Here is a 288,358-nt window from a genome sequence, read left to right as displayed (position 1 = left end):
ATTTGGGGCTTAGTGTTTCTTACGCGCCGTGCTCAGCCTTTAACACTCATTAGGTTCTAGAATTACCCCTATTATATACATGGTGGAAACTTAGAGACATTAAATAACTTAAAGGCATAGATAGCTAATAAATGGACCTGCCAGGACTCAACTCTCTGACTTTAGAAGCCAAGCTCTTAACCATGTCAAAAGAGTGGAAAAATGCAGAGAAATTAGAAAAGCTATAGTTAGGCAAGACAAATTATTTACAAAGCATGGTTCCAGTAGTCTCTATCAAGTAGCTAGTTTACCTTTGCAAGGGGTTTGTAAGTCTGGTTTTCTCCTGGATATTCACATTGTGACTTGGAACAATTTTTATTTGGTTTAACACAGAGAGCATACTCTCTTATACTAAAGTTAATAAGATCTTTCCTAAGAAGGTCAGCTCCTCAACCACAATGTATTGCCTCTGTCTCTTAAGGAGGTGAATAGGTGGTACCTCTTAGTACCTTATGTCTCTGAAAGAACTAGTAAGACACAAATTTTAAAGTGTAACATTATAAACCTAACATAACAATATTATAAAAATTGGAGAAATAAAGAAAAAATTACTTTCACCTTAACTCAAAAAAGGTTGGTGTACTTCCTTCAATTTTTCCCTCGAAAAATTTTAAACATAACTCGAATTGTGCTGTACTTGAAACTTTGTCTCCTGTTTCTTTTCTCTTACAACTACATCATATATATTTTTCATATTGATCAAAGAGATTTCGTCACCATCATTTTTAAAAGGCAGCATATATTCTGTCAGTTGATTATTAACTGTAGTTACTCTTGTTATTCGTGATAGTTATGTTCTATATAAAGTCACCATGAACAATGAATTAGTGAATACTGAACCGTTGCTTCTTGGAGAAATATAGGGTTAGGTTTCTGTGAGCCTCTGGACACAACATTTTCATTAACTGATCAATACACAACTTTGCTTTATGTGTGTGTCTGTTTAAAGACACTTTATTGATATACACTGTTGATTCATTAACATTGAACTCACAGCCAACAGCACAATAATTCATGCCTAAACGAAGCTGATTTTCTTAGCACATCATGGCCTTCATAAGAACTCCAGGCAGCACTTCAACACTATGCTTGGGGGCTCTTTTAAATAGAGAAATCACCAACAAAAAGCACACAAATGCAAAAACCAGGGCACTAAATCGACTTCAAGAAAGACACTTGTTTACAGTATGAGCTCTGAAACAAGCAGGCAGAGACAGTCACCTTATTCCACCTCAGCTGGGAGTGTGTACTTCAGACCACTCACATTTTTCACTGCTCTACACATGTTTGCAAATGACCTTTTGTAAAAGTGCTGCAAGTATTGATTTGGGGGTTAAAAATAAATTTTAGTGAGCAGGTGAGTTCACAGATATGGAATCTGTGAATAACGAGTATCAACTGTATTTCCCTATTATTGAACAGTTAGGCTATTTCTTTCTCTTTCTATGAAAATAATGCTGTGATTAGTTTATGCATAAAACTTCTTTTAGGAGTACTTCCTTAGGAACAGGGCTAGTTACAATTTTGATAGATCCTGCTTATTGCAGTAGCTCTTGGAGTAGCTCGTGCCAATTCTTCAATACAAAGTGTTGTCCTAGGACCAGGAGCACCAGCATCACCTGGGAGCTGATTAGAAATGCTGACAAAATCACCCCAGACTAAGTGAATCAGAATCTGGTTGTTAACAAAATCCTCAGGTGATTCCCATGCACATTAAAATTCTGAGAAGCTCTCCTATAAATCAAGGATTCTCAAACTTTACTATGCATTAGCATCACCTAGCCAGCTTGTTCAAACAGATGCCTGACTCCACCCCCAGCATTTCTGATTTGGAACATCTGGGGAGGGACCTGAAACTGTGCATTTCTGACACATTTCCAGGTAATCCTATGCTCCTGGTTCTAAGACCACACTTTGAGAACCACTGCACTAGCTGGTTCATGAGTAGCTCTCTGGCAGGATTAATGTTTTTAAATTGCTAATGCATCTTATTTTTGTAGAAGAGAGGGAAAATATAATCAATTTATAGCTCATCAAAAAAAAAAAAAAATCCTTCTCACTGTATAGGGCCAGGGTTTGTGGAGGCAGGTAAGCCAGCCAGGATGGTTAGACCTAGTCATGGTTGGTGGGGGAAGGCTACTGTGGATGGATCAACTGAGAAACAGAAAAAGAAGAAAAAGTTTTTTCTCTTCTTATTTAGGCACCTCCTATAAAAGAATCTATAATTTAAGTACCTGGAAAAATTCCTATTGAATAGTTTTTCATAAACTATATTTTATTAATTACATCCCCAAATAAGAGAATATGGTAAAAAGTGTCAAAGAGATTTTTTTTTTTACTTCGATTTTCCTGTGGTGAAAAATAATATGTGTACAGCAATGAAAGGATAGGTCCCAAAACAAGGTCCCAAAGCTTAGTGTTTTTAGTCTTTGGCAAATCTTTGGCTATGACTCAGGAATACACTGGAGATTTCTTTTTAGAAGATAGAAGACTTGAGACTACAGTTTCCTCACCCTGAATCTTCATGTCCAGCCCAGTCAATTCAAACACATAATTATTCTCCAGCATAAACACATTTTTGGGAACAAGCCATATGCATTTCAGGTAAATCACGATTACCATTTCATATTGCTTATGAGCTTGGCAAAGTTTTAAGGCAGTACAGTCTCCTAGATAGGTACTTCCTTGGAGTGCCTTCCTTTTCCTTAACCTGGGACCCCTTTGCCCTACCTTAATAGTGAGGTTCTCTTGGTCATTCCTCTTTACTTTCCAGACCTGGTCCAAGGCTATTAGAAACTGGGTGGCTAGCAGCTCTTTGTTTTTAAAACCATTCCAAGTCCTTTTAAATAGTTAGTAGGAAAAAGACAAAGACAATCTGTGACAAAAGCAGTTGACACTAACAGTTAAAAACATTAATCCTGGGCTTCCCTGGTGGCGTAGTGGTTGAGAGTCCGCCTGCTCATGCAGGGGACGCGGGTTTGTGCCCCCGTCCGGGAAGATCCCACATGCCACGGAGCGGCTGGGCCCGTGAGCCATGGCCGCTGAGCCTGCGCGACCGGGGCCTGTGCTCCGCAACGGGAGAGGCCACAACAGTGAGAGGCCCGCGTACCGGAAAAAAAAAAAACAAAAAAAACCCCACAAAAAAACCCCATTAATCCTGCTGGAGATCTACTCATGAACCAGCTAATGAAGTGGTTCTCAAAGTGTGGTTCTAGAACCAGGAAATAATTGGTGAGTAATTAGTAAAATGCTTAATCTTATACTCAAAGGTGTAAGATTCAGTTAAAAGATATCCTTATCAGTGAAGATAACCTTTTGATCAAAGGGGAGCAGGTGATGGGAAGTGAGTGCTGTTTCGATGCGTTATGGTAGAAGCCCTGAATGGAGAAAAGATCATATAAAGGATTAAGAAAACATAAAGTATTATGTGATTAATTTTCTTTCTCCAAGAAATCTACTCTGGTCTCCAGGTCTCTGAGAACACATAAGGATTAGATTAGGGCCTAGCTTTGATGATTAACACAAGCAGTATAAAGCAAACGTTCAGTTATTTTTGATTAGACAAACAGACGGAAGGGGTTCTGTTCAAAAACGGCCATACATAGGAGGGGGAGGATGAGGAAGGAGGGAGAACCTGGCAAAACAGTAAAATTTCTTTTCAAATTGGCTCTTGAGCCCCAGCAGCTGCAATATCAGGTGGGTATTTCCCAGGAGTTTTTATGCTTAGCAAAGGTTTAAAATGAGTCTGCAATTTAGGTCTAGCAGTGACTGGAAATATCCAAAGGTATGTTGCATCTGTTTCTTCTTAGCATGCATATATATTTGAATTTGTTATGTGAGAGGAAATAATTGGTGAGTAATTAGTAAAATGCTTAATCTCACTTTAATCAAAAGATTATTTTCTCTGGAAAAAGCAATCATGGCTTTGTGTTTTGGTGGGCTTCATCTCACTAATCTCAAATCTCCCAATTCTCCACGGTTATGCACGTTTGCAGATAGCCTAATGCGTCCCATTAAAGGCAGGAGGGAGAGCTACTAGAAATGCAGGCACCGTGCCTCAGGGGTACTAAGAAGCCTCGGTGGGCTTGTTTGGTAAATTGAGCCCTCTTTAGTTATAGCAACTGTGACAGCCCTCTTAGGACACTAAGAGTCTGTTTCAGTCTGGGTCTCAGATCCATTCTCTTTGGTTTAAGGTGAAAACTGCTGGCCTGGCTGCCACCTGCCTGGGCAGGTGAGCCATCAGCACAGCCACAGTCTCCCTGGGCTCTGCATCCCTTTTTCTCCATCACCTTTCTCCACTCCTTCGTCTTTGGCTATTTCCTAAACCATTCACTTTTTTATTTTTAATTTATTTTTATTTTTGGCTGTGTTGGGTCTGTTGCTGCATGCCGGTTTTCTCTAGTTGTGGTGAGCGGGGGCTACTCTTTGTTGTGGTGCACAGGCTTCTCACTGCGGTGGCTTCTCTTGTTGCAGAGCATGGGCTCTAGACGTGCGGGCTTCAGTAGTTGTGGCCCGCGGGCTCTAGAGCGCAGGCTCAGTAGTTGTGGCGCACAGGCTTAGTTGCTCCGTGGCATGTGGGATCATCCTGGACCAGGGATGGAACCCATGTCTCCTACATTGGCAGGTGGATTCTTAACCACTGCGCCCCCAGGGAAGTTCCAAGCCGTTCACTTTTTATCAACTCATTTTTTCACTTCTCTGGCCTTTTGGAATCCGGAATTTCATGAAAATGTCCTCCTAGTACTGCTCAATTCAGATATGACCCCCAGCCCAGGAATTCACAGTATAAATTAGCATATTGAAGACAATTACTATTGGTCAGTGGGAAGTCCTACATTGCCTTTCCTTAAATTTTTTAAATAATTAAAATTGCAGTTACTACACATTCTCTTAGGGTTTCCCTGCAATACATGATTGCTTTTTGTAAGATGTTTTTAACCACACTGCTACACATATAAGTATTGTTACTAAATGGAACCACTATATGAAATTATTGTAGCTGTTAGGACTAGACATTAGGCCTCTCTGCTTGACTATTATACAAATGAAAAAGGATATAAGAAAAATTTTAGACTGAAAGAAATGAGCATAAAAATGAAAGGGGGGTTTTCTGTTTTATAATTGAAAAAATTTTCTCTGACAAAATCTGCAAATTCAAAACACCAATCCATCAAACAACTTGTTATTTGGAGAACTGTGAAAAGAATAATTTTCAAAGGCTAGCAACTCTCATACAAAATAACCAAATCTTATTTTTTCAAAGCCTAGTTATACCAATTATGAATTTAGTGGGTCTTCATTTTCTTATTCACTGCAGTCTTTCATTCTTCATCACACTTCAGCCTGAATTAGAGAATCATAGGAGGTAGTGAGAGATGGACAGAAAGAGCCAATATGATAAGTTTTGCTTCTTCTTTTTTTTCTTAATTTATTTATTTTATTTATTTATTTTTGGCTGCGTTGGGTCTTCGTTGCTGCGCGGGCTTTCTCTAGTTGCGGCGAGCGGGGGCTACTCTTCATTGTGGTACGCAGGCTTCTCATCGCGGTGGCTTCTCTTGTTGCGGAGCACAGGCTCTAGGTGCACGGGCTTCAGTAGTTTTGGCACGCAGGCTCAGTAGTTGTGGCTTGTGGGCTCTAGAGCACAGGCTCAGTAGTTGTGGCGCATGGGCTTAGTTGCTCCACAGTATGTGGGATCTTCCTGGACCAGGGCTTGAACCTATGTCCCCTGCACTGGCAGGCAGATTCTTAACCACTGTGCCACCAGGGAAGCCCCAAGTTTTGCTTCTTAAGAGCACTAATAAAAGTCAGATTAAGGAAAAGTCTACAAAACACAACCAGCCTGAGGTTATTAGATTATCTGTTGCCACATGCCCTATTAGCCCAGACCACCAAATCACTAGTCTAATGGAAGATTTCTCTTAACTACAAAGAGCAATGGCCAAGAAAACTTCCCCATACAGAGGAAAATCTGAAAGTGATTTAACCTTTCTATGTCGCACCCAGATATCTCCACCTGAAACACTTCTGACGCTTTCTCCTCCTCCACTGTAGCAGCATCCCATGGGGGTTAAACTTCTATAAAAGTACTATGAAAAAATTGGAATAAAGGTAGATTAACCAGATTGCCTTACAAACTGTCACTTGCCCATCTGATGTAGGTAATAACCAGATTTTAAGAATCTTAACAATGTTAGGGTTAGAAAGGACATTTGAGATCACTAAGAACAATTTCTTCATCTCATATATTAAAACCAAAGCTGAGGGAAAATTTCAAAAAGGTTAGAGAATTGGAATCTTGCCAAGGATGATCTGAAACTGCTACACTGGCCCTTACAGTCTTAGTACAATTCTTCTTCCATTGCATCATTGTCTCTTACAGCAGGTAAATAGAAAACATGTTGATTTTATCCATTTTAATATAAGTAACCTTTTAGATAAAGAAAGAAGGCAGGTGAATGCATAACAGATCCTCATTAAAAACTTTACTATACACCAAGGGTTCAATTCGCCCTCTGTTCAAGGAGGTGCATGAGAATCTCCTGCTAAAGTGTAAAACGCAAAAGGAGTCTGCAGTATTCCCTACATTGATGGTTCTCTGCCCATTTCATCTGAATGCTAGAACACATTCTCCTTGTTAACTATCCCTCATCATGCAGTGATTCTCAGTTGTGACATTATGGAAGGACACAACCCCTTACCCCCACTATACATAAACACACATACTTAGAAGGATCTATCCTAATAGGGCAGCAAGCAAAGTTTGAAAAAGTTTCCCAAGCACCATCCCTGCCCTGGCCTCCATCCAGTGGAAAAATCACTAATCCAAAAAAAAAAAAAGTACTCATCCAATAAACAAACGTTTATGAAGTGTCTACCCTGTGCCACGAACAGGGTATAAAGTGCTTAACAAGAGTTAACACTAGGGCTTCCCTGGTGGCGCAGTGGTTGAGAGTCCGCCTGCTGATGCAGGGGACACGGGTTCGTGCGCCGGTCCAGGAAGATCCCACATGCCGTGGAGCGGCTGGGCCCGTGAGCCATGGCCGCTGAGCCTGCGCGTCCGGAGTCTGTACTCCGCAACGGGAGAGGCCACAACAGTGAGAGGCCCACGTATCGAGTTAATACTAAATACTCACTCTGAGTTTTAGTACTTAGAAGCTGCTGTCTTTATATACCCAAAGTGCCTGGCATGGTCAGCCACCATCCCCTCAGTTTGATGGCTCCTTAATCTCCTTGAGGAATCTATATCTGCACATAAACCAAATGATGAAAAGGTCCCTTTTTGATTTTACCCCACCCCTACTCTCTGCTCCCCTATCTTTATTTTTCTCCTTAACATTTATTAAGTTAATAATAAACATAATTTACTTATTCATTGTTTGTCAGCCCCAATAAAATAAGCCTTCAAGAGAGCAAGAATTTTTGTCTATTTTTTTCTTGCTGGGTCCCCAGTACCTAGAAGTATAGTAAATGCTCAATAAATATTTGTTGATTAAATGAATGCCAACACTTCTACACCTGCCAAGTCCATTTGATATATCCTCGCTTCTACCCTGGTCTCCCCACCATTCCCTTCAATCATTCTCCCATGTCCAGTATATTGGCCTCTGTCCTCTACAGAGGACAGAGGACCTCTACAGGTCCTTCCTGTCAGCTACATCTAGGCAAAGTACAGCCAGCCTGGGCACCATGATTAGCTAACACATGATGATTTTCATTCACCTCACCCTCTTATCTTCCACTGCACCTGCTGCACCAACACTTAACCCTATATTACTCCCATTGTCCAACTTATCTTACTGTTTGTCCAGTCCAGAGCATTGCTAGAGAAGATTTAGATTCATGCTAGACTGGACCAATCTCAATGCATGGTAGGACTCAATGCTCAAAATTCATGGTATACAGAAGAAAGAGAATGGGATTAAGAATTAGAACTGGGGGGACTTCCCTGGTGGCGCAGTGGTTAAGAATCCGCCTGCCAATGCAGGGGACACGAGTTCGAGCCCTGGTCTGGGAAGATAGCACATGCTGCGGAGCAACTAAGCCCGTGCACCACAGCTGCTGAGCCTGCGCTCTAGAGCCCGCGAGCCACAACTACTGAGCCTGCGTGCCACAACTACTGGAGCCCGTGCACTTAGAGCCTGTGCTCCACGACAAGAGAAGTCACCGCAATGAGAAGCCCGCGCACCGCAACGAAGAGTAGCCCCCGCTCGCCGCAACTAGAGAAAGCCCGCTCGCAGCAACAAAGACCCAACACAGCCAAAAAATGTGTAAAATTAGAAGAAAAAAAGGGGGAGCATTAATTAAAAAAAATAAGAATTAGAGCTGGGTTTAAAAATTGCGTATAATGTACACTACCTGGTGTCTGGCTGAGTCAGCAACCTTTATGAGGCTGTTTTCTCATCTGTAAAATGGGAGTGGTAGTATTCACTTCATATCTTGAGGATTATATTTGAAATGAAATAATGTACGTGAAAGCTCCTAGCAGATTTACAGGCATGTAAAAGTTGCTTAGTAAGTGTTAGCTCCTTCTCTTCCTTTAATTTAACATATTTCACTAACCTCTGATGATGCCCTCACTCTTTGAAAATGACTAACATCTACTTAGCAAGAAAATCAAAACTTTCTGGTATGAATCTTAATTTTCTTCTTTTCTCTCCTTTCCATATCAGAATTCTATGTCTTCACTCATCCTGTCTCCCGATTCAGAAATAATGTCCCTCTTCTTTTGTAAGACTAACCCTCTATCCATACCAATAGTTTTCATCCCTGGCTGCACATTAGAATCATCTGCGGAGCTTTTGAAAAATGCAGATGTCTGGCCCCCACCACAGACCAATTAAATATGAATCTCTGGAGGCGGGAGCATGGCATCAATATTTTTTTTAAGTTCCCTGGTAGTGTGCCAAGACAAGTCAGTGGGGGAAAGAACAATCTTTTCAACAAATATTGCTGGAACTAGATATCCTCATTCAAAAGAATGAAGTTGAACCCTTCCTTATACCACTGACAAAAATTAACTCAAAATGGATCACAGACCTAAATGTAATAGCTAAAATTTTAAAACTCTTACAAGAAAACATAAGAGTAAATCTTCATAACCTTGGGTTAGGCAAAGCCTTCTTAGATATGACACCAAAAGCACAAGCAACAATGACAAAAAATAGATAAACTGAACTTCATCGAAATTAAAACATTTGGTGCTGCAAACAATATCATAAAGAAAGTGAAAAAGACAACCCACAGACCAACAACAAAAAAATCACAAACCATATACCTGATAAAGAACTTGTATCCAGAATATATAAAGGACTCTTAAACTCAATAATAAAAGGATGAATAACCTACTTTTTTAAATGAGCAAAGGATCTGAATAGATATTTCTCCAAAACCACAATGAAATTCCACTTTAAACTCATTAAGATTGCTCTTACCAGAAAAATGGATAATAATAGTTGTTGATGAAGATGTGGAGAAACTGAAACCCTCATACATTGCTAGTGGGAATGCAAAATGGTGCAGCTGCTTTGGAAAATGGTTATTGGAAAAGTCTGAAAATATTAAACATATAGTTATCATATGACCTAGCAATTTCACTCCTAGGTATATACCCAAAAGAAATGAAAACATATGTTTACACAAAAACTTGTACACAAATGTACATAGAAGTATTATTCATACAGTAGACAAAAAGTGGAAAAAACCCAAATGTCCATCAACCAATGAATGGATAAGTAGCATGTGGTATAGCTATTCAATGGAATATTATTCGGCGATAAAAAGGAACGAAGCACTGATACATGCTACAACATGGATAAACTTTGAAAACCTTGTACTAAGTGAAAAAAGCTACAGTTCCCCCTCGAACAACATGAGTTTGAACTGTGCAGGTCCACATATACTCAGATTTTTTTCAATAGTAACTACCACAGTACTATACAGTCTGTGGTTGGTTGAATCCAAGTATGTGGAAGAACTGCAGATACAGAGGATGAGTATAAATTACACTCAGATTAACCCCCCCTCACACATTGTTCAAGGGTCAACTGTAGTCACAAAAGACCATACACTGTATAATTTCATTTATAAGAAGTGGTCAGAATAGGCAAGTCTATGTGTAGAGAAAGTAGATTAGTGGTTGCCTAGGGCTGATAGTTGAGGGGAAATGAGGAGTGACTGCTAATAGGTATGGGGTTTCTTTTTGCAATGATGAAAATGTTCTAAAATTGATTGTGGTGATGGTTGAACAACTCTATGAACATATGAAAAACCACTGGCTAGGAAAGAGAGACAGAAAGTTCCCCAGGTAATTCTAATCTTAATGTCTATTTACAGAAACCAATTTCTGAACCACAACACTCAAAGTGTATATGGTATTTTACCTTCTAGATTCCTTAGGGGTAAAGATGGCATCTTCTAATTCTTTCTCTCTCCCATATCCTTAAGGAATAATAATGGACACAGAGCAGGAGTATGATATCTTTTAAATGACTTTTTTTAAGTAAAAGAGTGTTCTTGGTGAATGGTTTTTTTAAAATTTTAATCAAAATTGTAAAGAGTCAGGCTGCCACCTGGCAGAACCGATCATCTTGGCTATCTTGATTCATTTAAATGCCCCAAGCAATTAATTCAGCTATAGCACATAGAGAGATGGTAAGCAGACAGTGCAAACCAAACTGACCGGTTCTGCCATTCAAAGTATGGTTGTTTCACCATATAACAGTGGATGTGGCCGCTGGCCCTTAGGAACTATTCTTTTGACAGCTCCCCAGGACACAGCTCTGGTTTGACTGACTTTGTTTACTAAATAAATTAATTCCTACTTCTGGAGTAGCTTCAATTTTTAAACAGAAAGCCATCTATTGACAGTCACTGATACACAGGATTTTATTGTTTGATATTAAACAATTAAGAGTTATTGTTTTTTTCCCTACAAGTACACCATACATGAAAATAAATATAATCTAGAATACAGCCACTAGGAGTGGAGAGAGGGGGAGATTCTATATCCACTCTGTGCCTTAAAGGGATAGCTTTACTTTAATAAAACCAAAAGGCAAACTGTATTTCTTTCATGGAAATTAAGCTCTCTTTGGCAAAATGTATATAAAAGAGTCTGATGAACATTTCCTAAGATGAGTTTAATTATGGAAACACATTTTTTAAAAAGTCATAAGGATTCAGTCTTTTGATCTAGCAGTGACCTAGTAGACTTTAATAATTTAAACTAACTTCGAAATTGCTACTTTCAATAGAGGCTCTGAAGGTACATATACAAAAAATGCTGAAATAAGTCTAGATGTTTACAAATATAGGGAATTTTGTCATTTATTCAACCCAGCAGATTAAAAAGTAGCAAAATATGACACCATAGTTATCTGAGCATAGGACAAAAATCTGGTTTACAATCAGGCAGAAGTTTTCCCTTCTATAACTCTAGTGAGTTCAAATGTACTCAGGAAAACAAAATGAATGAGGGGAATGTCAGATGAGAAATAAAAAGAAAATTCTAAATCCTCAGGTAATTTTGAAATGAAATGAGTTTACAGTTGGAAGATTCATTAATAAGAATAATTCAAAAGATAGCATTAGGACCATAATTTAGAAGTCTTGTTTCATAAGGAGATTATAATCTGAAAATCTCAAAACTAAGAATTGATTATACACGGTAAACAAGACAAGGCTAAATGATAAAAAAATAACAAGACATTTTGTGTTCTCTCTCACTAGAAAGAACAACCGGGTACATGCTGCTGCTAGACTATAAACTGCTCTAAGTGAGGCAGTTGGAAAATGCTATTAGATTATATGGGTTGAGGAGCTGCCCCAGGGGTAGAACATGTCACAATGTCACATCCCTCTTCTTTACTACCACAACTTTCACCAGAATCAACCAGAGCCTTGGAAAACAAATTCAGTCACAAAGACTAACTTTCTGTTAAAACTCCAAGCAAACTATCAAACCAACTTAATATCTGGAACATATCAGAAGTTTTCTGTGTTCCCCAGACACAGTGGAATAAACGATTTTCAGTGGGAAGTTCATCTTAGAAAAATGCTCATGAGCATTTCTAGGCATATAATTATGGGATATACTAAGAAACCACTTCTTAGTTTTCATTAGGGGATATTTAACAAATCAGAATTTAAGGATAATTCCCCTTTTGCCTCTGGTGCAGGCTTTAGGTTTTTGAAAACGTAAATAAAATGTACAGAGTGACATAAAGAGCTATAAATATGTATACATATACGACTACAGCTCCCATAATAAAAGCTTTTGGGAAGAAAAAAAAAGATTGAACTGGTATTCATCTTCCCCAAACTGCAATCCCAAGATATTGACTGTTATACAATTATGAAACAAAGGCAAGGTCAAGGGTGAGAAACAACAGAAAGGACGGCAGAAAGGAAGACAAGTGCTCATCAGGCTAGAACCTGCTCTGTCTAGCTGGCCCGGCTTTCTCCAGCACCTTTCTGGTACCAGTTCTGGGCTTCTCCTGTAATACAATTCACATCATCGCTCAGAGGGATGAATCTCCCTTTAAGGAAAGCCAAGCCAGCATCCAGAGGTAACGTGCAGAACCGTAAATGAAAAATGTCCACGTCTAGCAGGCAGACAAGCAAAGGAAAATCAGCTGTCAGTTTCAGAGGCTCCTAGCTGTAACGGGGTTTCAGGTTTCTCTTTGCTTCTGTCTGTCTCTCTCATCGTGTCTCCTTCAATAATATCAGTTTTCTAATCACCTCAAATCACAAATACATTCTCCATCTGTCCTTGTGAAATAAATGCTGATGAAACAGAAAAACAGTGCGATACTCACAACAATGAAGAATTCCTACACATGCCGTTCCATTTTCTTGCTTTAAAAAGATGTAAGGTTAATTTAAAAAGCCTTGCAGAATTAGAAAAATAAGGGGGAGGGGGATTCTACCCACACAATCCTCCCTCCCACCGCAAAGGAGCCCGAAGGCTTGCTGACGTCACAGATTCATGAATGGATGTAAATTGGGCTGGTTTAGGATTCCGCACAGACTTCGCTGTGGTGTGTGCTGTGAAAAAGAAAGGGAGGGTCCAGAGCAGCCCCGGCCAATAGACTTCAGGCAGTCATGGCCTGCCTTCTTTCAGAAGGAATCTGGTCACAGAATAAACAGAGCCCACCAATCAGGGCGTCTGCCAATGCCTTAGGACAGACTGGCAGCCTGAGGAGGGAGGGTGTGTGTGTGTGTGTGTGTGTGTGTGTGCGCGCGCGCGCGCGCGCGCGCATATGTGTGTGTGTGTGCAAGCGCTGCAATAGTCATGAAAACATTATTATTGCTACTGAATGAGGGCAGACTGGCAGCCTGAGGAGGGAGGGTGTGTGTGTGTGTGTGTGTGTGTGTGTGTGCGCGCGCGCGCGCGCGTATGTGTGCGTGTGTGTGCAAGCGCTGCAATAGTCCTGAAAACATTATTATTACTACTGAATGAGGGAATCAGAATTTTGGTGAACTCAGTGCATGCATATAGAAGATATCACGATCTTTTATTCATTAGAGCTATTTTCTTTAACCCTTTTCTTGCTGTTCAACAATGTGCCTGATCTGATGTGATAAAAACAAATCAAAGTCACAGAGTTTCTAAAACTGATGTCCAGTAGACAAGTATGCCCTGCACACCAAGACTTGTAAAAGCAAAATAGTAGAGAAATAATAATGGGAATAACAACCTAGCGATTAAGGAAATAGGTAAGAAAATATTACATAAGTGTAATTGTTTGGTAGAACAATATCACCTTGCTGACATTTGCGATGAATCAAAAGTGGGTGTGGAAGAGTAATTTACTGCTACATTTAAATAAGGTAGGACATTTCCTCATTGGTTTATTAAACTTCTGACATTCAATTAAGATGCAGCTCCAAAAGAGCTGTTAATGTTTCTTTGAGCTAATTTTTGTTTTAGTAAGATGTCTTATTACTAATAACAAAACAGCTATAATTAAATTCACCCAAAGAGCTCATGATATTAAAAAAAATTTCTTATTTAAAAAATTTTAACAGCTTTATTGAGGTGTAATTGCTATACAAAGAACTACTATATTTAATGTGTACAATTTGATAAGCTTGGAACTATGCAAATACCCATGATACCATAATCACAGTCAAGGTAGTAGAAATATCTATTTCCCAGAGTTCCTCATGTTCCTTTGGGTTTTTTGTTATTGCTGATATTTTTGTTAGTTTTTGTGGCAAGAACATTTAACATGAGACCTACTTTCAGCAAATTTTGAAATGCACAATAAAATACCGTATTGTTAGCTATAGGCACTATATTGTACAGCAGACCTCTAGAACTTATTCATCTAGTATAACTGAAACTTTATACCCATTGAATAACAAGTCCCCATTTCCCTCTCCCCTCAGGCCCTGGAAACCACTATTGTATTCTCTGCTTTCATGAGTTTGACTATTTTGGATAACTCGTATAAGTGGAATCAAGCAGTATTTGTCTTTTTTGTGACTGGCTTATTTTACTTAGCTTAATGTCCTCCAGGTTCATCCATGTTGTTGCAAATGGCAGAATTTCCTTTTTAAAGGCTGAACAATATTCCATTGTACATACAGTATATACATTTTCTTTATCCATTCATCTGTCAATGGACACTTGGGTTGTTTCCATATGTTGGCTACTGTGAATAGTGCTGCAATAAATATGGGAGTGCAGATATCTCCTTGAGATCCTGATTTCAATTCTTTTGGATATATACCCAGAAGTGAGATTGCTGGATCCTATGGTAGTTCCATTTTTAATTTTATGATAAATCTACATACTGTTTTTCATAGCTGCTGCACTATTTTACATTCCCATCAAAAGTGTACAAGGGTTCCAATTTCTCCACAACCCTCCCAACACTTGTTATCTTTTTAAAAAACAATAAACCATCCTAAGAGGTGTGAGGTGATATCTCATTGTGGTTTTGATTTGCATTTCCCTGATAATTAATGATGGTAAGCACCTTTTCATATACCTATTGGCCATTTGTATGTCTTCTTTGGAGAACTGTCTGTTCAAGTTCCTTACTCATTCTTGACATCAGTCTTGGCAATAATTTCTTGAAATGACACCAAAAGCAGAGGCAACAAGAGCAAAAATAGACAAGTGGGACTATATCAAACTAAAAAGCTCCAGTCAACAGAATGACAAGGCAACCTACAGAGTAAAAGAAAATATTTGTAAACCAGATATATTGTCTGATAATGGGTTAATTTCCAAAAAATACAAGGAACTCATACAACTCAGGAGCAAAAACAAAACAACCCTCCCCAAAAAAACAACAAAAAAACTTGTGACATTGTTTACTTTTTTTTTTTAGCTTAGTATCGTCAACAAAATTTTTAGAATTTTATTGGAGTATAGTTGATTTACAATGTTGTGTTAGTTTCTGCTGTACAGCAAAGTGAATCAGTTATACATATACATATATCCACTCTTTATTTTAGATTCTTTTCCCATATAGGTCATTACAGAGTTATTGAGAAGAGTTCATTTTTTACTCTTCATTTTAAATTTTTTCAAAGTTACACAGAATGGAGATTAATATAATTTATTGCCCTGTATCCCATCATTTCACTTCACAATTACCAATACTTTACTAATACTGATCATAACTTTTTTGAACTTGGGGAATGACCTTAAATCCTTGAAACTGGAACAAGGTGGTTAATATAAGGCCTTGGTTATAAGGTGTCCAGTGACCAAGAACATTCTGAACAGATATCTGCTCTCTCTCTCAATCAGATTATTTGTACAGCTGAGAGAAGGAGAGTGGTTGCCTGTTTCTATGTGGTTATAAAGGGTTCAAACCTGACACTAGTAAGCACTGCTCACTGCTTACCCCACTTGGGGGAAAAAAACACCCAACTTCCCAGGACTCTTTTATACACAGGAAAGATGTTCAGTATATTGTTCTATATATTCAAGCAATAAAATATCACTGGCAAACAACATATTCAACAAATTTCTCTAAAGGAGCTTATTGTGGTATGTCACTATGGAAAAGATAGACCAAAGAAATTTACCCATGCGAGATGGGTGTGCTCAGGACCAATGTAGTACTGGTACATTCCTAGTAGGTCTGAGTGCACCACACTAATCTATATCAATCAATATGTCCATGTACCAGGATTATTTTAGAACCCACAAATGGAAAGAAGATGAATATACATCTCTGTTTCCTTCAACAGCAATCAAAGCCAACCAGGATACACTGGAAGAATTGGATTTATTAAAAAAAACAAAGAACAAACAAACACTTCCAAATAATACAGACTAAGTAATACAGGCAACCTCTTTGTGGAACATGTCAATAAGATGGCCAAATCTGTTACAGAAGCTAACATGTTGCCTGTAAGGTTTGAGAGCAACATCACTACTCAATCAAGGATCAGGGTAGGTCTCTGAAGCAATTCAACAAAACAGAGTATATAAATGCTTCTAATAACAGCCACCTAAGATATTGGTTTAATATGTAATCTGGCAAATAAAAATTAGCTGGCTCTACAGACTTGCCATTTTAGTAAGATGAACTTAGTCTGGGTTAGCATGCCTCCGTAGAGCACAGAAATACCAACTGGGCCAATAAAAACTTCTCTATGTCAAACATCGTGGGAAATCATTGGGAGGATAAGCTGTATCCCCAAATTACAGAAACTGCACAGGTTATTCTTCAAGGAGGCCAATGTTGTTTTAGGGACAGAATTTGGAAGATAGGGAAAGGGGGCCATGAAAAATGTACATCCTAGAGCAATACTTCCTGAGAACTTCTTGTGATGATAGAAATGTTCTATAATTTGCACTGTCTCATACATTAGCATTTGAAATGTGGCTAGTATGACTGAGGAACTGAATTTTAAATTTTATTTAATTTAAATTGAAAAATAAATAGTCACATGTGGCTAGTGGCTACTGAATGGGACATTGCACCTCTAGAGATATTAAGCCAAGTCCCATAGTCACAAGTAATTTTTTATTTCAGCACGTGGGCATACTAAGTGTGGAGTACTACAAAGCCATTATCAAGGTGAGTAAGCTCTTTAAAGAACCAAATGAACCTCTTCAAATTTCAATAATGACTAGAAGATGACTGGTCTCCTTTCCCAAGAAGATATTCAAAACTCATTATTAGGAAAACATTTAAGAATAGAAGTTAAGGTACAATTATTCTGGCATAAAAATATGAGCTATTCTAGAGTTGGTTTTGTTCTTGAGAAAAAAAAATGTGTTTTTTTTAAAGGAAAATGACTCAGTTAAGCCAGAACCTAAGAGAAGTTAAAGTATTATGATCCAGTGACAATTTTTGTCATAAACACCAAGAAAAAGAAAGAGTATGATGACCTCAGTGCTAATGCATGAAGATTCAGATTTCCTTCACAGGCACCAATGTGGTTAGAAGCTAGTAAAGAGATCTGGGTTCAAATTCTGACTCTGTTATTTATTAGTTATGTAAGTTCAGGTAAACCTGAGTGTCAGTTTCTCATTATTAGAGGGAGGATGAAATGTACAGTGTGGGGAATATAGTCATTAATAATGTAACATCTTTGTATGGTGACAAAGGTGGTCAAAAGGTACGAACTTCCAGTTATATGATAAATAGGTACTAAGGATGTAATGTACAACATGATTAATATAATTAACACTGCTGTATGTTATATATGAAAGTTAAGAGAGTAAATCCTAAGAGATCTCATCACAGGGGAAAAATGTTTTTTCTTTTTTTTCTTTTGTATGTATATAAGATGATAGATATTTACTAAACTTATGTGGTAGTCATTTCATAATGTATGTAAGTCAAATCATTATGTTGTACACCTTAAATTCATACAGTGTTGTATGTCAATTATATCTCAATAAAACTGGAAGAGGAAAAATAAAGTGGGGATAATAGGCTATGTCTATTACGTGAAAGTTAAGTAAAATAGCACATGTAAAAACTTCAGTACAGGGACTTCCCTGGTGGCGCAGTGGTTAAGAATCTGCCTGCCAATGCAGGACACATGGGTTCGATCCCTGGTCCGGGAAGATCGCACATGCTGCGGAGCAACTAAGCCCGTGTGCCACAACTACTGAGCCTGCGTGCCACAACTACTGAAGCCCACATGCCTAGAGCCCGTGCTCTGCAACAAGAGAAGCCACCGCAATGAGAAGCCTGTGCACCACAACAACAAAGACCCAACGCAGCCAAAAAATAAATAAATAAATTTATTTAAAAAAAAAAAGATTATCATACTAAGTGAAGTAAGCCAGACAGAGAAAGACAAATATCAAATGATATCGCTTATATGTAGAATCTAAAAAAAAAAAAAAAAAAGATACAAATGAACTTATACGTAAAACAGAAACAGACCCCACAGACATAGAAAACAAACTTATGGTTACCAAAGGGAAAAGGGGGGGGGGACCTGAAACTAACACAACATTGTAAATCAACTATATTTCAATAAAAATAAATTAAAAAAAAATAAAGTCAGTGACTTTTATCAATTTTTACTATATATCAACTATTATGCTAAGGGCCCCATATAAATACCTCAATTAATACAATGATTTGAGTAGGTATTTTGATCCCCGTTTTAAGATTTGGAACGTGAGACACAGAAAAGCTAAATAATTTGAAATCACAAAGCCAGTTTAAAAAAAAAAAGGGCAGCAGTTTCCAGAACCTATGCTCTCATTATACTAGTCTGTTTGTAAGAGAAAAATAACTTGACTGGGAGTCTCAAACAAAAAGCATCCAAACAACTGGATATGTTTTCAGAGGAATATGTATAATCAACCATTTTAAAAGTTATGCTACAGTAGTTATTGAAGAAGTCCATTTTAAGGGTATGATCCACAGGCCTGTGAATAATCCATGGCCTGGCAGCCTGATCTGTGACAGTGGTAAGAGCAATAATAGGCAAATGAAAAAGAAGCTGTTAGAATTTATTTCATGAAATGAATTGTTCAGGACCACCCAGGCAGACTATATGCACAGAGGCCTAGGAAAAGAGGCAGCCGAAATATTTATTTATTTATTTATTTATTTATTATTATTATTATTATTTTTTCAGTACGTGAGCCTCTCACTGTTGTGGCCTGTCCCGTTGCGGAGCACAGGCTTCGGACGCGCAGGCTCAGCGGCCATGGCTCACAGGCCCAGCCGCTTCGCGGCATGTGGGATCTTCCCAGACCGGGGCACGAACCCGTGTCCCCTGCATCGGCAGGCGGACTCTCAACCACTGCGCCACCAGGGAAGCCCCGAAATATTTATTTTTGATGGACTCAGATATTTGACATATTTGTTTTAAAGAATCAAAGTTGTTGTTGTTGGGAAAATAAGAATTTAACAGGTCTCATATATACATATATATATGTATATGATCTAAAATATGACACAAATAAACCTACCTACAAAACAGAACAGACTCACAGACATAGAGAACAGACCTATGGCTGCCAAGGGGGAGGGGGTGGGAGAGAGATGGATTGGGAGGTTGGGGTCAGCAGATGCAAACTATTATATACAGGATGGATAAACAACGAGGTCCTACTGTATAGCACAGGGAACTATTTTCAACATCCTGTGATAAGTCATAATGGAAAAGAATATGAAAAAGAATATATATAATATAACATATATATACCCAAATCACTTTGCTGTACAGCAGAAATTAATGCAACATTGTAAATCAACTGTACTTCAATAAAAAATTAATTTAGTAGGTCATGACTATCATTTTAAAAATTAGATGAAATAGAACAGAAAATAGTATATCCCATGTGGTGAAGTTAAGTATATTGTTTCAAGAAACTTGTTATATATATGTAATGGGACACTATAAAAGCTATGCTTCCCACTGTGAGTTGTGGTACAAAAACTTCAAAAATCACTATTCAATGATATATACATACAATACATATCTGTTTCTTGTTATTTTTTTATGTCCCATATTATATACCATGCCTTTTGTGCTAAAATATCTTCTTTACGTAGTTGTGCTCTTTCAGAGGTTTGGATATCTAATTTCCAAAAATAATCATTGGGAACAAATCTGGTCCTAGACATTCTTTGTAAAAAATTTTGTCCTTCACTTTACAATTTACAGAGTATTTTAAAATAGGGTATATGTTAGTCTCATTTTATATGTGAGAAAATTAAGGTTCAAGAAGATGGGCTCATCTAATCCAGCTCTATCTAAACTCTGTAACCTACTGACATACTTTTAAATTCTATCCATTACCTCTTGTCCCTCCCCTATTAAAGATCTGTCTACGATCATTCAATGACTAAAATTTAAAATGAGTTTAAAAAGTGAAAATGCAAAGATGAAAAGGCCAGTTTGTAGTATCAAGGAGCTTTGCTAAGATGAATAACAACACAAAATGGTGAAAGTGCTAAGTTAGGCAGGAATGCTTTACTTGAGGTTGGAGAACAATACCAGAAGGAAGTTAACTAACATTTGGGGGTGGGAATATTCTTCCATGCATGGGACTTTTCTACATAATGCAAAATGTTTAGCAACCCACCCCCCCTCCCCCATGCCTGTAACAGCCCTAGTCTTAGCCATAGCTAAAAATATCACCCATGTTATTTGTCTCTGTAGGCACTAGGGGATTGGGCTTCACCCAGTTTGAGGCCTACAGGTTAGGCTACAGAGTGGTGCTCTCTGCTGCCCTCTGTTGACATAGAAAGGTAAGATCAAGCCCTTAGCTGAAAAAAATGTGTCCTATCCCTTGGAGAAAAATGTCCCAAGAACAGCCTGGTGTTGAGGCTCAGTGAGAGTTCTGGGAATGTGGGGTGAGGCTGAGTAAAGGCTGGGAGCCACTCTTCCTGGTCCAGACTATAGCCAGTATTTGTCATTTGCTTGTCTTTGGCAAGTTGGCATGTTTGTAAAGGGAATAAAGGCTTGTCTTATACAAACACACCTTGTCCTTATGCTGCAGTTTGCCCAGGGCTTGAACCAAGCCTTCTTCTCTTTCTGATAGAATGATCATTTTGAGCTGGGTGGTTACAGTCAGTTATAAAAGTAGGTAAACTTGAAGGGGGAAGATTTGAGGAAACTGGATATGAGCAAATAGGACAATTCTTCCAAGGTAGTTCTTATCAAATGTAAAACTGGTAAGGCACACACCAGCACTTTTCATTCCCATATTGGATTACAGTGTACAAGTTCACAGAGAAAAAACTGGAAGTCATGTCAGAGTGGAGAAGATGTTAACACAGAGTCAGTAAAGTGTGGCCTGCTTTTAAAATGAGCTTTATATGGCTACCCATAAACAGGCTCACTCTGTGTAGACCCACACTCAGCACTGCAGTCAGCTCTTTATTATTCACACTAATGAAGGGAACAGAGAAGACAGAACCCAAAAATCTTTCAGAGAAAGATCTGTTTTAAAGTTTCTCATAAATAGAGGAGGACCTTCAAGATGGTGGAGGAGTAAGACATGAAGATCACCTTCCTCCCCACAAATACATCAAAAATACATCTACATGTGGAACAGCTCCTACAGAACGCCTACTGAACGCTGGCAGAAGACCTCAGACTTCCCAAAAGGCAAGAGACTCCCCACGTACCTGGGTAGGGCAAAAGAAAAAAGAAAAATCAGAGACAAAAGAATGGGGATGGGACCTGTACCTCTAGGAGGGAGCTTGTGAAGGGGGAAACGTTTCTACACACTAGGAAGCCCTTTCACTGGTGGGGATGGGGTGGGGGGAGGCTTCGGAGCCACGGAGGAGAGCCCAGCAACAGGGGTGCAGAGGGCAAAGCAGAGAGATTCCCACACAGAGGATCGGTGCTGACCAGCACTCACCAGCCCGAGAAGCTTGTCTGCTCACCCACCGGGACGGGTGGGGTCTGGGAGCTGAGGCTCGGGCTTCGCAGGTCAGATCCCAGGGAGAGGACCGGGGTTGGCTGCGTGAACACAGCCTGAAGGGGGCTAGTGTGCCACAGCTAGCCGGGAAGGAGTCTGGGAAAAAGTCTGGAGCTGCCGAAGAGGCAAGAGACCATTGTTTCGGGGTGCACAAGGAGAGGGGATTCAGAGAACCACCTAAATGAGCTCCAGAGATGGGCGCGAGCGCGGCTATCAGCGCAGACACCAGAGACGGGCGTGAAACGCTAAGGCTGCTGCTGCAGCCACCAAGAATCCTGTGTGCGAGCACAGGTCACTATCCAGACCTCCCCTCCCGGGAGACTGTGCAGCCCGCCACTGCCAGGGTCCCGTGATCCAGGGACAACTTCCCGGGGAGAACATGTGGCGCACCTCAGGCCGTTGCAACGTCACGCTGGCCTCCGTCGCCGCAGGCTCGCCCCGCATTCCATACCCTGCCCTCCCCTAGGCCTGAGTGAGCAAGAGCCCCCTAATCAGCTGCTACTTTAACCCCGTCCTGTCTGAGCGAAGAACAGATGCCCTCAGGCAACCTACACGCAGTGGCGGGGCCAACTCCAAAGCTGAACCCCAGGAGCTGTGCGAACAAAGAAGAGAAAGGGAAATTTCCGCCAGCAGCCTCAGGAGCAGCGGATTAAATCTCCACAATCAACTTGATGTTCCATCCATCTCTGGAAGACCTGAACAGACAATGAATCATCCCAAAACTAACGTGGTGGACTTTGGGAGCAACTGTAGACTTGGGGTTTGCCTTCTGCGTCTAATTTGTTTCTAGTTTTATGTTTATCTTAGTTTAGTATTTAGAACTTATTATCACTGGTAGATTTGTTTATTGATTTGGTTGCTTTCTTCCTTATATATATATATATATTTTTTTCTTTTTCTCTTTTTGTGAGTGTGTATCTTTATGCTTCTTTCTGTGATTTTGTCTGTATATGTTTGCTTTTACCATTTGTCCTAGGGTTCTGTCTGTCTGTTTTTTTTTTTTTAACTATAGTTTTTAGCTCTTGTTATCACTGGATTGTTTTATTGGTTTGGTTGCTGTCTTCTTTTTTTTAAATTACTTTTTAATTTTTTTATTTTAACAATTTTTAATCTTTTTTATTTTAATAACTTTATTTATTTTATTTTATTTATTTATTTCTTTTTTTTCCTTTCTCCCTTTTCTTCTGAGTTGTGTGGCTGACAGGGTCTTGGTACTCTGGCCGGGTGTCAGGCCTGAGCCTCTGAGGTGGGAGAGACGAGTTCAGGACATTGGTCCACAGGAGACCTCCCGGCCCCTCATAATATCAATCGGTGAGAGCTCTCCCAGAGATCTCTGTCTCAATGCTAAGACCCAGCTCCACTCAATGACCAGCAAGCTCCAGTGCTGGACACCCCATGCCAAACAACTAGCAAGACAAGAACACAACCCCACCCATTAGCAGACAGGCTGCCTATAATCATAATAAGTTCACAGATGTCCCAAAACACACCACCAGACACGGTCCTGCCCACCAGAAAGACAAGATCCAGCTCCTCCACCAGAACACAAGCACCAGTCCCCTCCACCAGGAAGCCTACACAACCCACCGAACCAACCTTATCCACAGGGGGCAGACACCAAAAACAACGGGAACTACGAACATGCAGCCTGTGAAAAGGAGACCCAAACACAGTAAGTTAAGTAAAATGAGAAGACAGAGAAACACAGCAGATGAAGGAGCAAGGTAAAAAACCACCAGACCAAACAAATGAAGAAGAAATAGGCAGTCTACCTGAAAAAGAATTCAGAGTAATGAGAGTAAAGATGATCCAAAATCTTGGAAACAGAATGGGGAAAATACAAGAAACGTTTAACAAGGACCTAGAAGAACTAAAGAGCAAACAAACAATGATGAACAACACAATAAATGAAATTAAAAATTCTCTAGAAGGAATCAATAGCAGAATAACAGAGGCAGAAGAACGGATAAGTGACCTGGAAGATAAAATAGCGGAAATAACTACCACAGAGCAGAATAAAGAAAAAAGAATGAAGAGAATTGAGGACAGTCTCAGAGAACTCTGGGACAACATTAAACACACCAACATTCGAATTATAGGGGTCCCAGAAAAAGCAGAGAAAAAGAAAGGGACTGAGAAAATATAAGAAGAGATTATAGTTGAAAACTTCCCTAAAATGGGAAAGGACATAATCAAGTCCAGGAAGTGCAGAAAGTCCCATACAGCATAAATCCAAGGAGAAACACGCCAAGACACATATTAAACCAATTATCAAAAATTAAATACAAAGAAAACATATTAAAAGCAGCAAGGGAAAAGCAACAAATAACATACAAGTGAATCCCCATAAGGTTAACAGCTGATCTTTCAGCAGAAACTCTGAAAGCCAGAAGGGAGGGGCAGGACATATTTAAAGTGATGAAAGGGAAGAAATCTACAACTAAGATTACTCTACCCAGCAAGGGTCTCATTTAGATTCGATGGAGAAATTAAAACCTTTACAGACAAGCAAAAGTTAAGAGAATTCAGCACCACAAAACCAGCTTTACAACAAATGCTAAAGGAACTTCTCTAGGCAGGAAACACAAGGAAGGAAAAGACCTACAATAACAAACCCAAAACAATTAAGAAAATGGTAAGAGGAGCATACATATTGATAATTACCTTAAATGTAAATGGATTAAATGCTCCAACCAAAAGACATAGACTGGCTGAATGGATACAAAAACAAGACCCATATATATGCTGTCTACAAGAGACCCACTTCAGACCTAGGGACACATACAGACTGAAAATGAGGGGATGGAAAAAGATATTCCATGCAAATGGAAATCAAAAGGAAGCTGGAGTAGCAATTCTCGTATCAGAAAAAGTAGACTTGAAATAAAGACTATTACAGGAGACAAAGAATTACACTACATAATGATCAAGGGATCAATCCAAGAAGAAGATATAACAATTGTAAATATTTATGCACCCAACATAGGAGCACCTCAATACATCAGGCAAATGCTAACAGCCATAAAAGGGGAAATGAACAGTAACACAATAATAGTAGGGGACTTTAACACCCCACTTTCACCAATGGACAGATCACCCAAAATGAAAATAAATAAGAAAACACAAGCTATAAACGATACATTAAACAAGATGGACTTAATTGATATTTATAGGACATTCCATCCAAAAACAACAGATTACACTTTCTTATCAAGTGTGCATGGAACATTCTCCAGGATAGATCACATCTTGGGTCACAAATCAAGCTTTCATAAATTTAAGAAAATTGAAATCATATCAACTATCTTTTCTGACCACAACACTATAAGACTAGATATCAATTACAGGACAAAAAAAACTGTAAAAAATACAAACACATGGAGGCTAAACAATACACTACTAAATAACCAAGAGACCACTGAAGAAATCAAAGAGGAAATCAGAAAATACCTAGAGACAAATGACAGTGAAAACACGATGATCCAAAACCTGTGGGATGCAGCAAAAGCAGTTCTAAGAGGGAAGTTTATAGCAATACAATCCTACCTCAAGAAACAAGAAAAATCTCAAATAAACAACCTAACCTTACACCTAAAGCAATTAGAGAAAGAAGAACAAAGAAACCTCCAAAGTCAGCAGAAGGAAAGAAATCATAAAGATCAGATTAGAAATAAATGAAAAAGAAATGAAGGAAATGATAGCAAAGATCAATAAAACTAAAAGCTGCTTCTTTGAGAAGACAAACAAAATTGATAAACCACTAGCCAGACTCATAAGGAAAAAAGGGAGAAGATTCAAATCAACAGAATTAGAAATGAAAAAGGAGAAGTAACCACTGACACTGCAGAAATACAAAGGATCATGAGAGATTACTACAAGCAACTATATGCCAATAAAATGGACAACCTGGAAGAAATGGACAAATTCTTAGACAAGCACAACCTTCTGAGACTGAATCAGGAAGAAATATAAAATAGAAACAGACCGATCATATGTACTGAAACTGAAACACTGATTAAGAATCTTCCAACAAACAAAAGCCCAGGACCAGATGGCTTCACAGGCGAATTCTATCAAACATTTAGAGAAGAGCTAACACCTAACCTTCTCAAACTCTTCAAAAATATAGCAGAGGGAGGAACACTCCCCAACTCATTCTACGAGGCCACCATCACCCTGATACCAAAACCAGACAAAGATGTCGCAAAGAAAGAAAACTACAGGCCAATATCACTGATGAACATAGATGCAAAAATTCTCAACAAAATACTAGCAAACAGAATCCAACAGCACATTAAAAGGATCATACACCAGGATCAACTGGGGTTTATCCCAGGAATGCAAGGATTCTTCAGTATATGCAAATCAATCAATGTGATATACCATATTAACAAATTGAAGGAGAAAAACCATATGATCATCTCAATAGATGCAGAAAAAGCTTCTGACAAAATTCAACACCTATTTATGATAAAAACTCTCCAGAAAGCAGGCATAGAGGGAACTTACCTCAACATAATAAAGGCCATATATGACAAACCCACAGCAAGCATCATTCTCAATGGTGAAAAACTGTAAGCATTTCCACTTAGATCAGGAACAAAACAAGGCTGCCCACTCTCACCACTCTTATTCAACATAGTTTTGGAAGTTCTAGCCACAGCAATCAGAGAAGAAAAAGAAATAAAAGGAATCCAAATCGGAAAAGAAGTAAAACTCACTGTTTGCAGATGACATGATACTATACATAGAGTTTCCTAAAGATGCTACCAGAAAACTACTAGAGCTAATCAATGAATTTGGTAAAGTAGCAGGATACAAAATTAATGCACAGAAATCTCTTGCATTCCTGTACACTAATGATGAAAACTCTGAAAGAGAAATTAAGGAAACATTCCCATTTACCATTGCAACAAAAAGAATAAAATACCTAGGAATAAACCTACCTAAGGGGACAAAAGACCTGTATGCAGAAAACTATGACACTGATGAAAGAAAATAAAGACGATACAAACAGATGGAGAGATATACCATGTTCTTGGATTGGAAGAATCAACATTGTGAAAATGACTATACTACCTAAAGCAATCTACAGATTCGATTCAATCCCTATCAAACTGCCAATGCCATTTTTCACAGAACTAGAACAAAAAATTTCACAATTTTTATGGAAACACAAAAGACCTGAATAGCCAAAGCAATCTTGAGAAAGAAAAACGGAGCTGGAGAATCAGGCTCCCTGACTTCAGACTATACTACAAAGCCACAGTAATCAAGATAGTACTGGCACAAAAATAGAAATATAGATCAATGGAACAGGATAGAAAGACCAGAGATAAACCCATGCACATATGGTCACCTTATCTTTGATAAAGGAGGCAAGAATATACAATGGAGAAAAGACAGCCTCTTCAATAAGTGGTGCTGGGAAAACTGGACAGCTACCTGTAAAAGAATGAAATTAGGATATTCCCTAACACCATACACTCCTTGTCTTGCTGGAGTTTCTCCCTTGCTAGCTGAGAGGAAGGAAAATGGCCATGTTGGGGAACCCCACATGGCAAAGAAGTACGGGTGGTCTCTATAAGCTGAGGGACACCTCTATCCAATAGGTAATAATGACCAAAAAAACCAAAAACCAAAAACCAAACAAACAAAAAAACCCAACCCCAAAACAAAAAGCTGAAGCTCTCAGTCCTACAACCACAAGGAACTGAATGCTGTCAGTAACTACACGAGCTCCCCAGTCAAGTTTCCAGATGAGAATCCAACCCTGGCCAACACCTTGATTGAAGACTTGTAAGACCCTAAGCAGAAGGCCCAACTAGGCCATGTTCAAAGTCCTGACCCACAGAAACTGAGATAATAAATGTGTGTTGTTTTAAGCCACTAAGATAATATTGTGATGCATCAATAGAAAACTAATACACCCACAGAATTCAACACCATCCTGACTAGAGACAACTTGGTTAATATAGAAAGCAACTAAAACTCTTGAGGTACACCCAATAAAGATTATAATGGCATACTTGAATACTCCATTTTATATAAATAATAGTAACATAATAGAGCAAACTCAAATAAGCATGGTTTACAAGCCTAACACTTTGTTAGTGATAGTCACATTCAGCAGCAATAATCATACACAGTGCTATATTAGTTAGTAAGGAGAATTATGAAAAGTATAAAAGATACAGCCCCCCCCCTTCCAATATCCTTTGTTTCCTAAGTCTTATCTGTGTCATCTGGGAGTTTCTTTATATAAAGGTCTTATTTCCCAGTGTTTCTAAAATAGCAAAGCCAGAGGAATAGATAAGGCACGGAGAGCAGCTTGTAGGCAGCATGGAAAACTGCAGAAGGGGAGGATGAGTGAATTGGTTATGTATTGAAGCATAACAAATTGCCCAAAACCTAGCAGCTTAAAACAACAAACCTTTATTATTTCACATAGTTTCTGAAGGTCAGGAATCTGGGAGCAGCTTAGGTGGGTGGTTCCAGCTCAGGGTCTCTCAGGAAGTTTCAGTCAAGCTGTTGACTGGGATGCAGTCATCTGAAAGCTTGCCTGGGGCTTGAGGAACTAAAGTTGACCCCTGGACAGCACAGGTTTGAACTGTGCGGGTCCACTTACATGTGGCTTTTAAAAAATTACATGTGGCTTTTAAAAAATTACATGTGGCTTTTAAAAATATTACAGTAATACATGATCTGCGGTTGCTTGAGTATCTGGATGTGGAACTGTAGATATGGAAGACCCATGACTAAAGAGGGCCACCTGTAAGTTATATGTGGATTTTTAACTGAGCAGAGGGTTGGTCCCCCAAACCTCCCTACATTGTTCAAGGGTCAATTGTACTTCCAAGACTGTTCACTCACATAGTTGTTTGCAGGGGCCCTCAATTCCTTGAAAACAGGAATTTCTGACTGTCCTCATGACAAGGCAGCTGGCTTCCCCCAAAGAAAGTTAATCAAGAGCAAGGAAAAAGCTGCAGTGCTTTTTATGCCCTAGTTCAGGGATTAGCAAACTTTTTTTTAATAGATCTTTATTGGAGTATCATTACTTCAGAATACTGTGTTAGTTTCTGTTGCACAACAAAGCAAATCAGCCATATACATACACATGTACCCATATCCCCTCCCTCTTGAGCCTCCCTCCCATCCTCCCTATCCTACCCTTCTAGGTCATCGCAAAGCACTGAGCTGATCTCCCTGTGCTATGCAGCTGCTTCCCACCAGCCAACTATTTTACATTCGGTAGTGTATATATGTCGATGCTACTCTCACTTCGCCCCAGCTTTGCCCTCCCACCCCATGTCCCCAAGTCCATTTTCTATGTCTACCTCTTTATTCCTGCCCTGCAACTAGTTCATCAGTACCTTTTTTTTTTTAGATTCCATATATATGCATTAGCATACGGTATTTGTTTTTCTCTTTCTGACTTACTTCACTCTGTATGACAGACTCTAGGTCCATCCACCTCACTACCAATAACTCAGTTTCATCTCTTTTTATGGCTGAGTAATGTTCTTTTGTATATATGTGCCACATCTTCTTTATCCATTCATCTGTCAGTGGACACTTAGGTTTCTTCCATGTCCTGGCTATTGTAAATAGTGCTGCAATGAACATTGTGGTACATGACTCTTTGAATTATGGTTTTCTCAGGGTATATGCAGTAGTGGGATTGCTGGGTCATATGGTAGTTCTATTTTTAGTTTTTTAAGGAACCTGCATACTGTTTTCCATAGTGGTTTATCAATTTACCAACAGTGCAGGACGTTTCCCTTTTCACCACACCCTTTCCAGCATTTATTGTTTCTAGATTTTTTGATAATGGCCATTCTGACCAGCGTGAAGTGATAACTCATTGTCGTAAACTTTCTTGAAGGGCTAAATAATAAATATTTTAGGCTTGCATGCCATAGAGTATTGTAACTACTTACCTCAGTTGTTTCATTGCAAAGTCAGCTACATACAATATGTAAACAAATGGGGACGATATGTTCCGATACAACTTGATTTATAAAAATAGGCGTCCAGCCCATATAGTAAAGTTCGCTAACCCCTGACCTGGTCTCAAAGCTGCATGCCCTCATTTTCCCTTTATTCATTCATTAGAAGCAAGTCATTAGGGTCCAGCTCACACTCCAGGGGAGAGGAATTAGGCTCTATCTCTTGAAGGGAGGAATAAAAGAATTTCTGGACGTATTTTAAAACCATCACAATGGGCTTAACACATAGTAAGCAGAATATGGGTTAAATATTGCATTCGTTTCTTAGGTCTGCTGTTACAAATTATACAAACTGGGTGGCTTAAAGCAACAGAAATTTATTCCCTCACAGTTCTTGAGACTAGAAGTCTAAAATCAAGGTATCAGTGGGGCCATGCTCCCTCTGAAGGCTCTAGGGAGAATCTTTCCTCTTCCTAACTTCTGGTGGCTCCCAGCAATCCTTGGTGTTCCTTGGCTTGTAGTTGTTTCACTCCAATCTCTACCTCTGTCTTCAAATGGCCCCTTCTCTCTCTGTGTGTCCTCTCCTCTTCTTATAAGGGTACCACTCATGGATTTAGGGCCCATCCTACCCAGAACGACCTCGTATTAACTTAAATAATCATAACTACAAAGAGTCTATTTCCAAATAAGGTCACATTCTGAGGTTCTAGGTGAATATGGATTCTAGAGGAACACTATTCAACACCCCCCCTACACACAATAGTGCCCCTACCAAGTTCTCTGTCCTCACTTCCTGCCACTCCTAGCTCTAGGCTCTAGTCAGAGTGAATGGCTCGTTCTCCTAACCTACTAGGCTATATGACCTTGCTGTTGCTCTCCCTAGAGTGCCCTGTCACCTCTTCCTTGCTTCTACTTAACCTTTAAGATTATCCCTTCAGAATCCCTTGATGACACCCCTGGATCTGTTGGACGTGTTTCCACAGCACCCTTTGCATATTTCTAACACATCTGTATTGTAATGACTAGTATATAAGTTTGTATTCTACACTAAACCCTAAGCTGCTTGATATCAGTAACTGTCATTTTCATTCCTGTGTCTTCAGCAACTAGCAGAGTACTTCGATAAACAGAAAGTATTCAAGAAACATTTGTTGATTGAACAAAGTTACAGGATTTTCTTCTTGTAAATTCTTAAATGCAGGATAAAATCTCTTTGGGCTAGGACAATTGTAACACAGTCCTTCCTGAACACAGGAGGCTAGATTTGTTATTTCAATAATTACTTTTATTAAAGTCTCTCTAGGCCCGAGCCATGGCAATAAAGGACGGTGGGTGCACAGCTGGCCCGCATCTGGAACACATAAGGGCAGGCAAGTTGATGAGTACTGTTCTGAATCCCTTCTACCACTCTCCACCAACCAGGCAATGTGAACTGCGAAGCAGTGTTGAATATTCTAGTTTTATATATTATGAATCAAAGTAGAAATATCCTTTCTCTAACTTTTTTCTTTCTTGATACTTGAAGGCTCATTACTTTAAGCAATAAAGTTTGGTTGCCTTATAGCAAGAACAGTTTTTAAATTGAAATTTTTATTGAGATAATTGTAGATTCACATACAGTTAGAAGAAATAATACAGAGCAATCCCTTGTAAACTTTGTCCAGTTTTCCCCAACGTTAACGTTATGTAAAATTATAGTATGATATCACAAACAGGATAGTGATATTGACATAATCCACTGATCTTACTCAGATTTCCCCCATTTTATTTGTATTCATTTGTGTGTGTATGTGTTTGTGTGAGTGTGCATTACATTCCATACAATTTTATCATCTGTGTAGGTTTATATGTCCACCACTACAGTTAAAATACTGAACAGTTTCAACACCGCAAGTATCCCTTATGTTACCCTAAAGCATGTTCTATTACATCCCATCTTTTATGTTCCTATTGTCATATTTTATATACACAGATTTTACATTCTATAAGAAAAGATATCATGTTAATATGTAGAATGTGATCATTTAAGGATACACAGTAAAATGGCTACAGCCAAGTACTAAAAAATATTAAAAAGATACAGCTAAGCAGTCATTAGATGAATTGAAATAGAATACTACAAAACATTTGATTAAACTAAAGTCAATTGATCAATCAAAGGAAGAAATAAGGAACAAAAAACCCCAGAAGGGATAAACAGAAAACAAAAAACAAAGTACACCTAAGTACAAACATATCAATAACTACATTAAATGTAGATGGACTAGAAGGTAAAGACTGAGACTGGATTAAAAAAAGCAAGATCTGATTATATGCTATTTCTAAGAAATACAACTCATATATAAAAAAGACAGACAATTTGAAAATAAAAGGAGGAAGGAATGATATACCATTCAAATACTAAGCATAAAAAAGCTGGTGTGACTGTTTTACCAGACAAAACAGACTTCAAAACAAAGAGCATTAGCAGAGATAGAGAGGGAGATTTAATAATAATAAAAGGGCCACTTAATCAAGAAGACAAAATAATCCTAAATATGGACAAAATCAACAACAGAGCTTCAAAGTATGGGATGACAGAACTACAGAAATAGATAAGTCTACAATCATAGCGATTTTAACACCCCTTTCTCAATAATAGGTAGTAATGGAAGTAGACAAAAGAAATCCATAAGCAGATAGACTTAAACAAAACTATCAACCATCTTGCTCTAATTGACACTCATGGAACATTGCACTTAGCAGCCACAGAATACATAAGTGCAAAGATAGTTGCACCAATATAGACCTTATTCTGGGCCTTAAAATGTTTCTCAATAAATTTCCAGGGACTTCCCTGGTGGTCCAGCGTTTGAGACTCTGTGTTCCCAGTGCAGGGGGCCCAGGTTCAACCCCTGGTCAGGGAACTAGATCCCACATGCCACAATTAAGAGCCTGCATGTTGCAACTAAAGATCCCACATGCTGCAACTAAAGATCCCACGTGCCACAACAAAGATCCTGCACGTGGCAACAAAGATCCCGAGTGCTGCAACTAAGACCCGGAGCAGCCAAATAAATAAATAAATAAATTTTAAAAAATAAATAAATTTCCAGACTGAAATCTTAAAGAGTATGTTCACTGACCATATACAAATTAAATTAGACATCAGTAAGATAAGTATTTTTATATATCGATAAGATACCTTTTTAAAAAATCCCTGTTCACCTCACACCTGTCAGAATCGTCAAAAAGACCACAAATAACAAGTGTTGATGAGGATACACAGAAAAGGGAACCCTTGTACACTGTTGGTGGGATTGTAAATTGGTGCAGCCACTATGGAAAACAGTATGGAGGTTCCTCAAAAAACTAAAAATAGAACTGCCACATGAGCCAGCAATTCCACTCCTGGGTATGTATATGAAAAAAAATAAAAACTAATTTGAAAAGATACATGCACCCCAATGTTCATAGCAGCATTATTAGCCAAGATATGGAAGCAACCTAAGTGTCCTTCAACAGATGAATGGATAAAGATGTGGTATATATACACAATGGAATATTACTCAGTCATAAAAAAGAATGGAATTCTGCCATTTGCAAAAAGATAGATGGACCCAGAGAGTATTATGCTTAGTGAAATAAGTTACAGAAAGACAAATACTCTATGTTATCACTTATATATGGAATCTAAAAAATAAAACAAACAAATGTATACAGCAAAACAAACAGACTTACAGATATAGAGAACAAACTAGTGGTTGCCAGTGAGGAGAGGAAGTGGGGGCAAGAAAGGGTATAGGATTAAGAGATACAAACTACTATGTACAAAATAGACAAGGAACAAGGATACACTGTACAGCAGAAGAAAGTATATCCATTATTTTGTAATAACTTTAAATGGAGTATAATCTATAAAAATATTGAATGACTATGTTGTACACCTGAAATTAATATAATATTGTAAATCAACTCTACTGCAATAAAAAAATCCCTGTAATATCTGGATACTAAAAATACACCTCTAATAACCCATGGGTGAAAAAACAAATCACAAGGAAAATTAGAAAAGATTTCAAACTAAATGAAAATGAAACAAGCCCAACATGCCACAATGTGCAAGAAACAAAGAAAACAGTGCTTAGAGGAAATTTTATAGCTTTAAATGTGTGTTTTAGAGAAGAAGAAGGATTTTGAAGTAATAATCTTGATCTTGTTTCCACCAAAAAAGCTAGAAAAAACAGAGCACATTGCTATATTTAAAATAGACAACGAACAAGGACCTACTGTACAACACAGGGAATGCTGCTCAATATTTGGTAATAATCTAAATGGGAAAAGAATTTGAAAAAGAATAGATACATGTATATGTATAACTGAATCACTTTGCTGTACACCTGAAACTAACAAAACATTGTTAATCAACTATGCTCCAATATAAAATAAAAAGCAAAAAAAAAAAAAAAAGAGCAGACTAAACCTAAAGTAAGAATTACAAAAAGTAGAACTAAACCTAAAGAAAGAAGAGAAAATAATAAAGATAAGAATAGAGACCAATGAAATAAAAAACAACAAAAGAGAAAATTAATAAAGCCTACAGCTAATTAAAAAAATATTAGTAAAACTGTTAATACGCAAGTGAGACTGATGATGGAAAATGGAAAGGAAAAAACAAATTGTGCTAAGTGACAGAAGCCAATCTGAAAGGTTACATACATATGATTCCAACCATTCTGGAAAAAGGCAAAACTATGGAGACAGTAAAAGAAATCCAGGAATTTGGAAGAGGGAAAGAGGGAGGGATGAAGAGATGGAGCACAGTGAAAATATTCTGCATGATACTGTAATGGTAAATACCTGTCATTATACATTTTTTAAAACCCATAGAATCTGCAACACAAAGATGAACCCTAATGTAAACTATGGACTTTAGTGAATAATAATGTATCAACTTTGGCTCATCAATTGTAACAAATGTACCACACTACATGCAAGATATTAATAATAGGGAAGACTTGGGGTGGGAGTAGAGGTGAAAAAGTTTATGGGAAAATCTTGGTACTTTCTGCTCATTTCTCTATAAACATAAAACTGCTCAAAAAATTCTATTAAGGGGGCTTCCCTGGTGGCGCAGTGGTTAAGAATCCGCCTGCCAATGCAGGGGACACTGGTTTGAGCCCTGGTCCGGGAAGATCCCACATGCTGCGGAGCACCTAAGCCTGCGAGCCACAACTACTGAGCCCGCGTGCCACAACTACTGAAGCCCGTGTGCCTAGAGCCCATGCTCCGCAATGAGAAGCGACTGCAATGAGAAGCCCGCACACCGCAACAAAGAGTAGACCCCGCTCGCCATAACTAGACAAATCCTGCGTGCAGCAACAAAGACCCAACACAGCCAACACAACCAAAATAAACAAAATAAATAAATTTGAAAAAATTCTATTAATAAACCATCAACCAAACAAAAAGACAACCTAGTGAATAGAAGTAAATATTTGCAAATGATATGACCAATAAGGGATTAATATCCAACATATATAAACAGCTCATACAACTCAACATCAAAAAAACAAACAACCAGATTAAAAATGGGCAGAAGAACTGAACAGACATTTTTCCAAAGAGGAAATGCATATGGCAAGCAGGCACATGAAAAGATGCTCAACATTGCTAATCATCAGGGAAATGCAAATCAAAACCACAATAAGATGTCACCTCACATCTGTCAGAACGGCTATCATCAGAAGGAGCACAAATAACAAATGTTGGTGAGGATGTGGAGAAAAGGGAACCCTCATACACTGTTGGTGGGACTGTAAATTGGTGCAGCCACTGTGGAAAACAGTATGGAGGTTTCTCAAAAGACTAAAACTAGAACTACCATATGACTCAGCAATTCCACTCCTGGGTATGTATCTAAAAAAAGAAAACACACTAATTCAAAAAGATACAATACATCCCAATGTTCATAGCAGCATAATTTATAATTGCCAAGATACGGAAACAACCTAAGTGTCCATAAATAGATGAATAGATAAAGAAGATATGCTACATATATACAATGAAATACTACATCAAAAAAATAATGAAATTTTGCCATTTGCAGCAACATGGATGGACTTGGAGGGCATTATGCTAAGTGAAATAAGTCAAACAGAGAAAGACAAACACTCTAGGATATCACTTATACATGGAATCTAAAAAATACAACAAACTAGTGAATATAACAAAAAAGAAGCGGACACAGATATAGAGAACAAACCAGTGGTTACCAGTGGGGAGGGAGGAAGGAGCCGTATAGGGGTGGGGGAGTAGGAGGTACAAATTATTGGAATCTAAAAAATACAACAAACTAGTGAATATAACTAAAAATAAGCAGACTCACAGATATAGAGAACAAACTAGTGGTTACCAGTGGGGAGAGGGAAGGGGGGTGGGGCAATATAGGGGCAGGGGATTAAGAGGTACAAACTAATAGGCATAATTTTAGCTACAAGGATATATTATATAACACAATACAATACATTGTATGTATACATTGTATACATTGTATACATTGTACGTACATACTGTACATTTACAAAATGTAAATTTCAATTACATATTTTCTTTTTGAGGAACTTAATGCAATATAGTTTTTCTTAGCAGTGCTGTGGAGGCTTTTCATATGGTATTAAATTTAATCTCCAGTTTATAATATTTCTCAACATTATACTATTTATAAAAATATTTTTTATATTTTATGTGAAAAAGTCTATTTCTTTTAATGATATTGCAGTATGATTTCAATTTTATATATTTTTCTTATGTATACTAATAAACTTAATATTTCTTGCTAAAGATTTTTTTGGGGAAAATTAATATATAGAGAAAGAAATAAGTGAAATTTTATTGAATTGTTCTTTGGAAAATATGGCATAGGTTATATGTTCCAAGAATTTGATTTAAATCAAGTATAGCTGGCTCTCTATATCCATGAGTTCCATATCCATGGATTCGACCCATTGTAGATAGAAAATATTTGAAAAAGAATTCCAAAAAGCAAAATTTGTAGTGTAACAGCAACTATTTACATAGCATTTACATTGTATTTAAAACTATTTGCATAGCACTTACATTATGTCAGGTATTATAAGTAATCTAGAGATGATTTAAAGTATACAGGAGGATGTGCTTTGGTTATATGCAAATACTAGGTCATTTTATATAAGGAACTTGAGCATCTGTGGATTTTGGTATTTGAGGGGTTCTGGGATCAATCCCATAGGGATACTATGGGACGACTGTATTTCTTTTGATTTTATGATTTGCTTGACTTTTCTACATTTGGTCATGAAATCAGTCTTCTGTTATTGTTTTCCCACTTACTGTGTTAGCAAGTTGGGACATAAAATATCTTAAGAATTCCTACAATTTATTCCTGAGAAACTGTACATTACAAACTTTGCATCCGGCACTTTTAAGCTGTGTAACCTTGGGCAAGTTACTTAGCATTATCTGTATAATGGAGAAAATGACAGCGGTGCTGGTGATGGTGATAATTATGACCATACCTACTGAGATGGTTACTGTAAAGGTTAAATGAGATAAGGCATGGCAGCCCAAAGCACAATGCCTGCTCACAAATGTTTGCTAATATTTTAATAAATCTAGTCACTAAATCCAATTGATTCCATCTAAGTACCATTCAAGTTTTTGCCCCACTCTTTTTTTTTGCGGTACGCGGGCCTCTCACCGCTGCGGCCTCCCGGGCTGCTGAGCACAGGCTCCGGACGCGCAGGCCCAGCGGCCATGGCCCACGGGCCCAGCCGCTCCGCGGCACGCGGGATGCTCCCGGACTGGGGCACGAACCCGCATCCCCTGCATCGGCAGGCGGACCCCCAACCACTGTGCCACCAGGGAAGCCCTTGCCCCACTCTTGATTCGCACATCTTTCCCTTAGGTTCCTTTCATTTCTCATACGGCCTGTAACAAGAGCTTCCAAATATATCTCCCTGCTTCTAATCTCCTTCCCCTTCAATTCCTACAGGAGCAATCTTTCTAAAATACATTCTGATTATTTCACTCCCTTAATGAAAATCTTTCCATGGCTCCCCATCGCATAAAGCAATGCTTCTCAAACGTCATTCATTCCCATACCTCTTCCCAAGCGTTGCAAATGTTTCCTCTGCCTGGACTGCCTTCCTCATCTTTCTTCCTAAAGAATTCATTCCGTATAATTTACCTTATTTTATCTGTAATAAGGATGTCACTTAACGTGAACTGCAAATTTTATTCCAGACCTTTATTTTGTACCTTAAAAAAATCTTTGAGTGGCATATAATTTACATACATGAAATACATAGATCGCAAGTGTTCTGTTTAATGAATGTCAACAGTTCTACACATGTAACCACCACCCCAAGCAAGATCTACAACACTTCTAGACCTCTAGAAAGTTCCCTAATGCTCCTTTCCAGTCAAGCAAAATATCTTCTTCCACTGCCCCAGCCAAAAAAAAAAATTTTTTTTTAGAAAGAGCAGTGCTACTTTATTAAAATACTGGTTTATTTCACATGTATATATTTGTCTCCCCACCATTTCCATTTGTCTGACCATCACTACTACTATGTCCTATCATAACATTCCATACATACTTAAAACCAAGCAAAGGGTGGAGTTTCGTCTCTAAAAATTAAACAGGCATTTTGGACAACATATTCTTGGCAATGGAACCTGGACAACATTTATCAGACGTGGTGGGGAAAGTTCTCACTCTGCATTATAAAAAGGACAGCCAGATGTCAACTGCTACAGAAATGAAATAAGATGGAAAATTTTAACAAACTGTTTAAATTATTTTCTTAGAGAGACCTCCTCCATTGCCAGAGATCTTGAATAGCCTCCTGGTCAGTCATCTGGAAACAATTCTTCACATTATTGATGAACTTGGCTTCCACTTTGGGAAGGGGACCACCTTTTCCTTAGTTGCTTGCATTTTTGCTTTAATGTCTTCTACAGAGCTAGGTCCTTTTGGTGTTTTAGGAGTTTTTGTCCTGTTTTTTGAAGGATTCTTGACGTTTTGATCTTGGTATTGATGGTTTTGAGTCTTTTCCACTCTGGTTTGATTTCTGTGCATTTTTGGCTGGAGTATCTCGTACAGATTTCTTTACTGGAGCTTTTTCTTCAGCTTCTTCATCATCAAGTCATCGTTGTCATCATTATCATCTTCATCTTCATCAGCAGCAAGTTTTATTTTTTTCTGTGGAAACTTGCTACCACTTCCAGGGGCAGAACGCTTTCCAGACATACTTAGGAGTGTCACATCCTCCTCCTCTTCATCTTCTGACTCTGCATCTTCCTCCACAGCTACTAAGTGCTGTCCGCTAATATGCACGGGACCTGAACCACACTTCAACCGTAAGACCACAGGTGGTCTTATTTCAAAGCCCCCAAGGGAAATCGTTGGCTGTACAGACAATTTTGAAGTTGCCAGTGTTACTTTGATTGGACTGCCTTCATAATTCATCGCTTCTGCTTCAACAGTGGGCAATCCATCCTTTGCGCCAGCCCCTCTTCTTGAAGATAACTGGTGCTCATTTTCATCATTATCCACCTTAAAGTGATAATCTTTGTCAGCCTTTGGTTCACAACCGAAAAGATAGTTCTGGGGCCTCAGGGGGCTCATGTCCATCTCCATCGAATCTTCCATGGGTTGGTGGCATGCACTCAGGTGGGAGAGAAAGCGGACAGATAAATAACTACTGTTCCGGAGAACAGCCGCACAGGATGGCATGACACCACAGTAAAGCCAAAAATGTTACGACAAAAAAGATTTTAAAGGGGCTTCCCTGGTGGCGCAGTGGTTGAGAGTCCGCCTGCCAATGCAGGGGACATGGGTTCGTGCCCCGGTCTGGGAAGATCCCACATGCCGCGGAGCGGCTGGGCCTGTGAGCCATGGCCGCTGACCCTGCGCGTCCGGAGCCTGTGCTCCGCAGCGGGAGAAGCCACAGCAGTGAGAGGCCCGCGTACCGCAAAAAAAAAAAAAAAAAAAAAAAAAAGATTTTAAAGGTCACAGAACAATCAAATTTTTTTCCATTGATATTAAAAGTGCTTTGCATGATTTCAGCTTGCATGATCATTTTTACGGTCCCACATTACTGTGCATAGAGAGGGTTGTTTGTGTTTTTTAACTTTTTATTTCCTTTCTGGCATTTTAGCTATATCTGTTTATGTGTATATGTGCATGTGCATGTGTGTGTGAATGGTTGCTCTAAAGTAGAAATCAGCAACTACAGCACATGGACCAAATCCAGCTCATGGCCTTTTTTAAAGAATAAATAATACTTCATTAGAACGCAGTGCTGCGAGACCACAAAGCCTAAAATATTATTATCTGACCCTTTACAGAAAAAGTTTCCCAACCTTTGCTCTAAAGTGATGGTTCTTACATTTTAACATGTATCAGAATCACAGAAAGACTGTTGAGCCATACCCCCAGAGCTGCTGACTCAGGTCCGCAGTGGAGCCAGAGACTTTCATCTCTAACAAGCTCCCAGGTGATGCCGATGCTGCTGGGCTGACTACATCCTAAGAACCACTGTTTTAGAGATTATGTTATGTAACTTTAACTTATTACAACCTCCCTCATACTATTTTGTACTACTTCAATCCCAACTTTTGTGCTCTTGTTATCATATATTTTATTTCTTTATATGCTCTTAACTCTATTGTACATTGTTATTATTTTTGCTTTAAATAGGCCATAGTTTTTTCTGTAAATAACACACAGTGAAATTGACTTCCTGTGGTGTACAGTTCTACAAATTTTAACTTATGTATGGATTCTTGTAATTGCCATCACAATAAGTCCCTCTGTTAAAGGATTTAGGAGAAACAAGGAGCATGAATAAATGAGGAATTTTACCACAGAGATGGAAAGTATAAAAAAAAGAATCAGAAGGAAATTCTAGAAATAAAAAATAAATATAAAAATTTAAGAATTCATTAGATGGGCATAACGGTCTTGCTACCGAGTGCAGGTAACTTCTCTACTGGAATGTAAGGTTCTCATGTTTTCTGCTCTTTTGCTTTATTCAGTGAACCAGCACTGTTAATATCCACTTATATGTTGGTCATTTCCAAATTGTATTTATTGCTGCTAACGTGTATCTCATATGATTTCTGAAGAGTATTGTCTGAAAAGTTTATTCTTGAAACTTTCAACTGGAAAAAGTTCTGGCAAAATTATTTTTCTTTCACAGTTTCTCAAAGCAGCCATAGAAACCACTTTGTTTTTCATGTTTGTTCCTATGGACCTTATTGTCTAATCATTTTCCAGGTAAGAGATTACAAGGCAGCCTTTTTCAGGTTTTCAATTAGTAACCTTTTATGGTCTTTCTTGGTGAGGTTTGTTTCCTGGTTTATGATCCCCTAGATACTTTAGGGAACTTTAGTGAGGAAAGCTTGTAGTTTCCGAGACACTCGGCAGCCACTGTGCCCCCACCTCCATCATCTTATTAAATTATGAAAGCTGTTAAGGAGAATGGAAAGACAGCCTAGAGGTGGGGTTCAATAACTTTTAAAACTTCCATTCTGATTATAATAAAGTATCAGGCTGCTATAAAGACATCAAGTTTCTTTCAGCTCCCAGGTCCAGGTTAATAAGCAGTAGAGTTACGTAAACATCTTTCCATTTGACACCTCACAATCCCTAGATGCCTTCTGAGGTATGTCTCACCCTTTTGTTTATACTATTATAATACAAACTAAAAATTGGTTTTCAATTTCTAATGTAAAATTCTTTTGTCATCTATGTTGTAATCCTGCCTCTAAGCATTTGCCTAAGTAATCTCTCTTGCCTGTTTTTTGATGAGGTGTGTCATAAAGTACTGTAAAGGGTGTGTTTACTTTGTGTTGCATTTATTGAGAAGTAGAAAAAAGGCCGTTCTATACTTTCCAGATGTTCCATCATTTCTTTGATGTCTGCAGAACAACCTGTGTAAATTGTTTCTACTAAGTTTGTATTGCAAATGTATTTTGAAATGAATTTTACCAGGATCCATCATATCATTTTGCTATGAAAACAATGGTACACATCTCACAACATGGCATTCAAAGTTTATTCCTTAAATTCTAGACTAATGCTCGAAGTAGTATATTTTATTATCTGGTTATGATTGTATTTGTTGTCCTGGGAGGAAGGCAGAGTGAGATATTATCACTTCACTTTCCACATGAGGAAGTCACTGGAAGACATTCAGATGTCACAGATAACATTTCCCTATCTGGCTATTAGCTTTCCACATTCAGGAGAAACTAATATCTGTTACAGTAATCAATTTTTAAAATACAATCCAAAAACATTATAGGGACACTTCCTTAAACTCTCTTTTCTTTATATATTTCTACTGGCATTACAATACTATTTTGACTTCTTCCTCAGATCTCTTTCTCCGAATACAGCCTTCAGCCAAATTCTGGTTTAAGTAAAGTTTGGCTTTGATTTCCCTCTACTTTCTATTTTGGTCCTTCTACTTCTTATGTGACAATCCATATTCCATAAAAATCAATTCATGGGCAGAAACAGCAGAAAGAGGAATCTGATTAAGACAGTGAACTGTGAGTCAGAGAGTGGGAATTCCACAGGGGGCAAAAAAAAAAAGGCTTTCAAGCAATTAGGAACTGGAATTACTAAAGGAGTTGAGTGATTTGAGAGAAGCAAGGGGTTAATAACTTGGAGTTTGTTTGCCAGGCAATAAGTGAGCAGGGCAGAGCAGGCCAAACAAGTATATGGAAACAGCAGCAGGCAGAATGCAAAAATGCTTTGTATCTTCAGTCACTCTTTATTCCTCTTATTATGGCAAATTTCAATCTAATGTGACACTATCCCAGAATCCTACCGGTAGTAATAACTGCAACAGTTGGCTGGCTGACCAGTCATTATGGGGTGAGGAGTTATTACAGCTCTTTTGGCAGAAGGGTTTTCTTCACTCTGTTGAAATGGATACAATTACAGTAATTCACACCAAAGAGGGAGAAAATGATCATTAACTTATTACAACCCTCAAAAATAGTATGTTTTGAGGAGAGGACTGAAGCAACACTTCTCCAAGTAAATTCTATGCCACACTCACTCCTGTATTTTAGTTCAGTGCTCCAGATGAAAAAGGCTTCTGTGGTCAAACATGCTGAGAAATGCTGCATGATCCTCTTACTAAAAACATTAATAAAGGTCCCGAGAAGTCTTGCAGTAAGAACGTAAGTTCATTTAATTGTATTTAATTTACTTTTATGGTTAGTGCTTTCAGTGCCTGCTCAAGAAATCTTTGCATACTCCAAGATTGCAAAGATATTTTTCTTTGTTTTTCCTAGCTCTTGGTTCTGAGCTTTATATTTAGATCTATGATCCATGCCTATTTAACTTTTGTGTATGGAGTGAGAAAGACATGGAGGTTCTTTTTTTTCCCCCATAAGAAAATCCATTTGATCCAGCAACATGTTTAAAAAGACTATCCTTTTCCCATTGAATTTACTTGCCACCTTGATCAAAAATCAATTGACCTTATATGTGTGACCGATTTCTGGACGCACTGTTGTGTCCCATTGATATTATTTATCTATGCTTAGGGCAATACTTGATTAACTGTAGCTTTAAAGTCTTGAAATCACATATTATAAATCTTCCACCTTGCTGTTTCTTTTCAAGATTGTTTTAGCTCTTCTATATTCATTGCGTTTCCGAATAAATTTTAGAATCAGCTTGAAAATTTCTTCAAAAATGCCTGCTAGAATTCTGATAGAGCTTGTATTGGATCTATACATTAATTTAGGGAGAATTGGCATCTCAACAGTTTTGAGTTCTATAATCCATGATCATGGTATGGTTGACCCTTGAACAATACAGGTTTGAACTGCATGGGTCCACTTAGATTTTTTTCAATAGTACACTGTACAGTACTACATGATCTGAGTTGGTTGAATCTGCAAATTTGGAACCCAGAGGGAGGAACTGTGTATATGGAGGGCAGACTATAAATTACTGCAAATTTTCAACTGCACGAGGGTCATCAGCACCACTAATGCTCACATTGTTCAAGGGTCAACTGTATATATACTGTACTTTTAATTTTGATCTTTAATTTTTCTCAGCAATGTTTTGTAGTTCTCAGTAGAGAGGTCTTGTGCTTTTTTCAAAGATTTATTTCTATGTATTTGGTATTTTAATGGTGATATTTTTATTTAGTTTCTAATCGTTTTAGCTATTCTAATTATTTCAAATAAATTTTTTATATTGACTATAACCTATGGCCTGGATAAATTTATTAATTAGTTCAAATAGCTTTTTATAGCTTCTACAGGGTTTTCTATGTATACAATCTTTCCGTGTGTGAATCACGCCAGTTTTGCCTCCTTCCTGAAACTTGGCCTTTTATCCCCTTTTCTTGCCTTAACACAGTAGCCCTATACTAAGCACATAATATACATCATCTCATTTAATCTTCATAACAACTCAGTGATATTCCTGTTTTACAGATAAGAAAACTAAGGCTCAGAAATTTTCAGCAACTTGCCCAATCAATATTGCACATCTATTAACAGATCTAGAATTCAAACCTAGGCAGTCTTACTCCAAACCCGTACTTATGACTACTAGCTTCTAAATTTGGAAGACTCAGAGGCACAAAAGCAAAAAATTTTTCAAATTAATAATAGAAAAAAATCTCATTAAGGGCAAAGATACAAAATGTTCATAGAAAAAAAAAAGGCAAGTTTCTTTTAAATATGAGAAGATGTCAACCCCACACAAAATGAGAGAAATGCAAATTAAAACTATGCTAAAATGGTGCAGTATGAAAACAGCATAGTGGTTTCTCAAAAAATGAAAATAGAATTACCATATGATTCAGCAATCCCACTTCTAGGTTTATCAAAAAAAACTGAAAGCAGAACCTCAAGGAGTTATCCGCATACTCATGTTCATAGCAGCATTATTCACAGTAGCCAAGAGGTAGAAGCAAACCAAATATCTATAGATGGATAAATGGATAAACAAAATGTGATATCTACAACACAACGGAATATTATTCATCCTTAAAAAGGAAGGAAATCCTGTCATATGCTACAACATGGATGAACCTTGAGGACTTTATCCTAAGTGAAACAAGCCTCACAAAAAAGACAAAAAACTGTATGATTTCACTTATATGAGGTATCTATATTAGTCAAATTCATAGAAACAGAAAGTAGAATGGTGGTTGCTAGGAAGTGGGGGAGGGGGAAATGGAGAATTGTCATGTAATAGGTAAAGAGTTTCAATTTTACAAGATGAAAAAGTTCTGGAGATCTGTTTCATAACAATGTTAAAATGTTTAACACTACTGAATTGTACACTTAAAAAATGGTTGTGGACTTCCCTGGTGGCGCAGTGGTTAAGAATCCGCCTGCCAATGTAGGGGACACGGGTGCGAGCCCTGGTCCGGGAAGATCCCACATGCCACGACGCAACTAATCCTGTGCGCCACAACTACTGAGTCTGTGCTCTAGAGCCTGAGAGCCACAACTACTGAGCCGCATGCCACAACTACTGAAGCCCACGCACCTAGAGCCCGTGCTCTGCAACAAGAGAAGCCACCACAATGAGAGCCTGCTCGCCACAACTAGAGAAAGCCTGAGTGCAGCAACGAAGACCCAATGCAGCCAAAAATAAATAAATAAATTTTTAAAAATGGTTGCAATGGTAAATTTTACATTATTTTTTATATCACAATTTAAAATTTAAAAACTATTTTTAAAACCTTAACACAAATTTTATTATAAATTCTTAAAAAAACTACGCTGAAACCTTTTTTTTTTTTTTTTTTTTTTGCGGTACGCGGGCCTCTCACTGTTGTGGCCTCTCCCGTTGCGGAGCACAGGCTCCGGACCCGCAGGCTCAGCGGCCATGGCTCACGGGCCCAGCCGCTCCGCGACATGTGGGATCTTCCCGGACCGGGGCACGAACCCGTGTCCCCTGCATCGGCAGGCGGACTCTCAACCACTGCGCCACCAGGGAAGTCCTGAAACCATTTTTTAAGCTATCAGATGGGCAAAAATCCAAGTCTGATAGCACTCTCTTATATGTTCATTGCTGGGGGAGTACAAATTGGTACAATCCCTATGGAGCGCAATTAGGCAATAACTATGACACCTTTTGATCCAGCAATTCTACTCTGGTGAATTTAATCATTCAGATATACTGTATGAATATATGAGATGATATAGGCACAAGATCGTGAACTTCAGCATTGTTTGCAAAAGAAAGATACTGGAAATAACCAAAATGCCCATTACTGGATGACTGGTCAAAAAAGTTATATCTATACAATGGAATACTATGCAGCTATTTTAAAATGAGAATGCTCACTATGTACTGATATGGAAATAGGTTCAAGATATGTGAAAAAATTAAGAATATATATATAATAGTATGTATAAAAAAGGAGGGAAGTAGAAATCTGTTTATACTTTTATATTTCCTTGACATATAAAGAAACTCTAGATACATGAAAAGGATAATAATAAAATAGAGTAATACTGATAATAATAATAAATAAATAAAAATAATAATAATGATTTGGGGGCCCTGAATGGGAACCGAATAGGTAGGGGACTGGGGTGGAAAGACTTTTCAAAATATACTTTTTTATATGTTTTGGTCTTGGAACCATGTGACTTATATCACCTATTCAAAAAGTTCAATTAAAATTCCTATGCTTAGAAATAAATTTAATGGCACCAAGTGACGTTAAATGATTCATAAAACAAATGTTTACCAAGTATCTACTATATGTCAAGTAGGCACTATTTAGCAATACAGCACTGAACAAGATAGAGTTCTTGCCCTCATAGAACTTACATTCCAGTGGGAAAGACTATATATATTTTACTGAATAAAATAAATTATGTCAGGTAGCTATTTAAGAAAACGTCCATCAGGGTAAAGGAAAAAGGAGAGAGGTAGTGAAAGTGAGGTGGTGGTACTTCTGAAGAGGAGGCATTTGAGTAGAGATCTGAATGAAGGGAAAGAAGAAACAATGTAAGGGAAAGCTTTCCAGGCAGCAAAAGGCTTGAGGCAGGAACAAGTTTGATGTGTTGCAGAAACAGCAAAAACATTTATACAGCTGGAGCAAACTGTGTGAGGAGAACAAGGCAGGCAATGATGTTAAACAGACGGTCAGAAGGCAGATCATATGGGCTTTGTGGGACATGTGCAAGGGTTTGGGTGTTAGAGACAACTATTGGAGGTTTTAAAAAAAATCTAGAAGGGTCTTCATTAAGATTTGGCCAGGGCACACCTGTATGGCCTTTCAGGTTGTTAAACGACTGAAATATTTCAAATATGGTCAGAAAATAACTGCTTCCCTGGTAATAGTGTCACCTGCCATGCTGGCTCCTCTCCCAGGATACCGAACCCTCTCCCCCGCCATGAACCGATAACTAAGTAACCTGGCCCAGCAGTTGCTATTAATAGAGCTGGGGAAGTTAATCAGCTCAGGAACCTAGAATCATTGCAGTTCAGCAATCTAAAGGATGAGCCAAGGTTTCACTTTATTATAGCCCTAGAGCCTGCTTAGGACAGTGTGTCTTGGTCTTCCATCCCACCAAGGGTCAGTTGGGCCCCAATTCCATCATCTGGGCTCCCGCTCAGTCCAGCAGGAATAAGAGGCAGGCTAGAGAAATAGACCCAATGTCCCTAAGGTCTGAGATGAAGCTAGAGGAAAGGGAAAACTGTACTTCCACATAAACAATCTGTCTCCTCAGTACTTTCTGAATGATTTGAAAGGCTACTGGCCCACAGCCAGCCTTTATAATTTTTATATAATACATTAACCGCATCAAACTTTTTCTATGTTCAAAGTCATACACTTGTCAAGTACCAGGATTTTTTTTTTCAAATACATCGTGACAAAAGGGAAATAGAAAATATCAACCTCGCCAGCACCAAATGCAATCTTAACACTCTCATAGCTGCACTCAATAAAGTCAATGTTTGTATAACAATGTGTAGTTCCTGGAATCCTAATATCAACACAAAACTATAGCAGCTGAACTACAGCAATTTTAATTTCATATATGAAATTTATTTTACACACTATAGTATTGGGAATTTAGTCCGGAAAATTAGTACACATGTCAAAATCTTAAAAACAGATTTTTCCAAAGTTGCATGAAATTTCTAAGGCTGCTTGCCATTTCCATCCATTTCACGAAGTTCCTCCTCTTATTCTGCTGCTCTTAAATCTAGGATCCCAACAACTGATTATGTTAGTTCTACTTAGTTCTCATTCATTCAATTTCTTTGAATATCAAAACCTCCAGTTTAACTACCTGAGAGACTACTAAATATTTGCTAACATAATCTTGTAACATGAGCCTAAACTAAAGGGAAAGCAACTGGAAAGAACATCAGGGAGAAAATTTAAGCACTACTCAGAAATAATCAGTCTCAGGGCACCAGATATATATACAAGCACTTTTATTTTCTGACCATAAGCACCTTAACTCAACCAAAGACAAGACATTAAAAGTCATCTCATGCAAGCAGGAGGACCTGTGTTAGCAGAACACTTGCTGAAAAAGCTTTAGGGCTTTCCTTTTCATTAAAAAAAATCAAACTACTTGTGAAACGCTGAAACTTTCTTGTAAGTAGGTCTAGTACACAAGATTTAGTACCTTAATTTAATCTTAGAAATTGTTCCTACCATGCTTTCATATTCAAATATCAAAATATTAAAAAAAAAAAAAACTTACACCACAGCAACCTGAAGTCTGCAGAGACAGCATGAAACTACCAGCAGCCGCCTACTTCCTCATAGACTAAACTTTGTTCCCTTCCTGGCTGGTTCTGGATCAGGTTCACACTGATACACATTTACCATGGCGCCTTGGAAGCTACCACCCAATGCGGTGGGAGGGTTTGTTAATTTAAATCCTGCATGATAACCACTTATCAGCAACTTCTCAAAGGGGGAGTTGGACATGTTTAAAGAGACAAATGTAAGAAAGATTATAGAGAAAGCCTGAAAAATCTCATAATCTCTAATGGCTGGGTTTTGGTTTCAGAGGGGATTTCCTTCCTAAAAAAATCAAACAAACAAACCAATACAGTAGTCCTCTGAGATTCAAAAATCTTGCTTTCTTCCTTTGATAAAAGTTTTCCCTTCTCCTCAGAGTGCATACATTGTGCAGTCACGGCAGAAAGAGGCCAGAAAGTTGTGTCACAACTACTGTATAGTCCATCACCTCCATTCACCTCAACTCTTTCACTAGTTAGGGAAACAATGCAAAGTTCTTGTTAAACTTAGTGCTTTCTGACATTGAAACTACTTGCTGATCTAACGTAAAGTGAAAACTTGGATCCCAAATTCTGTTCTTCACAAGATAAAATGTTATGCTGCTTCATCCCCTTCCACATCCCTAAGCTTCTTTCCCTCTGAGCTACTATATTTCTATAATTTGTAGCATTAGCCTTTGAAGCAGAAACCATTTATTATGCACTTACTAATCACTTTATAAACATTAACACATTCTCTCCTAAGCAATACATTTTGGGATCATCTTCAATTTGCCTTAGTCTGATTCTCTGTATCCAATTTAGCCCCTTCACTATCTTGGTGATCCTCTGCAATAAGCACTGCAGTAGGCAGAAAAATGACCTCCTCCACAGATGTCCACACACTAACCATCAGATCTGCGACTATGTTACCTTCCACAGCAAAGGGGACTCTGTAGATGCAATTAAGAACTTTGTGATGGGGAGATTATCGAGATGGCGTCTAATCTTTCCCAGCTGTGGTAAGAGAGGGGCAATGTGAGGACCTGACTTGCTCTTACTGGCTTTGAAGATGGAGGAAGGGGGCCACTAGATGCTGAAAAAGGGAAGGAAACACATTCTGTTCTAGAGCCTCCAGAAAGGGACACGGCCCTGATAACACCTTGGTTTTAGCCTAGTGAGACCCACATTGGATTTTTGACCTACAGAACTGTAAAATAATAAATTTGTGTTGTTTTAAGCCACTAAGTTTGTGAAAATTTTTTTATAGCAGCAATAGAAATATAATATAGGTACTTTACTTCCAAAACGTCTCTTTGAAAACATAACACCCAGAACTGATAGAACACTCCAAATGAAGTCTGATGAAGAAAAAAAATAATTGTGGAACTATCAAGATACTATAATTTTATAAATGCAACTCAAGACTGTTTTAGATTTTTAATGCATTATGCTCTTAAGTTAGTGGACTCAAGTTTTTGTCACACAAACGACATCAAATCAGGTGCCTCATTCGCTTTTTTCAGCTAATATTGGAGATTAAATGCAGAGCTGTATATTCAGTCCTTTAAAATTTCATCTTATTGGTTTTAGCCCATCTTTCCAATATTAAGATAATTTTGAATCATGCCTCTGTACTATGTCATTGGAAATATTTTTTAAGCCTAACTGCATTGATTTAATTTCCATGTATTCACCAAGTTATTAGTAAATAAACACTGAGCAGTCAAGATCAAGAACAGAGTTCTGACACAGAGAACAGAGTCCTGCTATTAGAGATCTTCAGTTTGAAATTGGTCCACAAGTCAATACTCTTTGGGTACACAAGTTTGATCAGCTACAAAAACACTCTCATGTAGCTTATACTGTTTTTTAACTTCTCAAATGTATCAGGAGAATAAACTGCCTTAATAAATAAAGATATGTCTACAGCATACCAATCCACTAGAACTCTACTGGAAATGGAGATGTGGTTACTGTGATGTGAGTTGTTTTGTTTTGTTTGTAAGTCAGTGCTGTCTCTTAGTGATTATCATTTTCTTTTTTAAGAGTTTATAAACTATCAGTTAATTATTCTTTCTAGAAGTCTACTTGAAATTAAACGAAATTTTTCCCAGTTGTAGGAAGTGACAAAAATCTCTGTCTCAAAGTGGAGATATAGTGGAGGGAGGAAATGGGGGAACACTATGAAAGAAGGCATGGTGGAAGGAACGAGTGCTGTGTGCCCTTGGGAGAGTATAAAAAACAGACTGATCAGAGCGGCAGTAGTTGTTGGAAAGTAGTGTGAAACTAGGGTTTTAACATACAACGTAAAGTCTTGAAAAGGGAACTAGGATTTTAAATTAATATATCAGGAAATAGGTGAAATTGAAAGATTTTAAGGAAAGATAATAAAATGAGTACATTAATAACCAAATTGAAAAATGGGCAAAGTTATATGGACAGTTCACAGAAGAAGAAATATAAATGGCTCTTAAATATATGAAAAGACTCTCCACCTTACTCATTATAAGAGAAATGTAAATTAAAAGTACAATGACAACATTTTAACCTATTAAATTGGCAAAGTTCAAAGTCACATGAGACACAATGTTGGTGAAGTTACAGGGAAATAATGGAAGATAAATTGGTAGAACCTCTGAAAAGCAAATTGGCAATCAAATTATGAATATATATCCCCTTTGACCCAGCAATAACTAAAAACATACATATAAAAAATGATTTATGTCCGACTATTCACTGTAGCTTTGTTTGCAAAAGTTAAAAATGTCGATGACCAGGGAACTGGTAAATTACAGTGCAGATATCCAATGGAATACTGGAATAAGAAAACAAGGCAAGTTTGTGTTACTGATAAAGAATGATCAAGCTGTATTAAGTTTTAAAATGTAAAGTACAGAGCACTATATTTAGAATGCAACTATTTGTGTGTGTGTGTTTGAGAGAGAGTGTATACACAGAAAATCTCTCTGGAAGAATAACCAAGAATCCAGAAACAGTGGGTTCTCTCTAGGGACGGGACTGGATAGCTGTGATTCAGAGGTGGAAGGAGACTTATGCATCTTTTTGTCCTTTTTGAATTTTTACCCAAGCTGGTATTAGCTCTTTAAAAATAGAAATATGCTAAATGGCAATATGGCATCCTGGAATAGAAAAAGCAGAGTAGCAAAAAATCTGGCAAAAACCAAATAAAGTCTGGATTTTAGTTAACAGTCATGTACCACTGTTAATTTCTTAATTTTGACAAATGAGCCATGGTTATGTAAGATGTTAATATCTGGAGAAACTAGGTGAAGGTACTATTTTTGCAACTTTTCTGTAAATGCAAAATTATTCCCCAAATAAAAAGTTTATTAAGACAAGAAATAAACATTTAAAAAGTTACTAGGGCAGCTATGGTGGAAATGGCTTGGAGAGAGGAGAGATTAGAACCAAAAAGAGGCCAGATGAGAAACTTTGGGAGTAATCCTGGCATGAGTGGATGAAGGCCTGCATTAGGGTAAAAGTCATGAAAATACAATGACAAGAACTAACACAGATATAAGATACATTTCAAAAGAAAAAAATCAACCAAATATTTGCAGTAGTGGAGAGAGAGAAGAATAGCGATACCAGATGAAAGATGAAAATTAAAAAAGGAAGCTGGGGCTTCCCTGGTGGCACAGTGGTTGAGAGTCCGCCTGCCGATGCAGGGGACACGGGTTCGTGCCCCGGTCCGGGAAGATCCCACATGCCGCAGAGTCGCTGGGCCCGTGAGCCGTGGCCGCTGAGCCTGCGCGTCCAAAGCCTGTGCTCCGCAACAGGAGAGGCCACAACAGTGAGAGGCCTAGCGTACCGCAAAAAAAAAAAAAAAGAAGAAGCAGCAGCTGGTTTGAAGGGGAATGAAATTCATTTAATTCATTCCTTCAGCAAATATTTGTTGATACCTACTATGCCAGGCACTGTGCAAGGCACCGGGGATGTGAGAGTGACCCTAAAATGTTCTAGTTCAATTGTCTAAAAGGCCTCTGGATATTAGAGGATGAGAGTTCTGGGAGAGGATAGAACTGGGATAGTTGAGAAAGGTGATACAGAGTGAGGAAGGAGAGGCCAAAACTGAGCCATGGAACAGAAACACAATTAGGGGGAAGAGCATAGTAGCAAAAAAGACAGAGAAGGAATGGGCAGAGGGTTTTGAAAAGAAGCACGGTAGGGTAATTTCCTGGAAACCAAGATAAAGGATCAAAGAAGAAGGGTTCCATCAAATGCACTGTCCAAGAAATGAGGATATACAAAAGACCACGAGACAGTGGATTAAAAAGAGAGAGAGAGATAACTGATGGCAAAATAAGTCACTCAAAAGACCTTTTTCACTTTCAGTGAAGTCTAAATGGAACCCAGATCACAGAAGTCAAAGTTTTACAAGAAAGCACTTCTGAGTCAAAGGCCTTTGGGAAATGGGATTCCATTTATTATCATGCTTCTCAAATTGGGTATCTGAAGCCACAGCACATATTGTTATATAGCATCAGCTTTATTTGGAGGAAAATACACTGAATGAGAGAGAACACACAAAGTTTGCATGAGTTTCTAAGACAAATCCTAAAATTTCAAGCATGGGGGTCATCTTCTTACTTCTAGGGCTACAAATTCACTCTCCACTTCCATAAAGGGGTACTTGGGTAGAAATTTGAGAAGCACTGATATAATGGCCAGCTATGCTGAAATGTGGGCTTGCTATTAAAACTCAAGATAACTATAATTTAAAAATAACGATCGGGCTTCCCTGGTGGCGCAGTGGTTGAGAGTTCGCCTGCCGATGCAGGAGACACGGGTTCGTGCCCCGGTCTGGGAAGAACCCACATGCCGCGGAGCGGCTGGGCCCGTGAGCCATGGCTGCTGAGCCTGCGCGTCCGGAGCCTGTGCTCCGCAACGGGAGAGGCCACAACAGTGAGAGGTCCGCGTACCGCAAAAGAAAAAAAAAAAAAACAACGATGAATTACGGCCTCGCATGGCAAATTAAAATAAACATTTCACAAAGAAGAAAAATAATGAACAAAATCTTGGATTTATCATATTTGCCACTATTTGCTATTTCTATTCATGTAACCATATATTATTTACCCTTTATGTCTATAGCTAGAGCTTGGCTACAAACTGAGAGGGAAGTCACAGTGTCAACTATACTCAGATGCTTTATCAATGCTATTTGAGAATGATGAATGTATACTAAGTACCAACCAATACTATATACATACATATGTGTGTGTGTATATATATATATACATACATATATAAAATTTATATATACACATGTAAATATGTATGTATGTGTGGTGTGTGTGCATATACACAAGCGTAAATATGTATATACATGCATACACGTACATACACATACTGTAAACACAGATGTTAATGCAAGAATTGGTGACTGTGCTTCAAATTCTAATTTATAACAAAACAAATGAAATCCTGGCTTATGTGTAGTGCATGGTATATTGGTAAAATGGAAGTGTAGTTTGCATATGCAATTCCCTGCCAAGTAACCTGAAACACTACTTTGGCATTAGTTCCTCACAAACCAGGCTAAATACATATTTGAAAGCTTTGCTCTGATATTTTCCATCTAATTTTAAACAGCATTGGTCTACAAGCCACAAGGCAATACTCACACCAAGTAAAGATTTCTTTTAAATCTTTTGTGTGAGAAAGTCATTAGATCAGTAACAGTGTAGGTAATATACAGGAGCTTCTTGAAAATGTCATGGGAAAACTATGTAGGGTGAGTAATTAAAAAAAAATCAACTATCTAGTCTAATGTCATCTGAATGGAGAAATTAATATCAGCATCATTTATTACCCTAATGTAATTCTAATACTTAGAGACTTTTTTACTGTTTGAAAGAAAACCGATTTTAAGAATAGTCAAACCGCGTCTTTTGTAAATGTTTAGGTTTCTAAACTAAAAGTTACTTACATAGCAAATAGCTTTCATTAACTCCATCCTGTATACCTTCTCTGAAAGTACCTCTTAAGGCTAAGAAACAAAAAGCTAATGTAACACTAAATCTGAAAGACAAAATTACAGCTTTCACACATATTTCATTCAGCCTGGGCTGTTAGCTTTCACAGTCAGTTACAACTACGGAGGCACGTTGTCACTTCTTAACATCATCTACTGCCTATAACTCTCCGTTGTCACATTTTAAAGAAACTTTGACATTATCATGTTTTGAGAAAGCAAATCTGAATTGATATCTTAGGGAACAATATATCATTTTATTTTCCTTCTTGACCTTCATTATCATGAGAGTGGTAGAATTCTCATTGATTCCCTTTCTGTCCTAAATATTAAAGGAATGAGAATTGATACAAGCACTTTGGATGTCAGTTAAATGGAATTATTAGTACCACCATGCAATTTGGTATTACCTAGAAAAGATGAAGAAGCACGTTCCTACAACCAGCAATTTAACTCCCAGGCACACATCATAGCCCAGCTTCCTAACTGCTGTTCCATGGTACCCTAGAGTGCAACAAATGGGTCATAGGTGTGCCCAGATATGGATCCCCCAGGCCAGAGACACAGTTTCATTCCTTTACTGGAGAGTTTTGTACAAATATGATCTACAATTTTCTACGTGTGCTATGGCATGAAAAATGTTGGGAAACACTGAGAAGTTCTTGCCTGTGTGTGGCAGACACATATTCAGGAATATATGTATACATAGGAGCAATGTTCGTAATAACTAAAAATTGGACTATCTCAGATATTCATCAATCAATTCATCTGCTAATAAACTCTGGAATACTCATACAATGCAATATTATACAGCAGTGAAAACTAATGAACAATAGCTATATGCATTGACATGGATAGATCTAAGACTATAACGTTGAGCAAAAAAAAAGGTAAGTCCCAGAAAAATACATACAATATAATTCTATTTTTATAAAACTCAATAACAAGTAAAACCAATAAACTGTTTAGGGATATTCAGATATGTGAAAAAACCATTGAAAAAGGGAAGAAAATTATTAACACAAAAATTCAGGGGAGTTCCCTGGTGGTCCAGCGATTAGGACTCTGCACTTCCATTGCAGGGGGACACGGGTTCCATTCCTGGTTGGGGAACTAAGATCCCTCAAGCTGTGCAGCGTGGCAAAAAAAAAAAAAAAAAACCAGAACTTTGGTTACCTCTGAGGGAGGATGCAAAGTTTGGGATCAGAGAGAAGCACACAGGCGATATTAGAGGTAATGGCCATATTGCTTTATTAAAACTGGGCTGTAGGGACACATATGCTCTCTATAGTTATTCCATAAGCCTTACAGATATTTTGTAAATGTTTTATATCTACTCAATGTTTAATAAACATCTTTTATAAAAGTCCTACTTTGTCCAGAGGTAGACAGCAAATATATCTGTGATCTCTGCCACAGTATGAGGTACATGGAATAGGAGGGACAGAAAGCACCAAATACATAGAATGCTGCAGGTCAGACACTGAACCTTTCACAGAGGTCCTACAAACTCATACACAGTTGCAACAAGGAAAGATTTGTAAGCTACACAATAACTAAAATTAAGGCTAAATTCAATATGCTATCATTTTATGAGGCACCACATATGCAACTGTTAACAGTAAACACAGATTTAAAGAAGCAGGAATGAATAAACTGCCAGCCTATGGATGAATAACTCTTCTTTCTATTTTCTAAACAGTCAACATTTCATTGTGTATTTAGACCACACAAAAGACATTTACAGACTGACAATACTTTAATTCATCATGTATATCCAGCCATGTTTGCTGAGTCAAATGTCTGTCTGTTTGTCAATGTCATTTAAGGGCAGGTTTATAAAGCCTCAAGAGCAAGAACTAGATCTGTTTCATCTGATATAGCTATCAAGGAAAACACAATGAAAATGGTTTAAGAATTCCTGCCTCTATTCTGTCTTCTTGTGTTTAAGGGCTAGGCACTGGGAAGCTATTTTTCTAAGCACTGGCTATTTTGCCAATCCAGAAGAGCTATAATAGACCACAGAAATAGAAACTTAACTTCTAAATTAATTCAATTTATTATTTTTGACTTGGAATATAAAGGAAACCCAGTATGAGCTCTCCCTTTAATATTAAAAAAAAAGAGTCACTTAAAAGCAGATAGGTTAATGTTTACACAAAGGCAATTTTTTTCCGTTTGCTTTTTTTTTTCTTTCTCTTTAAATTTGAATAGGTGAGTGACCTTGCTGGAATTCCCCTGTCAGTTCTGGAGTATCTATCTGGAAATTTCAAACAGAAACTACGTTCACACGACACATTATAATGGTATGCCAAGTGGTATCTGTTTCTGCACCTTGAACTCAGATATTACATCACCGATGAATCAATAAACTTCACACAAAATGAAAAGCTTTTTTCCCTTGGGCAATTTAAGAAAAGATCAAATTTAATTGTACCTAACAGTGTATATTTGTATTGTACACAGAAAAACTTCACATATTTACCCAATCCAAGAAATTCACCCTGATACAGCTGCAAGCTATCAAAGGCCAATTTTTAAGTATGTCAAACACTGAATATATCATGCTGAAGTGAGAATCTGAGTCCATATTTAATTCCCATTACATTAGCATAACTAAAAGTCTACATAATAATAAAGCATTTATTGTTTTTGCTTTATTTCAGATTTTCTAAAATACTTATTTTCACCAAGAGGAAGTTATTTCAGATTTACTGTGAAAAGGCTTATGGCAAACCTGTCCTTTCCAGTGTGAGGCAGTCCTGAAACTAACCCTAAACCACTGAAAATCAATACAGAGTCATAAGCAACAGTGGGAACGATTTAGAATAGACACAAAGTATTTCCCTAATCTAGGCCACACCCCTAGTTTCACCCTTGGCACTTCTCTCCCTCATTTTCAGAAGGTGAAAGTACGATAAGTTCGCTCTGGAATTTTAGCCCAGTCATCTATCTTGCTCTCAAATGCTGTTTACAGGACAGAAAAAAAAAAAATTAAACATTTCATAATCTCAGTTTCGACAGAATATATTAGTGTTTCAGAAGTTGAGATGAATTGGTACACAAGAGTGAATGGGGAAAGAGTATCAGGGAAAGTTCAGCAGAGGGAGCACTGCACTTTAATATTTTTTCCTAGAGTATCTCTGCACTATTTTATAATAGTGGCTGGAATCATTTCAATATTATATAAAGAATATAAAATATTCTTTAAAGAAAAATTTTAAACCATTAGCATGACATTTCACAATGTTTCCCGTCCCTACTGCCTCCAATTTAGGAAGACCCAGTAAATGGGATAATAATTCCATGTCCAACTGCAACCTGAGCTTTCAAATAAAGCTGGAATAAAAGTGTAATGGAGGCAGGGAGGAAGGAAAAATTAGGTATCAAATTGCTTTTCCTAACCACTTCTCGCTTCTATCTCCACCTCCCAACCTTCATCTAGTTAGTAAAAAGAAAAAAAAAAAAGTTTGATGATATTATTTGGAAAAATTAAGATACTTAGCATAACCAATTCACAATTATTTCCTAACCTTTACTTCCCAAAATGCTTTCTTTAAAACCTATGCAATATAGAGAGATATCTTAAAGGATATGGGCATCTTGGGGGAGGGAGAAGAGTTCAAGAACATCTTTTATGCTTCTTTATATATTTTGGCTGAAATACATTTATAACCCCAAAGCCCTTATAAAGTTATTTTCATTTTGGAAAATAAAAGCCACTCGACGTAAAGATTTTTATGTGATGTCATCAAACGTAAACTCCTTTGTTAAAAAGTTTTTATTTTAGTTGATTTACAATGTTGTGTTAGATTCAGGTGTACAGCAAAGTGGATAAGTTATACATATATCCACTCTTTTTTAGATTCTTTTCCCATATAGGCCATTACAGAGTATTGAGTAGAGCTCCCAAACAGTAAACTCTTAAATGCAAAAACAAGAGGTCTTTTGGCTTCTAAGATACAATTTCATTTTTACACGTATGGGAAAAAAATCCCTTGCCTTTTTTGTTCAAGGCTTTCTCTTACTGACTTCTTATATCCTATTGACTCCCACATTGATATCTTCTGCTCAGACCTCTCTATTTCTCTTTTCTTCTCTATGGTTAGCTTTGAAATTTCTTAACCAAAAATACAAGAATAGCTAATATGTATTAAGCCAGACATTGTTCCAAACAATTAATTAAATCTTCACAATAATCCTGTGAGATACTACTTCCAGTTTAAAAATATACTGTTATCCCCACTTTATAAAATAGGACCTGGAAACAGAGGTGGTTTATATTCCAATTGCAATAAAGCACAGTAGCAAAATTTGTTTCTTATAATTAAATAATTTGCTTTTGCTTTTGTTTTGTTTTCTTTTTTTTTTTTGATTTCTTCAGGAGGTATTTCCTAAGGAGTGATACTTGGAGGAAAGGGATGTGTGATTTTGCTATTTTCATTGTGTATCTCCATATTCTTTTCCCAGGATTTTTCTAATGCAGTGATTCTCTACTTACGATCTCTGGACCAGCAGCATCAGCATCACATGGGAACTTGTTAGAAATGTAAATTCTCAGGCCCCACCCAGACCTACTGAATTAGAAGCTCTAGGTAAGGGCCTAGCAATCTGTGTTTTTGTTAAAACGCGCATGCACACACACACACACACACACACACAAAATCTGCTTTTGTTAAATTATTCCTCCAGGATGATTCTGATGCATGTTAAAGTTTGAGAACCATTGTTCTAATGTGTAATATATTGATCAGTTATGAAAAAGATCCCATTTGGCCACATATTTCATATACTGAGGTATAACTGTATTTTTACTAATCGTATTATATCTCTTGGAAAGATGCACTCATTTGCATTCATTCGACGAATATTTACTAGGCACCTACTACATGCTTAAGAATGAGTGCTTGGGGCTTCCCTGGTGATGCAGTGGTTGAGAGTCCGCCTGCCGATGCAGGGGACACGGGTTCGTGCCCCGGTCCGGGAAGATCCCACATGCCGCGGAGTGACTAGGCCTGTGAGCCATGGCCGCTGAGCCTGCGCGTCTGGAGCCTGTGCTCCGCAACGGGAGAGGCCACAACAATGAGAGTCCCGCGTACCGCAAAAAAAAAAAAAAAAAAAAAAGAATGAGTGCTTGAAGAACTAACAGTCTAGTAAGATAGGCAGAAATTTAATAATTACAATGCCACGTGGTAATATAGTGACAGAGATGCACAGGAAGCTGAGGAAGGGCAAACTGCAATAGGTGAAAGACTGTGTCTTGATCTCTTAGGAATTGCTGCACTCCATTGCACCCTTCTGATAAACATTATTTTGTGTAAACATATCCTGCTGTCCTAACCCAGGGACTCATACCCAAAACAGGGGTATTACCATAGCAGCCTTCCCTGTCACACAGTGATTAACAAACTCAGTAAGATCATTCCTCCTTGGATAGAATCCAGAGGCCATGAGAGACAAGTAGAGAAAGTAGCTAGACAGTCTCCAGAGCTGCCTAAGAGTCCAAAGAGCTTTCCAATTTTAATCCACAATTAACTTTATAATAATTCACCCTTTTCCCACTGCTACCTCATCTTTTCATAGTTCTGTCAGATATTTTCCAAAATATAAAAATTTTCAAACACTCTGTACTCTTCCAAATTCACATGCTTCCAATACTTTAACTACTATTCTGAATATAGTGTTCATCATCCCCCAAAAAGTAAGTGGACCCTTGAACAACACAAGTTTGAAATGTGTGGGTCCACTCACACATGGTTTCTTTTCAATAAATATACTGGAAAAATTTTTGGAGATGTGTGACAATTTGAAAAAACTCACAGATGAAACATGTAGCCTAGAAATATGAAAAAACTTAAGAAAAAGGTATGTCATGAATGCATAAAAGTATATATAGATACTAGTCTATCCTAACACAGGCATAAGGTGAGTGATATTTAATATAAGAATAATGTGTTCATTTTCTTACTGTTTTATAATTTTGCTTTCAAAGAATCACATTACCATGCAGTATGCCTCTCTCTCTCCTAAATGGAGAAACAGCCTATCATCACAGATAAGTCGTTTAAAAAAAAAATAACAATGTTTCTAATACTACATTATAAATATAACAGTAATATTCTATGTCATAAAAATTTTATAATGATTCATTCATTAGTGTATAGGTTGGGCTACCATGAAGCAATCGTATTGATTACATTAGGCTTCCATAAAGCAGTCATATTGCTGCTTCTTCATTATCAATACATGAATTGTTATATCTGTATAAATATGAATTTCTTTTTCACATTATCTTTTCATTTTTGATGTCCAGTGTTAGTAATATAGATAACATCTACCATGTTTTGTATCATATAAGACAATATTGATGTAGGTACTGACAGATGATTCATCTTGCAAACAGATGTAAACGTACAGTATTGATAAATACAGTACAGTACTGTACCTATATTTTCTCTTCCTTATGATTTCCTTAATAACATTTTCTTTTCTCTAGCTTACTTTACTGTAAGAATACAGCATATAATACATATAATATACAAAATATGTGTTAATTGACTGTTTATGTTATAGTTAAGGCGTCCTGTTAACAATAGGCTATTAGTAGTTAAGTTTTGGGGGAGTCAAAAGTTATACGTGGATTTTTGATTGTGTGGGGTTTGGTGTTCTGAGCCCCCATGTTATTCAAGGGTCAGCTGTACTATTTTTCATTTTTATGAAAATATGTAAAATCCTTTTGAAACTTATTTTATTCAACATTGTTTTTTGAGATTGATCCATGTTGATACAAGCAGGTCTATAATGCACTGATGAATTTTATTACAATGAATGAACAGTCAGCAAAGCTCATTCATCCATTTTCCTCTTAATAGAACTTTAGAGGAAAGCTATTTACTTTTTTTTTCTTTTAAAATAGTGATGCGGGCTTCCCTGGTGGTGCAGTGGTTGAGAGTCCTCCTGCCGATGCAGGGGACACGGGTTCGTACCCCGGTCGGGGAGGATCCCACATGCCACAGGGCGGCTGGGCCCGTGAGCCATGGCCGCTGAGCCTGCGCGTCCGGAGCCTGTGCTCCACAACGGGAGAGGCCACAACAGTGAGAGGCCCACGTACCGCAAAAAAAAAAAAAAAAAAAAGTGATGCAATTAATATTTTAATAGATTATTTCAGCAATATGAAGAAAATGTGTCTAGATCTCTCCCTTCCCCTATCCTTCCCTCCTTTCTCTTTCTCTCAATTTCAACCAAAAGGCACACAGATTATTTCAAAACAGCTGAATGAGAAGGAAAGGAGAGTCCAAACAATAACTAAAGAGAACCTTGATGGGCTTGAAGACCTCCCGGGGCTGCCAAGAAAATGAGCAAAGATGTCTTTGGGGCTCACAGCAGACACATGGGATTGCAAAACTAACATTCTCAAAGGAGGGAGGAAACAAAGAGTACTACTATTTGGAGTAGAAATATCCCTAGGAAACTCATTCTAAAATAGGAGAAAATCCTAAGGTACTAGCCAGATCAAAGTTCCACTCGTTTGAGCTCTTTAGAGACACAAAACAGGTTGATTCAAAACACCTTCTGACAACTCCCAGGAAGTTGTCTTGTTCCACTGAGAACAGGGGAGAGCACAGACACTAGTTCTAGCACCAGAAAACCAGCAATACTACAGACCAACACCAGAGGGAGGATAAGATTACAAACTCCTGAAAAAGAAACTAATTGGGAAGGTACATACATACAAGCTCAGAGAAGATGCCTCTTCACACAATGTTTGAGAGGCTCCCAGAATCTTTAGTAGAGCTGATTGGTGAAGGTCTTCCCCTTATGAAGCCAGTCTAAAGAACGGGGAGAGGTAGCGGTTTTTTTCAAATGTGCAAATCCCAGCAAAAAATAACAAGGGATACGAAGAAATGGGGAAACATGGCTCAATCAAAGAAACAAAATGAATCTCCAGAAACTGACTCTAAGGAAATGGAGGTTCATGAATTACCTGACAAAGAATGAAAACAGTCATCTTAAAGATGCTCAATGTGCTGTGTTCAAGAGAACACAGACAACTAAAGAAAATCAGGAAAATGATGCATGAACAAAATGAGACTATCAACAAAGATAAAGTGTAAAAAAGAAACAAACAACTTCTGGTGAAGAATGCAAATGGGAAAATTCATAAATATGTGGAAATTAAACAACACATCATGAACAACCAATGCATTAAAGAAGAAAACACATGGGAAATTAGAAAATATCTTGAGACAAATGAAAATGAAAACACAACATATCAAAACTTATGGGATGCAGTGAAGGCAGTACTAAGAGGGGAGTTTGTAGTGGTAAATGCCTACATTAAAAAAAGAAGAGAGATCTCAAATCCACAAGCTAATTTTATATCTCAAAAAACTAGAAAAAGAAGAACAAACTAAACTCAATTAGCAGAAGAAAGGAAATAACAAATATTAGTGCAGCATTAAAAAAATAGAGACTAGAAAAAAAATCAATGAACCTAATAGCTGGTTTTTTGTAAAGATCAACAACATTGACAACTCTTACCTAGACTAAGAAAAAAAAGACTCAAATAACAAAAATATGACATGAAAGAAGAGACATTACAACTGAAACCACAAAAACAAAAAGAATCCAAAGAGTCTGCTATGAACAATTATACATCAACATATTGGATAATCTAGAAGAAATAGATATTTTTCTAGAAATATACAACATACCAAGACTGAAGCATGAAGAAACAGAAAATCTGAACAGACCTACAACTAGTAAGGAGATTGAATCACAAATCATAAACCCCCTGACAGAGAAAAGCCCACAACCAGATGGCTTCCCTGGAGAATTTTACCAAACATTTAAAGAAGAATTAACACCAATCCTTCTCAAACTCTTCCAAAAAACTGAAGAGGAGGGAACATTTCCAAACTCATTTTATGAGGCCAGCATTACCTTGATACTATTGATAAAATGAGATGAAGGTACTACAAGAAAACTACAGATCAATATCCCTGATGAATACTGATGTAAAAATCCTCAACATAATACCAGCAAACCAAATTCAACAACACATTAAAAGGATTATACACCATGACCGAGTGGGATTTATTCCTGGAATGCAAAGATGGTTCAACATATAAAAATCAATTGATGTAATACACCTCATTAACAGAATTAAGAACAAAATCCACGTGATCATTTCAATTGATGCAGAAAAAGCATTTGACAAAATTAAAACCTTTTCTTGATAAAAAAAAAAGTCCAAAAAATTAGAACGAAATCATCTCAACATAATAACGGCCATATATAAAAAGTCCACAGCTCCACAGACATAGAAAAACTTATGGTTACCAAAGGGGAAGTGGTGGTGGTGGGGGATAAATTAGGAGTTTGGGATTAACATACACATACTACTATATATAAAATAAGACCTACTGTATAGCACAGAGAATTATACTCAATATTTTTTAATAACCTATTAGGGAAAAGAATCTGAAAAAGAACATATATATATATTTGAATAACTTTGCTGTACACCTGAAACCAACACAACATTGTAAATCAACTATACTTCAATTAAAAAAAAAAAGGCCATAGCTAACACACAGTCAGTGGTGAAAACTGAAAGCTTTCCCTTTATGATCAGAAACAAGGCAAGGATGCCCACTCTTGCCATTTCTGTTCAACATAGTGCTGGAAGTCCTCATCAGAGCAGTTAGGTAAGAAAAAGAAATAAAATGTATCTAAATTGGAAAGGAAGAAGTAAAATTATCCCTGTTCACAGAAAACATGATCTTATATGTAGAAAACACTATAGATTCCACAAAAAACCCCCGACTAGAACTAATAAATGAACTCAGTGAAGTTGCAGAATACAAAATCAACACATAAAAATCACTAACAATGAACAATCTAAAAAGGAAATTAAACAATCTGATTTACAGTAGCATCTAAAAGAATAAAATACTTAGGAACAAACTTAATCAATGAGGCAAAAGACTTATACACTGAAAACTGCAAAACATTGCTGAAAGAAATTAAAGAAGACACAAGTAAGTGGAAAGACATCCTGTGTTCAGGGAGTGGAAGATTTAATATTGTTAAGATGTCCATACTTCCCACAACAATCTACAAATTAATATAACACCTATCAAAATTCCAATGACTTTTTTTTGCAGAAATAGAAAAAAAATCCTAAAATTCATATGGAATCTCAAAGGACCCTGAATAATCAAAATAATCTTGGAAAAGAAAATCAAAGCTCAAGGCCTCACACTTTATGACTTCAAAACACATTACAAAGCTACATTATTCAAAATAGTGTGGTACTGGCATAACAACAGACATAGAGACCAATGGAACAAAATAGAAAACTGAGAAATAAACACTCACTATGATCAAATAATCTTCAACAAGGGAGCCAAGGCTAACCTGGTTAAAGGTAGCCTCTTCAACCAACAGTATAGGGAAAACTGGATATCCACATGCAAAAGAATGCAGCTGGACCCTTAACCTTATACCATATATAAATATTAATTCAAAATGGATTAAATACCTAAACATAAGACCTAAAACTATAAAACTTATAGAAAAAACCAAAAGAAAACGTCATGACATTTGATTTGGCAATGATTTTCTGGATATGACACCAAAAGCACAGGCAACAGAAGCAAACAGACCAAATGAGACTACATCAAACTTAACAACTTCTGTGTAGCAAAGAAAACAATCAAGAGTGAAAAAGCAACAGAATGGGAGAAAATATTTGCAAACCACATATCTGATAAGGGGTTAATATCCAGAATATATAAAGAATTCCTACAACAAAATAATACAATTAAAAAATGGGCAAAGGGTTTGAATAGACATTTCTCCAAAGAAGATATACAAATGGCCAATAAGCATATGAAAAGACACTCAAATTTACTATCAGTGAAATGCAAATCAGTACGAGATATTACCTCACATCGGTTAGGATGGACACTATCCCTTTTGCCAAAAAAAAAAAAAAATCCCCAAAGCCAAAACCCCAAAACCCCCCAAAGGGAAAATATCAGGTGTTAGTATGTGGAGAAACTGGAATCCATGTGCGTTATTAGTGGGAGTGATGTAAAATAGTACCACCACTCTGGAAAACAGTATGGAAGTGCCTCATAAAATTAAATATAGAACTACCACATGATCCAGCAATCCCACTTCTGGGTGTATAGCCAGAAGAATGGAAAACAGGATCTTGAAGGGATATTTGCACTTCCATGTTCATTGCAATATTATTCACATTAGCCAAGAGGGGGAAGGAAGCTAAATGTCCATCAATAGATAAATGGGTATAGAAACTGTGGTATATACATACAATGGAACATTATTCAGCCTTTTAAAAAGAAGGAAATCCTGTCATATGCTACAACATGGATAAATCTGGAGGACACTGTACTAGTGAAATAAGCCAGTTCACCAAAAAGTAAATACAGGATGATTCCACTTATATGAGGTATCTAGAGTAGTAAAACTCTTAGAAGCATAAAGTAGAATGGAGTTGCCAGGGGTTGGGGGAAGAAGAAAAGAGTTGTTCAATGGGTACAGGGTTTCAGTTTTGCAAGATGAAAAAGTTCTGGAGATGTGCTGCACAGTGTGCATACAGGTAACACTACTGTACACTTTAAACGGTTAAGATGTTGTGTGGGGGGCAACAGAGACACAGATACACATAAGGAAGACAACCATGTGAAGATGGAGGCGGAGATTAGAGCTATGCTGTCACAAAGCAAGCAACACTAAGAATTGTCAGCAAATACCAGAAGTTAAGAGAAAGGCATGGAAATAAACTATACTTCAATATAAAATAAAATTTAAAAAATAATAAAAATATCCAATACCGATTTTTAAAAAAGAGAGAGAAAAAGGGATGGAGCAGATTCTTCCCTAGATTCTTCAGAGAGAGCATGGCCCTTCCAACTCTTCGATTTTGGACTTCTAGCATCCAGAACTGTGATAGAATTGCTGGTGTTTTAACTCATTCTAGTTAGTGGCACTTATTGTTTTGGCAGTCTAAGGAAATTAATACAAGGGACCCATAGAAAAGAGCTTGAAGTGAGTGCAGACCCCCCTGTGTCTGGGGCTCCCAGTTATTCTGAACTGTTATTCTAGCCCCATATTCAGACTTCAAGAATTCATTAAAATTTTAGCTGTTCTCTTCTTATCCCCGTTTATGGTGATTGCTGCTTCCTCCCATGCTCTGCCAAAGGCAAAACAGTTCCTGTGTCCCATCTCTTCTCAGAAGGGCTTGTCTTTGGAATTTCAGTTCACCTGATTGCCTTGTGAACTCAACTCTCTCATGGGCTCAAGAAAAGTTATGACTTTGTGGATTATCAGGCTTTTTCTCACATTAGAGTGGGAGAAATGTTCTCTTGCAGCTTTCTACATCTTAAACAGAAGCAAAACTCTCCTCCTATAGTTAATATGAACTCTTTTAGATTTAAGAGATTTTTAATTTTTGTATACACTACAAATGGTTTTTTATCTAAAATCATGTCCAGAAAGCACTTTGCTTTATTTGCTCTGTTTACTAATACTTTTAATTTTTGGCATAAATTATGTATACTAAGAAAATGTTATCACTTTGATATTCAATGCCTGTTAAACTATATCTAAACAACTTGATTTCACAAATCTTTATCTTGGTATTTGTTTCCATTTTTGTCTTCATTCTATATATGAATGTACAATACATATACTAGTGCTTTCTCCTCTGAATTGGATCCATGCTAATTCCTGATTCATGGTTTAGGTTTTCGTTTTTCAAAATAGTCCTTTTAATACTGATGTATCTAATTTTGGTTTTCAATCTTGCTACTTATATTTTGATCTGTCCGTACTAATACCACATGGTTACAAGGGCAGTTGTATTCTATAGCACATAAAACTTTGGAAGTCAGTCTTTTCTTCTCGCACTTTCTTCAGTGATTTTTTTTTTTGCCGTACGCGGGCCTCTCACTGCTGTGGCCTCTCCCGTTGCGGAGCACATGCTCCGGACGCGCAGGCTCAGCGGCCATGGCTCACGGGCCCAGCCGCTCTGTGGCATGTGGATCTTCCCGGACTGGGGCACGAACCCGTGTCCCCTGCATCGGCAGGCGGACTCCCAACCACTGCGCCACCAGGGAAGCCCCTTCAGTGATTTTCTTATTTATATGTGCTCTGTAATTTTCTCCAATTAAACTAGCTACCATTTTAAATACATCTATGTTTACATACTATGGCAAGTTCAGAAAAAGATACTACCACTATATTGACTATATTTACCTTACCCATTCAAGAGTAATTTTTTTTTTTTTTTTTTTTTTTTGCGGTACGCGGGCCTCTCACTGTTGTGGCCTCTCCCGTTGCTGAGCACAGGCTCCGGACGCACAGGCTCAGCGGCCATGGCTCACGGGCCCAGCCGCTCTGCGGCATGTGGAATCTTCCCGGACCGAGGCACGAACCCGTGTCCCCGGCATCGGCAGGCAGACTCTCAACCACTGCGCCACCAGGGAAGCCCCGAAAGCATTATTTCTTAATTGCACATTGACAGCATACCTGAAAATATCAAGTGTTTGATAAATAGTAATCAAATGAGTATAAATATATACTGACATTTTGAGAAAGTCTCAGCTTAAATGGGATTTTTCCCATTATGTCAAAACTACTTTGATTTCTGTATAAATAAAACCTTTAATTATTTTATATTCAGCCACATTAAGACAAATAAACAATATTATATTCAACTAATTAAGACACTTAAGCAATTCTATACATGATTAATTCATTCATTCATTCAACAAATATTTATTTAGTACGTTCTATGAGCCAGGCCCTGTTCTAGGCACTAGGGTTACAGCAGAGAACAAAAAAGACAAAGCAAATCACTCTGCTCTCATGCAACTTACATTCTAGAGCTGGAAGAAAGAAATAGACAAGATAAGTAAGGAAAATACATGGAATGTTATACAGTGAGAAGGAGAAAAAGAAAGCAAGAAAAGGGATTAAGAAGTATGTGTGTGGTGGCCAGGAGGGAGAGTTGGGAGTTAGGTAGTGGAGCTAGTGAAGATCTCACTGAGGAAGTGACCTCTGAGTCAAATCCTGAAGGAGGTGAGGGAAAGTGCCACATGGTTTCTGCAAGATCATTCTAAGCACAGGGAACAGCACCAGCAAAATCCCTAAAACAGAGAGAAGGCTGAAGCAGGTTACCTGGTGAAGAGTAGTAGCAGATCAGGTCAAAGAAGTAAAGGGTTCTTATTAGTAAGAAAGGAAGCTACTGGAGTTTTGAGCAGAGTGACTTGATGTTACTTCTGTTTAACAGGATCACTTTGGCTGCTGTGTTAATAGGTTGAAAGGGGCAAGGGTAGAAGAAAAAAGATAATAAGTTAGGAGGTAGTGGTAGAGGTGACTGGACTCTGCCTGTATGTTTAGGGTAGAGTCAACAGGACTTTCTAAAGGATCAGATGGTAGGTATGAGAGAAACAGAGGAGTCAAGGATAACTCCAAGGCTGAGAAACAGGAATGATCTAATTGTCTGTTACCGAGATAAAAAAACTAAAAAGAAGTTTGATGGGAAGGAAGATTAGGTGTTCAATTTTGAACATGTGAAGTTTGAGATGAATGTTAGACATACAAATGGAAATGTTAAGTTGGCAGATGTATATAAAAGTGTGGAGTTCAGAGGAGAGGTCCAAGCTGGAGATTAAAAATTTTTTAGTAATTACAGTATTAAAATTGTGAGAGTAAATAAGAGAAATGGGTCTAGGTAGAAAAGAGATAAGGTCCTAGGATTGAGCTTTAGGGCACTCCAGTGTTTAGAGGTCAAGAAAATGAGAAGAAACCAACAAAGGAGCCTAGAAGGAATAGTCAGAGAAGTAGGAGGAAAGCCTGAAGGGTGTGATATACTGGAGGCCAAGTAAAGAGAATGTGTCCAGGAAAAGATAAGTGATTATCTAGGTCAAGGCTGTACAATTATTTAATGACCATACATCCAACTTAGTACATATGTACAAATTTCTGAATAATCGTAATATTCTAACCTCTATATTCATTAATGATATTGGGTAAAAATCTCATTGACAATAGGATTTATTTACTAAACAGTACATAAAATATTACAATAGAATATATTAGCATACATGTGTATATGTATAAAGATATATTTTAAATTTATTTTTCAATCTAGAACAGCATTTCCTGAAACCCTATTCCAAGGGTTATTAAGATTTTATGAGCCAAAAAGAGTTCTGGCCACACATAGGTTTGGAAAATGCCTATTTGCATTATAAATTTCCAGAAAAATGTGACATTTTCCAAACTTATATCATTATAGAACCCTTTTGGTTTACGAAGTCTCTTTTAGCTGTATCAGCTATTCTGAGTAACATAGTTTGAGAAATATCAAGTTAAAAGCCTGGACAATTTTTTTCGTCCTCACTGTAGCAAAATTTGTGTCAGCAAAGTTGTTGGGGGATATTTTCTTTCTGCCACTTCAGCACTTTTAATGAAAACAAGAGCTCTCTGCTTCTATAACACTTATGCTAGAAGATATGATGACCTTTGCTTTATTTTTACACTGATAGTTCTGTCTGTTCTCAGGTTTTCTACTGTTACTCATCAAATGCCAAAATGAAGAGTTGCTTGATTTCTTTAAAAATAAAGTTCCATCAAATAAATAAAATGTGCAAAGCAAAATCAGTACATTTTAAATTAGAATAATGTATACTTATACACGGTTAGAAAAATGTATACTTATAGATTAAACATAACCCAATATAATCGATAATTAAACATAACCCAATATAATTAATCAGCAACATGTTATACATAAAGCTTTTGGTAAAATTACTTTCCCTTTATGCGAATTGTCCACCTTAATGGTTCTGTGGTGTTATTAGTTTCCCCATATTCTGACTTTGAAATATGTGGAACATAAATGATTTTTTTTAAATCCATGTTTTCATCATTTCCCTAAAAGTCTAATGTTCATTTAGTTCCCATCCTTCAACCTGAAAAATGGGGCAGGGCAGAAGATTTGACTTCCAAAAGTACTGTTCATCTCCAGGTCAAAGATAGAAAGGAGAAAGGTACAAGCAAGAAGAAGTCAAATAAAAGCACATTTTGCCAGTGCAACACCACTTAGCTAAATATTCTTTCCTTTTGCCTCAAAATGCCAGCTTTGTTTAACGAAGCATGGCGAAGTTTACTGGAAGGTCTGCAGTCCACCTCCACTCACATCCCCCACTTTATCTCTGGCCTGCACTATCTCAACAGTTCTCAGTTTTGTTTTGTTTTCATTCATTTCATTTATTTGTTTTAAATGGCAAAAAAAAAGACAAAACAGAATTCAGGAGGTATACTTCTTACGAACACACACATGTCTTGGGACTTCCCTGGCGGTCAAGGTGGTTAAGACTTCGCCTTCCAATGCAGGGGGTGCCAGTTAGATCCTTGGTCTGGGAGCTAAGATCCCACATGCCTCGCAGCCAAAAAACAAGAACATGAAACAGAAGCAATATTGTAACAAGTGCAATAAAGACTAAAAAAATGGTCCACATCAAAAAAAAAATCTTAAAAAAAAAAAGACATGTCTTACTGCATAATGTCCCATTGAACTTCACACGTACACAAGGTAGCTCTAATTCTGGTTACTATTGGGTTGGCCAAAAAGCTCATCTTACGGAAAAACCCAAACGAACTTTTTGGCCAACCCAATATATTGGTGAAAGATTTATTGAAGTATATTTCACCTACTTAACTCCCAATCCTCCACCCCAATTCAGTGGTTGACTGTATAAAAACTTCTTTTTCTCCCTAGTTTTATGGAGATAAAATTGACATATAACCTTACATTAGTTTAAGGTATACAACACAATAATTTGATCACAATAATTTGATATATGCGTATATCACAAAAAGAAAAACCTAACTCTAAGCCTCCAATTATCTATCTTAAAAGGAAGCCACAACCACTGGAATCTCATACTACCTCATGAGTAGGAGAAATTAGAGTAATTGATGTCCTCATTGGTATCTTTGACAGCAAACTTTCAAAAATATCAGATTACTAACTTTGAATCAACCTTGGAAATGTCCTAAACACAACAGAAGCAGAGGCTGACAGCTATGACTGTCATCTCTCAGACACAGCAGAAGCTTTATTATGGATAGACTGTGTACATTTTATACCAGTAGGAAATTTCCTAATACAGAAAGCAAGTTTTTTCTATAAGAGTAATCTCACAAGTTCTTATAGTTAAACCAAATAGGTTTTCTGGGTCCCTACATAAGACTCAAATGTCTGTGACCTGTGCCACAGGACAAAGTTCATGATTCGAGTCCAATTATCATTTCTGAGCAAGCTAACTCTTTAACTAGTCAAACTTACAATCTGCCTTTAGTCACTATGGAGGCCCTTCTATACATTAACTTTACCCAGTTTAATGTTACTATTACATTGACTTTGTTTTCTTCTCTTTCTATGTCTTCATCCCTTTGCACTATACGCATTTTTAGAAGCTACTTCAAATATTTAGAACAAAGCAAGCTATAAATAAATTTAATTAACTCATCTTTTAAAGTCATTTAAAAATATTACGTCCCCATAATTCGGTTTATAGGACTCATTGTCCCAAATGTGCACCTCTGTGAATACAAGTTAAATTCATTCACCTAATAAATATGTTCTAAGCGCTTACATGTGTCAGGCACTGTGCTAGGTGCTGGGAAAAACACTGGTGAATAGGATGTCAGTCAGAGATAAGTACCATGGAGAAAAGTAAAGCAGAGAAGGGGAATAGGGATGCCATGGCGGGGGGGGGGGTGGTGAGGTTACAGTTTTAAATAAGATGTCAGAGAGAGCCTTACTGAGAAGGTGACATATCATGACCTGAAGGATCTGAAGATGAGGGATTAAACCACATAGATATCTGCCACATAGATATCTAACACAAGAGCATTCCAGGCAGAGAAGCAAAGTTTCTGAAGCAGAAGAAAGCTTTCTTTCTGAGGATCAGCTAGAAGACCAGGGTGGCTGGGACTGTTAGGAGATGACAGAGAACTAAAACAATATTTACGTTTACCACGTGGGATGCATTGTGAAATTTTCTGTTCTATGTACTTCCGTTTTAAAAAAAAATGCTGGTTACAACTTAGTCAAGCACTAAAGAATTAGTTCTTCCCCAACGAATTGTAATGTGCAACCCCTGGAAGAAGAAGCCATTACCTATTGTTCATGGATACTGTAAAAGTCACCTATTCCTAACTAATGCTATCACCAAAACAGTGGATATCTGTTTTTAGGGAAACAGTTGAATAAGTTAATGCCAGTGGCTTATTTAATCTTAAATCATTAAAGATAATTTAGGTACTCAGAGAAAGATAAATTGGCATTTTCTCTTCTAGCGACCATCAAACTCCCAGTTATGCTAACTATATTCTCTGGAACCTATCTCCACTGAGTCCTCAAACAATGCTAAACTAAGCGGGAGTTTTTTGTTTTTATTAGTCCAGAAATATAAAAGTAAAATAAAAAAAATTTAAAGGGAAAACATTTAATACCATCTTTCAACTAGTATGAGGTTAAACCAACCTTAAATGCTATAACGGTCTGGGTGTGAGAGTAGATGGTATTAGAATATTAAATAAAATACCCTTAGGGCCTATAGGTTTTCTCTGTGCTATGAACTAAAGAATAGTTCATTAATTAGACCAAAGTCAAACTGATATTAACCGTTCATTCCTTTGTCACAAGTAGCTGTATGAAGTGAAAAGAAACATTGAGTCTCCTTAGAATCCAAATGCATGGAAAGGGATTAATACTGAAATGATACTCCTAGATCAGCGACTGCAACTCAAAGGGAAAAATGCGTTTTATTTAATGACCAAGTACACAAATACAGACACATACATTTATATATATGTATACCTATGTGTGTGTATATATATATGACTAAAACAATATTTACTCTTACCATTTGGGATGAATTGTAAAATTTTCTGTTCTATGTACTTCCATTAAAAAAAAATGCTGGTCGCAACTTAGTAAACAAATTTTGCAAACCAGGTGTATGTTATAACACATAACTGCTCTATAGCATTATCAATGCTAGCTTATAATTTTAGGGAAATTTATAGTCTTCCTCTCTCTTAGAATTAGCCCACTGGAGTATTCTATGTACTCAAAGAAAACAAAAATTAACATAGCCTTGTTACCATGTATCCAGCCTGGACAGGTACCTGTTTTCATTCTACTTAAATCACCTACATTCCTAGGCCCAAGAGCTGAGAGAATAAGAACCATTAACTTTTAGGTTGAGGGTTCTTTTCCCTAAACCATGTAGCCTCTGAGAGCATAATCTGACCTTAAATATTTTTACCACTTCATCCTCATTTTCTTAGTGTTGACTGAAGTTTTTATAAGATACAACAAAAGACCTGATTCTAAACTTATCATGCCAAGTTTACCCTTCTCTACCAATGAAAACTTATGGCCACAGGACATACATTCTTTTGGAAAGCACTGATTTCTTGGCTGTAGTCTAAAGGGACATAAGCAATATGAAAGACCCTAAAGGCCAAGGAAATTGAAATCAGAGAAAAGGATATAAAATGGAATGTATTAATGGATTTTAGTCCCTTTAAGCTTTTAGTTTTGTGAGAGGGTTCAAAGGAGAGCTTAATACAGATGAGACTTGAGGCTTTTGAAGAGGATCTAAGTCTTGATGAAGTTATTCAAACTCAAATCTTGAATGCATAATCATGGTAGGCCAGAGGGTCTTCAAAAAGTTGTACTGGATGCTTTAAAACAAAACACAAAAAAATTCTACTAGCAAGTCTAATAAAAGTTTTTAAGGGTTTTGAAAAGCTATAACTCTTTGATCAGTAATTAATCAGATCACTAGATACGATGCTGAAAGAACAAAACAAAAAGAAATAAGAAAAGGAAAGAAAGATTTTAAAAAGACATAGTGTACAGAATGGCTAAATATGTTCATTGGTTTATCACTTTGATTAACATTCTTCACTTCAAATTGCAACTGAGTTTAAAGTTCTTACAGAACCACCATGGGCTGTAGTCAGATAAAATGATCTAATAATAATTTCCTGAATCTCTTTCACTGCTATTCATGATATTTTATTGTCTTAAAGGGCTTTTGATTTTTGAAAGCATGGCCAAATTATTTGTTGGATGAGACAGCATAAAATGAAGTTGATTTTGTGGGGTAGAGAAAGAAGCTAAATTAGGAATATCATGGTTTGAAAATATTTAAACAGGGAGAAAAATTAACAAAGCCTTAGAATGGAAAAATTCAGACCACTTTGCAAGCTCAAATGAAAAATATACAGTACATCTCACTGACTATTTGTGCTCATTCTAACTTGTTTCTTTTAGTTTACCTGCTCCCATAAACCTGCTTTTTTTCCAAGAAAAAATTAAGCTTTTAAAAATAAATAATAATAATAGCAATTTATATTTACTGAGTCTATGTTTTGTGCCAGGCACTATTCTAAGCACTTTAGGTAGATTAATTCATTCATCCTCAAAACAATCCCATGAATTAGATATTACTATTATCCCCAATTTACACATGAAGAAACCAAGGTACAGAGAAGTTAAACAATTTCAGGTAGTTTACCTCGCTAGTAAAGAGTGGAGTCAGGATTCAAACTCAGGCCCTCCAGCTCCACAGCACCAAACTACACCCACTATTCTACAAAACTGGTTTCATTACACAAAATTTTCCAGAACTAGGGCTTTCTTTAAATCAGCATTGTGCTATGTCACAATCGTTCACTGCATATTCTGATTAGAAAGTGTAGTGATTAATTTAAGTTTCCCAACAGTAGTAATGTAGAACCAGTTTCAGATGTCACTACTCAGGAGTGACATCCTATAGGAATATCAAAGCAGTTTAAAAATAAAGCATGTCACTTAAATATTAATAGTGGTAGAGGATTATAGATGACTTTACTCCTTTTGGGGGGATATACACATATATTTTTTCTATATCCTATTTTTTGTAAAGTGGACATGGATTACTTATACAATTTTTTAAAAAGGTTTTTTAAGCATGTCATCACCATTATTTGCATTAATATATACAATAAACTTATTAGATAAGTTTGTTTTTGCTCTATTTGAAGAGAAAAAAATTCAAGGTAGAGTAGGCTTTATGGTAATAATGAAATAATAATAGCTATTATTTAATTAACACCTAATATAGGCAAATCTTTTACATACTCTTCAGTAAATTCCTATTTTATAGATAAAGAGATTGAGGCTTAGTATGAATAATAAACTTAATTAATAGAACAGCTAGTAGATATTGGAGCCCAGATTCAAATCTGTGTTTACTGTTCTAGAGTCCTTGCTCTTTCCACTGTACAATGCATGTACCCTCTCCAAATGCCAAAATAATGTCTTTTGTTATTAAACACACGGAAGAAATCTTTCTAAAATTTAGGTATTCTTAAATAGAAAATACTGAACATAAATTATTTAAGTTCAGTCAGGGTTATCATTTTGAATATCCATGACCACAGAGGTGTTCTCATCTAATCAAAAGAGCTCCAGGTGCTACAATTTTAAAATTAGTTGGTCGGCTTTCTGACTTCCTTCTTGTCCGTACTTGTCAATGTGCCTGCCTCTAATAGGAGCACTTAGCCCACTCAGAATTTGTTGTTTCTAGTACACTGTGGAGTTAGATACCAGTTAATTAAGCATGTTAGAACTGTGTCTAAATGTAAATAAACCGAGTAAGGACCTGAGAAAGGCATATAGATTTTGTGTCTTATAATTTGGGAGCTCAGGTAGTTTTATTTATGAGTAATCTGAAGTTGGTGAGTGAATGACCGGTAGATAAGTTAGCTCTCAGTATTTAAATACAGGGATAACAGAATGTATACACATACTATAATAAACCACTTTATTGCACTATAATTTTTTTTTCAGATTTAAAAGATACCTTAATAATAATCTGGTACAATCTCCCATACAATGAGAAATACCCTCTACAACATTCCCAATGCTCAAATTCTGCTTAAGTGACCCTAATGACTTGGAGTTCACTGCCTCACACAATCTGCTCCACTGTTGACTAGTTCTATCTATACCTTCTCTCATTTAGAACTAATTTTGGCCTCAAATACCAGAGAACAAGTATACTTCCTATGGAGTTTCTCCAACTCTTCCAAAGTCTTCTATTTTCTGAACAAAGTAGTCCCAGTGCCCTCAACCTAGAACATCACAGTTGTCCTTTTATATAATTACAAAATTGATTAAAAACAATTCTCTTGTTCTTCAAGGTTTCTCTAATAATTAATATACAAAAACTGATTGTTTTGTAGGTAATGGGTCTAGTTAATCCATCTTGGTCATACACAATTGGAATGCTAAGAAAAGCTTAGGGACCTAGCTCAATTCCAACTGAACAGCAATAACCTTTTCAGTTCTTCCTTCTTTTCCCCCCCACCCAAAACAATGCCACAAAACAGAATCATAAAAAATACCCTTAACCATACCTTGCATGTTACTAGATTTTAACTTTCTCATTCTCAGGCTTTTGTCTACCTTCACATCACTTGGACCCTGTGAATGATCTTAAAACTTCCAAAATTTTTCAAGCTGTTCTAACTATTATGAATTACCCCATAACAGGCCTAGCTCTGAGGCCTTAAACTTCTGATTTTTTTTTTCTCTTGCATTAGCTGGATATCTTCCTCTGCAGAATTTGTAGTTTTCACATAAAATGTATGTGAAAAAAAATATGTATAAAAAATATGTGAAATAATATATATACACATTTTAATATATACTGTATTATACATCTTTGTACATACACAAACACACAGGTATCTTCCCAATTCTATGTTCTCTACATATAACTTACATTCATCTATAAGTCACCTTTACCATATTCATCTTGACTTAGGAAAACACAGTCTACCCTTGGATTCAATTCATTGCTATCCATTCTCTTAGCAAGGATAAGAAGTCCCATTCTAGGCATCCTGCCCACTGGTTTCCCCCTGGTGGCCAGTAGTGATTAGTCCCACAGATCTCAAGAAGCAAAACATCATTTAATAGAAATGATTATATGCAAAACAGTCTGCCAAAGTGTGGTATAAAACACCTGGCATACCATAACCTGTTCTATTCCATTAATCATGACTCAGCCCCTAGATTAGTGACCTTCATTTTGCTTTTAACAAGATACACATCATGTATTTTATATGACAGTAGTATCATATAGGTATGTATCTTACATAGTCTATTCTCAAGCAAGTTTCAAATAAAATCCCTCCACTAACAAAATGTAGATTATTATATCTTTAAATTTCTTGTATAACTCATTTTACTGACCTACTACTGTTATTCCAAATTTCCCCCAATGAAAGTGTGGAGACACAAAGACGGCTAGAGAAGTAAAAAGTCACCATAAATTTTTGCTGAGTTCCAAGGCAGATAATCAGCCAATTCAAAGTAATATTCTCAATACAGAATGAGATTATCCAAATATATCTAAATGATCTTTTTGGCTTCCTGATTTCATAACAGAGAGAACAAGCCATTCTTTGAAATGTCTTAGGCCAGTTCCAGACATCAAGAACAAAGTGAAATAATAACGATAAGATGTGTTTAAAGAGTAGAATCACTGAAGAGTAATTCATATCAAATAAAGTCCATCCCATTCGGTAATAAGGAGAGGCTCAGAAGAACCATGCCAATGCAACACAAACATAGCTTGCAAACAAAGGTAACAACATCCATATCACCTGGGAAGGTCAGCCACACAGTATGAATTGTGTATGAGCACTGAATTCGGCAACACTAAGCACCTAATTTATTCACAAATTCTTACTATGAATAATAATCTAATGTCAAGGTTAAAAACCTATTAAAATATCACCAAACCTTTCATGCAGCTCTGAAATAAACTTAGCTCACTTGTGCAACCCTACTCCCTCTGAACAGTGCAAATAATCATAAGGACAAAAGTCATAAGGAATAATAGTGGGCTCCCATAATTAGCCTAAAGCCTTGCTGTTTGTTTCTTAGTATTATAAAAATAAAAACATGTCCATAGTAAAAAAAAAAAAATCAATCCATTAGAAGGAGAATACAGAAAAAATATGAGTCTTCTTCCTACTCTAGATTTCTAGTTTCATTCCCTGGGGGTACCTATGTCAGTAGTTCTTTATATATATAGATTGGAAGAAATTTTACAAGTATATACAGAAATATATGCTTTTAAAAACACAAATGAAAACATACTATACATACCATTCTGCATTGTTTTTCTCAGTTAACAATGTATCTTAGAGATTTTTCCATATCTCCACCTACAGATCTACTTCATTCTAACAGCAGCAAATACTACATTATATGAAGGCATTTATTTAACCAGATGTCTGTTGAGGGATGTTTAGGTTATTTCTAGTTGTTGTTGTTTTTTTTTATTTCAAATAATATGGTGATGAATATCTTTAAATACAAATTTTTGTGTGCAAGTGCAAATATATCTGAAAGATGAATTCCTAGAAGCACAGTCTATTTTTAGAAGTGAACAAATTCTAAACAAGAAGCCAGTTTATCTACAGAGGACACCAGGAAAAACTATAAGTTTAATAATTAGTGATTAAAAGGTGCCTAATATTATTGCAAAGTTAGAAGTTAAAAGTTTTGAAAATTAAAAACTCCTCAACTAGGAAAGATAAAATAGAAGAAAGAGAGAACTTTTACCCCTGGGACAGAAAGATAAAAGGCCTGGAGAGTGAATCATCTAAGATATTTTTTAAAAGAACAAAGAGGAAAAAAATAAAAAAAGAAAATAGCACAAATAAGGTAGGATTTTAAAAAAAAAGACATTTAGGGGCCTCTTTTCTTGCTTTAACCTAAGGCATAAAATAAAATTGGCTAGATTTGGGACAAATACTATTACAGAGCCAAACCTGGATGTGAGATGACCTAACGACTGCTTGAGGACCCATACCTACAGGGTTGATATACTCCACCAGGCTCTAAAATGTTGAAAGGAGATCTCCCCCCCCACCCCCCAAAGAAAACAGAGCAATAATCTTCCAGGAATAACATATCTTGTCAATCTCTTTAATTTCTGATCAATTTTACAGAGAAATAGTAACAATCGCCTCATATATACTGAACAAAGCTCAAACCTCTTTGGAAGGTCCAGATTAAAACATAATTTAAAGAGGTTCAGCCTATATTTTCAATCACAATCCCACAATTTTCTAGACCAATCCAGGGCTATTTCTCACCTAACATATAACAGTTAAAAACTTACCTTTCCCAGAGTGCTAGGATTTGAATGCCAAAATACAATCTGATTCATGTTTTTGTCCATTAATGGTCCGTGGGTTTCTTTAAATGAAGTCCATGTTAGCGTCCACAGATCTTTGAGTTCTGCAAAACTGAATACCTCAAGAATGTCAATGCACATACCCAAATTACCACTTGGATACCAATTTATGATGAATAACAGTTATAATAATTATTATGAATATAGGCATTTAGATGTGCAAAATCAGTGGACATGACATCGAACAGCACATTGAGGTAGCAAAATTAGACTTTATGACATTAATACAAATCTAGAGGTACCAAATTTTTATGTATCCTAAAAGTGGCACCATAGTAAGAGCACACAAAGGTGGGGATGATTTGGATACCAACAGTTTCCAGAAATTGGGAAACAAGGTTTAAAGGCAGGCAAACTTTAAAAAATTAGATGTCTTCAATAAGGTATTCACATGCCTACTTTTAGTTTTTTCCAACCTATTTTTAAGAACAGCTTAGATTGTTAAATCTAAAAATGCTTACTAGTTTCTTCTTTGTAAAGCAAACAAACAAAAAGCCTTAAATTCAGGTTTTCCTACTCCGTTATATCCAATCTAATAATAACATTCTAGAACCACTTAGGAGCTACTACCTCATTTGATAGCATGAAACCCATACACATAATCACCTCCCTAGATCTAGATCAATCACTGCATCTAGATAGTGATTCATGCCCAGATCTTACTACAAGCCTGATGTGTCACATGCACTTTTTTCCCATTTGACAACCAAAAAGAATCTGGTTACACTACTTGTTGTTTAGGTCTATGCCTACTATTTATTCCATTCAAGACACCTAAACAAATAATTTACAAAGGAAACAATTTAACCTTCAGGGATTCATTCTTTTGGAAGCCTCCTACAACTGTTTGGAAGGAGTTAACCTTTTGTGTACCCACCAGGTGAAACCTCTGACTGGATTTTTATAGATTACTATTTTCATCTTTGTTATGAAATACTTCTCACTTATATCTCAAATGTAAAAATACCTCAATTTAAGGAAGAAAACATTACGAAAAACAAAGCAAGTTCATATTACTGAAAAGAAAGCACTTAGAACACTAATTAGAAGCTCAGTGCTACAACTGCAGCTTATCATTTGATGGCCAACTTCTGTCTGGTATCATTCACCTGGAAGTTATTCCCAGAAAAGTAAAGGAACCTGAAAAAAGCCAAATTGATCGCCTTTCCTCTCTACCCACCCCAGAGAAAAATATTAAGACACATTTCTAAATTTCAGTAACTACAAAACAATAACAACAATATCCCGAATCTCTACTGCACTGACATCCTCAAAACCACTGATTAGCAAACTAAGCTGGCATCACTTCTACATTCACAAGTAGGAGCACTGAAGTTCAGAAGTTCCCCCAGCTGATCCAGAATTGGGTTCGTGCGTTCATTAATTCATTCATTTGACAGCATCTAAAGATGCCTAATAATGGCAAAGCACTGCCCTGGATTAAGAGATGAAAAGACGATGTCGCTGTCCCCTACTAGCAGAACAGGACGGGGGACGGAGTAGGAGGGAAATGAACTCTAGGTCAGCTCATCTCAGTGCCCAGGTTCCATCTCTTCACCCCCGAGCGCCAACACTCATGAGCCTGTGACCCCCAGCCATGACCGATTCCTAGAAGACTCAGCCTGTATTTCCTCAACGACCTCGGCCCTCACGACCCCGTTCCCAAAGTTCCTCGTATCCCTGTCTCTCCAGGGAGTCCCACGCCAGGAAGCCTTTCCTTCAGACCCCACCTCATGCGAGATCCACGTTTCCCCGCCCGAGCTTGGAGCTTCTAACAATCTGAGCCCCCAACCCCAACTTTCACTCTTGCCCCGGTCCAGGTTCGGCCCGCAGGTTACCTGCCTGGGATCCGTGGTTCCAGGATGACCACTGACGCCCCGCCCCGCCCATCGCGACGCCCTCCACAACCAGGTACCGCCTCCAGGGCGTAACTTCCGGGTGTCGCGTCCGGCCCGAACTCCTCCCGGCCCCGCAGTCCCGCTAAGCACTTGACGCCGCTAGTTGACGCCACTTCCGGCCTGTTCTTCGGTTCCCCTGGGTTCCAGGCGCTCTCCCATCCTTGTTTACGCGGTTTTTTCTGCTTGCTTTCGTAAACTCCGGCTATGTAGAACAGCCTGGAGAAGAGCATTCTTTTTGTTTTTCAAACTTCTTTGCCAACTTCTGCAGCCTTCCCTTAGATGATCACTTCCTTCTGCTCCTTCTGTACTTTGAACTCATCACTGTTCTCTGGACTCGTCAGGCCGCTCGGAGAATCACAAGGTTTTCTAAATGTTGCTCAAGTGATACTGCCTCTCACTTGTAACGGTATTACCTAGGCAAGTTACTTAACCTCTCGGTGTCCGTTTCCTCAAGCGTGAAACAGACAATATTAGTACCTAGAATATAAGGTTGGTGTGTGTATTACTTGAGATAATACATGGAAAGCGCTGGCATAGTGAAAGCATTCAATGAGTGTTTATTACAAACGCTCTCTGGTTTCCTGTTGGAACATGCAGATGGTAAAGGAGCTTGGAACCGATTTTCCTCTTATCCTCAGCTTTTAATTAAGTGATTAATTAATGATGCTTGGTACTTCTGAACTGTGAGCTCCTCCAGACAAAGATGGAATTTTGTATAAGAATCCGTTTTGACGCTCCTTGAAATCACCTGCTTGGTTATTGTGCTAGGTACTGAGGGAAAGATGAGTGAAACCCAAGCCCTGCCCTCAAAAATGTGGAGATGCATAGTAAGTTATTATGGGAGGAAGAGAGTCAACCCAGGAAAATATAGATGGGACCAGCTGAGCTGAGGATTTATCTTTAGAACAAAAAAAAAAAATTCACAGAATGTTAGAACTGAAAAGAACTTTAGAGGTAATTATTTAGTCAACCTCTTGATGTTACAAGTAAGGAAAATTGGATCCAGAGAAGCAACTGACCAAAAGTCACAATTAATGGCAGGGCTAGGACCAGAAGTAGAGTCTAAAAATACTCACTACCTTCCTCCATTTCCAAAATATGCCTCAAGGTGTTAATAAGGTAAAAGCAGATTCACTTGCAAAACCTTCACTCTCAAGTGAAAAGGACTAGGAAAATCCCAGTCCAAGAGAGACAAGAGCAGTGGAACCCAGCAGTTGCCACAGGATTCTGATGATCGTGTGAATGTTCTGGTCTTGCCACTGCTGGGTTCATTTCAAACACCGTAGCCCCTTCTCCCCTGGCAAACTTCTTATATTTACCCAGAAATGAGGGGTTAAGTATCAATTCCTGTGAGCTCTACCTTCAGTTTTAACTGGCTGGACAGGCATAAGTAACGGATTCAAGCAGTTCCTGAGGGTAAACATAAATACTGTGAATACACTGCCAATAACATGGCACAACTTTATTTAGACTTCTCTTTTGGACACGATTTCTCTTAAATATTCAAACTCTGTTTTAGGACTATGACAAAGCTAACATAGGTATTATTATTGAAATGTTGGTTATGAGTCTGTGTTCCAAATGACCAGGTAATCCCATAGACCCATAGAATAATATAGTTGGAATAGATGAAATTTAAGGTTTCTTCCAACTCTATCATTAAAAAAGGTAAATGATACTTTTATTTTTTGCGGTACGCGGGCCTCTCACTGTTGTGGCCTCTCCCGTTGCGGAGCACAGGCTCCGGACGCACAGGCCCAGCGGCCATGGCTCATGGGCCTAGCCGCTCTGCGGCATGTGGGATCTCCCCGGACCGGGTCACGAACCTGTGTCCCCTGCATCGGCAGGCGGACTCTCAACCACTGTGCCACCAGGGAAGCCCTCAATGATACTTTTAATGAATCTGTGGTCCATTGGAATTAAATAATTTACTGAAAGTCACAAAATTAGACAATGGCAGTAAGTTCTAAAGTCTAAGCCTCCTAATTTTATTCATTTATTCATTCATTCAGGAGACACCAGGCCAGGCATTAGGGATACAAAGATGAATAAAATAACCCCCTGCCTTTGAGGAGCTTTCTGTATGGTAAGGGAGACAGACCTTTTAATGAAAAAATAATTCCATGTTAATGTTATCATAGGTCCATCTAGTGCCTTCATTCAACCAATGTTCTTTTCCCCCTTTGCTACCAACATACCATAACTTGATAAAAATCAGTATAAAATGTTTTAATCAAATTTTAAATCATTTGAACCATATATATATATATATATATATATTTCTTTTTTCTTTTTTTTTGGCCATGCCACGTGGCTCGTGGGATCTCAGTTCCCCAAGATTGAACCCAGGCCACAGCAGTGTAAGTGCCGAATCTTAACGGCTAGACTGCCAGGGAACTCCCAAACCACATTTTTAAGAGTCAATCACAGTTTACACAGGTCTTAGAGTCAGTTTGTTTGGGTTCTACGCCTAGCTCTGCTATTAACTAGCCATGTGACCTTAAACAAATCACTTCCCCTCTTAGCCTCGATTTCCTCTTCAAGGTCCTACCTCCAGTAAACCTTGTGTTAGTCAGTCTAGTAGAAAAAAAGACACATGCTATCTCCCACTGTGACCACTAGATGGCTTTTTTGCTTTGCTTTGCTTTCCCCCTCTCCCCTCTCCTCTCTTCTCTCACTCTTCCTTTCTCCCTTTCTTTCTTTCTTGTTAGTTTCTCTAACCAAAGACATTATTATACCACCTATCTGAATAACCATCTATACTGGTAAAGATTGAGTATCCCAAGACTCTGGGAGAGGACAGTTCTAAAATGTTTGTTGAATGAATGAAAGAAAGAGTGGAGGGGACTTCTCTGGTGGTGCAGTGGTTAAGAATCTGCCTGCCAATGCAGGGGACACGGGTTCGATCCTTCGTCCAGGAAGATCCCACTTGCCACAAAGCAACTAAGCCTGTGCGCCACAGCTACTGAGCCTGCACTTTAGAGCCCGTGAGCCACAACTACTGAGCCTACATGCCACAACTACTGAAGCCCACGTGCCTAGAACCCATGCTCCATGACAAGAGAAGCCACCACAATGAGAAGCCCGTGCACCACATCAAAGAGTAGACCCCGCTCACTACAACTAGAGAAAACCAGCGCACAGCAATGAAGTCCCAATGCAGCCAAAAATAAATAATAAAAAAATAAAAATTGAAAAAAAAAACAACTAGCCTAATAATTTTTAAAATGGACAAGTATTGCTAAGGATTTGGAGAAATTGGAAACCTCAGACATTGCTGTATGTATTGTATGCTAAATGGTGCCAAACAGTTTGGCAGTTTCTCAAAAAGTTAAACATAGAATTACCATATGACCAAGCAATTCTACTTCTAGGTGTATACCCCAGAGAATTAAACACACAGTTTACATAAAAACATGTACACGAAATGTTCATAGCAGCATTATTCATAGTAGCCAAAACAGTAGAAATAACCCAAATATCTACCAGCTGATGAATGGACAAACGAAATGTGGATATTCAGCCATAAAAAGGAACGAAGTATTGCTATATGCTACAACATGGATGGATCTTAAAAACAAAACATTATGCTAACTGAAGGAAACCAGACTCAAAAGGCCACATATTGTGTGGGTCCATTTATATGAAATGTCCAGAATATGTAAGCCCATAGAGACAGATTAGTGTCTTTATTAGAGTAGATCTGTGTTTGCTGGGGATAAGGAGAAAGGGGAATGGTAAGTGGCTACTTAATGGATACAGGGTTTCTTTTTGTGGTCTTAAAATGTTCTGGAATTTGAGAGTGATGATGATGTACAATTTTGTGAATATACTAAAAATCATTGTATTGTACACTTTCAAAGGGTGAGTTGTGTAGTATGTGAGTTCTATCTCAATAAAAAGTTAATTATCCTTTAAAGAAAAGAGTACATCACTTGAAATTTAAAAGGAAAAGGAGTTTTTATGGATCAGAAAAAAGAACAAACATGAGTTAAGGGAACATGAATATCACCTGATTGATGACAGGTGCAGAATACAGAGAATCATTGCCATTGACAAACATGAAGAGTGTCCAGAACAACCCACGTAGTGAGAAACTAGAGATTGCTTCTCTTATGAGAAATGGTGGTACCTGAGGAAGAGCCTAAGAAGAGCAGGCTGGGACAGACTTGTTAGCATATTTAAATATTTGATGAAAGACTGTTCTAATTAAAGGAAGACAGTGTATAGCAAAAGTAGAATCATGGAGTAATTACTTTTGAGAACAAAAGTAGAATCAGGGAGTGGAAAGTCCTAAGGAATAGTGCAAATTTTTAGCAAGCAAAAATGTCTACCATGCAGAGTACTGAGCTCCCCATCATTGAGAGCATTCAAGAGAGGTGGGTAATCTTGTGCTAGGAATGTTGTTGAGGCATTCCTATATTTGAGAGAATATTAGACTAAATAAGCTAGAGCATCTCTCAAATTTATATATATGTAGCCTTTTTCTAAATGGTGCCAGTTTGTCAGAAAAATCTGAAAAGGATTCTTATTAGCAGATGAAATGGTCTCTTCGGTAAAATGATATGGTGGGAAATCCGGAGAAAGATCTGAGAAAACATAAAGGTGAACTACAGCCTAATTGCACTTTCAACATGAAATGAAATTGGATGCCAGAATATGCCAGGAGTGCTATCCTGTTGAGAAGGGACATTTTTCGTACATGATTTTCAGTTCAGAAGTTGACAGATGGCATTTAGTGAAAAACTATTTGCAAACCTAAAGTGATAAGCAGAGCCCACTGGAAAGCTGAGAGGCTGAAACATGGGGAGATAGCAGTGAATGAATTCTCAGTTCGATTTTTGGCTGCATTCAACTCAAATTTTGTTGCAGCACATGGGCGTGATCTTTAAATATGCTCAGTAGTACATTGTTGATCTCTGACATTTCAGCTGGTGAAAATGATTTACATGTGACGGAGTCATTTTTGCCCTAGCTGGGTCTCCTTTAGAAATCCTGATGGCTTATCTTATTAAGATAACTGAATATGTGTGTGCGTGTGTGTGGGGGGGTGTATCTCCAAGGCTCAGAACTTGAGCAAGCCACTTGAATTTATAAAAATTATCATTACTGATGGTATTGTATAGTGAAGAAATTATTTTTATCCCATCTCTCATTTCAGACACTAATATGAGCAGCTTTTGTCCTCAAGTGTCAGCCAACTTCACTGTGGAAGTGTGTACTCACTGCCCTTTTCTTCACTATATTAGTTACAATAGGTTTAAAGTCTTTAACAAACAGACCCAAATTTCTTTCTTTAGCCAGTAACAGTCCATGTTGGTTCCAGTCAGTGGGCCAGCTCTCCTTTACAGAATCATTTGAGAAGTCTGGCTTCTGCGGCTTTATCCTCCCCGGGAGGCTTGTGTCCATTTGTATCCCACAGTGAGAGGGGAAAGGACATTAAAGAGAACATGTGAGAGATTTTATCACTCCAGCTGGAAAGCAATATTTTGCATTCGTTCCAGAAAAACCTGATTGGTTTACCAAAGCAGTCTGCTCTGATGGCTTCATGTCACTATCAAATGAAGTGTTGCAACACCACACCTTGATTCCAGAGCTAAAAGATCACCAATGCAGGGAAAGCCAAGTTTAGATAGCTAGCTCTGTTTTACCATGAGTATATATTTACACGTTCTAGTACATAAAAGTTTTATATTTACATTCTTATATTTTTCTTTTAAGCTGTAATGAACTACTAGTTTAATTGAAGTATAGTTGATTTACAATATTGTGTTAGTTTCAGGTGTACAGCTAAGTAATTCATTATATTATATATATATATACATTTTTTCTTCAGATTCTTTTCCATTTTATGTTATTATAAGATATTGAATATACTTCTTTGTAAACCTTTTCTATTATGGTTTATTACCGGATATTGAATATAGTTCCCTGTGCTATACAATAGGACCTTGTTGTTTACCCATTTTTTTATATAACAGTTTGCGTCTGCTAGTCCCAAACTCCCAGTCCAACCCTCCCCCGCCCCACCTTGGCAACCACAAGTCTGTTCTCTGTCTGTGAGTTCTGTTTCTGTTTCACAGATAAGTTCATTTGTGTCATATTTTAGATTCCATATGTAACTGATATCATAAGGTATTTGTCTTTATATTTCTGACTTACTTCATTTAGTATAATAATCTCTAGGTCCATGCATGTAGCCACAAATGGCATTATTTCATTCTTTTTTATGGCTGAGTAATATTCCACTATATATGTGTACCACATCTTCTTTATCCATTTATCTGTCAGTGGACATTTAGGTTGTTTCCATGTCTTGGCTATTGTAAATAGTGCTGCTATGAACATAGGGGTATATCTATATTTTCGAATTATAGTTTTGTCTGGATATATGCCCAGGACTGGGATTGTTGGATCGTATGGCATCTCTATTTTTAGTTTTTTTTAGGAACCTCCATACTGTTCTCCATAGTGGCTGCACCAACTTGCATTCCCACCAACAGTGTAGGAGCGTTCCCTTTTCTCCACACCCTCTCCAGTATTTGTTATTTGTAGACTTTTTAATGATGGCCATTGAATATATTTCTTTTTTCTTTTTTTCTTGTTTTTGGCTGCATTGGGTCTTCATTGCTGCACGTGGGCTTTCTCTAGTTGCGTTGAGCGGGGACTACTCCTTGTTGCGGTGCATGGGTTTCTCACTGCGGTGGCTTCTCTTGTTGTGGAGCACGGGCTCTAGGCACTTGGGCTTCAGTAGTTGTGGCATGTGGGCTCAGTAGTTGTGGCTCACAGGCTGTAGAGCACAGGCTCAGTAGTTGTGGCACACAGGCTTAATTGCTCTGCAGCATGTGGGATCTTCCCAGACCAGGGATCAAACCCGTGTCCCCTGCACTGGCAGGTGGATTCTTAACCACTGTGTCACCAGGGAAGTCCTGATCAACTGATCTATTTGTGAATTGCAACACCATGACAGCAATGAAAATGACATATCTAAGAAGCAAAAGCAGTAACATGCAAATGATGTGGAAGTGCGTTAGTCAAGAGGAATGGCATCCTGCTAAGTAGCACTTGTTGGAACTAATAAGAAGACAATTTAAGAATGTAATAGTTCATCACAACGATCAAGAGATTGTCAAGGGGTCAAGTGGTCTGTAAACAACATCATGGTGGCACCTGCTATATTAGCTTGCTACACTGCCATAGATTGGGCCCATAAGGAGTCCAAATAGATTTAGACAGTTTATTATTTACATAGACAGCAAAAGAAAGATCAGCATGGTATCTGCTACCTGCAGCCCTAGTCCCACAGTATGACACCAAACAGGAGGGGCTGGATGACAGATTACAGGAACTGTGGGGATCGCTGTTGTTGAGGAGCAGGGCAGGGTCAGCAATTGCATGAAACTGAGAGTGAGTGCCCTCTTCAATTTTGCCCACCCTAATCCCTGCCTTGCTGAGGAGCCAACTCTAAACTACTGCCAAGCAAGGCAGGGAGGAGCTGAGTCCTGCCCAGATTCACGATAAAGAGACCAGATATTTCTCATTCTCGAGGTCAAGGAGACCTTCCCGACTACCCATGCGTAGAAAAACTCCTTGGGGGCCAAAAAGGGAGGGGGCACCACTGCATAATACGTGGCGTCAACCTTCCCATAGGCTTCTGTGCTAGAATCCATCTTGGCTAAGAGGTGCGCACGCACACGGGGAGGACACTGAGTTATACCAAATACGGACTCTGAGTCAGGCAAAGCAAGATGATTGGCCAGAGGAAACCCAGAAGAAAGGCCCCATATAAGTGATTTAAACTACCACAAAGGCGCGACTCTCTCTCTGAGCCCACCCATGTGTGTCTATTCACATGTACTTTTTTGCTCCTAATAAACCTTTTACTTGTTTCACTAAAAAAAAATAGAATAAAAAAATAATAAACTGCCGAGCAGTTTTATAGACTTACACAGAAATTTGCAGCTATACCTAAGGGGAGGGAGGTGCAAGGCAGAAAGTTCTGTGTTCAAATAAAACTAGGGAGATAGATGAGAAATGACCCGTGGCTGACTCCAAGATGTAGATGAGAAAAATGCCTCAAAACGGCTCCACACCATGCTGATCTCCACTTCCTCCAGGAGCAATTTCAGAACTGTTAAGCCTTGCCTACATGACCTTTGTGGAGGTACTCAAAGTTGTTAGGATGGACGGCAGAATTGTTCCCCTAGAGGCCGACATCTGAAAAGACAATACTGAATCTATTGCTTCCTACAGTCAGGGGAAGCTGTGCTGGTCATACATAGTCTCTCCAAGCAGAGCAGAATGTTGATCTTACATATAGTTTTTGGGCAAGGTTGAATTCAGGGATTGGCGAATTTTAGAGGCAGTAGAGATTGATGCCACTTGTAAGAGGCTGGTTGATGTTGAATGTTGGCACTCAGAGGCGTGTGTCCTGGGCTGTTTGTGATTGGCTGGCTATCAAAAGTGAGAGGCTGGGACTTCCCTGGTGGCTCAGTGGTTAAGAATCCGCCTGCCAATTCAGGGGACACAGGTTCGATCCCTGGTCTGGGAAGATCCCACATGCCGCAGAGCAACTAAGCCCGTACACTCTACTACTGAGCCTGCGCTCTAGAGCCCGCGAACCACAACTACTGAGCCCATGTGCCACAACTACTGAAGCCCAAGTGCCTAGAGCCCGTGCTCTGCAACAAGAGAAGCCACCACAGTGAGAAGCCCGTGCACCGCAACAAAGAGTAGCCCCCGCTCGACGCAACTAGAGAAAGCCCACGTGCAGCAACAAAGACCCAATGCAGCCAAAAAAAAAATGAGGGGCTGTCCTTGATAGGTTGTCCTTGATGGATTAGATGGGTTCTGACTGCTACTTGTTTTCAGGGCTTCAAGGCAATGGGTACTTTCCTAGGAGTAGGAACCTGGTTTTATTTTCAACAGGTAAAAGAAAATCTATGAAAATAATCCTTAATCTTTGCTAAAATCGGTGAAACATTAGTGAATAAAACCGCTCCATTGTTTTTTTCTCTGAAACTTCCAGACTGCCTTCTAGCCCCCTGATGGACTGTGGAGACCGCCTGAGGCCAACTGCATCTTTAAAAACTTCGTCCCAGCCTGAACGAGGCTTTATTTATCTTTAGTCTCCTGCCTACAGCCTAGCACATAATAGGTGCTCAATTGGTGGTTGAAGTATTGGAAATCACAATCTTTAGGAATGGCAGAAGAAGAAAGAAATGGAAGGATTGGGCAGACAGGAAAGCTGAAGATTTCACTAGGTCGCTGTATGACGGTTCTGTAAATATTTGATATTAGTACCGTACCCATTTAGGTGAAATGAATGATTTGTGTATTTTATGTGTTCCAGGTGTGTGTCATATCACATAATTGTGAGAATCCCAGATATCTGTCCCTGTTAAGAAGGATCGTGTAGATGAAAACTGTGATGAGGACACAGCTCCACCAACTTAGGGAACCTAGAACTTGTCCAGAGTAGCTAGCCTCTCTGGGCCAGCGGTTTGCAAATCTCGACTTGCTGGCAATTCCACTCATTTTCCATCGTCCTCCCTGATCTACTTTGTGCAGGGAGCAGGACAAGAGCCAACAAAGAGGAAGAGACGACAAGGATCTGCAGAGCGCGGGGCTGTGGTCCGGGGAAGGAGGGGGTCTGGGATGGATGATGGGCATCGGTGCCCTGGAGCGGCCCGGGGGACGGGAGGCGATGCCGAGCTCACATTGGCCCAGCGGGTGCCCCTCCTCGCGGGGCCGGCCCAGCGCCCAGTGAAAGTGATATCGCCCTGGGGCCTCGACCTCGGCGACTGAGGAAACATGGCTGAGTTTACGCGGCTGCAGAACTGCCTGGCGCTGATCCGCCTACGAAACCCGCCTGTCAACGCGCTCAGGTAACGGGCTCGGCCGCCTTCAGCCCGGGGACAGCGAGCAGGGTCTTAGCCGCCTGCCTGCAGTGGAAGCTTTGACTCTCCCCTGCTGGTTTAAACGGAGAGAGACACTGACACGGATTAAACCTGGGCATATGCCAGGGCCTTTTACATTGGTTAGCTCAGTTCCTGTTTGCAGAGAACTCTCTCACTGGTAAGGAAACCGAGGCTGAGAGGCAGACAGATGGCTACGAAGCGGGGGAGCTGGGATGGATCGGGTCTGTCCGTGCTCCCTTCGCGCTGGACTCTTCTGCTTGCTTGCAACTTTGACTTCTCAGCCGTACTTTCTATTCCAAAGGTCTTAGTGCAATGCTGGCTGGACCTTGATCCTTCACTTCCCAACCTCGAGTCCAGGCCACCCTTATAATGTGTGACTAAAAGTTTTAGGAATCCAACAATAAAGTGGCTTCGCACTGTTAAAAATATAGATCCCCTTTAATGCCAACACAGTGAGTAAAAGAGGATTGTGTCCTGGCCCAGATATGCAAAGGTATATCTCTTGGTCTGTTCTAAACCTTAAGGTCTTAGTGCTTCCGTGGAAGATCCATGTTGGGTTAAGCCCATATCAGAATAAGCCTATTAAATAGCATTTTCTGAAAAACTACTGTGGAGTACCTTCCTTGTTAAACTTGTAAAAGCATTACTTTTTAAAAGTGAGATTAACGCTGCTCTTTTGAAAGTTAATGACGTTATATAGGTTTGGTTCTTTTATATCTCTGAAAAAAGTATAGTGATACATCAGCCTAGGAAAGAGTCACCTATCCACAGGGAGTAGATTAGAAGAAATGATAATTTACAGAGAACATATAAAGCATAAAGAGAAAGACTTTTGGTCAAAATCCTTATCACATGATGCTGGAGCAAAAAGAGACTGTAATGAGAAGACATACTAATTTTAACTGAATTTTCATCCTACTATCATCAGATTTGATTTTATTATTAGCACTAATATAATTATTTTAATATAAAATTTTGCATTTAAAAATATAAAAAATCAGAAATAAAATCATTCAAGGATGATAATGTCCACTTACTTGCCACTCTCAGAAAAAAGCAAAATATTTATTATTTTGGCTTTGATGAAGAAAAACATGAGTAATATGATTACATATCAGTTTTGAACTTGACTGTATTCCTATTAGAATTACTAAATATTAGGACTCTGCCTTAACCTCTGCTCATAATGGGAAACTGTGCCCATCTAGAACTTGGGGATAAAGGTTCCACAGTCTACTACCTATAACTAGGAATATTTTACCATAACTACTTAAAATGTTTCTGTTATTTAACCTGCCCCCTAGCCCCCCTTGCAGGAGAAATGTTAGTATCTACGTCATTAAGTTGTTGTGAGGTTTAAATGTGTTAGAGATTATAAACTGGCACTTAGCAGGTGTTAGCTATCATTATTACTATTAGTCAGAAGGCCTGTTACAAGCCCCTACCAGCAGGCCCCGCTGCTCAGGATTCATTGCAGCTGCATCAAGATTTTCTCCACTTGGGAATAAATACTTTCTTGCCCTTTCCCATCTACCTTCTTCTAAACTTATATTTAGGTAGAGGTGTGTGTCCCAGCACATTCATCAAGTTTAACAGGTTCCCAATTTTTTTTTTTTTTGCTTTCACTTTTCTTCTTCCCTTCCTTCCTTTCTCCCTTCCTATTTCTAATTTTATGTGGGAAATTATTTCTTCCTAGCTAAGTGAGAGATTCTTATTTGAATATTTTTGGGCCCAAACAAATAGTTCAAATCTTTCCTTGCTTCCTTTAGCCAACCAGGTTTCCTTCTATTCAGGTGAATGCCAACCCTCTTTACAAGTGTAGGACATGTCTGATTACTAGGCCCATCTCCCAGAACAATGGCTTTCACACTTTTTAAAATTATAATCCACACAGGAATCCATGTTTTACATAGTAACCTAAGACACACACACATACAAATACATAACTGAAAACAAAGTTTCGTGAAACTTATTTGTTTTGTTTGATATATTATATTTTCTTTTCTATTTCTTTGTTTGAAGAATGCTGGTCACAAGCCATGGCTTGATTCGCTGACCCCCTGGCTTTAAAAAATTGTCACAAGAAAGGCTTCCTATAGTGACAGAAGCTAAAGATCTTTGGTCATCACTCATGAAATGTTACCTTTAGACTCCATTTCTCCATGCCTGACAATATTAAGGGGAGAAAATAATTTCTTAACCCCTGTGACCTTGACATTGCTACGAAGTTGTTGTCCTTTTCACTCAACTAGAATCTAGTAAAGCTATATCTACTACAGCCATTTTCATTTTTCTCCTGTGTTTTATATTTGCAAAATTAGCAAGAACATAAGAAATAAAAGAGTAGGGGTTGGTTGAAATGGGAAAAGCCAGCCTTGTCTCCTTAGTGGCGCAGATTGGGCTCATTTTCCAGCCATCATTTACCCAGAAGGAAATATGTGCCTTTTGGACTTCTCAGTAGTATGGATGGTTCAGAATCAGTTTTCCATTAGCAGATTTGGTTTCTAATTAACTAGTTGAAGGCAAGAGGTTTTGTTTGATTTCAGCTGGGTTAAATGGTGGAAAAAAAGGTAAAAGGGAATTGCCATAAACAAGGGCAAGTATCTCCTTTATTCCCTGAGGTTTTAACTCAGTTGCTGGTCTGAACAATCTGGCTTTATGGACATTTGTTGTTGTTTGTTTTAAGATTTTTTTTCACTCTGTATAAAATGTTCCCCCAATTCTTAGAACTCTAAGGCAAAACTGATTGGACTCTGGTTCTATCGTTTTTCCTTTAAGCAATTCCTCACCACTCTTCCCAGTTCTCCTCCTTTATCATCCCTTGGCACTTGTTGATCCTCTGCTTCATGGCAAATTCTCCTCTCTTGGTCTCTGTGACTTTGGGCTCCCTTGGTACTGAATCACTCTGCTGAGCCTCTCCCACCTCTTAGATCATCTAGATCTACCCTCAGCTCTCTCTTCTTTTTCTTTGGCAGACTCATTCAATCTTGGCTTTAACGATCTCCTCTGTGGATGACTCCCTCATCTACTGAAATTTGGCAAAGTCTACTACATGCCCTTTCTTTCCCAGACCTTGCCTTTACCGCCTAAATTAGTTAGGATTAGGCTTGGCTGCTAGTGACAGAAAACTCAAAATCATGATGGATTAAATAAGAAAAAGTTGATGTCTCTCACAGCAGCGTCCTGGAATGACTGGTATGGCTGCTCCACAATCATCAGTGATCCCAATTCTGTCTATCTTTTGCTCCGCCATCCTCAATAAACAGCTTCCACCTCTTGATCCATAATGGCTGCTCCAAATCTAGCCATCATATCTGCATTCCTGCCAGAAGTAGGGAGGAAAGAAAAAGCAAAAAGCATACCCAATCCTTTGAGGACTATTCCCAAAAGTTGCATGTACCAAATCCGTTTCCATCCCATTGGCCAGAAATTAATGCCTCGGGCTGACCTTACTGCTGGGAAATGTAGTCTTTATTTTGGGCAGCCATGTATCCAGCTAAAAACCAGATGTTTAATACTTCGAAGAATGTCGGGATGGAGGGATATTTGGGGGTAACTTGCAGCCCCTGCCACATCACTTAGACTGTTATTTTTAGACAATTTCAGTTTCTTATATTATGACAATATGACAAATTGAAAAAATCTTGGGACTTCCCTGGTGACGCAGTGGTTAAGAATCCACCTGCCAATGCAGGGGACACGGGTTCAATCCCTGGTCTGGGAAGATCCCACATGCTGCGGAGCAATTAAGCCCGTGCGCCACAACTACTGAGCCTGCTCTCTAGAGCCTGTGAGCCACAACCACTGAGCCCATGCGCCACAACTACTGGAGCCCAAGTGCCTAGAGCCTGTGCTCCACAACAAGAGAAGCCACTGCAATGAGAACCCCGTGCACCACAACAAAGAGTAACCCCCGCTCACCACAACTAGAGAAAGCCCACGCTCAGCAACAAAGATCCAACACAGCCAAAAATAAACAAATAAATAAATAATAAATTTATTTTTAAAAGCAAGACTTTCTTTCCTCTCAGGAGTTCCACGTCACTTTCTTTGTACCTTTATTACAGCACTTATCTTAGTGTGATATTGTGTTGTGTACATTTTGTTCTCCTTAGGATGTTGTAAACCCTCACTGTACATAGGATATGTATATAATATTTTTAAATTGATAGTGCTGATTCTAAGTGGTCAAAGTTACAGCAAAATGTAGGAAAACACTTTTTTTTTCTAAAGTTTATGTGTTTAATCAACCCAGTGCTTAATTTACAGTAGATACATATATTATTTGTTAAATTAGTGAGAGTTTAATGATAAGTATCTAGGATTTTTATACATCGTGTATATGTTTAATTTTTCATGGTTAAGAAAGGAAAAAAAAAACTCTGAGATGGTAGAAATTTGATTCTGACTCATGCTTCATGTAATTTTTTTCCCTTTTAGTGAGACTGTTCTCCGTGGAATAAAAGAGGGTCTGCAGAAAGCTCTAACAGACCATACAGTAAAAGCCATTGTGATTTGTGGAGCAGATGGCATCTTCTCTGCAGGTAACCAGTATCTAACCCTCTCCCACTCTCTCTGAAATCCTGCCACAGACTGAGATCAATGCTGCATTATCTGTCCCTGTGGGTAATACTATAGTGTGGGTAATGAATATGGGAGTTGAACGGGAATAAGAAACATTGTGGAGAAAGAGACAAGAGTCATAGGAGAGAACCCAGAGAAGATGCTGACCTTACTCTCTTTTATATTGGATTGGGCCTTTGGAGGACATTTAGTTCCAGGCTTGATGGCTATTATAGCTGCTAGTATACATCTGCTGGTACATATCTGCTCTGCATGTGTCACCATCCTATGTGAGCTTGGGTAAGTCCCTTAAATCTCCTGAACCTCAATTTCTCTATTTATAAAATAGATACCATAATATTTATATCTTAACAGGTTTTTGTGAGAGTAAATGAGATAACACATCTGAAAGCCCTAGAGCAGTGCTTGCATGCAGAACATGTTTGATAAATGTTATTTTTTATTTTACACAGAGTCCTGCAATGGACTTCATTTTTCTTCTGATAGTCACCCATCTCAGTGACCATGCACTCTTTATTGGGTTATCCTGTGAAGATGCAAAATAGTGACAAAATACAGCAAAAGCATCTGAAATGGTGATTTATTCACTGGTATTTGTGGCACCTTTTCTTCTTTTCCCAAATTATACCCTTTGACAAAAGTCCCATGGATATGAAGGCCCATGTATTCTTACTGTAGCCAGAGGAATTTTTTTCATTTTTCTTCTTCTTCTTCTTCTTTTTTTTTTTTTTTGCCAGAGGAATTTAATGTATGTCGTGGTAACCTGAGAAGAAATAGATGTTGAAATCATCACAATGAATAAATATAAACACATTAATCATTATAATAATTACCGTTTAGCTTACCTGCTATGTGCCAGTACCGTGTAGCTTATTTACTTATTAACAGTGAAAATAGTAATATTTTTACATACTTTATATTTTAATCCTTAGTAAATCCTACAGTTTCCATTTACAGATGAGAAGGCTAAGCCTAAGAGAAGTTAAATAATGGGCCAAACATTAACCAGCTATTAAATAGCTTACTCAACTGTTTGAAAACTTAAGTTTGGGAGCCCAAGATGGTGACTTTGAGGCATGGAGTGAGGGATCAGAATTACGAAAAATCAGAACTGATATTTCTTTGTAAAAAAGGAGGTAGGAGAGAACGTACTTAGAGTTCAGAGGCAGCAAAAATAATTGTTCTGGAAAAGCATTAGGGATTGTCAGACTTGACTTAATGGACTTAGATCGAACAATGTGCCCAGCAATCGGAAAATATGTATTCTCCAATCTGCAACATTTACAAAAGTTGATCAGCTACTGGACTGTGAAAGCTTATCTCAATAAATTTCATTTAGAATATCTCTGACAACAGTGCAATCAAGCTAGAAATCAATAACAAAAATATAACTAGAGATTCTCATGTGTTTGGAAAATAAATTCATTTTTTAATAACCTTTGAGTCAAAGCAGAAATCATAATGTAATTTAGAAAATATTTTTAACTGAATGATAATAAAAACAATATATAAAACTTGAGGGATACAGTTAAAGCAAAGCTTAGTAGGAAATGTATGGCCTTAAAGGTGTATATCAGAAAAGAAAAAACACTGAAACATATTGTGGTATTTATATTAAGGAACTGACAAAACAAACAGTAAAATAGATCCAAATGAAGTAGAAGGAAGGAAATGATAGAGGGGAAATTACTAAAATAGAATACGAATGTGAATCAAGAGAACAATAATATCAAAAGTTCTTTGAAAATACTAATAAAATTGATAAAGCTTCAGAGAGGCTTATCAAGAAAAAAAGAGACAATACAAACAATACATCTAAAGAATGACAAAAGGGATATCACTGAAGATGCTCTAGCCATTAAAAATGATAATATGAACAAGTAGAAAAACAGAGCTTACAAAATTGATTCAAGAAGAAACAGAAAACCATTAAAGAAATTGAGTCAGTAATCAAAAATCTCACAAAGTAAATTCAAGTCCCAGATGACTTCATTGGTAACCTCTAACTGAAAAGTCAAGGAAAATATCATTCTAATTTTACACAAACATTTCAGAGAATAAAAATAAGAGGGAACACTTTCTATATTAGTTTCCTGGGGCTGCCATAACAAGTGAGCACAAACTGGGTGGCTTAAAACAATAGAAGTTTATTCTCTCAGAGTTCCAGAGGCTAAAAGTTCAAAATCAAGATATCTGCAAGGCCATTCTTTCTCCAAAGCCTCTAGGGAAGAAGGAAGAAGGAAGGCAAGGAAGAAGCCTTCCTTGCCTCTTCTAGCTTCTGTGGTTGCTGGCAATCCTTGGCATTCCTTGGCTTGTTGCTGCATTATCCCTATCTCTGCCTCTGTCTTCCTGTGGCTTTATCCTCTGTGTCCAAATTTCCCTGATCTTATATAGACCCACACTGATCCAGTATGACCTCTTCTTTACCTGATTATATCTGCAAAGACCCTATTTCCAAATAAGATCACATTCACAGGTTCTGGGTGGACACCGTTTTATCCAGTACACTTCCCAACTCATTTTGTGAGGCTAGCATAACCTTGATAACAAAACACGTCAAGACAGTATGAAAAAGCAAAATTAAAGGCCAATTTTATTTGTAAACCTAGATATAAAACTCTGAAACAGTATATAATAAAACTGAATCTAACGATATATAAAAAGCATGATATATCACTTTCATCCCAGAAATACCAGATTCATTAAACATGAGAAATCAATGTAATTCATCCTATTAAAAGATTAAAGGAGGAAAATCATGTGATTATTTCAAGAGAGTCAGAAAAAAACACTTGGTAACGTTTAGCATGCATTAAAGATTAAAATTCTTAGTAAACTAAATATAGAAAGAAAATGTCTTCATCAGGCAAAATGTATCTATTTTTAAAAACCTACAGCAAACATCAAACAAAATGGTAAATTGAATGCTTTCCTTTTCAGAAAGAAATAAGACAAGGCTGGCTGCTATCACCGTTTGTATTTGACATTATATTCTAGGCCCTGGCCAGCCTAGAAAAAGAAATAAAAGGTATAAGGATTGGGAAGGAAGAAACAGAACCATCATTATTCAGAAGAAATGAGTGTTTGTAAAAAATAAATCTATCAGAAAATTATTAGAATTAATAATAGAATTTAGGAATTTTGCTGGATGTAAAATCAGGATCCAAAAATTAATTGCATTTCTATGTGCCAGAGATAAACAGTTAAAAAGTGAAATCACTATACTCTTGTCTGTGCCTTGGTTTCTATAAAATTGGGATGATCATACTAACCTTTTGCTGCAAGTAGAAGAATGTAGTATAACATTTAAGAATGTGAACTGTATAGTCAAACTGCCTGAGCTAAAATCCTTATTCAACCAGTTACAGAATCATATGTCTGAACTAGTCACTTAACATCTCAAAGCCTTAAACTTAAAACTGTAAAATGTTAATAGACTATTTAACTTAGGTGTTAAGAAAATTAAATGAGACAATATATGAAACTACTTAGCCCAGTGCCTTATGTATAGTATTTATCCAACAAATTTTAATTGCTTCTGTTACTTGAAAAATTAGTTTAACCTAAAGTTACAGGAATAATAGACATGACATTCGGACTGAAGTTCACCTTGTTTCTCTAGAACCAAAAGGAATCTAAAAAAATAAAAATAAATAATAACAGTAGAGTGTGAAATATGATGGATTGGTGAGAAAAAAAGCATAATCCCTGGATGGATGCTAGATGAGGAGCAGGTAGCAAAAAAAAAAAAAAAAAAAAGAAAGGCTGAACATGAAATAATTAATTTAACTTTTTAACTTGTACCAGGCTTAATATTTTCAAAGAACATATAATGCTATAGGGGAAAAGCTCACTACTATGTATAATGTTATGTGAAAAGAGGAAAATATAAAAAATGACTTTACAGAGTGTTCTCAATATTGTTAAAAATATATATTATAGTAAACATTCATTTAATTGTCACATCAGTTATTTAAGATAGGTATTGAAACAAAATGGTTAAATAACTTATTCAAGGTCGCAAAGCAATTTACATACATGCGTTGGGAAAAAACTAAAAATTCACCAAAATAGTACATTGTTATCTCTGTGTGGTGATATTTGGAGTAATATTTTTGTCCTTTATAATTTTGTGTATTTTTCAAAATTTCTATAATGCATATTATTTTTATAATTAGGAAAAGCAGTAAATGTTGTTACTTTTATTGATCACAAAAAAGTCTATCACAGAAATGTAATTCTAAGCTGATTGATTAACATATAACTCACAAATATGTCTTCATTTTACCCTGAGGTTTTATATTGTAATGACTGATGCCCTTAACAAAGATATGGGTCTAAATTGCTGTGAATAGAGTTGGTGAACAGTATCATGCAAAAAATGGGAATGGCTGACTCAATCTTAGAATCTTTGCTTCCCTTTTCTGAGCTTTCAAATTTTTCTAAAAGTAGAGTTACTACTATCATATGGAAAGACAGATTTTAGATTACAGGACTTCTGATAAAGATTTGAAGATTTTCTCTCATATCTTTCTACATTTTCCAGGCTACTTGTTCCTTTACTGTGTCTGCAACCAAAGGATAAAGAGTTTCATGGGTCCAAAGAGGTCTGAGATTCCTTAAGTGTAATCTGGTAACTTATTGTTCTATAGCAAAGCCCAAGTCTTCTTCAACTCTCTTTTTTCCTTGTCTTTGTGTTCTTAGGTGCTGATATCCGTGGCTTCAGTGCTGATAAGACCTTTGACTTGACATTGGGAAGTGTAGTAGATGAAGTACAGAGAAACAAGAAGCCTGTGGTGGCAGCTATCCAAAGGGTGGCTTTAGGAGGGGGACTGGAGCTGGCCCTGGGCTGTCACTATAGGATTGCCCATGCAGAGGTAACAGAGGGGATCCATAAGGGATTTGATGTAGGGAGCTTTTCTTTAGAGCAAGCTCTAAATGTAGTCATAAGCATCAGAGGTGATCATTTTGAATGGTTAGCTTACTGGTTCACAACTCTTAGGTTTTTCTAGCACTGGTGTTCAGCTGTTACATACAAGTACAGTGTTACTCTTTGTTGAAATGTTGAAATATGTCCATTCTAGTTGATAAAGAGTTACTACCCTGAGCCTGTGACTGTCCCATCACTTCCCCTAACCCTAGCCTTTGGACCTTCCCATGACCCACTAGTTAAAGGGGAACTCCTGTACAGGACACCCAGGACCTTGCTCTAGTACTATGGCCCACATCAGATTTCACTGAGCCATGCTCATGCAGTATGAGGTATTAATATTTTGACTATCACCCCTGAGTGTACATACTTATTTAAATTTTTGTTTCCTATCTCAAACATTTCAGTTTTGTGGTCTCATAATTTTTAGTACCTAAGAAGACAAGTTCCTATTGGAAACTGTGCACAACTAGTAAATCCATGTATTTCTGGAAATAGATTTAATTTGGGTTATTAGACATGTAGATTGAGGTTTGTGATACCAGTCTTATAATAGTAATATTTTTATAAGTAATACATTTTTCTAATAATAAAGATAATATTCATCATTGTAATAGACTATAAAATACAGGAAAGTACAAAGATGTAAAACTGAAGTCACCATAAACTCACAGTTCAGAAATAACCACTATTGACATTTTATTTTTTTTCTTCCTTGTCTTTTTCCTGTGTAATTTTTTTTCTTCGCAATCTTTTTTTTTAAAAAAAAAATACATTTGGAATTTTATTGTATTTCACTTGTACTCTATTTTTATACTAATACTGTATCTAAATTATTATTAAATATTCTTTATCCATTCTACCAATCTCTACCATTTACATTTAACATAATTATTGATAAGGAAGGACTTTTGCCATTTTGCTATTTGTTTTCTACGTCTTATATTTTTTCATTCCTCAGTTCCTCCATTAATGCTTTTGTTTGTATTAAATGGATAAGTTCTAGTACCCTTTTAATTCTCTTATTGTTTCACTGTATATTTTTGAGTTATTTTCTTAGTGGTGGTTGCCCTGGGGATTAACATCTTAATTTCTGATAAGCTAGTTCAGATTAATACCAACTTAATTTCAATAGTATGTAAAAAATTTGCTCCCGTATAGTTCTGTTACACACCACCTTTATGCTGTTATTGTCACAAATTATATCATTATACATTGCATGCCCATCAACATAAATATACAATTATTGCTTAATGTAGTGGTCTTTTAAATCAGTAAGGAAAAAGAGGAATTGCAAACAAAAAATTACATTAATACTGTCTTTTATATTTACCTGTGTAGTTACCCTTTAACAGTGTTCTTTATTCCTTCATGTGGATTTGAGTTACTGTCTAGTGTCTTTTCATTTCATCCTGAAGGATTTCTTGTAGGGCAGACCTGCTAGCAACAAATTCAATTTTTATTTATCTGAAAATGTCTTAATTTGCCTTCGTTTTTTAAAATAAATTTTTATTTATTTTTAAATTTTGGGCTGTGTTGGGTCTTCATTGCTGCATGTGGGCTTTCTCTAGTTGCAGTGAGCTGGGGCTACTCTTCACTGTGGTGCGCAGGCTTCTCATTGTGGTGGCTTCTCTTGTTGTGGAGCATGGGCTCTAGGCTCGCGGGTGTCAGTAGTTGTGGCTCACGGGCTCTAGAGTGTAGGCTCAGTAGTTGTGGTGCACGGGCTTAATTGCTCCACGGCATGTGGGAATCTTCCCGGACCAGGACTCGAACCTGTGTCCCCTGCATTGGCAGGCAGATTCTTAACAACTGCACCACCAGGGAAGTCCCAATTTGCCTTCATTTTTAAAGACTAGTTTTGCTGGATGTAGAATTCTTGGTTGACAGTACTTTTCTTTCAGTACTTTGAACGTGTCATCCCACTGGCACTGGTCTCCCTGGTATCTTTTTTTTTTTTAATTTATTTATTTTTGGCTGTGTTGGGTCTTTGTTGCTGCATGTGGGCTTCATCTAGTTGCGGTGAGTGGGGTCTACTCTTCCTTGCGGTGCGCAGGCTTCTTATTGTGGTGGCTTCTCTTGTTGCAGAGCACGGGCTCTAGGTGCATGGGGTTCAGTAGCTGTGGCATGTGGGCTCAGTAGTCGTGGCTAGTGGGCTCTAGAGTGCAGACTCAGTAGTTATGGCACATGGGCTTTGTTGCTCCGTGGCATGTGGGATCTTCCCAGACCAGGGCTCGAACCCAAGTCCCCTGCATTGACAGGTGGATTCTTAACCACTGTGCCACAAGGGAAGCCCTCTCCATGGTTTCTGATGAGAAATTTGCTGTCAGTCTTATTGGAAATATTCCTTAAAAATATCATTTTAAATGGTTGCATAATTTTTCATCTTACAGATTTAATCATAATTTATTTAACCATTTCCCTATGTTGTTTTAATTTTTTATAAAACTTATAAATAAAGACACATATCCTAAGTGTTCCTTTTTCTGTGTTCCTAATACCATGACCTTCTGCACACTGAGTGCAGATCTAAGTTATAAGCAATAGTAAGTCAGGGGATAGGGATGACCACTGGTGGGAAAAATGGTGATCAACTGCTAGGAAAGCCTCATGTGAGAGAGGCTCAAACATTCCAGGTATTTTGGAGCTGTTGGCATCACAATTTGGGCAAATGGCAGTCTGTATTTAAGTACCCTCCTCCTCCCATCCTTATACCTGGAAAATGACTAACAGAACTTTGGCCACTTTTAAGGCCAAGAGAGACATGTGATTAAGGTCTCAATCTCACCCTCTCATCTGGACTGAGGTGGCTGCCTGACTTTCTTCCTTTCTTCCTCCCTTCCTTTCTTCCTCGCTTCCTTTCTTCCTCCCTTTCCTTCTTTCTTTCTTTCTCTTTTTATAATAGCTTCATTGAGATATAATTCATATACCATATAATTCACTCATTTAAAGTGTACAGTCCAGCGGTATATTAGTATATTCACAGAGTTATGCAATCATTACCACAGTTGATTTTAGGATATTTCATCACCCTCAAAAGAAACTTCACACCTTTTAGGAGTAAACCATCATTTCCCCCTCCCCCAGTCCTAGCAATTACTAATCTACTTTCTGTCTGTATGGATTTGCCTATTCTAGACACTTCATGTAAATGAAAATATACAATATGTTGTCTTTTGTGTCTGGTTTTTTCCACTTAGCATTGTTTTCAAGGTTCACCTGTGTTGTAACATGTCATTAGTATTTTATTCCTTTCCATGGCTGAATATTTCTTTTTATGGATATACCACATTTTCTTTATTCATTCATTACTTGATGGACATTTGGATTGTTTCTTCTTTCTTGGATTTATGAACAATGATGCTATGAAAATTTTTGCACAAGTGTTTTTTGTGGGCATGTTTTCATTTCTTTTGAGTATATATAGAGGAGTGGAATTGCTGGGTCGTATGGTAACTCTATGGTTAACCTTTGAGAAACTGCCAAATTGTTTTCCAAAGGGACTGCATCATTTTACGGTCCCACCAGCAATGTATGAGGGTTTTGTATGCTCCACATACTCTCTAAAACTTGTTATTGTATGTCTTTTTTATTATAGCCATCATAGTGGGTATGAAGTGGTATCTTGTAGTTTTGATTTGCATTTCCCTGATGGCTAATGATATTGAGCATCTTTTCATGTGCTTATTGGCCATTTGTATCTTTTTGGAGTAATGTCTATTCAGATGCTTTGCCCATTTGAATTGGATCATTTGTCTTTTTATTATTGAGTTATAAAAGTTCTTTATATATTCCACATATGTTATTAGCAACTATTTTTTCCCATTCTGTGAATAATAGAGTCAGGGAAGAATTGTGTAAGAAGCTGGGAATGTGTTTCAACATGAAGACTTAGGGATGACACAGCTCTATTTATGCTATTAATTAAAGGAGAGGGTGTGCACTAATTTTCTCTGTAGAAACTCTCACTGAATTCTATGCAGCAATGTTTTTGAGGGTGTGAGAAACCCAGGGGAATGCTTGCCTTGACTCTGAATATATCATCTCATTCTAATGACCTTTATGCCTTCAATCTTTGATAGGCTCAAGTTGGCTTCCCAGAGGTCACACTAGGAATCCTTCCTGGTGCAAGAGGAACCCAGCTTCTCCCCAGACTTATTGGAGTTCCTGCTGCACTTGACTTAATTACCTCAGGTCAGTACTAACCCTGCCAATGTCTGTCTAGTTCAATGTGAGGAACTGGACTAGGATTTAGAAACATTCTGGCTTGACCATTCCCTACCCATGTAATTTTAAGAGGATACTTTAACTTCTTTGATGTCAATTTTCTCATCTTTAAATGTAAAGAATGCCTTTTCTGAGAGCTTCTCAAAAGTTACCATGAAGAGCAAATGTGAGTGCTTTCTAAATGAAAGTATATACAGAGCCCTAATCACATTTAAGTGTCTACTCATAGACACTGGTTTCACATAGGGCGCATTATATTCAGATCTAATTTAGAAATTGTAATATAAACAAGAATTAAAACCAGAATTTCCAAGGAAAGATTTCAAATTTTAGTTTGGAAATGACTGCATTTTTCATTTCCCAGGTGATAAGGTGTTAGCTTCAAATAAAAGTTTTCTCTTTCAATAGGGAATGTGAACAATGCAACACTAGAAATCATCTAGAGACCCTGAATTTACCAAATATGATAAGACATAGAAAGATATTGCCAGTCGAAGTGAGGTTGGATGAAAGAACATACATAACTATTTACTCCAAACAGGTGGAACTAATGAGGCCTTGGGCCAGACACTTTACCTCTTTGTGCCTTAGTTTCCTCATAAATGTTTATGACAATAGCACCTACCATATGGTGGTGTGGTGAAGATTAGACACCTTAATGCATACAATGTGCTTAGAACAGTCCTAGACATGGTAAGAAGTGTTAGTTTTATGTTATTATTCCCATATCTGACTTTAGTGAAAGAGGAGGATTGAGTAAAAATAAGATGAGGATCTTGGTAATAGACTATATCCCAAAGAATGGGCAATAAAAAGAGCACAATCTTTAGAATCAAAGACCTGAGCTTGAATCCCAGCTGTACCACATATAAACAATATGCCTTGTACAAATTAATTTTTATTCACTCATGCAGCAGCTGTTTAATTTTTTCTCATGTGCTGGGCCCTGTTGTAGGCAGTGGGACTATAGAGGTAAATCAAACCTACAAAAACTCCTGCCCTTATGGATATTATATACAGAAAACAACAACAATAACAATAATTATCAATTCAAAAATGCACAGTGTTTTCCACATCTTTGAAATCAGGACGCCTCTTACATTCATTGTGAGTTGTGGTTTGATTGGCAGTGTTTTTCTTCCCTTGTTTCTGTGGGTCAGGAATTTGGGAACAGCTTAGTTGGGTTCTAGCTCAAGGTTTCTCATGAAGTTGCAGTAAAGATACTGACTGGGGCCATAGTCATCTGAAAACTTGACTGGGGCTGGAGGATCTACTTCCAAGATCTACTTCCAAGATGGCGCACTCACATGGATGGCTGCTGCTGACTGTTGGCAGGAGGCTTCATTTCCTCTCCACATGGACCTCTCTCTAGAGCTACCTGCATATCCTCACAGCATGGAAGCTGGCTTCCTCTAGAGTGAGTGATCCAAGAGAGAGCAAGGCAAAGACTGCAATGTCTTTTATGACCTAGCTTTGGAGTCACGTGCCATCTTTTCTGAACTATTCTATTGATTATACAAGTCTTCCCTATCCAACTTGGGAGGGGAACTTGAATACTTAGAGGTCAAACACATGGCAGGTCACTTTAGAGACCAGCTACCACACTGTATACTCTTCTTAAACTCCATGCCTACCTATTACGTAAGTAGTATACATGGTAGGTTAGATGGAGATCAGTGCTAAGGAGAAAACATAAAGCAGAAAGGGGAAATGTAAAATGATAGGGCTGGGGGTTGGGTAATATTTTAGGTAGGATAGTTGGGAAAGGCTTTCCTACAAAATGAATGTGAGTGAATACCTGAAGGGTGGAGGAAGCTTGTTATGCCAATATCTGGAGGAAGAAATTCCACACAGAGACAATAGCAAATACCAAGCCCTGAGGTAGGGGCATACTTGGAAATTTCAAAGAACAGCAAGAAGGTCAATGAAGCTAGAGTAAGGTGAGTAAGGGGAAGAGTAGTAGGGGGTGAAGTTACATCAGGTAGGGACTTGAAGATTATAGAGAGAACTTTGGATTTTCTTCTGAAGAGGTAGAAAGGCGTTAGAGTGTTTTGAGCAGAAAACTAACAAACATGCTGTCACTTATGTTTTTTAAAAGATCACCCTGGCTACTGAAAATATATTAATTGGAGGTAAGGCCAGAAATAGGAAGACTGATTAGAAGCCTGCTTTAATAATCCAAGGGAGCCATGATGGGAGGTTAGACCTGAGTGGTAACAATGTAAATGGTGAGACGTGGTCAAATTCTGCATATATTTTGAGCCAACAGGATTTTGTGACAGACCAAATGTGAGAGGTGAGGGAAAGGGGAGAGAAAATGATGATTCTAATGGCCTCAGCAGCTGGAAGGATGGCGCCATTACTGAGAAAAGGGGAATTCTGCTGGTAGAGCAGGTTGTAGGGAGGAATCACAAGAGCTTAGTTTTGGACATGTTAAGGTTTGACATCCAACTTGAGGTGTCAGGTAGACAATTGGATAGACTGGCCTGAAATTTAGAAGGGAGATTGTCTGAACTTCTCTCAGTCTTCATTTTCTCATCAGTAAAACAACCACATAGTTGTGTAAGGAATAATGAAATTACATGACTTGCTTCTGGTATAGTACCTGCCACAGAGGAGACATTTTATAAATGGTAACTGTGGTAGGCATAATAATGCCTCTCTCCAAGATGTCCACGTCCTAATACCTAGAACCTGTGAATATATTACCTCACATTCGAAAGGGACCTTGCAGGTGTGATTAAATTAAGGATCTCAAGATGGGAGATCATTCTAGATTGTCTAGGTAGGCACAATTTATCACAAGCGTCCTTAGAAGAGGAAGGCAGGAGGGAGAGAAGATGATACACAGCTGGCTTTGAAGATGGAGGAAGAGAAGAAGAAATGTAGGCAGCCTCTAGAGGCTAGAAAAGCCCAGGAACAGATTCTCTCTCAGAGCCTCCAGAAGGAGCACAATTCTGCTGACCTATTTTAGATTTCTGATTCCTAAACTAAGATAATAAATGTGTGCTGTTTTAAGATGCAATGTTTGTGGTAATCTGTATAGGAAACTAATACAGTAGCCATTAATAATGATGATATTAAGACTCTTGCTTCTGGAAAACATTTTTTTTCCTAAGAAGGGATGCTAAAAAATTGTTACTGAAAGTTGAAGATTCCCTACTGATGTTAATGAAGAAAAATACCAGCTCTATAGGCACTGCCCCCATAGGAAATTAATAAGTAAATAAATTTAGATTAAATTAATAAATAGCTAACCTTTTCTGCTCTTCTGAAAACCATAATAGAGATAATTCTGGAAAGTGGAACAATTACAACAACCACGCTTCTCCACAATTCCCTTAAAATGCCACCTGAAAACAACCGAATCTTTAGCAGTAACCACAAAACACATGCTTGGGCACAATGCAGTTCATTCCCTGACGTTCTCTGTCCAATCAAATGATGAAAACTACAGTGCCCTGATGTTGCTTCTGCTGTTATTTTCTAGGTCCCGTCTTTCTTTTTCACTGAACAGCATAGAAAGCCTCTTCTCTATTCTCATAGAGCCTTGTCTCAGCCCCATAGTTACTTTATGATCTTTCCCAGGACAGGGATGCCCTCAGACTCTAGTCTTTGATGAGGTACCTCTTGCCACCCAGGGTACTGGGGAAGAAGCTGCGAATGGCATCTTTATCCTGCCAGTCTTTCAGATTTAGTTAGGTCCATGTGGGTTTTCTCTATACTCGAACAAGATGTTAAGGGTGAGTTTTAATACCCGGGGCTCCCAGTCAGCAATAATAAATATCAGCAAATATTATTTCATGACTAAGACAAATAAAACAGACCAAAAAAAAAACAAGCTATGAAAATATTCTGTGTCATTAGAAAAATGAAACATAAATGTGAGTCTGTTGAAACAGATTAAAGGCAACAAAAAATCTTAGAAAACTCACAATATTCTAAATTAGAAAAGAAAATATTTTATTTATTAAACAAGAACACCCTGTTTAAAATCAAAACATTAGCCAAAATAACTTTGAAGCAATAAAAAAAAAAGATGCACTAGAACAGACTACTGAATCAGCAACATAGAGGATAGAGACACGTTTATAGAATTCAGAAGAATTTCTAAAAAAATACAGAAAATGTAAATGAAGGCAGCAGACATGAGAGGTCTATAATAGAGGCCTCTGCTATGAATAATAAAAGCTCCCAGAGCACAAAGCGAAAAGGGGAGAAGCAATAACCATAGGAAAAAATAGAAGAATCTCTTCAGATACATAAAGGAATCAGAGATTGTACTTTAGTAAGCACCTCATTTTCCTGGAAAAACTGATGAGATGTCAATGCCTTGTATTTTGATAAAGATTTTAAATTTCCACGAAATAGACTCCTGCAAGCTTCCAAAGGATAAAAATAAAACACAACAAAAGGTTACTCTTGAAACAGCTAAAATCACTCCAGCCACAAATAAATTCTCAACGTATGGAACATTTGTATACTAAGATGCTATACAGTCTTAAATGTGGTCTAAATCAGGAGTTCTTAAAGTGCGGCCCAGGAACTCCTAGGTGTACCTAAGACTATTGTGTATGGGGGGGCAGGGGGTGGGGGTGGGGTCCATGGAGTCAGAACTATTTTCATAATAATAAGATATTGCTTGCCTTTTCCACTCTCATTCGCTCACAAATATACAGTGGAATTTTCCAGAGGTTATTGTATGCCATGTGGTATCAAAACAGATTGAATGCAGAAGCAGAAATGAGAATCCAACTGTCTTCTATTAAGCCAGACATTAAAGAAATTTGCAAAAATATAAAACAACACTCTTCTCACTAAATTTTTAAAATTTTGAAAATAGAGTTATTTTGCATAAAAATTTATTTATGTTAATATGTAATAGGTTTATCATAGTTATTTTAAAGTGATTTAATAAAGATACATTTTTAAAGTTCTCAGTTATAATTTCTAATATAGTAAATATTAATAGAAATAACCCATATAAAAAAAAGCTCTTTGGCGTATTCCATAATTTTTAAGAGTGCAAAGGGGTCCCAAGACTAAAAAACCTGAGAACTGCTAATCAATACACTTTTTAAAAAAATAAATTTATTTATTTTATTTTATTTATTTTTGGCTGCATTGGGTCTTCGTTGCTGTGTGTGGGATTTTCTCTAGTTGCAGCGAGCGGGAGCTACCCTTAGTTGTGGTGTGCGGGTTTCTCATTGCGGTGGCTTCTGTTGTTGCAGAGCACAGGCTCTAGGCATGCATGCTCAGTAGTTGTGGCTCACGGGCTCAGTAGTAGTGGCTCTCGGGCTCTAGAGCACAGGCTCAATAGTTGTGGCGCAGGGGCTTAGTTCCTCTGTGGCATGTGGGATCTTCCCGGACCAGGGCTCGAACCCTTGTCCCCTGAATTGGCAGGCGGATTCTTATCCACTGCACCACCAGGGAAGCCCCAATACACTTATGTTTTGACACAGAAACCACAATACAAAACTGTGCACACATGGTCCAAATTAGAAAATAATGAGTCTATATTATTACTAATATATAATTACTAGTGTAAAATTTATACAGTTACTAATATATAATTAGACTAAAGTCTAAAATGGCTTTTTCCCCCTTTAAATGGGGAGATGTTATAAATTCTTTAGAGCATGAAAAGGGAGTTAAAAACTAAATTTCTTCTCTTCAATAAATTAGATTAGAAATTGCTTTAATTTACAGTGGTATGATAAGTATACTTTTAAGAATGCGAACTATTTTAAGTACCTAATGCAGAATTCATAAGAGGATGCTTACAATCAACCCAACATACTACAGAAATTAAAAGCACATGAGAGGGTTAATTCTGCAAAAGACCAAATAGAAAGGAAGAAAAGCAGCATAAAATATAGGGGGAGGGTTTCCCTGGTGGCGCAGTGGTTGAGAGTCCGCCTGCCGATGCAGGGGACACGGGTTCGTGCCCCGGTCCGGGAGGATCCCACATGCCACGGATAGGCTGGGCCTGTGAGCCATGGCCGCTGAGCCTGCGCATCCGGAGCCTGTGCTCCGCAACGGGAGAGGCCACAACAGTGAGAGGCCCGCGTACCGCAAAAAAAAAAAAAAAAAAAAAAAAAAAAAAAAATATATATATATATATATATATATAGGGGGAAATCATAATAGTGTGAAATGAGTCTGTAAATTCTAAGGTTTATAGAAATTAAAGCATGTGGGGGAATATTGAGGAATTGTGTGTTCCTGCTTTCAGTAGTAAGCCTGAAAGGCAAGAATATCTTGGAGGAAATCAGGAAGGAATCTGGCTTCTTTGACAAAAAGAAATAAAGTGAACTAAGATTCACCTTTTTCAAAGCACTGCTGCTTATAGAAATATCACTATTATTAACATGATGAAGAAAAGAGGTAAAAATAGTAAGAATATGATAGATTTTGATTTGCATAGAGAAGGTCACAGTGAATTAGAAGAAAGCTAACATTGGAATCATACACCTATCTTTTTATTTTATTATATTTTTTAACATCTTTGTTGGACACCTATCTTTTTAAGTAGTCTGTACAATTTTAAGGGGACTTTAAAATGGCTTCTGGAAAGTGTTCCATGTAGAAATTTTTTTCTAAAGCTTGGAAAAGAAGCCACAAAGAAAATTGGAAAGAATTGAGATTACCTGGCTTGCAGAAGTCTCAACTTCAGTTGCCCCAGTCTCTTTATAGTAGATCTAGGGAGGGCTTTTATTAGATTGGACAGTGGTTATTATCTACACTCACAAGAAAGAACAAGAAAGCACAAGAAAGAACAAGTTTAAATCTCAGCATGAGGATTTGGGTTGGATATACAGAGCTGTGTCTTCAGGTCCTTGAAACAGAATAAAAGTACCTGAAATCTCATTGACTCCGTAAGAACAGTAGTGGTCCTTGCAACTTTTGTGAAATCCAGGTCAGAAGAAAACATTACAGCTAATGGAATTTTCAGTTCATCCTGTGGACATCTCATGTTTCCCCTGCTCAGTTGCCCCAAAGATCCTTTTAGTACCCAGGTTTTCATATTCCATTCCGTGTCCCTTTGGGTCCCTTAACCTAGAGAGTCTGATTCACTCACCCCTCACTCAAGTGATTTTGTACAGAGGAGACTTCACCCTTGAAGCCACTTGCCCACCCCCCACTGCCCTCCTCACCCCAGGCGGAGATCTGGAAGCCTGTTTTCAAAGGCATTTCCAGAAAACTGCCCAAATATTGCTGTTACAGAGTGACCCCTGCCCAAAATCATTGAATTGTCTATCTGATCAAGAAAAGCCATTGGTAGCTCTCCGAAGCACTAATAAGAAATGGGAATGGAGGGTTTGTCTCAGAGATGGCAACCACCAACACTCTGTAAGAGCAGCAAAGACCATGGAGTTGTTGCCAGCAAGACTGACTTGGTGATTGCTCTTCAGAAGCCCAGATGGTGCTGGTAAACAAGCAAGCAATGTGTTGCTGTCTCTCTCCTGACCCTGTGGTGAGGGAAGTTTATATCCCTTAACCTCCCGCTTCAGAGTGTGCAGATCAAATTACGTATCTATGCCTGCTGGAGAACATGGGAGTAATGCAAACCCTCATCAAACTTCTGTAACCTCCTAGAGCTTCCAGTCTATACCAGAGGCTGCCAAGTGTCACTAGTGGATGGTAGATGCTCCTGGCACCACCGCCACCAGACACTAGATGTCACCACCTGTGCAGTGAGATTTACGCTGTTGCTGTTCCTTAGTGTTACTCACTCCAGCTAAAAACCCTCAGTTGAGCACTCAGTTTGCCAAGCTTGGGATCATGGGATACACCGTAGTGCCAGGTCTGAAGGAACAATTGTCTGATCATCTCTGTTTCTTTTTTAGCTTCCTTTTTAGCTCCAAAGCTCACACATTAGCAATTCCACAAACTAAGGGAGGGTCGAGATGCTGGGTAGCCAAAAAATGGCAGAGGTCCACCCCACTTTTCCTGTGAAATTTTGATTATAACTTATGTGATATCAACTTAATAATTCTTCTCCCCTGTCTATCCAACTATATTTGTGTTTGAGCTCAGTTCGTAATCAATGGCAGCCCATGGTGTATGCTAGTATAAGAACAGATAGTATTGCTATTGCTGTGCAGCTACTACCTCTGTTATTTATTTATCTCTATTATTATCAAACAATAAATCCTCATTATTATATAGATTTATAGTTCATAAAGTGCTTCTAATAGAGATTTATAGAATAGAAGGAAAATGTATTATTTTCACTTAATACTCAGAATTACCAAGGTAAGCATAATTTTTGCCATTTACCAACGAAGAAATTGTGGTCCTAGTACAGTTCACACAAATAGTGCAAGGTAGAGCTGGAACTTGAATCCAAATTTTCTGATTACCTCTGCAGTAATCTTTCCACTGTAACAGTCAGCGTGGTGCTTGTTTATTTAGTAACAGATGTTTATACCCAGGACAAGTGAATTTTCCTACTAGAGAGAGTGATGTTTTTGGTTTACTATCACATTGTTCTTTGATTTGTTTTATTTTGTTTTCTTTTAGGAAGACATATTTCGGCAAATGAAGCTCTTAAGCTGGGTATTCTAGATAAAATTGTGAACTCGGATCCGGTTGAAGAAGCAATCAAATTTGCCCAGAGAGTTTCAGGTAAAGAAGATAATAATAAAACTAGCACAAATTGGAAACAAGTTAAATGTCCATCTTAATAAGGAACTCCTTAAATATTTTATGGTACATCCAAATAGAATATGATACAGTTTTTTTAATTGGAGTATAATTACTTTACAATGTTGTGTTAGTTTCTGCTGTTCAATGAAGTGAATCAGCTATATGTATACCTATATCTCCTCCCTCTTGAACCTCCCTCCCTGCCCCCCACCACCCCACCCATCTAGGTCGTCACAGAGCACCTAGCTGAGCTTCCTGTGCTTTATAACATGCTCCCACTAGCTATCTATTTTATGCATGGTAGTGTATATATCAACCCTAATCTCCCAATACGTCCCACCCTCTCCTTCTCTCTCTGTGTCCACATGTCCATTCTCTACATCTACGTCTCTATTCCTTCCCTGCAAATAGGTTCATCTGTACCATTTTTCTAGATTCCACATACATGCGTTAGTATACAATATTTGTTTTTCTCTTTCTGGCTTACTTCATTCTGTATGACAAGAGTCCACATCTCTACAAATGACCCAGTTTCGTTCCTTTTTATGGCTGAGTAATATTCCATTGTGTACGTGTACAACATCTTCTTTATCCATTCATCTGTCGTTGGACATTTAGGTTGTTTCCATATCCTGGCTATTGTAAATAGTGCTGCAATGAACATTTGGTAACATGTGTCCTTTTGAATTATGGTTTTCTCAGGGTATATGTCCAGGAGTGGGATTGCTGGGTCATATGGTAGTTCTATTTTCAGTTGTTTAAGGAACCTCCATACTGGAGGTTGATACAGTGGCTGTATCAATTTACATTCCCACCAACAGTGCAAAAGGGTTCCCTTTTCTCTACACCCTCTCCAGCATTTATTGTTTGTAGATTTTTTGATGATGGCCATTCTGACTGGTGTGAGGTGATACCTCATTGTAGTTTTGATTTGCATTTCTCTAATAATCAGTGATGTTGAGCATCTTTTCATGTGCCTCTTGGCCATCTGCATGTCTTATTCTTCTTTCTTTTTTGTGGTACACGGGCCCCTCACTGCTGTGGCCTCTCCCGTTGCGGAGCACAGGCTCCGGACGAGTAGGCTCAGCGGCCATGGCTCACAGGCCCAGCCGCTCCGTGGCATGTGGGATCTTCCCAGACCGGGGCACGAACCCGCGTCCCCTGCATCGGCAGGCGGACTCTCAACCACTGCACCACCAGGGAAGCCCTGCATGTCTTCTTTAGTGAAATCTCTATTTAGGTCTTCTGCGCATTTTTTAATCGGGTCGTTTTTTTGATATTGAGCTCCATGACCTATTTTGGAGATTAGTCCTTTGTCCGTTGCTTCATTTGCAAATACAGTTTTAAAATGAATGAGAAACTCTATGTATTGACATGGTATGAATGCCATGATGTATTGTATGGTTAAATGAAAAACGCATCATTGTGTACAGTGGTGCAACATTTGTGTAACAAGAAAGGGGGGATGGGATTGAATGTTTATATAGGGAGAGTGTATATATGTAACTGTCTCTGTACAGGATACTTCTGTAACTATTCACAAGAGAGGATTGATGGTTGCCTCTGGGAATGGGGCTGACCAGCCAGCAGAAGCAGTTAAAAGTAGACGTCCCTTTTTATTCTTCTGTACCTTTTGAATTTTTATTGAATGAGTGTATCTTCTATTAAGAAACATAACTAAAATTTAAGAAAAACCAAGCAAACAAACATTTCAGCCATTAGAAGACAAGCTCTATAATTTACCACAATGAAGCCATGGTTCTGTCTCAGTGAGCTACGTTTTCTCTCTCTCACTGGTTTCTCACTTTATGGACTCATGACATTCCTTTAAGAGTTCTTTGGAGTGGCATTCCTAGATTTCTTTTTTTAAAAAAATGTTTCTTTTTGATTTATGGAGGTTGGCAGCAAGATGGAGAGGGTTAAAGTGCATCAGAAAAAATAATTGGGAGGAATATTGGGCTATAGGCAGAGTGTTCATCTCCCTCGGTTGGTGGTAGGTAATGGCTAGGTGTCATTCAAAGGCTTCTTTTGAAAAAGTCCTTCTTTTGTCCACCCTGGCAGGGACCAAACACTTCCCTGAAATAATCTTTCTTTTTGTGGCTCTAACCAGTTACTGTTTCATTTCAATAGCAAAAGCTTGAACTGGAAAGGCCAGGAACTGTAAGGAGAAAATACTGGTGACTCTAAAGAGAGTTAGCAAGGCTTTGCCCAAAGGGGAATGAGTTTCCTGCTGTCTTTCTCTGCTTTCCAGATAATCTTCACCACAGTTTCATCACTGGTTTCATTGTGCCTCCTGGAAGCACTTATTGTTTTGTTGGAAGTCATTTGGCCTACAGCAAAGGCTATTTGCATTTGTAGGTCCCTAAATGGTTTTTTGTTTGGGGGTTAAGAGAGACCCATGTCTATCATTTACACCTGTAGTTTTAGTTTGTAAAGGCCCTGATTTTGACAGAAGTTCTTTTCTTTGACTGATTTCCAGAGATTCAGATTTGAGAGTTAAGTTACTACAAGAGATAGATGAGCATCATGGTCTGGTACACTTATAAAAGCATCTGTTTTAATTACTAAAATTTATTTAGTTTTAAAAATTAATTTTACATTAAAATTTTAAACACTAAATTGTTATTTTTTTTAATTTCTAAAAAGGTCTACTCAATCTAAGTAATATTACAGTTTGTCCACTTGGTGGCATCCAAATATTGAGGAGGAATCATTTGCTTTAAAATTTGGTAATTTACCTGTTAGCGATAGGAGAATGGTTCTGGGTTTTGGACAATTATGTATAACTATTTTAAATGATAATCATGAAAACTTTGTAGAAATGTAAAATTGTGATATAAAAATGTCTAAAAAAAAAATGTCTAAATACAAACTTACATATAGTCTATACTTATAGTTACATAGAGTATTATGAATACAGACAAAAATTTTGTTGTTGTTTTTTAAACATCTTTATTGGAGTATAATTGCTTTACAATGGTGTGTTAGTTTCTGCTTTATAACAAAGTGAATCAGTTATACATATACATATGTCCCCATATCTCTTCCCTCTTGTGTCTCCCTCCCGGCCACCTTCCCTATCCCACCCCTCTAGGTGGTCACAAAGCACTGAGCTGATCTCCCTGTGCTATGCGGCTGCTTCCCACTAGCTATCTATTTTACGTTTGGTAGTGTATATATGTCCATGCCACTCTCTCACTTTGTCCCAGCCTTACCCTTCCCCCTCCCCGTGTCCTCAAGTCCATTCTCTAGTAGGTCTGTGACAGATAAAAATTTAAAGAAAATACACAAAAATGAAAATAAGTTGTTTTCCCCCCAGAATTTCTTAAATGATTTTTGTTTTGATTTTTCCAGCTTGAGGTATAATTTACACACAATAAAATTCACCCATTTTAAATGAAGAGGTCGATGAATTTCTGTAATCATTTGCAGTTGTATAACCACTGCCACAATCAAGATATAGTTCTATCACCCTAAATAGTATTGTCATGCCTCTTTCAGTAGATTCTCTCCCCTGCCCTTGGCCGCAGACAACCACTGGCCTGTTTTCTGTTACTATAGTTTTGTTTTCTAGAATTTCATATAGCATGTAGTCTTTTGTGTCTGGCTTCTCTCACTTAGCATGTTTTTGAGGTTCATGATGTTCTTTCATGTATTAATTTTTTATTCTTTTTTTGTTACTGAATAATAATCCATAGTATGGATATACCACAATATGTTTATTCATTTATCAGTTGATGAACATTTAGGTTGTTTTCACTATGGGTGTACACAAGTCTTTGCAGACATTATATTTCCCTTTCTCCTGAGTAAATACCTAAGAGTAGTATTGCTGGATCATATAGTAAGTATATGCTTAATTCTTAAATGCTTTTTAAACTTGGTGATTAATATAAAACCATTCATGATTTGAAAGACACTAATTTTTTCCAAGCAAATTAGCAAAGATAGAAAAAATAATATGCTCAGATTGAATTTAAATAAGCACTTATTAAACAGCTTGTAGTATATCCTGCCTGTCTAGACGGCAATTGGGCAATCATGTATTGAAGCTTGTTCTTATGTTTTGACTTATTATTTCTATTCTCAGACGTTTATCACAGAGAAATAATCACAGAAGTACACAAAGATTTGTATACAGTGATACTCACTGAAGCTTTATTTATCATTATTAAATGTTGGAAACAACTCAAATATCTAATTCTAAGGGATTAATTGCATAAAACATGATAGGTCTCAGTGAAGCAACCCCATTCAGCCATTAAAACTTCCATTTTTAAAGGAAATTGAAGAGCTTGGAAAAATGCTTACATGTAATATTAAGTAGAAAAAACAACCAGATAGGAAGTTGCACAAATGTGTGTGTGTTCATATGCATATCTACATACAGAAAAAAAACCAAGGAGATATAACAGATTTTTAACAGTGGTTGTATCTGGATGGTAGGTAGAGAAGACCTTTGTTTTTTGTTTTTTTTTTTAATGTTTATCTTTTCCTATTATCTGAGTCATTAAATTTACCCAAAGGAAAAAGGGATGCCTGGCCAGTGTGGAAGGGGTACAGTCTAGTAGAGAAATAGGTTTAGGATTGGATGTCAGGAGGCCTGGATTATAATTTTAACCCATAGCTATATGGACCCTAACAAATCAGCTTTGGGGGCTTTATTTTCTTCATCAATGAAAGGAAATGTTTCAACAAAATAAGCTGATTTCAAACTGTATTCTGAGACCCTATGGGCTCCAGTTTTTTTTTGTCTTGCTACAACCTGAGCAGCTCTACTGTGTCTCTTTTGAGGTTTAGGGTTTAGAATCCCAAGGAAAACTCTGGAACTTTTACTTAAAAAAAAAAATGAGTTCCACTGTTTAGAATCCTATGATTTCTTGGTGCTGCCCTGTAATAGATAAACGCTAGAGATACAAGGTAGAGAAATCGGGCAGATCAATGAAGGACTAGCTCAGAGAATCTTATCTACATTTACACTTATTATCTTACAAAATGTGTAGCTTAGCTAGGCTTACATATTTTGCATTTCATTTTCATTTGAGGTCTTGTGCTTTTCCTTTCTTTTTTTCCTTTGTTTTCTTTTAAATATAGCTGTTAGACTGTGGTTATTTGGCAGACAAAATTGATGGATTGATTTGAAGGACAGGCTTCACAAAAATCTATTATAAAAATGTATATTTATGTTTTATAATAGATATTTTTTATAAATATATGATATAAATAGTACAGATATTTATTATAAATATATGATATAAATAGTACTGATGTTTATTATAAATATGAATGTATAAATATAAAATATTTTTTATTAAAATATATTGATGTAGGGCTTCCCTGGTGGCGCAGTAGTTGAGAGTCCGCCTGCCGATGCAGGGGACATGGGTTCGTGCCCCGGTCCGGGAAGATCCCACATGCCGTGGAGTGGCTAGGCCCGTGAGCCATGGCCGCTGAGCCTGCGCGTCCGGAGCCTGTGCTCTGCAATGGGAGAGGCCACAACAGTGAGAGGCCCGCGTACCGCAAAAAAAAAAAAAAAAAAAAAAATATATATATATATAGATGTTAAATATATGTGCATTTACAAATCTATAGCTAGTGAAGCTAGTGCAATTGTCTTGATCTAGAGGAACGGTTCTCAAACATTACTGTGCATCAGAATCACTTAGAGGGTCTGTTAAAACATAGATTATAGGACCCCACTCATTACTTTCTGAATTAGTACATCTGGGATGGGGCCCAATTTGCATTTCTAACAAGTTCCTAGGCGATGTTGATGCTGTATTCTGGGGACCACACTTTGAGAACCACCGATGTACAGAGAACAAGAGTGAGAATGGAGATAACTTTTCCTAGCTTTGACTTTTTACATGCAAACACTACTTGCTGTCTTAAAGATATTAGTAAATCAGTTCTGCATGGTTAAAAAACAAACATGTATGGTTGCACACCTTGTGATTATACTAAAAACTCCTGAATTAACAAACTTTAAAATGGTGACTTTTACTGATGTGATTTATATCTCAGTTTTAAAAGTACCTGTAAAATTTTTGAATTCTCTTTTTCCATTTGTAAAAATATTTCATTAATTCAGCCTATTCTCACTCCGCATCACTTCCCCCACCCCCACTGCTGAAATGTTGACTTAAAAAAATAACAAAAGGAAAAGATTAAGAGCACTTATTTAGTTTCCACATCCAATAAAGAAGTTGAGAAGGAAGGAAATTTCCAATGGTCAATGTTGCAATCAGCAGTTTTGGAGCCAGTTATGGGTGGGAGGGGATTGTAGGAGGTTAACATATATATCTAAAAATGTGATTTGGGAAGTAGCTGCAAATTTCTCTACAAACTTAACACGCATCCTGGAGAGTTGACTGTGGAAGTTAATTAGCTTCATGTATCTTAATGCTTTTGTTACATGAAGCCTCTTAGACTACTGCAGTGCAATGGATTTAGCAGAGCAATTCAAAATCACTTGGCCAAACCAGATTGCTTTGGCTAAACTGGGGAGGGGAGGGTCCTGTAAAATGCTATTTATTTGCATTTGGCCAGCAGCCTGCTTGTTCCCAAACTGAGTAAGAACTCCTTGTTCCCACGTGCATGATTCTGGCATAAGCTGAAAATGTGTACTGTTAGTCAAAGATGGGCACAGGGGACATCCAAGTGGGAGCCTCAACTCAGGAACCCAGTGCTCTGTTTTTGTCCCTGTAATGAACCCTGGTCCTGTTACTATGACTGCACTGGGCTGTGTTAGCCATTTTTAGCGATTCTTATTCTGCCCAAAGACCTTGATCTGTTTAGATTTTGTGGCTTAAAAAAAAATCTTAGTGGTTACATCTGTCTTTCTCTTCATTTTATCTTTTGCGCTTTGTAATTTATTTTTACTGTCTGGGAACATTTATATAAACATGTTTCACAAAAGCAGAGTGACACTGCCATACCTAGGAAGCCTGAGCACACGTCTAAACTGGGCTTCTTTTTTATGTACCCCACTTCTTTAGGGACCCCCCCTCAAGCCTGGAAAAATGCAGTTGTTGTGTTTGTCCTTTGCAGCCCTTCTATGAGAGAGACAGCTTATTGTTTATGAGAGTTAGAGAAAAGAGAGTCCATTATGTCTTAGGAAACCATTTCTGTAAACTGCACATTATGTCTCTCTTTATCCTAGGCAGAGAAAATCTCTTCCTGTTAGTTTACTAGAAAGGAAAGAGGGAAAATAATCACCTCCTTTTCTTCCTTTGGGCATGTGAGTCCTTTATTTTTTTAATTAAAACTTCTGCCTTAGAAAACTTCAAAGAATTAAGAAAAAAATGTGAATGGGTCAGGGAAAGAATTCAATTATAAGCATATTTGAATCATTAATTAGTTCTTCACTTTCCCATGTTCCTGGCAGCTAATGCTGGTGCTGACCTGCTCACACTTGCCTCTCTTATTATGTAGTTACAGCTGAGTGACTTTAAAACTACCAAGACTCTAAAACTACCAGCTGTATAAGAAATACACTTTGAAAACACCATACCTGTAGACCCAAAGTGGAAATTCTGAATATATTTTGTAGTAATAAAATGAAGTTTTAAGATAATAGCATCCTTCAGTTACAGCCACAGAACAAAAGGAATAGGAAATTGACAGGAAAAAACCTTCTAATGTTTGTGCCCTGATCCAGCACTCTCCAGTGGATGTGCTTAGTTTGGCCCTAGGCTGGTCGGAACAAGTGCTCTGGGGGGCTCCCAAAATGTGCATCTGTAGTCTCAGAGGTTCTGAGTATCCCCAGAATACTAGGAATATGCCAATTGGCTAAAATTACTGCACACTATTCAGTTTTTTTCTTCTTCATTTTTTTTTAAAGATTTTTTTTGATATGGACCATTTTTTTTAAAAGTCTTTATTGAATTTGTTACAATATTGCTTCTGTTTTATGTTTTGGTTTTTTGGCCTCAAGGCATGTGGGATCTTCGCTCCCCAACCAGGGATTGAACCCACACCCCCTGCATTGGAAGGCGAAGTCTTAAGCACTGGACCACTTTCTTCCTTTTTTTCTTTCTCATCTCTTTTCAATCTCTGGCCCAGGTTAGAGTTGCCAGGAGCTGCATCTGTCCTTGATACAGTGGCTGACATATGCTCTGCTCTTGGACCTCCCAGAGGCTATACCTCAAAATCAACTATTGAATTAAAAAAAAATACTCATGCCCAGGCCCCACACTTAAAAATTCTTAACTGAGTTCACAGTGGGGCATGGGCATCCAAACTTTTTAAACTCCTCAAATAACCCTGATGTGTGCTATGATGTTGAGAATCAGCCCCTGTCATGGTGGGGCTGGTGGTAGTGTCATAAGGACAGAGATCCAGCTCTAAGATATCCCAAACCCAACTATGCTCTGTCCCAGGAAAGTCTGCAACAGCCACCTGTTGTCAGATGCCACAACACTGACAGCTCTGCCTCCTTTCCTCTTCCACTTGTCTTCTACCCACTGTCCTCTCCCCACTGTCTGTTCTTGTCTCTCTTTTGAGCCACCAGGGAATTAAATCAGCTGTAGGCCCTGGAAAGGTCTTCATCCTTCTGCACTGAGCTTGCCTTCCCATAAAGGATTGGGTAACTCATTGGTTAACTGAGCAAGTAATTGGTAGCCTGTTGGGTAGAGTTCATGTTTTTCCAACAATAACAGGGACCACATGCTGCTACTCATCATCTTGCCTCCTTTCCTGAATCTTATTCTTATATCATATGGGAAAGCATTAATTTAAAAATCCATTCTTTTGGGCTTCCCTGGTGGCGCAGTGGTTGAGAGTCCGCCTGCCGGTGCAGGGGACACGGGTTCGTGCTCCAGTCTGGGAAGATCCCACATGCCGCGGAGCGGCTGGGCCAGTGAGCCATGGCCGCTGAGCCTGCGCGTCCGGAGCCTGTGCTCCGCAACGGGAGAGGCCACAACAGTGAGAGGCTTGCGTACCGCAAAAAAAAAAAAAAAAAAAAAAAAAAAAAATCCATTCTTTTCAATTCTACATAGTAATCAAGCACTAAGGAAATGTTCTTGCCAACTAGGTTAAAAAAAAAAAAAAAAGGTTGAGATTATACAATGCCTCACAGGTACAGTTCTTCCTTGTGCACATGATTATATCCAAACCTTACTCTCCCTTGGACACATAGTAACATACTAATGCCAGACTGGCTCACATTCATCTGTCTTTTTATAGTGAAACTGCTTTGTAAGCTCTGGTAGGTTTCTGGTCTAATTAACTAAGGTGTACATTTTTGATATATTGCTTTATTTTTTAAGAGATAGTAGCACTTTTTAGGAAACAGTTTCTGGAATACTATTTTAGAAAACTATTTTAGAAAAAATAAATTTGTTACACATTTATACTTTTATGTAAACTTTAAAATAATTCTTTTGAGTTATTTAAAAAAATAGGACCACAAGGATTCTGGTTAGAAATTCATATATAATATATGGAAAATATTTATTTTATGCTATTAAATATTTATATTCAGGGACATGGGGTCATTCTTTATTAAGGTATTATTTTATGTTCTTCAATAAAATGTTATATAGGCCTTCATAAAGGTCTTGTACCTTTCTTAACAAATTCTTTGCTAGATATTTTTTAACAGCCTTGATGAGGCATGATTTGCCTTTGAGTTAGAGTTGCGCAACCATCCCCATAAATCAGTTTTAGGACTTCTCCACTATCCCCAAAAGTTCCCTCTGCCCTTTTGCAGCTTACCCCCACTCCCACCCCCAGCCCTAGGCAACAGCTGATCTTTCTGTCTCTATAGATTTGCCTCTTCTGGACATTTAAAATAAATTACATCACATCAATATGTAATCTTTTGCGTCTGGCTTCTTTCAGCTTGCATAATGTTTTTAAGGTTCATTTGTGTTGTAGCATGTGTCATTAGTTTGATCCTTTTTTTCTTTTTTCCTGGCTGTGTTGGGTCTTCGTTGAGGTGAGTGCAGGCTGCTCTTCATTGTGGTGTGTGGGCTTCTCATTGCGGCGGCTTCTCTTGTTGCAGAGCACGGGCTCTAGGCACCCGGGCTTCAGTAGCTGTGGCATGCAGGATCTAGAGCACAGGCTCAGTAGTTATGACACATGGGCTTAGTTGCTCCACAGCATGTGGTATCTTCCTGGATGAGGGCTCGAACCTGTGTCCCCTGCATCAGCAGGTGGATTCTTAACCACTGTGCCACCAGGGAAGTCCCTTTTAAAATAATTAATTTATTTATTTATTAATTAATTAATTTATTTAGTTTTGGCTGCATTGGGTCTTCATTGCTGTGCGCAGTCTTTCGCTAGTTGCAGTGAGCGGGGACTACTCTTTGTTGCGGTGCTTGGGCTTCTCGCTGCAGTGGTTTCTCTTGTCGCAGAGCACAGGCTCTAGGCATGCCAGCTTCAGAAGTTGTGGCACGCAGGCTTCAGTAGTTGTGGCATGTGGGCTCAGTAGTTGTGGCTCTTGGGCTCTAGAGCGCAGGGTCATTAGTTGTGGTGCACGGGCTTAGTTGCTCCGCAGCATGTGGGATCTTCCTGGACCAGGGCTGGAACCTGTGTCCCCTGCATTGGCAGGTGGATTCTTAACCACTGCGCCACCAGGGAAGTCCAGTTTGATCCTTTTTATTGCTGAATAGTATTTCATTGTATGGCTATACTACATTTTCTTTATCCATTCATCAGTCAGATATTCACATTGTTTTTGGTTTTGAGCTACTATAAATAATGCTGCAGTGAGTATTCACATACAAGTTTTACACGTTTTCATTTCTCTTGGGTAGATTCCTAGGAGTGAAATTGCTGGGTCGAACAGTAAGTTTATGTTTATCTTTTTAAGAAACTGCCAAACTGTTTTCAAAGTGAATGTACTGTTTTACATTCTCACAAGCAACGCACGAGGGTTCCAGGTACTCCACATCACCGCCAACATTCTGTGTCATGTCTTTTTGATGATAGTCCTTCTAGTGGGTCTGTGTTGGTTATCTATAGTTGCATAACAAATTATCCCCAAATTTATTTGCTTAAAATCAAACTATTCCTATCTTACAGTTTCTGTGGAATCTGGGTGTGGTTAGCTAGGCCCTCTGGTTTAGGGTTTCACAAAAGACTACATTCAAGGTATTGCAGGGGGGACTGTATCTACCTGGAGACTTGACTGGGGAGCGATCTGCTTCCAAGCTCACTCAAGTGGCTATTAGTGGAATTCAGTTCCTCTTGGTCTGTTGAACTGAAGGCCTCGGTTCCTCACTGGCTGTTGGCTGAAAGCCTCCTTCAGTTCTTTGCCTCATGGGCTTCACTGGAGGGCAGCTCACCCATGGTAGCTTGTTTCCCTCAGAGCGAGCAAGTGAGAGAGCAAGAATCTTTTTGTCATTTAATCTCAGAAATGACATCCCATTACTTAGAGGCTGCCTACCACATTCATTGTGGTTTTAATCTGCATTTCCCTAATGACTAATGATGCTGAATGTTTTTTCACTGCTTATTAGCTGTTTGTATATGCTCTTTGGTGAAATATCCACTCAAGTTTTTACCCATTTTAAAACTGAGTTGTTTGCCTTCTTATTATTGAGTCATAAGAGGTCTTTATATACTCTGGATACAAATACTTAATTAGATATTCTGTATGCAAATTGTATTCATTTTCTACTTCTTGATAACAAATTACCACCAGCTCAGCAGTTTTAACAACACAAATGTATTACTTAGTGATCTATAGGTCAGAAGTCTGGTAGGGGTCTCACTGGACTAAACCCAGGTGTCAGCAGCTGCACTCCTTTCTGAAGGCTCTAAGGGAGAATCTGTTTCCTGCTCACTCGGGTTGTTGGCAGAATTCATACTTGTGTTGTAGGACCAAGGTCTCCATGTTTTTGCTGGTTGTAAACTGATGGCCATTCCTAGCTTCTAGAGGTCACTGCAGTCCTTGACTCTTGGCCCCCTTCCACCATGTTCAAAGCCAGGTTGTCATCCATGGAGCCAGTCCTTCCTGTGTTGCATCTCTCTGACTCTTCCTCTCTCACTCCAGCTGGGAAAGGCTCTCCTCTTTTAAGCATTCATGTAATTAGATTGGGCCCACCTGGATAATACATGGTAATCTTCACATTTCAAGGTCTTTAACCTTAATCACATCTGTAGAGTCTCTTTGCCATGTAAGGTAATATATTCATAGGTTCTGGGGATTAGGAAGTAGACATTTGGGGAGGGTGTTATTTTGCCTACCACACAAATATTTTCTCCCAGTCTATGGTTTATCATTTCATTTCATTTCATTTGCTTAATGGTGTTCTCTGAAGTACAAAAGTCTTTAATTTTGATGAAGTCCAACTTATTGATTTTTTTCTTTCATGGATTGTGCTAAGAATACTTTGCCTAACCAAAGGTCATAAAGATTTTTCTTTTTTTTTAAGAAAATTTTATAGTTTTAGCTCTTCAATTTAGATTTATGATCCATTTTGAATTAATTTTTATATATGGTGCTAGGTAAGGATCTAAGTTTGTTTTTTTCATGTGGATATCCAGTTGTCTGCAGCATCTCCTTTCTCTCATTAAATTGTTTTGGCACCTGTGTTGAAAATCAATTGGCAGTGATTATAAGGATTTATGTTTGAACTTTCAATTCTCTTCATTGATTTGTATCTCTATCCTTGTGCCGATATTACACTGTCTCCTTTTCTAGGTATTTTAAAGTTTTTGTTACTGTTAAGAATGGAGTTAAAATTATTTTGAACCTAAAATATCATTAACTCAGAACGATTTTCCTTAAGCTCACTGGCAGATTGATATAATTAATCTATCATAATATTATCTTGGCCTTGAAGTAAAAAGAAAGTGTAACTTTTATGCCTCAATTAGGTAACTGGAAATTGCTTTGAATCTATTAAATTCTGTCTAATGGGACTAAGTTGCAAAGATGTCGGAGATTTTGGTATTAGTGTTACATTAAATATCTTGATGAATAGTATTTAATTTCATATTTTGAATTTGAACAAGTTATTACTATTGCTATATACACATATTCCCTTGGTATATGTAACATTTCCAAATTTTCTTTCTTATTTCTTTCAGATCAATCTCTAGAATCCCGTAGAATCTACAACAAGCCGATCCAGAGCTTGTCCAACATGGACACCATTTTCAGTGAAGCCCTTCGGAAGATGCGGAAGCAGCACCCTGGGTGCCTTTCTCAGGAGACTTCCATTCGTGCAGTCCAGGCCGCTGTCCAGTATCCCTATGAGGTGGGCATCAAGAAGGAAAAGGAGCTGTATGTGTACCTTCAGAGATCAGGGCAGGCTAGAGCCCTGCAATATTGTTTCTTGGCGGAGAGGACCACAAATAAGTGGTCCACTCCCTCTGGAGCATCCTGGAAAACAGCACTGGCACGGCCCATCTCTTCTGTTGGCATTCTCGGTAAGGACATGGGTAATGTCACTTCCCAAATCTGCACACGTAAAGTATTACCATTTGCTTAGGGCCACCAGGTGCCAGGCTGTTTGCCAAACATATCACTTGTTTTAGCTAACTTAATTTTCACTCCAGCCCATGAACTATCTTTACTTTATATGTGAGGCCTAGAAACACTAACCTTCTCAACAGTGAGCTAATGAAACCCAAGTCGTCTAATGTAGGTCTGTCTGATTCCAGACTCTGGGCATTTTTTAACTCATTTCTACCTCTTCCATGTCTCTCATTCCTGGATTTCCCAACAATGATTATTAATATGTTGCACATTTCAAAGTGTGTGCTGTCACTCCTATAGCTAGGGATTTGGAATGAAGGCCATATCTTTCTGGTCCTTGCATCCATTCGCTTCTCCTTGTTCAAAACCACTATCCTCAAATTCATCTGAACTCTGAAATAGTGGCTTCCCTACTTCTTCCCCTAGAAAATTTCTCAAACAAAATGTCTTCTTTCCTCAGAAGCTAGCTCTCTGATTGCCTTCTTCAGGCCACTTTCCTAAACTTCACTTTCTCTTAGTCTTGGCCCAAGAATGGTCTTGGGTAGATTCCAAACCTCCTGAAATAGTAAGTGAAATGTTATATGTATTAGCTTATATACAGTCTTCTGGGGGAGGAGGTCCAAAGTTTACTAAAAGCATCAACTTTCTTAACCCTCACCCAGCTCTCTAACACCAGCCCAGCTTGGAGGGGAAGAGCCCTCTCTACATCTTCTTAGTCTGTGGTGGTTTCAGTCAAGTTTGGGAATAAAATAGTGTGTCTTTAATGCACACACATTGTGCTCCTCTAGCACTGACTCTGTTCACTTGTGACTTTTTAAGGAGATGCATAAATAGTGTGACAAAGAACTATGAGTATCCCTTTTTTATACTCTTTCAGCAACACCAATATTTGTTCCCAGTTATGTACTTACCTCTTTCTTCTTCCTTGTATTCCTTCAAGCCAAGAATAATTAATGCAAAATAATAGTAAAAGTTTTAAGTTTATCAGTATTTTGTTTGTCAACCATCATTTGAGAATTTCCCTGTTTCCTTATTGTGAGCTTTTTAAAAATACTTCAGGTTTGTGTCTAGCATGGAATGTTTAAAAGTTTAAGGTTGTTTTTTTTTAAGTATACCCCACATTGTTCTGAAAAATATTTGAAAAAGCATTTAAACTGTGTAGAAGACAACGTGGATAAAAATAAAGTGAGAGAGTTCGTCATTTCCCTCTTCTTCATGTTTATCCACATCCCGCTCTGCACTTCTTCTTTGTGACACAGCCTCCCGCCGCACCCTGTGTCCTCTGGAACACGCCCACAGCCTCATCTGGTTTACTAATGGCTCCCCCTCTGTCTCCTGCCTGAAACCTGGCTTACCCTGGGCACCTGCTTCTCCTGCAGCCCTGTCAAGAGAATGCTGTTTCTTCTCCCACACTCCATGGACCTCACTGTCACTTCCCAGTTCCCCTCTCAGACCATTACCCCTTTCAGGACACTCTCCTCTGTGGTCCTGCCATCCAGTCGTATCACTTTATCGCTCCTCATTACTGTCAGTGCTCCCCTGCTTTGCCCTCATTTTAGTACCTGGCTCACAGTTATCCTCTGTGGCCCAAATCCTGCTGCCATCTGGTTGTCTTCATCCTCTGTGTGAATAATTCAGCCCTGAATAACCCAGCCCTGTTGCTTCTGGGTTCCTTCACCTCCTCAGATCCAGCGACGCTCACCTCACTTCACTTCTGTGACCCATACTTATGGCTTCACCGTAGGTCTTGTCTTTACCCTGAACATTTCTCCACCTCTGAAATGTGAAATCTCACTTTTTCACCACAACCTTGTATTTTCCCACATCCCTTTCTCGGTTATTCTAACTAGTACATGTGTTACTTGATCAGCTCCTCCTATCTTTACTTTCTTCTCTATTCAGTTTTCATTTCCAGTCATCACTTCAACTACTCTCTTACCAATGTCCTCAAATGCCATGACTCATCCTTTCATTATGCCCCCTGGCAAAACCCCAGCCCTGATGAGCCCAGCTTTGCACTTCCATGAGCCTATGTTCTCAGATCAGGTCGGCACAAACTGCAAATTCACATTCTCCCACCTCACCTGAACTCTCAGGGCTGTCAGAAGGGGAGAAGACTGCAGTTGACCAAACACTGCAGAACCAGTAGTCAAAGCATCCCTTATCCTTTATTTACTTCTCTGAGTAGAAGAGGTTCTTGACTAGATTTAATTCCATGGCAGTTAAAGGCAGTGATTTGGTACAGGAGCAGGACTCCTGGTCCCTGTCTGTGTGTGTTTAATGAGGAAAAATTAAGAAACTAAATTCAATGTAAATGCAATATATACCTATGAAAACATAATTACCAACAGTGAAAAGTTTGGTCTTTCAGCCCTTTGTTCTTGAGAACTTTGAGACCACAAGGTTGTGAAAATAGAAGTTAGTAGCTAAGAACTTTTTGAAAGAAATAGATATTGTTTTCATGTATATTTTGTTTCAGTGATTAAATGAAAAGTATCAGTTTATAGAACTGAAGAAGATCTAAAATTATAGCTAAGATACTTCTAAAAAGCATTAGTCTGGCCCACTTTGGGGTTTGGATTATGAGTTGTTTGGAGCCCCAGCGGTCCTTCAGCAGACCTGCTCTGAGAGGTGAGCGCCGAGGAGCTCTGCTCCATCTTCACCAGGTGGCCTTCCTTCCCCGCTGTGTTCAGTTCTGAGATATCACCTGCATGACATTATACTTTACAAAGCACTTTCACATAAACTTCTCATTAGTCCTTATTGTCCCTGTGAGTTTATAATCTCTACATGGTAGGAATTTTCAGCTTGGGACTGAAAGCTAGGAGGCCAGGGTTTTGAACCCCCAACTCTACCTCCTATTTACCCAGGCCAAAGTTTAGGATACAAGCTGCTACAACAGTGAGAGCTATCCAGCCCTCTTGTTACTGAGTGAAATGCAGATGCTTAGTAAATTTGGAAACCTAAATGTTTTAAATAATTTAATATATGTATTATATTAAATAATTTAATACAATTTAAAAATTAAATATATTCCAGAGAAACTAAATCAGTGATTTCTTATTATTGATAACATTCTTTATTCAAAACCAATTGCCACAGGGGATTAAGAGGCACAAATTACTATGTATAAAATAAATAAGCTACAAGGATATATTGTACAGCACAGGTAATATAGCCAATATTTTATAATAACTTTAAATCCAGTATAATCTATAAAAATTTTGAATCACTATGTTGTACACCTAAAACTAAAGAATATTGTAAATCAACTAAACTTCAATTGAAAAAAAAAAAAAATCCCAAAGCTAGTCATTGTAAAGTGTAGAAGAGTTATATATACATGTCTTTCACAAAACATCCACAGTGGGTTGGTTAGGTAACAGGTAACCTGCTGCTGTAACAAATAACAATCTCAGTGGCTTAGCACAATAAAGATCATTTTCCTCCTCACTCCACAGTAATTCTAGAACCAGGTTCTTTCCAAGTAGCGGCTCTGCCATCCTCCTGGATAATAAGGGTCAGCAAATTTTTTCTGTAAAGTTCCAGATAGTAAATGTTTTAGACCTTTGGACCCATATGGTCTCTGTTGCAACTACTCAACTCTGCTATTGAGGACAAAAACAGCCATAGAGCAATTTGGTGGACGACGGGTGTGCGAGAGCGTCTGCGGGTGCCAGGCGGGAGGGGACCGGGAAGACCCAGCTGAGGGTGTGTGGATTTGAGCCTTCGCGTTTCTAACCCGAGATCTTGAAATGCATCGTGATTCCTGTCCGTTGGACTGTAAAGTTTATGTAGGTAATCTTGGAAACAATGGTAACAAGGCTGAATTGGAATAAGCTTTGGGCTATTATGGACCACTCTGAAGTGTGTGGGTTGCTAGAAACCCTCCCGGCTTCGCTTTTGTTGAATTTGAAGATCCCGAGATGCAGCCGATGCTGTCCAAGAGCTAGATGAGAGAACACTATGTGGCCGCCGAGTAAGAGTAGAACTGTCGGGCTTCCCTGGTGGCGCGGTGGTTGAGAGTCCGCCTGCCGATGTAGGGGACACGGGTTCGTGCCCCGGTCCGGGAAGATCCCACATGCCGCGGAGCAGCTAGGCCCGTGAGCCATGGCCGCTGAGCCTGCACGTCTGGAGCCTGTGCTCCGCAACGGGAGAGGCCACAACAGTGAGAGGCTTGCGTACCGCAAAAAAAAAAAAAAAAAAAAAAAAAGAGTAGAACTGTCGAATGGGGAAAAGAGAAGTTGAAATCGTGGGCCGCCTCGTTCTTGGGGTCGTCGCCCTCGAGATGATTATCGGAGGAGGAGTCCTCCACCTCACCACACATCTCCAAGACGGAGAAGCTTCTCTCGCAGCCGGAGCAGGTCCCTTTCTAGATATAGGAGAAGAGAGAGATCACTGTCCCAGGAGAGAATTCACAAGCCGTCCTGATCTTTCTCTGGGTCTCCTAGCCGATCCAGGTCAAATGAAAGGAAATAGAAGACCAGTTTGCAGGAGGAGTGGTGCACAGGAAATAACTTCATTTGACAGGAGTATGTACAGAAAATTCAAGTTTTGTTTGAGACTTCGTAAGTTTGGTGCATTTTTAAAATGTTTTAGCTGTTCACATTTGTTTGTCTCTTGGAACAGTGACACATAAAGATGTAATTCTCTATGGTTTGAAATGGATTATATGAGGCATGTAATATCAAGAATTGTTACTTTACAATGTTCCCTTATGCAAAATTGAATTTGCTTTGAATTTTTAGTCTTGCATAGACTGATAATAAACCTCTAACTCCCGTCCAGCTAAAGTGTGATGTTTAATATTATGGAAACAAAACTGGCAAAAATTGAAGAGACTTTCTGTAGCTGGGCTATGCAGCTGTAGTTAAGCAAGCAGTCTTTAAAAGCTGCTGTGAACACAAGCCAGCAGGTAAAAATAAAAGCTGCACCCTTAAACTAGATTAGAGGTTTAAAAATTCCACTAGTCTTCACCCCGGACAAGAGGTTGTCCGGTGGGTTTAGAATCTAAGAAGTTTCAAGAAAGTTAGTTTACCTTTGCTTTAGGTCAGAAGTTCCTTCTGTGATTGCTGTATATGAATACATAGCTCTTTGTAATATTATTTGGAAATTTGAGACTATTCAATATACCAATGTCCTGCTAGTTTAAGGGTACATTGTAGAGCTGAACTTTGAGTTACTGTGCAAGATTTTTTTTTCATGCTGTCATTTGTAATATGTTTTGTGAGAATCCTTGGGATTAAAGTTTTGGTTACAAATTGTTGTTTAACCTGAAAGCCTGTTTTTCCTTGCAAAACTAAAATCTGAGCTTGGTACCAATCAAGTCCAGGTATAACATTCCTATTGGAAGCCATACTTACATTTTCTTGTAAAGTGCTTTTGAAAATAAAATATTAACATAATTGTGTAATAGTTGAACCCACTATTACCATAGTTCTGGTCCCATAGAAGGCAGTTTGTTACATAAATCTTATTTTGTAAGAAACACAATTTGAGGCTTTTGAAGTGAAGGGAATTTTTGGTTGTCTACTTAAGTGATGATACATTTTTAGGAGTAGAAGCCAGTTCAAAGTCCATGATATTCAGTGATCAGCATTTTAAAGTATAGCCACCTGATACATTATAATCCAAAGTTGCTGGTAAAAAAACAAACAAAAAACAAAAAACTTTAGCACAAAGTAGAACTTTAAACATTCCACAAAGCTTTAAAAATTGCTTCCATTTTATATAATTTGAGGTGTTGCATGGAAATTCTAAATTGATCCATCATGTTGTGAAATTCACTATCTGGTTTAAATGTAACAATGCAGAATTGAATATGGAGGCATGCATAACCTTCTTCTTAGAAATCTAGAGGAGTTGTAATTTCAAATTTTTGTGCAATTAGATTAAATCATAATGCAACAGTCTTTTGGCTTAGTTTCCTTAAATGTACTATTTAAAGATAGTTTTGGATTATGCTGTACTGACTTTCTTTAATATAAAAGATGTCATTGTATTAATCTATAAGGATGTTTTATAAGATACAGATCCTAAACAAATTATTTCCAGTGGTCCTTCTTCACCTTTCATGCACGTATCAAGGGAGGAGAGTCCTGGGTGTCACAGGGGGAGATCTGGTGTCAGTGGAGTTCAGTATGAGCCTTGTTACAGAAGACACTTTTAAGACGGCCTATTGATTTACTGGGAGCTCGGGCTTTTGTCTTTCGGCATTTCACAGCTTACAACCTTTGTTAGGATCAAGCAAGGCAAGATAGCTAAGAATTCATGGAAGTAATATGGTACATCAATATTACACTGCTCTTATAAATCTACATGGGCATTTTTGGCAGTGTACAACTTGCAGAGTCTTAAATTGGAAGGGTTTCTGTAAAAAGGATAGTGGATTATAGCTATAATGTGGCTAATACAGACCTGATATAAAATTAACCTCCAGGATTTAACCTTAGGGTCCAAATTTGCAATCACTTTAACCAGAAAACCTAGCACAATTTTATGGCTTGTTAAAAATATGGAAGATAGAAATCGTTAAAACCTTACATTCTACATTTAAATTGTAGCTATTAAAAAGTTTAGTTACTTTGGTTTCTGAAATTAACAAGTCCCGTTGGCCAGTTTTGTCTTGCATTCTCAGTTGAGTATGGTACTGAAAGCAGTCAGAGACTTTGACTTGTGGTGTAATGATTACAGGTGTTCACTAGAGGTCACTATTAATAATACTTGGTGATAATTTAAGGAACATATGTAAGGATTATAGTTGGTTTTTATGCTTTCAAGAATAGTTAATATTCTATGGTTCTCTGTTCATTGTGGGTTACTTCTGACCTCCATGTCTTAAGCAGAAAGGTAAATACAAAGATAAATTAGCCAGAGAAATTTTAATTTTATGAGATGTAGATACATTTTACCTACTGTTTCTATGCTTTTTTACAGTTCCTTGAAAGGTCATGTGATCAGTAGATGGCATCACCACCTTTTTAGATTCACCCATGTCTGAGTGGAAAGTCCTGGTCGCTTTTTACTGTAGAGTTATGGTTTATATTCTTACAGTGTTTCTTTTTCAGGAATGGTGTTTTCCAGGCCTACTGACTCATTTTTCCATCCCTGATTATATAAGAACCACTGGTTTACTACTTTGTATTAGTGTGCTTTTATTTTCAGAATCCCCAACATGATTTAGTTGTCGGACCTGGTTGGTGGTAATATCTTCTGGTTGTATATTTCTCTACTAGACTGTTGCCTTCTGGTTTTCCTTTTTTTTTTTTTGAGAACATGAAAGATTTTTATAATTAAAGTAGCTGAAGAAAAAACACGGCCATAGACAATACAAAAACAAATCAGTGTGATTGATTCCAGTAAAACTTTATTTATGGACACTAAAATTTGAATTTGATATAATTTTCCTGTGTCACAAAATATTCTTATTCTTTCATTTTCAGCTATTTAAAATGTAAAAATATTCTTAGCTCACCAGCAGTACAAAAGCAGGCAGTGGGCTGGATGCAACCTGCAGGCCAACATCTGCTCTAGGGTCTCCTCCAAAGCCTCAGAGTTGTTCTCTGCCTCCTCTATACCCAGGTGGTAATGAAGGATTTTGTGGGTGATTTTAGGGGCCAGTCGTGATCCCACACCACCATCTTCCCCATTCCCTTGACCAGAATTAGTTACAGGCCCTACCGGGATACCAGAGGTCTAGAAAGTACAGGCTTCTATGTGCCCAGGAAGAAAATGAAATGGTGTGGGAAAGAAATAGCAACATCTTTGCCATCGAATAATTTTTCTACATTTTCCATCCTTCTTGCCTTTTTAAAAAATATTTCTCACTTTTCTTTTCCCTTCCCCAGCTGGGTGGTTCAACTTCTCCAATTTCACTGTTTTAGTTTGATCTTTCTTTAAATATTTCTTCAAATATCTTTATCTTGAAGTTTTTCTTGACTCATCCCACCAAAAATAATCTCTTTCCTTTGAAATTTGAAAGAAATCTCTTTCCTTTGAAATTTCCAAAGAAATTTGAACTTCTCTCATCACTTACTTTACCTTTAAGGGTGGATATTTATGAACTTTTTCCTTTCCCACCACTAGATTATAAATTCCTTGAGGGTTGGTACTACTCATATTTTTAATAACAGTTTTATTGAGGTGAAACATATGTCATAAAATTCACCCATTTAAAGAGTACAATTCAACATAAAATGCTGCAGCTGCTGAAAAAAAGTATGGCAATCCCTCCAAAAATTAAAAATAGAATTACCATATGATTCAGCAATTCCACTTCTGGGTATATCAAAAAGAATTGAAGGCAGGGACTCAAATGGGTATTTGTATAATCATGTCCATAGCAGAATTATTCACAATAGTGGACTAATGGTGGAAGCAACCCAAATGTCCATTAACAGATGAATGAATAAACAAAATGTGGTACATATATATATTCAAAGGGCTATTATTCAGTCTTAAAAGGTGGGAAATTCTGATACATGCTACAACATGAATAAACCTGGAGGCTATTCTACTAAGAGAAATGAGCTAGTCACAAAAGGACAAATACTATTTGATTCCACTTATATGAGGCACCTAGAGTAGTCTTTGTTGAAAAAGACTAGAGTAGTCAAGATTATAAAGATATAAAGATATAAAGATGATGGTTGCCAGGGGCTGGGGAGAGGGCAAAATGGGGAGTTATTGTTTAATGAGTACAGAGTTTCAGGGTTTTTTTGGGGGTTTTTTGTCTGTGGTACGCGGGCCTCTCACTGTTGTGGCCTCTCCCGTTGCGGAGCACAGGCTCCGGATGCGCAGGCTCAGCGGCCACGGCTCACGGGCCCGGCCGCTCCGCGGCATGTGGGATCTTCCTGGACGGGGGCACGAACCCGTGTTCCCCGCATCGGCAGGCGGACTCTCAACCACTGCGCCACCAGGGAAGCCCAGAGTTTCAGTTTTGCAAGATGAAAAGCGTTCTGGAGATGAGATGGATGGTGGTGCTGGTTGCACAACTCTGTGAATGTACTTAATGCCCCTGAACTGTACACTTAGAAATGGTTATGATGTTAAGTTTTATGTTATATGTATTTTACTGCAATTAAAACATTTTTAAAAGACATAGTAACAATGTCACCAAAAAGAGAGTACACTTAAGTGGTTTTTAGATATTCATAAAGTTGTGTAGCCATTGCCACAAAAAATTTTAGAACATTTCCATCACTTTAAAAAGAAACCCTGTACCCATTTGCAGTTATTCCTCATTGCCCATCCTTCCAGCTCCTGGCAACTACTAATCTACTTTCTGTCTCTGTGGATGTTCCTATTCTGGACATGTCATATAAATGGAATCATATAACAAGTAAACTTTTGCATCCAACTTTAACTTAGCATAATGTTTTTTAAGGCTCATCCATGTTATAGGATGTACCATTTAGTTTTACGGCTGAGTAATATTCCACTGGAGAGACATACCACCTTTTGTTTATCCATGTTGATGACATTTGGCTTGTTTCTTCTTTTTGGCTATTTTGAATAATGCTGCTATGAACATCTATGTACAAGTTTTGTGTGGATGTATGTCTTCATTTCTCTTGGGTTATGTATATACCTACCTACCTAGGAATGGAATTGCTGGATCGTATGGTAACTGCACGTATAACCTTTTGAGGAACTTCCAGCTTGTTTTCCACTGCAACAGCACCATTTTACAATTTGCCAGCAGTGAATCAGGGTATCAATTTCTCCACATCCTCACCAGAATTGTTGTTGTCTGTCTTTTTAAATTATAGCTATCCTAGTGGGTATGAAGTGGTAGCTCATTGTGGTTTTGATCTGCATTTCCATAGTGACTAATGATGTTAGGCATCTCTTCATATGCTTATTGGCCATTTGTATATCTTTGGAGAAATGTTTAATTGATCCTTTGCCTAATTTTATTTTATTTTTTAAAAATTTTTATTGGAGTATAGTTGATTTACAATGTTGTGTTAGTTTCAGGTGTACAACAAAGTGAGTGTTATACATATACATATATCCACTCTTTTTTAGATTCTTTTCCCATATAGACCATTACAGAGTATTGAGTAGAGCTCCCTGTGCTATACAGTAGGTCCCTATTAGTTATCTCTTCTATATATAGTAGTGTGTTTATATCAATCCTAATCTTTCAATTTATCCCTCCCCCCACTTACCCCCTGGTAACCATGTTTGTTTTTTATATCTGTAACTCTATTTCTGTTTTGTAGATAAGTTCATTTGTACCCTTTTTTTAGATTCCACATATAAGAGATATCATATGATATTTGTCTTTCTCTGTCTGACTTACTTCACTCAGTATGAGAATATCTAGGTCCATTTATGTTGCTGCAGATTCCTTTGCCTAATTTTAAATTGAGCTGTCTTTTTATTGTCGAGTTTGAGTTCTTTATATATTCTGATACAAGTACCTTATCAGATATATGATTTGCAAATATTTTCTCCTATTCTATGGGGTTTTTTTCACTTTCTTTATTGTGTCCTTCAAAGCACAAACGTTTTTAATTTTGATAGTGTCCAATTTATCTATTTTTTTCTTTTATTGCTTATGCTCTTGGTGTCATTTCTAAGAAACTATTGCCTAATCCAAGGTCATGAAGATTTACTCATAAGAGTTTTACAGTTTTAGCTCTTACTTCGGCCTTTGATCCACTTTGAGTGATCCACTTTGATCTACTTTTGTATATGGTGTGAGGTAGAAGTTCAACAAAATTCTTTTGCATATGGATATCAGTTGTCCCAGCACCTTTGTTGAAAAAGACTATTCTTTCCCCCCATATTGGCACCCTTGTCAAAAATTGATTTTCCATAAATGTATGAGTTTATTTCAGGACTCTCAATTCTATCTCATTGATCTATATGTCTATCCTTATTCCAGTATCACACTGTCTTGAATAGTGTAGATTTGTCAAAAGTTTTGAAATTGGAAAGAGTTTGTTCTTTTTTTTTCTTCTATATTGTTTTGGTTATTCTGGATTTCTTGTATTTCTATATGACTTGTAGGATCAGCTTGTTAATTTCTGCAAAAAAAAACAGTTGGATTTTTCATAGTGATTGCACTGGATCTGCAGATTGATTTGGGTAATATTGCCATCTTAACAATATTAAGTCTTCTGATCCACGAACATGGGATGTCTTTCCATTTATTTAGGTTTTATTTAATTTCTTTCTACAATGTTCTTTTGTTATTAGTGTACAAGTCTTACAATTCTTCCTTAAATTTATTCTGAAGTATTCTTTTTAATGCTATTATAAGTGGAATTGTTTTCTTAATTTCATATTCAGATTATTCATTGCTAGTATATATAAATAAAATTGATTTTTGTATATTGATCTTGTATCCTGCAACCTTGCTGAACTTGTTTATTATTTCTAATAGCATGTGTGTGTTTGTGTGTGAATCCTACTTACTGTTATACCTTCTGAATCACTTAATACAGTGCCTAGCCTTAACTAGTATTCAATCCATTTGTAGTCTTTGAATTTATATCTTTGAATGCCACGTTTCCACAGAAGCCTTCCATTCACTGAGTAATTTCTCAGTTGCCAATACCATTGAATCATTCTTTTTCTCCTTCACTCTTATCTGCAGGCTTGGGAACAATGGGCCGAGGCATTGCCATATCTTTTGCAATGGCCAAAATCCCTGTGATTGCTGTAGAATCAGACAAGAAGCAGCTAGAGACTGCAAACAAGATAATAACCTCCATCTTAGAAAAGGAAGTGTCCAAAATGCAGCAGAGTGGCCACTCTTGGTCAGGACCAAAACCCAGGTTAACTACATCTATAAAAGAGCTTAGTGGTGTAGATTTAGTTATTGAAGCAGTATTTGAGGAAAGGAACCTGAAGAAACAGGTCTTTGCTGAACTGTCAGCCGTGTGCAAGCCAGAAGCATTTCTGTGCACCAACACTTCAGCCCTGGACATTGATGAGATTGCTTCTTCCAGTGATCGTCCTCACTTGGTCATTGGCACCCACTTCTTCTCACCAGCTCACGTCATGAAGTTGTTAGAGGTTATTCCCAGCCGATACTCTTCCCCCACTACCATTGCCACTATTATGAATTTATCAAAAAAGATTAACAAAATTGGAGTAGTGGTAGGCAATTGTTTTGGATTTGTTGGGAATCGAATGTTGAAGCCTTATTATAATCAGGCATATTTCTTATTGGAAGAAGGCAGTAAACCAGAGGAGATAGATCAGGTGCTGGAAGAGTTTGGTTTCAAAATGGGACCTTTTAGAGTGTCTGATCTTGCTGGGTTGGATGTAGGTTGGAAATCCCGAAAAGGGCAAGGTCTTACTGGACCTACATTGCCTCCAGGAACTCCCTCCCGAAAGCGAGGCAGCTGGAGATATTGCCCAATTCCTGATATGCTCTGTGAATCAGGACGATTTGGCCAGAAGACAGGTGAGGGTTGGTACCTTTATGATAAGCCGTTGGGTAGGATTCACAAACCTAATCCCTGGCTTTCCAAATTTCTGACACAGTACAGAGAAACCTATCACATTGAACCACGTATCATTAGCCGGGATGAGATCCTCGAGCGCTGCTTATATTCACTCATCAATGAAGCATTCTGCATCTTGGGAGAAGGGATGGCGGCTACCCCAGAGCACATTGATGTGGTCTATTTACACGGGTATGGATGGCCAAGGCACAGGGGTGGGCCCATGTTCTATGCTTCCACAGTTGGGCTGCCCACAGTGGTAGAGAAGTTGCAGAAGTATCACAGGCAGAATCCTGATATTCCCCAACTGGAGCCTTGTGACTATCTGAAAAAACTGGCTTCCCAGGGAAACCCTCCTCTGAAAGAGTGGCAAAGCTTGGCAGGACCCCCCAGCAGTAAATTGTGATTCAGCCTTTCAGGTTTTGCCTCACATGCTGGCATCAGGTAGTGCTCACTGAATTTCAGTGAAACTAAATCCAAAGATCCAAAGTAAGATTGCTCTGAAATGCAAAGCAAAAGAAGTAATTGGCCAGCTAAAACTCTTCTTTGGGTCTTCTGTCTGATGAAGATTCTAATGGGTCAGATCTTTAGGAATGTGCTTCCTATGCCTGGGAATCTGTCCCTATCAGATAAATTATTTCAATCTCAGTGAATAAACTTATGTTAACACCATAATCACTAAGGAAAGAGCCTCAGGAGTAAGTTGAGGTTCCCAAGTTCTTTGATCATTGGAGAAATATGTCATTAATTATTCACTGATACGTGTATAAATTCATTTGAGCCCTTTCAACCTCACACATGTAGCACCGATAGGAAATCTTATGGACCCTTCATTCAACAGACACTCATCATGCACCCCTGAGCATCTTGCACAGCACTTGACAGACCTAGAGTCCAGAGGGGCATTAATCCAGCAAGGAAGCCTATGATACATTTCACTTCAGTCTCAGAGGTGGAGTGAAGATGGTTGGCAGGGTAGAGTCAGCAGTGAGGGTCTCTATGAGTGAGCTTGGAAAGCTGCCAAGGGAGAGGCAGAGGCAGTAGTCAGAGGCAGAGTATCAATGGCAGAACAGTGTTGAAGTTTAGGCAAAACACAATTGAGAGTTGGTGAGGAAACCACATACTTCAGACCAGAATAGGGAGGTCAGGGTAGCTTGGCAAGTCATGCTCAATATAACACTTCTGTCCAAGGCCCATGTGCACAGTTGTCCTTGCTGCTTGCAAGAGGCTCAGTAACATTTTATGATAATTCCCTCAAGACCACCGGATGTCCACAACCTGGTCTTTATTTACTCTTCTAGTCAGACAGAAGTAATGGAAAGTAGTTAAGTTGTTGACTTAGTGTAAGAAGAGATCTCAGGGATCTAACCTCCTCTAATTCTGTGATAAAGTCATGATGCATTTCCCGGTCATGATATGCCTTTGTGATGTAGGGTATGAAATCTTAGGAAGTCTAAAATTATTGTAAAACAAATTTTGTTTAATTTTGTTATAAGAACTCTTTTTACTTTTTGCCTTGTATGGTTAAATGTTGAGGGGCTAGTCAACACAAAAACTTGTACACAAATGTTTGTAGCAGAATTATTCATAATAGCCCCACATTGGAAACAACCCAAATGTCCATCAACTGATGAATGGATAAATAAAATGTAGAATAGGCATACAATAGGATATTATTTAGTCATAAAAAGAAATGAAGTGTTAATACATGCTACAACATGATGAACCTTGAAAATATTATGCTAAGTGAAAAAATAGGCAAATCTATTGAGATAGAAAGCAGACTACAGCTTGCCTAAGGCTGGAATGATTGGGGGTGGGGAATAGGGAGTGGTTGTTAATGGGTACAAGGTTTCTTTCTGGGTTGATGAAAATGTTCTGAAATTATTGTGGTGATGGTTGCATAACTCTGTAAATCTGCTAAAAACCATTGACTTGTATACCTTAAATGTGTGAACTGTATGGTATGTGAATTATATCTTAATACAGTTAATAAATAAGTAAACAAACAAACAAATGGGCTTAGGTTATTGTCCTGCAGGATGATGTAAATGAACTGTTCTTTTTTTACAATATTTTCACCAGTGAACCCAAACAAAATTACCAAAAGTTCTGATAGAGAAATCTTGAAGGAATATAGCATAAGTTTTCCATTGTACAAAACAAACCAAAAAAACTTCTAGAGTGTGCTTTGAGTTGTAGTTCAATTTAGAATAATTTTTGAGATGTGTATTGCTGGATTTTATATAAATTGGTCCTTGAAATTAAAGACATCAATAGAAAAAAATTCCTGAAAATAGTAACTGTCTCCAAAGTGTCTTAGTTTCAAATTAATGTAAACTTATTTCAAATTCATACACACATCAACTTTTTCTTCTTTAGACCTTGAGTAGATTTCAATTTTGAGTTCTCTTTTTTTTTTGAGTTCTTAAAACTTATTTTCATCCTACATTCTCCTTTAGATTGGGGTTTTGAAACTAGAGTATCTATGAATAGATTTTGAGTCAATAATCCCTGAAACTTTGTGCTAACATTTGTGTATATGTATCTGAGTGCATTGCTTAGAAAACGTGCCATATCTTACATTGTATTCTCTGACATGTCTATGACCCAATAAATGTTAAGGACCAATACTTTATATATTGATATAAAATGGGAAGAAGAAGCATGAGTTCAATTATCCTTATTTTGTGTCAAAGGAGGCAAGACTGATTCAAACTGTTGGGTCCCATAAACAGCAGTGGCTAATACGAAGAAACCTTTCCAGGATATCCCATCCCATTATTGAAAATGCACTTGCTTAAAGACTTATTTTGTTGTTGTTGTTGTTAATAATTTTAAAACTATCTTTTTTTAAAGAAACACATTCTAAATGACATGTTAAAAGTATGTTCTAATGGTAATTGACTCTGACAAGAGCTATATATTAGAGGCACCCTTGAAGCTTTGCCATAATACTCCAGCTTTAAAGATGAGACTAATTATGTTCCTTAAATCAGGAAAGCCACCGTGCAGCTGCGGTTGCTATCTACTTATTCATTTCCAGCAGGAACAGGTGTGCTCGCAAGAAAGAAAGTGAGGGATCCTAAACTCCCCTGATTAATGATGTGACAGAAATGTGCATGCAAATCATATTCCACAGCACTGTAGAAACCTGAAATTTCTAGGGTCTTACACTTGTCTTTAAAATAGACACCTAGAAATTCAGAAATATTGCAGATTCACTAGATTAGCTGAACCCTCTTGGTAGCCATTGATGAAATTAATATAAATCAAGTTCTCTGGACTATGTTTAAAAACAGCTTTCTTCAAGAACAGAATAGTTTTTGACTCTTCTTGGGACTGTCAATGCCACGTGGTTATTTTGCCAGTTTATGTGTATTTCGATATTAACAGACAAGTTACACTGCTTCCCTGCAGGACAGCAACCTTACACAACTCTGAGGGACACCATTTATACCCTGCTCCAAGGGGCTGCCGTTCACATAGAAATAATGTGAACAGTGCCCTGCAGAGCTGTGCAACAGCCAGTATTGTTTCCAGGGCACACCGTGTAGAGGTTTCAAGCCCCCAAACAGTTTCTTCTCTTTATTGCTGTAAGTATCTCTCTAAACAAAGTTGACAAAAGTAGAGGGAAAGTCTCCATTTAGACTGGTGTCTCCAGTGGACCAAATTTTTAGAAAAGATTACATTTGACCCTTGAACAGCTCAGGTTTGAAAAATTCCATTTTTTCAATGGTAAATACTTTTGTACTACACCATTCATAGCTGATTGAATCTGCTGATATGGGGGAACCATAGATACTGAGGAACCATGTATATGGAGGGCCCACTATAAATTATAGGTGGATTTTTAGACTGGGAGAAGGGTCAATGCCCCTAACCCCAGCCTTGTTCAAGGTTCAACTGTACGTCTTGTCTGTTCTTCTTAGTATTTTTTTTTTCTAGCACCCTGAGAAAGAGGAACGTGAGAGAGATGAACAGGGCTTTTAATTCTTGTCAAAAGAATTCCAGGGTATTTTAATTGTAATATTTATTTGTTCTCTTTCACCAAACCTAAAATAGCCTAGCTGAGTGATGCCTGAAAGCATCTGATAAAATGACAGGCACAGAGCTGATGCAATCGATCTTGTGTCCATCTTTCCACCTTCTCTAAGAGAGCACAGAAGCAGTTGCTAATTCTGGACATAATATGAGATCCTTAGGATGGGGTACAGCAAAACCTTCTCCAACCAAATCATAAGTGCACTTGGATTCCTGAAGACCGCCAAGGCCTAAAGAATCGCTGATTTGTAAGTTTTGGCAGAGACTGTTGGCTGTCTCCCAAAGTTTCTCTTCTCTAGCAATAAACTTCTCAATTTTTAGCTGAGTATTTGGTTGTTCAGAATAAATAGTATTATTGTCAGCTTCTCTTGCATCCAGTTGTGAGCATGTGACTGAGATCCAGACAATAGGATGTAAGTGGCAGTGTCACATGGCAGATTTTGGGAAACTACCTTAAGGATCAGATGATATGCATCCTTTTCCAGTTTCTTTTTTTTCCCCTTCCTCCATCTTGCTGCCTGGAACATAGATGTGAAGGCTGGAGGTCAACCCACTATACTGGACCACAAGGACAAAATTCCCTAGGGATTAGCAGAAAGGAAGGCTGCAAAGAGTTTGGTCCCCCAAGACCTCATGGAGCAGAGTTGCTACTCTGCCTTCCAACAGTCATTTGTGTGAGAGAGAAATCAACTCCCATTATGGGTAAGACCCTGTTATTGTAGTTCTTTAATTCCTCACAGCTGACCCTAAGTAATGCAGGTGGGGTCCAAGAATGAGTGGGTTTTGTTTTGTTTTGTTTTTGTTTTTCTCAGTGCCATAGGTCATTCTGACACACAGGCAGCTTTGAGAATCTAATCTCATTAAACAGGATTTCTTGTTTTAAGAAAAACAATTTTTTGCCAGTGTGATGTCTTTTTCAACTTGATGTTGAATTGCTAATAAACTTGTATGTTATGTTTCACATATAATTGTTGTAGGCAGTTCATGGAGACACCACCAAGAACCTGAACATAATTTAAAAACTAGACCACAAGGACAAAGGGATAGCAGAAAGGATTAAATCGACTTAGTAGGAAACAGTCTCACAGGCCTACTTAAACCTCAAATTGACTCCTACCTGATTAGAGATAAAAACACTAACAAAGTATGTGCTATCAGAAGGAAAGATGGAAAGAGGAGTAATTCAAGAAGCAATATCTCTCAGCACTGACCGAAAGGGAGGTGCTGGATCTGAGGTGCACAAACCTGCTCACTAGATCAGAGATCTCTAAAATGGGGTGCCCCTGGGCTTCCCTGGTGGCGCAGTGGTTGAGAGTCTGCCTGCCGATGCAGGGGACACGGGTTCATGCCCCGGTCCGGGAAGATCCCACATGCCGCGGAGCGACTAGGCCCGTGAGCCATGGCCGCTGGGCCTGTGCATCCGGAGACTGTGCTCCGTGTCGGGAGAGGCCACAGCAGTGAGAGGCCCACGTACCACAAAAAGAAAAAAAAAGAAGAGAGAGAGATTAACCTTTATAAATATTTCATGTAGATAAGAACACTGCTGTCCTCACCAGGTTGTGTCTCAGACAGCCACATGTCAGGAATGGAGTGTCGTGAGGGAAGAGGGCGAGTTCCAAAATGTAGAGAGGTTGACAGTGGCATCCTCCCTCTTACATTTGCTTTCAGCATATTGAGAAATATTGCAAATTATGTATGCTGGGCTAAGTGGATATTTAGACTAAATTATTTAATTTAACTAAATTAACCCTCACAAAAGATTCCTTCAAAGAAAGCACCCTTAAAAATAATCTTTGAGGGGCTTCCCTGGTGGCGCAGTGGTTGAGAGTCCGCCTGCCGATGCAGGGGACACGGGTTCGTGCCCCGGTCCGGGAAGATCCTGCATGCCGCGGAGCGGCTGGGCCCGTGAGCCATGGCCGCTGAGCCTGCGCGTCCGGAGCCTGTGCTCTGCAACGGGAGAGGCCACAACAGTGAGAGGCCCGCGTACCACAAAAAAAAAAAAAAAAAAAAAAAAAATCTTTGAAAGAAAGAACAGTTGAAGATAACACAAATAATGCAAGCAAAGGAGTCTGATCAGGTAAGAAGTTGGCCAAAAAATTGAAATTATCAAGAAGATTATTAGAAATATTGACTTACAACCTACCATTCATGATGAAGTCTGCCTGTCCTAAGTGTGTATTGTGTCTTATCTTAGTGAATAGCGGTATGAAACCATCACCTATGCAAAATGTTTTAATACATTGTTTAGTTCATCACTATCTCACTCTTTATAAACTTCTATGTTATTGTGTTTAAAATGTCATATATGTCAATATAATAGTAAAAGTATATAATTTATAAACATCCTATTATTATGTATTAGAGATGTATACTCAAAATTTATGTGATGTGCTACCTAGATCCTCTTTTAGGAATGAAAATTTTATTCTCCGAGTTGGTAGGAGAGTTACCAGAAAATGGCCTTCTTTTGGGATTGCCTGGCTCAAGGTCACAACTATTTCCAAAAATAGCTTGTTGTGGGGGATGAATTGAGAGACTGGGATTGACATATATACACTGTTGATACTATGTATAAAATAGATAACTAATGAGAACATACTGTATAGCACAGGGAACTTTACTCAGTGCTCTGCGGTGACCTAAGTGGGAAGGAAATCCAAAAAAGAGGGGAATATATGATATATTCATATAGCTGATTCACTTTCCTGTGCAGTAGAAACTCACACAACATTGTAAAGCAACTATACTCCAATAAAAATGAATTTTAAAAAATAGCTGGTATTCAATGATTGCTCAACTCAGGAGTGTAAGCACCTGATCTTCTTGCCCCAACTCTGAAGAGCTGACATAGCTCTCAAGCTCCCAAGGACATTGAGCTGGGGCCTTCGTTGGTATCCAATTGCAGCTGAACTTCTCTCTCTGCTCATTCCTGCTTCCTCCCTTCTCCTTCACAGGTGTTAGTCCCAAGAGCCCTCCCTAAACAATCTGCACACTCATCTCCGTCTCAGAGTGGGCTTCCCAGGGAAACTGCAACACTGCAGGTACATGATCAAAGATGTTTGGAAACCATTACTCCATATGCTATCAACTCTTTTGTATATGTGTAATAGACTTCTTCTGATTTCACATGTTATCAGTTTTTATAAACAGCTGTGTGTGCTAGAAAAGAATGTGCATTCTCTGTTTGATGAATCTAGGATGCTATTCTAAGGTCGAGCTTGCTAATTATGTTGGTCAAGTTTTCTCTGTAGCCCTGCTCATGTTTTATCTATAGTCCTGCCTCCTCCTGTGATTGGGGTCAAATACCCAGCCAGTGGGGGGACTCCTTTCCTTGACACAAAAAGCCAGGAGTGACTGAATGGGCACATATAGATTTAAAATGATCTTACTGTGTTTCTGGCGAAGGATTTCCCTTCTAGGAACCATGTCTTCTAGATCTCAGGGTGTTAACTTCTGGTACAGGAAACAAAACTCTCCAAGTGGGTCACTGGCCGTGATGATAAATGGGGCCACTTCTACTTTCAGTCTTTGGTTCCTATAACCTTGTATTTTACCTTTTAGGGACATAGCACCATATAACAGTTATTGATTCAGGATGTGAACTGCATCCTGGAGGATGGTACTCCATCCTCACAGGATATAATCTCCAAGCTGGAACCTCAGTAATACCTTCTAAGAGATATTCCATTATTCTATAAGGAAGGCTAGTAGCTTCTGTGTGGTGTAGTATCTGATCAGAACAGGGAATCCATGGTCATATGCCTACCTCTGTACCACATTTGTTTTAAAGCATGTCCTTTGGTCTGATGCAATATTATGTGAGTTCTTACTTTACTGGCTCAGATCCTCTTGAAGTCCTTGGAAAAGGAAGCCCTGCAGTCAGGAAAGGAAAACCCTGGAATATGTGTCAATTCCAGTCAAGATGAATCACTGACCTGCTGACTAAAAAATATTGATGTAGTTGGCTTACCACCAAGTGGTTGGTTGGTCTCGCCATGGCAACTTGCAACTGGGGCAAGTTGTACATTCAGCAATTAGATCAGCCCTGATGAGTGGGCGTCCATTCTGTTGGGCTCATGCATAGCTTCATCCCTACAACCAAGTCTTCTCTGTCGTGGGCAACTTATACCAGCAGCACTAATGTGGGTAATGATAGTGGCCGGTTGATGTCTGCTAGCCTGGTCACTCTGTCTACTTGGTTGTTTAATTCATCTTCTGTGGTAGATGTTTCCTGGATGGAATTAACATGTCATGCACAGCTCTTCACACTTTGTGCCCACTCCCATCAGTGCATCCCTCAATTCCCCAGTTTTTGCTGTCTCCTATCTTCCAATATTTCTCCTTTTGGTCCCTGACCAACCACCCAAGCCATTGCCACTGCCCACTCAAGCCACCTCTCTGAGTCTTTTTTTTCCTTCTTCCACCACCTGCCATGGCAGTTCAGTATATCTACTTCACTACATGTGTGCCATCAATTTCTCCAAGCCTCCAAGAGCCAACCTAGCACTGTGTTAGTAATGTGTGTCCTAGAGCCTGCCTGGGCATTAAATCCTGTATCATGGAAAAGGTTTCCACATCAGTAAACTCACTCTACCAAAGTTCATGTTCTGCCCCTCTTGATCCAGCGCCCTCAGGATCCACTCCCAAACATGGTCTCCCAGCTTCTGCCAACACCTCTTGGCTGGATTCTATACCTCCTTGAGGATATAAACCCTTTCTTCCCTTAGTCTTAACACTGCCCTAAATGGGTTATTTTGTGACTTAACTCTAGTTATTGTTCTGATGCCCAGGAGGGGAGTTATTTCACGAGCTGAGTGTGTGTCTTGCATGACAGAAGCCCCTGAATTGTCTTTGAGCAAGGGTGAAACACAAGTCTTTAGGAAGGAGGGGCCGGCCTCCTCTGCAGGCGCAAAGTATTCAGGGGAACTCAGAATTTGATATTTTCAAATTCACTGACCCAGATGTCCCCATTGCCAGTCGCAGGGTCCCATTTCTTCTCAATCAAGGCCTTAACCTTGGCAAAGCAGAATTGCCATGAGAATTCACCCTTCTCTGAAACTCCATTTCCCTCATAATTAAATCCTGGGCCTGACCTCTGCTTTTTCTATCCTGTGACCACAGGAGATAAATCTGTCTTATATGCTTCCAGGGAAGCCCTCTGAAAATCACAGTTTGTCTTAGATTGGTAGTTAATCACCTTCACACCTTTTATTGTATTTCTCCAGGACAGGAATAGTCCCCAGCAACAACCCTCTGAATCCATTACAACTTTCTGTAACCTCTTAAAGGCCTGAAAAATGCCCTCATTACCTTCTATGGATATCCCATCCCAACTTCTCCACTGATGAAAGTTTTAACTTTTGTGCAGTTACAGCATGCTAGGCGCTTTCAATATTCCACTTACCACCAGATGACATTTTCATTGCCAGTTGGCTGGTTTATAATCCAGCTCTAAAATCCCATTTCAGATTTTGCTTCCTAGGACCACTTCTGTTAGCAATTGGCATAGAGCAAGTTTCCCAGGAAAGAGATTCTGAAATAGAGATTTCCATGCAGGAAGTCTACTGGTGAGTGCTCCTGGGTATAACACCTGTAAGGGAGTGGAGAAAGCAAGAAGGAGCAAAAGGAGGAGTTGAACTGTGAGGCAGATGTAGCAGAAGCTTCAGCAGATCTTTGGGGAGCTCTGAGGCTCAGACAGCCCTTCAGAGATGTCCTGAATTGAGGCAGGGGTGTTGGGCCTTTGTACTTTCACCTTTTTGGGTGTGGGTTGCCCCCAGGGAGGGAGGCATGGCCTTGGACAAGGCATCTACCTTCAGCCAAGGTGAATATCCTTGGGGGAACTCCGGTCCTTGGCTTCTCCCAGCAGCTGAGGGAATTAGTGCCTTGGTACTGAAAGAGGGAACCTGTACCGTGCACCACAGCGTCCAGTACACAGCTTCTGCCTTGTAGACTTTCCATATCACTCTCCTCACACCTTGTCCCTGCTTTGGTCATTCACTACAAGAAGCCCCAAACTCCCAGCCACCCCTCATCACCTGGACTCTCATCCCTATACAGCTCTGTATATCTCCTAATCTGATGCCTTGTCTTCCTCAGCTTTCTAAATTCTTCCCTTGAGTCCTCTAGAATTCACGGTTTCCATCAGCAAAATATCCTCTATTCTTAAATGTTCTCTGAACATTCCTTCGTCTTTGTGGCCTAAATTCTTAAAGTCTTAAAGGGAGTCTGCAATGAGTGGCTTCACCAGCCAGCTTCTGAATAATCGAGAAATAAAATAAAAAGTAATTGTGGGGGCCAAATACCACCTTTCTTATTGGTAGAGGCCAGATTGGAAGATGTGGGTTTAGTATATTAACCCTGTGGACTTGATAACTTTGCACCTGAGAAATAGACCTCCCCACACAGTCAGCAGCACTGGCCCACACTTTTTTTTTTCTGAAGCCCTCATTTATGTCATTTAAAATAATTCTTTATTGTATGTAAATTGTCTCAGCCCCTTTTTGGAAACATGTGAGGTATAATTAGAAGAAAAAGAGAGGTAGGACTCTCAAAAACAGGTAAATGAAAACAGGATGTAACATGTGTTATGTGCCAAATGAATAATGTAGAATATTACTACTGGAATTCTGTGAAGGAAATGGTCACTAAACAATTAAAGCCCACTAACCTCAAGGAGGCTATACTATTATTATACAAAACACTTCCCCAGGCCATTCGTTTCCCCACTCTTCTACATGACTATTTCATACCCCCTCTTTTCCTGAATTCCATCGCCTCCTTCTCTGTCCCCCTTCTCTGCTGATGCCCTTGCTTCCTTTACAGAAAAAAATGGAAGCAATCGGAAGAGACCTGCCACAAGTACCCACCAACATATCTATCCACTCCCCTGCATCTGAGCTCATACATCCTGCTGTCCCTCCTATTTCTGTGAACCAACTCTCTGTGTGCCTTTCAACCCCCAACTCCCCCACTATGCTCTTATACCATCCCCTTTCACCTACTCAAATGCACCACCCCAGCGAGCCTCTCCTCTTCCTTCTGCTTCATCAACTCCCCTCTTTGTATGGCTTCTTTCCAACCAGCATGTAAACACTGTGTAATGTCTTCCATCTTAAAAAAATTCTTGTTTAGAAAAAATTTCTGGGCTTCCCTGGTGGCACAGTGGTTAAGAATCCGCCTGCCAATGCAGGGGACACGGGTTCGAGCCCTGGTCCGGGAAGATCCCACATGCCTCGGAGCAACTAAGCCCATGCACCACAACTACTGAGCCTGCGCTCTAGAGCCCGCGAGCCATGACTACTGAGCCCACATGCCGCAACTACTGAAGCCCCATGCCTAGAGCCTGTGCTCCATGACAAGAGAACCCACCACAATGAGAAGCTCAGGCACTGCAAAGAAGAGTAGCCCCTGCTCGCCGCAAGCCCGAGGGCAAAAACGAAGACACAACGTAGCCAAAAATAAATTAAAAAAAGAAAAAACTTCTCTCTCAAAAAGTCTTGATCCTGTCTCCCCTTCCAGCTACCAGCGCTTTTCACTTCTTTCCTTCATAGCAAACATCTATGCTGATTATTCTCACTGTTTCCCATTGCTTCCCTCTCATTCTCTCTTGAACCTATTTCAATCGGACTTGTATCCCCACCACCCCACCAATAATGCCTTTGTCAAGGTCACCAGTGGCTATTTTATTGCTGAATCTGATGGTCAATTCCTGATTCTCATCCTACTTGATTCATCAATCATTCCCTCTTCCTTAAAAAGCTTGCTTCATCTGATCCAAGGGTACCACCTCTGTTGATTTCCTCCGCCTCACTAGCCTCCTTCTTAGTTTCCACTGCTGGTTCTCTTTCTCCCTCACCAATAAATGTTGGAAAGTCCCAGGGCATAGTCTTTAAACCTCTTCTTTTGTCTATGCACACCTACTCTCTTGGTGACCTCATTTAGCTTCAAGGCTTTAAATATCCTCTACACACCAAAAACTCCTAAAGTCACACCTTCAGCCTGCACCTCTCCCCTGTTTGACTGTCTACTTGACATCTACATTTGGATGTTTAATGGAGATCTGAATCTTAACATGTTCAAAATCAAGCTCTTAATATTTGCCAGCCCCGAAAATACAGGCTTCTCCTGCAGCCTACCCCATTCCTTCCTGCCAATTGTTCAGGACATAAATCTTAGCATCATCCTTGACTCTTTATCTCACTCTCCACATCTAATCCATCAGCAAATCTTGGTGGTTCTACCTGCAAATGAATCCAGAATCCTACTACTCATCACTGCCTCCTCTGCTATCGGCTGGGTCTAAGTTCTCTCTCACTCGAGGCAAAAGCCTCCTAATGGGACTCCCTGCTTCCCTCCTTGTTTTACTGTGGCCTTATCCACACAACACCAAGAACAGCTCTTCTATTCAAAAGCTCCATGGCTTCCCACATCATTTAGAATAAAAACGAGATTCTTTACAATGCCACGAGGCCCTACATTATGTAGTCCCACTACCTCTCTGACTTCAGCCCCTATTTCTCTGTTTAGATCATTCTGCCCCAGCCAACCTCCTTGGTGTTCTCTGAATAGGCCAAGTAATCTCTCACTCCAGGGCCTTTGCAAGTCCTGTTCTGTCTACCTGAAACTCATGGCCCTCAGCTATCTGCATAGCTTGCTTTCTCCCTTTTTTACCTTCTGTTTCAATGTCACCTTGTTAGAAGGTCCTTCTGACTATCTCACATACAAGAGCAACCATCCCCTTCCTTGTTACTCCCTATCTCCTTGATCCTGCATTTTCTCCATAGCACAATTACTGTCTGACATATTATATGTTTGTTTATTTGCTTATTTTCTATGGCCTTTCCCCTGATGTAAGTTTCTTGAAAGTAGGCATTTTGGGTGTTTTGTTCGTTGTTCTAATTGGAACCTAGACCAGTGCCTGGTACATAGGTGATGCTCAATATACCAGTTGACCCTTGAACAATGTGGGGGTTAGGGGTGCTGACCCCCTGTGCAGCTGAAATCCATGTATAACTTTTGTGTCCTGCAAAACTTAGCAACTGATAGCCTACTGTTGACAGGAAGCCCTACCTAAACAGAAACCATCAATTAACACATGCTTTGTATGTTATATGTATTACATTCTGTGTTCTTACAGTAAAGTGAGCTAGAGAAAAGAAAATGTTATTAAGAAAATCATAAGGAGGAGAAAATACATTTACAGGCTGTACTGTATTTATGAATACAGTTAGTTTATGTTGTCTGTTTACAAGATGAATCATCTGTCTGTCAGTACCTACATCAATATTGTCTTATACAATACAGAACATGGTAGCTGTTATCCTTATTACTAACACTAGATGTCAAAAATGAAAAGATAATGTGAAAAAGAAATTTGTATTTATTTACAGGTGTAACGATTCATGCATCAATAACAAAGCAGCAGCAGTATTATTGCTTTATGGTAGCCTAGCCTATATGTTAATGAATGAATTGTTATGAAATTTTTATGGCATAGAGTGTTACAGTCATATTCATAATACAGTATTGGAAACATTGTTGCATTAAGAGAACCCACTTACCTGTGATGGTAGGGTGATACACAGTTTACCCAATTACCAGAGAGAGGCATACTGTACAGTAATGTAATTCTTTGAAAGCAAAGTTATATAACAGAAAACTAACACATTATTAATTTTATATTAAACATCACTCACCTTATGCCTATGTTAGGCTAGACTAGTATCTACATATATTTTATGTATTCTTATATACCTTTTTCTTAAATTGTTCAATATTTCTAGGTATGTGGTTCGTTTGTGAATTGTTTCAAATTGTCGCAAATCTCCAAAAATTTTTCCAATATGTTTATTGGACCCGCACAGTTGAAAAGTGTGTTGTTCAAGGGTCAACTGTAATTATTGAAGAAGTGAAAATCTTAATTTACCCCTTGCCTTAGGCTTGCCATTCTGAAATATTATACCTCATGCTCTGCATGCTGGAGATTAGCCCAGGCTATCCTAGGAACACTAAAGGAAAGTTGTAGAACGATTGCTCATCTAATGATTGTCTGTTTAAAACTGTCTAGCACGGTTTAGTGTAAGGTGGTATAAAAACTAAATTTCCATTGGTAACCTGACTTATGACTTGTCTACCCACCTGTAACTACAGAATGCATGATCCAATAAAATTTTTCCTAATTTGTGATTTGCATTAAAAAATACTTACAGAGAACTAAAAATAAAATGACATTTTGTACAATTTAAACTTTTATTTAAGACAATAACATTACATAATTATAAAATTCAAAAATATTTGTTATTAGAATGTATGAAAATTTGAAATCTGAACTGTTGCAGAAAATCTAAGTTTTGCTCTACTTCTGTATTTTCAGTTATTCAACTGGTCCTCAGTAATATCTCATAATTTAGATTCTATGTCAGAAAATGGAACAAAATTAATGAGTTAAACTTTAAATAAATCATTCCATGAACTGGATATATTGAGAGTAGGATTTTTGCTACACTCCCCACTAGATGGTGCTGCTAAGAAGTTTTCTTAAAAATTCCAATTAAGACATACAATTTTAACCAAGCAATAGAATATCATTCATATGTTTAACGATAGTTTTGTCATAAGATGTGTTTTTAAAACTTTCAACAAAATGTTCTGTGGGCTCCTAGAGCTTGTGTGTAGATGTGATGTGGGTCAGTTTTATAAATAATAGGCAATCTGAGTAGGTGGAAATTGGAGAGAGAATTTCAGCCATAACAGCATTTGATATTATTAGATTTCCAGCGATCATCATGTAGTTGGCTTCCAATTACCTTTCTCAAACTTAAAAAAATTACATAAGATGTACATAATTTTCTTGTAGATCTTGTTCAGTCTACCAAAATGAGTATTGTAATACCCTTTCAATTAAAAAACCCAGTTCCTTATTCTTATGTGGTTCATGAAAAGCCAGGTTTATTAATTCTTACACATATGAGAAGAGTGTTAAAAATAGTAATTCAACAGTTGGATTTATGGTTCTTTCTGTGAAGAGATTTGGTCTATAAGACAGAAAAATCAATGTTTTTTCCAGTGTGTAATATAAGCTGTATTCCAATATAGTAGCATGAGCTATTGGTATAATATAGCAATTAGCCCTTTTGACCACTTCCTAAGAGCCCCTAATTTCAATGGGAAAACCTAATGGATATAGGAAGTCAGACTCTACAATCTGCTATAGATTTGAAGCTTTAATGGAAATTTGAGGGTCAAAGTCTTCTTTTATTTTATCCTCTGTGGAAATTGAATCTTGCTGTGAAAAAGCCATTGCATTTTCTTTTCTAGATTAAATTTCAGCCTCTTTACCTTTTACACATTGATTCTATTTTCTATCTTTTAATTATTGTTGTCTTCCCAGGTTTATTCAGATATAATTGGCATACAACAGTGTGTAAGTTTGAGGTGTACGGGATGACTTGATATAAGTACATACTGGGAAATGACTACCATAAGGTTAATTCACACAACCGTCACCTCACCTAGTTACTTTGTGTGTGTGTGTGAGTGTGTGTGGGTTGAGAACAGATAAGAGGTACTCTCTCAGCAAAACAAAATAGTATTGTTAACTTTAGTTACCATGCTATACATTAGATGCCCAGAATGTATTCAACTCTAAGTTTGTACCCTTTGACCACCTTCACTCATCACCCTCCTTCCCCCGCAGCCTCCAGTGACCACCAATCTACTGTATCTACGAGTTTGGTTTGTTTAGACTCCACATATAAGTGAGATCATATATATAGTATTTCTGCACCTGATTTATTTCACTTAGCATAATGCCCTCAATTTCTATCCATGTTGTTGCAAATGGCAGGATTTAATCATTATCGTTACTTTCTTCTAGTGTTACCAGAATTGGGATGAGAAAAGGGAAGGCATCATTTACATAATCATCTACGTTTATTTGCATAAATTATAAGTCTATCTGAGCACGTGAGAGGCAGATGGGAGGGGAAGGGAGAGGAGCCTGGAGTGGGGGTTGGAACTTCAGAAAGGTCTTCTGGGACTTCCCTTTAGGAAGACAGGAATCTGGGATGGCAACATCCAGGGAGACAGGAGAGATAGAGGAGCCGACCCCTGGGCTTGAGGGCATTGAGGCTGCGAGGGGATACAGACTATGCGATTGTCACTAGAAAGAGTGAAAGAGGAAAGGAAAGCAGGCAGCAGGAGCACAACTCAATGCACTTCTTTCTTCTTTTCACTGCAGCTGATGTTCCCACTCCCTGGCACCTCAGCCTGGAGATGGGGGAAGCGGGAGCTCAGGGCCAGAGCTCAGCAGCTGTTCTGCTGGGCTCCTGGCAAGGGAGCTGCCTCAGCACACAGACCCCTTTCTTCTTCCTTGGAGGGAGTGGGAAGCCGCTGTCAGTGGAGCCTTGTTTCTTGGTCTCTCCATCCCCCAGTTATCAGAGGGTGAACCACTGTGTAGCAGTTTGTCTCCAACTCCTGGACAGGGCTGGGCCAGAGGACAGCACAAGAGAAATAATCCTAGCATATTAGCGCCCTCTTTTAACGCTTGAGGAGTTAGGCAATTTGGCGGATCCCAAGGCTGGAGGCCGACTTCAGTCGGAGGAGACAGTTCGGGAGGGATTTTACTCTGATGCCCAGAGTCATTTGTTTCTTTGCCTCCAAAAGAGTAAAATAAAGCAGTAGTTGCCAAACTTTTAAGATCACACCTCTTTTGGTTAAAAGAGTAAGGAGAGAGCAAGAGAGTGAGGGAGAGAATGCGCCCTTAGTGTCACTTAATATATGCATGATAATTACCTTTGTGTTTATCATAGAGAAAACTTGCACAGCCCTTACTGTTGCAGGGCACTGTTCTAACTATTCCTCATATAGGGACTTCCTTGATGACGCAGTGGTTGGGGGTCCGCCTGCCAATGCAGGGGACATGGGTTTGATCCCTGGTCCGGGAGGATCTCATGCTCTGTGGAGCGGCTGAGCCCGGGGGGCCACAGCTGTTGAGCCTGCGCTCTGGAGCCCGCGAGCCACAACTGCTGAGCCCGCGTGCCACACTGCTGAGGCCTGTGCACCTGGAGCCCGTGCTCCACAGTGGGGGAGGCCGCCGCAGTGAGAAACCTGCACGCTGCAGTGAAGACCCAATGCAGCCAAAAATAAAATAAATAAACAAATAAATAAATTTAATAATAAATAAATATTCCTCATGTATTTAGTTCTCACAACAGCCCTGTGCGGTAGGTATTATTATCTCTGTTTTACAGATGAGGAAACTGATACATAAAAAGGATTCTTACCCAAGGACACACAGAGGCAAACCTAAGATTTTAATCCAGGCAGTCTTCCCCGGAATCTATGCTGTTTAACTAGTATTCCATGCAATATACACTTATTTATAATCCCACACATATGCTACTGTGATCATATGTAGTTTATGAAACATAGACATGCATGGACATTTTAAAAGATTTGCCTGTAGTGGATTTGCCTGCCTTTTATAATAAACCCAGGCCCCCCAGAAGGCACCCAGCTTTTGTAGATGTTGAGATCTGCAGGTGTAGTGGAAAGAGTCTGGGTTCCAGAACCAGCCAGAACCGGATGGAATTCTAGTGCCACGTGTGTGACCTGGGATGAGTAACAAAACTTTTTGAACCAGAGTTTCCTCACTTGTAAAATGAGGATAACACATCCTTGCTTGTTTGTTGTAAGGAGAGCTCCATAGGAAAGTCTCTGGTACGTATTGACACAGTAAGTGGTAGTTATGCTTCTCAGAAGCAGATCTCCTCTGAAGCTTAAATTCAGGGTGTGGTACTTGCACTGGCCCTTTCCAAAACTTTGGGAAACCCCTCGCAATTTTGTGATTTGTAATTTTGTATTCTTTTTCTTAAAGAGGGCCCCTAAAATTGTACATAAGTCAGGCTTACGTTGGATTGTCCCATTAATATCCTGCCACCCTTCGACTCTAAAGGGAGCAGCTGAGGATCAAAGTGCTGTAATGCCCAATGAAGCTCCATCCCTCCAATTAGGCTTAAGGCAAACAAGTGATGTGGGTGCATGGGAATTGCTAAGGCAGTTCCCAGAGAAAGGGCTTCAACAGCTACCCTCCAAGAAGATGTGAAAGTGAGAACGCTGAGTACTCAGCCTCATGATGATGGGGGTGTGGGGAGTGGGGAGGGGTGTGTGTGGTGGGGATGCCCTGAGAGGCAGCAGAGATGCTTCCTGTCTCCCCTAAGCTCTGGATAGCACCATATCAGCAGGGTTTCATGTCCCCATCTGCCTAGTCAGACACAGAATTAAGATCATCCCTTAGCTGGGGTCTGCACACTGTCCTAAATTGATGGTTCTCAATCCTGGTTGCACAGGCAAATCAATCTGGGGAGCTTTGAAAAAATCCTGATAATTGGGCCCAGCCCAGAGATTCCCATTCATTCAGCCTTGGGTGGGGCCTGGACCCTGGTTTTTTTACAAGTTCCCCAGGACATCCCAGCATGTAGTCAGGGCTGAGAGCCATATTGAAATTAGTATGAGCAGCTTCAGTGAGACAAACAGTGATGTCAAAATTAGTAGTCTTGGACTTCCGTGGTGGTGCAGTGGTTAAGAATCCGCCTGCCAATGCAGGGGACATGGGCTCGGACCCTGGTCCGGGAAGATTCCACATGCCACGGAACAACTAAGCCCGTGTGCCACGACTACTGAGCCTGCTCTCTAGAGCCCGCGAGGAGAAGCCCCGTGCCACAACTACTGAAGACCACGCGCCTAGAGCCTGTGCTCCACAACAAGAGACGCCACCACAATGAGAAGCCCGTGCACCACAACAAAGAGTAGCCCCTGCTTGGCACAACTAGAGAAAAGCCTGCACGTAACAACGAAGACCCAATGCAGCCAAAAATAAATAAATAAATTTATTAAAAAAAACAATAACTAGTAGTCTTCAGCGGGGTAGACAGCAGCAGATGGTACAGAACTTTCTTAGGACTGCTGTGAGGCAGGCACTGTGCTAGGAACCGAGACGGCTAAGAGCTTTGACTGTCTCTGGGCCACAAAGAATTTGCAACCTACTCAGGGAGAAGCACACAGGCTGCTACGATGCTTGGAAGAGAGGCTTTTGTTTCGGCGAGGATGTGTCAAGGAAGACTTCCTGGAGGAGTTACCTGAGTCATAAAGGATAAAGTAATTATACAGATGAAGAAGGGAAAAGGGGAGAGTGGTCCAGACAAGGGGAACAGTCCCTGCACAAAGGCTTAGAAATATGAGCTACATTTCAAAGGTGCGATGGTTAATTTCATGTATGAACTTGACTGGGCCATGGGGTACCCAGATATTTGATTAAGTATTATTTCTGGGTATGTCTGTGAGGGGTTTTCTCGATGGGATTAACACTGAATTGGTAGACCGAGTAAAACAGATCGCCTTCTCCAATGTGAGTGGGCCTCATCCAGTCCATTGAAGGCCTGAATAGAATAAAAGACTGAGTGAGAAAGGATCCTCTCTCTCTACCTTACTGTCTTGGAACTGGGATATGGGTCTTCCCCTGCCTTCAGGCTTGAACTTGGACTGGAACTATGCCATGGATTCTTCTGGGTCTGGACTTCTCAGCCTCCATAATCGTGTGAGCTAATTCCTTATTTAAAAGTCCCTTTTAAATATTGGTTCTGTTTCTCTGGAGAACCCTGACTAATACAGAATGTATATTGGTTGGGGTGGGAGTATGGGAATGACGTGCAATTTGGGATTACTAGAGGGGGGAAAAGTGAGAAAATGAGAATTAAACAGGTGGGTGAGAAGGTATAGAGGACGCTGGACCATTGGGCAGGCTGGGGGCGGCTAGCAAGGGCAGCTGGACTGACCAGAGCTGAGCCAGGTGAGCAGCCCCTGTGAAGAGAGGGAAATGGCTCAGTGCCAGCATGACCACATGAAGCTCCTTTGGACCCCAAGCTGGAGAAGGAGGGACCACAGGGCTCTGGACAAACTAGCCAAAGGGGGTGACAGAATAGGGAGGGGGACCACCTTTGCTGGGTTTGTGTTCCTTTGAACTCATGGGAAGGCTCTTGGCTCATCCTGGAAGGGCTTTTTGACAAATACAGAGTGAGTCTTCAGGCCATCCTGAAATTCAGTCCCTCCCCTCTCTGGCTTGGCAATACTCTTTCCAAAGCTACCTCACTCAGGAGCTCAATAATATATGTTTATTCTCAATAATATATTTTGTTTGAAAGTTGTTTCTTTTTTAAATTTTGGTACATCCATCTTGTCTCTGATAATGTCCTTCATGCCTCTATGGTCAGAAATTTATTCCTTCTCCACCACTTGGATAAACATGTTTCCCTGTTTGTATTTCTAGGTCATTTAACTAGTTTGTTTGTTCTAGTATGTACTTAATGCTCTGACTCATGATAACACTATTTACTATGTTCTGGCACTATGGTAAGTACTCTACATACATTATCTAAATTACTCCTCAAAAGTACCTTCCAGCTAGGTATTATGAGTTCCATTTTACCAAGTAAGCAAAGGAGACTTAGGAATTTTAGACATCCACCAAAGTTGATCTGATTCCATTTTTGTTTTTAATTACTGTATGCATAAGTAAATGCTTTTTTATACTGATATCTAATTATCTCAATGGTATTTATTAGCGATTCCTTCCCTCACTGTCCTAGTTCTGATTTGTCACGTATTAACTCAGAGTTTGAGTTAATCTGTTAACATTTCTATTTTTTCTGATTCAACAACTTTATTATGTTTTTTAACTTAGTGCTCTATTGCTTTTATAATTACCACTTTATAATATGTTTTAAAATTTAGTAAAGCAAAATATACAGTAGTAGGGTGAGTCAGTAATCATTATGTTTAAAATAAAATTCTGTGGCATTATTCTTGTTATTATACCAGAGGAATTGTTCTCTTCATTTGTTAGGGACTTTAACTTGTTGAGGCTTTAATTGATAAATCTACATTTTAAACTTGGAAATACTATTATATTTACTTTCTTAATCAGCAAGTATAGCACTCAATTTATTAACAGCCCTCTCTATAATTTCTCTGAATAAACCTTGCCACAAGTTAAATCCATTCCCATGTATTTAATCCTTTTTTGTTGTAATACCAGCAATAGAATCCATTTTAATTTTATTTCCTTGTTATATATTAGTACATATACTGATACATATATAATACAACACACACATATATACATGATATACACAGATACCTACAAATCTTTTGGAGTCAGTCCTGCAACTAAACTCATTATTTCCATAAATTTTTAGTTAATTTCCTTAGATTTCTAGGTCTGTAATCATGCTATCTGTAAAATAGATACTTCTGTTTCTTCCTTTCTGATATATATACATAATATTTTCTTTCTTCTTGAATAGCTATTGACAACATTTCTGGAACAATAGATCTGATTTGAGAAACCAATATGTGTTTCTTGTTTAAGAATAAAATCGACTCTTTGTTTTCAATACACACCCCATTATGTTTAGCTAATGTTGCCTTAGTTTCCTGTTTGGAAGGGCTGAAGATAAAAATAATTTGGCAGCAGCTCAAATCAAAATAAGCCAAAAAAAAAAAAAAAGGTATATTATCAGGACATCCAGAAGCAATTGTTCCTACTCCTTTTTCTGGGCATTGCTGGTGTATTTCATACCTATGAGTCTCTTGAGTTCGTCTCTCCTTGGACCCTAGATCCCCAGTGCCACAGTCTGTAGTTATGAGGGTCCCTGCCCCAAGACGCTGATATTTTTCTTGTTACCAGTACCCCTTCTTCCACATTCCTTCCCCAGAAGTAAAGGATATATTCTCATATAAGAGAGATGAGTTTAAACAGGGCAGAGCAGGAATCTGCCTTTCTGGTGAATTACTGAACTAAATTCCATACGACAAAAAGCAACCCTAAATTACCAACACCTGATTTTAAAAGTTTTCATCAGCAATGGATAGCTAGTGGCAACCTGCAGTATAGCACAGGGAGCTCAGCTCCGTGCCCTGTGATGACCTAGATCAGCGGGATGCGGGGGATGGGAGGGAGGTCAAGAGGGAGGGGATATATATATACAAATAGCTGATTCACTTTGTTGTACAGCAGAAACTAACACAACATTGTAAAGCAACTATACTCCAATAAAATAAACAAATAAAATAATAAATAATCTTTAAAAAAAGTTTTCATCAGGGAGAGATGAGAATTATAGCCAAAAACTTGTTAAAGTCTCTTTGGATTATATAATATATTAAATTAATTTCCATTTTCCTGTTAATGTGATATCCTATATTACTTTTACTTCTTTGTACCAGTTTTGTGTTCCTAAAATTAAGCATAGTGACTAGTACATGTAAAGTGTTTTTCTCTTCTTTTGCTAACACAAAATCTTAACATTTATATTCATAAATGAGATTGGCCTATAATTTGATTTGATTCCTATTCAGATTTTGAAATCAATCATTTTTCACTTCATAAAATAAATTGGGTAACATACAACACACATAAACACATACATTTAAAGTTTATATAACATAGGGATTTATTTTGTTGTTGTTCTTTGAAAGTTTGGGAAATTTTCATATACCCATCAGGACTAGGCATCTTTGTGGGAGTAACTGCTTGTATTTCTTTCTCAGTTTTTTGATCTGTCACAGTGCTTTATATTTTTGTAAGCAAACACCCATTTAGTTATGTATTATGTTCTTATTTCTAATCTTATTAATTTGTATTTTTTCTTATTTTCATTGAGACAATAGTCATTTATTAAAAAACAGGTTTTACTTTTTTAATACACTAACTTGGCTTTCTTCTTTATTTTATTTATGTATATTCTTGTTTCATTTTTTTTCTACTCTTGATTTGCTACTTCTCCCTCCTAACTAAATATTTTAGGCAGAGTTTTAGTTCGCTATGTTTATCTTTTTATTTATTTATTAATAAATGTGCTCACAATGATCTTTCCCCCAGTAACTGGTTTGTATGAGGTTTCCCTATGCAATAATGCAGTGGTTAAGAACATGGGCTCCAGAGTTAGGCTGCCTTATCAGCTGTGCTGCCTTGGACAAGTTACTGAACCTCTCTGTGCCTCCAGCTTCCTCATCTGTAAAGAGGGTGTGGTTACTAGGATCCACCTGGTAGATTATTTTTGTAAAGATTATTTGAGACAGTGTGAGCACTTAATACAGTATGTGGCACATAGTAAGTTGTTAATAAATGCTAGTATGTTAGTTGTCATTACTATTATTTTTAATTAGAAAATATGAATTACCTAGTTCTTACTGTAGGAGTCCTCACAAGGAAGAGGCACTTCCGGTGAGGAGTAGGATGAAAGAGAAGTCTGGCCTCAAGGACTGGTGTCTGGCTGAGGGTTGGAGGAGGATCTGTGATTCCCAGGCTGATAGTGTGGGTTTACAGCTGGAAAACCATGTAAACTGCTTTCATGAACTAGAGCTTGGTCAAGCGTAACACAGCAAAGTTCCAGGTAATTATAGCCTCTGCTCTTTCTGCTTCTCCTTCCTCCTCTACCTAATCCTTACAGCTTCTCAACTCCATCTCTAACCCCTCTTACCCCAGTTCAAACCCAAATGAATTTCCACTGAGCTATACACAATTAATGAGATATGAGTGCTACTGCGTTGTGTTTGAATTTAACATTTGGTATCGTTTTGTTTTGTTTTGTTTTAATATTTATTTATTTATTTGGCTGCACCGGGTCTTTGTTGTGGCACACGAGATCCGCACTGCCATGTACGAGCTCTTTGTTGTGGCATGCGGGATCTTTTCTGTTTTTAGTTGCAGCATGTGGGATCTAGTTCCCTGGTCAGGGATGGAACCTGGGCCCCCTGCATGGGGAGCGTGGAATCTTAACCACTGGACCACTAGGGAAGTCCCGGTATAGTTCTAAGGCAAATTAACTTTCATGTGGATTTCTCAGGTGCAGTTCAATAAAGTGTTAGGTTTTATTTTGTTTCTGTTTGGAAAGACTCAAAGGGGCAGGAGTCCTTCTTGAGTATCCGCATATGTGCCCCTCTATCCATCAACCTAGTCCCATCTAGAAGTCAAAACAGGCAGCTGATTTGAATTTTTGTTAGGGGCCAAGGTAAAGAAGTTACAAAGAGCATGGCAAGGAGTCTCTAAATTAATATCTGTGTGAAGCGGGTGGTGGTTTTGTAAGAAATAAAATTTGAGGCCCTCTTCCTAGCCATGCTTGTCTCAGATCACCTTCTTCCTAGCTTCCCACTCAACAGGGAAGAAGTCGCTAATCAGAATGGTCGGAGCCCAAGACGTGGGTTGGGCTATGTAGTAGATTGTACTGCATTTTCCCAAACTGTCTCATCTCTCGTGCGGTTCTTATGATGTGATGTTGACGTGATTCATTGCGAGGTAGGGTCTGTCCTCTCCCTCTGAACCCAGGCAGACCTTTGCAAGTGCCTCAACTAGTCGAATGTAGCAGAAGTGATACTGTGTGACCTTTGAGGCTGGGTCATAAAAGTTACTACGGCTTCCACCTGGCTTTTCTTGAGGCACTGACGGCGTTAGAGGAAGCCGCTTGGAGAGGTCACATGTGAGCGCTGTGGCTAACAGCCAGCCACAGACACGTGAGGGAATGCTCCTTCAGACAGGTCCACCCCTCAGCCTTTGAGTCTTCTGTGGAGATTCCAGAAACTGTGGAGCCGAGAACAGCCCTCCTTGCTGTGCCCTGTCTGATCAGGAGGACCTGATCCACAGAAACTGCAAGACAGAGTCCGATTCTTGTAAGCTGCTACGTTTTGGAGTGATTTGTTACAGACCACCAGGTAACGGAAACAGGCTACATTTATAAAAGGGTGTGAACCCACGTGCTCCTCTCTTGTGCTTCCTGCCTCACTTCTAGATGCGTCAGGCCTAGACAGTCTCTTCTCTCTTCTATGTTCCTCCTAATATGCATTTGGGGGAGCAGATAAACCAAGACCTATTGTGCAAACCTGGCCATATAGTTCCCCTATTTCTTAGACTTCTTCCTCTTTGCATATGGTCAGAGGGCAGGGATACCCCAAGAGGAAAGTGGCCCTACTTACTTTTTTTTTTTAACATCTTTATTGGGGTATAATTGCTTTACAGTGGTGTGTTAGTTTCTGCTTTATAACAAAGTGTATCAGTTATACATATACATATGTTCCCATATCTCTTCCCTCTTGCGTCTCCCTCCCTCCCACCCTCCCTATCCCACCCCTCCAGGCGGTCACAAACCACCGAGCTGATCTCCCTGTGCTATGCGGCTGCTTCCCACTAGGTATCTACCTTACGTTTGTTAGTGTATATATGTCCATGCCTCTCTCTCGCCCTGTCACAGCTCACCCTTCCCCCTCCCCATATCCTCAAGTCCGTTCTCCAGGCCCTACTTACTTTTTTACCAGATAGCTCTACATTGGGGTATGGGCACCTGGGCTCTCCTAATGCGGAGGTATCTTGTTTCACAACCTGTGATTACTTTTTGTGCTTTGCTTCCTTGGACCCTGGTGGGAAGGGAGAGGGCAGTGGTAGGCAAGGCAGGGTTTGTGCATTGCTGGGTCCTTGCCTGTAATATCGCAGTATCAAAATATCACCCTAAAAAAACCAAAAAGAAAAAAAAACAGAAAAAAAACCTCACCCTAAAAACCAACCATGGGCAGAGAGTGAAAAGAAGTAATCAAAAGGTAAAATGCATAAAAACAGAAGCCAATTCCTCTTCATATCTCTGTGGCAGAAGAAAGAGCAGCAGCTTTGGGATCACAATATACGATTTCTATTTCTTTCTCTACCAGGATAGATTGTGGAATGAGTAGTTTGATGACCTTGGGCAAGTCACCTCATCACTTTTCTGTGACTCCACTTTCCTGAGTAACAAAAGGGGCATTTTACTTAACCAATCCTGTCAATCTATGAATCCACAAATCTCTCCTCTCACTTTCAAAGCTATTTACACCTCCAGCTTCCAAACAGAAACATATACATTTGGATGGGCACCCATGGGAGATACGAGAAGGGCGGCAGTCCCCAGCTCTGTGCCTCCTGGAAATCACAACAGCTGCCGTGGCGCTTGGCTGTCTCTCTGGGAAGTGAAGGATGAAATTCCCTGGGGACAGCAGCTCCTTGGGGAAATCCAGCTGCCAGTGAGGAGAAGCACTCTTGGTCTTACCCTTATTTCCCTCTAGATGAACTAGCTCTGCTCAGGCCTGGAGTAACAGTGGTGCCCCAAATTCCACACAGGTATATACCCAGACCAAGTAGGAATGAGTAGCAGAGAAAGCAAGCAAGTCTTATCCTCTCCCCTGGAAGCTGGGGCACAGAAGGGATTCATTTTACAAACAGCTATGTAAAGAACCTGAATGAAGCCACCATAGACATAATGATTAGAGCTAACTGCATTGATGATTCTTTGTACCTGATCCACTGGGGGTGGGAGGGAAAGAGGGTCTCCTGGAAGAAGCTTCCAATGTTGTCATGTTACATGTCATCTTCCTACACCTAATTTCAATCTGACTTTTTTGAGATATAATTGACATAAAGTTCGATTAGTTTCAGTTATACAACATAATGCTTTGATTTACGTACCTATTGTGAAGTAATCACCATAATAAGCCTACTTAACGTCTATCACCACACATAGTTACAAATTTTTTTCTTGTGATGAGAACTTCTAAGATTTACCATCTTGGCGACTTTCAAATATGTAATACGATAAATATTAACTATAGTCACCATACTGTAATTGTATCCCCAGGACTTAATTTATCCTACAAATAAAAGTTTGTACCTTTTGACTCCCTTCTCCCATTTCTCCACCTCCACCCCCGGCCCCTGCCTCTGGCAATCACCAATCTGTTCTTGGTATTTATGAGTTTGCAAGGGGTGTTTCTGTTTTAGATTCCACATATAAGTGAATAAGGTATTTGTCTTTCTCTGTCTGGTTTATTTTCGCATAATGCCCTCAAGGTCCATCCAAGTTGCTGCAAATGGCAGGGTTTCCTTCTTTTTTATAGCTGAATATTATTCTCATACCGACTTCTGAAATAACAGTATCATACTTGTGACCTATCCTTCCACCCCCAGCCTCCCAGCCTCTGCAGGACACACACTCACCTATGCACTACACCAGGCATGTCAGCCTTGGTGTCTCCGTGTCCTCAGTTCCTTCAGTGGGAAACTGTCCACCTGTAGCTCCAGCTAAAAGAGCAGTTTAGGTGGCCTTTGTATCACATGACTTTGCTTTATTTTCCTTCAGCTGCCGATGACTGTTAAAGTGGTGGTCGAAACAAATCCTCACTCTAAGGAATTCAGACTGGGAGGAAAGAGAAAAAGCTAGGTCATATCAAGAACTGAATTAGAAAGAATTAACGGTGGAAAAGAATAAGTTGGGGTTGGGACCGTATGAGGTCAAAGTTAGAAGGAAGCAGGTACTATGAGGGAAGAGAAGCTATAAGGTGGAGAAAAAATAATAGAAAGAATAAGTGTGTTGGTGATGTCAGGCACCAACACATGCGGAATAGCAGAGTCACATTTCTGGAGCACAAGAGCGGTCCCTCCTCCTGCCGTTGGTCCCAGGTCTGGTTTGCACACAACCCCAGTTCCTGGAGGCCTGAATGTACAATGACTTCTGTTCTTGGTTTTTCTTATTGCACCACGTACCTCCTGACATTAAACTTCCCATTATACAAAGTACCTGCAAGACACACGCACACACACACACACACACACACACACACACACACACACACAAACATACACCATACCCTCCAGGACACTGAATACTAAGAGCTCTAGCATGGATGCTCTATGATGACTCTTCTGCTCTCTGAATAGAATGGTGAGAAATGAAATATTTCCTGCCATATCAATAAACAGAGGATGTCACAGTCATTAATGATTGCAGCCCTCCAAGGAGAGCCGAGGAAACTCAGGGCTGAAAAGAATACCTGCCATCTAGCAGCCGTCAGACTGCAGCCACTCCTTGCGGTGAGCCTGAAAATACAGGACACTGGCCCCAGAGAGCTGAGGTGCATATCAAAGGAATGATTTCAATGAGCCCAGACTCTTGCATCTTCCCATGTATAGAAAAGCACTAAATTCCTTAACTTGAGATATCTGGTTTTCTTTAATTAACAATAATCTTTTGACGTCCCGGCTACCTGTCCTTTGTTGCAAAACTCCTCTATATCCTGGCCCCTCCCCTCACCTCCTCGGAGCAGTTTCTCAGAGTTATCTGAAACGCTGTCTCCGGGCTGCAGTCCTCATTCTGCCCCAAATAAAACTTAACTTGCAACTCTCACGTTGTGCATTTTTAAAAAATAAATTTATTTATCTATAGCTGCATTGGGTCTTCGCTGCTGTGTGCGGTCTTTCTCTTGTGGTGAGCGGGGGCTACTCTTTGTTGCGGAGCACGGGCTCTAGGTGCGTGGGCTTCAGTAGTTGTGGCACGCGGGCTCAGTAGTTGTGGCGCCTGGACTGAGTTTCTCCACGGCATGTGGGATCTTCCTGGACCAGGGCTTGAACCCGTGTCCCCTGTATTGGCAGGCGGATTCTTAACCACTGTACCACCAGGGAAGCCCTGTGCATTTTTTTTAAGTCAACAATGGTGAGGATATTCACTGTGTCCTAGAGTGCCCTTCAATGGGAGATAATGGCCATTAGTATATCACCATCATAATGTCTGCTACCCCCATTAGGTGCCTATTTTGTGGCAGGAACTGTACTTGGCATTGAACTACCATTGTCTCCTCACTTAATCACAACCACCCCACTAAAACTGTTATTATTAACAGGAAAATGCTGGCTCAGAGAGCATAAGTGACATCAGTTAGCCAGTGATGGAGGCAAGATTTGAACTTAGGGCTGCCTGACTCCAAAGTGTGGTGCTCCAAGGACAATGGTGCTTCAAGGACAAAGGGTGACCCTGCCTGAAAAAGTTTCAGCGTTAAACCCCCTACCGGACTCTTAATCGCCCTCCCCACCATGTTGCGATGGTTACGAAATTCCTGAGCCCACCTGGGTGATGCCCACCTGGGCAATGGGACCTGTCCCAAATAAGGAAAGGCATCTGCCCTGTCCCACTCCCACCCTATAGAAGGAAGGTATAGGTGCCTTGACCAATCAGTAAACAAAAATTTCACCTCAGACCATTCTTCTGTTTTCTGGCTATAAAAACTGATCAATAGCACATGTTTGGGCTCCACTCTCCCAGACTACTAGGAAGTTGGCCTGCTGTTCTGGCAGCGATCCTTCCCTCTAATAAATTCTATCTACTTTACATTCTGCCTTGTGTCTGGAAATTCTTTTCCAACCCGCGCTTGGACCACGACACAAAGCTCATGTCCTTCTCACGCTGCTGTGACACCTTCCTAAGGAGTGCTGTTAAAGTCCAGCTTCTCTAGAAACTGAATTCAGTTTCCCAGACAGCACAGAGTTTCATATGGGTTTGGTTTTGATAGCTTTAAGGAAGGCAGGCACTCCACAGTTCAACAGTCCCTGCCTCAGTCTGTTACTTTATACCCAGAACTCTTCATTCCTTTATGTTATTTTCTTGGCCCCCAAAGGCAGTGGAGTTTGCAGCCTGTGTGACTGAAGCACCCTAATATGTAAGTACAATTTCTTATGCAGAATACCCTACTGCAGACTTCTCTGAACCAGCCTCCAAGTAACAATTACTGTTCTCCGTAAGGATGACTCCCAGCCACTTTGATCTCCACACATCTCAAATGGAACTCTTTTTCTTTCTCTCCAAACACATTCCTCCTTCTTTGTTCCCTAGCTAATGAGTGGCATTGTCCCTGAAACTCGTTTGCTCCCCAGACTCAAATAATCCCAAATTTTATTTTTACTTCTTAAGGATTTATACCACTTCTGCTTTCCACTCCCACTGTTCAGGCCCCCTTCCTCTCCCTCCTAGACTGGAAATTGCCTTATCTCTGGTTTTGCTCCATTCAGTGTTTCCTCCTGGCTCATTCCAGACTTAATATTTTTTTTAATGGGGTAGCTAGTTTATGTTTTATTTTTTAGTTTTAAATCTTACTACTCAATTTTATTGCAATATGTAGTTAAATGGTAGATTCTCATTGGATAATTCTTTTTTATAAAATTGAAGTATAGTTGTTTTACAATGTTGCGTTAGTTTCAGGCGTACAGCAAAGTGATTCATAAAAATGAATATATATATTCTTTTCCAGAATACATATTACAAAATATTGAGAATAGTTCCCTGTGCTATACAGTAGGACCTTGTTTTTTATCTATGTTATATGTAGTAGTGTATATATGTTACTCCCAAATTCCTAATTTAATATTTAAAATTCATACTTGATCCTGTCACTCTGGGCTCAGAATTCCTCACTGGCTCCTGTATTAGTTATCTCTTGCTGCATAACAAATTATCTCACAGCTTCTGTGGGCCAGGAACCTGAGTGCAGCTCATCTAGCTCGGGGTCTCTTACAAGTGTAGGCAAGGTGTTGGCTAGAACAGTTTCATCTCCGGATTCAGTTGGAAGGATTTGCTTCCAAGCTCACTCATGTGCTTGTTGGAGGCCTCGAGTCCTTACTGGCTGTTGGCCAGAGATGGTCATTTCCTTCCCATGAGGGCTTTTCCATAGGGGCACTCACAACATGGCAGTCAGCTTCCCTCAGAGTGAAATTTCAGAGAGAGAAGGTTGGGGGAGGGGAGAGAAAGACTATGACAACAGAAGCTATAGTCTTTGTAACCTAATCTTGGACATGACTCCATCACAACTTTTCGGGTTGCTAAATCCAGTCCACACTCAAGGGAGGGAATTATGCCGAGTATGAATACCAGGAAGTGGTGATCACTGGGGGCCATGTTAGAGGCTGCCCACTACAACTTGCACTCTCCTGAAACAGTGGTTTGGCTCTGTTGTTTTGGGGGTTACAAACAAATGAGGTTCCACCATTCCCCTCCAATAAGTAACAGCTTCAGTGGGAGCAGCTGGACTTTACGAATTTGTTTCATTTATGCTTTCTGGTAAGCATTTCCATTGACCAAAGTGCTTCTAGCTTAAAAGTATTCAAAAACTACTGTGTAGAGGACTCAGTCTAAACTTTGCAGGGCTTTTCATGATTTGGCCCTTGCCTACCTATTTCACCCCTCGTCTAGCTGCTCTGTCAAGCCTGCATTACTTAGGAACAAGACAGACTTACAGAGCGGCTCTTTGCCTTTCTTGCCTGCATGCATGCTGTTCTCTTCCCCATAATACCCCAGCCCAGGTTGACTGCATTGCCAGTGCTAACTCATCCTTTCCGTGAGATATTTTTTGGTGGCTCCAGGCAGATTTTTCTGTTTCTCCTGCGTTCTTCTACTGTGCTTTGTTTAAACCCCTTAATCAAAGCAATTACCCTTTATACTCTTATGGTTTGTTTATGTCTCCCTTCTAAATTATCTCCAGCATCCAACCCAGAGGCTGGCACACAGAAGATACTCAACAGCTATTTGTGGAGTGGATAAATGAGCCCAGTACTATATGCTGGACGTGACCTAAATGCTTGGGGCCCTGGGTGTGGGTGGAGTGCTGACTGCAGCCCAGCATCTTCACGGGTTGAATGTGGCACCTCAGCTGTCTCATTTATAATCCATGAGTCAGTCATTGTATTCCAGATTGCTCTTCACTGTCATTTTAGCCTTTTGCTGCGTACTGAAATGAGCTAATTAAAGCTGAATTATTTTAATTGCTAATCATCAAGAAAAAAGGTTTTCTTCTTTTTTTTTTAATGGAAATGGCAGAATGTGTGTGTTATCTTACCATTAAAAGAAGCCAGAGTGTTCTTTCAAAATTATGATAGGTCCACTGCTTCCAGAAGTAAGTGTGGACCACTGGAGTGTAAAGAACGGTTGTGTTGTGTGGAGCACAAGATTGACCTAGATCCTACCTCCATACTGTCACATCATATTACTCAGGAAAAGTCCAGTGGTTATGGGGCTTGAACACTGAGGGTGTGTACTGATCCCCACAGGGGGCTGATGGCTTGTCATATTAATCAGAGGCCTTTTGCCCTCCTCTTTTACGTTCAAAACTACTCTGGAGGTTATTCTTCCACAAAAAAAATTTTCATAGATAAAAATATTTCTCTAGTTGATAAAACAAATTGGGACAAAACTTGGTGTGTGTCTTCAAAGGGCACCTAAGGGATAGAATGGTGAATGTTGAAAATTATATTAAAATAATCCACAAATATCTACTACTTCCACTGCTTCAAAAATATTACAGGAAATGCTGTTTTGGACTGGCTCAGGGTGTTACCAAACCAAAGTTGGGTCTGCTTGCCCAACGCAAAGCAAAGCCAATCTAGTGACACTGGATTGTGGTGAAGGAAAGCACAGTGTTTACCGCAAGGTGCCAAGCAAGGAGAATGGGCAGCTAATGACCCAAACTCCTGGATGGCTCTTAGGGAAGGGTTTTTAAAGGCAATATTAGGGGTGAGGGCCACAGGGTACGGGATCAGCTCATGGATATTTTTTTGGTTGGTTAGTAGTAAGGTAACAGGGTGATGTTTCAGGAATCTTAATCATCAGCCTTCTGTTTCCAATGAGTCTGTGGTCTGTGGGCTTGTGGTCAGTATGTAGTCACCATCAACCACAAGTTTGGGATCTTAGTTTCTGCAGAACAATGCAAAGATATGCATCAGATTGTTATCTATATCCCTTCAGGAGGAACTAAGAGTCTTGTGACTCTATTGTTCTAATCATTAACTGCTTAAGTCTGTTCTTGGAACTCAGGGAAGCTTAGGGGAGGCCAAACAAGAAGCATGCGTGCACAGTGTGTGTGTGTGTGTGTGTGTGTGGCACTTAGGGGCTTGTACCCAGGAAGGCCCTGAAAGGTCCTGTTCAGTTTTAGATACCTGTTTTTCTACTTTGCCTTTGATAGTGGTGCAACGGGATATTTTGCGGGAAAGCTGCCCTTCATGGTACAATATCAGAAGGTTAGGGAAGGACCATGAGTATTTCTCTATTGTGAGTCTGTCGTTCTTGCAATGTCTAAAATACCTCTTGGAGTCTAGAGTTGTTGCTGCCTGGGTCACTCACCTATAGAGGTTAAAACATTCATTCAGTAAGATAACAAGCCAGTTTGTTGAATATTTTTGAATGGACACATTAAAAGATTTATGACTAAACAGTCATAAATAGTATAGAATGGCAAAACATCTGTTTTTTAAAGCTTAGATCCCCAGAACTAGGAGATTCCTATGAAGCCTTTGAAGTTCAGCTTCATAGGAATCTCCTAGTTTTGGGGGTTTAAGCTTTAAAAAACAGATGTTTTGCCATTCTACACTATTTATGACTGTTTAGTCATAAATCTTTTAATGTGTCCATTCAAAAATATTTGTTGAGTGTCTTCTAGTACCCAACACAATGCCAAGCACTGGAAATACACAGTACCTGCCTTGCCATGTGAGGTACCAAGTGGTAGGCACAGCACGTCCTTGAATATGGAGGAGGCAGTGAACTAAGAAAAGGCTTCAAGTAGCCTTCAAGCTAGAAATTGAAGGAAAGGGGAGCATTTCTCATGTATAAATGGGGGGAGGGGACGGGCAATTCTAGGCAAAGAGAAAAGAATGGGGGAAGGCACAGAGGCAGGCAGGAAAGTGTATTACACGTCCAGAAACAAAACCACCATCTGGGGAAGGTACAGATTTGGAGGCATGGGGAAGCACAGCTGGAGAAGAGGTGGGGAGGGCTTTGTATAGCCTACAAAGGTTTGGAGTTTGTTCGGTAGGCAGTGAGAAGTGTCAAAGATTTTTAGGCCATGTATGCTCTGATCAGGTTTGTTTTAGAGAAATGTCTTCTCAGCATCATGAAGGAAGGACTGGACATAGAGAGTCTATAAACATGGAGGGCATTTGGAGGTGCTGGGAAAAGGAAGACTTATATATATATATATTTTTTTTTTTTAATTAATTTATTTTATTTATTTATTTTTGGCTGCATTGGGTCTTCGTTGCTGCTCACGGGCTTTCTCTAGTTGCTGCGAGCGGGGGCTACTCTTTGTTGCAGTGCGCGGGCTTCTCATTGCAGTGGCTTCCCTCATTGTGGAGCACAGGCTCTAGGCATGTGGGCTCAGTAGTTGTGGCTCGCGGGCTCTAGAGCACAGGCTCAGTAGTTGTGGCGCACAGGTTTAGTTGCTCTGCGGCATGTGGGATCTTCCCAGACCAGGGATCGAACCTCTGTCCCTTGCATTGTCAGGCGGATTCTTAACCACTGTGCCAACAGGGAAGCCGGAGGAAGACTAATATTTATTGAGGCTCTTCAATGTGCCAGATATTGTGCTAACCTCTTGACATGTTATCATATTTAGTGTTTACTGCAGGTGTATGATATAGGAATTATAATTCTCAGTTAAGAGATGAGGCTAAATAACTTGTCCAAGATCACTCAGCTAGGTGGTAGTAGAGCTGAACTTTGATTCCATTCTGTCTGATTCCAAAGCTGCTGTTTTTCCTTTACACCAAAAGGGATGATGAGGGTCTGAATTATGCCAGCAGCAATGCTAAATAGGCATCCTCCCTCCCCAGAGAAGACTTCTAATTTTGTTGCACCTCATTTGGAAGGGCTTCTCCATCCATTTCATCATTCTAATTGCTTTAATATGACAAATTGACCAATTACTAGCAGGTTATTTATAACCATGGTGGAATTAGTTGCTTGGTTCAATCAAGCAACCAAAAAGTAACTGATTTGTAATGACTCGATTTATCAAAGTGTTCAGAATGGTTGGTGTGTGTAGACAAAACTTACATTAGCATTAGACAAATATGTGCAATCAGATAAGAAGGGACTATCTGACTATTCACAAATGACATCTGAACCCAAAAGGATTCTAACCCTAGCTAAGTGGACAGGTCATAGTTTTAAGTGCTAAGAGATGTTCTGGAAAACCTTCTTTTTTGTTTTGCTGACAAAGAAACTGAACCCCGGAAAGCATAAAGGATTTGCCCAGGTCTCCAAGCCAGAAAAAAAACAGAGCTTAGACTTGAACCATCTGTATTGTTCTGATGCCCAGTCCTAGAGAACTTGTCCCACTGTGCCTGTGGCACTGTGACATTGAGCAAGTCACTTAGCCTCTTGAATACTCAATTATTTGCCTACAACATGAGAGAATTGGGGGGTGTATCAGTTAGCTTTACTCTGTAAGAAACTACTTACTCAAAACTTAGCAGCTTGAAACAACAACTGTTTTATGCAGCTCCTGATTTTGTGGTGTGTCCTTGTGGTTGTTCTGTTCAAGACTGGCTCAGCAGAGCTCTACCGGACTTTCTTATGCTTCTGGGATCAGCTGGTTGGTCTAGGATGATCTAGTATAGCCTCACTGATGCTCTAGTGGTTAATAGACGGTTGGCTGGGAATTGTCAACTGGGGGCACCTCCATTCTCCTCCACAAGGCATTTCACCCTCCAGCAGGCTTGCTCTGGCTTGTATACATGTTGGTCTCACAGTTTCAAGCACAGAAAGAAAGGGCAAATCCCAATGAGTATGTCCTTTGGAAATCTTTGCTAAGCATGTTTTCTATTCTCCCGTTGGCTAAAGCAATTCACATGATGTGGTATGTAGCTTCTGAAATGGCTCCCAATGATTCCTGCCTCCTGATATTCATGTCCTTGTGTAACTTCCACCCCTTGTTTGAGGGCTGGACCTACTGACTTGCTTCTAATGAATAGAATATGGCAAGAATGATGGGATATCACTTCTGAGACTAGGTTATAAAAGACTGACACTCTCTGACTCTTTTTACATGCTTGTTCTGGTAAAGCAAGATGACTTATGAAGAGGTCTATGTGGCAAGGAATTGAGGGTACCTTCCAGCCAACAACCAGTGAGGAACTGAGACCCTCAGCCCAACAGTTCTTTAAGGAATCAAATCCTTGCAAACTAGTCACTGAGGGATCTTAGAAGCAGATCCTTCCCCAGTTCAACCTTCTGATGAGAATGCAGCCCTGGCCCACACCTTCATTGTAGCCTTATGAGAGACTTTGAAGCAGGGGACCTAGCCAAGTCATGCCTGGAGTCCTGACCCACAGAAGCTGTGTTATGTTAATTTTGGAGTGATTTATTACACAGTAATAGCTAACTAATACATGTAGCTAAGCTCAGAATCAGTGCGGGAGGGAAATATTCAAGGATATGGTTACAGGAAAAGTAATTATAGGAATTATTCACACGCATTTACAAACAATTTACCACAGATGGACTTTTTCCAGTCTTTGGGAGTCTGAGATGGAATAATTTCCACTACTTCAATGACTTATTCTCTGCATTAAGTATTGGGAACAATATGGTGAACAAGACAGAGGCCATGTTCCTGCCCTCAAGGAGCCTACAATTTGTAGCAGAGGAGGGGGGATGAGGAAAGACATTAGTTCAATAGTTCCTTCTTTAATTATGTGTTTAAAGTTGAGTTAAGTGATACAAAGGAAATGTGTATATAACTTAGTTTGGGTTGGTCAGAGAAAACTTGAGGAAGTGGCAGATAAGCTAAAGAGGTAGGCAGGAGAGAAAGAGACAGGAAAGAGGAAAATTCCAGGCAGCAGCATTCTTAAAGGGGAGCCGGATAGGTGGTCAGCAGCTATGGAACAAGTTCATAATTATGGTCAAATTGTATCCTGCTATGTGATAATTGTATTGTGACTTATGGTTTTTAAAAGTTCATTTAGAAATAGATGTTTAAATATTTATGGATGGGGCTTCCCTGGTGGCGCAGTGGTTGAGAGTCCGCCTGCCGATGCAGGGGACACGGGTTTGTGCCCCGGTCTGGGAAGATCCCACGTGCCGCAGAGCGGCTGGGCCCGTGAGTCATGGCCGCTGAGCCTGCGCGTCCGGAGCCTGTGCTCCGCCACGGGAGAGGCCACAGCAGTGAGAGCCCCGCATACCGCAAAAAAAAAAAAAAAAAAAAAAAAAAAAAAAAGCTTATATCCCGACAACACATCCCGAACGCTGTGTGTATACACGTTTGACAGGTCACAGCACATATACCTCCTCCCGCCCCACTGCAGACAATAGAGGTTAATAACATCTTTAGGGCAAGGGAATGGAATGAATTTTATGTTATAGAAAATGTAAAGGCTTCTCAGCTTCAAATCATATGGCTAACATAAAGTAGGGTATTTGGGTAATTTACCTTGCCTCCTCAATATGACACATTACTTCTTGTGCTCATTTTTCACTAGCTAAGATGGCATGATTTCATATAGTAGAATCTTATATGGTTCACCCTAGAGTAAAAGCCAGTGGAAGGATTCTGTTCAAATACTAGTTACTGAAAGATTTCTGTTATAAGACCTTATATAACATGGACAGTATTAGAGTGAATTTATGGGTTGGGGAAGGAGAAAAATAGGGTAGGAGAGATGGGAATCCCCTTTTCGAAAAATTCTGGTTTGGCTTGCTACAGCAGTAATGGATTATGAATTTCTTGGATTAAATTTTTCCTTCCTTTTATTCATGTTATTCTGAGGTGGGTCAGACTGTGAAATTAACAGCAGGGATGGAGAAATTTTATAAGTCAGGGATGTACTTCCTTAGGATTTTTTTTGGTGGGGGAGAGGGACGCCTGGGGCTGAAGCTGAAGATATGATGTTTCATGTTTATAACTGTTTCAGTGTTAGCTTATTGGAGGGAACCATATTTTGAGATTTTGATTCATACCTTTCTTGAAAATACCTTTGCCACCAAATTGTCTCTCTTCAACCCCTAATAAATGAAGCCTTCACTAGAGTCAGACATATGCAAATTACATTTCCCTTCTTAAGCCAAGGTTAAATAAAAGGGAAGATTGCTTATGGCAGTGAGGATTTTCAAAGCTTGAAGATGAATTTGGTTATTTCAAAACCATGATGAGTCTCCTTGTCAGTGCAAAGCAGGAAAGGAATAAAGTAATGGAGAAGGTGGACCTGGGCATAAACATGTTCCCACACAGCATTTGTACTGAAAGGCTTTGTTGTTGTTCCCTGAACCTTGGCGATTACAGGCATTTTCCTCTGCTCTGAAAAATGTTTGGCAAATAGCAAGAGGAGGTCCCCTCCTTTTCTGTGTTCAAGGCTGGGTTCTGGCCTTGTTGCAGGGAAACACTAATTCCCAACTGTGCTCCCCGGGAGCAAATGGTTTGTTTTCTCTTCACTGAACCCTGCCCGGGGTGGGCTCTCAGCAGCGGAGCCTAGCATGGAAAATCTATTTGGAGCAACTTGTCCTCAAGAGGGAAGAAGGCAAGCTGATTGGGTGGGAGAGTTGCAGTCACCTTCAGGGCCAGTTACACCTGCTGGCCAGGGTGGGCATTAACACACAAAGGCACAGAGTCCATGGCAAACACGAGTCTTGTTTGTATGCCCACAAACACACATACTGCACACACCCAACTCCACCCGCATACACCGCACACATACACTCAATATGCCAGTCATATGCACCACACTGCCACATACATACCACACACACATACACACATGCTATGTAACAACCGTGCCCACCGCACCCCACGTACACATGGATACACACATACTCAGCTACTCGAATATCACACACAGAACATATACCCTACCACACATAAACACACCACTGACACTCCACATTGGTCACATGCATCCATGCCACATACACGTGTATACACACCTCATATCACACAGTTCACATAACAGTCACAGGCATCATGCACACCACACATGTACCATGTACTCACTTAACAACACATCCAATTACACACACACCACACCTACTCCACATAACAAGCATACACGCCCACACATCACATACATGCCAAAATACACACACGCAACACATTCCACATACCAGTCCCGTGCATCGCACTTCCCGTGCATCTCTTTTACACACACACACACACACACACACACACACCACGGCACCCAGCTTGGTTACTTTCCCCCGCAGCAAGGCGGGGCTGCAGCCTCGGGCTGAGACCTGGGCGAGCGATGGTTACCAGGGGCCGCGAGGGGCTGGTGGCCGTGCGTGGCCCGGGACGTGCGCCCCAGTGGCCCTGCTGGCAGCAGGAGGCAGCCCCGGGGGAGCGCGCGTCTGTTGCGTGCATATGTGCACGCGCCCCCAGGGGCCTGGGTGCCCAGACCCTCTGGGGGATGTGTACGAGGGCAACGTGGGGTGCGCGTGGGGAGAAGCTGTGCGTGTGAGAAAGCCTTGCTCCCAGTTGCGCAGGGACCAGCCCACTGGACGTCTGGGAGGGCGTGTCCTCAGCGTGCACAGCCCTCTGCGGATTGTGGACGTGTGTGTCGAAGGGGAGTGTGTGTGGGGACTGAGTGTGGGAAGTGTTCCTGGAAGCTGGCCTGCGTGTGAAAACCGAGCCGCCGTGGTGGTTGTGTTCCTAACGGCCCTCCGTCGGTCGGGCTCAGCCTCTGAGGACTGAGTGTGCGGCGGCTGCGGGGTACGCCAACGACCCAGCACCCAAGCCCGGCGTGTGTGAGGAGGCGGGGTTGGCGGAGGGACTCGTGGCGTCTGCCGGGGTCGGCGTGTGCGCGTGCGTGTGCGCGTGGGGGCGCGGCGCGCGCCACGGCGGAGGGAGGGAAGGCGGCGGCAGGCCCAGACCGCGGTCGCACCCGGGGCGGCTCCTGTGCTAACCTGGGGTTGCTGCGCTCCCGCCGCCGCCACCGCCACCTTCAAGCGGTGGCGTGACTCCCAGCTCGCGCCCCGCCCTCCCGCGTCCTCAGCCGGCTCGGTTTCCTGCCCGCCCAGACGCCGCTCCTCCTGAGCTCCGGGTCTCGGCTCCGCGGAGGGAGAGGAAATGTGTGCGGCCGCGGCGCCGGCGCCCGAGCGCGGTTGGAAGAGCGAGAAAGTGGACGAGGCTCAGGCCCTGGCGCGGAGTTGCGCCGCCCGCAGACCCGACTTCCAGCCGTGCGACGGGCTCTCAATCTGTGCCACGCACAGCCACGGCAAGTGCTTCAAGCTGCACTGGTGCTGTCACCTCGGATGGTGTCACTGTAAGTCGAGCCTCATGTCCCCGCCTTTCGCCGCGGTCCCGGGGCGCCCGCCGGGCCGTCCGGGGTCGCGGCAGGGACTCTGCGGCCTGGGGGGCTCCGGGCTGGGCCGGGGCTGCTCTGCCGCAGGCCAGGGCCGCCCTGGGGTCCGGGCGGCGGGAACTGCCCTCGTGCCGGACCAGTCGGGTCGGCGCTGCCTTGGCAACGAGATGAAATCCGTGGGGAGCCTAGCTTTAGCCACTTCTACAAAAGGGGATCTATCTACCTGCCCCAGGAAAATGGGACATATATATATTAAAAAATTTTTTTTTTTCCATTTTGTTTTTCAACCGAAACTACCAGGCAGTGTGTTGAAAAAGGGTCGACAGCAGTCAGAGTTGACGACAACCTAAGGGGAAGCCTTTTTTCGGGGCTGGTGGTTAAAAGATGCTCCCCTCTTTTTATCACTTTTGTCTTAACAGGCTGCTATTTAAAAGAAAGGGAGCCCTTGGAATTCCAATCGTAGCCCATTTCTTGTATCCAGACTGAGAAAGTGCTAAAGTGTGAGGGACTGCTTCCAAGAAGTTAATATTAACAGTTTGGACGGGTGAACTGTTTGAATACCCAGTTCCAGCATATAGAGCCAGTGTATTCTAGAGAGTGTTTTAAAATTACAAAAATAAAATGAATGAAAATAAGCTTCAATAATTTTAAACCAATTTATAAAAGTAAATGGTCTAGACCTTTCTCTACGTTTATCCCGCCTGTGATTTTTAAAATGGATTTAAGTAGCCATTTAATCAATTTCATAATTTGATTAGTTCATGGTATTTGGCCTACTGTATCTGGTGAATTATTTCTTTTTAGAAATATATTCTAAACTTAGTTTCCACATAACGTTATAGTAGAGGGGTTTGGAGTGCTTATTTAGGACACAAATTCTCAAAGTGATCTTAAATTAAAATTATTTTTTCCTTGTTGGTTAGAAAAAAATGGCTTCCAACAAGAGATGCAGTACATAGCAGATCCTTATTTATATTAATTGAACATAATATATTTCTAAAAATTTTTTTCAGACTTTTTATTTTGAAAAATTTCAAACATACACAACACTGAAAGAGGATCACTGTAGTGTTACACACCTAGATTAACAACTGTTAACATTTTGCCACATTTGTTTTACTCTATAGACTTGTTAAAAAGTTTTTTTTCCGTAATATTTTAAATTGAATTTATTACTTCGAGGATAGAGAATTCTTACATTTTCTTTACAAATATAAGGCACATTGAACAGTACTGATTTTTTTTTGCATTCTCTGTGCTGATGGGTCAGTTTCTTCCTATATTGCATTATTCCTGTTGCTCTCAGATCCATACCTAATTATATGGCATCGCTTCAGTGGGGGACAGGGTACAAAGTTGGAAGTCACAACTGTGGGAAACCTGTGATGCTGTAGTACATAAGTAGGGTGAACCTGGTGAGTCCATTTCCTGAGGAAGTACAGAAAGAATCATAGTGTAGAAGGTGAGGAACATTAAAAATGGCCCAGTTCAGTGCCTGTCTTATTTCAGCAGTCTCCTCTTTAAGTACACCATTACTGATGGGAACCTTGTCTACTCAGGCAGCCTCTTCCTTCATTAGACAGCTTTGACTCTTAAAATGCTCTTCCTTATATGCAGCTGAAATCAATTACGTTAGAACTTCTTTCCGTTGCTCCTATTTCTACCTTATGAAATCATATAGAACAATCTAAAGCTTTTTTAGATCAAATCTGTTTCAACTCTTCAGATATACACATGAATTTCTCACAGATATAGACTGTCTTTTTCCTATATCCCCAGTCACAGCCACAATGTCTGGCCAGAAATAGGTTTGAAATTCATGTTTGTTGAATGACTGAATGAAGGTAGCCATTGTTTTCCTCTCAAGGCATTGCTTTGTCCTATTTATAAATCTCCATTCCCTCCTGCCTTTCCTTTAATGGTATTCAGGCCCCTAAGCATCCTGGTTTTTCTGTTCTGAACATGTGCCAGCATGGTTATGATCCTTTGAAGACAGTGACCCATAGAAGGGTACAGCATATCCCAGTTGTGGTCTGATCTGTCCAGAGTTAAGCAGGACTGCTGTCACCCATGTTTGAGATACTACTGCTGCAGCTAGCATCACATTAGTTTTTCTTGTTTCCACATCATATTGAGCTTGTTGCTGTCAGATTGAACTAAGCTTGATGTGAACTAAGCCATTAAGCCTCTTTGTTGTTTGTGTGTTTGTTTTACATTTGTGGCATAAGTTACAGCGCTTGCCTATCTCACAGTTATATATGTGTATTTGGATATGGGTACTCACTGATCCCGTAGATATATTTTCCTCCTATTGGTAAAATTGTTGAACAGGGAAAGGCCACAGATGAAAGTCCTGAACTGCCCTTCAGGTTGATAACAATTCATTAATGAGCACTTGTTGTTATGGTCGTTAAACAGTTACCTCACTACCTAATTGTACCGTTATCCATCTTCTGTTTATCTTATCCATATGGGTGTGATGAGAACCTGGTCAAATACTTTGTTGAAATTCTACCAACATACTACTTTTACATCTTTTTGATGTGTGATGTCTGTCTATCTGTAAAGATACTCTCGTAAAAAAAAAAAAAGAAAGGAAATTAATTAGTCTGGTATAACATAGGTTGGTTCCACAAATGCTTAGCATTTTCTTTCCTAAGTGATTAGAAGCTATTTTTTAAATAATCTGAATTTAGAAAAGGATGGGCATTGAGTATACTGGACTGTTGTCAATTCTTTCTATTTTTTTTTTTTTTAATCAGGCCTACATTTATTTCCTCTTTTCTAGTCTTTGGCAGCCCTCTGGGTCTCTGTGCTTCCTCCGCTGGCAGTGGTTCGGTGATCACATCGAAGAGCAGCTTCAGTTCGTTAAGAGCAGCAAGGTGCTCTGTTACAGTGTCCTCACCTATACTAGGCACCAATTCTTTCTCCCTTTTTTAAGCCCAAATATTATTTTTATTGAACAGAAGCAGAGTTAACGTATTTGAGAGGTTCTACTTCTTTTGGCATTCATGAACACAACATCAGGCCTAAGCAGAATTCCTTTAATTTTGTTGAACATGTATAGAGCACCTTCTCTTCATGAGACATTATTACGGAAACAGGAATACAGATATGAATACAGCTGGATCATGCCCTGTAAGCAGAGTGTAAGGGTGTGATGCATGCTGTATTTATTTTTGTGTTCCTTTAAAATCACAAGTGATATGGGTGAAAAAAACTACCAGCTGTTCACCAAGTCAGAAAATGCTAAAATAGGAGGACTACCTTGAGGTGCTTGAGAGGAAATTCGGAACAAATAAAGAAAAGTCAGTTTTATATGGTTGATGTTAAACTTGTGAAGTTTATAACCTTGTGAAGTAGAAAAGGCTGAAAATACACACCTGTTCATAAAAGACATAAAATATGTGTATGTTGAAAGATGCAGTGCTTAATATAGAGGAAATAATTAGTATATTAGGGTAATAACTGATTTTGAGGACTATGGGAGGAAAACTATATGTGTTCTGTTGGTGTCTCTGTCAAAGACAGATTATTGGGCTGAATAAACTGTGACCCTGAATCTAACTTTATTTATTTATTTATTTTCCTAGTAAGGAGTGATATTGGGTTGAATTAACGAATGAACGAATGAAGGATTCTAAGAAGAGTTTTGAGAGAGAAAAAGACATGACTTGGATAGGGAAGAGGAATGGGAAAGAATAAATCATATGCAGAAATTGTAAAGTAGATTTTTTTTGTGGCTTGAGTAGGTAGAATATTTAGAAGAAATAAGAAATTTGATTGTTGAGATAGATGTTAGGGAGGGATGAACAGGCAAGGTGGGGAAGTTTCAGTTGATAGAGACCTTGGCATGATAGTGATAAAATGGTTAGTGGAGGAATGAAGTCAGCAAGGGAGATTATTTTTGTATTAGTGTAAAAAATAGGTTGAAATTCATGCAGCAATATCCACTTAATGGAAATTGGAATAGATTAAATTTGGAAGGGGAGGAAGAGGAGTTATAAAGGGTAACTTCTAGATTTCTAGAATTTTGCCTTATGCAGCTTGGATGGATGGTGATGCCATTCATTCACTAAAAAAAAATACCGGAGAAGAACTAGGTTTGGTTGATCATGGAATCATGAACCCACGAAGACCATGAATCCAGTTTTGTATCTATGGAGTTTAAGTTGCTTTGTCATAGCATGGTGATGTCAGTAGGCAGTTGGATATAGGGGATCTGGAACTTGGAGAAGTCTGCACTAGAAGTCTGCACTTCATTTACTTCTTTATAGATTGCAGTTGTAACCATGATGAAGCATGAGATTGCCAAGGGAGAGACTACAGTATGAGAAATGAAGAAAACCATTAGGCTTTCCCTTTAGAACACTAACATTTAGAGGCTGGTTGCAGGAGGATGAGCTGGCAGTAGAGTCTGAGAAGAGATGGCCAGAGAAGAAAAATCTTAAAGTATGGTATTGTAGAGGCCAAGGGAAATGAGTACTTTAAGAAAGAGTATGAAAATGAAATCAGTTTTCAGCAGGTTATTTCTTAGATATTGGTGAAATCTAGAAATAATGATTTTCTTTATTACTGATGAAGAGGATGAAAGGTTTAATCCTGCCACAGTAACTTCAGGAATATACTTAATTGCATTATTAGTCAAAGCTGTTTGAGATGGTGAATTCTTCAAGGTAGAAAGAGAAGAATAAAATGGCAGGAGAATTAGGACACAAAGGTAATAATTAATATTTATTGAGTGATTACTTTGTGCCAGAGTAAGATGATTATGCTAAGCACTCAACAGCCAATTATGTCATTATGTCCATTCTGTAGTGGAGGAAAAAGGCTTAAAGGAGTAACTCTCCCGTGGGCACATAGCTAGTAAGAAGTAGAGCCTTGGATTTGGATCCATGTCTATCTGATTCTAGGACCTGGACGCTTAACCACCATAGGTACTGTGGAGCAATTTAAAGTTAATGAGCAGGGCTCCCCTGGTAGTGCAGTGGTTGAGAGTCCACCTGCCAATGCAGGGGACATGGGTTTGAACACTGGTCCGGGAAGATCCCACATGCTGTGGAGCAGCTAAGCCCGTGCGCCCCAACTGCTGAGCCTGCGCTCTAGAGCCTGCGAGCCACAACTACTGAGCCCACGTGCCACAGCTACTGAAGCCTGTACGCCTAGAGCCCATGCTCCGCAACAGGAGAGGCCACCGCAATGAGAGGCCTGTGCACCTGAATGGAGAGTGGCCCCCGCTCGCTGCAACTGGAGAGGGCCTGCGTGCAGCAACAAGGACCCAACACAGCCAAAAATAAATAAATTAAAAAAAAAGTTAATGAGCAAAATCAACAGTTTTTAGGCTTTGTTAAAACCAGTGATGGGGAAAGTTTTTAAGAAATGGGTGGCAAATTGTATCAATTGCCATAGTGAAATACAGAAGAATGGGAACTGTAGAGAGGTCACTGAATATGGTGGGGAATGAAGTCCAAGTTAAGAGCTATCAAAGCAAAAGTGATTAGAGGTGTGTCAGGGGTGGGTGGAGGTGGGGGAGTGTATGTGGTATGATGTTGGTACCACCCGCAGAACTCAGCTGTATTGGCTTAATAAAATCACAAAATAGGTGAGCTCAGTTTTCTGCATCTTAAAAGATGCAGACATCTCAAAGACATCTTAAAAGATGTCTGTCTTTTTCAGGTTGAAAGCAGGAAGAGTGGCACTTGATGTAGTCTAATAGATGATATTAACATATCTAAAGAAAGACTTACAGCAGAGGGTAGATGGGCAGCATTGAATTATAGAAAAATGGGAGTTGGAGAGGCAGAATTTGGAAGTGGTGTTTGCAGACTGTTCAGAGAAGGTGGCACTGCCTACAGGCTTAAACGTCTGGTCCCTGTGACTGGACTGTCCCAGCAAATGTTTGGTTATAATTTGGCTTCTTATTTATAGATTTCCTATAGGGAGGGAAAGAGCCGATTAGAGGATTTAACTGTCAGGAGGGGCAAATACACTTCTCTCCACTAGTTAGTATATTAGCATTGTGGTTTTTGCGTTACTCTATTTGTTCTATTTTCCTGCTTTACACAACCCCCAAAATCAAGTTCTGACTTCCCCAGGGTAATGCCAGTCGGTTTTCCTAAGGGGCAACTCAGTCATATCAATAACAGAAGCTACAGAAAATATATTTAAGGTTGTTTGACTGTGAAAACTAGCAAAAAACGGAGTGGTAGTTTGATTAGATGGAGCCAACTGAAGCTTTTTTCTACTAATGAGGGTTCTTCACGTGCCTGGTGGTTAAAGGAAGAGGATACAGGTGTTACCGTGCAAAGGTGAAATCAAGTTCTGAGTGAGTTTCCTCAAAGCTTTTCCAGAGAAAGAGAAAGCTGATAGGTATTTTCCCATCCAAGTGGTGCTTCAGTAATGGACACACACCAACTTCAGTGATAACAGATAACACACCTGTTGCTTATATGCAGGCACAGTTGTAACCTTTTTGCATGTGTTAGCTCATTTACACCTCACAACAACCTTGTGAAGTAGGTACTGTTATTCTCATTTTTTAGATTAGGAAACTTGCCGAGTAGCCCTGGCCACATGTGGTCAATGTGCATTAGAATCTCACAAACCGGATGGTAACCAGGTCTCTGGGTTTCTTGGTTCCACTCAGGGTACAGTGAGGAGGATTTCAGCTATTTAAAAATTTTTTTCAAACAAGGAGGATTTAAATAAGTAAAATGAGAATGGTTTCTGATTTTAAGAGAGGGGCAATTATATGAATTGTGAACGTTTTTGGAGTGGTTGCAAACTCTATAAAACTATGCTTTTAAAAAACATTTGATAACGTATTTGTATAATATGAAGGTTCAGTCTTGTCACATCTTCAACTGCTCCCTAACTGGTGCAAGCCCTTTTTTTGGTTAGATTTGCATACATACCATTAATTATTATTAGTTTCCAAGTCTGTTGAACTTAGGGATTTGAACCAAATAGCTTTTGAGGGCTTTTCTATGATAATTTCCTACATTATAACACCCTCACTTTAAGTTTGTTTTCTCATATTGTGAAATCTCATTAATTTACAAGAAGTAATATTTTCAGAGAAATTAAGTGTTATTAATTCCAAACAAATTCAGGAACATATGTTTAACAGCTAACAGTTGTCTAGTAGAAGATGTGTTTCCTAGAAAAATAAGGAATGTTTTATACATAGAATGTGGAAGGCAGAGTGTAGTCCTATTAAGGGCAAGGGCTGTGGAGTCAGACACACCTGAGTTGAATCCTGGTTCTTCCATCCATTGGCAGTGTAACTTCCGACAGGTTACTCAACCTCTCTCAGCTTCAGTGTTCTCTTCTGAAAAACAGGACTAAAAATCCTGCTTCACAGGGTTGTTGTGAATATTATATGATGTAAAGCAGTACTTAGTACAGGTGTTCAGCATCAGCCACTCCTCAAAACAAACAAACAATGGAAATACTAGGTAGCCTAGTCATCCTGAGGGCAGGCTCTGGAGTTGGGCTTTGTGTTTGAATGCTGGCTCTGCCCACTTACTAGTTATATGGTTTGGGGGAAGTTACTTAACCTCCGTCTTTGTTTCATCTTTTTTTTTTAACATCTTTATTGGAGTATAATTACTTTACAGTGGTGTGTTAGTTTCTGCTTTATCATCATTCTTAATATGGGGATAATAACATAGTTACATGTTATTGTCATAGTGTGATGATTGTCAAAGTCCCCAATTCCAACTGCTTCCCCTTCCAAAAATGTCCTGGTTAACCTGGAATTCACTTTGTAACCATAGTCATTTGTTCAATTACACACTACAACACAATACAGATGGTAAAAATATACATTTCAAATAGGATGACATTTAGAAATCGAGTTTTTAAATTGCCCTCACTGTTGAAAGGTTTATTTTATAATAGTTACTTTGTGATGATTATCTGCTTTTTATCATGGAATCTTATATTGTACTCCCCACTCCCCTACTCCATCCTATTTTCCACCATTGTTAAGCAATGGATAGTTCTGGTTAATCAGGTATACCAGTTAGTAGAGAACTGTCATATCAAACATGGGTTAACACGTTTCAAAGGATCAGAATATTACAAAACTGTTAAAGTGAAACTGTACATATTTAACTTTAATGATTTAAGTCTGTCACGATCCTGTAGCGATACTTAGCTGTTATTTGGAATACTGATTTTGCGTAGAAAAATGGCAAAAGTGCTAGTTAACAGAGGGGTCCTGGCTTTTAGAATGGGTGGACAAAGTAGATTTAATTGTAGTTTTTGCAAGTTACTTTACTCAAAGTCACAGACTTTTTTGTTGTGTTTCTCCTGTTCTTATTGTTGGCTTGCTTTTGAATATCCTGATATTTAGTAGTATTCTGTAAGCACACTGCCAAAAACGTGCAGTATCTGGAGTGCCAACAATGTATGATAAATCCTTCCAGTTGTGTCTGCACAATGTCCCAAAACAGTCCATTCAGGACAAATTCTTTAACCTCCCTAGTGCTTATTTGTCTATTTAAAACTAGATTCTTGGTGTGATATAGAATGTATTTCTTCCTCTGTATCTCACTTAAACAGACCTTTAGTGAAATAAAAACACTAAGAGTGTAATTATTTGGTATTTTATGGAATACTCTGTCTGTTAGACTCATTTGCTTTATCTTTCTGTCTACACACACATGCACACACATGTACTTTTTTCTTAAACCATTTAAAAGTAAGTTGCAGACATGACATTTCACTTAAATGTTTCATCATACCTCTTAAGAAAGAGGACATTTTCCTATGTAACCACAATACTAATCATACCTAAGATAATAACAGTAATTCAGGAGTACCATCTAACATAGTTTCCTTTATCTTCAAAAAATGAATTTTATAGCTGACTTTTTTTTTTCCAATTTGGGATCCAATCAAGATTCATACATCACATGGATATTTTAATGGCCTAGATTGTGGTGCTAGTTTCATGGGTGTATACTTATCTCCGAACTCATCACATTTTCTACATTGAATCTGTACAGCTTTTTCAGTGTCAGTTATACCTCAGTAAAATGGTTGAACAAGTGAAATAAATAAAATGAGTGGAAAAATAAGATTCATGCATCACATTTCATTATTGTATCACTTTAGTATCTTCTTTAATCATTCTAGAATAATCACACTGTTTTTGGATGGTATTGAAATTTTTGAGGAGTCCAGATTAACTGCCTATACTATCTCCCATATTTTAGATTTGCCTTATTAGATTTAGGTTGAACATTTTTGTCTAGTTATTACATAGGTGAATATTGTACCTTTCTTACAGCATTAACATGAGGAGACAAGTCAGTGTGTTCCACTAGTGCTGGTGCTAAAGTGATAAGTGCCAAATCTGTCCATTATAAAAATATTGTTTCCCTTTGTTATTTTTCTTTTTAAAATTATTTTTGTCACTGTTTAAGGATAAGTAATCGGTGGGGTGATACTTTGACACTGAGTGAATATCCTGTTCCCCAACAAACTTTAACCCAGTGATTTTAGTATTGACTGAGGAGTCTTGTGTGAATCACTTATTTCATTGTTGTTGCAAAATAGTGATTTTCTAATTCTGTGATTCCTACTATTTGATAGCATTCTTTTGTAAAGAAGAGGTTTCTCTTCTCTACCTATATATCCCTCTGTTTTAGGTTTTATTATAGACAACTTGATTCTTTTTAATTTGTTATAATCAAGTAACATAATTTGTGTGTGTGCGTGTGTGTGTTTAGGTTTAAGATTTATAAAAAATAACAGAAAACACATACTACGAACATCAGAGTTCCCACCACCCAGATGTAACCGGTGTTTCCATTTGTTCATCACTCTTGCTTCAGATAAAGTTAGAGTCCTTGCTGCTTTCTTTCAGAGTCTCTTTCTCATCCTTCTCTCACAAGAAGCAGCCACTATCATGAATTTGGTGTGTATTCTACCAGTAAAGTTTGGGACTGCTTACACCACGCTTTCAGAGTTGGAAGGTATGTTAGGATCTAATCTTTTTCTATTTTATTTTTATTTATTTATTTTTTAATTTTATTTTGGAGTATAGTTGATTAACAATATTGTGTTAGTTTCAGGTGTACAGCAAAGTGATTCAGTTATACATATATGTGTTCCTATTCTTTTTCAAATTTTTTCCCCATTTAGGTTATTACAGAATACTGAACATAGCTCTCTGTGCTATACAATAGGTCCTTCTTGGTTATCTATTTTAAAAATAGTAGTGAGTATATGTCAATCCCAAACTCCCAATTTATCCCCTCCCCCACCCTTCCCTCCCCACCCCTGGTAACCATAGTTTGTTTTCTAAGTCTGTGAGTCTGCTCCTGTTTTGTAAATAAGTTCATTTGTATCATTTTTTTTAGATTTTGCATATAAACGATATCCTATAATATTTGTCTTTCTCTGTCTGAATTACTTCGCTTAGCATGATAATCTCTAGGTCCATCCATGTTGCTGCAAAGGACATTATTTCATTCTTTTTTATGGCTGAGTAATATTCCATTGTATATATGTACCACATCTTCTTTATCCATTCATCTGTCAGTGGACATTTAGATTGCGTCCATGTCTTGGCTATTGTAAACAGCACTGCAGTGAATATTGGGGTGCACATATCCTGGGAAAACTATGGTTTTCTCTGGTTATATGCCCAGTAGTGGGATTGCTGGATCATGTTCTATTTTTAGATTTTTAAGGAACCTCTATACTGTTGTCCATAGTGGTTGTACCAATTTACATTCTCATCAAAGAATGTAAGGTTCTTTGTAAGGAGGGTTCCCTTTCCTTCACACCCTCTCCAGCATTTATTGTTTGTAGACTTCTTGATGATGGCTGTTCTGACTGGTGTGAGGTGATACCTCATTGTAGTTTTTTTAAAAATAAATTTATTTACTTATTTTATTTATTTATTTTTGCCTGTGTTGTGTCTTCGTTGCCACACACAGGCTTTGTCTAGTTGCGGCTAGTGGGGGCCACTGTTTGTTGTGGTGCATGGGTTTCTCATTGCGGTGGCTTCTCTTGTTGTGGAGCATGGGCTCTAGGCGCGTGGACTTCAATAATTGTGGCACTTGGGCTCAGTAGTTGTGGCACACGGGCTCTAGAGCTCAGGCTCAGTAGCTGTGGTGCATTGGCTTAGTTGCTCCACGGCATATGGGATCTTCCCGGACCAGGGCTCGAACCTGTGTCCCGTGCATTGGCAGATGAATTCTTAACCACTGCGCCACTAGGTAAGCCCTCTCATAGTTTTGCTTTGCATTTTTCTAATAATTAGTGATGTTGAGCATCTTTTCATGTGCTTCTTGGCAATATGTATGTCTTCTTTGGAGAAATGTCTATTTAGGTCTTCTGCCCATTTTTTTGATTGGGCATTGCCCATTTATTGAGCCGCATGAGCTGTTTGTAGATTTTGGAGATTAATCCCTTGTTGGCTGCATCATTTGCAAATATTTTCTCACATTCTGTGGGTTGTCTTTTCATTTTGTTTATGGTTTCCTTTGTTGTGAGAATGCTTTTAAGTTTAATTAGGTCCCATTTGATTTCTTTTTATTTCCATTCTAGGAGACAGATCAAAAAAGATATTGCTGTGATTTATGTCAAAGAGTGTTCTGTCTCTGTTTTCCTCTAAGAGTTTTATAGTATCCTGTCTTACAGTTAGGTCTTTAATCCATTTTGAGTTTATTTTTGTGTATGGTGTTAAGGAGTGTTCTAATTTCCTTCTTTTACATGTGGCTGTCCAGTTTTCCCAGCATCACTTATTGAAGAGACCGCCTTTTCTCCATTGTGTAGTGTTGCCTCCTTTGTTGTAGATGAATTGACCATCAGTGTGTGGGTTTACTTCTGGATTTTCTGTCCTGTTCCATTGATCTGTGTTTTTGTGCCAGTACCATACTGTCTTGATGACTGTAGCTTTGTAGTATAGTCTGAAGTCAGGGAGCCTGATTCCTCGGGCTCTGTTTTTCTTTCTCAAGATTGCTTTGGGTATTTGGGGTCTTTTGTGTCTCCATACAAATTAAAAATTTTTTTGTTCTAGTTCTGTGAGAAATGCCATTGGTAATTTGATAGGGATTGCATTGAATCTGTGGATTGCCTCGGGTAGTATAGTCATTTTGACAATATTGATTCTTCCAGTACAAGAACATGGTATATCTTTCCATCTGTGTCATCTTCGATTTCTTTCATCAGCATCTTATAGTTTTTGGAGTATACAGGTCTTTTGCCTCCTTAGATAGGTTTCTTCCTAAGTATTTTATTCTTTTTGATGTGATGGTAAATGAGATTGTTTAATTTCTCTTTCTGCTCTTCCATTGTTAGTATATAGGAATGCAGTAGATTTCTGTGTATTAATTTTGTATCCTGCAACCTTACCAAATTCATTGATGAATTCTAGTAGTTTTCTGGTTGCATCTTCAGGATTTTCTATGTATAGTATCATGTCATCTGCAAACAGTGACAGTTTTCTTTTTAAATTTGGATTCCTTTTATTTTTCTCCTCTGATTGCCATGGCTAGTACTTCCAAAAGGACAATTTGATTCTTTTTTAATTTGTTATAATCAAGTATCATAAATTATTTTGATGTTCAAATTGTCTTAAATTTGGGCAGTAAGAGCTCCTTCAAGCTGGCTTCTGTGACCTTTTGACATGTTCCTGTCATTTTTTGAGCACTTTACTGCTTTCTGGAATAACAAGATGTTCCAGGCTTACCTAGTAATTTCCTCACCCCAGACCAGAAATCAGAAACCATTATGTGGGCTTTTAATGTGCTTATTTCTACTGGGATATTACTGCACGTTACTTTCAGTGGATAGACGTAGGAAGTGTGTGTGTGTGTGTGTGTGTGTGTGTGTGTGTGTGTGTGTGTGTGTGTGTGTGTGTCTTTCACCTTTCCCCATTCCATAATTGTACCTCCCTTCTCTGTGGGCAAAAACCCTGGTTTCCATTATATCATAATATTTACTTATTTCTTCTATCTTCAGTTACACACAAGGTAGTTTAGGAATTATTACATTATTACCATTACCAACAACCAACTGATTACTAAAGTTCAAGATGCTTTGCTTGATTTTTAGAATATATCTTGGAAAGGATTTATAGTCAGAACACTGTGTTCAAAAGTTTCTTGAATTAATTATTTTCTTGTATGTGGTTATATTATCAGGTTAATTTATTTCTGATTTGAATCAATTTTGGGTATACTTTTTTCATCCTTTTTAAATTAAACTTTTTATTTTGAGATAATTTGTAGATTCACATTAAGTTGTGAGAAATAGTACAGAGAGCTCATGTGTTCTGTATTCAATTTCCCAGTGGTAGCATTTTGCAAAACTGTAGTACGATATCACAACCAGGAAATTGACATTGATACAGACAGATTCAGGAGCATTTTTATCATTGCAAGCATACCTCATGTTCCCCCTTTATAGCCACACTCACTTTCCCTCTTGCCCCAACCCCTCATTAATCCCTGCCAATTGCTAATCTGTTCTCTATTTCTTTCATTTTGTCATTTCCAAAATGTTATATAAATGGATCATACAGTATGTAACCTTTGGGGATTGGCTTTTTTCACTCAGCATAATAATTCTCTGGAGGTTCTTCCAGGCTGTTTCATATATCAATAGCTCATTCCTTTTTGTTGCTGAGTAGTGTTCCGTGGTGTACACGTACCACAGTTTGTTTATTCATTCACCCATTGAAGGACATCTGTGTTGTTTCCATTTTTTAGTTATTATAAATAAGCCTGTTATAATCCTTTGTGTATGGTTTTCTGTGTGAACAAAAGCCTTCATTTTTCTGGGATAAATGCCCAGAAGCACAATTGCTGGGTTGTGTGGTGGTTGCACATTTAGTTTTTTAAGAAACTGCTAAACTGTTTTCCATGGTTACTGTAACATTTTACATTCCCATCAGCAATGTATGAGTGATCCAGTTTCTTCACCACATTCCTGTCAGCATTTGGTGGTGTTGCTATTTTTATTTTAGTGATTCTGATAGATGTGTACTGATCACTCATTTTAATTTGCATTTACCTGATTGCTGACGTTCATGTGCTTATCTGCCATTTGTATATCCTCTTTGGGGAAGTATCTCTTCTCTTTTTTTTTTTAAATACTTTATTTTTTTAGATCAGTTTTAGGTTTACAACAAAATCAAGAAGCACGTATGGTGCTTTCCCATGTATTTTGCCCCTACATGTGCATAGCCTCCCCCATTATCATCTGTCAGAACTGTACATTCTTTTACCCAGGATGAACCTACACTGACACATCATAACCATCGAAAGTCCACAGTTTACCTTAGGCTTTACTCTTGGTATTGTACATTCTATGGATGTGGACAAGTATATAATGATATATATGCATCATTATAATATCATACAGAGTATTTTCACTGCCCTAATAATCCTCTGTGCCCTTCCTATTCATTTCACCCATCCCCTTGGAAACCACTGATCTTTTCATTGTCTCCATAGTTTTAGTGTTTCCGGAATGTCATATAGTTGGAATCATATAGTATGTAGCCTTTTCAAACTGGCTTTTTTCACTTAATAATATACATTTAAGGTTTTTCTATGTCTTTTCATGGCTTGGTAGCTCTTTTTTTTTTTTCCCCCCCTTCGGTACGTGGGCCTCTCACTGTTGTGGCCTCTCCCGTTGCAGAGCACAGGCTCCGGACGTGCAGGCTCAGCGGCCATGGCTCACGGGCCTAGCCGCTTCGCGGCATGTGGGATCCTCCCGGACCGGGGCACGAACCCGTGTCCCCTGCATTGGCAGACGGACTCTCAACCACTGCGCCACCAGGGAAGCCCGCTTGTTTCTTTTTAGTGCTGAATAATTCCATTCTCTGGATGTACCACAGTTTTTAAATTATTTTACTTTTTAAAAATTGGGGTATAACTGACATATTCGTTTCAGGTATACAACTTAGTGGTTCAGTATTTGTATATACTGTGAAATGATCATCGCAGTTTAAGTCTAGTTAACATCCTTCACCATACATAGTTACAGATTTCTTTTCTTGTGATGAGAACTTTTAAGATGTACTCTCATAGCAACTTTCAAGTATACAGTAGAGTATTATTAACTATACTCACATTACACCTCCATGACTTATTTATTTTGTAACTGGAATTTTGTTTGTTTGACCATCTTTACCCATTTTGCCCATTCTCTCACCCTCCTGGCTCTGGCAACCACCAGTCTGTTCACTGTGTCTGTGTATTCAGTTGTTTTTTGTTGTTGTTGTTTGTTTTAATATTTTTTTATTTTTATTTTTTTAACATCTTTATTGGAGTATAATTGCTTTACAATGGTGTGTTAGTTTCTGCTTTATAACAAAGTGAATCAGCTATGCATATACACATGTTCCCATATCTCTTCCCTCTAGCGTCTCCCTCCCTCCCACCTTCCCTATCCCACCCCTCTAGGTGGTCACAAACCACCGAGCTGATCTCCCTGTGCTATGCGGCTGCTTCCCACTAGCTATCTATTTCACGTTTGGTAGTGTGTATATGTCCATGCCACTCTCTCACTTTGTCACAGCTTACCCTTCCCCCTCCCCATATCCTCAAGTCCATTCTCTAGTAGGTCTGTGTCTTTATTCCTGTCTTACCCCTAGGCTCTTCATGGCCTTTTTTCCTTTTTTTGTTTTTCTTAGATGCCATATATATGTGTTAGCATATGGTATTTGTTTTTCTCTTTCTGACCTACTTCACTCTGTATGACAGACTCTAGGTCCATCCGCCTCACTACAGATAACTCAATTTCGTTTCTTTTTATGGCTGAGTAATATTCCATTGTATATATGTGCCACATCTTCTTTATCCATTCATCTGTTGATGGACACTTAGGTTGCTTCCATGTCCTGGCTATTGTAAATAGAGCTGCAATGAACATTTTGGTACATGACTCTTGTTGAATTATGGTTTCCTCAGGGTATATGCCCAGTAGTGGGATTGCTGGGTCGTATGGTAGTTCTGTCTGTAGTTTTTTGAGGAACCTCCATACTGTTCTCCATAGTGGCTGTATCAATTTACATTCCCACCTACAGTGCAAGAGTGTTCCCTTTTCTCCACACCTTTTCCAGCATTTATTGTTTCTAGATTTTTTTAAAAAATTTTATTTATTTATTTATGGCTTTGTTGGGTCTTCGTTTCTCTTTGAGGGCTTTCTCTAGTTACGGCAAGTGGGGGCCACTCCTCGTCATGGTGCGCGGGCCTCTCACTATCGTGGCCTCTCTTGTTGCGGAGCACAGTCTCTAGACGTGCAGGCTCAGTAATTGTGGCTCATGGGGCTAGTTGCTCCGCAGCATGTGGGATCTTCCCAGACCAGGGCTCGAACCCATGTCCCCTGCATTGGCAGGCAGATTCTCAACCACTGTGCCACCAGGGAAGCCCTGTTTCTAGATTTTTTGATGATGGCCATTCTGACCGGTGTGAGATGATATCTTGTAGTTTTGATTTGCATTTCTCTAATGATTAACGATGTTGAGCATTCTTTCATGTGTTTGTTGGCAATCTGTATATATTCTTTGGAGAAATGTCTGTTTAGGTCTTCTGCCCATTTTTGGATTGGGTTGTTTGTTTTTTTGATATTGAGCTGCATGAGCTGCTTGTAAATTTTGGAGATTAATCCTTTGTCAGTTGCTTCATTTGCATATATTTTCTCCCATTCTGAAGTTTGTCTTTTGGTCTTGTTTATGGTTTCCTTTGCTGTGCAAAAGCTTTTAAGTTTCATTAGGTCCCATTTGTTTATCTTTGTTTTTATTTCCATTTCTCTAGGAGGTGGGTCAAAAAGGATCTTGCTGTGATTTATGTCATAGAGTGTTCTGCCTGTGTTTTCCTCTAAGAGTTTCATAGTGTCTGGCCTTACATTTAGGTCTTTAATCCATTTTGAGTTTATTTTTGTGTATGGTGTTAGGGAGTGTTCCAATTTCATATTTTTACATGTAGCTGTCCAGTTTTCCCAGTACCATTTATTGAAGAGGCTGTCTTTTCTCCATTGTATGTTCTTGCCTCCTTCGTCAAAGATAAGGTGACCATAGGTGCGTGGGTTTATCTCTGGGCTTTCTATCCTGTTCCATTGATCTATCTTTCTGTTTTTGTGCCAGTACCATACTGTCTTGATTACTGTAGCTTTGTAGTATAGTCTGAAGTCAGGGAGCCTGATTCCTCCAGCTCCATTTTTTGTCCTCAACATTGCTTTGGCTATTCAGGGTCTTTTGTGTTTCCCTACAAATTGTGAAATTTTTTGTTCTAGTTCTGTGAAAAATGCCAGTGGTAGTTTGATAGGGATTGCATTGAATCTGTAGATTGCTTTGGGTAGTAGAGTCATTTTCACAATGTTGATTCTTCCAATCCAAGAACATGGTATATCTCTCCATCTATTTGTATCTTCTTTAATTTCTTTCATCAGTGTCTTATAAATTTCTGCATACAGGTCTTTTGTCTCCTTACGTAGGTTTATTCCTAGGTATTTTATTCTTTATGTTGCAATGGTAAATGGGAGTGTTTTCTTAATTTCACTTTCTGATTTTTCATCATTAGTGTATAGGAATGCCAGAGATTTCTGTGCATTAATTTTCTATCCTGCTACTTTACCAAATTCATTGATTAGCTGTAGTAGTTTTCTGGTAGCATCTTTAGGATTCTCTGTGTGTAGTATCATGTCATCTGCAAACAGTGACAGCTTTACTTCTTCTTTTCCGATTTGGATTCCTTTTATTTCTTTTTCTTCTCTGATTGCTGTGGCTAAAACTTCCAAAACTATGTTGAATAAGAGTGGTGAGAGTGGGCAACCTTGTCTTGTTCCTGATCTTAGTGGAAATGGTTTCAGCTTTTCACCATTGAGGACGATGTTGGCTGTGGGTTTGTCATATATGGCTTTTATTATGTTGAGGTAAGTTCCCTCTATGCCTACTTTCTGCAGGGTTTTTATCATAAATGGGTGTTGAATTTTGTCAAAAGCTTTCTCTGCATCTATTGAGATGATCATATGGTTTTTCTCCTTCAGTTTGTTAATATGGTATATCACGTTGATTGATTTGCGTATATTGAAGAATCCTTGCATTCCTGGAATAAACCGCACTTGATCATGGTGTATGATCCTTTTAATATGCTGTTGGATTCTGTTTGCTAGTATTTTGTTGAGGATTTTTGCATCTATGTTCATCAGTGATATTGGCCTGTAGTTTTCTTTCTTTGTGACATCATGTCTGGTTTTGGTATCAGGGTGATGGTGGCCTCATAGAATGAGTTTGGGAATGTTCCTCCCTCTGCTATATTTTGGAAGAGTTTGAGAAGGATAGGTGTTAGCTCATCTCTAAATGTTTGATAGAATTCGCCTGTGAAGCCATCTGGTCCTGGGCTTTTGTTTGTTGGAAGATTTTTAATCACAGTTTCAATTTCAGTGCTTGTGATTGATCTGTTCATATTTTCTATTTCTTCCTGGTTCAGTCTCGGCAGGTTGTGCATTTCTAGGAATTTGTCCATTTCTTCCAGGTTGTCCATTTTATTGGCATAGAGTTTCTTGTAGTAATCTCTCATGATCCTTTGTATTTCTGCAGTGTCAGTTGTTACTTCTCCTTTTTCATTTCTAATTTTACTGATTTGAGTCTTCTGCCTTTGATTTCTTCAGTGATCACTTGGTTATTAAGTAGTGTATTGTTTAGCCTCCATGTGTTTGTATTTTTTACAGATCTTTTCCTGTAATTGATATCTAGTCTCATAGCGTTGTGGTTGGAAAAGATACTTGATATGATTTCAATTTTCTTAAATTTACCAAGGCTTGATTTGTGACCCAAGATATGATCTATCCTGGAGAATGTTCCATGAGCACCTGAGAAAAATGTGTATTCTGTTGTTTTTGGATGGAATGTCTTATAAATATCAATTAAGTCCATTTTGTTTAATGTATCATTTAAAGCTTGTGTTTCCATATTTATTTTCATTTTGGATATCTATCCCTTGGTGAAAGTGGGGTGTTAAACTCCCCAACTATTATAGTGTTACTGTCGATTTCCCCTTTTATGACTGTTAGTATTTGCCTTATGTATTGAGGTGCTCCTATGTTGGGTGCATAAATGTTTACAATTGTTATATCTCCTTCTTGGATCGATCCCTTGATCATTATATAGTGTCCTTCTCTGTGTCTTGTAATAGTCTTTGTTTTAAAGTGTATTTTGTCTGATATGAGAATTGCTACTCCAGCTTTCTTTTGATTTCCATTTGCATGGAATATCTTTTTCCGTCCCCTCACTTTCAGTCTGTATGTGTCCCTAGGTCTGAAGTGGGTCTCTTGTAGACAGCATATATACAGGTCTTGTTTTTGTATCCATTCAGCCAGTCTCTGTCTTTTGGTGGCAGCATTTAATTCATTTAAATATAAGGTAATTATCAATATGTATGTTCCTATTCCCATATTCTTAATTGTTTTGGGTTCGTTATTGTAGGTCTTTTCATTCTCTTGTGTTTCTTGCCTAGAGAAGTTCCTTTAGCATTTGTTGTAAAGCTGGTTTGGTGGTGCTGAACTCTCTCAGCTTTTGCTTGTCTGTAAAGGTTTTAATTTCTCCATCAAATCTCAATGAGATCCTTGCTGGGTAGAGTAATCATTGTTGTAGATTTTTCTCCTTCATCACTTTAAATATGTCCTGCCAGTCCCTTCTGAATGCAGAGTTTCTGCTGAAAGATCAGCTGTTAACCTTATGGGGATTCCCTTGTGTGTTATTTGTTGTTTTTCCCTTGCTGCTTTTAATATGTTTTCTTTGTATTTAATTTTTGATAGTTGGATTAATATGTGTCTTGGCGTGTTTCTCCTTGGATTTATCCTGTATGGGACTCTCTGTGCTTCCTGGACTTGATTAACTATTTCCTGTCCCATATTAGGGAAGTTTTCAACTATAATCTCTTCAAATATTTTCTCAGTCCCTTTCTTTTTTCTTCTTCTTCTGGGACCCCTATAATTCGAATGTTGGTGCATTTAATGTTGTCCCAGAGGTCTCTGAGACTGTCTTCAGTTCTTTTCATTCTTTTTTTTTTATTCTGCTCTGCAGTAGTTATTTCTACTATTTTATCTTCCAGGTCACTTATCCGTTCTTCTGCCTCAGTTATTCTGCTATTGATTCCTTCTAGAGAATTTTTAATTTCATTTATTGTGTTATTCATCATTGTTTGTTTGCTCTTTAATTCTTCTAGGTCCTTGTTAAATGTTTCTTGCATTTTTTCTATTCTATTTCCAAGATTTTGGATCATCTTTCCTATCATTATTCTGAATTCGTTTTCAGGTAGACTGACTATTCCCTCTTCATTTGTTAGGTCTGGTGGGTTTTCATCTTGCTCCTTCATCTGCTGTGTGTTTTTCTGTCTTCTCATTTTGCTTATCTTACTGTGTTTGGGGTCTCCTTTTTGCAGGCTGCAGGTTTGTAGGTCTCATTGTTTTTGGTGTCTGTCCCCAGTGGCTAAGGTTGGTTCAGAGGGTTGTGTAGGCTTCCTGGTGGAGGGGACTAGTGCCTGTGTTTTGGTGGATGAGGCTGGATCTTGTCTTTCTGGTGGGCAGGTCCTCGTCTGGTGGTGTGTTTTGGGGTGTCTGTGGCCTTATTATGATTTTAGGCAGCCTCTCTGGTAATGGATGGGGCTGTGTTCCTGTCTTGCTAGTTGTTTGGCATAGGGTGTCCAGCACTGTAGCTTGCTGGTCGTTGAGTGAAGGTGGGTTTTGGCATTGAGATGGAGATCTCTGGGAGATTTTCACTGTTTGATATTACGTGGAGCTGGGAGGTCTCTTGTGGACTAGTGTCGTGAACTTGGCTCTCCCACCTCAGTGGCACAGCCATGACACCTGGCTGGAGGACCAAGAGCCTTTCATCCACACGGCTCAGAATAAAAGGGAGAAAAAATGGAAAGAAAGAAAGAAAGAAAGAAAGGAATGGGGGGGGAGGGAGGGAGGAAGGGGATAAAATATAATAAAATAAAATAAAGTAAAATAAAATAACGTTATTAAAAGAAAAAGTAAAAAATAATTATTAAGAAAAAAATTTTAAAAAGGAAAAAAATAAAACCAGAAGGACAGAACCCTAGGACAAATGGTAAAAGCAAAGCTGTACAAAGTCTCACACAGAAGCATACACATACACACTCACAAAAAGAGGAAAAGGGGAAAAAATAATATATCTTGCTCCCAAAGTCCACCTCCTTAATTTGGGATGATTCATTGTGTATTCAGTTATTCCACAGATGCAGGGTACATCAAGTTGATTGTGAAGATTTAATCCACTGCTCCTGAGGCTGCTGGGAGAGATTTCCCTTTCTCTTTGTTCGCACAGCTCCTGAGTTCAGCTTTGGATTTGGACCCGCCTCTGCGTGTAGGTTGCCTGAGGGCGTCTGTTCTTCGCTCGGACAGGATGGGGTTAAAGGAGCCGCTGATGCGGGGGCTCTGGCTCACTCAGGCCGTGGGGAGGGAGGGGCACGGATGCGGGGCGAGCCTGGGGCTGCAGAGGCCGGCTTGACGTTGCACCAGCCTGAGGCGCGCCGTGCGTTCTCTCGGGGAAGTTGTCCCTGGATCACGGGACCCTGGCAGTGGCGGGCTGCACAGGCTCCCAGGAGGGGAGGTATGGATAGTGACCTCTGCTCTCACACAGGCTTCTTGGTGGTGGCAGCAGCCGCCTTAGCTTCTCATGCCCGGCTCTGGGGTCTGCACTGATAGACACGGCTCGCGCCTGTCTGTGGAGCTCCTTTAAGCAGCGCTCTTAATCCCCTCTCCTCGGGCATCAGGAAACAGAGAGGGAAGAAAAAGTCTGTTGTCTCTTCGGCAGCTCCAGACCTTTTCCCGGACTCCCTCCCGGCTAGCCTTGGCGCACTAGCCCCTTCAGGCTGTGTTCACGCTGCCAGCCCCAGTCCTCTCCCGGCGCTCTGACCGAAGCCCAAGCCCGAGCCTCAGCTCCCAGCCCACGCCCGCCCTGGCGGGTGAGCAGATAAGCCTCTCAGGCTAGTGAGTGCCGGTCGGCTCTGATCCTCTGTGCGGGAATCTCTCCGTTTTGGCCTCCGCACCCCTGTGGCTGCGCTCTCCTCCGTGGCTCCGAAGCTTCCCCCCTCTGCCACCCGCAGTCTCCGCCCGCGAAGGGGCTTCCTAGTGTGCGGAAACGTCTCCACCTTCACAGCTCCCTCCCTCTGGTGCCAGTCCCGTCCGTTTTCTTTTGCCTCTGTTTTTTCTTTTTTCTTTTGCCCTACCCAGGTACATGGGGAGTTTCTTTCCTTTTGGGAGGTCTGAGGTCTTCTGCCAGCATTCAGTGGGTGTTCTACAGGAGCAGTTCCACATGTAGATGTATTTCTGATATATCTGTGGGGAGGAAGGTGATCTCCGCATCTTACTCTTCCGCCATCTTCTTAAATCTCCTTTTTTCTTTTTTTTTGTTTCCACATGTAAGTGAGAATACATGGCATTTGTCTTTTTTCGGACTTATTTCACTTAGTATAGTGCCCCAAGTTCCGTCTATGTTGTCGCAAATGGCAAGATTTCATCACTTTTTATGGGTGAAAAATATCCCAAATATATAGCTCATTTTCTTTATCCATTCATCTGTTGGTGGACATTCAGATTATTTCAGTGTCTTGGCTATTGTAAATAATGTTGCAGTGAACTTGGGGTTGTGTGTATCTTTTCAAATTAGCATTTTTATTTTCTTCAAGTAAATACCCAGAAGTGGAATTGCTGGATCATACGTAGTTCTATTTTTATTTTTTTGAGGGACCTCCATACCGTTTTCTATAGTGGCTGCACCAAGTTACAATCCCATCAACAGCTCACAAGGGTCTCCTTTTCTCCACACTTGTTATTTGTTTTTTTGATAACAGCCATTCTAATAGGTATGAGGTGATATCTCATTGTAGTTTTGATTTGCATTTCCCTGATGGTTAGTGATGTTGAGCACCTTTTCATGTATGTGTTGGCCATCTGTATATTTTCTTTGGAAAAAGGTCTATTCATATTCTTTGCCCATTTTTTAATCAAATTGTTATTTTGCTATTGAATTATATGAGTTCTTTCTATATTTTGGGTATTAACCCATAATCAGTTATATGATTAGCAAATATTTTCTCCCATTGGGTAGGTTACTTTTTCATTTTGTTAATGGTTGCCTTTCCTGTGCAGAAGCTTTTTAGTTTGATGTAGTCCCACCTGTTTATTTTTGCTCTTGTTCCCTTTGCTTTTGACATCATCTAAAAAAATCACTGCCGAGACTGATGTCAGGAAGCTGACTGCCTGTGTTGTCTTCCAGAAGTTTTATGGTTTCAGGTCTTACATTCAAGTCTTTAATCTATCTTGAGTTAATTTTTTTTTTTTTTTTTTTTTGCGGTACGCGGGCCTCTCACTGTTGTGGCCTCTCCGGTTGCGGAGTACAGGCTCCAGACGCGCAGGTTCAGCGGCCATGGCTCATGGGACCAGCCGCTCTGCGGCATGGGGATCTTCCCGGACCGGGGCACGAACCCGATCCCCTGCATCGGTAGGCGGACTCTCAACCACTGCGCCACCAGGGAAGCCCGCTTCTTAATATTTTGAATTACATTTTCAAATACTGAACCAGCCTTCCACTCTAGAATAAACGTCACTTGGTTATGGTGTATAATTTTTGTTTTATATATTGCTGAATTCTGTTTGTTAATAGTTTGTCAAGGATCTTTAAGTCTATATTTATGAGGAGTGCTAGTCTCTAGTTTTCTTTTTTGTATTGTCTTTGGTTGTGTTATCAGGATAATACTAGTTTTATACAATGAATTGGGAATTTTTTATCCCTAGCCTATTTTCTGGAAGAGATTGTTTAGAATTGGTGCTAATTTTTTCTTAAACATTAACAGCTGTTTAAGGAAACAGGTAATTTTTAAAATTACTAATTCAATACTGTATAGCACAGGAAACTATATTCAGTGTTTTGTAATTAACTATAATGGAGAAGAATCTGAAACAGATTATATATGTATATCTGAATCACATTGATATACACCAGAAACTAACACAACATTGTAAATCAACTATGCTTCAATAAAAAAAACACCAAAGTTAAAATTAATAATTCACCTTCCTTATTAAAGGATATTCAAATTATTGCCAATGGGTGAGTTGTGGTAGTTTGTAATTTTTGAGGAATTGGCCCATTTCATTCTAAGTTGTCAAATTTATGTGTGTAGAGTTGTTTGTAGTAGTCCCTAATTATACTTTTGATGTCTTCATGGTGTTTAGTAATACCCCCTGCTTCATTCCTGGTACTGGTACTTTGTGTCCTTTCTCTTTATTTATTTATTTTTTAATCACTCTTGCTGGAGGTCTGTTAATTTTATTGACCTATTTGAAGAACTAGCTCTTTGTTTCATTTATTTACTCCATTATTTTTCTGTTTTCAATGTCATTGATTTCCTCTCTCATCTTTATTATGTCCTTCTTTCTGTTCTGCTTCCTTTGAGTTTATTTTGTGCTGCCCTTTTTTTTTTAGCTTCTTAAAGTGGGAACTTAGATTGGTTTGAGACTTTTCCTCTTTTCTAATGTGTGCAGTTATTGCTATCAAAGTCCATCTCAGTATTGCTTTAGCTGTACATCACAATTTTGATATGTTTTATTTTAATTTTCATTAAACTCAATGTATGTTTTGATTTCTCTTGATATTTCTTTCTGATTTCATGGATTATTTAGAAGTGTTCAGTTTCCAAGTGTTTGGAGATTTTTGATATATTTTTGTTAATTGTTTTCTAGTTTTAGCACAGAACACACTTTTTGTGATTTAATTCTTTTAAATCTGATGACCCAGGATATGGTCCCAGTGTCATGGGCATTTAAAAAGTCTGGGTATTCTGCTGTTGTTGGGTAAAGGGTTCTATAAAGGTGTATTAGATCCTGCTGGTTGCTTGTATTGGTGAGTACATCCTTGTTTGTTTTCTATCTAATATGTTCTGTCAGTTGTTGAAAAAGGAGTGTTGATGTCTCATAATTAATTGTGGATTTATCTTTTCCTCCTTTCATGTCTGTCAGTTTTTGCTTTGCATATATTTGCAGCTCTGTTTTTTGGTGCATACACATTCAGAATTGCTATGCCTTCTTGTTAGATGACCCTTTTATCATCATCTAATATCTCTCTATCTCTGGTAATTTTCTTTGCTTTGAAGTCTGCTTTATGTGATATTAATATTGGCATACCTGCTTCCCTTTGATTAATGTTTTCATGACATATATTTCCTCTTTTTTTATTTCCAAACTGCCTATATTGGTAAATTTGAAGTGAGTTTTTTATATACAGCATAAGTTGTTTTTTAAGCCACTGTGCCAATCTCCTGTTTTTTTTTTTTTTGCGGTACGCGGGCCTCTCACTGTTGTGGCCTCTCCCGTTGCGGAGCACAGGCTCCGGACGCGCAGGCTCAGCGGCCATGGCTGACGGGCCCAACCGCTCCGCGGCATGTGGGATCCCCCCGGACTGGGGCACGAACCCACGTCCCCTGCATCGGCAGGCAGACTCCCAACCACTGCGCCACCAGGGAAGTCCCAATCTCTGTCTTTTAATTAGACCATTTACACTTATGTAATTATTGATAAGTCAGGAGTTAAGTCTGTCATTTTATTTTTTGTTTTCTGCACTTTCTCCTTGTTTTCTGTTTCTCCTCTTTCTTTTCTCTGCCTTCCTGTGAGTTACTTGGACATTTTGTAGAATTCCATTATGAGTACCTGTAATATTTTTGAGTGTTCTCTTTTTGTAGCTTTTAGGTATATGTATATAGCTTATCATGGTCTGTTAGTGTCCTTTGACGATTTTGAGTGAAATATTGAAACCTTACTTCCCTTTATATGCCTCTGTCCTCTACCCATTTATAATATAACCATCCTAAGTATTTCTTCCACATATGTTTAGAACCATATCAGACAGGGTTACAATTTCTGTTTTAACTGTCAAATATAATTTAGAAAACTCAAGAGGAAAAGGAACATATTTATCTACATTTTTGCCTGTTGTGTTCTTTTTTTTTTGACTTTCAGAAGCTCCTTCTTTTATTGTTGCCTTTGTGTTTAGAGAACTTCCTATAGCCATTCTTTATTTTTTTTTGGCGGTACGCGGGCCTCTCACTGTTGTCGCCTCTCCAGTTGCGGAGCACAGGCTCTGGACGCGCAGGCTCAGTGGCCATGGCTCACAGGCCCAGGTGCTCCGCGGCATGTGGGATCTTCCCGGACCGGGGCGTGAACCCATGTCCCCTGCATCGGCAGGTGGACTCTCAACCACTGTGCCACCAGGGAAGCCCCCTATAGCCATTCTTTTACGAGAAGTCTGCTGGTGACAATTCTCTTAGCTTTTCTTCATCTCAGAATGTCTTGATTTCTCCTTTATTCCTGAAGGATATGTTTAGTGGGTATAGAATTTTGAACTGATGTTCTTTTTTTTTAGCACTTGAAAAATATTGTTCTGTTTCCTCTGGCCTCCATGGTTTCTGATGGTAAATTCACTGTTGTTTGAATTGTTTTTCCCTTCTAGGTAAGGAGTTGTTTTTCTCTGGCTGCTTTCAAGATTTTTTCTTTTTGTTTTCAGAAGTTTGAATATAATGTTCTGACCTGGATTTCTTTGGATTTATCTTGTTTGAGATTTGCTCAGCTCTTGAATTGGTAGGTTATGTCTCTAGCCAAATTTGGGACGTTTTCAGCTGTTATTTCTTCTGCTACTTTTGCAGCCCTGCCTTTTTTCTCCTCTCCTTTTGGGACTTCAATAAAATGAATGTTAGGTTTTTTTGGTTGTAATCTTGTGGCTCCTGAGCTCTGTTCAGTTTTTTGAGTCTATTTTCTCTCTGTTCAAATTGGGTAATTTCTATTGTTCCTTCTTCCAGTTCATTGAAGCTTTCCTCTTCCATTCTTCCGTTGATTCCCATTCACTGAGTTTTTTATTTTGGTTATTGTACTTTTCAGTTTTCATATTTGTTTGGTTGTTTATTCTTATATTTGTTGAGATGTTTTTTCTGAGGCTTTCTATATTTTCTTTGTTTCAAGCATGTTTGTAATTACTCATGAAGCATTAAAAAAAAATCATGCTGCTTTAAATTCCTTGTCGGATAATTCTGATAACTCTGCCATCTCAGTGTTGGCATTTTTTGTCATTTTTCATTCAATTTGAGTTCACCTTGGTTTCTTGCTATGACAACTGATTTTCAGTTGAAACCTCGACATAATTGTCATAGTAAGGTTCTGGATCTTAAACTTATTTTTACTGACTTTTTTGGCACCACTCTAGCAGGGGAAGGGAAGTGCTTCCTCATTAATTGACACCGAATGGAGTGGCTGCTTTTTGTTACTACTGGGTGGGAGTGGGGGGCTCTCCATGTGGTCTCCACTGGCACCACTGTGGAGATGACCTCATTTCCTGTTCTTCCACTAGGTTTCTGATTCCACCTGGCTAGAGTGCTGAGATACCTCATTAGAGCCTTTCAGGTATAGAAGTCCAGGTTCTCCCCCCTTTCTTTACCTTTGATTTCATGGATCAGGGTAGGGTACACAGTATTTTTTCTTATGTTTGCCTGGAGTAGAGCGAGTATTGTCTAAAAGTTATGCTAAGTTACTCCTTTCCTTGTCCTTTGGCCAGAGAGAACAGGTATTTGTTGGGGCACTTCTTGTCTGCTCCCATTGGCTTTTCCTGGTTGACAACTTCTTTGGCTCCAAACCTGGAATATAAAGCCCCGCAAAAATCCCTGGGACCGCACCACCCTGTTGTTGCTTGGTCCCTGAGGTACCTAGTTGGTCAGCTTTGTATTATCCCCCATTCAAAGTCATCTTCTGTTTATTTTACATGTAATGTCTAGGTTTTGAGTTGTATTTAGGGAGGAAGAATAGGAGAAAGTGTGTCTGCTCCATATTCCTGGAAATATTAGTCTCTATCTTTTTTATTTGATATTAACTTTTGAATATGTATCACAAGTCAAAACTACAGGGGCTTCCCTGGTGGCACAGTGGTTAAGAATCCACCTGCCAGTGCAGGGGACACGGGTTCGATCCCTGATCCAGGAAGATCCCACATGCCGCAGAGCAACTAAACCCGTGTGCCACAACTACTGAGCCTGCACTCTGGAGCCCGTGAGCCACAACTACTGAGCCCATGTGCCACAACTACTGAAGCCTGCACGCCTAGAGCCCGTGCTCCACAACAAGAGAAGCCACTGCAATGAGAAGCCCGTGCACTGCAACGAAGAGTGGCCCCCACTCACCGCAACTAGAGAAAAGCCCACGTGCAGCAACGAAGACCCAACGCAGCCAAAAATAAATTTATTTAAAGAAAAGGTCAAAACTACATACAAAAGAATACTGAGAAAAGTCTTATTTATATTTCTGTATCTTCCGCTCCATTCCTATTTACCTCTTCTAGATATTCTTTTTTTTTTTTTTTCTTTGCGGTACGCGGGCCTCTCACTGCTGTGGCCTCTCCCATTGTGGAGCACAGGCTCCGGAGGCACAGGCTCAGCAGCCATGGCTCACAGGCCCAGTCGCTCCGCGGCATGTGGGATCTTCCTGGACCGGGGCACGAACCCGCGTCCCTTGCATTGGCAGACGGACTCTCAACCACTGCGCCACCAGGGAAGCCCTAGATACTCATTTTTATTAATGTTATCTTTTATTCCTTCTGTGTTCCTTTTTGCAGAAATAAATGCATTATATGTATGTTCACACGTGTGTATTTATGTACACTTATACATTCTTATTTCTACTTCTTAAACACAATCTAGTCATACTTTATTGAATTTTGTATTTTTCATTTGACAGTATATCCTAAAAATCATTCCATATCCATTCATGGAGATCCTTCTCATATCTTTATGCCTGCATAATACTCTATTGTGTCTATATGTGCAGTAGGTTTTTAACCTTTTTTTTTTTTTTTCTGGGCATTTTGTTTGTTTCTCACATTGCTTTACAATGGTGTGTTAGTTTCTGCTTTATAACAAAGTGAATCAGCTATACATATACACATATCCCCGTATCTCCTCCATCTTGTGTCTCCCTCCTACCCTCCCTATCTGTTTCTTGTATTTTATTACAAATGATGTCGCAGTGAGTAAATGGTGCATGTATTGTTACATATTTGTGGAGGTATTGCTATATCTTTAGAATAAAGTCCTAGAGGAAGTGTTGCTGGATTAAAGAATAAATGCACATATATTTTTGTTAGATATCGACAAGTCCCGCTTCATAGGAGTTGTGCCATTTGTCTCTGGCCAGCAACATATAAAAATGTCGATTTCTTCATAGCCTCATGGGTAAGTATGTTGTCAAGCTTTTGAGCTTTGGCCAGTGTGATTGGATAGAAATGGTATTTCAGGGTAGTTTTAATTTTTATTTCTCATATTATGAGAGAAGTTTAGCATATTTTTTTGTTTTTACTTCCGGTCTTCAAAGGTATTTTCATAAGTATAGACTTACAGTGTATTGAAGATACCATTCTACTTTCTTCCAGATCTCATTGTTGCTGTGGGGAAGTCAGCTGTCAATTTGTCATACTGTTGAAGGTTATCTCTTTTCCTCTCTACTTGCCTTCAGGATAGTGTCTTTGCTTTGATGTTCTACATTTGACTGTGTGTCCAAATGTGGAATTCTTTTTCTTTATCCTGTTTAGAATTCATTTAGCTTCTTCAGTCTATGGATGGATGTCTTTCATCAGTTTCAGAAAATAGTTGACCACTCACTCTTCAAATATTATGTTTTCCCTGTTCTCACTATTATCTTTTTTTTTTTTTTGGAAGTCTAATCAGATGTGTCTTAAGTTTTCATTTTATCATACATGTCTTTTAACTTCTGCTTTGTATTGTGAATCCTTTTCTTGCTCTATAGTGCATTTTCAATAATTTCTTTGGATATGCTTTCCAGTTTATAATCTCTTCAAACTGTGTTTAATCTGTTATTAAAAGAACTCATTGAGTTTTCTGCTTATTGTATTATTTTATAGTTTTTTTTGTGGCTTTATTTTGCTCTTTTTCTAGTTTCATAATGTCGAAAGTTAGATCATTTCCCTCTAAATAGTGATTTAGGTACATCGAACAAATTCTGACACATTGCATTTTCTTTTTTTTTTAATGTTTGTTTTAAAAAAATTTTCTTATTAGTCATTCATTTTATACACATCAGTGTATACATGTCAATCCCAATCTCCCAATTCCTCACACCACAACCCCCACCCCCTGCCACTTTCCCCCCTTGGTGTCCATACATTTTTTCTCTACTTGTGTGTTTTGATTTCTGCTCTGAAAACTGGTTCATCTGTACCATTTTCTAGGTTCCACATATATGCATTAATATATGATATTTGTTTTTCTCTTTCTAACTTACTTCACTCTGTATGACAGTCTCTAGATGCATTAACGTCTGTATAAATGACCCAGTTTTGTTCCTTTTTATGGTTGAGTAATATTCCATTGTATATATGTACCACATCTTGTTTATCCATTCATCTGTTAATGGGCATTTAGGTTGCTTCCATGACCTGGCTATTGTAAATAGTGCTGCAATGAACATTGGGGTGCATGTGTTTTTGAGTTATGGTTTTCTCTGGGTATTTGCCCAGTAGTGGGATCGCTGGGTCATATGGTAATTCTATTTTTAGTTCTTTAAGGAACCTCCATACCAGTCTCCATAGTGGCTGTATCAATTTACATTGTCACCAATAGTGCAAGAGGGTTCCCTTTTCTCCACACCCTCTCCAGCATTTGTTGTTTGTAGATTTTCTGATGATGCCCATTCTAACTGGTGTGAGGAGATACCTCATTGTAGTTTTGATTTGCATTTCTCTAATAATTAGTGATGTTCAGCAGCTTTTCATGTGCTTCTCGGCCATCTGTATGTCTTCTTCAGAGAAATGTCTATTTAGGTCTTCTGCCCATTTTTTGATTGAGTTGTTTGTTTTCTAAATATTGAGCTGCATGAGCTGTTTATATATTTTGGAGATTAATCCTTTGTCCAATGATACATTTGCAAATATTTTCTCCCATTCTGAGGGTTGTCTTTTTGTCTTGTTTATTGTTTGCTGTGCAAAAGCTTTTAAGCTTCTTTAGTTCCCATTTGTTTATTTTTGTTTTAATTTCCATTACTCTAGGAGGTGGATCAAAAATGATCTTGCTGTGATTTATGTCAGAGTGTTCTTCCTATGTTTTCCTCTAAGAGTTTTATAATGCCCGGTCTTACATTTAGGTCGCTAATCCATTTTGAGTTTATTTTTCTGTATGGTGTTAGGTAGTGTTCTAATTTCATTCTTTACATATAGCTGTCCAGTTTTCCCAGCACCACTTATTGAAGAGACTGTCTTTTCTCCATTGTATATCCTTGCCTCCTTTGCCATAGATCAGTTGACCATAGGTGTGTGGGTTTATCTATGGGCTTTCTATCCTGTTGCACTGATCTATATTTCTGTTTTTGTGCCAATACGATATTGTCTTGATTACTGTAGCTTTGTAGTATAGTCTGAAGTCAGGGAGTCTGATTCCTCCAGCTCCGTTTTTTTCTCTCAAGACTGCTTTGGCTATGTGGGGTCTTCTGTGTTTCCATACAAATTTTAAGATTTTTTGTTCTAGTTCTGTAAAAAATGCCATTGGTAATTTGATAGGGATTGCATTGAATCTGTAGATTGCTTTGGGCAGTATAGTCATTTTCACAATATTGATTCTTCCAATCCAAGAACATGGTATATCTCTCCATCTTTGGTATCATCTTTCATTTCTTTCGTCAGTGTCTTATAAATTTCTGCATACAGATCTTTTGTCTCCCTAGGTAAGTTTATTCCTAGGTATTTTATTCTTTTTGTTGCAACGGTAAAAGGGAGTGTTTCCCTAACTTCTCTTTCAGATTTTTCATTATTAGTGTATAGGAATGCAAGAGATTTCTGTGCATTAATTTTGTATCCTGAAACTTTACCAAATTCATTGATTAGCTCTAGTAGTTTTCTGGTGGCATCTTTAGGATTCTCTATGTATAGTACCATGTCATCTGCAAAGAGTGACAGTTGTACTTCTTCTTTTCCAATTTGTATTCCTTTTATTTCTTTTTCTTCTCTGATTGCTGTGGCTAGAACTTCCAAAACTATGTTGAATAATAGTGGTGAGGGTTGACATCCTTGTCTTGTTCCTGATCTTAGAGGAAATGCTTTCAGTTTTTCACCATTGAGAATGATGTTTGCTCTGGGTTTGTCGTATATGGCCTTTATTATGTTGAAGTAGGTTCCCTATATGCCCACTTTCTGAAGAGTTTTTATCATAAATGGGTGTTGAATTTTGTCAAAAGCTTTTTCTGCATCTATTGAGAGGATCATATGGTTTTTCTTCTTTAATTTTTTAATATGGTGTATCACGTTGATTGATTTGTGCATATTGAAGAATCCTTGCATCCCTGGGATAAATCCCACTTGATCATGGTGTATGATCCTTTTAATGTGTTGTTGGATTCTCTTTGCTAGTATTTTGTTGAGGATTTTTGCATCTACACTCATCAGTGATATTGGTCTGTAATTTTCATTTTTTGTAGTTTCTTTGTCTGGTTTTGGTATCAGGGTGATGGTGGGTTCATAGAATGAGATTGGGAGTGTTCCTTCATCTGCAGTTTTTTGGAAAAGTTTGAGAAGGATGGGTGTTAGCTCTTTTCTAAATGTTTGATAGAATTCACCTGTGAAGCCATCTGGTTTTGGACTTCTGTTTGTTGGAAGATTTTTAATCACAGTTTCAATTTCATTACTTGTTATTGGTCTGTTCATATTTTCTGTTTCTTCCTGGTGCAGTCTTGGAAGGTTATACCTTTCTAAGAATTTGTCCATTTCTTCCAGGTTGTCCATTTTATTGGCATAGAGTTTTTGTAGTAGTCTCTTAGGATGCTTTGTACTTCTGTGGTGTCTGTTGTAACTTCTCCTTTCTCATTTTATTGATTTGGTCTTCTCCCTCTTTTCCTTCATGAGTCTGGCTAATGGTTTATCAATTTTGTGTATCTTCTCGAAGAACCAGCTTTTAGTTTTATTGATCTTTGCTATTGTTTTCTTTCTTTCTATTTCATGTATTTCTGCTCTGATCTTTATGATTTCTTTCCTTCTGCTAACCTTGGGTTTTGTTTGTTCTTTCTGAAGTTCTATTAGGTGTAATGTTAGATTGTTTATTTGAGATTTTTCTTGTTTCTGGAGGTAGGCTTGTGTAGCAAAAACTTCCCTCTTAGAACTGCTTTTGCTGCATCCCATAGGTTTTGATCATAGTGTTTTTATTGTCATTTGTCTCTAGGTATTTTTTGATTTCCTCTTTGATTTCTTCAGTGATCTCTTGGTTATTTAGTAATGTATTGTTTAGCCTCTGTGTGTTTGTGTTTTTTACGTTTTTTCCCCTGTAATTGATTTCTAATCTCATAGCGTTGTGGTCAGAAAAGATGCTTGATATGATTTCAGTTTTCTTAAATTTCCTGAGGCTTGAATTGTGACCAATGATGTGATCTATCCTGGAGAATGTTCCATGCGCGCTTGAGAAGAAACTGTAATCTGCTGTTTTTGGATGGAATATCGTATAAATATCAAATAAATCTATCTGGTCTGTTGTGTCATTTAAAGGTTGTGTTTCCTTAGTAATTTTCTGTTTGGATGAACTGTCCATTGGTGTAAGTGAGGTGTTAAAGTCCCTCACTATTATTATGTTACTGTGGATTTCCTCTTTTATAGGTGTTAGCAGTTGCCTTATGTATTGAGGTGCTCCTATGTTGGGTGCATATATATTTATAATTGTTTTATCTCTTTCTTGGATCGATCCCTTGATCAGTACATAGTGTCCTTCCTTGTCTTTTGTAACATTCTTTATTTTAAAGTCTATTTTGTCTGATATGAGTATTGCTACTCCAGCTTTCTTTTGATTTCCATTTGCATGGAATATCTTTTTCCGTCCCCTCACTTTCAGTCTGTATGTGTCCCTAGGTCTGAAGTGGGTCTCTTGTAGACAGCATATATATGGGTCTTGTTTTTGTATCCATTCAGCAAGCCTGTGTCTTTTTGTTGGAGCATTTAATCCATTCACGTTTAAGGTAATTATCGATAGTATGTTCCTATGACCATTTTCTTAATTGTTATGGGTTTGTTTTTGTAGGTCCTTTTCTTCTCTTGTGTTTCTCACTTAGAGAAGTTCTTTTAGCATTTGTTGTAAAGCTGGTTTGGTGGTGCTGAATTCTCTTAGCTTTTGCTTTTCTGTAAAGCTTTTGATTCCTCCATCAAATCTGAATGAGATCCTTGCTGGGTACAGTAATCTTGGTTGTAGGTTCTTCCCTTTCATCACTTTAAGTATATCATGTCATTCCCTTCTGGCTTGTAGAATTTCTGCTGAGAAATCAGCTGTTAACCTTATGGGAGTTCCCTTGTATGTTATTTGTCATTTTTCCCTTGCTGCTTTCAATAATTTTTCTTTGTCTTTAATTTTTGCTGATTTGATTACTATGTGTCTCGGCGTGTTTCTTCGTGGGTTTATCCTGTATGGGACTCTCTGCGCTTCCTGGATTTGGGTGACTATTCTTTTCCCATGTTAGGGAAGTTTTCGACTATAATCTCTTCAGATATTTTCTGGGGTCCTTTCTTTCTCTTTTCTCCTTCTGGGATCCCTATAATGTGAATGTTGTTGCATTTAATGTGTCCCAGAGGTCTCTTAGGCTGTCTTCATTTCTTTCCATTCTTTTTCTTTATTCTGTTCCTCGGCAGTGAATTCCACCATTCTGTCTTCCAGGTCACTTATCCGTTCTTCTGCCTCAGTTATTCTGATGTTGATTCCTTCTAGTGTATTTTTCATTTCAGTTATTGTATTTTTCATGACTGTTTGTTCTTTAATTCTTCTAGGTCTTTGTTAAACATTTCTTGCATCTTCTCTATTTTTTCCTCCATTCTTTTTCCGAGGTTCTGGATTATCTTCACGATATTTATTTGTTTGTTCTTTTATATATATATATATTTATATATTTCATATATATTTGTTCTTTCATCTGGTACATAGCCCTCTGCCTTTTCATCTTGTCTGTCTTTCTGTGAATATGGTTTTTGTTCCACAGGCTGCAGGATTGTATAAGGTATTTTCTTTGGCACTTTTTCAAGTAGTCATTTTGAAAAAGCCTTGCTTATTTTTCATAGGTACTTGTTTTTACTCATATTTTCAATTCCTTTTATTTCTGTAAGCGTAACAAGCATACTTGTTTTATATTCTGTTTCTGATCACTCCAGTATTAGAAGCTTTGCAGATCTGATTCTGCTGGATTTTAGTAAGGCTTTATTCATTTGTACATGTAATTTTTAAATGGTGAGCACCTGTTTCTTCGAATGTTACCCACAGGAATTCCTCCAGACATGATTTGCTTTTTCTTTTGCTTCTGCCAGATGTCTAGGGGCACTATTAGTGCAGGATTGCTTTAAACTAGACAAATACCTTGACATATTTTGACCACCCAGAAAGTTTAAAGTTTGGCTAAAACCCATTGAAGGTCAGCTTTTGTTTATGAGTTGTCATTTTTCTCCCCTCTTTCCTCATGTGTTTGAGATTCAAGATATGTAAAACCCCTGTAGGAGCAGGTTTATTTCTAGTTTACTCTTACACTGATACCACCTTGATGGGGAACTTACTTTTAAACTCTTTATGATAAATGCTACCATACTTTTTGTTTCTCAATGTAGTGGGAGTATTACAATTTTTTTTCTAAGATTTTATAATTGTTTTTGGCAGGAGGATTAGTCTAGTTGACTAGTATACCATGCAGTCAGAAACAGGTCTATTTTTAATATTCCTACTATGTAGTATGTCTTTTTTAAAGTTATTTTAAAGCATTTTGGAATAAGAATATATTCATGGAATATAGATATATGCACATGTGAATTCAGTATAATGAGAGGCAATAAGTATATTAATCATTTGTTTAACCAGATATCAGATGTCAAGCAAACTCTGTTATAAGAAGACATTATCACTTGGTGTCTTTTCATTGAGTACAGTTGACCTTTGGACAACGCACGGATTAGCGCTGCTGACCCCTGTGCAGTTGAAAATCCATGTATAACTTTACAGTTAGCTCTCTGTCTGCATGGTTCTGCATTTGTGGATTCAGTCAATCACAGATTGGGCAATACTGTAGTACATATTAACTGACAAAAATCCACATGTAAGTGGACCCATGAAGTTCAAACCCATGTCGTTCAAGGGTCAGCTGTAGTGGGTGCCTCCATTCCAATCATTGGAGAGATTACCACCTAATCATAGACTTGTTATGGTTAACTTTTGGGTTAAATTACAACAGCTTCTGTAAAATCATTTTGATTTGGTTAAGGTGATAATCATTTGATTATTTTACAATTTTAGACCATCAAACCATTTGAGATGCTACTTCACACCTACTGGGATGTTAGTAATAAAAAAGACAGGTGATAGCAAGTGTTGGCGAGGATGTAGAGATATTTGAACCCTCATGCACTGCTGGTGGGAATGTAAAGTGGTGTAACCATCTTGGAAAACAGTTTGTCAGTTACTCGGAATCTTAAACATAGAGTTACTGTATGACTTAGCAGTTTTACTCCTAGGTATATGCCCAAGAGAAATGAAACATGTCTACTCAAACACTTGTACACACATGTAATAGAAGTATTATTGATAATATTCAAAAAGTTGAAACCACCCAAATGTCCCATCAGTTGATGAATGGATAAACATGGTATGGTATAGCCATACATATACTATTTTTTTAAATTAATTAATTAATTTGTTTATTTTTGACTGTGTTGGATCTTCATTGTGCATGGGCTTTTACTCTAGTTGCAGCGAGCAGGGGCTACTCTTTGTTGTGGTGCATGGCCTTCTCATTGTGATTGCTTCTCTTGTTGTGGAGCACAGGCTCTAGGCGCATGTGCTTTAGGAGTTGTGGCACGCAGGCTCTAGGGTGTAGGCTCAGTAGTTGTGGCGCATGGGCATAGCTGCTCCGTGGCATGTGGGATCTTCCCAGCCCAGGGATCGAACCTGTGTCCCCTGCATTGGCAGGCGGATTCTTAACCACTGCGCCACCAGGGAGGTCCCCATACATGTACTATTATTTGACAATAAGAAGGAGTGAAGCACTGATGAATGCTGCCACATAGATGAGCCTTGAAAACATCATGCTAAATGAAATAAGTGAGACACAGAATTCACATGTATGATTCCATTTGTATGCAATATCCAGAATAGGCAAATCCACAGAGACAGAGAGTGTATTAGTGGTTAGTGGTTTAGACCAAAGGAAGGAAGAATAGAGAGTGTATTAGTCAGAGTTCTCCAGGTAATCAGAACCATTAAGATGCATACAGAGATGCACACACACACAGAGATTTATTTTGATGAATTGGCTCGTGTGATTATGGAGCCTGAGAAGTCCCATGATCTACCACCTCACACTGGAGACCCAGGAAAGCTGGTGATGTATTTCAGCTTGAAACTTTATTGTTGTCACAGTTGTTATTTACATGGAAGTGATCTAATTAAGATTTGTATTTTATTTATTTAATTAACTTCTATTTAACTCTTCATTTTGAACTGATGAAAAAGTTATAAAATAGTATAAATTCATGTATCCTCTTTACCCATATTTCCCTAAATATTGAGTGTATATTTTTATGGTATGATTATCAAAATCAAGCTTAGTGCATGTTTTATAAGGCCTGTAAGTTAAGATGGAGTATACATTTTTAAAATTAATTTTTACTGGAGTATAGTTGCTTTAGAATGTTGTGTTAGTTTCTTGCTGTACAGCAAAGTGAATCAGTCATATGTATGTATATATCCCCTCTTTTTTAGATTTCCTTTCCATTTAGGTCACCGCAGAGCATTGAGTAGAGTTCCCTGTGCTATACAGTAGGTTCTCATTAGTTATCTGTTTTATACATAGTAGTGTACATATGTCAGTCCCAATCTCCCAATTCATACCTCCCTCTTCTCACCTTGGTAACCATAAGTTTGTTCTCTACTTCTGTGACTCTATTTCTGCTTTGCACATAAGTTCATCTCTACCATTTTTCTAGATTCCACATGTAAGCAATATTATATATTTGTGTTTCTCTTTCTGACTTGCTTCACTCTGTATGACAGTCTCTGGGTCCATCCACGTCTCTGCAAATGTCACTATTTCATTCCGTTTTATGGCTGAGTGACATTCCATTGTATATATGTACCGCATCTTCTTTATCCATTCCTCTGTCAGTGGACATTTAGGTTGCTTCCATGTCCTGGCTGTTGTACATAGTGCTGCATGAACATCAAGGTGCACGCATCCTTTTGAATTATGTTTTTCTCTGGATATATGCCTAGGAGTGGGATTGCTGGGTCATATGGTAGCTCTATTTTTAGTTTTTTAAGGAACCTCCATACTGTTCTCCATAGTGGTTGTACCAATTTACCTTCCCACCAACAGTGTAAGAGGGTTCCCTTTTAAGATGGAGTATACATTTTTAAAGAGTTATTTAAAAAAAAAAAGGCAAAGCGGGATATGTGACAGAGACCTTACGTGGCCCACAAATCCTAAAATATTTGCTATTTGGCCCTTTACACAGAAAAGTTTACTGACCCCTGATCTAATTTCCGTAGGCTATTCAAATTGCCCCAGTTGTTCCACTGATACCCTTTTCTGATCCAGGATCAAATTTAGGATGCCATGTTGCATTTAGTTGTTTTGTCTCCTTAGTCTCTTAATTTGGAACAGTTCCTCAGTCTGTCTTTTATCTTGATGCTGCGTTTGAAGAGTACTGTAGGATGTCCTCCAGTTTGGGCCAGTCTGATATTTCCTCATGATTAAATTTAGGGAATATACAATTTGGTAAACTAGCTTTTTAAAAAATTGAACATTTTATATAGGTTGGAATCAAATTGTTACAGAATTATGATCCCTCAATTTTTAATCTGATAACAGTATAAATTGTAGACTATTCGTTTTCTATCCCAGTGCTAATTATTTTTATATAATTTCTGGATGGTGTCAGTCTTTTTTTTTTCTTTTAACAATAGTCAGGAGATACTCTCTGCTGGTATTTGTAATGGCTTTTTTGTTCAGGAACTACTGACTATATTAGAACTGTTACCAAGAATGTAGTTTTGTCTTAGTTTGCTTGCTTTGAGCTAATATTAAATATTATATTTAGATTAAGGAGCTAAGGAGCCTTTATTATAATTTTGTATAATTTAATGTTAACTGACAGTGAATCTACCTGTAATGTGTTTTTTATTATTTTATAATTTAGCAATATCAAACCTCATTTAACTAGCAAAGACATTAACAATTTTTAGCAGCTTGAGAGTCTGCGTTTTAGAATTGATACACGTTTCAAATTGTGCATGTGAAATTATGGCTAAAAGTAGGATACTTATATTTTACTTTAAAGTTATGATCAGTGTAACTAATTTCTGTATTTAACTTTGGATTCATTTTAAACAGAATTATGGATTTATGAGCCTCCCTGTACAGCTATCATTTTGATAGCTCTTTATTTTGAAAAGGGTGTAAAAATGATATTTTTTCACTAAATTACATTCATTGTGTCTCTCAAAAAATGTAATAATTTAAAGGCCAAGTTTATATACTTAGAAGCATTCTGTTAAAGAAAAATAGGTAATTGAAGAAAAAAATTATGTGAATGTTTGTTAAATGATTTAACTCAGATAATGTTAGTTTTAATTACTTGATTAAATGCCATACGTTCCTAGTGTGATAGAACTTATCTCTAAGTTCTCTAGAACTTATAAGAGAAAGTACCTAGAGATCATCTGTTTCAGAGTTTTTCAAATTATGCTGTAAGGTAGGGTTTGATGGAAGTGCCTGGGAAATTCATAGTGAGGGGCACCTCTTTTCCACTTCAGAGAAGCATCTTTTCATCTGTTTTACATAAAATAGAAAAACTGAAGAAATCATCCACATCGTAAGACAAAGAAAGTTATGTTTTCTGGACCCAGTGCCCTTCACAATGTTAATCAGATATAAGCTCATTCATTTTCAATAAAAGAGATGGAGAGCTCTCAAACTCACTGAGTGTAGGGTTTGCTATCTAGAATATGGTCTAATTCGTTTGTTTCTAAGCCGTTTATTCTTTTTATTAATTTAATTAAGCTTCTTCAAATGTTTTATGATATCTGAAAATTATAGTTCTACTTCAGTTGCTATAAGCTTACCCTTTCATTTGTTAATTTATTCCTTGGTTTGGTGTGTTTCTATACTGATGGATTAATTATATTCACACACAAAACAGAAAATGGAGGCATCTGGAATAGTCAAGAAGCCAGAGGAATGAGAATATTTGTCACGTTGTAAGGGAGAATGTGTTTGTCAAGATCCAGACTACATTCCTAAAAGAACATGTGAAGATGCCTCATATTCTTCAATATGTGAGAAAAAAAAATTCTATTTTTTTATTTTTATTTTTTATATTGGCTGCACTGTGCAGCATGTGGGATCTTAGTTCCCCAACCAGGGATTGAACCCATGCCCCTTGCACTGGAAGCGTTAGAGTCTTAACCACTGGACCCCCAGGACATCCCAAAAGTAACTTTCTTACATCAGATTGTAAGCATGCGGCTTGTTTTGTAAACAAAGTGCAATAACAGTATTATCATCACTAACATTTCTGTCTTTTAGATCCTTTCTTTTTCTTTCTCTCTATCTCCCATTCTCACTCTTTTTCTTTTCTGTTTAACTTGTTACCAGGGATACTATTTGATTTTTAAAAACAGCTGTCTGTATTGGGCTATTTGGAAAGGAACTTGTACCAAAAGTTTGCTAGCAGATTTGGGTACAGTGATTGCTGAAGTAACTGACTTCAGATTCTTTTGAACCTAGAAGACAGACTCATGCGTTTTAGTTTCCCTTACCTTTCTCAGTATTCTAAGACCTCCAACCATTACTGATCCTTTAAAAGTCCCTTTATTTGTTAGTTTACCTTTCCAGAGGCATTTTCACTTAGGTGTTTAATGCCTTTTTAGCTCTAAGAGCCCTTCTAGAGAATGTCTGTTCTGTGGGTAGCTTACACATGGTCTGTACCTCTGCTTACCTCTTATGATCTTCCCTGAACTTTAATGGTCTATTTGTATAGTCGCTAAAAAAAAAAAAAAAAAAAACCAAACACTGTATTTGCAGTATTTTTCATACGTTTTAATACAAATCTAAAATCTGTTTTTTTCTATTTCAATTTTCTCAAAATGTAAACTGTTGAGGTGTTGTAGAGTATACGTCCTCCCTGCAAATTTATTGTTCTTTCTTTAATTACTGCAAGAACCAGTGCTTGATTTGTTCATTCTTGTACGTATTTGACTTTCTGTCACATTCTGACATAAAAGAGAATAACAGAATGTGTCTTGCACAAAGCATGGTGATTTTAATAGTTAAAGAAAAATTTGCCACCATAAATTTTTGCTATTCACTCAACGAATAGTTATTGAATACCTAACGGTGCCAGGTACTGTTCTAGAAGCTGAGGCTTCAACAGTGAACAAAACACAAAAATCCCCATCCTCATGGACTTTCTAGTGCTTATTAACAGTGATGATACGTAAGGTTCATTGCTTTTGTGAGATCATTTTCATTTAGAAAAGTCTTTGGGTATTATCTTAGGTACTGTGAAGATTTGTGTGTGTGTGTGTGTGTGTGTGTGTGTGTGCATAGTTTCTTTTTTAAACAAATAATATTTGGATAATATATTATCACACAGATACTATAAAAGATAATGAGTATGGGAAGAGTGTGGTCTTTATTGTCCGTCAGATTGACCCAAGTTTGAATTCTAGATTTTCTACTTAACGTTCATTTTGCTATGAATATTTGTGGTCTTGGGTAAGTAACTTAGCTTCTCTGAGCCTTAGTTTACTGATTTGTCAACTAGAAGTAATACCTATGTTGTAGAGTTATTGTGAGAATTAGAAGTAATGTAATACTTTGTGGTATTGGTAACTACCATTATTACAATTGTCATTATATTCTCTGTAATCCAAATTCCTTGTCAACAATGACATCAACAGTAAGAAGGCAGGGCCTAGGACCTAAGATTTAAACGTTTCTGGACATTCATTTGTGTTAACTCTGTTTATTGGGAGAGGGACTGGATACTAACAGTAAAGGAGCATTTTTGGAAACTAGTGAGGCCTTTTAAATGCAGAAAGGTTGATCAGATCAACTTCAACAGCTTTCGTTTAAAACGTAGCAAAAGCTCTTTGTCTATCATTGGTGTGGCCACAGATAGGAATTTCTGTTGGCTGCTGTGACCAAGGGTCTTGGGTGCACAGTTTTTCATCATAGCTTTTGATCTCAGTTTTTGGTATGACCTTATAGACTCTTGGATACTACCTTTCACTAAGACTAGCTTTTCTTCACCTCCTACCAGGCGTTTAGCTTCATGTTGATTAATCCAGATTGTTTGAGCTTGCTTTACTCCTTTTGTCATGGGCCAGAGACCTTGAAAATATAACCCTCAGGAGATGTATCACAACAGTAACTAAACACAGCACAATACACAGTGGTATAAGGGTGAAATTCATAGTGGATTTAAATAAATTTCTTAACGTTTTTCTTACATAATAAAACGTGTTTATCCTTAGTCACATTTCAAATTTCAGATTTTATTTTGACACCATAGGCAGTCTGTCACTTAGAAGCTGGCTGACAGTGTTATTAAATTGGCTTTTTAAGTTAGGTAGAGTACATTTATTCTAGAAACACTGTTCTGACTTGTAATTAGGGTCTTAAAGTAGCTACTAAAATTGTATTCAACACATAAAATTTTTTCAAATGATTGATTTTATTGCACTGATACTAGAGGTACTAGCATATCTAAACTTGGGGTTCCTTGGGCAGGGAGAACAAGTAACTGTAGACACTGTAGTGCAATAACTATATATTTGCTCCTGTTACAGAATCTCTTTATACAAGACTGAACCAAGACACACGGATGCCCTGAGCAGGCTATTAATTTAGCATTCTTCTAAACTGATATTGTTTAAATATTTTGTTCAACATTTAATTGTAGTGAAGAGAAATAAAAAGTTGTGTATCTTTATGTTCAGAAAGAAGGATTTCTTACAGATTACTAAGTGGAATATAACATTTCTATTCTCACATGCAGGATTCAGAATACTCAGAAATAGGTGGGCTCAGCAATTTCCATATAAACTATCACTTCAGCCATAGCAGGACCGATTTATACTTCACTATAAAATGTGAAATCCTGGGATTGCTAGGGCTCTTTTTCTGATTTATCCCTTAGAAACTGGCATCATGGATCTTGCTGTCCTGTTTCTTGTCCAACACTGTCTCTATACCTGGGTGAAAGAAAAGTTTTTCTATTTTCCAATATCTTCGTAGGACAAGAGAACCCTGTTAGACCAGTAATACCTTAAATTGGAAAATAAAAGAGCCTTGTCCCTATGCCCATATAGGGGTGGGGGCTGACTTTGGACGAGACCCTTCTGCTATGCATTTTTATGGACAGTTTGTCCCTATTTGTCAAGTGCATGAACACTAGACTCATTTACAGCCATCCCTTGGTATCTGCAAGGGGGAACAGGGGGACTGGTTGATTGGTTCCAGGAACCACCCTCCCCTTGGATACCAAAATCCAGGGATGCTCAGTCCCTTATATAAAATGGTGTAGTATTTGCATACAACCTACAAATATCCTCCTGTATACTTTAAATCATTTCTAGATTACTTATAGTACCTCATACAACACAAATACTATGTGAATAGTTGTAAATACAATGTAAATAGTTGCCTACTTACGGCAGATTTAAGTTTTGCTTTTTGGAACTTTTGGAATTTTTTAAAAAAATATTTCTGAACCATGGTTGATTGAATCCGTGGATGCATAGCCTGTGGAAATGGAGGGCCGACTGTATTGATCACCTTTTATTTGCCAAGCACTGCACTAGATTTGTTAGGAGATAAAAAGAAAAATAAATAGACTCTTCCCATAGGGAATTTAGAGTCTCTTAGGGATGGAAGAGAACTAACATTTAATGAGTACCTACTGTGTGCTGGACAGCGTGTTAAAAGCTTTTACATGCGTTATCTTAGGTGATCCTCTGTGAGTGGATATCATTACCTCATTTTGAGGTGCAGATAGTATTGGGGTTCAGAATATGGAGTCAGCAGCTGGACTACTTGGATGTAGACTCCAACACTTACTACCTGCGTGACTTCATGTAGCAAGTAAGTTACTTAACTTCTAGGGACTTCAATTTCCGTATCTGTTAAGATGTAATAATAAAACCAACTTCACAGAGTTATTATGAGGATTTAATAAATTAATATGAGCAAAGGGGTTAGAAAATTATGTGTCACATAGTAAGTGTTCAATAAATGTCATTATTTTACAGATGTGGAATCTGAGACTCAGAAGTTAATTAACTTGCCATAGGTTAAATAGCTATTAAGTAATTGGTGGAGCTAGGATTTAACTCTATCCCTTCACCTTTTACTCAGTGGACATTGGTATAAGAGAGTTTAAGAGAGGTATAAATGGTTAACAGTAATTCAGAGGAAGGAGTACTGAATTCTGCATTGGGAATTAGATAAAGGAGTCCTTAACTGGATATAGATGGTTGAGGGAAATTCCACTTGGGAAAGGGATATTCCAGAAGGCAAACTCCAATAAAGCAGGGACTATGTCTTAATAATCTTGTAGTCTCAGTACCCAGACGGTGACTGGAAAGCAGTGGGCACTCAGTAGATGGTTACTGAAACTGAGCTGCAAGTGGGGAATGGAGAATGAACATTGAAGGTGAATGGATTGAGCTTGAATCCTTGCTTCCTTCCTTATCTGTCCTGGAGAGATGTACTTTTTCTTTCCATTGGTCTCAATAAGGAATGACCTCAGTAATCCATATCCTATGTCAATGTAAGTTAAAATCAGTTAAGGAAACATTTCACTGTACTTTGTTTTCGTTATTCTAGTTCAGCAGGAATTGAAAAAAAAGATCTGATAAGTAAAAACAGTTGCTTTCCTTTCTTTGAAAATGAATAAAACAAAACATTTACTATTCTGGCCCACAAAATTAGTGAATCAGCAGGTTTGGAAAGAGAAGGCAGAGACTTTGTATCTGAGTCTTAGGGGATACCTTACAGGAGGTGATGGAAAGGTATTTTCTGTTATTCCTGGGTATGAGATAAGGGAGATGGGGAATTTTAATAGAAAAGGTAGATAAAAGATACCTGGAAAACTTTCCTGAGACACTAAAATGGATTTTTTTTTTTTTTTTGCGGTACGCGGGCCTCTCACTGTTGTGGCCCCTCCCGTTGCGGAGCACAGGCTCCGGACGCGCAGTCTCAGCGGCCATGGCTCACGGGCCCAGCCGCTCCGCGGCATGTGGGATCCTCCCGGACCGGGGCGCGAACCCGCGTACCCTGCATCAGCAGGCGGAATCTCAACCACTGCCCACTAAAATGGATTTTTAACTGCGATTTTTTTTTTTTTTTTTTTTGGCCGCACCACACGGTTTGTGGGATCCTAGTTCCCCGCCCAGGGAGCAAACCCGCGCCCCCTGCAGTGGAAGCGCAGAGTCCTAACCACTGGACCACCAGGGAATTCTTCAAATGGACTTTTAAAAAGCTATAAAATCTCCTCTGGAGATTTGAATGTGAAGATACTAAATAATATTTTTGTAGTATAATTATTAGTGCAGTAAGGGAATGGACAAGAGATCTCTTGCATATTTATGAATTTGTCAGTGGACTGTACTTTCTCCTGGGGCTGCTTTTGTGGCCATGTGACTGTGCAGTTGGATGGCCCCACTCAGAAGGGCTTTGTGCTCAGTTTAATGATTTGCTGTTGTCAGCTTGAAAATATTAAGCTTTGAACATGGGGCCTGCATTTTCATTTTATACTAGGACCCATAAATGATGTAGCCAGTCCTGCCTTTTCCTATGACTGTTCCACTCAAGGCAAAGAAACACATAGGCCCTTAATATAGAAGAAAATAATACCTATTTTCCAGGATTCTTTGAAGGTAAGAGGAGCTACATATGAAAGTCCATTCTGAGCCTCCTCAGTATCCGATGTGACTTCTGTTTTCTACGTTACTTCCCAGGTCTCTCTTCCCAGCTGCGTGTACTTGGAGAAACCCAGAGAAGTTATTTGGGACTCCTTGTTCTAACAGTAATGACCTTGTTCTATAGCCGTTTTGTCACATATCGCTGAATTTCACTTGTCTGAAAGGACAGCTCCTTCAGTCTGTGACTTACAGATCCTTTTTATCATCTTGCAGCAAGTTCTCTAAGCTGTCTTACCTAGAAAGGGCGCCTGGAGCTTTCCAGCTGTCAGTTTGTTAGCTATGTAAAGATACTGGCAGCCTGAACTCAGACCACTGTATTATGTCATTTGATATTTTTTTTAAATTCAAGAAATTAATTAAGTTAAAGAGTGGTCTTAAAGTGATAAAATGTGTAAGAAAAGATGAACATTATAGAATTGTAAGATATTTATCACTTTTACCTTCATTTTTTCAGTTGCATCCTTTTGTACTTACCATGATCCTTGGTTTCTTTTCCTTTTTAGAAAGTCAGATTCATTGACGTATAACTCACAGACGGTAAAATTCACACATTTTCAGTTCTGTGAATTTTAAACAAACATATATAGTTGTGTAAACATCACCAGATCAAGGTGTAAATATTTTCACCCCAAAAGTTTTCCTCAAGCCCTTTTGTTATCTCTCCCCCCATCCCCACTCCCAGCCCTAGTAACCTCCCAGCCCTAAAACCTCTGTTTTGTTCCCTGTAGGTTTGCTTTTCCAGAATGTTTTATAAATGGAATCATACAATTTGCAACCCTTTTACTATAGTTTTTATAATATTCCAGAATGTTATGTAAATGGAATTATGTGGTACGTAGCTTCTTCCACTTAACATAATGCTCTTGAGATTCGTCCATGCTGTTGAGTGTATCAGTAGTTTGTTCCTTGTTATTGCAGTTTCATATTCCATTGTATGAATGTACCACAATTCATTCATGAATTGTGGGACACTTGGGTTGTTTCTAGTTTTTGCTGATTAAGAATAAAAACTGCTATAAACATTTGCATGCATGTTTTTGTGGAGATGCATATCTTCATTTCTGTTGAGTAAGTATCTAGGAATAGGATTGCTGGATTGTATACGTTCAATTTTCTAAAAAACTGCCAAACTGTTTTCCAAAGTTAGCTGTACTATTTTGCATTCACACCATCAACGAATGAGTATGCCTCTTGCTCTACGTCCTTGTCAGCTCTTGGTGTGTCAGTTAAAAAAAAAATTATCCATTTAAATATGGGTCTAGTAGTTATCTCATTGTAGTTTTAATGTGATTTCTCTAATGACTAATGATACTGGACATCTTTTCATGTATTTATTTGCCATCTGTATAATCTTCTTTGGTGAAATATCTGATCAAATTGTTGCTCATTTATTTGAGTTGTATATTTTTTACTGTTAAGTTGTGAGAGTTCTTTATATATTCTGGATATTGACCCCTTGTCAGATATGTTTGCAGGTAGTTCTCCTAGTCTGTGGATTTTCGTTTCATTTTCTTATAGTGTCTAGAAAGGAGTTTAAAATTTTTATGACACGTTTTTTTTTCTTTTATGGTCCATGCTTTTTGTGTTCTACTTAAGAAATCCTTACCTAGTCCAAGATCACAAAGGTTACCTCCTATATGTTCTTCTGGAAGTTTTATAGTATAAGTTTCATATTTAATTGACTCCTCCATTTCAAGTTAGTTTTTTATATAGCATTAGGTATTAGCTGAAATTCATTGTTTTTTAACATATGGATATTCAGCTGTGTCAGCGCCTTTCGTTGAAGACTGTCTTTCCTCCATTGAATTGCCTTGGTGTCTTTATTGGAAATCTTTTGACTGTAGAGGTGCTAAAGCCTAGTATTGTTCCACTTATCTGTTGTCTGTCCCTTCACCAGTGCCACACTGTTTTGATTACTATGGTTTTGTTGTAAGTCTTGAAATCAGGTAATGTGAGTCCTTCAACTTTATTTTTCTTTTTCAAAATTGTTGAAAATATACATTTTAGAATCAGCTTCTCAATTTACATTGTAAATTTACAATTTACAGCTTCTCAATTTACAAAATATACATTTTAGAATCAGCTTCGCAAGTCTCCTGGGATTTGCATTACATTTGCATTGAATTTGTAGATCAATTTGGAAAGATTTGATTTTCCTTCATGTGTTTTGAAGCTCTGTTGTCAGTTTTATACATATTTAGGATTATTATATCTTCTTAGTCAATTGGCCCTTTTATGTAATATCCCTCTTTATCCTTGGTGATAGCCCTTGTTCTGAAATCTACTTTGGTATTATAGTCAGCACAGTTTCCTTTTGATTAATTTTTGTATGGTATATTTTCTTTATCTTTTTACTTTTAACTACTTTATGTCTAAATGTTTAAAGTGGGTTTTTTATAGACAGCATATTGTTGGGCTTTGCTTTTCTGTATAGTCTGGCATTGTAACTTTCTTTGATTGTCCTGTATGATCTTGGCCTTGTTACTTCTCCACCTCACATATCTCATTACACCCTTCCTCCTCACTACTCTCCCATCAGACTAGCCTGAATTCAGTTTGTAGGACTCATAAAATTCTTTCTTGCTATAAACCATTGTTCTTGCTGTTGTCTCTGCCTCGAATATTCTCACACCCCATGGTATCCTACCATCCTTCCTCCCTCCAGCCTCCTGTGCTGTAAGCTTATAACACATACTCTTCTTGTCCTTCGAGTCACTTCTTACATACCGTCTCTTCACAGAAGCCTTTCCCTACCATCCTATCTAGAGTAGGCCCTCCCTATTCTTTGTAACAGCGTCACGCTTTTTTTTCTTTCTAACCGCAGTCACGTCTGTGTATTTGCTTTGAATGACTGTTTACTATACTCTCTACCCTCTCCCAGTAGAATGCCAGTATCATGAAAGTAAAGGAGTCTTATCTGTTTTACGTTGAACGGTTAGCATTCAGTAATACAATATCTGGTATGTAGTATTGATATATGATTATTGAATGAGCAAATGAATACTTTTTCAAAATTTGGCTCTTTCTGGGAGTTACATAACCATATATATGTATATTTTTCCCATTGTATATATTATCCATTAGTCAGAAATGTATTTATACTTGCTAAATGACTCTTTGTCCATTAGCAGTCACATCTCTCAAGTAACCTATAGTGGTGTTAGTGTTCTATGACCTAGTATAGGATCTTTGTAGGACATTTTGTAAAACTTAGCTTCATTTTTCTAAAAGCACCCAGAATTCTGAAAAATGCAAATACAAAGACACAAAACTAAAAATCGATTAGTGATGTACTTTTAAATTCAGAATTGGATCAACTGAAAGCCTACTTCAAAACTTCATAATCACTTAAACATGCCTTTTCAGTTCATTTTTACATCTGCATATGTAGTGAAATGTGGTACACTGTTTATTTGACATTTGATGACTACAATAAAGTGGTAGTAAACTAGATGTTAGAACCAATTTATCATCAGTCATTAGGATCAACAAGCATTGTTGGTGGGAAGAGGGACAAAGTCTGCTTAGAAAGTAATTAATATTTTTATTTTTGAGGGACATTAGTGAAAACTTACAATGTTAAAGATGACATATTAAAGAGTAAGTTATAACAATAAGGAGTTTATCTGGTAGATAATGGAATAAGAAAATGAAGGAATGTCCTGCTGCTGCTGCAAACACAGATACATTTTGTTTTAAATATAGCAGCAAGAAAAAATCTTTTCATGCATGACCATGTTTGAAGGCAGGAAAGGCAAATCTCCTTGTGCCAGAGGGAACTCAGGGATTGGAAGTTAAATTCTAGAGGCCCATGAGACTGTAATTAGACTGGATATTGGTCTGTGGGGTTTTAACCCAGGCCAGGGGATAAGAGTGGAGAGCATGGGCTGCATGTGTAAGTAGAAACTAGAACAAGACAGCTTCCTAAAGAGTATTTTTACCTCATGAATCAAATCAAATACAGGAAAGAAACTGAAAAAACATTTCTAAATTAGTGTAATCCAGTTCTTGCTGTTTTTCAGTAAGATAGTGATCTGGCAGTGGGGTACCTATCCAAATTTGAATGAAGCTTAATCTGTTCCCATTACTCTTTTTTCTCTTTTTCAAAAATTTTTATTTTATATTGAGTATAGTTAACAATGTTGTGTTAATTTCAGGTGTACAGCAAAGTGATTCAGTTATACATATGCATGTATCTATTCTTCTTTAAGTTCTTTTCCCATTTAGGTTATTACAGAATATTGAGAAGAGTTCCCTGTGCTATACAGTAGGTCCTTGTTGGTTATCTATTTTAAATATTGCAGTGTGTATATGTCAGTCCCAAACTCCCAATCTATTCCTCCCCCTCCCCCTTCCCCCTAGTAACCATAAGTTCTCTATGTCTGTGAGTCTGTTTCTGTTTTGTAAATAAGTTCATTTTCTTAGATTCCCCGTAAACGCGATATCATATGATATTTGTCTTTCTCTGTCAGACTTCACTTAGCATGATAATTTCCAGGTCCATCTATATTGCTGCAAATGGCACCATTTCATTCTTTTTAATGGCTGAGTAATACTCCACTGTATATATGTACCACATCTTCTTTATCCATCCATCTATCGATGGACATTTAGGTTGCTTCTGTGTCTTGGCTATTGTAAACAGTGTGTCAGTGAACATTGAACTGCATGTATCCTTCCAAACCATGATTTTCTCTTTATATATGCCCAAGAGTGAGATTGCTGCATCATATGGTAGTTCTGCGTTTAGTTTTTAAAGGAACCTCCATACTCTTCTCCATAGTGGTTGTACCAATTTACATTCCCACCAATAGTGTGGGAGGGTTCCCTTTTCTCCACACACTCTCCAGCATTTATTGCTTTAGACTTTTAAATGAATTAATTAATTTGGCTGTGCCAGGTCTTAGTTGTGGCATGCGGGATCTTTGTTGCCACATATGGGATCTTGTAGTTGCGCTATGCGGGATCTTAGTTGCGGCATCTGGGATCTAGTTCCCTGACCAGGAATCGAACCCGGGCCCCCTGCATTGGGAGCACGGAGTCTTAACCATTGGACCACCAGGGAAGTCGCTATTGTTTGTAGACTTTTTGTTGGTGGCTATTCTGACTGGTGTGAGGTGATATCTCATTGTAGTTTTGATATTCATTTCTCTAATAATTAGCAGTGTTAAGCATCTTTTCATGTGCCTCTTGACCATCTGTATATCTTCTTCGGAGAAATGTCTATTTAGATCTTCTGCCCATTGGGTTGTTTATTTTTTTGATATTGAGGCTCATGTGCTGTTTGTAAATTTTGGAGATTAATCCCTTGTCAGTTGCATCATTTGCAAATATTTTCTCGCATTCTGTGGGTTGTGTTTTTGTTTTGTTTATGGTTTCCTTTGCTGTGCAAAAGCTTTTGAGTTTCATTAAGTCCCATTTGTTTATTTTTGTTTTATTTTCATTACTCTAAGAGGTGGATCAAAAAAGATATTGCTGCAATTTATGTCCAAGAGTGTTCTGCCTATGTTTTCCTCTAAGAGTTTTATAGTATTTGGTCTTACAGTTAGGTCTTTAATCCATTTTGAGTTTATTTTTGCATATGGTGTTAGAGTATGTTCTAATTTCATTTTTTTATAAGTAGCTGTTCAGTTTTCGCAGAACCATTTATTGAAGAGACTGTCTTTTCTCCGTTGTATATTGTTGCCTCCTTTGTTGTAGATTAATTGAACATAGGTGCGTGGGTTTATTTCTGGACTTTCTATCCTGTTGTATTGATTTATTTTTCTGTTTTTGTGCCAGTACCATACTGTCTTGGTGACTGTAGCTTGGTAATATATAGTCTGAAGTCAGGGAGCCTCATTCCTCCAGTCCCGTTTTTCTTTCTCAAGATTACTTTGGCTATTTGGGATGTTTTGTGTTTCCATACAAATTGTAAAATTTTTTATTCTAGTTCTGTGAAAAATGCTGTTGGTAATTTGATAGAGATTACATTGAATCTGTAGATTGGTTTTGGTAGTCTAGTCAGTTTCACAATATTGATTCTTCCAATCTAAGAACATGGTATATCTCTTCATCTGTTTGTATCATCTTTGATTTCTTTCATCAGTATCTCATAGTTTACGGAGTATACAGGTCTTTTGCCTCTTTAGGTAGGTTTATTCGTAGGTATTTTATTCTTTTTGTTGCAGTGGTAAAAGGGAGTGTTTCCTTAATTTCTCTTTCAGATCTTTCATCATTAGTGTATAGGAATGCAAGAGATTTCTGTGCATTAATTTTGTATACTGCAACTTTACCAAATTCATTGTTTAGCACTAGTAGTTTTCTGGTGACATCTTTAGGATTCTCTGTGTATAGTATCATGTCACCTGCAAACAGTGACAATTTTACTTCTTTTCCAATTTGGATTCCTTTTATTCCTTTCTGCTCTGATTGCCATAGCTAGGACATCCAAGACTATGTTGAATAAGAGTGGCAAGAGTGGACATCCTTGTTTTGTTCCTGATCTTAGAGGAAATGCTTTTAGCTTTTGAATGTTATGCTAGCTCTAGGTTTGCCATATATGGCCTTTATTATGTTGAGGTATGTTTCCTCTATGCCCACTTTCTGTAGACTTTTTATCATAAATGGGTGTTGAATTTTGTCAAAAGCTTTTTCTGAACCTATTGAGATGATCATATGTTTTTAATTCATTTTGTTAATGTGATGTATCACACTGATTGATTTATGGATGTTGAAAAATTCTTGAATCCCTGGGGTAGATCCCACTTGATAATGGTGTATGATCCTTTTAATGTATTGTTGGATTTAGTTTCCTAGTATTTTGTTAAGGATTTTTGCATCAATGTTCAGTGATATTGGCCTGTAATTTTCTTTTTTTGTGGTATCTTTTTCTGGTTTTGGTATCAGGATGATGGTGGCCTCATAGAATGAGTTTGGCAGTGTTCCTTCCTCTGTAGTTTTCTGGAATAGTTTCAGAAGGATGGGTGTTAACTTTTCTCTAAGTGATATAATTCGCCTTTGAAGCCATCTGATCCTGGACTTTTATTTGTTGGAATTTTTTAAATCACAGTTTCAATTTCAGTACTTGTGATTTGTCTGTTCATATTTTCTATTTCTTCCTGGCTCAGTCTTGGGAGATTGTACATTTTTAAATATCTGTCCATTTCTTCTAGGTTGTCCATTTTATCGGCATATAGTTGCTTGTAGTAGTCTCTCATGATCCTTTGTATTTCTGTGGTGTCTGTTGTAACTTCTCCTTTTCATTTCTAATTTCATTGATTTGAGCCCTCTCCCATTTTTCTTGATGACTCTGGCTAAAGGTTTATCAGTTTTGTTTATCTTTTGCAAGAGGCAACTTTTAGTTTCATTGATCTTTTCTGTTGTTTTCTTCATCTCTATTTCATTTATTTCTGCTCTGATCTTTATGATTTTTTTCTTTTTACTAACTTTGGTGTTTGTTTGTTCTTTCTCCAGTTGCTTAGGTGTAAGTTTAGGTTGTTTGAGATTTTTTGTTTGTTTGTTTCCTGATGTAAGATTGTATTGCTATAAACTTCCTTCTTAGAACTGCTTTTGGTGTGTCCCATAGGTTTTGGATTGTTGTGCTTTCGTTTTCATTTGTCTCTTGGTATTTTTTGATCTTCTCTTTGATTTGTTCAGTGAGACATTGGTTGTTTAGTAACATATTGTTTAGCCTCCACGTGTTTGTGTTTTTTACAGTTTTTTTCTTGTAGTTGGTTTCTAATCTCATAGCGTTGCAGTTGGAAAAGCTGCTTGATATGACTTCAATTTTCTTAAATTTACTGAGGTTTGCCTTGTGGTCCAGCATGTGATCAATGTTCCATGTGCACTTGAGAAGAATGTGTATTCTGTTGCTTTTGGATGGGATGTTTTATAAATATAAATTAAGTCCATCTGGTCTAATGTGTCATTTAAGGCCTGTGTTTCCTCACTGATTTTCTGTCTGCATGATCTGTCCATTGATGTAAGTGGGGTGTTAAAGTCCCCCAGTATCATTTTGTTACTGTCAGTTTCTCCTTTTATGGCTGTTAGTATTTGCCTTATATATTGAGGTGCTCCTATATTGGGTGCATCTATATTTACAATTGTTATATGTTCTTGGATTGATCCCTTGATCATTATGTATGTCCTTCTTTGTCTCTTGTAGCAGTGTTTATTTTAAAATTTATTTTGTCAGATATGAGTATTACTACTCCAGCTTTCTTTGATTTCTGTCTGCCTGGAATACCTTTTTCCATCCCCTCATTTTCAGTTCCTAGATCTGATGTGGGTTTCTTGTAGATAGCATATATATGGGTCTTGTTTTTGTATCCATTCAGCCAGTCTGTGTCTTTTGGTTGGAGCATTTAATCCATTTACATTTAAGGTAATTGTTGATATGTATGTTCTTACTGCCATTTCGTTAATTGTTTAGAATTTGTTTTTGTAGGTCATTTTTCTTTCATTCCACTTTCATTCTCTTCTCTTGTGACTTGATGACTAACTTTAGTGATGTGTTTTGATCCCCTTTTCTTTCTGTGTGTGTGTATCTATTGTAGGTTTTTGGTTTGCAGTTCCTATGAGTTTTGATATAGCAGTCTATATATAAACAAGATTGTTTTAAGTTGCTGGTCTTTTAATTTCAAATGCATTTCCAGTATCTTGCATTCATTCATACTCTCCTCTTCTCAGGATTGCTGGTTTTGATATCACATTTGTGTGTGGATGATTTCCTATCTTTACTGTATGTTTGCCTTTACAACTGAGCTTTTCCATTTGTAATTTTCTTATATCTAGTTGTGGCCTTTTCTTTTCCACCTACAGAAGTTCCTTTAGCATTTGTTGTAACACTGGTTTGGTGGTGTTGAATTCTCTTAGCTTTTGCTTGTCTGTAAAGCTTTTGATTTGTCCATCGAATCTGAATGAGAGCCTTGCTGTGTAGAGTGTTCTTGGTTGTAGGTTCTTCACTTTAAATATATCATGCCACTCCCTTCTGGCCTGCAGAGTTTCTGCTGAAAAATCGGCTGATAAACTTATGGGAATTCCCTTTTATGTCATTTTTGCTTTTCCCTTGTTTCTTTAATATTTTCTCTCTGTCTTTAATTTTGTCAGTTTGATTACCCTGAGTCTTGGCCTGTTCCTCCTTGAGTTTATCCTGTGTGGGACTCTCTGTGAGTTTATCCTGTGTGGGACTCTGTGCTTTGTGGACTTAGGTGACTGTTTCCTTTCCCATGTTAGGGAAGTTTTCAGCTATTATCTCTTCAAATATTTTCTCAGGTCCTTTCTCTCTCTCTTCTTTTTCTGTGACCCCTAAAATCCAAATGTTGGTGTGTTTAATGTTGTTACAGAAGTCTCTTAGGCTGTCCACATTTCTTTTCATTCTTTTTTCTTTATTCTGTTCCATGGCAGTGATTTCTACCATTCTGTCTTCTGGCTCACTTATCCGTTTTCCTGTCTCATTTATTCTGCTGTTGATTCCTTCTAGTGCATTTTTCATTTCAGTTATTGTATTATTCATCTCTCTTTGTTCTTTAATTTTTCTATGTCCCTGTTAAATATTTTTGGTATCTTCTCAGTCTGCGCTTCCATTCTTTTTGCAGGGTCTTGGATCATCTTTACTATCATTACTCTGAATTCTTTTTCGGGTAGATTGCCTGTCTCTACTTCACTTAGTTGTCCTTCTGGAGTTTTATCTTGTTTTTTCATTTGGAACATATTCCTCTGCCATCTCATTCTGTGTAAATTTCTGTGATTATGGTTTCCGTTCTGCAGGGGGCAGGGTTGGAGTTCTTGTTTCTGCTGTCTGTCCCCGGTTGGGTGAGGCTGTCTAAGAGGCTTGTGCAGACCTCCTCGTGTGAGGGACTGGATCCTGCCCACTGGTCGGTGGAGTGGGGTCTTGTCCCTCTGGTGGGCAGGGCTGTGTCATGGGGTGTGTTTAGCAGGCAGCTGTGTGTTCAGGAAGACTTTAAGCAGCCTGTCTGCTGATGGGTGGGTCTGTGTTCCTGCCCTGTTGGTTGTTTGGGCTGAGGCACGTCGGAGCACTGGAGCCTACGGTCTTTTGGGTGTGGCCAGGTCTTGGTGAGAAAATGGCAGCCCCGCGGGGGCTTATGCCAATGAGTACTCCACAGAACTACTGCCACCAGTGTCTTTTTCTGCACAGTGAGCCACAGCCACCCCCTGCCTCCACAGGAGACCCTCCAGTACTAGCAGGCAGGTATGGCCCAGGCTCTCATGAGGTCACTGCTTCTTTCCCTGGGTCGTGATGTGTATGATACCTTGTGTGCGCCCTCGAAGAGTGGAGTTTCTGTATCCCCCAGCCCTGTGAATTCTTGCGGTCAAACTCCGCTGACCTTCAAACCCAGATGCTCTGGAGGCTCCTCCTCCTGATGCCAGATGCCCAGGCTGGGGAGCCTGACGTGGGGCTCAGAACTTTGACTCCTGTTGGAGAGCTTCTGTGGTATAATTATTTCTAAGTTTGTGGGTCGCGCATCTGGTGGTTATGGGATTTGATTTTATCATGATTGTGCCCCTCCCACCATCTCGATGTGGCTTATTCTTTGTCTTTGGATATAGGATATCTTTTTTGGTAAGTTTCAGCATTTTTGTTGTTGTTGTTGTTGATGGTTCAGCAGTTAGTTGTCATTTTGGTGTTTTCGTAAGAAGAGGTGAGTTCATGTCCTTCTACTCTGCCATCTTGTCTCTGTCCATACCTGCTATGTTCTAATTGCCTTTCTAACTACCCCCCAAAATTGTTGACATCCTCTGTGGCCATCTGTCAAGGTGGTCATTCCTTTGTGTTTGATGGAATTAGAGGAGTATCACGGTTCCACGGATTGATGAAGGAAAATACTCTGTGTTCTTGGCTTTTGGTGTTTATTTCCTTGTTCCTTGAGTGTCTGTTTTTTAAGGATCTTGTCTGTAAACCATATCTACTTCCCACACGCACAAACTGATATCTTCAATAAGCATCTTTTCTGCTCCCCACTTTTTAGTGCCTTTCCTGGAGCTGTGGAGGATGACACAAAGGGTAATAAAGGGTGGGGAGAGTAGAGGAGGAAGAGGTGAAGGAGGAGGAGAGCTGGGGAATTGGCTGCTCTTGGGTGTAGTGAGATGTCTCCAGCCAGGGCCAAGCTGTGGCAGCAGTAGCAGCAGAGAAGGGTCTGTGTGGCTAAGAGGCTTTTGGTCTCTTTCTCTCTTACTGTCACAGTAAAGAGGAGAATGGAGGGTGCTCAGGAGGGAGGCTAGTGGAGGGCTGAGGGGGTAGTAGTCGTGGTTGGGGGGTTTTTGAAGAAGAAACTCCTTCTCCTCTCTCAGGCTCAATCCCCCCTCCCCATTACTCTTCTTTTAGGTCCTATCCCTGTCTTCTCTCTCTGTTGAGTTTCCATTTTATTGCATTTTAAATAAAGTTGTAAAATAGAAAAAAGGGGAGTCTCCTGGTCATTAACCTTTCATTAGTTTCTTGAAAGCTTTGGTTTTTCTTGGTTTAGGAGAGACTAGCTCATAAGTAGGGCAAACGTGCAGTCATTTATGAGCTGTAATAGAAGCAGCCAAGTAACATAAGCTTCCATCATTATATTGTTTTAATTATGTCCGTTAAAGAATCATTGGAAGAACATTTAATGTTTTAAAAGTCTGGAGAGATAGATGATGTGTTAAGAAAAATGAAGTTATTTTAGCAACTAACTCTTCTCTCTCAATATAAGGACCTAGGAGAAATTTACAGAAGTCATTACCATTGTCTGTAAAGGGTTTGCAAAGTCATTTGTAGGGGAATTCTTAAGTTAAAGTATCTTTTCAGTAATGAAATAACATGGTAGAGTGGTTCTTGAGATAATATTATTATTTAAAAATGACTCAATTTGCACTGAGTACAACATTTAACTTTCTTATTTTCCTAGAACTGATTTATTATTTTAAAATTTTTGTTTAGATTCTATATAGTGTTCAGATATGGGTTTTTTGTGGGGTTTTTTTGATGTGGACCGTTTTAAAAGTCTTTATTGAATTTGCTACAATATTGCTTCTGCTTTATGTTTTGTTTTTTTGGCCTCGAGGCATGTGGGATCTTAGCTCCCCAACCAGGGATCGAACCCACACCCCCTGCATTGGAAGGCGAAGTCTTAACCACTGGCCATCCAGGGTAGTCCCCTGATATGGGTTTTAAATTCTGTTATTCTTAAAGCACACCAAGGAGAATAGTAGTAAAATTGTTTAAAAGCAATTTTGTTAGGTTACAGTCCTTTCTGGAAAACTACAAGGTAAGTTAAATGTTGGTGTTTATTTCCAGTTTTATTTTATCCCTATAATGTTTTTACTAAGTAGAGGTTTGTGCAGACAGGTGTGAACCTATGTAATAAAATGCGGTACATGCACATCTATATACATTTAAACATTTACTGAATGCCCCCTTTATGTTAGGCACTTGTGCTACCTCTAGAGCATATACAGATGATAGACACAGTCCTTATTCTTAAGGGGCTCACAGTCTAGTGGGAGAGACAGGGAGAGAGAGACAAATAAATAGAAAACTGCTATCAAGTATATGTGCTGTCAAGTGTATGAAACTGTATCCAGGATGCTATGAGAGTACAGAAGGGGAGTATCTAACTTAGACTGAGGAGTCGGGGAAGACTTCCAGGGTGAGGGATACTGAGCTGAGTCTTAAAGGAAAACAGGAATTGGCCAGATAAAGAAGGAAAGAAAGGAGTGTCGTTACAGGTAGAACATAGAACTGTGAGAAGACTTGTAGATATAAAAGAACATTCATTTAATTATTTGACAGATATTTTTTGAGCATCTGCTCTATGTCAGGCATATGTAGTACCTCCACTGGGGACATACTGGAGCATGAAAACAGACACACTTCCTGCCCTAAATGGGCTTTACAGTCTGTATGGAGAAAGAGATGAATAAAATAATCACAAATAATTTCAAAAACTGTAATGGTGATAAACGCAGTGAAGGAGAGGTTTAAGGCGCTCTGAGAACAGGTATTAGAGTTGGGGTTGGGGCATTGTTCCCTGCGGAAGTGATTCTGGACCTGACAACTGAAGGATGGGTTTGTAAACAAATATTATGCGCAGTTGGATTGATCTCACTTTTACTCTGCTTACAAAACATAGGTTCATGGGTTTCTCTCCAGGGAGTACAGAATGGCTGGAATGTAGGGTCTGTGTGGGAGAGGGAAAAGAGATGAGGCTGGAGAGCGGGGCAGGAGCAAGATCATGGAAGGCTTTGCATAGCATTCTAGGAAATTTGGTTTTTATCTTGAAGATGATGGATGTTGTGAACCACTGAAGGATTTGAAGCCAGGCTGAGAGAAACATAATCAGATTTGTGTTTTAGAAGGAACTTCTTGAGAAAGGTTACTGTGGAGGATTGGTTGGAGACGGCAAGACTACATTAATTACTACTTGTTTCTCTGCCAAGTAATACGTGATAGGTTCTGTACTTTCTATTAATATTTTAGTTCCTTCATTTCTGCCATGTCAGTGACCACCCTTCTGTGTCTTCATTTATTTATTTTTGGTGGTACATATAGTAAGAACCATGGTTTTTACCTTTAGTAGTGGGCATGGATTCTAAAGATTTCTCACAGGTATTACAAGAACAAGAACAGGAATTGGAGGAAATATATTTCACATATTTTTTTAAATTTATTTTTTAATTTTTTGCATTACGCTGGCCTCTCACTGCTGTGGCCTCTCCCGTTGTGGAGCACAGGCTCCGGATGTCCAGGCTCAGTGGCCATGGCTCACGGGCCCAGCCGCTCTGCAGCATGTGGGATCTTCCCGGACCAGGGCACGAACCCGTGTCCCCTGCATCGGCAGGCGGACTCTCAACCACTGCGCTACCAGGGATGCCCTATTTCACATATTTTAAAGTGATGTGGCACTGCTCCAGAAATAATACTGATTAATGTTTCCAGGAGGGAAGAACAAGTAGGAAATTCCTGGGTTATGCTTCTATTTGCAATTTTATTGACAAGGTTGCTGATTTTAAAAGTAAGAGATTCTGCTTCAATAAATGATTGGTAATAAATATTAATATTTCCACATCTGTGATTTCTTATCTAAAAATGCAGAATGTTGGACTAGCTGAGCTCTGAAGACCTTTCTGCCCATTGTAAACTATGATTCTGTGTTTGCTCTTTTAAGAGGTCGTCACACTTTTGCTTTCTTCACTGACATCAAATTAAGGCATTGGTTTTCAACAGTGGGTGATTTTGCTACCTAGGAGATATTTGGCAGTATCTGAAGACATTTTTGATTGTCACAACTGGGGTGTTGCTACTCCCATCTAATGAGTAAAGGCCAGGGATGCAGCTAAACTTCCTAGAAGGTACAGGACAGCCCTTCACAAAAAGCATTATTAACAAATTTTTAGACGTGATAAATATGTTATGAAATAGATGGTGGTGGTGGTTTGACAGTGTATGCTTATCTCCAAACTCACCAAGTTGTATACATTGTATACATTAAATATGTACAACTTTTTGTATGTCAGTCATACCTCAGTAAAGTGTTTTTTTTTAAATTAATTTTCCAGCCCAGAATATTAATAATGACAAGGTTGGGAAACCCTGAATTAAGGCAAGATTGATACGACTTCCTTTGGTTAAAATATAGTTCTTGAGTAGATGTGACATTCTCTCTCTACTATTGTCTTAGTCACCTTGGGCTGCTATAACAAATATACCACAGACTGGATGGCTTAAACAACAAATATTTATTTCTCATAGTTCCGGAAGCTAGAAATCCAAGATCAGATTTGCCATCACAGTTGTGTTCTGGAGAGGGCCCTCTTCCTAGTTTATAGATGGCTGCTCTCTTGCTGTATCCTCACGTGGCAGAGAGAGAGAGATCATTTCTCCTGTGTTTCTTATGAGGGCACCAATCCCATTTATTGGGGCTCCACCCTCATGACCCAGTTATTTTCCAAAGGCCCCACCTCCTAATACAGTCACATTGGAGATTAGGATTTCAACACATGAATTTTGGGTGGACACAAACGTTCAGTCCATAACAAGTATAATATTTATTTGTTCATTTGTTCATTCACTCACTGTGAACTTTGCCAAATCACTAAGCACACCATCTTTGTATTCCTGTGGTATTAACCTAATACAGAGTAGGTCTTGTTGAGATATCTGAGGGGACTCAATAAATAGCATTCCTCTTCTTACACTGAGTTCTGAACCAGCTGAGAAATAAGATAAGTATCTGGGAACCAAAATATCACCCTCATTCTAATGAAAACTAAATTGGAGGATGCAGCATATATTTGCTGGCAGTTGGGCTTCCAAATTTTGAAGCTCAGAATTGGAAGGCTTATCCACCCAGTCATAACAGCACTGGACTGAGATGAGTGCCCATGTGGAGACTGTCCTTAGAGAAGCAGGTCAGACTTGTGTTCTCTGTGGTTGACTCATTCCAAAGAGGTAAAAGGAGGGAGCTGAACCAAGTACACACAGTTTATTCTTCCAAATTTGCCAACTGGTAAACCATTCTCTCTTTCCTTAGATAGAGAGAGGAAAGGCATAGAGAGGGCCAAGAGTTTGATACTAATTGAGCTCCCTTTGTAGGATACGTAGGGGAAGGAGCAGAACCTTTCTCCATAATAGGCCTCAGTAATCACTAAGGGACTGTGGTATGGAATCTACCCATACTATGAATGTCTGCAAGGTCTAGACGGGGACAGTTTTTTTTTTTTTTTTCTGGATTTGTGTGCATTTATTGTGTCTAATCTACCCATTAGTTAACCCACAGGCAATGACTACAGCCAAAACTAGGAAAAATGAATTAGAATTTTAGATGATAAAAGGGACCTTACAGATTTTTTAGTCCAGTGGATCTTAATCTTGGTTGCACATTGGAATCACTTGGGAAACTTTTAAAAAAATATTGATGCGAGGGCACCATCCCAGGCCATTTAAAATAGAATCTTGCAAGGTAGGACCTGGGTATCGCTATTTTGTAAAAAGCCACTCAAAGGATTCCAGTGCATAGCCAAGACTGAGAATCACTGATCTAGCCTGGTCTTCTCATTTTATGTACAAAAACGGAATCTCAGAGAGTCTTGGTGACTTGCCTAAGGCTATAATTAGTGAGAGCTGGAGTAAGAATGTGGCCTTCTGTCTCAGAGTCTAATGCTTCTTATTGAAAACAAAGCTTTTGGTGGGTCTGCCTTTTTTTTCCTTCATAATTTTAGCTCAACAAAAGAATTTGCAAAAGCATGTTAGGAGACTTGGATTTAATCCTGGCTCTGGTGCTAGCTGGCTAAGTCATTAGGCCTTAGTTCCCTTACCTTTTAAAACTGAGGGGTTAGACAAGATCATTTCAAGGTTTTTTTTAGTTAGTAAAACTGTGTTAGGGAGTTCCCTGGCCGTCCAGTGGTTAGGACTCTGCACTTTCAGTGCCGTGGGCCCGGGTTCAATCCCTGGTTAGGGAACTAAGATCCTGCAAGCTGTGCAGAGCAGTCAAAAAACAAACGAACAAAACTGTGTTAGACAAGATCATTTCCAAGGTTTTTTTAGTTAGTATCAATAAAACTGTGTACTTCTGTAGTTTGAAAGCACGAGCTTTATTGCTCCTTAGATAGGGTTAATTGCTGTTGTTGTTTTAACTTCTATTAAGAATCTATCTAGCAAAGTGTGATGCTAAGTGTTTTTAGATACATTAGTTCATTTTAATTGAAATATTTTAGGATAGGTTTCTGATGGGAATCTTTAAAGGGATCATTAAAATCTAGCTACTACCACCATTTAAAATTATAATGCCTTGAATATCTGAGCTTCATTAATTTGCTTCATTAATTTACTATAAAGGTAGCCTCTAGGGACATGTCTACATGGTAAGGAATATCAGAAAAAATGCTGCTAATTCTTCTTAAGTCTGGATATATTCAAGTATCTGAACAATTACTTGAGTCCTTTTAATGTAATCCTAATATTTCTCAATATACAAATAAAACTTGAGATAAAATTACTTAATCCAGTTATGTTCTTTTAGTAACTTTTGTGTTCATTTATTTTCTTATAGTAATCAACTTAGAAAGTATTATTTGAAATTTAAATTGTTAAGTTGTTTTAGCTTCTGGCCCTAAGGGCAGGGTCCATTATATTCCAGAGATTAAGCTACTATGTACCTCCCCCTTCTCTGCCCCACATAGTTCTATCCCTGGCACTTCAGAAGTGCTTAATAAATATTGGTTAGCTTAATTACTATTTTATATTCTGGTATTGATAGTCCACTGTGTCTTTTTTCCATATATATCACAACTGGAATTCTCCTTTTGGCACTATCTGGTAATGAATTATAATAAAAACTCACTAAGAATAATGACTAAGATTATTTCATTAAATGATTCTACTAGTGTTATTTATAGAGCCTTTTATGCTTGTCCATAATTCTATAAGGTTTTCCTAACTTCTGAATAAACCTCAGGTGAGGCAGGAATCAAGACACTGCTCTTTACAGCAGTTAGAAGAAAAGGAGTGTTAGAAGAATGTTAGAAGAAAAGGAATATTCTCTTTAAGCAGTCTCGTGTTTCTTTTAACTTCTATTCTTACAGTTCTATCAAAAAAATATGGCATAGTTAATTCTTTAGGAGTCTTATTTTTTTGTTGTTTTAAATTTTCTACGTACTGTAGATCTTTTTTTCTAGTCTAGGTGAGAGTTTCTGCAGGAAGGCAAATATCAGATATGCTACTTTATTTTTGCCACAGTTCTCTATAGGATTTGTGTGCATGTCAAATAAATGGTAACTATCATTTTGGGATAAACATGTTAAAAATTTAACTCATGTTCAGTGACTCAGGTTCGAAATCATGTCATGGAAGTCTTTTTTCTGAATTTTCAGATTCTGGAATTTTTTTTGAAGTACTGATTATTATTGATTATTGTATATAATATACAAAAAAGAAAACATTTTAATTCGTCTAAACATACGAGTCTAGGGAGATAATGGAAAATGTATTAGGTAAAAATTCAAGATAGAGGTTATCTCTTGTGGTGATGGGGTCTGGGGAGGGAGAGGGGAATGATATTAGGAATGAATACACAGAGACTTCAACTATATTGCTAGTTTTATTTTTTAAACTAAGTGGTGAGTGCATGGAAGTTCATTATGTTTTTCTTTATACCTTTGTGTAAAATAAATATTTCATAATGGTTATTTTTAAAATGTTAAAAGTAAGCTAGGTGAGAATAGGTTGAAGACACCGTAAGTGTAATTTTTTAGCCAATTGGGAATGCTAATATGAATTATTTGTTGGAAAACTTCACAGAAATAAATTTTCTAGTTAAATTTGAAAGTAGTGGAATTATTTGGCAATGGAAGCCTAAAGTTTCAAGTCTAAATGACAGAATGAAAGAAAGCCAGAATAGAGAAAAGGATGCTTGCTGGGAAATAAGGAAATGAGAGCAAGGTGGCAAATGACCATTCACTCAACTAGTTTCTTGTTATAGTCAGAATATGGTCACAAAATGAGCCACAGAGTCATACAGAAGTCATCAGTGACATCTGCCAAAGTCTTGGGAGTGGGAGGAATTCAAAAGAAGGGGAACCAAAGTCTAAACTTTCCTAAAGGACAATCTACACAAGGGTTCACTTAAGTCTCTGGGTTTTTTTTTTTTTTTTTTTGTAAATAAAAGCTGATTTATCTTCTACCTGAGCATGTTACTTTACATCAAGGCTTAAATCAGTACCTTTCACTACGTGTGAGATTCCTTATCTTTTTGGTGTAGGAGTGACTAAGAAGCCCAGTTGTAAATCTCAAACTCTGTCGGTGCTGACAAACACAGGGCTTACTGGGCTCTTGAGAAGTCATTCAGACTTTCTATTGCCATGGTTCCAAAGATAGCCCACTTAAGAAATCGTTTGGAAACTGGACTCCCTTCTAAGAAATTTGAGTCTAAAATACTTTTAAAAAGATCATAAAAAGCAGATATGCATGCAACTTGCATGATAAAATATTTTTGCACAGTTGCCAGTTACCTTATCTCAAAATTTATCTTCGACGAAGTTATGAGGCCTCTTAAAGCTGTTTTCTCAATCTGCAGCCCCTCCTTTGTTCCCTTAGTTTCTTCAGTGCTTATTACCACTTTTTCACTGGTATTAGTGAAAAGAGGCAGCCTTTTAGTAAAATTACTAAAAGTTTATCAGCATCAGAATACATCTCTGTACTTGTAAAAACCAAACCAAACCCGAAATAAGACAAAACAAAATAAAAGCCTACTAGAACACAAAACAAAAAATTTAAAAACCCTACTAAAAAAATATGATTATTAGACTTCTGTCTAGGTAAGTTTTCCCATTTTGTTGTTCAGCTTTAATTGGGCAAAATACTGAATTTTAAAAATACTTCTAATTTTCACCAGTGTGTTTAAATCCTCTGCATATTCTTTAATGTATGATTCCTGCAACTGCATCTTCTACTCAGCTAAGCATCTGACCAGAACTTAACAATATGTATCTCATTCCCCATGGAATCCTCATGACAGTGTGACCACTTAGATTTATAGTTGTACATTTAAAATCTTTTATCATAAGTTTTAATGGGTGAGCTTGTAGTAGGCCAAGAACCTTCCTGTGGGGGTCTGTAAATAAATATGTGCTACATAAATTACTAATTTTAGGGTAGATTTCCAAGGCAAACATTTTTCTAACAAATTTAGTTTTTAAATCAGTATTTTCTCAACTGTTTGCTTTGAGTTACCTAATGTGCCAAAACATTTATTTATTTATTTATTGGGATATAGTTGCTTTACCATGTTATGCTAGTTTCTGCTGTACAGCGAGATGAACCAGCCATATGTATACACATATCCCCTCCATTCTGGATTTCCCTCCCATCTAGGTCACCACAGAGCATCGAGTAGTGTTCTTGTGCTGTACAGCAGGCTCTCACTAGTTAATCTGTTCCATACATAGCAGTGTATACATGTCAGTCCCAGTCTCCCAATTCATCCCACCACCCCTTTCCCCCCTTGGTGTCCATATGTTTGTTTTCTACATCTGTGTCTCTGTATCTGCTTTTCAGATAGGTTCATCTGTACCATTTTTCTAGATTCCACATATATGCATTAATATACGATATTTGTTTTCCTCTTTCTGATTTCACGCTGTATGACAGTCTCTAGGTCCATCCACATCTCTACAAATGACCCAGTTTCGTTCCTTTTAATGGCTGATATTCCATTGTGTATATGTACTACATCGTCTTCATCCATTCAGCTGTTGTTGGATGTTTAGGTTGCTTCCATGTCCTGGTTATTGTAAATAGTGATGCAGTGAACATTGGGGTGCATGTGTCTCTTTGAATTATGATTTTTATCAGGATATATGCCCAGAAGTGGGATTGCTGGGTCATATGGTAGTTCTATTTTTAGTTTTTTAAGGAACCTCCATACTGTTCTCCATACTGGCTGCATCAATTTACATTCCCACCAACAGTGCAAGAGGGTTCCCTTTTCTCCACACCCTCTCCAGCATTAATTGTTTGTAGATTTTTTGATGATGGCCATTCTGACTGGTATGAGGTGATACCTCATTGTAGTTTTGATTTGCATTTCTCTAGTAATTATTGATGTTGAGCATCTTTTCACATGCCTCTTGGCCATATGTATATCTTCTTTGGAGAAATGTCTATTTAGGTCTTCTGCCCATTTTTTGATTGGGTTGTTTGTTTTTTTTGATATTGAGCTGCAGGAGCTGTTTGTGTATTTTGGAGATTAATCCCTTATCAGTTGCATTGGTTGCAAATATTTTCTCCCATTCTGAGGGTTGTCTTTTCGTCTTGTTTATGGTTTCCTTTGCTGTGCAAAAGCTTTGAAGTTTCATTAGGTCCCATTTGTTTATTTTTGTTTTTATTTTCATTACTCTAGGAGGTGGGTGAAGAGTTCTATAGTGTCTGGTCTAAGAGTTCCTCTAAGAGTTTCATCTAAGAGTTCTATAGTGTCCTGTCTTACATTTAGGTCTTTAATCCATTTTGAGTTTTTTTTTTTTTTTTTTGCGGTATGCGGGCCTCTCACTGTTGTGGCCTCTCCCGTTGCAGAGCACAGGCTCTGGACGCGCAGGCTCAGCGGCCATGACTCACGGGCCCAGCCGCTCCGCGGCATGCGGGATCTTCCTGGACCAGGGCACGAACCCGTGTCCCCTGCAAAGGCAGGCAGACTCTCAGCCACTGCACCACCAGGGAAGCCCCCATTTTGAGTTTATTTTTGTGAATGGTATTAGGGAATGTTCTAATTTCATTCTTTTACATGTAGCTGTCCAGTTTCCCAGCACCATTTGTTGAAGAGTCTGTCTTTTCTCCATTGTATAGTCTTGCCTCTTTTGTCATAGATTAGTTGACCATAGGTGCGTGGGTTTATCTCTGGGCTTTCTGTCCTGTTCCATCGATCTATATTTCTGTTTTTGTGCCAGTACTGTACTCTCTTGATGACTGTAGCTTTGTTGTATAGTGTGAAGTCAGGGAGCCTGATTCCTCCAGCTCCGTTTTTCTTTCTCAGGATTGCTTTGGCCATTGGGGGTCTTTTGTGTCTCCATACAAATTTTAAGATATTTTGTTCTAGTTCTGTGAAAAATGCTGTTGGTAATTTGATAGGGATTGCATTGAATCTGTAGATTGCTTTGGGTAGTATAGTTATTTTCACAATATTGATTCTTCAATCCAAGAACATGGTATATCTCTCCATCTGTTTGTGTCATCTTTGATTTCTTTCATCAGTGTCTTATAGTTTTCTGAGTACAGGTCTTTTACCTCCTTAAGTAGGTTTATTCCTAGGTATTCTTTTTGTTGCAGTGGTGAATGGGATTGTTTCCTTAATTTTTCTTTCTCACCTTTCGTTGTTAGTGTATAGGAATGCAAGAGATTTCTGTGCATTAATTTTGTATCCTGCACTTTACCAATTTCATATATCCATTTCTGACCTCAGAGTAGCTGTTGGGTAGACATATTAAAGGAGATATTTTTGTCGTTAGAATACCACATGCCTTTCCAAAGTGTTTCCAAAGACACACTTCTTTTAATTTATAGTCGTTGAATAAATATTTATTTGGTACCTTTTATGTGACAGCAATGATAGCTTGTTTGCCTTTCCTCTTCCAAAGTCATTTTATGTATAGAATATGCCCTCCACAAGAGTGATTATCATGTTATCTACTCAGTAACTATCTTTGCCTTTTCTTTTTAAATTCAGTTGGGATATAAACATATGCTGCTTTAAGCACTTCTTTTTTTTTTTTTTTTTATGGCTGTGTTGGGTCTTCGTTTCTGTGCGAGGGCTTTCTCCAGTTGCGGCAAGTGGGGGCCACTCTTCATCGCGGTGTGCGGGCCTCTCACTATCGCGGCCTCTCTTGTTGCGGAGCACAGGCTCCAGACACACAGGCTCAGTAACCGTGGCCCACGGGCCCAGTCGCTCCGCGGCATGTGGGATCTTCCCAGACCAGGGCTCGAACCCGTGGCCCCCGCACCGGCAGGCAGACTCCCAACCACTGCGCCACCAGGGAAGCCCTAAGCACTTCTAATACTGCATAAAGATCCAGATTTCTAACAAAAAAGGGGGGGAGGAGTATATCATTAAAAATATTCACTATATTGGGCTTCCCTGGTGGCGTAGTGGTTGAGAGTCTGCCTGCCAATGCAGGGGACGCAGGTTCGTGCCCCGGTCCGGGAAGATTCCACATGCCGCAGAGTGGCTGGGCCCATGAGCCGTGGCTGCTTAGCCTGCGCGTCTGGAGCCTGTGCTCTGCAACGGGAGAGGCCACATCAGTGAGAGGCCTGCGTACCACGAAAAAAAAAAATTCACTATATAAACATCACTGCTGAATTCATTAATATCAATCAGTATCACTCAAAGGTGGTTTGGTTTATAATACTTGAACATTTTCCCCCTTTGCTTATTTTTTCATCTTTTAAAAACAAAAAATTAAAACTTTTCGTAGTTATTCCTTAATTTAAATGTTTTTTATTTTAATGTGAGGATAATATTTGATAGAAAACAAAATGTTCTCCAGACCCATAATTTGGGGAAACCATCAATAGGGAAAGCACTGATATTATTTAAATCAGTAAGGTATGGTAATTGAGCCATTTAATGATAAAAAATAGAAAGTACAACATGGACCTTTGTGTAACTGATTATATTGGTATTTCCCCCGTGTCCTTTTATTATATCTTACTGCAAGGGAGTTAATTTTTTTTTGTTTTGTTTTTGTGGTACGCGGGCCTCTCACTGTTGTGGCCTCTCCCGTTGCGGAGTACAGGCTCCGGACGCTCAGGCTCAGCGGCCATGGCTCATGGTCCCAGCCGCTCCGCGGCATGTGGGATCTTCCCGGACCGGGGCACGAACCCATGTCCCCTGCATCGGCAGGCGGACTCTCAAGCACTGCGCCACCAGGGAAGCCCAAGGGAGTTAATTTTGAAGAAAAAGTATTGCTGTTCTCAGTGTACACTGTCAGGGATGATAACATTCGTATTCATGACCTCAAGTATCTTATGGACTCCTAAAATTTTGTATCCCCTTCAGATATCTCTCTCCTGTGTTTTAGGTACATGTGCTAGCTGCCTATTAGATGTCTCCATGTGAATATCCCACAGGTACTTCAAGTTCAACATGTATAAGACTGTACACATCATCTACCCCTCTGCAAAATCCACACCTCTCATAATTCTTTTTTTAACAGCTTTATTGAATATATATGATAATTCAGTAAGCTGCATATATTTAAAGAGTACAATTTGATAAGTTTTGACATATATGTACAGCCCCAAAACTATCACTACAGTCAAGATAGTGAACATATCCTTCACTCCCAAAAGTCTTGTTGTGTCCCTCTACTTTCTTCCATCCCGTCCTGTGTCACCCCTCTTCTTCCCCCACTCCAGCTACAACCACTGATCTACTTTCTGTCACTATAGGTTTATTTCAGATTTCTAGAGCAGGGTTTGGCAAACTATGGCCTGTGGGCTAATCTGGCCTGCTGCCATGTTTGCAAATAAAGTTTTGCTAGAACACAACAAAACCCAATTGTTTATGTATTATCTATGGCTGCTTTCATGTTATAATAGCAGAGTTGGGTGTTTGCAACAGAAACTGTATGGCTCGCAAAGCCTAAGATACTTATTTACTATCTGACCCTTTACAGAAAAAGCTTGCTGAGAGCTGTTCCAGAGTTTTATTTGAAATCATACTAAATCACACAGGATGTACTTTTTTTTCCCTCCGGCTTCTTTCACTCAGCATAATTATTTTGAGGTTTGTCCATGCCTTGCATGTATCAGGAGTTCCTTCCTTTTTATTGTTGAGTAGTATTACCTTGTATAGGTATACCACAAGTTTATCTGTTCACCACCTGTAGATGGACATTTGTGTTATTGCCAGGTTTTGGCTGTTGCAGATACAAGGGCAGTCGGCATTTATACTTAGGAGTAAGAATATCTGGATCATATGTCTAAAGAATGTTTAAAGAAACTTGTCAAAGTATGTCCCCAAATAGTTATACCACTTTACATTTCTTCAAGCACGGTGTGAGTTCTAGTTCCTCCACATCCTTGCTAGCATTTGGTACAGTTAGTCTTTTGAATTTGAGCCATTCTAATAGGTATGTAGTGATTTTTAAATTGCATTATATTTTTTAAATTGCATTTCCATAATGACTAATGATGTTGAGAATGCTTTCTTGTTCTTATTTGCTATCTGTATATCTTCTTTGATGACACATCTATTCAAATTTTCTGCCCAGTTTTTAATTGGTTTGTTTGTTTTATTGTTATTGAGTTTTGATAGTTATTTATATATTCTGGATACTATTCCTTTACCAGATATATGATTTGCAAATATTTTCTTTCAACTTGTAGCTTGTCTTTTCATTCTCCTAACAGTATTTTTGAAGAGCTGAAGTTTTTAATTTTGATGAAATCGCATTTATCAATTTGTTCTTTTGAATTATGCTTTGGGTGTCATCTAAGAGATTTCCACAACCCAATGTTATAAAATTTTTCCTATGTTTTCTTATAGAAATTTTATAGTTTTAAGTTTTACATTTATATTTGTGATCTAATTTGAGTTGATTTTTGTATGGGGTATCAAGTATGGATCAAATTTTTTTTTTGATATCCAGCTGTTTCAGTATCATTTGTTGAAAAGACTAGTCTTTCTTCATTGAATTGCCTTTCCATCTTTGTCAAAAAGTAGTTGTTTATTATATGCATGGAACTATTTCTGGACTCTCAGTTCTGTTCCATTGATCTGCTTGTCTATCTTATGGCAATAGTGCTGTCTTCATTACTGTAGCTTTGTGATAAGTCTGGAAATCAGGTATTGTTAAGCCTCCAATTTTGTTATTTTGGCTAATCTAGGCCCTTTTGCACTTTCATATGACTTTTAGAATCACTTGTCAGCTGCTGAGATTTTGATTGGGATTGTATTGATTTATACATCAATTTGGGGGAGGAATTGACATCTTATCAATACGAGTTTTCTAACCCATGAACAAGATATATCTTTCCTCTTACTTAAGTCTTCCTTAATTTTTCTCAACCATACTCTGTTTTCCAGTATATGGTCGAATTTGAATTTAATTCCATCATGGTCAAAGGATCATGCTTTGTATGACATGGATCCTTTTAAATTTAAATTTATTGAGGCTGGATTTACAACTTAGAATATGGTCTATCCTGGAAAAAATTTCATATACACTCGAGAATAATGTTTATTCTGCTCTTTTTGGGTGGTGTGTTCTATAAGTGTCAATGATGTCATGGTGGCAGATAGTGTAGTTTAATTCTATCCTATCCTTACTGATTTTCCTGCTTGTTCTCTCACTTATTGAGAGAGAGCTGGAAATCTCTGATTATAAATGTTGATTTGTCTGTTTCTCTTTGCAGTTCTATCAGTTTTTACTTCAAATATACTGAAACTTTGTTTTTGAGAGCATAACATTTAAAATTATGTCCTGTAATTAATTGACCCTGTTGTCATTGTGAAATGACCTTTTTCAAAATCAAGGTAATATTTTTTGCTTTGAAATCTATTTTGTCTGATATTAATATAGCTACTCTAGTTTTCTTTTGATTAGTGTTAATTGTATCCTTTTACTTTTAATCTGTTTATATCTTTCTATTTCAAATGTGTATTTTTAGACAGCATACAGTTGAGTCTTTTTTAAAAATCCAATTTGATAATTTCTGTCTTTTTGTTGGGTGTTTAAACCATTTACATTTATTGTGACTATTGATGTGCTTAGCTTTAAGAGTATCATCTTGCTATATTTATTCTCTGTTCCTCTTCCTTTTGAATTTGAATTAGTTGAGAAATTCTGTGATTCCATTTCATTTCCTTTGTTGGCCAATTAGGTGATTCTTTGTTGTTTTACTGATTGCTTTAGGGTTTAAGGTATTAAACTTATCATAGTCTATTTTCAGTGGTATTATATGGTATTACATATAGTGTAAGAACCTTGTGATAGTATACTTTTGTTTCTCCCTTTCTGGCCTTTGTGCTACTGTTGTCATGCATATTACTTTTATTTATATTATAACTTCCATAATACATTGGGTTTTTTTTTGTTGTTGTTGCTTAAATAGTCATTTATCGTTTAATAAAGTTTAAATCATAGGAAAGAATTTTATATATTTATCCATGTGGATTCCATTTCCAGTGTTCTTCGTTCCCTTATGTAGGTCCATATTTCCATCTGGTATCATTTTCCTTCTGCCTGAGGGACGTCCTTTAAATTTTTTTTTTTTTTGGTAGTGTGGGTTTACTGGTAATAAATTCGTTCATCTTTTGTATATCTGAAAATTATTTAGCCTTCACTTCTGAAAGATATTTTCTCTGGATATAGAATTCTAGGTTGACAGTATTTTAAAGAATGTTGTTCCACTGGTTTATTGCGTGCAGTTTTTGACAAGAAATCTTCAGTCATTCCTGTATTTGCTCCTCTGTCTTTTCACTCTGACTACTTTTAAAAAGGTATCTTTATCACTGTTTTCCTTTTAATAATTTTGTATTTACTGAAACCAATTGTAGAAAATGTAAGCTTGTACTTTGTATGCCTTTTCACATTTCACATTCTAATAATTGACTTCTGTTGGATTTTATGAAAGTTTCTGCAATAGATTGGAAATTTAAAACTAACAAGAACAAAAGCATTCTTCTCCCACAGATAATTTGAGAAGCCCTGCATTATGGATGGGACTAGATTTTTTTCTGTTTTATTCTGCTTATTTAAAAAATTGAAATATAATTTGCATACCATAAAATTTACCCATTTAAAGTATACAATCAGTGGTTTTTATTATATTAAGGTTGTATAACTGTCACCATTATCTAATTCCAGAATATTTTTATCACCCCCCCCAAAAAACTCTGTACCCATTATCAGTTACTCCCCTTGCACTCACCCCAGCCATTTCTCCAGACCTAGGCAACCGCTAACATACTTTCTCTTTTTATGGATATGCCTATCCTGACATTTCATATAAACAGAGCCATACAACATATGGCTTTTTGTGTCTGCCTTCTTAGCATAATGTTTTCAAGATTTATCCAAGTTGTAGAATGTATCATTACTTTTTTCCTTTTTATGACCTTATAAATAAGATTCCATTGTATGGATTATACCACATTTTATTTATCCATTCATCAGGTGAAGGACATTTGGGTTGTTTCTGCTCTTTGGCGGCTATGAATAATGTTGCTATAAATGTTTGTGCACAAGTTTTTGTGTGGACATATCTTTTCCATTCTCTTGGTTATATTTCTAGGAGTGGAATTGCTAGGTCATAAAGTAACTATATTTAACTTTTGAGAAACTGAAAACTTGTTTTCCAAAGCAGCTGCTCCACTTTGCATTCCCACAAGCAATGTTACCCAGCTCCCAATTTCTCCCATTCTTGCTGACCCTTATTGTTGTCTAGTTTTTTTTTATACAGCAGATTCTTATTAGTCATCAATTTTATACACATCAGCGTATACATGTCAATCCCAATCGCCCAATTCGTCACACCCCCACCCCTCCTGCCGCTTTCCCCCCTTGGTGTCCATATGTTTGTTCTCTACATCTGTGTCTCTATTTCTACCCTGCAAACCAGTTCATCTGTACCATTTTTCTAAGTTCACCTATATGCGTTAATATACGATATTTGTTTTTCTGACTTACTTCACTCTGTATGACAGTCTCTGTATCCATCCACGTCTCAACAAATGATCCAGTTTCATTCCTTTTTATGGCTGAGTAATATTCCATTGTATATATGTACCACATCTTCTTTATCCATTCATCTGTCGATGGGCATTTAGGTTGCTTCCATGACCTGGCTATTGTAAATAGTGCTGCAGTGAACATTGGGGTGCATGTGTCTTTTTGAATTATGGTTTTCTCTGGGTATATGCCCAGTAGTGGGATTGCTGGATCCTATGGTAATTCTGTTTTTAGTTTTTTAAGGAACCTCCATACTGTTCTCCATAGTGACTGTATCAATTTACATTCCCACCAACATTGCAAGAGGGTTCCCTTTTCTCCACACCCTCGTCAGCATTTGTTGTTTGTACATTTTCTGATGATGCCCATTCTAACTGGCGTGAGGTGATAGCTCATTGTAGTTTTGACTTGCATTTCTCTAATAATTAGTGATGTTGAGCAGCTTTTCATATGCTTCTCAGCCATCTGTATGTCTTCTTTGGAGAAATGTCTATTTAGGTCTTCTGCTCATTTTTGGATTGGGTTGTTTGTTTTTTTCATATTGAGCTGCATGAGCTGTTTATATATTTTGGAGGTTAATCCTTTGTTCATTGATTCGTTTGCAAATATTTTCTCCCATTCTGAGGGTTGTCTTTTCGTCTTGTTTATGGTTTCCTTTGCTGTGCAAAAGCTTTGAAGTTTCATTAGGTCCCATTTGTTTATTTTTGTTTTCATTTCCATTACTGTAGGAGGTGGATCAAAAAAGATCTTGCTGTGATTTATGTCAAAGAGTGTTCTTCGTATGTTTTTCTCTAAGAGTTTTATAGTATCTGGTCTTACATTTAGGTCTCTAATCCATTTTGAGTTTATTTTTGTGTATGGTGTTAGGGAGTGTTCTAATTTCATTCTTTTACATGTAGCTGTCCAGTTTTCTCAGCACCACTTACTGAAGAGACTGTCTTTTCTCCATTGTATATCCTTGCCTCCTTTGTCATAGATTAGTTGACCATAGCTGTGTGGGTTTATTTCTGGGCTTTCTATCTTGTTCCATTAATCTATGTTTCTGTTTTTGTGCCAGTACCATATTGTCTTGATTACTGTAGCTTTGTAGTATAGTCTGAAGTCAGGGAGTTTGAATCCTCCTGCTCCATTTTTTTCCCTCAAGACTGCTTTGGCTATTCAGGGTCTTTTGTGTCTACATACAAATTTTAAGATTTTTTGTTGTAGTTTCATAAAAAATGCCATTGGTAATTTGATAGGGATTGCATTGAATCTCTAGATTGCTTTGGGTAGTATAGTCATTTTCACAATATTGATTCTTCCAATCCAAGAACATGGTATATCTCTCCATCTGTTTGTGTCATCTTTGATTTTTTTCATCAGTGTCTTATAGTTTTCTGAGTACAGGTCTTTTACCTCCTTAGGTAGGTTTATTCTTAGGTATTTTATTCTTTTTGTTGCAATAGTAAATGGGAGTGTTTCCTTAATTTCTCTTTCAGATTTTTCACCATTAGTGTATAGGAATGCAAGAGATTTCTGTGCATTAATTTTGTATACTGCAACTTTACCAAATTCATTGACTAGCTCTAGTAGTTTTCTGGTGGCATCTTTAGGATTCTCTATGTATAGTATCATGTCATCAGCAAACAGTGACAGTTTTACTTCTTTTTTCCAATTTGTATTCCTTTTAATTCTTTTTCTTCTCTGATTTCTGTGGCTAGGACGTCCAAACTATGTTGAATAAAAGTGCCGAGGCTGGACGTTCTTGTCTTGTTTCTGTTCTTAGAGGAAGTGCTTTCAGCTTTTCACTGTTGACTATGACATTAGCTATGGGTTTGTCATATATGGTCTTTATAATGTTGAGCTATGTTCCCTGTATGCCCACTTTCTGGCAAGGTTTTATCATAAATGGGTGTGGAATTTTGTCAAAAGCTTATTCTGAATATATTGGGATGATCATATGGGTTTTTAAAAAAATTTTATTTAGTTTTGGCTGCATTGGGTCTTCATTGCTTCATGCAGGCTTTCTCTAGATGCGGTGAGAGAGGGCTAGTCTTCATCGTGGTGTGCAGGCTTCTCATTGCGGTGGCTTCTCATGTTGCGGAGCACGGGCTTTAGGGCACAAGGGCTTCAGTAGTTTTGGCTCGCGGGCTCTAGAGCTCAGGCTCAGTAGTTGTGGTGCATGGGCTTAGTTACTGCACGGCATGTGGGATCTTCCCAGACCAGGGACTGAACCTGTGTCCCCTGTATTGGTAGGCGGATTCTTAACCACTGCACCATGAGGGAAGTCCCTCCTTATTTCTTTTCAGTCTTTTTTCTGTATTCTGTTCTGCAGTGGTGATTTCCACCAATCTTGATTGTTTTCCAGCTCACTTATTCTTTCTTCTGCGTCAGTTACTCTGCTATTGATTCCTTCTAGCGTTTTTTTATTTCAGTTATTGTGTTGTTTATCTTTGTTTGTTTGTTCTTAAATCTTCTAGCTCTTTGTTAAACATTTCTTGTGTCTTCTCGGTCTATGCCTCCATTCTTCATTTTTTGGCTGCGCTGTGTGGCATGTGGGATCTTAGTTCCCTGACCAGTGATCAAACCTGTGCTCCCTGTAGTGGAAGCACGGAGTCCTAACCACTGGGCAGCCAGGGAATTCCCTGTGCCTCTGTTCTTTTTCCAGTATCTTGGATCATCTTTACTACCATTACTCTGAATTCTTTTTCTGGCAGATTGCCTGTCTCCACTTTACTTAGTTATACTTCTGGGGATTTATCTTGTTCCTTCATCTGGAATATATTTCTCTGTCATCTCATTTTGTGTAACTTTCTGTGAGTGCTGTCTCCATTCTGCAGGCTGCAGGGTTGTAGTTCCTTATGCTTCTGCTGTCTGCCCTCTTGTGGGTGAGGCTGTCTAAGAGGCTTGTGCAGGCTTCCTGGTTGGAGGGACTGGTGCCTGCCCACTGGTGGGTGGAGCTGGGTCTTGTCTCTCTGATGGGCAGGGCCCAGTCAATGGGTGTGTTTAGAGGTGGCTGTGTGTTTAGGATAACTTTAGGCAGGCTGTCTGCTGATGGGTAGGGCTGTCTTCCCACCCTGTTGGTTGTTTTGCCTGAGGTGTCGCAGCCCTGGAGCCAGCACTGGAGCCTGCAGGGGGTTGCGTGGGCCTAGGTCTTGATGCCAAAATTGCGACCTCTGGGAGAGCTCATGCCAATGAATATTCCCTGGAGCCTCTGCCACCAGTGTCCTTGTCCCCCACAGTGAGCCACGGCCAACTCCCACCTCCCCAGGAGACCCTCCAAAACCCGCAGGTAGGTCTGGCCTGGGCTCCTGTGGAGTTACTGCCTCCAAGAATGGAGTCTCTCTTTCCCCCAGTCCTGTGAAGCTTCTGCACTCAAGCTCCACTGGCCTTGAAAGCCAAATGCTCTGGATGCTCCTCATCCCAATGCCAGATCCCAAGCTGAGGAGCCTGATGTGGGGCTCAGAACTCTCACTCCTTGGGAAGAACCTCTGTGATACAAGTATTTTTCAGTTTGTGGGTCGCCTACTCGGTTGGTATGGGGTTTGATTATATTGTGAAACCGCCCATTCTACTGTCTCATTGTGGCTTCTTCCTTGTCTTTGGATGTAGAATGCCTTTTTTGATAGATTCCAGTCTTTTTTTGTCAATGGTTGTTCAGCAGCTAGTTGTGATTTTGGCGTTTTCATCAGGGAGGGTGAGCTCAAGTTTTTCTACTCTGCCGTATTGTCCTCCTTCCTGCTTTCCCTCAGAACAAAGACTGTGACTTCACAGTGCTGCTTCTCACCAGCTGGCCTGAGAGACAGTTGAAGATGAGGTAGAAGATCTCCTTTGGGGGTGGTCTTATCAAGGAAAAAAGGCGCTAAAGAGTTGGATACACTTTTTTTCCCCATTACTGGATGTTAAAGCTTGACAGATTATATTGCCCTGGCAGTATCTCATCACCATTACAAGCAATATTAGTCCCACTGTATTATTCAGGGTTCTCCTGAGAAACAGAACCAATGGGATGTGTGTACACATAGGAAGAGATTTATTATAAGTAATTGGCTCACACAATTATGGAGAATAGTGAGTCCAAAATCTACAGTGTGGGCTGGCAGGTTGGAGACCCAGGAGAGCCAGTGTTGCAGATAAAGTCCAAAGATAGTCTACTTTCCCTCTCGTTCAGGGAGGCTGGTCTTTTTGCTCTATACAGGCTTCCAGCTGACTTGCGGAGGCCCATCCACATTATGGAGGACTATCTGCTTTACCCAAAGTCCACCAATTTAAATGTTAGTCTCATCCAAAACCCCCTCCAAGTTGACCATCACATGCACCAAGCTGTAAAATGAGTAGTTTTGTAATAAGTGTTCTTGTGCAGTATAGTATATGAATACATCTTTTTTTTTTCCTGTGTGGGTTCATAAAAATGTTTACTGTAAAGGAAAATACTTTCTTCCTTTATCACATCATTTTGTAATCCTTTGAGGTTTTCTGGGAACACTACACATTTTCTGAATTATTGGCATTCATCAGTGAACACTTGGAGATACTTGTTTTGAATAGAATGTGGCCTGTTTTTATTCCAGACAGAAGGAATAAAAGCTTCATTAATCTATTTGTTTGAAACCATCAAGAAGATCTCACCTGACATTTTAGTTTCATCGTCTGTAAAGGATTCACAGAAATCCTATTTGGTTGTTTATTAGCAACATTAAAAAAAAATTCCATAATTGGTATGCCTGTGGTGGGAACAGCTGGGGCTCTCTTTGAGCCAGCCATCTGCACAGACAATTCCCAGGATGGTTTTATTTGCTTAAATTAGTCCAGGCAGATAACAACAACTGCACCTGCATATGCTTCATCCTTGCTGTAAGGCTGGTGTCTGGGAGTGTTTTTTAGGCACAGCCTAGCCCCCGAAGACCTGTGGCTTTGTTTCTCTGCAGGGGATATGTTTTTGCTGGTGGTACCTTTTTTTCCTTGTCAATTAAAGTGATAACTTAAAAAACTCATCAAACCCAGAGAAACCTTATTCAGCCTTGAAAATCTGCATTATCATATTACCAAATCTCATTGTTGTATCAGAAAGCTAAAACCATACAGGCAACTGCTCTAGTCATAAATTACCACACATGTGTAGGCAAATAGCTATAAAGCTCGCGTAGTGCTAATCACAGTGCTGAATGGGTAGGTTTACTTTACATGCTGCTCCTACGTGCTCCAAAAAGAACCACACGCTTTACAGGGAGGGCTACTTCTTTTATATTCCACATGCTTTACAGGGAGGGCTACTTCCTCCTTGCCTCTTTTGTCCTCTTCGTAAGCAGTTGTATTCCAGGCTCTAGGGAAAAGACCTCTACTGTACTTTGCCAGCCACGATGGTCTGCTCTCATTCATAAAGGTACTGAATGTTACTCCCAGCCTACCCTGAATTTTTTCAATATGGAATTAAGTTTAACATATCTTGGTCTATTGTGAAAGCTGGTTCAGAATTTTTTTTTTCCAGCTTGTTTTTTAGGGAAGGAACTTTTAGTTCAGTAGTTTATATGTCATTCCTTTGGAGGAGGATACTAAAGGGCATTCAGTAAGCTCTCTTTATCTTAGTTATATTTGACATTAATTATTGATACAGAAATATTCAAGTTGCAATGTTTTTTCTGTCATTATTTTTTTAACATCTTTATTGGAGTATAATTGCTTTACAATGTTGTGTTAGTTTCTGCTATATAACAAAGTGAATCAGCTATATGTATACATATGTTCCCATATCTCTTCCCCCTTTCGTCTCCCTCCCTCCCACCCTCCCTATCCCACCCCTCTAGGTGGTCACAGAGCACCGAGCTGATCTCCCTGTGCTATGCAGCTGCTTCCCACTAGCTAGCTGTTTTACATTTGGTAGTGTATATATGTCAATGCTACTCTCTCAGTTTGTCCCAGCTTACCCTTCCCACTCCCCGTGTCCTCAAGTCCATTTTCCATGTCTGTGTCTTTATTCCTGTCCTGCCCCTAGGTTCATCAGAACCATTTTATTTTTTTAGATTCCATATATATATGTGTTAGCATACGGTATTTGTTTTCCTTTTTCTGACTGACTTCACTCTGTATGACAGACTCTATGTCCATCCACCTCACTACAAATAACTCAATTTCATTTCCTTTTATGGCTGAGTAATATTCCATTGTATATATGTGCCACATCTTCCTTATCCATTCATCTGTCGATGGACACTTAGGTTGCGTCCATGTCCTGACTATTGTAAATAGTGCTGCAGTGAACATTGTGATACATGTCTCTTTTTGAATTATGGTTTTCTCAGGGTGTATGCCCAGTAGTGGGATTGCTGGGTCATATGGTAATTCTATTTGTAGTTTTTTAAGGGACCTCCATACTGTTCTCCATACTGGCTGTATCAATTTACATTCCCACCAACAATGCATCAGGGTTCCCTTTTCTCTACACGATCTCCAGCATTTATTGTTTGTAGATTTTTTACTGATGGTCATTCTGACTGGTGTTAGGTGATACCTCATTGTGGTTTTTATTTGCATTTCTCTAATGATTAGTGATGTTGAGCATCCTTTCATGTATTTCTTGGCAATCTGTATATCTTCTTGGAGAAATGTCTATTTAGGTCTTCTGCTCATTTTTGGATTGGGTTGTTTGTTTTTTTGCTGTTGAGCTGCATGAGCTGCTTGTATATTTAGGAGATTAATCCCTTGTCAATTGCTTCATTTGCAAATATTTTCTCCCATTCTGAGGTTTGTCTTTTTGTCTTGTTTATGGTTTCCTTTGCTGTGCAAAAGCTTTCAAGTTTCATTAGGTCCCATTTGTTAATATTTGTTTTTATTTCCATTTCTGTAGGAAGTGGGTCAAAAAGGATCTTGCTGTGATTTATGTCATAGAGTGCTCTGCCTACGTTTTCCTCTAAGAGTTTTATAGTGTCTGGCCTTACATTTAGGTCTTTAATCCATTTTGAGTTTATTTTTGTGTATGGTTTTAGGAAGTGTTGTAATTTCATTCTTTTCCATGTAGCTGTCCAGTTTTCCTAGTACAACTTATTGAAGAGGCTCCATTGTATATTCTTGCATTCTTTATCAAAGATAAGGTGACCATATGTTTGTGAGTTTATCTCTGGGCTTTCAATCCTGTCCCACTGATCTATATTTATTTTTGTACCAGTACCATACTGTCTTGATTACTGTAGCTTTGCAGTATAGTCCGAAGTCAGGGAGCCTGATTCCTCCAGCTGCATTCCTCCTTCTCATGTTTGCTTTGGCAATCTGGGGTCTTTTGTGTTTCTGAACAAATTAAAAAAATTTTTGTTCCAGTTCTGTGAAAAATGCCTTTGGTAATTTGATCAGGATTGCATTGACTCTGTAGATTGCTTTGGGTAGTGTAGTCATTTTCACAATGTTGATTCTTCCAGTCCAGGAACATGGTATACCTCTCCATCTGTTTGTATTGTCTTTAATTTCTTTCATCAGTGTCTTATAGTTTTCTGCATACAGGTCTTTTGTCTCCGTAGGTAGGTTTATTCCTAGATATTTTATTCTTTTTGTTGCAGTGGTAAATGGGAGTGTTTCCTTAATTTCTCTTTCAGATTTTTCGTCAGTCTATAGGAATGCAAGAGATTTCTGTGCCTTAATTTTGTATCCTGCTACTTTACCAACTTTACTGATTAGCCCTAGTAGTTTTCTGGTAGCATATTTAGGATTCTCTATGTATAGTATTATGTCATCTACAAACAGTGACAATTTTACTATTTCTTTTCCAATTTGGATTCCTTTTATTTCTTTTTCTTCTCTGATTGCTGTGGCCAAAACTTCCAAAACTACGTTGAATAACTAGTGGTGGAGTGGGCAACCTTTTCTTGTTTCTGATCTTGGAGGAAATGGTTTCAGTTTTTCACTGTTGAGAACAATGTTGGCTGTGGGTTTGTCATATATGGCCTTTATTATGTTGAGGTAGGTTCTCTCTGTGCCTACTTTCTGGAGAACTTTTATCATAAATGGGTGTTGAATTTTGTCGAAAGCTTTCTCTGCATCTATTGAGATGATCATATGGTTTTTCTCCTTCAGTTTGTTAATATGGTGTATCACGTTGATTGATTTGCGTATATTGAAGAATCCTTGCATTCCTGGAATAAACCCCACTTGATCACAGTGTATGATCCTTTTAATGTGTTGTTGGATTGTGTTTGCTAGTATTTTGTTGAGGATTTTCATGTCTATGTTCATCAGTGATGTTGGCTTGTAGTTTTCTTTTTTTGTGACATCTTTGTCTGGTTTTGTTATCAGGGTGATGGTGGCCTTGTAGTATGAGTTTGGGAGTGTTCCTGCCTCTGCTATATTTTGGAAGAGTTTGAGAAGGATAGGTGTTAGCTCTTCTCTAAATGTTTGATAGAACTCACCTGTGAAGCCATCTGGTCCTGGGCTTTTGTTTTGTTGGAAGATTTTAAATCACAGTTTCTATTTCATTGTTTGTGATTGGTCTGTTCACATTTTCTCTTTCTTCCTGTTCAGTCTCAGAAAGTTGAACTTTTCTAAGAATTCGTCCAATTTTTCCATTTTATTGGCATATAGTTGCTTGTAGTAATCTCTCATGATCCTTTGTATTTCTGTAGTATCAGTTGTTACTTTTCATTTTTCATTTCTAATTCTGTTGATTTGAGTCTTCTCCCTTTTTTTCTTGATAAGTCTGGCTAATGGTTTATCAATTTTGTTTATCTTCTCAAAGAACCAGCTTTTAGTTTTATTGATCTTTCTTATTGTTTCCTTCATTTCTTTTTCATTTATTTCTGATCTGATCTTTATGATTTCTTTCCTTCTAACTTTGGGTTTTTTTGTTGTTATTGTTCTTTGTCTTTCTCTGATTGTTGTAGGTGTAAGGTTATGTTGTTTGTTTCAGATTTTTCTTGTTTCTTGAGGTAGGGTTGTATTGCTATAAACTTGCCTCTTAGAACTGCTTTTGCTGCATCCCATAGGTTTTGCATTGTCTTGTTTTCCTTGTCATTTGTTTCTAGGTACTTTCTGATTTTCTCTTTGATTTCTTCAGTGATATCTTGGTTATTTAGTAGTGTATTGTTCAGCCTCCATGTGTTTGTTATTTTTACAGTTTTTTCCTGTAATTGATATCTAGTTTCATATTTTGTGGTTGGAAAAGATACTTGATATGATTTCAGTTTTCTTAAATTTACCAAGGCTTGATTTGTGACCCAATATATGAACTATCCTGGAGAATGTTCCATGAGCACTTGAGAAGAAAGTGTATTCTGTTGTTTTTGGATAGGATGTCCTATAAATATCAAGTCTATCTCGTCTAATGTGTCATTTAAAGCTTGTGTTTCCTTAATTAATTAATGAATTTATGGCTGCATTGGGTCTTTGTTGCTGTGCACTGGTTTTCTCTAGTGGCAGTGAATGGGGGCTACTCTTCGTTGCGGTGCATGGGCTTCTCATTGCTGTGGCTTCTCTTGTTGCGGAGCATGGGCTCTAGGCTCGTGGGTTTCGGTAGTTGCGACACATGCACTCAGTAGTTTTGGCTCGCAGGCTCTAGAGCACAGGCTCCGTAGTTGTGGCACACAGGCTTAGTTGCTCCACAGCATGTGGGATCTTCCCAGCCCATGCTCGAACACGTGTCCCCTGCATTGGCAGATGGATTCTCAACCACTGCACCACGAGGGAAGTCCCTCCTTGTTTATTTTTATTTTGGATGGTCTGTCCATTGGTGAAAGTGGGGTGTTAAAGTCCCCTACTATTATTGTGTTACTGTTGATTTCCCCTTTCATGGCTGTTAGCATTTGTCTTATGTATTGAGGTGCTGCTATGTTGGGTGCATAAAGATTTTTAAAAATTATTTATTTATTTATTTTTGGCTGCACTGGGTCTTTGTTGCTGCACGTGGGCCTTTCCTTAATTGCGGCACGTGGGGCCTACTCTTCATTGCAGTGAGCTGGCTTCTCTTTGTGGTGGTTTCTCTTATTGCAGAGCATGGGCTCTAGGCTCAAAGGCTTCAGTAGTTGTGGCACGTGGGCTCAGTAGTTGTGGCTTGCGAGCTCTAGAGTGCAGGCTCAGTAGTTGTCTTGCATGGGCTTAGTTGCTTCCTGGCATGTGGGATATTCCCTGACCAGGTGTTGAACCTGTGTCTCCTGCATTGGCAGGCAGATTCTTAACCACAGTACCACCAGGGAAGCCTGGATGCATAAATATTTACAATTGTTATATCTTTTTCTTCGATTGAACCATAGATCATTATGTAGAGTCCTTCTTTGTCTCTTGTAATAGTCTTTGTTTTAAAGTCTATTTTGTCTGATATGAGTATTGCTACTCTAGCTTTCTTTTGATTTCCATTTGCATGGCATATCTTTTTCCATTCCCTCTCTTGCAGTCTGTATGTGTCCCTAGGTCTGAAGTGGGTCTCTTGTAGACAGCGTATATATGCGTTTTATTTTTGTATCCGTTCAGCCAGTCGGTGTCTTTTGGTTGGAGCATTTAATCCATTTATGTTTAAGGTAGTTACCAGTATGTATGTTCCTATTACCATTTTCTGAATTGTTTTGGGTTTGTTTTTGTAGGTCTTTTCCTTCTCTTGTGTTCCTTTAGCATTTGTTGTAAAGCTGGTTTGGTGGTGCTGAATTCTCTTAACTTTTGCTTTTCTGAAAAGGTTTTAATTTCTCCATCACATCTGAATGAGATACTTGCTGGGTAATCTTGGTTGTAGGTTTTTCCCTTTCATCACTTTAAGTATACCATGCCACTCCCTTCTGGCTTGCAGTTTCTGCTAAAAGATCAGCTGTTAAACTTATGGAGATTCTGTTGTATGTTATCTGTTGCTTTTCCCTTGCTGCTTTTAATATTTTTTCTTTGTATTTAATTTTTGATAGTTCGATTACTATGTGTCTTGCCATGTTTCTCCTTGGATTTATCCTGTGTGGGACTCTCTGCGCTTCCTGGACTTGATTGACTATTTCCTTACCCATATTAGGGAAGTTTTCAACTTATAATCTCTTCAAATATTTTTCAGCTCCTTTCTCTTTCTCTTCTTCTTCTGGGACCCCTATAATTCGAACGTTGGTGCATTTAATGTTGTCCCAGAGGTCTCTGAGACCATCCTCAATTCTTTTTATTCTTTTTTCTTTATTCTGCTCTGTGACAGTTATTTCCAGTATTTTATCTTCCAGGTCACTTATCCATTCTTCTGCCTCAGTTGTTCTGCTATTGACTCCTTCTAGAGAACTTTTAATTTCATTTATTCTGGTGTTCATCATTGTTTGTTTGTTCTTTAGTTCTTCTAGGTCTTTGATAAACATTTCTTGTATTTTCTCCATTGTGTTTCCAAGATTTTGGATCATCTTTACTGTCATTGCTCTGAATTCTTTTTCAGGTAGACTGCCTATTTCCTCTTCATTTGTTTGGTCTGGTGGGTTTTTACCTTGCTCCTTAATCTGCTACATATTTCTCTGTCTTCTCATTTTGTATAACTTACTGTGTTTGGGGTCTCCTTTTTGCAGGCTGCAGGTTTGTATTTCCCGTTGTTTTTGGTGTCTGCCTCTAGTGGATTAGGTTGGTTCAGTGGCTTTTGTAGGCTTTCTTGTGGAGGAGACTGGTGCCTGTGTTCTGGGGGGGTGGCCGTGGATCTTGTCCTTCTGGTGGGCAGGGCTGCGTCTGGTGGTGTGTTTTGGGGTGTCTGGGAACTTAGTAATACTTTAGGCAGCCTCTCTGCTAATGGGTGGGGTTGTGTTCCTGTCTTGCTAGTTGTTTGGCATGGGACGTCCAACCCTGGAGCTTGCTGGCCGCTGGGTGGAGCTGGGTCTTAGCGTTGAGACAGAGATCTCTGGGAGAGCTCTCACCGATTGATATTATGTGGGGCTGGGAGGTCTCTGGTGGATCAATGTCCTGGACTCAGCTCTGCCACCTCAGAGGCTCAGGCTTGACACCCGGCCGGAGCACCAAGACCCTGCAAGCCATACGGCTTGGAAGAAAAGTAAGAAAAAAACCCAACAAAACAAAAAAACGAACAGATAGGACCCCAAACCAAATGGTAAAAGCAAGACTAAACAGACAGAAATCACACAAAGAAACATACACACACACACACCATAAAAAGAAAACAAGCAAACAAAACAAGGAAAAGAAAGCAAGAAAGAAAAATGAACAGTCAAAACCCTAGGACAAATGGTAAAAGCAAATCTTAAGCAGACAAAAATCACACAAAGAAACATACACATACACAATCACGAAAAGAGAAAAAATAAAAAAAATTGTAAAAAATTTTAAAAAGGGACTTCCCTGGTGGCACAGTGGTTGAGAGTCCACCTGCCGATGCAGGGGACACGGGTTCGTGCCCCGGTCCGGGAAGATCCCACATGCCGCAGAGCGGCTGGGCCCGTGAGCCATGGCTGCTGAGCCTGCGTGACCAGAGCCTGTGCTCCGCAACGGGAGAGGCCACAGTAGTGAGAGGCCCGTGTACCGAAAAAAAAAAAAAAAAAAGAAAAACGAATCCACCAATGATAGCAAGCACTAAAAAGTAAACTAAGATAAACATAATTATCAGAAACAAATCAGATGCAGAAAGCAAACCCCAAGTCTATAGTTGCTCGCAAAGTCCACCACCTCAATTTTGGGAAGATTCGTTGTCTATTCAGGTATTCCACAGATGCAGGGTTCATCAAGTTGATTGTGGGGATTTAATCTGCTGCTCCTGCAGCTGCATGGAGAAATTTCCCTTTCTCTTCTTTTGCACAGCTCCTGGGGTTCAGCTTTGGTTTTAGCCCCGCCTCTGCGTGTAGGTCGCCCTCAGGCATCTGTGCCCCGCCCAGACAGGATGGGGTTAAAGCAGCGGCTGATTAGGGGGTCTGGCTCACTCAGGCCAGGGAGAGGCAGGGGTACGGTAGTCATAATTGGAATGCGGGGTGAGCCTGCAGTGGCAGAGGCTGGCATGACATTGCAACAGCCTGAGGCGTGCTGTGTGTTCTCCCGGGAAGTTGTCCCTGGATCTTGGGACCCTGGCAGTGGCGGGCTGCACAGGCTCCCGGGAGGGGTGTGTAGGTAGTCACCTGTGCTCGCACACAGGGTTCATGGTGGCGGCAGCAGCACCCTTAGCGTTTCACGCCCGTCTCTGGGGTCTGAGCTGATAGGCATGGCTCGTGCCCGTCTCTGGAGCTTGTTTAGGTGGTGCTCTGAATCCCCTCTCCTCACGTACCCCAAAACAATGGTCTCTTGCCTCTTAGGCAGGTCCAGACTTTTCCCTGGACTCCCTCCCGGCTAGCTGTGGTGCATTAGCCCCCTTCAGGCTGTGTTCATGCAGCCAACCCCAGTCCTTTCCCTGGTGTCTGACCTCCAAAGCCCCAGCCTCAGCTCCGAACCCCCACCCGTCCCAGTGGGTGAGCAGACAAGCCTCACAGGCTGGTGAGTGCTGTCGGCACCCATCCTCTATGTGGGAATCTCTCCGCTTTGCCGTCTGCACGCCTGTTGCTGCTCTCTCCTCCGTGGCTCTGAAGCTTCCCCCCCGCCCAGCCCCTGTCTCCACCAGTGAAGGGGCTTCCTAGTGTGTGGAAACTTTCCTCCTTCACAGCTCCCTCCCAGAGGGGCAGGTCCCCTCCCTATTCTTTTGTCTCTGATTTTTCTTTTGCCCTACCCAGGTACGTGGGGAGTTTCTTGCCTTTTGGGAAGTCTGAGGTCTTCTTCCAGTGTTGGTAGGCGTTCTGTAGGAGTCGTTCCACATGTTGATGTATTTTTGATTCATTTGTGGGGAGGAAGGTAATCTCCACGTCTTACTCCTCTGCCATCTTGAAGGTCTCCCTCGAACAATATTCTTTTAAAAATAAGTTTTAGAATGCATTCTTCTAAAATTGTTCTCTGTTAATATTAAACTTAATTGTCAGTTTGTCCAGTTTTAAACATCTAAAGGATTAATATTTTAATACATAAGATTTAATGTCTTAGTCTAGGCTCCAAATATATAAACTACTTAATTTTTTAATACTATACTTATATTAAAGCATTCTCAGTAGACAGATCAGGCAGTACCACCTACAGCAGCGGTCCCCAACCTTTTTGGCATCAGGGACCGGTTTCGTGGAAGACTGTTTTTCCATGGATGGGGGTGGGAGGGAAGGTTCAGGCAGTAACGCGAACCATGAGGAGCGGCAGATGAAGCTTCGCTTGCTCGCCAGCCGCTCACCTCCTGCTGTGTGGCCTGATTCCCCCATGGCCTGGGGGTTGGGGACCCCTGTCCTACAGGAAATCCCACACTTTGACTTTGGTCATTGAATCAATTTACATCCAATCAGTAGATGGAAACCATGTAGTAGATTACACAGGGGAAGTTTAATATAAGGAATTGTTGGACTTTCCTGGTGGTGCAGTGGTTAAGAATCCACCTGCCAATGCAGGGGACACAGTTTTGAGCCCTGTTCTGGGAAGATCCCACATGCCACAGAGCAGCTTAGCCTGTGCGCCACAATTACTGAGCCTGCACTCTGGAACCCACGAGCCACAACTGCTAAGCCTGTGTGCTGCAACTACGGAAGCCCGCGTTCCTAGAGCGTGTGCTCTGCAACAAGAGAAGCTACTGCAATGAGAAACCCTCACACTGCAACGAAGAGTAGTCCCTGCTCGCCGCAACTAGAGAAAGCCCGTTTGCAGCAACAAAGACCCAATGCAGGGAAAATAAATAAAGACAGAAAGAAAGAAAGAAAGAAAGAGAGAGAGAGAGAGGGAGGGAGGGAGAGAGAGAGAGAGAGAGAAAAGAAAGAAAGAAAGAGAGAAAGAAAGGCAAGAGAGAGAGAGGGAGAGAGAGAGAAAGAAAGGAAAGAAAGAAAAAAAAGAAGAAAGAGAAAAAAGAAAGAGAAAGAATTGTAAAACTCTAAGAAATAAGTGACCAAAGGATATAAGGAAACTCTGTGTATTTCCTTTGAGCTGAGGGAGTATATATACCCAGGAAGGACAAAGGTGCAAGGAATTCCGCCTCCCCAAGACTGGGGTTCAAAACTTGTTGGAGAAAGTATAGTTCAGCCTACAGAATAGCAGAGAACCTTGCCTCTTTGCCCAGGCTGTACTGTTTTGAATTTGCTGGGCAAGCAGGAAGCAGCCCTTTGGAGTGCCAGGAAGGCATGGGCAATGAGCAGTTAAGGGCGTGGGTATGCAAAGGTGGCATAGGCTTGGATAGGCAGGAGGGAATGATGTAGGCAGAAGGCCTTCAGAACGCTGGTTTGCACATGGAGAAGGCCATGGGAAGGCTATCACCAGGCCAGGCCAAAACCACAAGGTTGCCAAGGAACCGTACATTCTGGGTTCATGGCTGGGGCAGACCTCCAGCAGATTTCATTCCCCCCACCCCAGCCTGTGTGCAGCAAACACGAGAGCCCCTTCCTCCTGTAGTGTCCCTCTAGTGCTCTCTACTGAGAAATTTAGCATCTTGCTCAGTGTAGAAGAAAAATGTTTAAAGGGATTCTGTTCACTGTGGCTGAACATATATTGAAAAGAAAATTTGGAGTTGAGAGGCATTAGTTGATACTAGCACATTTATAATCTCGTAATAACCTGGGCCCCTTTTTCCTCTTTACTGCTTAGTGTCAGCTGCGAAGTGACTTTCTCCATATATTTCACAACCCAGCTATTATGATGAAGAGAGGTTGTCTAAGAACAGATCTCCAAGTTGAGTTTTGGTGCCATCATCTGAGCCTCCTTGTCCCCATTCGAGAGTAGTTAAGTGAATAGTTAAGTAGAGATGCTATTTAACTGTAAGTAGTACATTTGTAAGTTCTTACCCCTAACTCTGGGTTTCCCCAGTGGCACTGATTTTAAAGTTGGCTGGCCTAATCACAGGTCCAAGAGAAATGAGAGGTAATTATAACAACTGATTAAAGAAAAAACATGGTGAATATATTTTCTTTCATTCCATTGGGAAATATAAATTTTTGTATATAAATAATTTGATTTTAAATTATATCTCATTGATACTTAGAATGTGTTTTATTATTGTTGTGACTGATGAATAAACAAATAAAGCTCCAGAATGCCATACTGGTTTGTATAAATTTAAAAATGAGGTTCTTGACTAAACACAGACATGTTCCTTACAAAAATAACCTTTAACAAAAAAAATGTATTGTTTTATTTCAGTAAGTATCTGCTGAGCCCCTGTGAAAAGCACAGATGGTTTAAGATCTTAATTTTCTTAGATCAGGTTGACTGGTTAGCATCCTTTTCTTGGGAATTTTCTGAACTTTTTATTCCCAGATCAATAGATGAATGTGACAGATGTCTTGTACTACTTCCCTTAGTTTTAGACTGTCACGATTATCTGTCCATTGGATTAATGGCTGCTAATAACTTATTTGGGATCTGTAGAACTACACAGCTGTGTGTTAGTGGAATGGCAGAAAACTGCGCCAGAGTCTTCATGTTCTCCATCTCCACTTGTGCTGCCTCCCATAGGGAGTTTCTTTGTTCTCAAATTTTTTCTAATTGAAGTTTTAGAAACCTGTTGGCTAGTCTGGTAACTCAGCCCATCCACTATTGATTTTTGCAGAGGAAGGTAGGAGGCTGAGATGGTTTAATAAAATGCCAATAAGGTCAAGCCTTCTTATAAAGAAATCAAAGGTAATGACTATCATCATCGTCATCCATCTTCAGACAAAAAAGGGGTGGCACTCATACAGCTTTCCTTCCCTTGCAGTGATCCATAATCAGCCACTTTTCACTTATTCCTCTTTCCCTCCATCAGGCTTCTCTCCCAGTGTTTTCCTGTACTGCAAAGTGCAGATACTTAATACACAGTGGTTGAGTCTCTGTGTGCTCTGTCAGCAGCCCTCCTCTTCTTTCTGAACATACGGTTTTTCATGCTTCATCTCATCCTCAGTCAGCCATCCTTAGAAGACTCCCTCAGCCATCCCTTTTTTAACCAATTACTGTATTAAAACCAACTCTACGGAACAGCTCCCGGTGGATAAGTAGGACTTCTGAGATTAAGGATAAAGAGGTGGAGATATTCGCTCCATGAGACCCTTATTTGGCCCCCTAAAAGGAACTGGAAAGCCTAAGAGAGTTCTCATTCTCTGCCTTTTTTTTTTTTTTTTTTTTCATTTTTTACTATGGCCTGTTTTAGCCAGACTTACCTACTGGATGTTTCCGAACTCTCTGGCCCTACAAGGGGCTCTTTCCCAACTGGAATTGTCTGTGTCTACAAGTTCCATTGTACCAGTTTATTCAGCAGGGTGGCTCTTCTGGTATCCAGTCTCCTTAGGCAAGGGAAGGGTTCTGCTCTCTTTCTAGATTATCTGTGATGAGACTGGTTTTGTGGCAGGAGACCCTCTGTTCCAGTAAGGCTGTTTACCCCACTGCCCCTGAGACAGCCCACACTACTTCCGCCTCTGGATTTTGCACAAAGCCTGCCACTTTACTTTCTTTTGTCCAGGTCCTAGCCCTTCTTAAGTTTATATCCGTTTCTTGGGAGCCTCTTCTTAGCCCTTCCAGCCCTCACTTTTTCTGGGCTCCTGTACCTTATATAGTGTCTACCCCACAACTTAATACTTCTCTTTCTTCTTGTGATGCTTACAGATGTTTGTGTGACTCAAATTGGGTCGTAAGAGGGATGCATTTTACACTTCTCTTTACCCCTAGTTTTTCAGTGGTAGTTACTTATTAAAATACACAATTTTTTTTTTTTTACATGTATCTGTCCCTCAAACCAGAAGACTTGGCTTCAGGTAGGAATAAACATGGTTTAAAAAAGGATAGAGGCTTCATCATGTCTCTCTTCACATTGGCTACTCTAACTTGGTAAATATGGTGAACAGCTTCTCTCTCTCGTTGGTTTATGGCACTTTTAGAAATGTTATTTTTAAGGCAGGCCTCACTGTACTGGCTGCCCTACTTCAGGGTGTCAAAATTGTGGCCCAGAGCAGTGCAGACTATAGAGGTCTGTTGGTGAGGGCTCCTGCCCTGCACAGGCTGTTCCGTGGTACTTCCTCCACCTCCTCCATTCCCCCTCTTACCAGTTTGACTTAACTCCAGATCTGAGCGTAAAACCAACTGGAAGATGGTGGAAGCTTGATTGTCGAAGTCTGATTTGTGCTTTAGACCAGCTTTATCTGTGCCCATCCCATGAGAGGAGCAGATAGAAATGGAAGTGAGTAGAAAGGCAAAGCTGGGAAGCCTCTATAGAGGGGCTTGGAGACCTGCAGGCAGCTCCTGTCTTCTATAAGCAACACCAATAATAGAATTATACAATGTGCCAGGCATTGAGTCAGTGCTTTAAAAGATAGAGTGCACTGACCACTTTACCCTGAGGAAATGGAAAGCATGGGACTGTTAATTTGATAAAGGTTGGACAGCCAGTACGTAGCCCCAGTCCTTGCCCTGAACCCCCAGGATCTGCCACCTTCCTAGGAATGTCTCTGGTGTTCCTTCCTCTACTGAGCCAGGTGACTTGCGTCAGGTCAGAATGTCATGCTTGAAACCCTGTAATAGCCTCCCCTTAACCCCCATCTCTTCTCTTTCCAGTCCCTCTGCACATCTTTACCAGACTAAATTCTCTGAAATCCCTCTTTTATTGTTATTACTTGCCTCCTCAGTAATCTGCACTGGTCCCCATTGTTAGCAAAACACGAACACTTTGGCCTTGCATTCTAAGCCCCATCCAGCCTCTGTCTTCCTCACAAACTTTATCCTCCTTTGCTGTCTTGGTCGACTCTGTGAACCCCACATGCCTGCTGACACATTCTGGCTCTGGAACTGGCCTGGAGCAGTTCCGATTGCTACTCCACAGGTGTGTGTCTTTTAACAGCCAGGTACAGTCCTTCAGTGAAGCCTGGAATCCTATTCCGCTGCTTGGTGAATGCCCTTGTATATTTACAGTTTTGCTCAACTGGTGTTTTATTTTTATTTTTTATCTTCTCCCTGCAGTTTGACTGGAAGCCCCTTGAAGCATGACTACACATTGTACTTTTTATTTCCCCACAGCATCTGATTTAGTAGTATAAACATGGTAAATAGTCAATAAATATTTGTTAACTGAGTAAATAAACCATGCTCTGGTGCTCTGTCTCACTGAGGTTTTGCTTTACATTAATATGTTCCTCCTCACTAAAGGTTACACGATTTGAAAAATGAAGAAATTAGCATCTTGCATAAATTTCTGATTGGGGACTTCAATATATTGAGCAATGTATGAACTTTATTGTTCTCATAGATTGAAGTACAAAAATATTGGTATATTACTGCCAGTGGAGCAGGGTGGTAGAGGGTAAGGCCACAAAAAATATTGGTTATAATAAATGTTAGGTTCTTTTCCTTTTAGTTTGTGATATGCTACTCAACTAAGTAAATAATGTACATTGCAGAAATAGCTGATAAGAATATTTAATATTATTTTCAATATAATGAATGCCCTTGGGACTAAAATAAGCATACTTGTGATTCAGTATATAAAATCAAAGAACTGAACTGTGCATGCAGTTTCCCTTAGGCCACTCAGTTTTTTTCAGTAGATTTACCTTTTTAATTATATTTTTCTTAGGCTAATTTTAAAATAACTTTGCATTCCCTGAGAGCAGTGTAGTTCATGTGTCAAGCGGACACACATAACAGTCATAAAACTATCTGTAAAAGCAAAAAGCTCATTCCCCTCCAGAGGATCTTTTTTAAAAATCAAAATGCACAACTGATCCTAAAAACTAGTTTAACAAAGTGCATGCAATAGCTTAAGGGGCCACATAAATCATTTTCTACGTTTGTCCCCACCTGCCTTCCCTTTGTGCTCTACAACCAAAAGAAAGAAACTCCTACTAGGGAATGTATCTACTATATATGTACAACTGTGCTACCGATTGGAATATTAGCTGAAGTTAATGGCAGAGAATGACAGTGTAAACTAACAAGAGCATTAGATAAATCTTATTAATTAAGTAATGAGTATTCTCATGAAGAAAGAACATAGGCTGTCACAGGGCTTGGGCTCTAGAACTGACCTCTGCCTTACTACATGAGCTTGAGAAAGTAATTAACTCTCCCCTCTATCCCTTCCTTCTTTCCACCAGGATGAAAACATAAATCTTTTTTAGTGTCTCATTGAGGCATGGTGAAAACAGTATGTAGGTCTGTGCAGACCTACTAGAGAATGGACTTGAGGACACGGGGAGGGGGAAGGGTAAGCTGGGACAAAGTGAGAGAGTGGCATGGACATATACACACTACCAAATGTAAAATTGATAGCTAGTGGGAAGCAGCCACATAGCACAGGGAGATCAGCTCGGTGCTTTGTGAACACCTAGAGGGGTGGGATAGGGAGGGTGGGAGGGAGATGCAAGAGGGAGGGGATATGGGGATATATGTATACAGTATAGCTGATTCACTTTGTTATACAGCAGAAACTAACACACCATTGTAAAGCAATTATACTCCAATAAAGATGTTAAAAAACAAAAACAATGAAACAGTATGTACTACATATTGTTGCTAAACACCATTGGGGAAGAACAGTCAGAAAAATTATGAACCAAGACTTTAAAAGAATAGTTTAAGTTACTTATTTAGTGGTTTTGATTGGCCTTTAGTTGAGAAATACCTGTAGTGTTGAACCAGCTTTCCTGAAAAGAAACATGAATATATGAAATTTATTTTTCACTTAGTGATCACAAAAACCTATTGTGATTAGTCAGTTTCATTATTGAGAATGTGATTTGAGCTCCCTTGAAAAAGATTCCATATAAAGTAATGCATTTACGAAGTTTATTTTTAGTTTTTATATTATTTGTTAAAATGGGTGTTAAGTAGTGTAATGAGGTGTAGTCTTCACTTTCGTATGGATGAATTTTGTGAGTGGCTGAATGAGTCATTAGCAAACTAAGATTCTGCTTCACAGGAGTATTTTGAGAATAAGCTTAAGAATGCGTAAGTTCGTAAGAAAGGAGCTAGGGCTCCTTGGAGAAATGGCTGATTCCTGGACTGGGGCAGGGGAAGTACAGGATAAGCCAGTAACTTCTTATGACGCCAGAACGTGAGGAAGTCGTCACAAAAATATGGGGCATGTTGAAATGACACAGGGGTAACTTAAAGGAGCTCCCAAGAGCTAAGTCTGGGACAATTTGAGCAACAAAATAAATAACGGTAGTAAAGGATTACAATCCCTAGAATAAAATAAATATGAGTCCATGCTTCTATCAGTAAATAATTGAATACATAAATAAATGAGGGAGAAGGAGCATCTCCTGCTTAGATAGAATTCTAATTAATAAATATAGAAGGAATGATGTAAATAGAAAATCACTATTTGGCAAATACCACAGTAGTGATTGTTGCAGGCCACATCCACCTGTGCATGCTAAAATTAGTAGATGGTGGTATGATGAGAAACAGGGTATTTGCATACTCTCAAAATATCTCTTCACAAGATACTTAATATTATAGAGAGAAAAATACTAACTTTACAGTGGGGAAACCTAGACAAACACCACATTTTTAATTTATTTTAAATTTATTTATTTTTGGCTGCGTTGGGTCTTTGTTGCTGTGCGCGGGCTTTCTCTAGTTGCGGCGAGCGGGGGCTACTCTTTGTTGCGGTGTGCGGGCTTCTCATTGCTGTGGCTTCTCTTGTTGCAGAGCACAGGCTCTAGGCGCGCAGGCTTCAGTAGTTGTGGCACGTGGGCTCAGTAGTTGCGGTTTGCAGGCTCTAGAGTGCAGGCTCTAGAGCGCGGGCTCAGTAGTTGTGGTGCATGGGCTTAGTTGCTCCGTGGCATGTGGGATCTTCCCGGACCAGGGCTCGAACCCATGTCCCCTGCATTGGCAGGCGGATTCTTAACCACTGCACCCCCAGGGAAGTCCCCCCTCTGGACTCTTTACAAAACTAAATCCTTGATATGTTTGTTTTATAATTTATATGTTTATGAGCAAATCAAACAATATAGTATTATATAATCATTGATATTTAAAAGATGTTTACTCAACTCTGTTTCTCATCTGGCCATCTTTATTACTTTTCTCTTCCCTGCCTTCCTCTTTGCATCTGTATCTCAGTATCACCAGATAACAGGCTGGCACTCGAGCTCTGAATAGCATGTTTAATAGGTGTAACTGGTAGAAGAAAATGTAATCTGGAATGCAACATACCTTTCTCTCCAAGCTGCATTTCTCTTACTTTTACCACACTTCAAGAAATAAAAATGGTGCTTTGGAGGAGAGAGGAAAGTAAGAGGTAGAACAACTGAGAAGAAGAGAAAAATCAAATTTTGAAGAAGCACAAAGGCGGGTAAGGGGGTGGGTGCAGCAAGGGGGCTTAGATGAGAGTAGGAGAGGCTGGTCAGAGAAGGCCCAAAGTCAGGCTGCAGGATCCTCTCCACCTTTGGACTAGATAAAGCACTGAGCCCTCTGGGTCTCAGGAACCTCTTACGCGGTGACCAGTGGGTAACTAAACCATAGGTTACTTGGGCCAGAATGAGCTTAATCAGCATCTGCGACAAGCATTTCATGAGTGCCTGCCATCCATAGCCTCTGAACCCAGTAACCACCAGTCTACCACCCAAGAAAAGACCAAACCTCCGTTCCAGATGTTTTGTTCACCACTCTGTGGACAGAAGGGAGTAGAGTCCCCTAAATTCTCCCAGTCCCTTTTCTGTCCTCTGCCCAGACTCATCTTTCTCTAATCCTGGGGCTGACAGACCAGAGGGGAGGCTTGAAAGTCTGCCTTTTTTGCCCCTCTGCTTGGATTCAGAGTTCCTACCAAGCTGTTAGAACTTGCCTGACTTGAACTTTGCCTGACAAGGAGTAATCCCTTCCTTTACAGATAACAGAATTGAAGATACCTGGTATTGGGTTGGCCAAAAAGTCAGATCGGTTAGTGAATATGTTGTTCAATGAAGTTCTTTGTGAAAATGAAAAATGTCTTTTATTTTTACTTAAAGCTGAACGAACTTTTTGGCCAGCCCAATATATTTTAAACAATTTCCCAGGCAGGCATGACAGTTCTTGCTTGTATTTTTGTTAGACTGTAAGGTTTGTGTGAAATATGTCCAGGCTTGGAAGCAGACCTGGGACCCCAAAGGCTTAACAGTTTTACTCCAGAATGATTTTTTTTTTTTAGCCGTGCCGCGTGGCATGTGGGATCTTAGTTCCCAGACCAGGGATTGAACCCGGGCCCTTGGCAATGAGAGTGCGGAATTGTAACGCTGGACTGCCAGGGGAATTCCCTCACTCCAGAATGAAGCTGAGTGTATTTTTAGAGTAATTTAGTTACAAAGAAATTGTGGCATCTAAGCCTACTTTTTTGTACAGGAGTCAAGAAACAGAGGTAAAAAATACAGGCAGGCTTGATTGATCTTAATAGATCAAATGTTGCACTATCTGTGGCACAGTTTGCTGTTCACATTTCTGATCTAAAATTGCTATTCGTCCATGCTTAATGAACTTATTTAAAAAATATAAGGTAGTTTTCCTTACAAATGTGATCCCTATCCTAGAATTTTCGATCTGACTAAGAACTAAAACAGATGGGAGCAGAGCACAGTGGGTGATTTGCCTGCAAAGAGATGCTCATGAGGAGGTCATAAATCAGTGGTTCTCAGCGAGGGCGATTTTGCCTCCAGGTATATGTGACAACATCTGGAGATGTTTTGGTTTTTGGGTTTTTTTGGGTTTTTTTTTTTCAGTACGCGGGCCTCTCACTGTTGTGGCCTCTCCCGTTGCGGAGCACAGGCTCCAGACGCGCAGGCTCAGCGGCCATGGCTCACGGGCCCAGCCGCTCCGCGGCATGTGGGATCTTCCCGGACCGGGGCACCAACCCGTGTCCCCTGCATTGGCAGGCGGACTCTCAACCACTGCGCCACCAGGGAAGCCCTGGAGATGTTTTGATTGTCAGCCTGGGGAGGAGGTGCTACTGGCATCTAGTGGGTAGAGGCCAAGGATGCTAGTGCGTAGGACAGCCCCTCAACAAAGGATTATCTGATCTGAAATGGCAATAGCATTGAGGTTAAAAAACAGTGTCATAAATATGTGCAGAAGATACTGTATGGACTGATTGATAAATCAGCTACGTTAGGAATAAACCCAAGATGGTGCCTACATTTGTGGCTTCTGTCTCTGGGACTTGTGGTGGTTGTTGGTTTTTTTTTTTTTTCCAGATTTCTATTTTTAAATCATTTTAGGCTTACAGACTGGGCAATTGTCATCTCCATCTGTCTTCTTAGCACTTGGTACAGGGGAGGCTTTGTTAACTGTTGAGTGAAGCAAAAGAGAATGAGCAAAGAGATGCGGGAGGAGCAGATCCAGTTAGGTTTCACTTCCACACAAACTCTGTGAGAAACACCTAGGCAGAGGGAAGGTTTGGGGATAAGCTTCTTGGTTTTCTAGAAACATCTGGCAGGTCACCCCCCTGCATCTGCCTGTGCCTGTGCTTGGCTGAGGTTGTGCTTGTGGAATTGGTGTCAGGGAGAATATCTCCTGCTTTGGCCACTGATGAGCTTTGGGTCTTGAAAGAGATCATTTCACACCCTGCACCTGACCCTGGCCACTGAGGGTGACCAGGACAATGCTATAGGCCATTACCTATTAAATGTGTGTGTGTATGTGTATTCTGATTAAAACATAGAAACCTGAAGAGTGAAAGTCTTATCATAATCCTGATGATAAATTTTAAATGTCTATATTAGCATATAATTATTAAAGATAAAAATGGAATTATAATTTTATGGTATATTATACTATTTTACAGTATGTTTTTACCATACTATAATGTGGACATTCTTTATTTTAGTATGATGGGTAAATCATTTCAAGTTGTCTGAAAAATAAGGATGATAGTATCCACCCACCTATTCCAGAGGCATTAAAAAGACTCAAATATAAATTAAGATTTGTAAAGTGTGTTGAGTTTCTTAGATGAAAACACCATGATGTTATGGTACCGTGTTGTATTTTTAATTGATTATAACAGTTTTGAACGATTCTATTATTAGTTTCTTCTGAGATGTTATTGAAATATTTTTAAAAACATTCTGAGTCCTCAGAGAGAAACCATTATGGCTACCTTAATGTAGTGTGTGTAATACTCTTAGATTTCAGCTGCCTTTTTGTGTTCCCCACAGGCAAATACGTGTATCAGCCGATGACCCCTGTGGAACAGCTTCCAAGCACTGAGATTCCCGCAAGGCCTTGGGAACCCACAAACACCATTCAGATCTCAGTGTCCCTCACTGAACACTTTTTGAAATTCGCATCTGTCTTCCAGCCTCCCCTCCCCCCTGATTCACCAAGGTACTGTATGATCTCAGACCTCTTTATTGACAACTATCAGGTTAAATGTATTAATGGGAAGATGTGTTACGTGCAGAAGCAGCCGGCGCCACATTCCCACAAAATTAGCCCCGAGGAGGTCTCTGCACACGATGCCTTAATATCAAAAGAGAGCAATACGCCAAAAATAGATCACTGCTCTTCTCCCTCAAGTTCTGAGGACTCTGGGATCAATGCAGTCGGGGCTCACTATGTGGAGTCGTGCGATGAGGACACAGAAGAAGGAGCAGAACTGAGTTCAGAGGAAGATTACAGTCCAGAGAGCAGCTGGGAACCAGACGAGTGCACCCTTCTCTCCCCTTCACAGTCTGATCTGGAAGTGATCGAAACAATAGAAACCACCGTGTGAGCGTCCAGGCAGGAAGCCCCGTCCTCTGATCCATGCTGAGCTTTTGTACTTTTGTCTAATGGATCCTTTTTCCAATGCAGTCGATGTTTTCTACCCCTCTCTAACAACCATACCAGTTCAGTGGTCTGCTGATTTAGCTTCACTTTTAAATTAGTCTTATAATTAAGACATTTTTTTCTTATAAATGGTTTTCTTTTGTATCTTGACTTCCTTTTTATGTAGCATCTGGTGTCATGAATTGTGACCCAGCCTTAATTTCACTGGGAACTTTGAAAGCAATGATGTGATGAAGTGATGATCACAGAGCATCACGGATCAGGTTGAGGAGCTGCCCGGAGTGAAGGAGACACTATTTTATAAAGAACCAGTTCTTCGCAGAACAACTCTTTGGCGTGCTGATGAGCACCCCTATCCTGCTAGTGCCGTGTGGAAAGTGGTTCACGTGACCCCTCAAGGTGTGCACTGGTTAATGCCATTCTGTCCCTTCCCCCGTCTCCCCACCGCCTGCACTGGGGCTGGGCCAGTGCTGTCCTGGCTTACTTCTGGGAGGTTACTGGAGGCCAGCTCAGTCCCTAGTTATGGCCAGTGTCTGCACATCCCTCCGTTATCTGGGGCTGAGCTAGACCTCACTTCAGAAGAGATTCCACCTCTGTTTCAGGCTCAGTCCAGCTTTAGCTGAGTGCCTACGCTCTTCAGAGCGTGAATAAGGCCTGACTCCCGGCAGGAAGGGACCACAGTCCAGTAGGCGAGGTAACACATGCAGGTGATGGGACCCAGAGTGCCCTGGGAACCCGGGGGAAGGAGAGATGTACTTGGCCTGGGCTAGCTGGGGATGTTGTACCATTTGAACTGGCCTCTTGGGTGGGTTCCCCAACATATCCCTGCTTTTTAAAATTGTTCTTCAAGTCTGGGGGAAACTTTTAGGAGTTATATAGGTATTATATTTAGGAGGCAGCCACATCTGATGTCTTAAGAAAAAAAGTCAGTCATAGTTTTAGTTAGCATGGAAGTGCTAAAGACAGCAGTCCTTTAGGGATTAGGAATGAATCTAATAGGTTTGATTAATTCTGCTTCATTTGGTTGTATGAAGCATTAGGATGGCTTAGGTGAGAACTGGATTAGAATTCAGTATGATGCATGGATTTTTTATGCCAATGCAAAAACAGTTGAAATAGTTCGCTAAGTCAGGAGAAAATATTTTGTGTAATATTCATTCACTTTACAACAGTAATATTCATGGGCTGTTGTAAATATTCTCTTTTCCTGCACACATAAAATAGTAAGTGATTCTTTCTTATTTAGCTCTCTTCAGAATTCTGCTCCTAATCTCCATTAGTAACTGGTGTTCTCGTGTGAGTCGGTTACCTGCTGTTTCTCCAAATATACCGTCTGTGAGGCATAGTTAAGAATCTAGGAAATTTAAAATATGGCCCACATGAAACCAGAACCGTCAAAGTTGGAGCTGGAGAAATACTTCCTACACCCTGACTATCCATGAGTGCGCGCTCATGGCATCATCTCATGACATATCTTCTGTGTCACATTAGTTTGTATTTTAAGAAATAAGAAGAGGCCTGTTGTGTCCTTCCCTGAAGCCTCCACTTGGCATCTTTCAAAAGTCACTCCAGGCAGAACCTGCTTTCCTAGTTGTATGTGTAGTCACGTGACTGGCTAGAAGAGTTTGTTAGATTTAGGTGCCCCAAGCAGCTATAGGGTTTAGAAAGCGGAGTGTGCATATTCCTTTGAAAGCAGTGTTTGTTAACACTTTCTGTGCTAGACGAGAATGCAGCCAGCATAAAGTTCCCACTTATTGAAATGTAAAGACTTAACAAGTCAAACCAAGAAGGTGGTGAGCAGAGCTCCAGGTACAGCGGGGCCCAGGAGAGGGTGGCGGAGGAGGGTGTACGGAGAGGGGCTTAGGGACAGACAGCTGATGAGCCCTGCCCTGGGCTCTCAGCACCGCCCAGGATTGAGTGGCCAGCTGCAGCCAGGGCGACTCGCGCCAGGGTCCTGTCTTCACCTAATTCTGGGTGAGCTTGTTGCAACCCCGGGCAGGAACACGAGGCACTGTTTCTCTGCACCATTCCTATCAGTTCTCTCCTCCATCCGTTAATCTAATTGGAGTCAACCACCAGGTCTCCAGCGCCATGGGAATCCATGGGCACAGGGCCATGTTTCTGAGGCTGGCTGTGTCAGGGTTGGGCACTTTATATGGTAATATCTATGACTTTTGCCTATGTTCCTGTTTAAACTCCTGAACTGCCATTCAGATTAGCCATGATTTTAATGGAATTTTTGGATTTAAGACTAGCTGATAATCACTTTAAATGTTTGCACAAACTCTTTATAATTAAAAACTAAGATTCACTTCTATCTATTTTATAGAACTGGAGATGTTCCACAGGATTCTAAATATCAGATGCTCCTGGATCTCAAAATAGCCTTTTCTAAATAAGCACAAACAAGAATTCTTTTTTTTGTCCTAGCACTGTTAATAATTATCTGAAAATCATATATGATTGAACGAGAATTGTTTCTCTAATGCTTGCATTCCAAAAACAACTGATAAGGATATAAAAATACGTAGTTTCAACTTAAATTCTAGGCCTATTCTGTTCTGTATTATATGAAAGAATTGCTCTGTAATCCTGATACTGTATTGCTCATTTGTATAAGCATATTTATAGGCACTTTTAGAAAATGTTTAGACTGCAGTGTGTACTATAGACATAGAACACAGTCATGTTAAATAGGTTTTTGATTAATACTTGTACATTGAGAGATATGAAAGCTTTACCATTTGGACCTTTGCTCACTTGGGGCAAAGAGTTGGGCTGTGTGGGTGGAAAAACTGCTTTCTTGGGCTTTTATCAAAAACTGGCAGCATTCCCACTTTCTGAAAGTTGGCGTGAAAGCTGTTAGGTAGAACATACAAAATAAGTGCTGTGTGGAATTTAGCTTTCTTATCTAACCAAGATTTCTTCTAGAATTTTCAAGTTTCACACGTGTTCATGACTTTTCTGAGAAATGACAAAGCAATTAAAATGCTTTTGTCGTTATAACTGTTTGGTACATTAACAACTGAAGCTTTACAATCAAATCTAGGTATTTTCAGGATCTGAAATGCAAATTTGAGGAAAACCCTGAAGAAAAACTGATGCTTTCCTGGAAGGGGAAGACCTGTAGTTCAAGGTAATACAGTACAAAATGAAACAGAAAATAAAATCACCAAAACCAGAACAAAACCATGAAGTTGTTTTCCTGAGGTACTTCTTGGATTTGATCTAGGATTTGATTTTATCTGAGTGGTGGTTTTATTTCTTAATCTCTACTTCCTGGCCTATTTGAAACATCAAAGTTCTTTTGGGGCGATCATAAACTCCTTTTAAAGAAAATTTCTCTTCTTGGGCAATAGGATGCAACCAGATAATTTGGAAAGCTGTCAAAATATCCAGATACTTTTGGTGGTATAAATACTTCTAGGCAAGAAAAAAAAAGCACAAGTTAAAATAATATTTATACAGTCAACACTTGATTATTCCATCTTGTTTGCAAAATTTTGTTGATATGTTTTGGATTTTTACATGAGGAAAACAAAGTTTCCGTGGGTTTTCTTCCCTGCTCCCCTCTCCAGAGGAGGTGTGAGCACATTAAGGAGGCCAGTTGTATTTTGGGCTTTTCTGTCGTGTGCGATTGTGTCTCTTCCCGTTGGGCGTTTCCACACTTTATCGGTGCTGTCAATTCCAGGGATGTCAGTGCTTCTCACATCCAAACATAAGTACAGGGGCACTTCTCAAAACTAAGTTTGGAATTATTTATCTTTAAAAAATTTCTTATGTCACTGCTCCCTTTCGTTGTCATGGATAATTGAGAGTTGACTGTATTGGGAAAGGGTTGCGTTTCTGTTCGTGCTTTGAGTTCTTTCTGTTAAGTCTGAAGCAGTGCTCTCTTAATAGTCTGAACAAGTCTGAAAGCAAATCATCAGTAGCAGTTTTAATGCTGAGCTTCCATATCATCGTGTTCATGTGTACTTTTAAGGCTGTTCGTACCCTGTAATACTCACTGTGTGATTTTTTAAAAACCTGTCTGTTTTAAAGTTTTAAGCACAATGTTGATCCGTGTGTAATTTCCTAAAATTATATTCTGTTTTCCTACAAACAGCTCAACTTTCCTCTCTGTATAATACTTTAGGAAAATACTACCTTGTAAAATAAATGTGATTTTTTTCTTTTTTACCAGCACAAATACGATATTTTGAATTTTGGAATATCCTCCCTCTCTACCCCACTTCAGAGAGTCTCTGTCTGATTTAAATAATAACACAATGTGAGCCTAACGAAACAAAAACAAAAGCCCCCATTTGCAAAATGTGAAACATTTATATCCAGTGCTTACTCTGTGCTAGGAAATCAGTGTTTTACATCATTATTCCATTTAAATTTTACACATCCTTAGTGCAGGTGATTATTATTATGCATACTGTACACTCACAGTCACCACTGGTGATAATTCCCAGAACCCTTTATAATAAGAACTTTTTTGTTGGCTGCATTAGGTTTATACAAATAAAAATTACATTCCCCCACAAACGGTGTTTATTCCACACAACGCTACAAGCTATGTGTTCGGTTCATACATTCCATGTAAGACAGTTCTGACTGCACGTTGGATCCAGGGAGGCCGCTGCCCTGCTGAGCCTCGGGGGTGCAGTCACTAGGTCCCCAAGGCTGAGGGTCCAAGCCTCAGCGTGGCAGGTCCAGGAGCTTAATTTTTATATTCACACCAAGAAAAGAACAGCTTTGGGGTTGGCTTTTATTGAATAACCTCATGGGGAGTGCTAAACAAATTTGCTTATCAGTAATAGAAATAATATCATTGTTTATATTAATAATGATAGCTCAACAGCTGCCTTCCTGCTTTCTCTGAGTATCCCTCACAGCAGCCCTCTGAAGGAGACTTCAGTATCCTCACTTCACAAATCAGGAAAAGGGCTCAAGAAAGAAAACACTTTTGTTCAGAGTGGTACAGCTTGTAAGTAAGTGGGAGTCATGTTTGAACTGTCACCTTGGCCGTGGAGCTCATACTCTTGGCCCCTTTCCTGCGTTGCATCCTCCTGTAGCCCTTCCCACCCTCAGGGGCCATGGAGGCTGAGCCAGGAGGCTGATGGTGAGTGGGGAGGAGAGCAGAGGGTGCCCCCTTCCTGTCCGTGACCCAGAAGATGCCTCCCTCACCCAGACACCACCAGGCTTCTCCCTCCCTCCCCGTTCTTTGCTCCACGTGGACCTCCCCCCAACACGTACACGCGCCCGCACGCGCTCAGCATCTTTTCTGCAGGTATCTCAGTGCTTTGATTTGGCCATTGCTTCTTCTATGTTTAATCATGAGTCTAGGCTAACTCTTTCTGCCTTCACAAAAGATAACTTGTCTTTTAAAGTGACTTCTGCAGACAACTGATCTCATTAACAAAGTGTGCATTTTACTAATTTAACTCTCTACGTGACTGTATTGCCAAATTGTAGAAAGCATCTCACTGTAGCCTCTTACAGATGCTGACTGCACACACTTTTATTCTGCAATAAACTTTAATTTAGCATCTCATCCTTACTACATTTCTATCGCTGGGAATTGGTAATGCCTTTAGCCCTTGGTGTCCCACTCCAGTTCTGTGCTGAATGAAGGGGTGAGACAGGACCTCGGGACTCAGGCTCGCTGCAGTAGGGTCAGGAGGAGCAATTGGAAGCCAGCGGGAATTCCTCAGAAACCGGCCAGGTAAGGGTAGATATGCCTAGATATTAGCAGCGTTTTTCTGTTTGCTCTTTGGAATTTTCCTAGTTTTCTAAATGAATTGGTGTTACTTTTATAATCAGAAACAAACCCTGTAAGCTGTTTTGAAGATAGTGAGTTCGGGTGGAGCCTGGCACTGCAGGTTTGTGGGAGGAAGTGGGGAGCCTTAGAGTCTGGGCAGCATTGCACCCACTCATCCACTTGGGGGAGGGGCTACTAAAGGCCAGGCTGCAGACTGTGTGTCCTGGAACCACCCGGCCTCCCCAAGGACTGACTGACCCCAGTCCAGGCCTCCAACCATGGCTGGAAGGGTCTTGGGCCAGTGAGTTGGAGAAAAGAGAGGATTTGTTTCTCATTGTCCTTCTCAGTCCCCAGTCTGAAACCGTGTGTGTGAATTTGGAGATGGGTGACCAGAAAGCTTGGGCTCTGGTGGGACATCTTAGTTCTCTTTGACAACTAGCCTGTCACCTAGTGTACAGTCCCAGAGGATTTATCCCAAGAAGGAGATCTGGAGCGTCACTGTAAGGTGACGACAGAAAGTGCAGCATTGTGTGTCCTCGAAGCCCCACTGCATCTGAAGGGGGACTTAGCAGGCATTTCCCCAGATGTCACCTTACCTGCCAAGCCTGGCAATTCTGCATGACAGGCAGGACAGGATAATTTCATGAGTTTATGGCTGAAGCATCCAAGAGCTAAGTCAACAGTAAAGGCAGGTGAGTCACTCTTAATTGGCAGGTAAGTAGCGGGGCCAGAGCTCCAAAATTCTGTTGATGCCAAGTCCAGCCGGTGTTCCCCCCTCACTTGTTGAGCCCCTGCAGTCACACCTGCCCTCCCCTGCCTCTCTCCCTCCCCTGCCTCTCTCTCCTCCCCAGACCTGGGGCCCCGAGGCCATCCATTGCGGTCCTCGCTCCCCAGCCATGGCTCTAGGTGGGGTCATCCAGGAGCCACAGCCCAGCCTTCCGGGCATCACCTGCTGCTGCCCTTGCTGTCAAGTGCTCTGGATTCTGCCCAGCCTGGCTTGACCTCGTCCTGGGTCTGGCTTGAGACCCAGATGAGACCCGGATGCTGCCTCTGGCTCAGGAGCAGCCCTGGATGTAAGAACTCTCTTGAGAACTGGCCTCAGATCTTAGCACTTTAGGTGTCAGCCACCTCGGTGGCCTCCTGCTTCCAGCCTCACGGAAGTGGGGCCTTTGATACCAACTGCTTCCCGTGGTAGCACCGATCCTCACCCACCTTAGGCTTGCCTCCCAGCCTACTCCAGGGCACGAGGGCCTCATGTACTAGACTGTTTCTGCCCCCGTGTTTAGAATCTTCCTGTATAAACTGTGATGCCAAACTTCATCAAGCAGATGTAGGTACACCCATGTATCAGCAGAGGACCTGGAAGAGCCATCCCAGCGTATCCACAACAATGCTCTCAGAGGCCATGCAGTCAGGCCGGGAGCCCTTGGGAAGGCCCGGGTTGGGGGGTGGTTCTGCCCTGTGTCCAGAGGGTGGGCTCCCTGAGGCCTGGCTGGGATGTGCATAGGGATCCACAGAGCTGGTTTTTCCTGGGAATCTAGAATGTTGAGAGGTAACTAGCATGATTTAGAAGCTGCACTGAATATGGGGAGGACGCCAGGGATTTGGGATTCCTGAGGAACCCAAGGCCCTGGGTGAATGGGGCCTAGAGTGGGCATCTCTGTACAGGTCACTGGGAGGTCAGCACAAGACCAGTGGGTCCAACTAGAATTCACTGGGGTTTTTTCTGATGACTGGGGTTCCAAAACAGGTCAGTTCTTCCTGGAAGATTTATCCTTACCCCAACCTATCCAAGAGTCACAGAGAGGCAGTGAATTCCTGGAGCTGCAATGTGTTTCCTGAATCGGGAAATCACTTGGGCCCCATGTTATGCCTGATACAGCCACTCGGAAAGGGAATAATGGGTTATGGAGAGGTCAGAAGTGGGGAGGATGAAGGGAGGAAGTTGACTGGGAGTCACCATCTCAGGTGGAGGTGGAGGTGGATTGTGGGAGTATTGAAGGATGATGGGCCAACTCATTCTTCTAGAGAGAGAAGAGGCCGGGTTGGGCAAACCATGAGGTCCCCCACTTTGCCAGGGGCTGGGACCTGACCTGGCCCTCCAAGGCTATTGGCACCAAATTCTGACCTCTGCGATGCATGTAGCGCAGAGTTCTGAGGGAACCGATGTCAGATAGGAACGGGCTACTGGCTTCCCTCGGTTATTGAGAAGTGTCCCTGTGTGAAGCCGAGGCCCATCCCCACCAGCAGCTTAACAGCAGATCCCGACAGGCTCCTGAGCCAACTAATCCCTGGCTGGGGCAGGAGGCAGAAGCCAGGGCCTGTGCACTGAGAGCTGTGGGGAAGGGACTGTGCAGGGGGTGGTGTGCATGTCTGACCTGCCCCATCGCCCCCGAAGCTGTAGACATGCATTCATTCACACAGGCAGGCATATGTTCAAAAATCTGTTAATTATACCTACCCTCTGACTCTGAAAAATCATTCCTAAGTTTATACCCAACAGAAATGCATACATATGTTCACCCAAAAGACAGGAAGAAGAATGGTAATGAGCCAGTACTGGAAACAACGCAAACATCCATTAACGATAGAATGGATCGGTTATGG

At 39.0% G+C, this 288,358-nt stretch overlaps 2 protein-coding genes and 2 pseudogenes across 6 annotated transcripts; 3 read left to right on the top strand and 1 right to left on the bottom strand.

Moving 5' to 3' along the window:
- Positions 1–38,394: 38,394 nt before the first annotated feature.
- LOC132521058 (nucleophosmin-like) lies at positions 38,395–39,659 on the bottom strand (annotated as a pseudogene).
- Positions 39,660–91,305: 51,646 nt separating this feature from the next.
- Positions 91,306–142,362, top strand: EHHADH (enoyl-CoA hydratase and 3-hydroxyacyl CoA dehydrogenase). Of its 3 annotated transcripts, none has more exons than XM_060150217.1 (7): positions 91,306–91,811; positions 96,285–96,388; positions 101,133–101,305; positions 105,438–105,549; positions 114,109–114,213; positions 127,276–127,617; positions 139,275–142,362. In XM_060150217.1, exons 1-7 carry the CDS (start codon positions 91,738–91,740, stop codon positions 140,534–140,536), a joined length of 2,172 nt encoding a protein of 723 aa, XP_060006200.1. In that variant the 5' UTR covers positions 91,306–91,737; the 3' UTR covers positions 140,537–142,362. The 3 variants fall into 3 exon arrangements, with proteins under 3 accessions (XP_060006200.1, XP_060006202.1, XP_060006201.1); XM_060150218.1 differs by lacking the exon at positions 91,306–91,811 and adding an exon at positions 91,829–92,001; XM_060150219.1 differs by lacking the exon at positions 101,133–101,305 and having other exon boundaries at positions 91,716–91,811.
- On the top strand, positions 127,702–133,087 carry LOC132521056 (serine/arginine-rich splicing factor 3-like; annotated as a pseudogene).
- Positions 142,363–179,762: 37,400 nt separating the features above from the next.
- Positions 179,763–284,191, top strand: C5H3orf70 (chromosome 5 C3orf70 homolog). Of its 3 annotated transcripts, XR_009540706.1 has the most exons (4): positions 179,763–180,094; positions 279,390–280,401; positions 280,605–280,696; positions 281,724–284,191. XR_009540706.1 is itself a non-coding variant. In XM_060150215.1 (2 exons), exons 1-2 carry the CDS (start codon positions 179,899–179,901, stop codon positions 279,944–279,946), a joined length of 753 nt encoding a protein of 250 aa, XP_060006198.1. In that variant the 5' UTR covers positions 179,763–179,898; the 3' UTR covers positions 279,947–284,191. The 3 variants fall into 3 exon arrangements, 1 of the variants encoding a protein (XP_060006198.1); XR_009540705.1 differs by having other exon boundaries at positions 279,390–280,696; XM_060150215.1 differs by having other exon boundaries at positions 279,390–284,191.
- The last annotated feature ends 4,167 nt before the right edge of the window (positions 284,192–288,358 follow it).

Source organism: Lagenorhynchus albirostris, chromosome 5 (genome assembly GCF_949774975.1).
Source record: "Lagenorhynchus albirostris chromosome 5, mLagAlb1.1, whole genome shotgun sequence".
In the NCBI taxonomy this organism is placed as follows: Eukaryota; Metazoa; Chordata; class Mammalia; order Artiodactyla; family Delphinidae; genus Lagenorhynchus; species Lagenorhynchus albirostris.
The sequence above is the reverse complement of the archived record's forward strand: the minus strand, read 5'-3'. Positions and strand labels throughout refer to the sequence as shown.

Excerpts from the sequence above, each read along its gene's own strand:
- EHHADH (XM_060150217.1), top strand. The coding sequence starts at position 91,738 with ATGGCTGAGTTTACGCGGCTGCAGAACTGCCTGGCGCTGATCCGCCTA. Across the intron at positions 91,812-96,284 it reads CCGCCTGTCAACGCGCTCAG|TGAGACTGTTCTCCGTGGAA; the intron begins GTAACGGGCTCG and ends TTTCCCTTTTAG. Across the intron at positions 105,550-114,108 it reads ACTTGACTTAATTACCTCAG|GAAGACATATTTCGGCAAAT; the intron begins GTCAGTACTAAC and ends GTTTTCTTTTAG.
- C5H3orf70 (XM_060150215.1), top strand. The coding sequence starts at position 179,899 with ATGTGTGCGGCCGCGGCGCCGGCGCCCGAGCGCGGTTGGAAGAGCGAG. Across the intron at positions 180,095-279,389 it reads TCACCTCGGATGGTGTCACT|GCAAATACGTGTATCAGCCG; the intron begins GTAAGTCGAGCC and ends TGTTCCCCACAG.